Source organism: Corythoichthys intestinalis, chromosome 8 (assembly GCF_030265065.1).
Source record: "Corythoichthys intestinalis isolate RoL2023-P3 chromosome 8, ASM3026506v1, whole genome shotgun sequence".
NCBI classification, from domain to species: Eukaryota; Metazoa; Chordata; class Actinopteri; order Syngnathiformes; family Syngnathidae; genus Corythoichthys; species Corythoichthys intestinalis.
In genome coordinates, this window is record NC_080402.1 from 55,972,872 (window position 1) to 56,261,229 (window position 288,358).

The 288,358-nt window shown below is 39.6% G+C and overlaps 4 protein-coding genes and 1 long non-coding RNA gene across 10 annotated transcripts; 2 read left to right on the forward strand and 3 right to left on the reverse strand.

Moving 5' to 3' along the window:
- Positions 1-1,449: 1,449 nt before the first annotated feature.
- Positions 1,450-42,379, forward strand: cplx2a (complexin 2a). The gene is made up of 5 exons (XM_057844622.1): positions 1,450-1,539; positions 4,156-4,409; positions 5,407-5,496; positions 36,747-36,925; positions 41,735-42,379. Exons 3-5 carry the CDS (start codon positions 5,466-5,468, stop codon positions 41,924-41,926), a joined length of 402 nt encoding a protein of 133 aa, XP_057700605.1. The 5' UTR covers positions 1,450-1,539; positions 4,156-4,409; positions 5,407-5,465; the 3' UTR covers positions 41,927-42,379.
- Positions 42,380-56,943: 14,564 nt separating this feature from the next.
- On the reverse strand, positions 56,944-104,480 carry tmod1 (tropomodulin 1). 5 transcript variants are annotated; one of them, XM_057843233.1, is made up of 12 exons: positions 104,190-104,480; positions 95,646-95,721; positions 95,409-95,543; positions 82,055-82,211; positions 77,950-78,066; positions 71,900-71,989; positions 71,106-71,236; positions 70,900-71,007; positions 68,816-68,959; positions 68,083-68,227; positions 64,376-64,475; positions 56,944-61,743 (listed from the first exon to the last, which is right to left on the reverse strand). In XM_057843233.1, exons 3-12 carry the CDS (start codon positions 95,529-95,531, stop codon positions 61,725-61,727), a joined length of 1,134 nt encoding a protein of 377 aa, XP_057699216.1. In that variant the 5' UTR covers positions 95,532-95,543; positions 95,646-95,721; positions 104,190-104,480; the 3' UTR covers positions 56,944-61,724. The 5 variants fall into 5 exon arrangements, with proteins under 5 accessions (XP_057699216.1, XP_057699219.1, XP_057699217.1 ...); XM_057843236.1 differs by having other exon boundaries at positions 95,409-95,558; XM_057843234.1 differs by having other exon boundaries at positions 95,646-95,735.
- A 5,172-nt stretch (positions 104,481-109,652) lies between these two features.
- On the reverse strand, positions 109,653-189,675 carry tdrd7a (tudor domain containing 7 a). Its single transcript, XM_057844551.1, has 22 exons — positions 189,452-189,675; positions 188,750-188,957; positions 177,471-177,615; positions 177,218-177,329; positions 160,077-160,160; positions 159,974-160,008; positions 159,306-159,346; positions 155,689-155,859; positions 154,893-155,522; positions 154,571-154,767; positions 146,726-146,915; positions 143,564-143,675; positions 141,280-141,491; positions 140,310-140,444; positions 136,322-136,405; positions 127,134-127,268; positions 121,835-121,945; positions 119,983-120,130; positions 119,760-119,881; positions 115,929-116,119; positions 115,677-115,837; positions 109,653-110,343 (listed from the first exon to the last, which is right to left on the reverse strand). Exons 2-22 carry the CDS (start codon positions 188,951-188,953, stop codon positions 110,093-110,095), a joined length of 3,471 nt encoding a protein of 1,156 aa, XP_057700534.1. The 5' UTR covers positions 188,954-188,957; positions 189,452-189,675; the 3' UTR covers positions 109,653-110,092.
- Positions 189,676-205,710: 16,035 nt separating this feature from the next.
- On the reverse strand, positions 205,711-261,172 carry stra6l (STRA6-like). 2 transcript variants are annotated; one of them, XM_057843871.1, is made up of 19 exons: positions 261,038-261,172; positions 260,730-260,802; positions 250,295-250,395; positions 242,886-243,016; positions 242,695-242,815; positions 242,560-242,605; positions 238,479-238,604; positions 235,101-235,174; positions 234,850-234,958; positions 234,629-234,779; positions 227,490-227,565; positions 227,338-227,419; positions 227,212-227,260; positions 227,023-227,140; positions 221,046-221,165; positions 218,810-218,973; positions 214,593-214,736; positions 207,321-211,304; positions 205,713-207,189 (listed from the first exon to the last, which is right to left on the reverse strand). In XM_057843871.1, exons 1-18 carry the CDS (start codon positions 261,076-261,078, stop codon positions 211,063-211,065), a joined length of 1,968 nt encoding a protein of 655 aa, XP_057699854.1. In that variant the 5' UTR covers positions 261,079-261,172; the 3' UTR covers positions 205,713-207,189; positions 207,321-211,062. The 2 variants fall into 2 exon arrangements, with proteins under 2 accessions (XP_057699855.1, XP_057699854.1); XM_057843872.1 differs by lacking the exons at positions 250,295-250,395; positions 260,730-260,802; positions 261,038-261,172 and adding an exon at positions 243,216-243,831 and having other exon boundaries at positions 205,711-207,189.
- LOC130920561 (uncharacterized) lies at positions 242,118-255,493 on the forward strand. Its single transcript, XR_009064176.1, has 3 exons — positions 242,118-242,406; positions 242,671-242,804; positions 255,177-255,493. It is a non-coding gene; the product is annotated as an uncharacterized LOC130920561 (long non-coding RNA).
- Positions 261,173-288,358: the final 27,186 nt, after the last annotated feature.

Genomic DNA, 288,358 nt, shown 5'->3' on the forward strand with positions numbered 1-288,358 from the left:
TGTGAGCTACGCACACTAGTGTTGTCATCGAAGTATTGGGCATCCATTCTCTTAGCTGTCATATGAATGGGATGATGTGTGTGGATTCTTTATAAAAAGAAATGAGACAACTTTTCTATCTAACAATAACTCAAGTGCTGATGTGTTTCTCCAAACACAATACAGATGGACACTTAGGACACTAAGTAGCCTAATCGCCAATATTGTTAATCTTACTGAAAAAAAGTAATTAATTATAGTTACAAATTACTTCTCCCAAAAAGTAATTGCGTTAGTAACTCAATTACCTGAATGTAAGAATAATTAGTTACTTGGCAAAGTAATTGGTGATAATTACTTTTTTTTTCCACAAAAAAAAAAAAAAAAAAAAAAAAAAAAACATTGGCCACACTATGTGAAGTTTTTTTGTGAAGGTTTTTGGTACAATTGGCCCGAGCCCAATTCTTTACCCTAATTTACCCTTCACCCTGAATCAACTGTTAAAAGTTGTTAAAATTGCTCCCATTATTGCATTAGTTCCCTTCTCTCTACTTTCGACAAATGAAAGTTTTAAAACTATTTCATCATTTAAAGATAGATTCAAGTCAAGATTTTGCCGATTTAGAAGTATTTTAGATAAAAAGTTACTTAGGTTCGTTAGGAAGGTTCTCTACAACAGAGCCGTAATAAAAGGTCTACTGCTTTAAGATGGCGGCTGTTTACTAACGCATCTAGTGCCATGTCTGTCATTTTGCATCTAGTTATATCTATATACAGTATATGCAGTGTTGTTAATTTTACTTTAAAATAGTAATTAATTACAGTTACAAATTACTTCTCCCAAAAAGTAATTGCGTTAGTAACTCAGTTACCTGAATGTAAGAGTAATTAGTTACTTGGCAAAGTAACTAGTGATATTTTTTTTTTCTAAAAAATAAACAAAAAACAAAACAAACAAACAAACAAACAAAAAAAACAGGTCACACAATGTGAAGTTTAAAGGATTTGGGGGACAATTGGCCCTAGCCCAAGTCTTTACCCTCCACTTAACTAGACACAAGGGTATTGCGATAACTAGCTAGTAACCTTTGCTATGTGTGGAAGTCATTTAAAGTTGTGAATCAACCGTTAAAGTTGTTAAAATTGCTCCCGTTATTGCATTAGTTCCCTTCTGTCTTCTTTAAACATGTGTAAGTTTTAAAACTGTTTCATCATTTAAAGATAGATTTAAGTTAAGATTTTGCCGATTTAGAAGCATTTTAGATTTAAAAAAAAAAAAAAAAAAAAAATTACTTAGGTTCGCTAGGAAGGATCTCTACATCAGGGCCTTCCTGAGAGGTCTACTGCTTTAAGATGGCGGCTGTTTACTAACGCATGTAGTCATTAAAACATGTTGCCAATGCAGCTGTGTCTGTCAATTGCATCTAGTTCTATAATATGATGTCTACCGTGTCATGTGGGCGTAGTTTGTCGGCTATGGCTACAGTCAGGTATTATTGGAGCCACCTAGCATCGCGGTTGCAACGGCGTCTTCCCCACTGCTGCTCTGCTCTCGTCCCCGTGAGTCCGTTTCTCTCAGACTTTTTTTATTCAACCAACTTAGTAACGCATAGTAACGCACGCCTTTCCCGCCTCAGTAACGGTAACGGCGTTGCCAAGATGAGAAAAGTAATTAATTAGATTACTCATTGCTGAAAAAAATGACGCCGTTAGTAACGCCGTTATTAACAACACTGCTAATCGCTAACTAGCTTAGCACTTCGTGCGGAGTAGTAACGTCTCATCAACAAAGAATAAAAACAATACTTCATTTACTGCAGGCATGAAAATGGGTCAGGGAGGTGAGAAGGGTGTGGAGGAAATATGTTCCGGTACACTGTACAACTAGGGCTGTCCCAAACGACTAATTTTCTACCGATTAGTCGGCAGACTATTTATTACTAATTTAGCAATGAAATTTTTGATGACGCTTATTCATTCACAAAACATTTTGGAACACTTAAATTCTTTATCAAAGTACAAATAAACACATAAATAACAACAATAAATTACAAATAAACAATGAGGTCAAATGCTGATAGCATTAACTCGTGCAAAAGAATGGAATGTAAACAGATTGAACGCTGACTTCGCCTTTCCATCGTGATTCAAAACAATTCTTAAAAAAAAAATCTAGCATTAATATTATAGTATACTACTATATATAATAGTAGCATAATCATTGCCAATTGGAACATAAAGGGTGTCATTTTAAAGCTATTCTTAGTGTAGAATCTGAATTCTGAAGTATGTGGGATTAACTCCAGTATAAGCTTTCCAGCCTTATACTCCGCAAAAAAAGCTCTTTATGCCATTGCATGTGGTGTCAGTAATAATTTCCCCCCCCTTTTTTTCGTTTGCAAATGCTGTTAACCAGCGATTCTTCATGTTTAAAGTATCACCTATTCACTGCAAGTTTGCGTTTTGGAGATGACTGCCAATGTTCTATAGCAGGCTAAAGTCAGTTGTCTTTTTTCCTCATTCACCTCAATGTAGCAATGCTAACTTTTACGGTGTTTAATATAGATGTGTTTCCTTATTTTATGTGTCTGAACTTTAATTCTACGGCGTGTTGATGACCAATAAACATCTGTGAAAGGAGTCTCATATGCCATCAACGCACGTGTACACAAATGCACAAATGTATGTAAATGGTGTTGGTGTTATATAGCGCTTTTCCACACATGTGACGATAAAATGCAGCCGTGAAAATTACCGCCCTCATTTTTATATACATGCCATGTGATAAATGGACTCATTGCACATCGCGACAGGCTTAGCAGCTTCAGTAAAACATGTCATTAGTTAGTAAGATGGACTTGTCTCCTGTCGTCTTCCAAAATTACAACTGGGTGACTGCGCTTTAGGTGTTCATTCACGGCCGACGTGCAGCCATGCTTGGCATTGAAGAGACAGGACACAACAGTGAACCCTCCTTTGTTTCGTTGAAATAAGTCAATGTTTTGGCCACTCTGGTGCGCTTTTTTGGCTTTGTGCCGCTTTCCCCGCTTGCATATCAAGCATCCGACATGAAAAAATCTCCCGACCCCCCCCCCACCTAAAATTTTTTCTAATTTGCTGAAAGATGAGAGATTTTCATGCCTGTTACTGACCTCTGACGGAGGCACTCCGGATCTAACAACACAAAAGACAATCTAACTCTTGACACTTTGTGATACACTATTATTGATTCAGCCCAACCTGAGTGTAGCAGTGAACTCTCTCCCTAATCACTGGCACGCACGGAGCCTCACATTACATTACACATCACATTTGTGTGTACACTGTACACAAACAAGGACCCAAACAGTACTGCTCATACAGTAGTTGCAGGCAAAAATCGATTATCAAATTTGTTGGCAACTACAGTGGTATGAAAAAGTATCTGAACTTTTTGGAATTTCTCACATTTCTGCATAAAATCACCTGATCTTTGTCCAAATTACAGAGATGTAAAAACAGTGTTTGCTTTAACTAAGACCACCCAAATATTTATTGGTTTTCATATTTTAATAGAAATGGTTCACTTTCTTATTTTTCCTCCTTTTGTCATTGTTTGCATAGTATCCTCATTAAAATATGAAAACCTATAAATATTTGGGTGGTTTTAGTTAAAGCAAACACTGTTTTTTCAAATGTGTGATTTTGACAAAGATAGTATCACATGTGATGATGATTTTATGCAGAAATGTGAGAAATGAGAAAAAGCTTCAGATACTTTTTCATACCACTGTAATTTATTAATCGATTAGTTGTTGCAGCCTTACTATGAATGGAGTCACTCATTATGTTTTTGTCTCCAGCGTTGCAAAACAATCACTTTTAAATGTGCAGGTCTGCATGCGTTCACTAAATTTACAACACCAGAATTGAATTTCTTGTATGTGAAGTTTAAAATAATGTTTGTGCTAGTAAACGTTCTCATTTCCCCTGAAGTACATTTTTTTCAGGAATGTATATGTACGATCTATGCATGAAAATGTATGAACACTAGGTTTAATCTTTAGATGTTACATGCCAATGACACCGGCTCTTTAAATGAAGCTATTACTATGCTCATGCGTTGTCTCCCTCCCCCTTGACTACGTATCTCCCAACCCATCCCCTCTCTCTGTATGCTCTCATCTGGTCCTGCAGGAGCCCTCTCCCTCCTCTTCCTCATCCCTCCTCCTCCTCATCCCTCCTCCTCCGCTGCAGCCTGACTCCGACACAACCGGCATGTCTGCAAACTGAGAGGCTCGATCTATCATTTTTTAAAAAAGACACAACAACTTGTATATTCTGTGCTTCCGTTCGAGAGGAAGAAACAGACTGGTCATAGACCAGCGACGTTTTTTCCCCCCGTTTCTGAATTTGGGCTGAGAAAGACTCGGAGAAGGATCCAAAACAAGGTAAAGGATGACAGCACTGTTGGTGCACTGCACGGGACAGGATGGGGACATGTTGGTGCACTTGCCAAAATATGCTGCTCGCTCTCCGAATGCCCAAATGATATTACTTGTAAAGCGGAAATGTATCGTTCGACCGAATGCTGAGTTAAAAAGGGTTCATGTGAGGAGAAATTGACGCTGCAGCAGACGATGCTGATGAGGAGGCAAAGGAGGAAATGATTTTAAGAGGCTGCTGCAGATTAAGGCACCCTAAGTGTAATAACGTGGACTGCTGCAAGTTTTGTAATGAAGCAGAGAACAAGCGAAGCTGAAAGATGGAGTCAAAGTGGCTTTTTCAAGTATCGTGTGGAGAGAAATGTTGAAAAATGTCCAGCTATACCACATTGAGCTCTTTGCTGCAATATCACTTGTACTTTATATTGAGGTGATTTTGATTAAAATTCAAGAAAAGAATTACAATGCATGCTCTCTATTGCACTTTCAGGATACGGAACGCGATGATGACACTAGAAAGGTTATCTTTCTGACACAAAACAGGGCATCTCGAGCTCACCTTGACCCTCTTTTTGCACTTTCATTTCCCCCCGGTGCTTTTTCCTCCAGGAAGATACATCACAGGTAATAAGTATAGTGTCAGCAAAAATCCACACAAGATGGATTGTGGTTGTAAATCAAGGGCACGGATATCTCGAGAAGAGTCGAAAGATATGGTACAGAGGAGGGTCAAGACTAGTTTGATATGCAAAGTTTTTGCCCATAATAAAGTGATTCATAAAAGAAAGAATACGTGATTAATAATAATAAACTCTTGCAACGAAAATGCCACATTTCTAGAAGCATTAAATGGTATTTTCACCATTCCTTAACCGGAGGTCATTTGCCCTATTTTTTCACGGCTCGTTCTCCTCGTCCTTGTCCCATCAAACTCTTGTGTGACACCCAGTGGAATGAATGTCCTAAAAGACTAAGCTGAAAGTGCTTTGTCCCCCGGCTGCAGGTCCATCCGTCTCCGATAACGTGACCCGCTAAAGGAAGAGAACACAGAACTGCTTCATCATGAATTTTGTAATGAAAGCTGCACTGGGAGGTGAGTTGGCTGCCAGGCGACGGCTTGATTTAACAGCACTGCAGTGTCGAGGACGTAAACGGGATGTTCAGCAGAAGCGGGAGCAGAGAACTAGCTCGTGCAGTTCTATAGGGACCGGGGAGGCTTAATTCATCCTGCACCAAACTACACTACGCAGCAAACGCTGCTCTTAGTTTTAATCATTTATACATTTAAGATACATATTATTTTAAAGGGAAAGACAACAGCTCCTCTTACCGACCTTCACGTAAAAGTCAGTTAATCAGAGTATTTAAGTACTGTATGCAAATCGCAAATTTAGCAGTCTACTCATAATGGAGAAAATTATGTATTAACAAACAAAAAAAGGACACTGCTTACGAGTGTAGCCATTTTGTAATGTTACCCACATACAAATCGATAGACTTGTGCACAGGTACATGTGATTATGGCTTTAAATGACGTAATAAGATACTTGCATTTGATTGGCTAAAATAGCTAAAATGTCTGCCCCCATCTGGGGCACCCTTATTCTAGAAATACTATATAAAAAAATTGAAACTCTGTGTCCACCCCCCAACCCCCGCCCCTTCAGGATGGACATAGTAAGGGTGTTGTCTTTCTCTTTAAGGTAAGAATAATTTCAACACTCAGCAACAACAGAAGTACAACGTTTTTCCCCGTCACGCTAACACTCTGTATGGAGGAATGTTTTGGAACACATCAATCATTACTCTTTATTTGTAATATCCAAATCTATGGAATAAGATCGCTGTCAAAAAGATTCGTACTTTATTCACATAGGCCACGTTCATACTACAGGTCTTAATGCTCAATTCAAGCCCGCCCCTGCCTAAAAGCCGAGTTCAAGCTAGGCGCTAACAGTGATGCACAGCTACGTACATCGCTGCCGTCCGCTCGCGCTCTTTGCTGACATTATTGCTGCATGAAACCCGTTTTGGTGGACTTAACAGTTCAGACTGCAGCCACATTCTGGAAAAATCTCGTCCAGATCGGATTCAAACCACATACAGTTGTATGAAAAAGCATCTGAACCTTTTGGAATTTCTCACATTTCTGCATAAAATCTCAATCAAATGTGATCTTATCTTTGTCAAAATCACACCGATGAAAAAACAGTGTCTGCTTCCAACCACCTAAACATTGATAGGTTTTCATATTTCAATGAGGATGGTATGCAAACAATGATAGAAGGGGGAAAAGTAAGTAAATGAACCCTCACATTTAATATTTTGTACCCCCCACCCTTTAGCAGCCATAACTTCAACCAGACGCTTCCTGTAGCTGCAGATCATTCTGGCACATCGACCAGGACCCATCTTGGCCCATTCTTCTCTACTAAACTGCTGTAGTTAAGTCAGATTCCTGGGATGTCCGGCATGAATAGCTGTCTTTAGGTCATGCCACAGCATCTCAATGGGATTTAAGTCTGGACTTTGACTTGGCCACTCAAGAACGTGTATTTTGTTCTTCTGAAACCATTCTGAAATTGATTTACTTCAGTGTTTTGAATCATTGTATTGTTGCAGCATCCATGCTCTTTTTAGCTTCAATTGTCTGACAGACGGCGTCAGGTTTTGCTGCAAAACATCCTGATAAACCTTTGAATCCATTCTTTCATTAATGATTGCAAGTTGTCCAGGCCCTGAGGCAGCAAAACAGTTCCAAAGCATGATGCTCACTCCACCATGCTTCACGGTGGGGATGAGGTGTTGATGGTGGTGAGCTGTTCTATTTTTCCTCCACTCATGACGCTGAGTGTCCAAGTGCTTTTTTGCGAACATTAAACAAGCTACAATGTTTTTTTAGACAGCAGTGGCTTCCTCCGTGGAGTCCTCACATGAACACCCTTTTGGCCATAGTTTTACTTTGCCAGTGATTTCTGTAAGTATTTAGTAGACACTCTAGGGTTCTTTTTTACCTCTCTGAGTATTCTGCGCTGAACTCTTGGCGTCATCTTTGGTGGACAGCCACTCCGTGGGAGAGAAGAACAGTGCCAAACTCTCTTCATTTGTAAACAACTTCTCTAACTGTCGATAGATGAATATCCAGACTTTTAGAGATGGTTTTGTTTCCTTTCCCAGCTTTATACAAATCAACAATCCTTGATCGCAGGTCTTCAGACAGCTCTTTTGACCGAGCGATGATGCACATCAGACAATGCTTCTCATCAAGACAATTCTTACCAGGTGTGTGTTTTATAATAGGCAGGGCAGCTTTAAACCACTCATCAGTGATTGGGCACACACCTGACTTAAATTGTTTGGTAAAAATTGGTTTCAATTGCTGTTTAAGTCTCCTTAGGCAGAAGGTTCACGTACTTATTTTTCCCCCCTTCTGTCATTGTTTGCATGCTATCCTCATTAAAATATGAAAACCTATAAATCTTTGGGTGGTTTTAGTAAAAGCAGACAGTTTTTACATCTGTGTGATTTTGACAAAGATCCGATCACATTTTATGGTGATTTTATGCAGAAATGTGAGAAATTCCAAAAGGTTCAGATACTTTCATACCAATGTCGCTAGCAGAAAATAGGCTTAAAAGACAAATTTTAAGGAATAAATTAGTATATTTAATCTAAAAAAAAAAAAAAGCTTGTCAGAAATGTTCTTTATTCAAGAATAGATATTTCTCAAAAGATTATTCGAAAGCATTTTTTTTTTGTTACAGTATTTAGATGAAAAATTACCAACTTTCAGATGCATGGGCTTTATAAGAACAAATAGTAGTATTTACTTAAAGTACAAATAATAATCTGACGCATTAATCTGTTAACTAGTCTTTAACACTCAAAACAAGATGGAAAAAATTATTTGACTAGTTTCAAGAAAACTAATCTTATTAGGATGTTATAAATTTGCAGTGCAGTGTTTCTTCCGTTTTTGTTTGGTTGTTTGTTTGTTTGTTTGTTTTTTGTTGTACCGGTAGGCCAGGAGTCATATACTTTTCCCTGAATAGTGTATTATCCTCTTAACATATTAAATTTGCCACCTAATTAGTCCTCAATCTGGTCATGTAATACATCCTCCTTGACAACTCCAGTTTTTTAGAGGAGAGCAACAATGTGACACCGGCTGTTGTAATTCAGATGCTGCACACGTAGCATTGAGACGTGAACGACGCAGAGCTGTTGTTGTGCAGGTTACAGAGGTGTCTTTGGGTTACGGTAAGGATGGGAAGATAAAAAAAGAAGTGCTCCCACTGCTCATTGGAATTCCGAGGATGCCAGTGCTGCCTCATCTCGCTGTACTTTATACAGCTGCTGCGCTATACTGTATGAATCCCAAAATCAACTGCAATGCAACGGAATTAGTGGCTGCAGTGTGCCCGCAGCCAGTATATCTTTGTTTTTGCTTCAAGTCAATAATTGCATGGGAGGGAAATAATCTTTAACCAATTGTTATTTTTCAGGGTAGGCTTCTCTCTGAGTTTAGTGGTCAAAATAACCTTGCGTGTATCGATGAAGCACAGGTTTGCCAATACAAGGATGAACACAATCCAACTGAAAGGCTGATCCAATTTGCTCAGGGTTCCAAATAATTTGCCCCAGAGGAATTCATTGAAATAGAATCAATCTGCTCCAACTTCAAAATGCGGCATACTAAAATGGTAAAGTCAATATTAAGGTAACAGTTTAAGAATATCAAACGCAATACAAGTGCAAATTTAGGTTAAGGCTTCATGCAAATGTGATCAGGTCTTATACACTGTACTTTTTTTCTTGTCTCTACAAAAGAATTTTTAAAAATAGCAACAAAAGGCAAGGTTTGCTTTTTAAACTTTTTTTTGCTAGGCAGAATCTATCTTTATTTCAAAGTACATACTATCTAATTATTCATTTCAATTGCCATTTAAAAGCTTGAATACAATAGTGTGAAGTGCAGCTAGGCTTGAGTCTCTGCATTCATCTGCATAATTTGCCCTTGTTGGCTAAACAAAAGCATCCATATCATTTGATCTTAACCACACTCTTGTAAAAGCATACACTTTTAACAACAAACAACTTCAATGTGGGCTTGCTTTGCAAAGCTCTCCCCATACAGCATAGTACTCGGAGAGGTGTGTCCACTTTTTCGCTTTGAGTAATCTCAGGGTTCCAAAAATTCGTACGACACAGCCTCTCTTTTGATTGCACACCTCACGTTCAGAGTTCCAGTGTTTTTTTTTTGTGTGTTTTTTTTTGACGAGAAAAAGCCCTTATTCATTTCCAATGGCAAAAACATTGATATTTTCCAATTTCAAAATGTATGTCATCCTACATTTCAATTTACATAATTTAGACAAAATCCATGGAATCAATCAAAACACATCCCCATTTAATTCCATTAGCCCCATTCATTTCTAATTGGAAAAAATATGACCAGATCACAAAGGCCCAAAATCTACAGGAAGTGACCCATAAATGCAGTGGTATGAAAAAGTATATGAACCTTTTGGAATTTCTCATATGTCTGCATAAAATCACCATCAAATGTGATCTGATCTTTCTCAAAATCACACAGATGAAAAAACAGTGTCTGCTTCAATGAAAACCACCCAACCATATATAGGTTTTAAACTTTTAATATTTTAATGAGAATAGTATGCAAACAATGACAGAAGGGGGGAAAATAAGTAGGTAAACCATGACATTTTATATTTTTGTTTTTAGCTTCAACTGTCTGACAGATGGCCTCAGGTTTTCCTGTTAAACATCCTGATAAACTTTTCATTAATTCATTCTTCCATTAATGATTGCAAGTTGTCCAGGCCCTGAGGCAGCAAAACAGTCCCAAATCATGATGCTCCCTCCACCATGCTTCACGGTGGAGATGAGGTGATGTTGGTGAGCTGTTCCAGTTTTCCTCCACACATGGCGTCGTGTGTTACTCCTAATCAATTCAACTTTGGTTTCATCGGTCCACAAAATGTTATGCCAAAACCTCTGGCGTATCCAAATACCTTTTTGCGAACACCATTCTTGGACATTGCTTTACCTATAGTTGATGTGTGCACAGGGATATTGGACTGTGCCAGTGATTTCTGTAAGTCTTTAATAGACACTCTAGGGTTCTTTTTTACATCTCTGAGTATTCTGCGCTGAAGTATTGGCATCATCTTTGGTGGACGGCCACTCTTTGGGAGAGAAGCAACAGTGCCAAACTTTCACAATTTGTAGAGAACTTCTATGACTGCCGATTGATGAAAATCCAGCCTTTCAGAGATGGTTTGTTTCCTTTCCCAGCTTTATACAAATCAACAATCCTTGATCGCAGGTCTTCAGACAGTTTTTTTAACCAAGCCATGATGCACATCAGACAATACTTCTCTTCAAGACAATTCTTACCAGGTGTGTGTTTTATAGTGGGCAGAGCAGCTTTAAACCACACATCAGTGATCGGGCACACACTTGACTTGAATGTTTGGTAAAAAATGGTCTCAAATGCTCTGTGGGTCTCCTTAGGCAGAGGGTTCACTTACTTATTTTTCCCCCTTCTGTCATTGTTTGCATGCTATCCTCATTAAAATATGAAAACCTATAAATATTTGGGTGGTTTAAGTTAAGCAGGCACTGTATTTTCATCTGTGTGATTTTGACAAAGATCAGATCACATTTGATGGTGATTTTATGTAGAAATGTGAAAAATTCCAAAAGGTTCATACAACATACTAAAAACTGAAAATGGTCCAAAATGTACTGAAAGTGAGGCTAGAACTCCCCAGAAGAACATAAAAAATAACAAAGTAAAAGTCGAAAGAAAGAGTACTCACTCATTCATTAACATTTAGTGAATGAAAATAGCATTAGCCTGTAACCACTAAAGAGTGGTTCGAGCCACAGGGGTACTATTTAAACAGTTGTACATTTCATTTGCACTCGAAGAAAACAGTTCATTATTTTTATCTTACTGTACTTGAAACTGACATTGACACAAATGAGATTCACCTTGTATGCTGGAACCATTGCCTTGTGCTTGAATGTCCACCAATCCCAAGTACTTCGCTGCTGACTCAGCACTTCCCAACTCATCTTGAGTTAGTGTGACAGAGTAAGGGGCTGTTAAATGAGGCAGACATTGGTTTGAGGGAATGAGTCTCCTCAAAGCAGGCTCAGCTATCAGCAGAAACGGTCTCAGTTTAGCAACATTAGTGCATTTTGTTATCGTAAGTGCATTGTTCAAGTGAGTTATCTGCTCCTGAATAAAATTGTGACCTACAGTATATTTGGATGCCAATCAGTCTCTAATTTCAATTCAAAACAATATGTTTCCATTTGGAAATACTAGAATAAAATGAAGTCTTTCAGCCCTATTTGCAATGTTCATAAAGGTGTAAATCGGTATTTTTCAAATAGGTGGTGTGTATTCAGCGGTATGTACACTGGAAAATATGATAAGTTGACTTTATGCAAGCTTGTTGCCTTACAAAATGTAATTCATGCTACTTACATTAATTAGATGCAATTTACTTAATTATTTCAAGTTTTAAGAATTCAAATTCTCAAACCTTATTAATTGGATTATAGTCAATTGTTTATTTTGAGTTTGCAGTACTCAAATTAACGTATTTTCTGCACTATGAGGCGCACCCTTAATGAAAGGCCTATTTTAAAACTGCATTCATATACAGGACATTATAAGGTGCAATAGTAGTAGTTGTTGGGGTTGCATTATGCATCCACTAGATGAAGCTGCGTTAAAGAGAATATCATGCCATGATTAATTAGTATTGATCCATATAGAAGGCGCATCGGATTATAAGGTGCACAATCGGCTTTTGAGAAAATCAAATGCTTGTAGGTGCGCCTTATAGTGCGGAAAATACAATAACTTGAATTTATTAGATTACAGTAACTTAGAACCCAGTCGTGGTTGCCGCACCAACCTATCATCCATTGCGGCGGAACAGATAAATAACAGTCGCTACAATATCTACTTTTTTATAAACTGTCACGTTGCCATATACAACAAGGCAACGTGACATTTTATAAAAGAATAAAATATTTACTCCCCAAATTGATGTGAAGTAAAGTGAAGGTGTTGAAGAGAGCTCTGGTTGACGGTGCAGTTCACCGTGGACATGTGTGGGAATGATTTGGTGTTGGGAAAGCGTGCAATAGACGAGTCATGTCTGAATGAACGCCCAAAGAACACTGGGTACAAAAGAATATTTAAAATAAAATAAATAATTATTTTTTCTAGTTTGACTTAACTGAGATACATCAAGTTAGGCATGTTGTCCAGCCCCAAATTACTACTTACTTATTCAAAATTAGTGTTCACAAAAGGTTGATATAAACTGAGTTTGGTTTAGTTATCATATTCAATTAAGCTGTATATTAGCATTTACAGTGTATATAATAACACGTTACATTTACTTGAGAACCTTTTGAGAAAAATGTTCTTCTAACAGTGGTTTTACCATGCCATACTTTTGACTTTTGCTTACACTGTGAAGAAAACACCCTACTCTTAATCTACTACGTCGGGCTACACTAGAGTACTTACACCTTTCGTCTTCTACGTTAGATTTGACTTTATTTTTGGCAGAGATGCCGACAGTGGCTCACCAGTTTTACCAATAAGATATCACATGTTTGCAACAATAATCATATGACTCAAATGTACCAATCAGACGTAACATAATGTCACATGCCCACACGCAAGCTTCCATGTCGGAAGTCACCTCCGTGAAGTTAGCCCCCCATCAGACGCAAATTTATAGAAAAATATTTTCATTCGTTTGTGCTGCTATCATTTTTAAGATATTAACAATTTTATAGGTCAGTCTCTGTTTGTGCTATATTTGTGCTGTAAAAATCTTCGTTTTGCTGTTTTTGAGATATTGAGATATTAATTTCGAGTGATGATGTCACGCATTCCCCCGTTTATTTAAAAATGGACCTGGAATGGCGCCAGTCGTTTATGCTATGGTTGTGCTTGTTTGTGCTGTAAAAAAAATTGTTTGTGCTGCTATTATTTTATAGATATTGAGATATTAATTTCGAGTGATGATATCAATCGCAGCACCTCCGTCGCGGCTGACGAAGCGTACCAACTCTCTCAATAACATTAACATTTGACTGTCCCAAAAACTAGCACAAAAAATATCTCAATATGTCAAAAAAGATAGCAGCACAAACGAAAATGTTTACAGCACAAATTAGCAAAAACGTAGCACAAACGATTGACATTGATATTTTTAGCCATTTTTAATCAAAATGGGGGGCTTGTTGACCTCAGGTTGACCTGTAAAAGAATTGTTTATATTTCAAAAACGATAGCAGCACAACAGCAAAAAATTCAGCACAAATGAAGGACATAATTTTTCTATAAATTTGCGTCTGATGGGGGCCAACTTCACGGAGGTTTGGAAGTCCTATGAGTACACCGGCCTGTTCAGTCAAGTGATGCCTTAAATTGCTGTAAAAGTTCAAAATATTTTACATAGATCCAATATTACTCGATTTCAAGCGCCCTCTCAGTATTTATTTGGCACTGATAGAGCACAGAAAACCGGAGATATGGTTGTTTACATTTTATGGTAGGATTTTTTTTTTCTCCACTAGAGGGCGCTTAATGCTCTTTGGACAGGTGATCTTTTTGTGTAGATGACATTCTGCTGAGGAAAATACAGCATTGTTTTAAAAGAAAAAAATCACACTGTAAGCAGTTGCTCACAATGTTACTCATTACTTAGGTATTCTTATTACCAGTGTTGTTTTTGGCAGCCCTTTTAATTTTCGTCTTAGTCTTTTGTATGAAAATACTTATTAGTCTTTGTCATCTTTTAGTCATCTCAAAATGGGTTTGTCTAACTTTTGCTGATGAAAACTGAAGACTAATTTCGTCTAGTTTTACTCGACGTTAGCTAAAAATATTTTTGTCTGTAAAATTTTTTAAAATTACTTCAGAAATAAATAAATAAAGGTTTCATTTTGAATGAACATTGACAGATGAGCACATATTGTAGCTTCTTTTGATAACAACAACACCAGCTTGGTGACAGTACAGGAAAACAGTAAGGTACATTATTTTCAACTAATTCTACACACCTACACAACCTAGTCCGAAAGTTTAAGAGGACGCTCACCGTTAGGATTAGCCTAATGCTAACGCAAATGCTATGCTAACTCCATGAGTTACATTTAGTGTGTGACGTTTACTCAGCATTGACCTTTAAAGGCTAAAGCAACATTGCATACTCTCTCTGGCCAAGAAAACTAATCTTACCGTGTGTGCAAGCCTGCATGGCTACTGGAGAAGACACACTGGTGAGTCGCGAAGTACAGCACGTCACGAGCGACACAACCAGATCCTGCAACGACGCAGGCTGACTACACATAAAAAGTCACACACATTGTGAACATTGAAAATATTGTGCATTTTCATCTCATTTGTAGTCTCCCAAAACACCTTTTTAGCTCATTATCGTCTCGCCATCGTCATGAAAAAAGTGTTCATTGACGAAATATTTTCACTGGCGTCATCGTTTATGAAAACACAAAATTTTTTTTTACTTGTACTTGAGTCAATTTTTTGGATGACTACTTTATTACTATTATTGAGTGATATCATTTTGAAATAACGCTATTCTTACTTGAATCCATTTTTTGGTTACTCTACTCACCTCTGTGTGTATTTAATGCTAAATGACAAATAAACTAACCATGTTCCTTCAACTGTCTTTTAGGTCTCGCTAATAAATATTCACTCATACAGAAAAAAAAAGTTGTATTGTGAACAAATAAGGCTGCTTCTATTTAGGTTAAATAATAAGTATTGCTATTAATATCTCAGCCCCTCATCTTACATCAAACTGCTGTATTTATAACACATTCAGCGTACATTTGGAATTAGACCGAAAACAACACACCTTCAGATGTTTTTCGACCGCTTCAGAGTGTGTCGCGTGGCACTCAGCTATGATTGGAAACCTTTTCTTCATTGCTTGATTGACCCACAACCGTACCACTCACACACACACACTTTCCTATTTTCACCTTGTAACTTTTTTAATTTATCAGATTGACCTTGAGCACCTTCCAGTGTTTGTGTGGAGTGGCTTGACACAATGGGTGGCCAATGGCTAGCATTTATTTGTGTGTGGCGGCTTTCCATCCACAACCAGCCTCGGCACTCCTCCTGCTGGTGTACCTTTTCGTACGACTGTAACACTTTTTTCTTCCACTCGTTCTGTCAACATGCTCGGATAACCTTTGAGACACACATTTTGGGTTTTTAGTTGATCTGGAAGCTATTGTCATGAGTATTGCAAGACACAAGGGCTTGAAATATTTTAATCTATTTGAGGTGCCCCCCTCAACCCCCCTTTAACTGTGTCAAGGTTTGCATTCCAAATGAAGGAAAACTTCCTGCGGGAATATTTTACCTGTGTGAAGTTGGCCCCTCATCAGACGCAAATTTATAGAAAAATTATGTCATGCGTTTGTGCTAGGTTTGTGCTCATTTGTGCTGAAAATTTTTTTTGTTTGTGCTGCTATCGTTTTTGAGATATTAACAATTCTTTTAGAAGTCAATCCGAGGTCAACCAGCCCCTTATTTTGACTAAAAACCACCCAAAATGGTTTCAATCGTTTCTGCTGGTTTGTGCTGTAAAAATTTTCGTTTTTGCTGTTACCGTTTTGGAGATATTGTTATATTAATTTCGAGTGATGACCTCACGCAGAATCCCGTTTATTTTTATTTATTTATTATTTTTATTTTTTAACCTGTCCTGTTCAGCTGCTTGACACAGAGAATGGAGATCTGAGTGTCAGATTGATCTGAACAGTTTTAAATGTACCACATGAAAGTATGACATACATCCATTGTGATCATTCAACGTACCTCGTTAATTCGGAGAAAGCAGCAAACAGGAAGCATTTATGGGGGAACAAAAGCAGAGAGGGAGAGGGAAACAGAAAAAGCACAAACAACAACAAGAAATACATTAAACACCTACTCTAACTATGAATATGTTGGAGCTACCGATAGCTAGTTGTATTACCGGTTGGCACCTTTTGGGGGGGGCTGATGACCAAGGAAAGAGGGGGTGGGGGGGTTGAGAGATAAGTGATTGGTGAAGTGTAACTAAATCAGCCATCTGGTCTAGAACCCAGTGTTTGTGTGAATCCCTTGCGAGTGTGAGAATGTTGGCATCCTATTCTATGCTGTCTCATCACTAATCATGACACCGAGGTTTCCTACTTGAGTGTGTCTAATTTCATCTTGTCATGCGTGAGTTCCATCTAACATGTGATAGTCCCGCAGGCGAGTAGAGATGCTGCGTGGGTGCCACCCCAGGGCCACGGCCCTTCCCTAGCCAATCCCGGAGCGGGTGGGGGGACGCAGCCCATCCCTCCTTCCGCAGTCCAGCAAGGGAACCATCGTCACCCCCCAGGGATCCAGGGTGGTCCCTTTGGCCCCCATCAACCGGCCTACAGGGATGGGAAGAGGGGACGCACCAACAACCCCCACGTCCACCCCTACCCTTGCCCGCCCACCCGGTCCACACGCAACAGCCGCAGCCCCCCAACCGGCACCGCAGCAACCCACGAAGCCCAGGGCAGGGCAGGGCCCCCCCGATGAAGCACGCGACATCCAGCCGACCCACCGGCGTCCAGCCAGCGACCTGTGCCAGAGCACAGGGCGGACACCCAGAAGACAGGGGAAGGCAGAAGAAGGAGAACGCCGAGGGGCCACTGCGGAGTGACGTGAGATTGGAGCCCCGACCTATCCCCATTCCCACGGCCATCAGCCCAGGCAAAGGGGAGGCCACACCCTGGGAGCCACGCAATAGAGAAAAAGCGTGGGTCCCACCCACCACCCTATTACTGTGGCTGCCAGGTCCCCGACTGGCAGCCATTACCCAGCACTGTGATGGTATTGTGTAGAGAGGGTATTGCCGTGTATGCGTTAAAATAGGAGCGCTCGGCTTGGGGGAGTGGGACCGCTGCATGGAAACCCTACCCTGCCGCCCGTCCCACCGCCCCTTGCTGGAGCTCCCCCGTGGAATATGATGTGTGTGGTGCTTTAAAAGAGGTGCGGGAATGGCAGGGCTTGCCGTGAGGAGGTAACTGTGATGTCACCCCCCAACAGGTCCCATCCATCCCACAACCTTGGTGTGTGATGCATTAAAATGAAGGGGGAGCCTGCCCAGGACTGTATGGCTCCGTCCTGACTTTCCCAAGAGGCATGAATGAGTATGTAGGTGCCAAGGTGAAAGATATTTCCAGTGCAAAGTGAGGAGTGCGTGAATTAAGAGGCAGGCTCCCATCGTCTATGCTTCATTTGTGCTGCTATCGTTTTTGAGATATTAATTTTGAGTGTTTACGTCACACGGCCCCCTGTTTATTTCAAAATGGACCCAAAATGGTGCCATTCGTTTGTGCTACGTTAGTGCTGTAAACATTTTCATTTGTGCTATCGTTTTATAGATATTGAGATATTAATTTCGAGTGATGACGTCAATCGCAGTACCTCCGTCAAGGCTGACGGGGGGCTTGAGATATTAATTTCGAGTGATGACATGACTTGCAGCCCCCCATTAATTGCAAAATGGACACAAAGGGGTGCCATTCGTTTGTGCTACGTTTTCACTAGTTGTTGGGACTCCCTTCTGTTACCGTTATAGCGATGGAGGTGCCTGGATTGATGTCATCACTCGAAGTTAATATTTCAATATCTTTACAATGATAGCAGCACAAACAAAAATTTATACAGCACAAAAGTAGGATAAACGAATGGCACCATTTTGGGTCACTTTTGCAATAAATGGGTGGGGGGGCTGCGATTGAAAAACGTAGCACAAACGATTCACACCATTTTTAGCCATTTTTAATCAAAATGGGCCTGGTTGACCTCAGATTGACCTATAAAAGAATTGTTAATATCTTAAAAACGATATCAGCACAAACAAAAAAAATATAGCACAAACGTAGTACAAATTAATAACATCGTTTTTCTATAAAGTTGCATCTGATGAGGTGCCAACTACACGGAGGGGAATATTTTATGTAATGTTAAATTCATAGTACAGATGCAACCCGGTAGCTATATTTATTTATTTATATTATGCTGGGCAAAGCTGAGCCTATCCACTAGCCATAGACTTCATAATATATTGATGGGACACGAGGCGCTAAAACTGCGCCACGCCTTCAGGGAGGGGGACTGCCCACACCTAGCGTCAAGAGGAGTTATTCTCAAACACACGCACTCAGCGATCTAACGCCGGATTTAAGTTGAAAAAGTACGAAAGCTGTATAAGAACAAGAAGGATTGTCTCAGCAGTGATTTGTTCAAGGATTCAAAGTAATAATTATTATTTTTCATACCATGCATGCATTTTGAAATGTGAAAAAATCAATGGGGGAAATTAGCTGCTACAGCATTGGCATCCTAATTCGCAATATTTACGTAAAATAAATGCTAACTGGCCATTTTTTGCTTTTAATCATGAATTCAAGGACTTAAGCATTTATTCACAAGAATTTTCAGCGTGAAAAGCTCTTTGTTGTAATAAAGCAGCACCACATTGGCTTAAGACTAGCATCACATTCGACATATTTTAAATGCTACCTGCCCGTTTTTTTTTTTTTTTTTTGCTTCTATCCAAGAATGGAGACTGTTTTACTTTCATATCTATAAGAAAATTCAGGGATTCAAGCATTATTTCACCAGAATTTTCAACGTAAAAAGCTGTCTGTGTTTCCACTCGGTCAGCTTTGACGGAGATAGGCCCCCTATGAATAGGCTCCGTGTCCCGTCAATATATTATTCAGTCTAGCACCAGCTTTTCTCTTCTCCTTTGGAAAGGTTTTTCGAGGCAGATCTGCACATGAACCTCAAGTGATAATGAAGTGGGAATGAATTGCTTTAATCTGCTGAAGGTTTTTGAAGAGGGAGGAAGCAAAAGGTTAGACTTCCTACCTGTCTCTTTGAATTTAACAAATAACTTTGAAGGCTGAGATTAATGTTTCACAAAACATAAAATTCGCTAATTTAACTTGAATTCTAAAGCATCACTGCACTGCCCATATGACTGAACACGTTCTTTCGTTTTGATCTATTGGCTCTGCATAATTGGAAATCGCACAGCAATGTGCAAATTAATGTTTGCGACTATTGTCTCGTAATGTGATTCTATGAAAGGCTTCCAGACTTTTAGACCACCTGACAAGTTTTATTTTTCCAATGTCGACTTTTACAACAACTCTTAAATGAGCAAGCGCTTCAATCCAGTAATTCTCTGAGCAAGACCCGTGTGACGCATGATCGCCTTAATAGAACTGTTTTGACAGAATATTGCTGTATCTCTTGCAAATGGCACACGAGAGCTTAGCTCACGGCTCATTTTAACTCGGGCTTTTGTCTCTCCGGATCTTCTTCTTCTCCTACTATTTTTTTCATCATCTTTTACAGCTAAGCAAAGACAATTTAAATGTGCTAATGAGCTTTCAGTGAGAAGTGATCAAATGGTGAAGTCATCTTGAGAGTCATTCGACAATGAAGCTAAGCTGACTGTGAGTCACTGCTTCAATTATAGCCATGTGTTGATACAATATTGATGTATCCACAAAGATATCGAGTCTTATTTAGCAAAATTCTCAAAATAAGCATCGCTTTTCATTGTAATGCTAAAACACAAGTTTGTAATCGTAAATGTTTGCTGTCACTACATTTACAGATGTACAGTGGTACGACAAAGTATCTGAACCTTTTGGAAATTCTCACATTTCTGCGTAAAAAATTACCATCAAACATGATCCGATCTTTGTCAAAATCACACAGATGAAAAAATAGTGCCTGCTTGAACTAAAACCACCCAAACATTTGTAGGTTTTTATATTTTAAGGAGGATAGAATGCAAAAAATGAGAGAAGCGGGAAAAATAAGTAAATGAACCATCACATTTAATATTTTGTGGCCACCCCTTGGCAGCAATAACTTCAGCCAGACATTTCCTGTAGCTGCAGATCGGTCTGGCACATCAATCAGGAATAATCTTGGCCCATTCTTCTCAACAAAACTGCTGTAGTTCAGTCAGATTCTTGGGATGTCTGGCATTAATCGCTGTCTTTAAGTCATGCCACAGCATCTCAATGGGGTTCAAGACTAGACTTTGACTTGGCCACTCCAGAACTTGTATTTTGTTCTTCTGAAACCATTCTTAAGTTGATTTACTTCTGTGTTTTGGATCATTTTCTTGTTACAGCATCCATCCTATTTTTAGCTTCAACTGTCTGGTAGACGGCCTCAGGTTTTCCGGCAAAAACATCCTGATAAACTTTTTAATTCATTCTTCCATTAATCATTGCAAGTTGTCCAGGTCCCGAGGCACCCAAACATCCCCAAAGCATGATGCTCCCTCCACCATGCTTCACGATAAGGATGAGGTGTTCATGTTGGTGAGCTGTTCCATTTTTACTCCACACATGAGTTGTGTGTTCCTCCCAAACAATTCAACTTTAGTTTCATCAGTCCACAAAATGATTTGCCAAAACCTCTGCGGAGTGTCCAAGTGCCTTTGCGAACATTAAACAAGCAACAATGTTTTTTTTAGACAGCAATGGCTTCCTCCGTGGAGTCCTCCTGTGAACAGCATTCTTGGCCATAGTTTTACATATAGTCGATGTGTGCACAGAGATATTGGACTGTGCCAGTGATTTCTGTAAGTCTTTAGCAGACACTCTAGGTTTTTTTTTTTACCTCTCCGAGTATTCTGCGCTGAACTCTTGGCGTCATCTTTGGTGGACGGCCACTCCTTGGGAGAGAAGCAATTGTGCCAAACTCTCTCCATTTGTAGACAACTTCTCTGACTGTCGATTGATGAACATCCAGACTTTTACAGATGGTTTTGCATCCTTTCCCAGTTTTATACAAATCAACAATCCTTAATCGCAAGTCTTCAGACAGCTCTTTTGATTTTGGTAAAAATTGGTTTCAATTGCTCTTTAGGTCTCCTTGGGCAGAGGGTTTACTTACTTATTTTTGCCCCTTCTGACATTGTTTGCATGCTATCCTCATTAAAATATGAAAACCTATAAATGTTTGGGTAGTCTCAGTTAAAGCAGACACTGTTTTTGCATTTGTGTGATTTTGATATTTTTTCATACCACTGTACATGTGCAAATAGCTAAATCAAGATAGAAATATCAGCCACTATTCAGTCATAAGGTATGCGAATGTTGCATCTAATGCATATCATAGCAGACTGTTCATCCATACACACATGCGTATACATACTGTAATGTGCACATGCATCAAAACATGACACAAGAAGTTGGTTGCCTTTACATTACTAGTGAATGTGTGCCTAAAATAAAGCAGTCATTATTTATATCCATATAGTGACACTCCAAATGTATTATAGATTTCTTCTCTTTGACTCCTCCCAGTACATACATTATATACTTGCGCTACGGTTAGATGAATATTGCCATCTTCTTGTGGGGTGCTGAGAGTACAGCACGGCACTTCTCTCTCTCTTGATTTATCTTATCGCCTTTCTTTTTATAGCTCATGCCCAGTCCGTTCAGTAATTTCAATGATCAATCGTCTTTTAAAAGCCTAATTACAAAACTTGAGTTCCGGCATTTCTTAGCTAAAACTTGCTCACACGCATTAAAAATTAAAAAAGGAGAAATTACTGTATGCATTCAATTTGCTGTGTAGCTATTACTATTCACACAGAATCTTGTCTCCCTAATTAGGACATTTGATATGCCATGATGTTGCTTATATGCAGAGGTGGGTAGTAATGCATTACATTTACTCCGTTACATTTAGTTGAGTACGTTTTTGAGAAAAATGTACTTCTAAGAGTAATTTTGCCTTTACTTGAGTTGATTTGTGAAGATGAAACGCTACTCCTACTCTGCTACTTTGGCCTACACCAGTCATGACATTTTTCTTCTTTATTCCACATACTAGACTACTGTAATTTTCGCACTATAAGGCGCACCTGACTATAAGCCGCCACCCACCAAAGTTAGCATGAAAACAGCATTTATTTATAGATAAGCCGCACTGGACTATAAGCCGCAGCTCTCCTGAAACTATTATGGGATATTTACACCAAAAGATATTCATCGGCAACACATTATTTGACAGCGGCATCACACGACTGTCATGAGACCAAAAGAACCACCATGAAGCTTTGAACCAGTTGGCTGCAAAAATTTGGCCATCACTGCTCCCTTGAGGGAGACAGTCAACCTTTGCTGCCACCTGCTGTCAACACTGTTGCTGTTCCACATGCCTTCTAGCATGCATTGCAGAGCTACAGATGTAAATAACAATCAAATGTTCTGTGCTAATTATTTCTTCACTTACTGTTCCAATTGTTTCATTAATTGCTAGTTATATGGTATTTGGTAACATTTTATTTGACAGTGACAGACAATCATTATTATGACATGACACTGTCATGAGCATTAATGAATGCTTTAGCCTTTAGCAGATGTCATTTAGTGTTATCAGACTCAAGCCTGCTCTTCTATGATCACGGCAAGCTGTTCAATCACGTGGCTCTTTAAAGCACCGTAAAAAAAATTAAGTATTTTACACAGAGTGCTGCGTCAACATGACTGGAAAGCACAGATTTTAGCCTCTCTCTTAGTTTTTTTTTGGCACCGATTGATGGTGGAAAACCGGAGATATGATCCCTTTTATTTTCATTTTAGGAAATATGTTTTCTCCACTAGAGGGCACTAATGCTCTTTGGACAAAAAAATGCTAAATTTCTGTAGATTTTTTTCTCTTGCCGGAATTCAATATTTGTTTTTTGCTTTTTACAAAAATTCTCTCCCTTAATTGGGTTTTGTAGGTTATACTCTTCTTCTTCTTTAAAGTATAGGTAGTCCCTGGGTTACGAATGAGTTCCGTTCCTACGCTGGCGATGTAACCCGAATTTTCAGCGTATGTCAGAATTAACCCTTGAAGTAGCCCTTAAATAGCCCCTAAATCTCAAAATGGCTATCCAAAAACATGCATTATATGTCATTGAGGGTTAGTTGAAATATTCGGCTTATATATAGAATGGCATACAGTAACTATAATTAATCTACCCTTTGGCTGTGTGTTCAATCCCTCCCCCTTGGCCACAGCTTTGAGGCCATGCACAAATAACACTAAGCGACACGTGATTTTTATCGTTTTAGGTATGACAGCTGTTTTTAATAAATGTTTGGGTGTGGATTCCAAAACTGATGACAGTTTCTTGTTTTAATCATGTCCAGGTTTTGAACTATAGGAACTAGGGCTGCCACTAATGATTATTTTTATAATCGATCAGTCGGATGAATAATTACACGATTAATCGATTCATCAGATAAATGTCACTTATTTCAATTACCTTCACAATTTAACTTGAAGTTGTTTTTGGCATGTTGCAAGTAACAATGAAGACAAAATGGATGACTATTTCCTTCAAAAATAATATTTTATTACTGCTTCTAGACTTAACTGTAGTCTACAACAGTGCTGTTTTACATAAATAAAACGTGCTAAAGTTTTCAGTAAAGCTTTTGTGTATAAAACATACAAAAAATTTCTCAGTAAACAAATCAGACAAAAGTCCTGTTCATTCAAATAAAAAAAAAATAAAAAAAACGTCCTGCTGATTGACATTGTCTTTCTTGTGGGCGAGGCACTGCTATAAATTTGTGTCAATGACTCAATTAAATTAAATTAAATTAAATTAAATTAAATTACATTAAATTACATTAAATTACATTAAATTAGATTAAAAGCATTTTAAAAAATCTTAAATAGCATTATTATGTGAATTAGAATCACATTTTGATGGTATGATCATGACAAATAACACCCTATTGCTAAATAGTATATGAAACGACAAAATTACTGGATAATGGTGAAAACTGATCCCACAGTTGACGGAGTTGTTTTGGCCATTATTCACGGTGAACGGGAACTTTTTGAAACCCCAAAAGGCTCACACGCCTCTCCCTGGTGCAGCAACAAAAGTCTGCAGCACATTGGGCTTACATGATGCGAAAAATAAACATAATAATCCGCAAAATCAGCTGAATCCGCAGTTGTTCTGCATACTGTAGTATTGTCTGTATACTGAAGATGATTAGCCCACCAAAGTCACATTCGCATTCGTCATCAATCCTGGAAGCCACTCATTTTCATGACGCGGGATTCAAAAATTGAATAATATATCTATCACATCCACACACATCCAAGCGGTCCATTTCATTCAAGAGCACAAAATATCGCATGAAATATGAAATAAACATGCTTTTTGCTGTCATAGGCACTTTAATGTTCTTTAAACAAACAAAAAACATAATTGAATAAATAAGAGGCAGACTGTAATAAATCACTTTTCTTTATCAAGCAGTTGTAAATTAATACAATCCAAATACAATTTCAAAGCATACTCTCTTCTATGACAGTTTATAGTTTGGACGGGAGTTTGTGTTGAAAGGAGACGCTAAGCTGTTACACGAATGGGTTTATGTGTGTGGTTTCTTTATTAAAAGAAACGAGACAACTTTACGATCTAACAATAGCTCGAGTGCTTCTCCAAAACACAATACAAATGGACACTTAAGACACTGATTAGCATAATAGCTAACTAGCTTAGCGCCCCGTGCTAAGTCGTGACGTCTCATCAACAAAAAATACAAACCATACTGTTGGCTTCATATAGTCACTTCTGATGGAGGCACACTGGATCTAACAACACAAAAGACAATCCAACTCTTGGCACTTTGTAATAGAGTACTATTAGTTTAGCAACCCAACCTGAGTGTAGCAGTGAACTCTCTCTCTTTCTCTCTCTTTTGTTGGAATCACTGGCGCTTGCACGCGCAGTCTCACAAAGAAGGACCCAAACGGGACTGCTTGTAGCTGCCAACAAAAATCGATTATCAAATTCGTTGGCAACTAATTTATTAATAATTTTAATCGATTTATTCGATTAGTTGTTGCAGCCTTAATAGGAACTGTTTTCTTAACTCATTTGCTCCCAAAAACGTATAAAGACACTCTATTTTTAATTGTTTCAGTGTCCCAAAAACGTATTTATACGTCTTTTACGTTTTTTGTTTTTTGACAAGAGGCATCTCTAAGTTCTGTTGCACCTAAATTGCAATGCACAATGCTCAAATCTCATTTTAAAGAAATAAAACTGGCCACTGGAGGGCAGTAACGCAATTTGTATGCACTCATCTCGGGCCAAGAAAGGAAGTGAAGAAAAATAGTCAGGAAACGGAAGTTGAAGGGATCTTCTGAAGACTGAGAGAATTTAAGAAAAATGTGCAGAACGATCGGAAAAAAAGGCAAACAACACTGGAGGAGTGTTTTGTAAAGAAAACGAAACCATCGACAAAGAAGGATTCAAAAAAATCTATCTTGACGAGATAGACGGTGACGGCCACAACAGCGTCAGGTTCCACACGCTTTCTGCGGAGCTCACGTTGTGCTACTCCTGAACCCGAGGTTGAAACCAACGATGAAGATGATGAAAAAAGTGAGACCGATCTTGATCCAGACTCATCAGATTACTGGGAGCCACCTCATTCAACCGGGAGCAGCCGAGAGCCTTCCCTGTTGTTATGTGCGCAAATAGTTCAACAGTTCAATAGTTCAGTTATGTATAAATAAATTGTTACTTTGCGATCAAAAGCTCTATTTGTCTTGTTGTTTATATTATTTTGTAGAACGAAAACATTATTCAGATGTTTGGAATGCGACAAAAGCGAAAATAGCTTTGTTAAAGTCAAAGTTATGTTTGAAATGTCTGCTTTTACAAAAAGCTCAATTTCTCTGTTTATTCATGAGAAATTGGAAAATTGCTCAAATTAAGCTATTTTCTAATGCTGATTTCTAAAGAATGAAAAAGGATATGAACTAATGTTTTTTTCTGCTGAAAGAAGAGAGTCTAATCTTTCTTTTGGTGGGTTTCATGTTTATACAGTGGGGCAAATAAGTATTCAGTCAACCACTAATTGTGCAAGTTCTCCCATTTGAAAATATTAGAGAGGCCTGTAAGTGTCAACATGGGTAAACCTCAACCATGAGAGACAGAATGTGGAAAAAAAAAAACAGAAAATCACATTGTTTGATTTTTAAAGAATTTATTTTGCAAATCATGGTGGAAAATAAGTATTTGGTCAATAACAACGGTTTTTGTAACTCTTCACAAGCTTTTCACACACTGTTGCTGGTATTTTGGCCCATTCCTCCATGCAGATCTCCTCCAGAGCAGTGATGTTTGGGGCTGTCGTTGGGCAACACAGACTTTCAACTCCCTCCGCAGATTTTCTATGGGGTTGAGACCTGGAGACTGGCTAGGCCACTCCAGGACCTTGAAATGCTTCTAACGAAGCCACGTCTCATCTTCAATGCCCTTGCTGATGGAAGGAGATTTTCACCAAAAAGTTCTATTTTGGTTTCATCTGACCATAACACATTCTCCCAGTCCTCTTCTGGATCATCCAAATGCTCTCTAGTGAACCGCAGACGGGCCTGTACGTGTACTTTCTTCAGCAGGGGGACACGTCTGGCAGTGCAGGATTTGAGTCCCTGATAGTATAATATAGAGATTATAGTATATTATATAGATAGTAGCCTTTGTTACTGTGGTCCCAGCTCTTTGTAGGTCATTCACTAGGTCCCCTCGTGTGGTTCAGGGATTTTTGCTCCCCGTCCTTGTTATCATTTTGACGCCACGGGGTGAGAAGGGAGTTGAAAGTTCATGTTGCCCAACGACAGCCCCAAAACATCACTGCTCTAGAGGAGATCTGCATGGAGGAATGGGCCAAAATACCAGCAACAGTGTGTGAAAAGCCTGTGAAGAGTTACAGAAAACGTTTGGCCTCCGTTATTGCCAACAAAGGGTACATAACAAAGTATTGAGATGAACTTTTGGTATACACCAAATACTTATTTTTCACCATGATTTGCAAATAAATTCTTTAAAAATCAAACAATGTGATTCTCTGTTTTTTTTTTTGTTTTTTTTCCACATTCTGTCTCTCATGGTTGAGATTTACCCATGTTGACAATTACAGCCCTCTCTAATATTTTCAAATGGGAGAACTTGCACAATTAGTTGTTGACTAAATACTTATTTGCCCCACTGTATAGCAATAGAACAGAATTTTCTGTGGGCCTTGCAAAATCAGTCGAAATCCAGTAAATCGGCCAGGAGCGAAGGGCCTTGCTCTGGTGAAAATGGCTGGGAGTGAATGAGTTTAAAAAAAAAAACCACTGGACTTGAGTCAAATAAATGAAATACATCAAATGTCGATTTTTTTAAAGACATATTTAACACTTTGCTTTCACGAAGTATATGTGTTGTTGTTGGCATGTTGTAACAACAAAGTAAATAGGTTCATTGCGGAGGATAAAAAACTTTCAGATCAGTTGTGTATCCAGCACTCATAAATTTCTTGTAGCAGCTGCCAGACCTAAAACAACTGAAATTTTGTTTGACATTATTGCCCCGTGTAATGTTTAAAGCCCAGGGGCTTGTGAAATATAGATAAAATGAACCACGGACACAATGTCCAAAACGCATACTGCATAATTACTCACTATTTTTGAATGAATTTATGGGTGAACAATCGGCTGTTCACCATAGAAAGTCTATCTTTCAATCAATGGGGACTGTTTGGTTTCTATGCCAATGGTGATTCTTGGTGGTTGAAACAAACAACAAAAAATTTATTTGCGCTTGACGTGTAGCATATTGAGACTGATTTTGCAGCCACTTTCGTAACCATTAGTTTAATAAACACTCTTCCTCTGCCCAAGATTCTGCCATTAAGTTTGACAGCAGTGTGATCCACACTCTCCAAACAGACAGACTCCGGTGAATTATAGCATGATAAAAAATGTTCACTTTAACTTTGCAGGACACACTTTTAAATGACTTACTTTTTAACTGTATAGGCTGAGTAGACTACACTTTTTTACAACCCCTAGCAAAAAGTATGGACTCACCAGTCTCGGACGAGCACTCACTCAGACATTTTATCATGTAGAACAAACTCAGATAAAAAAGCTTGAAAAAATAATGAATTAATTCAAAAGTGCAACTCTTTAGCATTCAGAAACACTAAACGAAATGAATAAAAAACATTGTGGTGGTCAGTAAATGTTACTTTTGTAGAGCAAGTGCAGGGAAATATACAGTGCCTTGCAAAAGTATTCGGCCCCCTTGAATCTTGCAACCTTTCGCCACATTTCAGGCTTAAAACATAAAGATATGAAATTTAATTTTTTTGTCAAGAATCAACAACAAGTGGGACACAATCATGAAGTGGAACAACATTTATTGGGTAATTTAAACTTTTTTAACAAATAAAAAACTGAAAAGTGGGGCGTGCAATATTATTCGGCCCCTTTACTTTCAGTGCAGCAAACTCACTCCAGAAGTTCAGTGAGGATCTCTGAATGATCCAATGTTGTCCTAAATGACCGATGATGATAAATAGAATCTACCTGTGTGTAATCAAGTCTCCGTATAAATGCACTTGCTCTGTGATAGTCTCAGGGTTCTGTTTAAAGTGCAGAGAGCATTATGAAAACCAAGGAACACACCAGGCAGGTCCGAGATACTGTTGTGGAGAAGTTTAAAGCCGGATTTGGATACAAAAAGATTTCCCAAGCTTTAAACATCTCAAGGAGCACTGTGCAAGCCATCATATTGAAATGGAAGGAGCATCAGACCACTGCAAATCTACCAAGACCCGGCCGTCCTTCCAAACTTTCTTCTTAAACAAGGAGAAAACTGATCAGAGATGCAGCCAAGAGGCCCATGATCACTCTGGATGAACTGCAGAGATCTACAGCTGAGGTGGGAGAGTCTGTCCATAGGACAACAATCAGTCGTACACTGCACAAATCTGGCCTTTATGGAAGAGTGGCAAGAAGAAAGCCATTTCTCAAAGATATCCATAAAAAGCCTCGTTTAAAGTTTGCCACAAGCCACCTGGGAGACACACCAAACATGTGGAAGAAGGTGCTCTGGTCAGATGAAACCAAAATTTGAACTTTTTGGCCACAATGCAAAACGATATGTTTGGCGTAAAAGCAACACAGCTCATCACCCTGAACACACCATCCCCACTGTCAAACATGGTGGTGGCAGCATCATGGTTTGGGCCTGCTTTTCTTCAGCAGGGACAGGGAAGATGGTTAAAATTGACGGGAAGATGGATGCAGCCAAATACAGGAACATTCTGGAAGAAAACCTGTTGGTATCTGCACAAGACCTGAGACTGGGACGGAGATTTATCTTCCAACAGGACAATGATCCAAAACATAAAGCCAAATCTACAATGGAATGGTTCAAAAATAAACATATCCAGGTGTTAGAATGGCCAAGTCAAAGTCCAGACCTGAATCCAGTCGAGAATCTGTGGAAAGAGCTGAAGACTGCTGTTCACAAACACTCTCCATCCAACCTCACTGAGCTCGAGCTGTTTTGCAAGGAAGAATGGGCAAGAATGTCAGTCTCTCGATGTGCAAAACTGATAGAAACATACCCCAAGCGACTTGCCGCTGTAATTGGAGCAAAAGGTGGCGCTACAAAGTATTAACACAAGGGGGCCGAATAATATTGCACGCCCCACTTTTCAGTTTTTTATTTGTTAAAAAAAGTTTAAATTATCCAATAAATGTTGTTCCACTTCACGATTGTGTCCCACTTGTTGTTGATTCTTGACAAAAAAATTAAATTTCATATCTTTATGTTTGAAGCCTGAAATGTGGCGAAAGGTTGCAAGATTCAAGGGGGCCGAATACTTTTGCAAGGCACTGTATGTGGAATCACTCAATTCTGAGGATAAAAATATGGAATCATGAGAAACATCTAGTATTTAGTAGCACCACCTCTGGCTTTTATGGCAGCTTGCAGTCTCTGAGACATGGACTTGATGAGTATTCTTCATCAATTCGGTGCCATCTCTCTTTGATTCCAGTTGCCAGATTATCCTTGAAGGTCGGAGCCTTGCTGTGAACGATTTTTTTTCCCATTTCCAACACATGTTTTCAGTAGGGTTGAGATCTGGGCTATTTGCAGGCCGTGACATTGACTGGATGAGTCTTTCTCCAAGGAATGCTTTAACAGTTTTAGCTCTGTGGCATAAAGCATTGTCATCTTGGAAAATGGCAAAGATATTTTCAATTGAAGGGATAGGGAAGCTGTCTAAAATTTCAAGGTAAACTTGTGCATTCTCCCCAGTGCCTTTGCCTGGCATCCAGCCCCATATTATCAAGGGCTGAGGGAATTTTGATGTTTTCTTTAGGCAGTCATCTTTGTAAATGTCACTGGAACAGCACCAAACAAAAGTTCCAGCAAGAGTCAAGAATCTGCATTGGACAAGGTGTCAAGAGTCGAGTATCTGCATTGGACAAGGTGATGATGCTGCAACTTTTGTCTGGTGCTGTTCCAGTGAGATTCACAAAGATGACTGCCTGAAGAAAACATCAAAATTCCCTCAGTCCTTGATGATATGGGGCTGCATGTCAGGCAAAGGCACTAGGGAGATGGCTGTGGTTAAATCTCATCAAGTCCATGTTTGTTATTTATTTGTTTGTTTCTCATGATTCCATTTTTTTCCCTCAGAATGGAGTGATTCCATTTATATTTCCCTGCACTTGCTCTATAAAAGTAACACTTACTGTCCACCACAACATTTTTTAATTCATTTCTCTTAGTGTTTCTGAATGCTAAAGAGTTGCACTTTTGAACTAATTATTTTTTCAAGCTTTTTATCTGAGTTTCTTCTACATGATAAAATGTCTGAGTGAGTGCTTATCCCAGACTGGTGATTCCATACTTTTTGCTAGGGGTTGTAAAAGCAGTCCAAGTTGGATGTGTATGAGGTGAATTCAAGGTCCGACATTGAAAAAGGACAACTAAATCACAGACAAAAAGACATTGAATTAAACCAAACAAAAAATGTGCACTTTTTTCGATGACACCAAAGGTGATACTGATCACAGAAAAAGGAATATCCAGGATTTTCAGCAAATAAAAAAAAAAATAGCTTCCCCAAAAATGATACATTTTCTCATGCAAAACCAGGATTTTGGAAGGATTGACTGTACTGTCTCTGACAGCGCATTCAGATAATGAGACTAAAATCCGCCCGAGGCAGAAGCGCTAAATAAAAATGTTGCATCCAGTTAACAGCTTTGCACATATGAACGTCAAGTTTGAAAAATATATCTGTCTTGAGTCTCCTACAGAAAATAATAACCCTCCCTTTCTATTTCATTCTCATGTCTATCTGGTCCCTTCCACCACATCTTGTCTTTTGTCTTCTATCTCTGCAGTGTGACGTACCTCCTTTTTTATTATGCTGATGAGTAAAAATACCAACAATACCAGCAGCAGCACTCGTCTCAAGGATTATTCTGCCTTTCTTCCTCGCTTGCTTGCTTCGTCCTCTCCTCAGATGCCCCCCCTCCCTCCGTCGGCCCCTCAAGACTTCCCGACATAAAGCCCCCAATGTCCCACTCTGCTCTTTCCTGCGCTTCATTGCCCTCTTTCTTCCTCCATATTTCCGCTACTTTATTCTCTATCTTCCTTCATTTGTCACTTCCCTCTCGTCACACTCTCGGTTTTTCTTATTGAGAAACCACAACCTGCCGGATAATCCCGCTAACGGGAGCGGCTCGTAAAATGTTTCTGACACATTCCCTCCTCCTCATTATGTCCTCCCTTTTTTTCCCTTTTAACTAAATAACCAGACTATTTTCATTGACCTTGTTTTTCTATCTCCTCACTTTTCATCAACCTCAGTCTTCTCCTAAAGCAGTGGTTCTGAATCTTGCCAAGCGTACTACACCCCATAAGTTTCACATGTGCATACACCGAACCCTTAGGAATTAAATACCACTATACAGTGGGGCAAATAAGTATTTAGTCAGCAACCAATTGTGCAAGTTCTACTACTTGAAAAGATTAGAGAGGCCTGTAATTGTCAACATAGGTAAACCTCAACCATGAGAGACAGAATGTAAAAAAAATAAACAGAAAATCACATTGTTTGATTTTTAAAGAATGTATTTCCAAATACGAGTGGAAAATAAGTATTTGGTCACCTACAAACAAGCAAGATCTCTGGCTCTCAAAGAGGTCTAACTTCTTCTAATGAGGTGTAACGAGGCTCCACTCGTTACCTGTATTAATGGCACCTGTTTTAACTCATTATCGGTATAAAAGACACCTACCTGTCTACAACCTCAGTCAGTCACACTCCAAACTCCACTATGGCCAAGACCAAAGAGCTGTCGAAGGACACCAGAGACAAAATTGTAGACCTGCGCCAGGCTGGGAAGACTGAATCTGCAATAGGTAAAACGCTTGGTGTAAAGAAATCAACTGTGGGAGCAATTATTAGAAAATGGAAGACATACAAGAACACTGATAATCTCCCTCGATCTGGGGCTCCATGCAAGATCTCACGCCGTGGCGTCAAAATGATAACAAGAACGGTAAGCAAAAATCCCATAACCACACGGGGGGACCTAGTGAATGACCTACAGAGAGCTGGGACCACAGTAACAAAGGCTACGATCAGTAACACAATGCGCCACTAGGGACTCAAATCCTGCACTGCCAGATGTGTCCCCCTGCTGAAGAAAGTACACGTCCAGGCCTGTCTGTGGCTTGCTAGAGAGCATTTGGATGATCCAGAAGAGGACTGGGAGAATGTGTTATGGTCAGATAAAAACAAAATAGAACTTTTTGGTAGAAACACAGATTCTCGTGTTTGGAGGAAAAAGAATACTGAATTGCATCCGAAGAACACCAAACCCACTGTGAAGCATGGGGGTGGAAACGTAATGCTTTGGGGCTGTTTTTCAGCAAAGGGACCAGGACGACTGATCTGTGTAAAGGAAAGAATGAATGGGGCCATGTATCGAGAGATTTTGAGTGAAAATCTCCTTCCATTAGCAAGGGCATTGAAGATGAGACGTGGCTGGGTCTTTCAGCATGAAAGAAAGGCAAGAAAGGAGTCCGCTTCGTAAGAAGCATTTCAAGGTCCTGGAGAGGCCTAGCCAGTCTCCAGATCTTAACCCCATAGAAAATCTGTGGAGGGAGATGAAAGTCCGTGTTGCCCAACGACAGTCCCAAAACATCACTGCTCTAGAGGAAATCTGCATGGAGGAATGGGCCAAAATACCACCAACAGTGTGTGAAAAGCTTTGTGAAGAGTTACAGAAAACGTACATTACAAAGTATTGAGATGAAGTTTTGGTATTGACCAAATACTTATTTTCCACCATGATTTGCAAATAAATTCTTTAAAAATCAAACAATGTGATTTTCAGTTTTTTTTTTTCCACATTCTGTCTCTCATGGTTGAGGTTTACCCATGTTGACAATTACAGGCCTCTCTAATATTTTGAAGTGGGAGAACTTGCACAATTAGTGGTTGACTAAATATTACATTGCCCCACTGTAACTTAGCCATAGCATATACTTCCTTATCCGTTGACGGGCTCGGGCCAATCCTTAGGGGGACTATTATAAAGAAAACTTCAAATTCAAATATTTTTTAAAACCAAAGTCTCATTCACTCCCAGCCATTTTCACCGGCTAAACCCCCTTCGCTCCCGGCCGTTTTACTGGATTTTGACTGATTTTGCGAGGCCCACAGAAAATTCTGTTCCCATGCTATATAAACATGGAACCCACCCCAAAAAAAGATTAAACTCTCTTCTTTCAGCAGGAAAAAAAAGTAAGTTTATATCTTTTTCCATTCTTTAGAAATCCACATTTGAAAATAACTTGGTAACTTGAGCAATTTTCCAATTTCTGATGAAAAAACAGAGACATTGAGCTTTTTGTGAAAGCATACATTTCAAACATAACTTTAACGCAGCTATTTTTTTGCGTTAGTTACATCCCAAACATCTGAATCATGTTTTCCTTTTACAAAATAACATACAACAAGACAAATAGAGCTTTTGATAGCAAAGTAACAATTTATTGACACATAACTAACTGAGAGATGACACTGTTGTCGCCGCGACAGCCGGGTACACTTATCCCTCATTGCCGCCTGTCTCATAAAGATGGATTTTTTTGAGTCTCTGCGGGGTCTGCTCGGCGAGCAGCACGGGCTCAATGGCATCATCCGCTGCACTGATGGTCCCGGTCGTTCTGCTCGGTCGTCCAGCGCCTGGCATCCCGGGCGCCCATTAGGTTGTTCTCCATTCGGTCGTCTTCCGCCGGTGTCCCGGCCGTGCGGCCCGGCCGTTCATTGCCATTGAATCGGGTAGCCGGTCTTACCAAATGCGCTACTGCCATCCAGTGGCCAGTTTTATTGCTTTAAAATGGATTTTCAGCTTTGTGCTTTGGAGTAAAATTGAATCAGAACCCAGAGATGTCTCTTGTAAAAAAAAGAAAAAATAAATAAATAAAAAAATTTTTAAAAAAAGGGTAAAAGACGTATAAATATGTCTTTTACATAAGTGGGACACTGAAACAACTAAAAATTAGGGCTGCCAAAATTATCGCGTTAACGGGCGGCAATTAATTTTTTAATTAATCACGTCAAAATATTTGACGCAATTAACGCACAAATGCCCCGCTCAAACAGATTAAAATGACAGCACAATGAAATGTGTACTTGTGTTTTTCTGAGTTTTTGGCGCCCTCTTCTGGCGCTTGGGTGCGACTGATTTTATAGACTTCAGCACCCATGAGCATTGGGTAAGTAATTATTGACATCAACAATGGCGGGCTACTAGTTTATTTTTTGACTGAAAATTTTACAGATTTTATTAAAAGGAAAACATGAAGAGGGTTTTTAATACAAAATTTCTATAACTTGTACTAACATTTATCTTTTAAGAACTACAAGTCTTTCTATCCAAGGATCGCTTTAACAGAATGTTAATAATGGTAATGCCATCTTGTTGATTTATTGTTATAATTATAATTGTAATAATTACTTATCTTTCCATTCCAACAATAATTTACAGAAAAATATGGCATATTTTATAGATGGTTTGAATTGCGATTAATTGCGATTAATTACGATTAATTAATTTTTAAGCTGTAATTAACTCGATTAAAAATTTTAATCGTTTGACACCCCTACTAAAAATGGAACATATTTATGAGTTTTTGGGAGCAAATGAGTTGGTATACTTTGTTATACTTCCTCGTACCAAGTAATGGTCATCCTTCCACAGAGCAAACCAGTTCTTCCTCCCATTAGATCGAGGGCTAGCAGTTGAAAGAAATGGAATGAAGTCTGTAAATTGGGGGCAAACCGATCCAAAACTTAATCCAAAATGACACTTTGCATTTAGTCAGTGTATGAAAATAGGGCCCTGTGTCTTAACCTTCGCCAAACCCCTTAGACTTACTCACCGAACCTCTGGGGTTCGATCGAACCCAAGTTAAGAACCACTGCCCTAAAGCAACAGCATCAAACTCGTTTTCAGACACCAATGACTAAAACCACATAACTTTTTACATATGGTTTCAAAGTATAACCATTCATTTAAAAATGATTCAAATTAGATCACGGCTTTCACGGCTACCGATTCTATTCCAAGACCAGATTTTTTCATTCGAAACAGTGCTGCAATACTTATTTTGAAAGTGCACCAGAGGTGGGTAGAGTAGCCAAAAAAGAACTACCATAATTTTCGGACTCTAAGGCCACCCCAAAAGCCAGCACCAACCAAATTTGACACGAAAACGGCATTTGTTCTTAGATAAGCCCCACTGGACTATAAGCCACAGCTGTCCTCACTAGCGTTGTTAATCTTACTTTAGAAACGTAATTAATTAGTTACAAATTTCTTCTCTAATTGAGTTAGATTGAGTTAAACTTGAAACACATGTTTTCTAAGATTAAAATGGCCTATTTGTTTCCTGTTAAAAAAAAATCCTAACTTGTTCAAAACATTATTTGAAAGCAAATTTTTTCTTGATTTAGGTGAAAAATGACCAACCTTTAGATGTATGGGCTTAATAAGAACATACAGTAAAATTCACTTCAAGTAAGTCGCATAATGTGACTATTAATCTGTTGAAGAAAATGATTTGACTAGATTCAAGAAAAATAATCCTATTAAGACGCAATAATTTACAGCGCTGTTGCTTTGTCGTGGCATTCTTGATGAATTTTTTTCGCCTCAATCTTTTTTAATTTAGCTCTGAAGTGTCCACATTTTTATCCCACAGTTTGACATTTAAGAAGTGTTTGTGTCTTCTGGCTGTTTTTAATTGAGGCATTTATTTCCTCTAGGAGGTCCTCCTGATGTCGGAAAGATGCTAGGTGGGGAGGAGAAGGAGGAAGATCCAGATGCAGCAAAGAAAGAGGAGGAAAGGCAGGAGGCGCTCAGGCAGCAGGAGGAGGAGAGGAAGGCCAAATATGCCAAGATGGAGGCAGAAAGGGAAAATATGAGACAAGGCATCAGGGATAAGGTACCTTGCCAATGAATGTCATATCCTGACTGCTATGAAATATAACCATGTCAGTGCAAAATACAACAACAGTGACTGTCCTTGATGTACCTTTCACTAAAATGACGTTTGTCCTCATTTCCGTGTTTTCATGATTTTGGAAAGTGTCCTCACTTTAATGCGAGCTTCTAACAGCTCTATCCGTCACCTGCCAGCTTTTTATTTATTTATTTATTTATTTTATTTTATTTTATTTATTTTTTTACAGGGGCCCTGGCATGGAAACAGACACTTGAAGTGCTATTTTTAATTGCTTTGATGCAAACCGCGACTTTTCAAGACAGTAAAATGATCAAATATATCAGAAGAGCAATAGCAAATTCCTGAGCAGAAATGAAGGGACAAAGTAATACATTTACAACATGAATACAATATTATTGCACATCAAACTGAATTACTGGACATGGTATAAGTATCCACATTAAAGTCACACTGTCGCGTCTTTACTGATTTCGTTAGATTGAACTTCAATGAGCCACAATCTGTAGTTGTCATTTTCGCTGTTGGCAAGGAAGCTCGTTTCGGGAACTGGAAGAGATGACATCAAAGGCAGACCGTTTAGTTTCAGTTTGTTATGTAAGAAACTGTTTTTTAATTGGTTAACACTAGTGCTGTCAAATTGTTCACGTAAACGGGCGGGAATTAATTTTTTTTAATTAATCACTTTAAAATATTTGATGCATTTAACGCATGCGCGAAATGACCCCGCTCATGCATTGCCTACTACAGATTACAATGACACCGTTTTTTGTACATTGAGAGCTGAGAGGCAGCGAAAGGCGAGTGGACAGGCGTTCATTGGACCGCGCCGTTTATTGGCAAAAGCTTCGGCAACTCCTTCACAACAAACATAAATATCATTTAGTGAAAGCACAACAAAAATAATATTCCTATCTCTAAAAAATAATGTTCACAAAAATAAAAGCCCTTCAATCTGTATTAATGAGGCCCTATTCTCACACAGTTAAACAACAATGCAAAGACAACTGTCATTCCCACTCAAAATAGCTACGCAAAATAGACATAAAACTTACCCAGACTTTGGTCAAACTCTAATTAAACATTTCGTTTGGCTCAACAAATACACTGGATGGCAATATTTAGTCACAATATACAAACTATCAGGGTCTCGTATGTTGTGAAGCCAACACTCAAATGAACGTAAGGTACAATGAAACCGGAAACTACGACGTCAGCCGAGGGGCAAAACGCACTCGCTGGCTAGAGCTCTAATTAATTTAAAACTCGCCATTGACACCTTGCGGTGTATTTCAATCACTACCTTACGTAGTTAAAGACACTGTGGAAGAACGGCAGGGAGCCCGTGTGACGTCACCGCTCAGCAACGTTAACAATGGCGAGCTACTAGTTTATTTATTGATTGAAAATTTTATTAAAATGAAACATTAAGATGGGTTTTAATATAAAATTACTACAACTTGCATTAACATGTATTTTTTAAGAACTACAAGTCTTTCTATCTGTGGATCCCTTTAACAGAAAGAATGTTAATAATGTTAATGCCATCTTGTGGATTTATTGTTATAATAGACAAATACAGTACATATGTACAGTATGTTGAATTTATATATTGTGATATTGTTCGAAACATTATTTGAAAGCATTAAAAATGACCAACTTTTACATGTTTGGGCTTAATAAGAACAAACAGTCATATTTACTTAAAGTGAGCAGAATATTCCGACACATACGGCCCGAGCACCAACTGGCACAAGAGCCCTATTGGAATGCAAAGGATTGTTATTTCTTCTTCATGGAAAATGAAAATGGCCAATTTGAAGGCCTGAAATGCTCAAAAACTCACCAAAATTTGCACATACATGCGGCTTAACGTAAATTTTGATAACTTTGCAACTGTTCGAAAAAATTTAACAAACTGGGTAAGTGGCACCCCCTTGAAATTTTCAAAAAGGCTTCTCCATTTAGGTTTTTTTCAACGTAGAGCGATGAAATTTAGGGAGTCGATACCTTGTGCAAAAGTGCTCCAAAATTCTCTTGCACCATATTCCAAACCCAACAGGAAATCGGGTATTTTGGATTAAATGTTTAAAAACATGCAATTTTAGTCAATAAACAGTGTGCACATTTGAGACTATTGCGCCTAGGCTGTTAGTTGGATCCTCCTCAAAATTGGTGAGACTGTTCATGAGACATATGATGTGTTAAGTTTTCAAAATGTGAGTTTTCATTCACGGGCCTGACCTGGACAGAGTACCAAAGTCAGGTGTTTTTTGTGGGGCAATACGCCAAATTCAGTAAATGACTTCTTGCTACAAGGTGCAATTTTTTTCATATCAGGCATGCATGAGAGGTATCCCTGCCTAAACACGACTGCATTGAAATATTACCCATTAGGCCTGGTGCACCCTTGTGGAAACAGGAAACGCCCTTTATTACAAGAAAAAAAAAATCAATTGCCCACAAACCAGCATCAGGGGAGCATTGAGACATGTGTTCAGGTATCTGATGAAAAATATTGAGTTTTCCTTGAAGCAGCGGGGCCCAAACAGGAAAGTGCAAAAAGACCCATGGCAAAATTTGAACATAACTTGGCAGATATACAACATACCTGCGCCAAACCTCCTGTGCTTGTTGAGAGTCATACCCTGAAGGGTCCTGTATGGTTTATTTGCATCAACTCTGTGGCACCAACTAGGGGCAACAGAAAGTCACTCATTTTACTTATACGTGTCCAGTTCTTTTCAGGTTAATCATTGTAGTTTGCAGACCTTTTGCAATACTACATTTTAAGGCCCATGTCCACATTTCTCTGTTTGTTGCCGTGACCACCCTTTATTCCCCATTAAGAGGAAGTATATTTTTTCAGGGATTTAGGCAGCTTACAGAGCCACAGAATTGCGCACACTTTGTCAAATTGGTCCAATTAGAACCAAGTCAGCGCGCAACTGCGAGCGCAAGGGCCCGTTCAGTCCTGCTAGCAGGGCTAGTTTACTTTACAGTGTATCACAAAAGTGAGTACATCCCTCGCATTTCTGCAGATATTTAAGTATATCTTTTCAATGGATAACACTGACAAAATGACAGTTTGACACAATGAAAAGTAGTCTGTGTGCAGCTTATATAAAAGAGTTTATTTTCCCCTCAAAATAACTCAAAATATAGCCATTAATATCTAAACCGCTGGCAACAAAAGTGAGTACATCCCTTAGAAACTACGCACATCCCTAAATGTCCAAAGTGATTACTGCTTGTCATTTTCCCTCCAAAATGTCATGTGACTCGTTAGTCTTACTAGGTCCAGGTGTGCATAGGGAGCAGGTGTGTTCAAATTTGTAGTGCAGCCCTCACCTCTCATACTGGTCACTGAAAGTTCCAAAATGGCACCACGTGGCAAAGAACTCTCTGAGGATCTTAACAGATGTATTGTTGCGCTACATGAAGATGGCCAAGGCTACAAGAAGATTGCCAACACCCTGAAACTGAGCTGCAGCACAGTGGCTAAGATCATCCAGCGTTTTAAAAGAGCAGGATCCACTCAGAACAGGCCTCGGGTTGGTCGTCCAAAGAAGCTGAGCGCAGGGTTTGGGCGTCACATCCAAATGCTTTCTTTGAAAGATCGTCCCAGGAGTGTTGTCAGCATTGTGGCAGAGATTGAAGAGGTGGGGGGTCAGGCTGTTAGTGCTCAGACCATATGCCACACTCTACATCAAATTGGTGTGCATGGCTGTCACCCCAGGAGGAAACCTCTTCTGAAGACGGTACACAAGAAAGCCTGCAAACTGAAGACAGGTCAACAAAGCACATGGATTACTGGAACCATGTCCTATGGTCTGATGAGACAAAGATTAATTTGTTTGGTCCCGATGGTCTCAAGCATGAGTGGCGGCGACCAGGTGAGGAGTACAAAGATAAGTGTGTCATGCCTAGAGTCAAAAATGGTGGTTTGAATGTCATGGTCTGAGGCTGCATGAGTGCTGCAGGTGTTGGAGAGTTACATTCCATTGAGGGAAACATGAACTCCAACATGTACTGTGAAATACTGCAGCCGAGCATGATCCCCTTCCTCCAGAAACTGGGTCACAGGGCAATGTTCCAGCATGACAATGACCAAACACACCTCCAAGATGACCACTGCTTTACTGAAGAGGCTGAGGGTAAAGTTGATGGACTGGCCAAGCATGTCTCCAGACTTGAACCCAATAGAACATCTTTGAGGGGATCCTCAAGCGGAAGGTGGAAGTGCGCAGTCTTAAATATCTGGCAGCTCCGCAACGTCGTCATGGAGAAGCGGAAGAGCATTCCAGTGGCATCCTGTGACGCTCTGGTCAACTTCATGCCCAGGAAAATAAAGGCAGTTTTGGATAATAGTGGTGGCCACACAAAATATTGACAGTTGACATGTTGTATGTTAATATTGACAACTTTCACTAAGGGGTGTACTCACTTTTGTTGCCGAGGGTTTAGATATTAATGGCTATATTTTGAGTTATTTTGAGGGGAAAATAAATTAGCTGCACACAGACTACTTTTCATTATGTCAAAGTGTCATTTTGTCAGTGTTGTCCCATGAAAAGAAATAAATATCTGCAGAAATGCGAGGGCTGTACTCACTTTTGTGATACATTGTATATTTGTCAAACATGTCAGCAGAGTAAAGACATCAGTGCAATTTCAGTGACTTCGAGGAACTCTCACCAGGCCCGCCGCTTAAAGGCACACACAAACTTTAAGTTATATTCAGAACTTGGGCTTGGATCAATGTTCGCATCTTTGTGTTTTGTACACCAGTACGGCTTGAAAAAGCGCGAGGAGGCCGAAGCGGAGGCTGCAGCCGCGGCAGAGGAGCCCGCGGCTGGCAGCTTGACCCGACCAAAGAAGGCGGTGCCCACCGGCTGTGGGGATGAAGAGGAGGAAGAGAGCATCATGGACACAGTGATGAAATACCTGCCAGGTCCACTCCAGGATATGTTAAAGAAGTAAGGCTAGCAGCGAGCTAGCCAGTGCTGTTACCAGGTTGGCTTCAATCCCAAAACTTTTGCTCAGATTCGCATTGTAAATGATTCAAATTTGGTTTTATTCAAAGCGCTGTTGCGACTATTAAAAGATTTGAAAAGTGAGTAAAGGCCGCACCACTGGCCAGTTGTCGTTAGCGCAAAGCTAACATCGAGCAGAAGGGCCGTAGACACAATTTGAACCTGACTTTCATTTTTCTCTCACTACTTTTAAATTCCTTCGAAGAGCTTGACGCAACAACACGGTGTTCTCCTTCACCTCGCCGTTCACTTTAATTGTACATAAGCAATCTATATAAAAAGCCTCAAGCTAGGCCAAACAATCAAATATATTATTATTATCATACTGTGTCTTTCTCTCAACTAGAAAATGTGATGACTTGATAAGCCATATTTGAAAAAAAAAAAAAAAAAAAAAGTATACTTAAAAAGATTTTGTGCGTGCTCCTAAAGCTACTGTTTTGTGTTTGTGTCGAGTTTATGTCAAGCTGTTTTGCACAGTGTTACACATTCTCGTTGAAAAGTGTTGTCTCTGTTGGACGTCGAAGTGTGCTCACCTTTGTATAGTGTAGGAAATGTTCAATGTGTCTCGCATGCCATTTGTCTTGACAAGTGTGTGACTATGTACAATCCACTCCCTTTTTATCCTCTTCTTTGTTATGCAAAAAATATTAAGGCAATAACTCCTATGTTTTTCTTCATGTCAATGTAACCGTGAATAATCATATTATTAAAAAATGAAGCATTTAGGATATTTAATTGACAGGTTTGCAGGGATTTCTTTTGTCTTTACAAAATGACCGTACGGTGGTTCTGATATCAACCTTTCAGCCATAAAACCTCCAATTGTAGTACAGGAAGAACTTATGTAGTGAATGGCTTTTAACATCAGTATTGGAAATATACAACAGATCTGTTTTGTGTTCATACTTAATTTGTGGATAAACATGACATCGATACACTTAACTGGCACTGAAGTGATCACACGATAAGTAATATAAAAGTGATGTTCGATCTATCGTTGTGTACGAGGAAAAGCCGCTGAAGCGAAATAGACTGTCATGAGCAATAAAGGATTATTATATGTTTTTGCCTGAGAATCAATAAAAGCTTAAATTCTTGTCCACATCAGCAATGTTTTTATCGTCTTTCTATTTTGTAACGTGGTATAGAAAAAATGGCTTGGGGACATGGAAAAATAACAACAAACCCGAAGCTGACTGTTACATGAAATAGTTGCTTTCAGGCCCTTTTTAAGTATACAAATAAACCCAGTGAAGGCTGCATCTTCCATTTTGAAGCTTCTGTTTCCAGGTCATGGGTTTTTTACACAAATGCACTTCTCAATAACTAGTCAGTGGCAAACCAAAAATGAGATAAAATCAAGGGCGTAGGTTTGGTCTCAACATTAGTAGGGATGATATAACAGCACACTCAAAAAAATGAAACGTGGTATTTATGCAAGAACTTTATTTCAAGTGGTTTCACACGACTGCTTTAAGTGACTATTAAGTTATGTAGTTAAATGAAAAATACGTAAATGATTTAAGTAAGACTTAATAAACTACACTGTAAATAATTTCAGGGTAAAATAACAGTACAGAGCTGGCAGCAGGGTTGTCATTTATATACTGTTATTTTACTGTCATGGCAATGTAAAAATGTTTCACAGTAATAGTCCGTAATCCAGAAAAACTGTTGATTCCCGATTTCTAGGAAATACAGTAAAAGTCTGTCAGCAGGATTGCCATTAACAGACTGTTATTTTACAGTCTTGGCAATGTAAAAATGTTTAACAGTAGTAGTCTGTAATCCAGGAAAAACTGTATATTCCTGTATTACTAGAATTCACAGTAAAGAGCAGGCAACTGAGGAGCTGCAGTATGCTGCGTTTTTAATGATATACTGTGTTTTAGCGGAATTATTTGGGAAAATGACTTTACAGTCTATGAATGCATATACTTCCATCTAGTACAGAAAAAAATGCTGATGTCAGGTGCGAAACAAAACAGGTTTTATTTCATTGTGTTGGCAAGCAGTGAAAACGGACAGGACTTAAGATGGTGCATTCGGGACGTGTAGGTCAGGCTGAGCAGGCTGGCAATGTGGCGTAATCGGGTGAAGGAGGACAATGGAGAGCTTGCATAGTCTGGTCAAGCAGGACAGGCTGTGGAGGTTGATCGGGCTGGAACTCTGGCGTAGTCCGGTCAAGCAGGACAGGCTGGGTCAGAAGTGGTGATCAGTCAACGACAAACGACGAGCAGGAGTGTGCTGAATCGTTGACGAACTGATACTGACTTTTGGGGAGGCCGTGCCTTAAATGCACAGCTGGTAACAAGTTGCAGGTGGCAGTAATTAGGAGAGATTGAAAGATGAATTCCCTGATAGGTGGAGTGGCAGCAGGCTAAAGGCTGATTTATGCTTCTGCAGCCATGTCTACACCTAGCAGGGTTTTCTAAAACAGAGGATCCTGCCCTAATACATCGGGAATAAATAATTACTTCCACACCTGCAGGTTTGTAAAAACATTAAAATACAAAACTAAAAAACCTTCCACAGCCAACCACATTAATTCATTTTAAAGTACATTCATAACAATGCGCGAGAAATAATTGTCCATAATACACCTATTCTTCGCATGGGTTCTTCAATATGAAGAAGCAAGTTTGGAAAAAAAAATTAAAGCAAAAAAGCACCTGTCTAATTTACTCCAAATCAGTGGCGGTCCTGGCTATATTCATACATACATTGCCCATAGCAAAAACCGCCTGTGCTCCAAATGTAAACATTGGTCTCATGTGTGTCGTGGGGACAAAGTTTGTCGCAGCCAGTGACGTTTCCACAGTAATTCATGCCATACCACTAGATGGATGTGACTTTGTCTTTGTATGGTTTTGGGGGACTCTTGTTGAATTCCTTTAATTTTCCTCCGGTCATTGACAGCAATGGCAATGGAGATGGAACATGTCTATTTGCAGCTAATCAATATTAAACAATAAATGTTGTCAATACAAATGTTGAAGTGTAGGTGACACAGAAGTCGTTTGCAAATATTTGAAAATGGTGTTGTTGTTGTACTGAACCAGAAACAACGCTCTGAGTGGACCAATCACAGTCCTTCGACGTTCACGTCATGCGCGTTGACGTGATGTGTAGTCAGGACTTTTTGGAGGTGCACGTCAGGCTATGGCGTAGGGTCGTAATCGGGTCTGCGTTAACGGCGTAAGTCCGCCGTCACCGCTACACAGAAGCATAAATCAGCCTTCAGGGTGATGGAATACTACAATTAGTGGAGAAGGGCCAGTTTAGATCAGAGTGGGGATACAACAAGAAACATATAACATATGAGTAGAATAGGATGGAAAATAATAATATAGCCTGTAGGCCAACAAAACATCCAGTCTGGTGTTTGCATCGATGTAATTGTGTTATAGTCTGAGGTTCAACTCCCATACATCATCTGCTACAGCTAAGGCTAATGCATTTAGCTAACATTTGTAACATCAAAATTTAAAACTACTAACATAATAAAAACATAAACATAATAAATTTATTATATAAATAGAGAAATAATTAAAAATCAATTTTATCGTATTATAACTCCACTGTTGGATACATATGAGACACTCGGATTCTGCCTTTTTAACCGCTCACCGGCAATCACCTTTTATTTGTTTCCCCAAAACATTCACTCAGCAGCATCTTTTGCAAAACAATAGAAAGCTGCCCTCTACTTGCACTCCAGACGAATAAACATCAATATTATATATCGCAATCCAGCAATCCTCTGAACTTTAGTTTAATATAAAATATTTTAGGTAATATGAGTAAGACTTAATTAACTTACTCTTTAAAAATTGGTACACATAAATCCTGATATAAATTGAAGAACAAGCATTAAAGAGCAGCATATGTCATCTAAAGTCATCCTCTGAAGAGTCTCCAACATCCAAATTATGGGTAATTAGGTCTTTCAGGAATTGATGGCGAATTATTTGCAGTGTCTAGTTATTTTAATTTAAATTGGTACAAAACATAGTCCATATAGCCACAATGTAAAAGATGTCAGATTTCTGACCATGCTCCAATTTTCCAGTCAAAACTCAGTTTCCAAAAAATATGGTAGTGTCATGTAATCGAAATATTAACATACCGTTTGCAGCATTTGTCTTGTTGTTTTAATGTCGGTAACCCACAATGCATTGCTAACTACCCACAATGCATTGCTAACTACAGTAATAAACTGTTTGACTCAAAAACGGTATTTTAGTGTTCAAAATTGGCCGTAAATTTACAGCAATTTTTTACAGTGTACTTGAATAGGTTAAGTAAGCAATTCATATTCAAACCTTTTACATGCAAAATGTGTAGTTTCAAGTGGTTACACACAACTGCTTTAAGGCGCGTACGACAGGATAAAAAGTCTTAAATAGCATTGTTATGTGAATTAAAATCATATTTTAAGATGATTCGGCTATATACAAAAATTTGGCAAAGCACAGATAACGAGGAATTAGTCTTTTAATCTGCAGTTTAGCCACGCCTACCATTATAGGGCTATAGCGTCCCCAACAGGAGGATGACGTTGGCAGGAAAATGGTTTCATCTGATTTAGAACTCAGCCCATTGAGGGGGAATTATTTACAACGGGGAAAACGCGACGAAGAGAGCCGCAAAATGTCACTGTTTCAGTCTCTCTACTCCAATATTTTTACAGGATATTATTTTTATCCAAGTATTTTTCCCCAATAGCTAAATAAATGGCATGGTCATGACAAGTAACAGTCTTGTGCTAAATGGAATATGAAAAAATTAAAATGCTTTTATTCAAGACAACATGGCAAAATTACTCCATAATGGTCAAAACTGTCGACTTCACCTTTACTGTCGCACCTCCCGAACGATATTTTATGCCACCGTAGTTAGTCCGGCTTTTGTCATTTCCCTGCCCCGGCTTCGGAGAATGTAAACAAACCAAGAGGCGTGACAGCTAGCCGACATGCTAACACAACCCGAATGATGTTTCAAGCTACTAGCCACTAGCCCGGAACATGTCACACAGCGGTGGGGTTGTCGCATGTATTTGCCGATCGGCAATACGCCCGGCGGCGAGCAAGTTACAGCTCGTTCCCCTGCTGCGGACAGGAGAGCTCACTGGAGTAGCAGCAAACGTCAGAGGAGCGCGTAGCTGCCACATGGTCAACATAAATGATTGTCGGACTTATTTTGGCCAATCTCCGCGGTGAACGGGAACTTTTTGAAACCCAAAAAGGCTCACACACCTCTTCCTGATGCAGCAACAATTTTCTGCAGCCGTTTGGCTGGCGTGGTGCGAAAAATAAACGAATTAATCCACAAAATCAGCCGGAAGCCGGAAGGCACTCATTTCACGGCGCAGGATTCAAAAATTGAATATATAAAACGATTGCTTCGAAACACAACCAAGCGGTCCATTTCATTCAGAAGCATAAAACACCACGTGAAATATAAAATAAACATGCTTTTTGGTGTCATACGCACTTTTAAGTAACTATTAGGTTATGTCATTGACTGAAAAATGCCTAAATGATTTAAGACTTAGTAAACTACTTTAACAAGTTAAGAAATTCCTATTCAAACCTTTTACATGCAAAATGTGTAACCACCTTTTGTTTTGTTACAATAGGAGTGTTAATTTTGAAATATTTAATTTGATGTTTTTTAATATTTTGGAAGAGTGGGCCATGGACTTTATAATAATATTGACGGGACACGGGATGCGAGGCCGATCAATAGCGGGCCTGCATTGTTGGTGTGGCCCTCAAAACTTACCGAGTGGAATCACAAAGAGCTATTTTCGTTGAAAATTCTTGTGAGTAAATGCTTAAATCCCTGAATTCTTTATAGATAAAACAGTCTCGATTCTTGGTTAAAAGCAAAAAAACAAACAAACGTGCAGTTAGCATTTATTTTACATATATATGTCAAAGTACGATGCTAGTCTGTTAGTCATTGTGGCGACCGCCTTATGTAAACAGAGCTTTTCCACTGAAAATTCTTGTGAATAAATGCTTAAATCCCTGAGTTCTTTATCGATAAAATAGTCTCGATTCTTGGTTAAAAGCAAAAAAACGTGCAGTTAGCATTTATTTTACGTAAATATATCGAAGTGCAATACTTGTCTGTTAGTCAATTGGGCGGATGCCTTACAACTTTTTTTTTTTTTTTTTGCTGCCTGCGAGAGACGCTGGGAAGAACTACGTTGAAGAAGTAAATTAATAATAAATATCGGTGGAAAGGGATGACGCTACACAAGCTCTTTATTACGCTTGTTGTTAGCACTTGTCTATGTAAATCTGACGTGAGTAGATTCTTATTGGAGATGCGTGTGTGGCAGCGTGGCAGGGTTTTCTTTTTTAACAGTGTTTTGGACAGTAGCCGTCATATTTGCGGGATCAAAGCGGTGTTTCGGTCGGTTCTGCCTAACAAACTCATAGTGGAACTCCGTTCCGGCTCGTTCTGGTCCACTTTCGCCCCTGTGTGTGATGCATTAAAATCAAGGGGGAGCCGTCCCAGGACTGAATGGCCCCCGTCCCGACTTTGTGTTAATAGATAACACTTTATTTGACAGCGGCGTCATAAGACCGTCATAACTATGACATGACACTATCATGGGCATTGCTGAATGCTTATGACAGATGTCATTAACACTGGAAAACCCAACATTTTTTTAGCCTACTGGAAAGCCCAGAAGGGGATCAGATGATCCCCACAACTCTGGGTATCCACAATTAGCATCTTTATATGTGCAAATGAGTGTGTCATTGTCTCTCAAATAGGCCACTCAAGCACACAAGCAAACAACCTTACTCTAACCCACAAGGGTTGGTCAGTTTACACTGACTCTTGCCATGATAGTTTCAGTTATTATTTGAGAGTTTTATTTTTGAATATGGTTTTATTTTATTCATTCACTGCTCTGCCCATTTTTTCTTCTTCTCCTATAGCACACAAAGGCAACTTTATGTATAAATTACTGCAATGAAATAAACACACGCACAGACCATTGCAACGTGTATAAAGTTATAATGAATGAAATAATCAATACATTTGTGACGACAAAAAAATCTCAAATGTTTTGATCTCACAACCCAACCCAAGTGTGATCAGCTCTGCCATGTGGCTTTCTGAATGCAAAGTGCTAATTACGTCAAGGGGCGGGGGATGTGCTTATCTTGATGACCGAGCTCGTGTGAGCGAACGACAGTCGACTGGCGGGGTGGATTTGAACAGGAGCAGGAAATTGTGGTGGCTGAGAGGTGTCAGGCGAAATGCAAAGTCAACACTTTGCAAATAAAAAAAAGCATGAACCCCAATTGCAAACGCTTTGCAAAAGAAAAAAAGCATGAGGGCAAACCGCCACAACACGATCCCCAGTTCCTAAAGCGCGATTGCAAATTGGCAAAAGCACGAACCCTAATTGCCACAACACAACAGCAAATGGTTCGCAGCACGAATGGCTCAGAAGGCAAATGCAAAGACACAGCAGCAAAAATCCCGCAACAGAACAGCAAAATCCCACAACACGACGGCAAGAGGATGACCTGGAAGTACAAAAAAGATTAAAAAAAAAAAAAAAAGGACGACATATTGTATATTGCTGTATGTGCTATCTGACCATCTCTACGGACCTCTGTGAAGTTGGCCCCCTCCCCCCCATCAGACATATTTATATAAAAATGATGTCAATCGTTTGTACTGTAAAAGCTTTGTTAGTGCTGCTTTCATTCTAGAGATATTTACAATTCTTTTTGGGTAAATCTGAGGTCAGCTAGCCCCCCCATTTCAATTCAGAATTGTGTCTGTCATTTGTGCTAGTTTGTGCTGCAACGGTTTTGTAGATCAGTATTATGCTTTTATTGAGATATTAATTTTAAGTGGTGACATCACTCGTAGCTTTTCCTTAGCTTAGCTCCCGTGGCTAATAGAGCATACCAACTCTCTCAATAACAGAGGTGTGTCCTAACAACAAACACGAACATAGCACAAACGAATGGCAGCACTTCAGGACCATTTTGCAGTAAATGGGGGGCTTAGAGTGACGTCATCACTCAAAATTAATATCTAAAGCCCCCCAATTTACTGCGAAACGGACCCGAATTTGTTTGTGTTATGATCGTGCTTGTTAGGTAGGTAGCTAGGACACCCCTCTGTTATTGGGAGTTGGTATGCTGCATTAGCCGCGGGAGCTAAGCTAAGGAAAAGCTACGAGTGACGTAACCACTCGAAATTAATATCTGAATAAAAGCATAATACTGATCTACAAAACCATTGCAGCACAAACGATTGACACAATTGTTAATTGAAATGGGGGGCTAGCTGACCTCAGATTTACCTATATAAGAATTGTAAGTATCTCGACAATGAAAGCAGCTCAAACAAAACTTTTACAGCACAAACGATTGACATCATTTCTATATAAATTTGCGTCTGATGGGGGGGGGGGGGGGGGGGGACTTCACAGAGGTCCGTACAGATAGTCACAAAGCACATATAGCAATATAAAAAGTGTCGTCCTTTTTTTTTTTTTAACTTCCGGTCATCCTTTTGCCGAGTCCTTGCTGAGTGAGGCTGCTTTCTCTTTCGCTACTACTACTAGTCAGGCTACTTTCAGACACTTATTTCTTACTTGCCTACTGTAGGTTGATAAATTTGTAGGTAGATTTGTTTATTTCTTGGTCAAGCCAAAAAAAAGTTCTTTCAATCAAAATATATATTTTCAATCGAGAAAAAAAAGTCACTTGAATGAAAGCAAAATGTGTTTGAACAAGTCAGGCTGCTGTTTCTTTACTTGCAACCAGCCATTAGCTGTGGAAGGGGGTTGGGCGTCAGGCTACTCTCAGACACTTTTTACTTGACAATAAACTGCTAAACTTCTGAGGATATTTTGACAGTATTTTAATACTTCTAATTTATTCGGATGTATTTGTTTGAATACCCTCTACATGTTAAAAAACAATTTTGAAAAGATCAGTTAACAATTTACTGTGGATATACATTGATATACATAGATATTCAGAAATACTACAACAAAGCACACCAAGCAACAGTGGTAACAAGAAAAACACCTAACATGAAATGGCTGGAAAAAAATATGCAAAACTAGTAAATACCACTCTTGGTTCAGAAACAAGCGATCATTCAGGCAACTTTTGCATTCAAACACAGTTTGCTTTCATTCAAGTGACTTATTTTCTATTGAAAATATATATTTTGATTGAAAGAACTTTTTTTGGCTTGACCAAGAAATAAACAAATCTACCTACAAATTTATCAACCTACAGTAGGCAAGTAAGAAATAAGTGTCTGAAAGTAGCCTGACGAGTAGTAGTAGCGAAAGAGAAAGCAGCCTCACTCAGCAAGGTTTCGCCCTAACCCCCCTCAGGTAAAGTAGCCTGACTGAGCCTGTTTCGCCCATCCCCCTCCTCAGCTAAAGTAGCCTGACTGAGCCTGTTTCGCCCCAACCCCCTCTTCAGCTAAAATAGCCTGACTATCAGACACTTATTTCTTACTTGACACTAAACTGCTAAACTTCTGAGAATATTTTGATAACAGTATTTTAATAATTCTAATTCATTCGGATGTATTTGTTTGAATACCCTCTACATGTTAAAAAAACATTTTTGAAAAGATCAGTTATCAGTTTACTGTGGATATACATTTATATTCATAGATATTTAGAAATACTACAACTAAGCACACCAAGCAACAGTGGTAACAAGAAAAACATCTCACATGAAATGGCTGGAAAAAAATATGCAAAACTAGTAAATACCACTCTTGGTTCTGAAACAAGCTATCATTCAGGCAACTTTTGCATTCAAACACATTTTGCTTTCATTCAAGTGACTTTTATTTTCTATTGAAAATATATACTTTGATTGAAGGAACCTTTTTTTGGGATTAACTAAGACATACACAAATCTACCTACAAATTTATCAACCTGCAGTAGGCAAGTAAGAAATAAGTGTCTGACAGTAGCCTGACTAGTAGTAGTAGCGAAAGAGAAAGCAGTCTCACTCAGCAAGGTTTTGCCCAACCCCCCCTCAGGTAAAGTAGCCTGACTGAGCCTGTTTCGCCCATCCCCCTCCTCAGCTAAAGTAGCCTGACTGAGCCTGTTTCGCCCCAACCCCCTCTTCAGCTAAAGTAGCCTATCAGACACTTATTTCTTACTTGACACTAAACTGCTAAACTTCTGAGAATATTTTGATAAAAGTATTTTAATAATTCTTATTCATTCGGATGTATTTGTTTGAATACCCTCTACATGTTAAAAAACATTTTTGAAAAGATCAGTTAACAATTTGCTGTGGATATACATTGATATACATAGATATTCAGAAATACTACAACTAAGCACACCAAGCAACAGTGGTAACAAGAAAAGCACCTCACATGAAATGGCTGGGAAGAAAATATGCAAGACTAGTAAATACCACTCTTGGTTCAGAAACAAACTATCATTCAGGTTTCATACAATGGTGTAAATATTACATTGAATTTGAAACCATATTTGAATTTGAAACAAAACTAAATTAAACTGAACTAGTGCTCCACATCTGTGTGCATGTGTTGTGGACCCTTCCGTTTGTTACAAGTGTTTGTTTTGTTTGCTTTGCTTAAATTCAATGAAACAAGCTTGATACATCCAAATAATACTCTAACAGCTGATGACCAGTATTATCTACTCTCAATGTGTTTTCTTCAGTCAGAAAAGTGATAGTTAAAAAAAATTAATCATGATAAAAAGTGCACTATTTAGGGGTGTACTAAATAAAAAATCGACACCACTTATTGTAATGCTTGTTCATTGTGTTTCTTCATTTGTAATGTTTGTTTTGTTTTTCAGTTTTGCTAAACGCACAAGTGCACTTAGTGCACTTTTTATCGTCGCTTTTGGTTACGTAACAACTGTTCGAACGGACTTATGACGTACGCGAGTGTAAAGAGGTGTCCCAATTCTTAGGGTGATGTTTCAAGCCCGACACCTTACCCCTACTCCTTACCCCTACCCCTTATTGCTTCGTTTGAAGGGCCAAGGGGTGGGCCGAGGGGTGGGCCGAGGGGTAGAAATGAGATGGGCTCGGCTTGGGGGCGGATCCCAGGGTGTCCCAAAATGGGACACCCTTGGTAGTTTTAGGAGGCACCAAAACCCCTGGTGGTTCTAGTGTAAAGCAACATAGGATAACAATGACAAAACAACCCAAATTTAATTTCTGAAAGATTTATTTGTTCCCATGACACACAGTCCACCAGCAAAAACGAGGCGCTGCCAAATAAAGAAGTGTACGGGGGGAAAAAATGTCTCATGTCTGTCAGAAATGTGGCCGATTGACTTGTGGCTCATGCTGTACGCCTTACCCTATGATGTGTCAGGATTGTATACAGTACACTGTACAGTTTTTTGTTTTGCTCTAAATAAATCTTTCAGAGATTGAAATTCGGTTATTTTGTCTTTGTTATCCTACATTGGTTTAGGCTTAGAGTCTACATTATAAGCCTGCTGGAAATGGATTCAAGATGAAAAAAAAAAAAAAAAAGGATTGCTAGAATATAGTTCAATATACTATGAAAGTCAACCTGTTCAGCTACACATCCACATTAGGTCTGTGGCAAATTTACTGTAGCTAAATGCTTCATTCCCACATACATACACATTTGCTTTTTTTTTTTTTTTTTTTCTTTCTCTATGTAGAGATAGAAAAACACTCCGGTTTCCTCCCACATTCCTAAGACGTGCATGCTAGGCTGATTGATCATTCCAAATTGTCCGTAGGCATGAGTACCAACGACCACCATTAACGACCACAATAGATGTGCAAATTAGGATCAGATGATCCCTCTCTGGGCACAAAAGGTATATTCATCAACTGATCCCTCCTTGGGTTTTCTAGTGTTAAGTGACAAATTAAATTAAATTGAACGCAAATTATGTCACTAACTCATTTATGTTCAGCTCAGAACTTTTACATCCATTCAAAAGTGAGATAATTTGCTGGATAACACTTTATGACATCTGTTATAAGCATTCATTAATGGTCATGACAGTGTCATGTCACAGTTATGATTGTCTAATGACAGTGTGCAAAGAGTCATGATATCTGGAGATTATCAAAATGTTTTGGGTTGGAATGTGGGATGTAGTGTCAGAAAACTGGGTCTGCATCAGAGGTTATGGGTGTACCAACAGAACAATGACCCAAAACATACAGTACCTCAAATAGCACCAAGAATGGTTTGAGTCAAATCGCTGGAGAATTCTAATGGTGCCATCAATGAGTCCGGATCTAAATCCCATTGAACACCTATGGAAAGATCTCAAATTTGCTGTTGCAAGGAGCACACTTCAAATCTGAGAGACCTGGAAGAGTTCGCAAAAGAAGAGTCGTCCAAAATTCTATCTGAGAGGTGCACTAAACTTGTTGATGGTTATAGGAAGCGATTGCTCTGTTATTTCTTCTGAAGGAAGCAACCAAATATTGAGTTGAGGGTGCCAACAATTTTGTCCAGCCCATTTTTTGCATTCTGTGTACAATTGTTTTGGCTTTTCTCTTCAGCTTTTTTGTGTTTTTCCAATGCAAATCCAAAAATTAAACACATTCATACTGAAAACATTTGTAATTGCGTTAATGTCTGGGAGAAACTGTATTTTCCGGAAAAATTCCAGGGGTGCCAATAATTTCGTCCACGACTGTATATACTGTATATACTAGTCCTTCTCAAAAAATTAGCATATTGTGATAAAATTCATTTCATTTCATTCATTATTTTCTGTAATTTACTGATAAACATTAGACTTTTATATATTTTAGGTTCACTGCACACAACTGAAGTAGTTCAAACCTTGTATTGTTTTAATATTGATGATTTTGGCAAAAAAGTCAAGAAAAAAATTTGCTTATTTCATCCGACCAATGCAAAAAAAGTGTTTTTTAATACAAAAAAAGTCAGCCTTCAATTAATTATATCAGCTATGCACTCAATACTTGGTCGGGAATCTTTTGGCAGAAATGACTGCTTCAATGCGGCATGGCATGGAGGTAATCAGCCTGTGGCACTGCTGAGGTGTTATGGAGGCCCAGGATGCTTCGATAGTGGCCTTAAGCTCATCCACAGTGTTGGGTCTGGTGTCTCTCAACTTCCTCTTCACAATATCCAACAGATTCTCTATGGGGTTCACGTCAGGAGAGTTGGCAGGCCAATTGATCACAGTAATGCAATGGTCAGTAAACCATTTACCAGTGGTTTTGGCACTGTGAGCAGGTGCCAGGTCGTTTTGAAAAAAGAAATCTTCATCTCCATAAAGCTTTTCAGCAGATGGAAGCATGAAGTGCTCCAAAATCTCCTGATAACTAGCTGCATTGGCCCTGCCCTAGATAAAACACAGTAGACCAACACCAGCAGCTGACATGGCACCCCAGACCATCACTGACTGTGGATACTTGACACTGGACTTCAGGCATTTTGGCATTTTCTTCTCCCCAGTCTTCCTCCAAACTCTGGCACCTTGATTTCTGAATGACATGCAAAATTTGCTTACTTTGGACCACTGAGCAACAGTCCAGTGCTGCTTCTCTGTAGCCCCGGTCAGGCGCTTCTGCCACTGTTTCAGGTTCAAAAATGGCATGACCTTGGGAATGCGGCACCTGTAGCCCATTTCCAGGACACGCCTGTGCTCGGTGGCTCTGGACTCTGTCCACTGTTTCAGCAGGTCCCCCAAGGTCTGGAATGGCCCTTCTCCACAATCTTTCTCAGGGTGCGGTCACCTCTTCTGGTTGTGCATCGTTTCCTGCCACACTTTTTCCTTCCCACAGACATCCCACTGAGGTGCCTTGATACAGCACTCTGGGAACAGCCTATTCGCTCAGAAATGTCTTTCTGTCTTAGCCTCTTGCTTGAGGGTGTCAACGATGGCCTTCTGGACAGCAGTCAGGTCGGCAGTCTTGCCCATGATTGCGGTTTTGAGTAATGAACAAGGCTGGGAGTTTTTAAAAGCCTCAGGAATCTTTCGCAGGGGTTTTGAGTTAATTCGTTAATTCAGATTATTAGGTTAGTAGCTTCTATAGAGTACCTTTTCATGATATGCTAATTTTTTGAGATAGTGATTTTTGGATTTTCTTGACTTTTTTGCCGAAATCATCAATATTAAAACAATAAAAGGCTTGAACTACTTCAGTTGTGTGTAATGAATCTAAAATATACAAAAGTATAATGTTTATCAGTACATTACAGAAAATAAGTAACTTTATCTCAATATGCTCATATTTTGAGAAGGACCAGATATATTTGGTCCTTCTCTAAAAGCGCAGAAGGCCATTAAAGTCAACCACTGACAGTAATACAAATACAAATTCCATTACAGTTGAAACTTTCAGTAAAATGTAAATGAAAACAAATAACTAATTTTCCTATATTTGATGCCAGCTATTAGTTACAAGGACTGGAAAATTGGAGGAATGCTAAGAAGAAAAAGATAAAACGCCTGTATGGAACATCTCATAGATGAAAAGATTAAATGGAAATGCGTGAATTTCACAATTGTGTATAAAAGAAGCATCCTCAAAAGGTTTCGTTTTTCACAATCAAGGATGGAGTGAATTTTCCCACTGTGAATAACTTTGTGACCCCCCCAAAACTCAAAACACCTTGATTATTATGTATTCAATTGAGTACAGACTGAACCATTGAAAATAATTAGCAATCATTGTATTTTTTTTTTTTTTATTGATGTACATACAATGTTTCAACTTAAATGAAATTAAGGTTCGTAATTTAATTATCCAAATAACTGCATGGGTTTATTCTCTATGCACATTTATTTTAAAAACCACCATTCACATCAAAATGTGAACTATAGCTAAAAAAACAAAAAACAAAAAAAACAGAATCAAACATAAATCTAAATAAGATGCAGACAAGTGGACACACAAAGCTGCAAGTGTCACTCGGACACAAATGTTTACATCCTTGTTTACTGCCCGTTTCTCCAGATACTCCAAACAGCAATAAATATTTTAAGTTTAGCAAGCAAGCTATGTTTCTGACTCTTCCTAAAGTTGCGTACAGCTGCACTTCCCTTCTTGTCCGAATACAAATGTTGTCAAATTCTCAGCACTGAAGTAGATTACTTGTGGTTTCTAGTTGGTAATCAAAGACAATGTTTGGTGAAAAGAACATTTAAGGATCAAACCGGGATCAGTGCAATGACACACTTAAAATGTCCAAAGGGTCCAATTAAAACCGTATTTGCAGCTGCTTCAAAGCTTGTTTGAACTTCATCTATTTAAACTTGACATCAGTGAAGTGTATCTGCCCACCCGATCAGAATTTTGTGTTTGCGCTATGGCCAAATTTGTCTTTTGAGTGGAACACTCCAAACTTGGTTGTATTTGTGCCTGTGATCATCAGTCAGGCATCTCATTCTAAAGCTCATGTTTAAACTTCGTTAAAGAATGACAACAAACAGGACCTGTATGAAAGTTTAGGAAAGTATGGGCTGCATACATAATACCTACTTTCTTATGTTTGGTAAATGTCCCAGCTTGAAGAAAAACCTTACCATGTAATCGAACTGAAACCTTGTGTATGTCATTCAAAATCAATGGAACCTCCAAAGTGTAATACAATCTACAGTGGTATGAAAAAGTAACTGAACCTTTTGAAATTTCTAACATTTCTGCATAAAATCACCATCAAATGTGATCTATCTTTGTCAAAATCACACAAATGTAAAAACAATGTCTGCTTTAACTAAAACAATCCAAACATACATAGGTGTTCATATTTTAATGAGGATAACATGCAAACAGTGACAGAAGGGGGAAAATAACTAAGTGAACCCTCTGCATAAGGAGACTTAAAGAGCAATTAAAACCAATTTCTACCAACAAAATTGAAATCACGTGTGTGCCAAATCTCCGAGGAGTGGTTAAAAGCTGCCCTGCCCACTATATAACACACACCTGGTAAGAATTGTCTTGATGAGAAGCATTGTGGCTCTTCCAAAGAGCTGTCTGAAGATCTGCGATCAAGGATTGCTGATTTGTTTAAAGCTGGGAAAGGATACAAAACCATCTCTAAAAGTCTGAAAGTTCATCAGTCGGCAGTCAGAAGTTGTCTACAAATGGAGAGAGTTTGTCACTGTTGCTTCCCTCCCAAGGAGTGGCCGTCCACCAAAGATGACGCCAAGAGTTCAGCGCAGAATTCTCAGAGAGGTAAAAAAGAACCCCAGAGTGTGTGCTGAAGACTTACAGAATCACTGGCACAGTCCAATATCTCTGTGCACACATCAACTATATATAAAATTATGGCCAAGAATGGTGTTCATGGGAGGACTCCACGGAGGAAGCCACTGCAGTCTAAAAAAAACATTCTTGCTCGTTTAATGTTCGCAAAAAGGCACTTGGACACTCCACAGAAGTTTCGGCAAAATATTTTGTGGACAAAGTTGAAGTGTTTGGTAGTAATACACAATGTCATGCGTAGAGGAAAAATGGAACAGCTCAAAACCATCAACATCTCATCCCCACCGTGACGCATGGTGGAGGGAGCATCATAATTTGGGGCTGTTTTCCTGTCTCAGGGCTTGGACAACTTGCAATCATTCATGGAAGAATGAATTCAAAAGTTTATCAGGATGTTTTGCAGGAAAAACTGGGGCCATCTGTCAGACAGTTGAAACTAAAAAGAGGATGGATGCTGCAACAAGACAATGATCCAAAACACACAAGTAAACCAACCTCAAAATGGTTTCAGAAGAACAAAATACACATTCTGGAGTGGCCAACCCAAAGTCCAGACTTTAACCCATTGAGGTGCTGTGGCATGACCTAAAGACAGCGATTCATGCCAGACATTCCAGGAATCTGACTGAACTACAGCAGTTTTGTGAGAAGAATGGGCCAAAATTTGTCCTGATCGATGTGCCAGACTGATCTACAGGAAGTGTCTGGTTGAAGTTATTGCTGCCAAAGGGGGATGGGGGCACAAAACATCAAATGTGATGGTTCACCTACTTATCCCCCCCCCCCTTCTGTCATTGTTTGCATACTATCCTCATCAAAATATGAAAACCTACAAATGTTTGGGTGGTTTTAGTTCAAGCACTGTTTTTTCATCTGTGTGATTTTGACAAAAATCAGATCACATTTGATGGTGATTTTATGCAGAAATGTGAGACATTCCAAAAGGTTTAGATACTTTTTCATACCACTGTATGTTTGGTAAATGTCCTAGCTTGAAGAAAAACCTTACCATGTAATCGAACTGAAACCTTGTGTGTATGTCATTCAAAATCAATGGAGCCTCCAAAGTGTAATACAGTGTATGTCATTCAAAATCAATGGAGCCTCCAAAGTGTAATACAATCTTTTCAGTTTCTCTGGATGCTCAAGGAGCGGAAATCTTACCGTTTTTATTTTGTCGGACTTTTGAAGCATATTGTTTCATGTATTCTGTGATTTTGGATACGAGTTGGGATCCACCCTAAAATGGCCTCCATCAAGACAAACACACTTTTTGGTACGTTTTGACTTTGCAACATGGGCGTCGCCAGACATATTTCACTGGGGCACATGACCCTGTATTGATCTGCAGTACTCCAGTATAAATTTCACTGGTAAAAAAAATACTTTGGTGTTTTAAGTCTACATAGAATAATCTAGAGAATGCGCATAATTAATATGGTCATATCACTCTATTCACTCCATATACACAATCTGCACATGGCTCCTTAATATGGTAATTTATGCACGTAACTTTGGCTGTTAGGCATATGAGTTGATAGATGATTTGATACTTCCGCAAAGCACTTTCGGGGGATATGCTGCATTCAGGTGTTCGTGTTCAGGAGGTCTGAGTTCCCAAGTTTGGAAAATTGTTCTGATGTGTTGTTAAGTCGTAATGTGGGATAAAAACATTGTTGCTACAAAGAAGTGCAGCCTATCTTAATGCTCCAACATACATCACCAGTTCAGTAACTGGCGCTTTTTATAGACACCATGTCAATGCAGCATCAATATTACGGCTCATGTGCTAAATTGCCAATCATCAATTCAAGAGTGTAAATGACATCTTCCCATTTGCTTTACAGGTTAGTGTCCGATAAACCGCCCATCCCTGCTGTTCGTTTTTAACTCTGCGTTGATGGTTGTGTGGTTACCTATTCCAATGAATTGTAAATTCAAATGGTTAAACTTTACTCATTACTATCAGGCGTTAATGGTGGTAAACTACTCTGTTCGCAAATTGAAGTAGCAGATTAGCTGCCATCTTTTAGCTAACTGGCTATGGAATCATTGACAATTAATTGCGATTTGAGTGAGAGGCTCTCACCAAAGAACTCTGTCTAATATTGTGTTTCTATATATTGATATTTGTTTGAACTGTATCAATAAGTGATGCCATTTATTTATATGACCAAAATGGATAGAATCAATCCGTACGAATGAATTACCGGTTTTTGGGATACAACCTCTAACAATTTTGTATGCGTGCTCACCATAATTTCCAGCTGGTTTAAGAGCATTTTATTTGTTTGCAGTCCCTGTAATGTGAAACAAGATGTTTCATGTTTTATTTCTATTTGACTCAAACAACATTACCCTAGCAAATGGATATTAGAAAGGTATTCGCTCGCAGAAAGGATAAGAAAAGCAAGAAGGAATGAGAGAGGCAAGCTAGGTAACCCACCTAGGCAGGCGACATAAACTACTTCTAGATGACAACCTAACAGTTGAGAAACACTGATTAATTGCATAACAATTACAGTGATATATCTTTGTTTCAGTCCAGACAAAGGAGAGCAGCAAAGTGTAGAAAGAAGTGAGCAGAGGTGAATTAGCGATTAACAAGGGATGTCCCAATTTTGATTTTAAATAGTGATGGCTGAAAAACAAACAAACAAAAACTTTTTTACAGAAATTTTTATTTTGGTTTAATTATATATAGTTTAAAGCGCTATTTCTGACTTTTTATGAGTGCTTAAAAAAAGTCTTCTGACGTCCCTGCTTTGGAGGTTCCACTGTTATCTTATAGCATAACAGTAAATTCTATCCCACTCAGTGTGTTCCAAGATGCAAAAAATATAATACCCATGATTCAGAGTAAATTTACACAATCAAGTAAATATGGAATAGTTGACGCGTATAGGTCATTTTTAAATTTTTGACGGTTATTGCTACCAATGCAATTCTGACCAAAGAGAGACGTGTAGGTAACAATGTCCAAATTAGTCATTTACAACATATGGATAATATTAATAATGATCATTTAAATACACTCAGTACAACAGCAGAAAGAGGGATTGCCAGAACTGGCTGTTTCAGATCATTTAGGGACAGTTCAGGAAGTCAAGACACTAAAGGTATGATTAGTTTGCACAATTAAAACATCCCAACACATAAGCACTTGATAATCCATTATGTCTCCTTTAGCATGCACTTGATGGTGCAAGTTCCATCAAACCACTTTCATCCTTGAAAAATCAACGTTTTAAAAAGTTCTAGATGAGTTTTTTTTCTTTCTTTGAAACTTGAATTGCTCTTGAATATTGGAGATGTCCAAGGTCATTGGGAGAGGCTGTCAAACCCTTTGAGTTCAACTGGAGGTCACAAGGGGCTTTGGAAAGAGGGCCGGCGGAAGGCAAAACAAGAGGGCTGGTAAATGTGAGGAGGGCGAAAGCGGTTCCTACACATTTGTCCGACACTTGGGGAGGATGGGTCCTCCTTCAAGCCTTCTCTTTCGCACTGTGGATGGAGAGATGACATGTGAGAGGGCAGAAACAACATGAGAAGAAAGGACAGTGATAGAGAGCAGGCATTAGACAGTTAAGATTCGAATTCAAGCTTGGAAGTACTGTACTTCATTTTGAAGGGAACTCCAAATGAATGACATGTTGGTTCTGATAATTTATTCTAATGTTAGTAACTCATCTATTATGTATAACCTTTGAAAATATTAATGTAATCTTAAAACACTATTTCCACGTTGTTGCTTGGTCGCACTGTAGTGATATATGCCGTCATATATATCTTACACTTACACTTTAAAAAAGACAGTACAATTATTTAGTTGTCATATTACAACTGCAGAGTATTCCGCCACCCACAAGAGGACAGTGTCGACTCATTACAGTGCTGGCGAAAATATTTTTTTTTTCTGTCTCAATTTCTCCCAGAAAATGATTGTTACAAATGCTTTGGTAGTAATATCATCACTTGTTTTCCTTGCAATGAAAAAATACAAATGAGAATGGAAAAAAAATTAAATCATTACCCTTTAACACAAAACTCCAAAAATGGGCCGGACCAAAGTATTGGCACCCTTTGAAAAATCATGTGATGCTTCTTTTATTTTTTTTTAATAAACAGCACCTGTTACTTACCTGTAACACATAACAGGTGCTGGCAATAACTAAATCACACTTGCAGCCAGTTAAAATGGATTAAAGTGGACTCGACCCCTGTCCTGTGTCCTTGTGTGTACTACAATGAGCATGGAGAAAAGAAATAAGACCAAAGAACTGTCTGAGCACTTGAGAAGCAAAATTGTGAGGAAGCATGGGCAATCTCAAGGCTACAAGTCCAAAGACCTGAATGTTCCTGTGTCGACCGTGCACGGCGTCATCAATAAATAAAAAGCCCTGTGGCTAACCTCCCTAGATGTGGACGGAAAAGAAAAATTGTCGAGAGATTTCAACGAAAGATTGTGCAGATGGTGGATAAAGAAACTCGACTAACATCCAAACAAGTTCAAGCTGTCCTACAGTCCAAGGGTACAACAGTGTCAACCCGTACTATCCGTCGGCGTCTGAATGCAAAGGGACTCTATAGTAGCATACCCAGGAAGACTCCACTTTTGACCCAGAGACATAAAACAGTCAGGCTGGAATTTGCCAAAACGTACCTGAGAAAGCCAAAAACGGAAGAATGTTCTCTGGTTAGATGAGACAAAAGTAAAGCTTTTTGGGAAAAGGCATCAACATAGAGTTTACAGGGGAAAAAAAACAAGGCCTTCAAAGAAAAGAACACCGTCCTCACAGTCAAACATGGAGGTTTCCCTGATGTTTGTTGGGGTTGCTTTGCTACATCCGGCACTGGACTGCCTGACCGTGTGCATGGTATTATGAAGTCAATCACACTATCAACAAATTTTGCAGCATAATATAGGGGGCTCGGTGTGAGAAAGCCGGGTCTCCCTCACAGGTCATGAGTCTTCCAGAAGGACAATCACCCCGAACATACTTCACAAAGCACTACAAAATGGTTTGAGAGAAAGTATTGGAGTCTTCTAAGTGGCCAGCAACGAGTCCAGACCTGAATCCCGTAGAACATCCGTGGAGAGATCTGAAAATGGCCGTTTGGAGAACGCACCCTTCAAATCTCAGAGACCTGGAGCAGTTGGTCAAAACAGAATGGTCTAAAATTCCAGCAGAGCATTTTAAGAAACTCATTGATGGATTCCGGCGACAGTTGTCCACAGTTATTTTGTCTAAATGTTGTGCTACCTAGTATTAGGCTGAGGGTGCCAATAGTTTTGTTCAGCCCATTTTTGGAGTTTTGTGTGAAATTATGATTTTTTTTTTTAATTCTCTTTTGTGTTTTTTCATTGCAAGCAACATAAATGAAGATATTACTACCAAAGCATTTGTAATTGCAATCATTTTCTGTGAGAAATTGATCATTATCTGAAAGAATTGCAGGGGTGCCAATACTTTTGGCCAGCAGTGTACACATTGGGAATGCATACTATATCGGCAAATTGGAGACTTGATGCACTTTTGCTCGTCCGTGTGCACACAGTTTTCCCTACACATAATGCTCGTGTAAGCGCGGAATAAAAATAATCACATAAAACATCACGTTTGCATAATATCATTGTCGTACAAATGCGGCCTAAGAAGCCTGTAGTAGCATCTCCTCGCCTTAAGTAAAGTGGCAGGAAATATGAAATAAAGATAGTCAAGTGACGTTAATGTCCCAATAATGAAGCAAAGAGGAAAACAAATGCAATGAACCAGTTTGTAGCGCAAAGGAACAGTGGGAAAAAGACACATTGCTTACTTCAAATTCACATAGTAAGTCCATTTACCATGGAGTGATTGTTTTATATACTGTATATATGCATGGTTTGTGTGATCCGCCGTCAAAGAGTTGCTGTGTAAATTTTTCTTGCAACACAAAGAGCACAGATGGTGTGTTTTATCATAAAAGTAAGGATGAAAGCACAGTAGCAGGCAACTTGAAGAAAGCTCAGAATGTACTGAAAGAAAATCAACATAAGGAACTGTGTGGCTTTGAAAGGAGGTGGTGGCAGTTCCAGCAGCTTGGAACAAAGTGAAAGCTCCCGTCAGAAAAGTAAGACTCAACATCTGTTTACTTAGTCTTTGACTTGAACTTTTTCCCAAAGGCACGTTCCAGCTCAGGGACTGATAAAGTGAGGGTAAAGGAGCCATCGGATTCGGACCTGACAACCCGGGCTTCAAAATGAGAGGAGGAAATGGTTACGTCCACAAATATGAACCATTTTGTCTTCCATGCATACAATATAAATACAATATTAAGGATGATGTGAACATGAAAAAAGCTCACAGACTCTAAAGAAATAATAATGATGTTTAGTCTCAAAATCTTTTGGATTACCTCATACGATCTGGAAATACAAATTGAAAAGCACGGTGCATCCTCTAGTGGTCAAATGAATTATTACCCCTTAATGCCTGAATTTTAATAGTTGACAGCGCTAGACGTCTAATCCATTTTGACTAGGAGGTGGTGAATAAATACAATTGGTAAAAAAAAATATATATATATATATATATATATATATATATATATATATATATATATATATATATATATATATATATTTTTTTTTTTTAAAGTAATGAATTTAAAAAGAATTGAAAAAATGGAATATGATTTTTAAAAAATGAATAAAAAATGTAAATACAGTGGTATGAAAAAGTATCTTGAACTTTTGGAATTTCTCACATTTCTGCATAAAATCATCATCAAATGTGATCCGATCTTTGTCAAAATCACACAGATGAATAAACAGTATCTGTTTTAACTAAAACCCTCCAAACATTTATAGGTTTTCATATTTTAATGAGGATATTATGATTACAATGACAGAAGGGCGAGAAATAAGTAAACCATCACATTGAAATTTTGTGCCCCCCCCTTTTGGTGGCAATAACTTCAACCAGACGCTTCCTGTAGCTGCAGATCAGTCTGGCACATCGATCAGGATTAATCTTGGCCCATTCTTCTCTACAAAACTGCTGTAGTTCAGTCAGATTTCTGGAATATCTGGCATTAAAGCATCTCAATTAGGTTCAAGTCTGGACTTTGACTTGGCCACTCCAGAACGTGTATTTTGTTCTTCTGAAACCATTCTGAAGTTGATTTACTTCTGTGTTTTGGATCGTTGTCTTGTTGCAGCATCCATCCTCCTTTTAGCTTCAACTGTCTGACAGACGGCCTCAGGTTTTTCTGCAAAACATCCTGATAAACTTTTAAATTCATTCTTCCTTTAATGATTGCAAGTTGTCCAGGACCTGAGGCAGCAAAACAGCCCAAATCTTGATGCTCCCTCCAACATGCTTCACGGTGGAAAAGGGGTGTTGATGTTCGTGAGCTGTTCAATTTTTCCTCCACACATGACGTTGTGTGTTACTTCTAAACAATTCACCTTTGGTTTCATCAGCCCACAAAATATTTTGCCAAAACTTCTGCGGAGTGTCCAAATGCCTTTGTGGCTTCCTGCGTGGAGTCCTCCCATGAACAGCATTCTTGGCCATAGTTTAACTTATAGTTGATGTGTGCAGAGAATAATTGGACTGTGCCAGTGATCTCTGTAAGTCTTTAGCAGACACTCTAGGGTTCTTTCTTTACCTCTCTGAATATTCTGCGCTGAACTCTTGGCGTCATCTTCGGTGGAAGGCCACTCCTTGGGAGAGAAGCAACAGTGCCAAACTCTCCATTTGTAAACAACTTCTCTGAATGTCGATTGATGAACATCCAGACTTTTAGAGATGGTTTTGTATCCTTTCCTAGCTTTTTACAAATCAACAATCCTTGATCGCAGGTCTTCAGACAGCTCTTTTGACTCACCCACATCAGACAATCCTTCTCATCAAGACAATTCTTACCAGGTTTGTGTTTTATAGTGAGCAGGGCAGCTTTAAACCACTGGTCAGTGACTGGGGACCAGTGTTGTTAATCTTACTGAAAAAAAGTAATTAATTATAGTTACAAATTACTTCTCCCAAAAAGTAATTGCGCTAGTAACTCAATTACCTGAATGTAAGAGTAATTAGTTACTTGGCAAAGTAATTGGTGATAATTACTTTCTCCCCCCCCCCCCTCAATTAAAAAAAAAAAAAAAAAAAAAAAAACATTGACTACACTATGTGAAGTTTTTTGTGGAGGTTTTTGGTACAATTGGCCCGAGCCCAATTCTTTACCCTAATTTACTCTTTACCCTGAATCAACTGTTAAAAGTTGTTAGAATTGCTCCCATTATTGCATTAGTTCCCTTCTCTCTACTTTCGACATATGAAAGTTTTAAAACTGTTTCATCATTTAAAGATAGATTCAAGTCAAGATTTTGCCGATTTAGAAGTATTTTATATAAAAAGTTACTTAGGTTCGCTAGGAATGTTCTCTACAACAGAGCCGTCCTAAAAAGTCTACTGCTTCAAGATGGCGGCTGTCTACTAACGCATTTAGTGCCATGTCAGTCATTTTGCATCTAGTTACATCTATATACAGTACATGTGATATCTACCATGTCTACCATATCTACCATAACATGCGGGCGTAGTTTGCAGGCTATCGGCTACAACATGTATTATTGGAGCTACCTAGCATCGCGTTTGCTCGGCGTCACAACTTTCTTGCCTCCTCCACACTCCTGCTCTGCTCTGTCGTCTCGGTGAGTCCGTCTCCCTCAGACTTTTCGACCAATATAGTAACGCATAGTAACGCATGCCTTTCCGTCCTCAGTAACGGTAACGGCGTTGCCAAGATGAGAAAAGTAATTAATTAGATTACCCACTACTGAAAAAAATAACGCCGTTAGTAACGCCGTTATTTTGTAACGCCGTTATTAACAACACTGCTGGGGACACACCTGACTTAAATTGTTTGTTAAAAAGTGGTTTCAATTGCTCTTTAGGTCTCCTTAAGCAGAGGGTTCACTTACTTATTTTGACCCTTCTGTCACTGTTTGCATGCTATCCTCATTAAATTATGAAAACTTATAAATGTTTGGGTGGTTTTAATTAAAGGGGGAACACTGTTTTTACATCTGTGTGATTTTGACAAAGATCAGATCACATGTGATGGTGATTTTATGCAGAATGTGAAAAATTCCAAAAGGTTCAGATACTTTTTCACACTACTGTATATAAAATAAACAGGAGGAATTCATGTGTAAAGCTCTCCTTTTTTATTTTTTAAAGGTATAAATTATAGATTTCTATTTTTAATTTTATTGCTTATTATCTGTTTACAATTTACTTTTGATTTTTAAACTTTCCAATTTCATTTTCTACATTATTTTTTTTTTAATTGATATAATTAATGTTACTTTCATTGACTTATTCCTCCTAACCTTTATGCATATTTCCCATAAATGTAAATTAAGGCATAAAGGGGTTCACCCATTAAAAAACTGCAAAGAACAAGCTATACTGTATTGAGTCAGTCCATTGTGACCAACAATCAAATATGAATTTAGAATTTACTAGAAGTGCATATGGGCAGTGAGGTCACCCATTACGCAGTTATATATACGTATATGTATATATTTTTTTAGAGCTGAGGTCATCATTTCAAGAGCTGTTGTTTTAGTTTACCTCAGCTTTCAGACCGCTACGAAAATGTAACGGCTGATTCATCTGTTATCAACAAAGTAAAACTGAGAAGATTAGGTACAGATAAAGTGGCCGCTTTGGCCAAATGCTACTAATAACACTGCCGAATGCACAAATATACAGTGAGGCCACTCAAACAGGACTAAAAACGAGGGAATATTTTCAAGTGGTTGCTGTAATGAAGTTTATGTGTATTGCTTACCAAGGTCATTGTTGTTCATCATGGCATTGGAGCTTCGGAGGCGTGGGCCCTGCTGGGTGAAATGGTAGCCGAACTTCAGCAATGTTGTATTTTTCTCCAACATGGTGGCTATCTCCATCTCCACTTTATTGCCTAATGGCTGGCTCTGAACATGAAAAGTCAAAATTGTTTGTTAAAACCCCTTCTAGCCTAGTGTATCATATTTGATACACTAGAATTTCATTATTTTGAGACTAATTTAGAATTTTGAAATTAAAAAAAGGATGCAAGTCAACACATGCATCTGCAGGTTCCATGAGAAAAAAAATCTGGATTTAGCTAGGGTTATAGATATTAGAGCGCTTATTACACATATTCATTTTGATTTTTCTTTTTCTACAAATTTGAAAAAAGGACCATTAGGACCTTATTTTTTAAGTTTTGGGATTCTCTGACAATTGCTTCATGTTGCAAGCATTAAGGGGTTAAAGTAAGTCGTTTGGCACAACAACACAATTTTAGTAAGTATTGACATAATTTTGTATCCCACTATAATATAGGTAGTTTTAAGCAACAATAATTATAGATATTTGATAGTTTTTTGTTTGTTTTTTTTACCTTAAAAAATACATGTTTTTTTCCAGGACATAAGAATATTCAGACACATTTCTTTTGCCATGACTCATTTTGTTTTTCTTTCACCAATCAAGTTTTAAACAGACTTCTGAGGGCCAAATAGTTGGCGGTCACCTACCTGATTGTCAATCCTGAGCTCAACTAGTGTCCTGTTATGCTGCAGTGACTCAACGAGGGCAATGATTCCAGTCCCCGTTATAAAGTTTGATTCAACGTTGAGGCTCTTCAGTGTTGTGTTAACCTTGAGCATCTCCGCTAGAGCCTGATAACACAAACAGCACACATGATTCACCTTCATTTTGTTCTTTTCTTTGGCAACATTAGCACTACGCCTATTTTGCCTCTGGTTTCCTTAAATCAACACCGTGCAAGGATCAAGGCATGAACTCTGCATGTCTACACGAGGGGTGTTGAAAAAAAAAAGAAGCCAAGTTTAACATACTGTACAGTTTCTGCCAAAGATAGCCGCTAATTAGCGATCTGCTGACTGGTTAGCTAATCTATGAGTCCTAATTTCAATGATATTAATAATCCAAACATGTTACTAAAATGACTAAGTAGCCTATATTTTGGTTGGCTACAGCATTCTAGAATGGCTCCTTTGTTGGTTTAACTTGGATTTTGCATGCCTTTGATGTTGTTTGATTTCAAAGAAAAGAATTTTCACAATGGCCTGGTTGGGTCACTTTTTTCAGGACACCAAAACCTTCATGTCCAAACTGTTGTCTTATTCACTGACCAATTTTAATCAACATTTTGGACCCAAAGAGACATAAAAAAAAATATATATATATATTTTGTCAGAATTTGTAAGACTGATGTCCTATTGACAACCAAATGTTCTCAACGAACCATTTTGAAGCTCGATAATACAGTATGTATTCAACTTGTTACGATAAATACTCTACAGAAAAAAATAAGACTGGATAATTTTATATTTGACAATTAAACAGACATAGCAGTAGGGTTGGGCATCGAGCATCGATGGGATCCAGTTCTAACACTCCGATGCTCCCGGAACCGTTCGAATTTTTAAATTTCGATTCCATGTTTCGACGTCCTGACAGCCAAGTGGGAAAAAATTGCTGGCAAAAACCACGAAGAAGAAGCCACACGAAGCGTGCGTTTGTGCATTGAAAACTTGATTACAACTATGGACATGGTGCAGCGGCGCTCATAAGTATGGCTCAACTTTACACAAAAAAAATGACCAGTCAGCTCTGTGCAACATTTAAATCACCACTATATCATGCAAAGGTGGCTGCACGACCAATATGATTAAACATCTCCGGCTTCATGGAATACAAGTGCCGACTGCATAGCTGAGTGCCGCATATTTGACAGGCTGCGCCAGTCAGGTAAGTAAAACAATAAATTACCTCTGTCTTCAGCTGCCCCCGCTTCACACTCTGCTGCGAACCGCCCCAGCGAGAGCAGTGAGGACAACATCATCCACAAAAAGCAGAGTTGATATCCTCCCACCACCCAACTCGACCCCCTCCACCAAACGGCTGCGCCTAGAAATTCTGTCCGTGAAAGTCACGAACAGAACCGGTGACAAAGGGCAGCCCTGGTGGAGTCCAACCCTCAGCGGGAACAGGCGCGACTTCGATAAGACTCATGCTCCTGTGGTACAGGGACTGGATGGCCACTAACAAGGGGCCATCGACCCCATACTCTAGGAGTACCCCCGACAGGGTGCCCATGGGGACACGGTCAAAAGCCTTCTCCAAATCTACAAAACAAATGTGGACTGAATTAACAAACTCCCATGTCCCCTCGAGCATCCTCCCAAGGGTAAAGAGCTGGTCCATGGTTCCACAGTCAAGACAAAAACCACATTCTTCCTCTTGGATCTGAGATTTCAACTCTCGACTGGACCCTCCTTTCCAGTACCCTGATGTAGAATTTCCCATGGAGGTTGGGGAGTGTGATCACCCAACAGTTGGAACAGACCCTCTGGTTTACCACTCCAAAGGCACTCCCCCCAATGACCATGAAATGTTGCACATGCGGAGTAAAAGTGTAAAACTCAAATGAATTAGAAGCTCAAGTAGAAGCGAGAGTGAACCTCAACTTCTGCACTTTCAAACGAGACCAACTAGTGGCAATGACGTAACTACGAGGCTTCAAAGACGACATGCGCACAGGACGCGTGGGCGCATCCCGCGACTTTAAAGGCAAAAAGCAGATGGTACTTACAAATGCTACAGGGTCATTGCTTCTCGTCCCAATGATACTGAGCCTCTCCACCACTGTGTTCTCTATTAAAGCCTGCGCGTACGCTTTCAAAGTCGGGATAGGAATATTCTATCCAAAAGGGGGAAAAAGGCATTGTAATTAATATTCTTTTTCAAGAATGTGTCCTAACAATGCAAACGGCCCTCCATGCATACACACTTTGATACCTTGATGTTGTTGAGGTTGACCTCTGTAAGTTCAGGATCATTCCTTTTGATTCTTATCAGAGTGTCCTCCAAATCAGTAGAGTTGGGTTCCTCATCAGGAACTGGTTTGTACTGGGTGGCCTGGATCACACCTGCCACAAACATACGTTGTTTACAGATAATGTGATATGTGTAAAAAACAATAAAAACCTCTGCAAGTGCAAAAATGTTCACCTACATACAGATTTGAGCTGTTTCACATGAACAACTATTTTAAAAACACTCAATACTACTTTCCTCTGAGCAGGGCATCTCTTGTTACAACAACAGGCAAAAGCCGACAACTGATGTTTTTGGGTTCCAGAAAAACAGCTAGCAATAGCCAAGAGAAATGACTTGAGAGTATATGCCACCATCCATACAATGACATAATGGTAATGCCGACTTAGAGGCACATATTTTGACGCGAAAACAAATACGTAATTGGTTTCTGCCTTGAAGATTGTGTTTGTGCCAAACATAGCATAGCAATCGGTAGTATTCATGGATCCAATTACAGTTTCCCACAGTCAGTCTTCAAGTTGATAAATGAGCGCTCATATTAAGCAGATGTGAAAATTGCAATTATAACCACATTTTTAAAAAAGTGACATTTCAGGAATATCCAGAGATCTCGTCACTTGTTCGAGATTTAGATGACCTTGCTTCCATAGTCCACTTGGACAATTACATAGTCATGTTACGAATGAAAAAGAACTGAGTTACAATTTTTACCATTTTTTGGAACAATAAATGAAATTGTGTGTGTTACATACTGTTTAGGCCTTGCTTGTTGACTATGGTGCTGCTCGCCAGAGCTTCATAGTACTGCTGGTTACTCATCAGGGTATGCATGCCCAGGATGGCTACGAAAGGAAAAGTTCAAAGACAAATTGTGTCAATGGCCCAAAAAAAAAAAAACAAGAAAAACAGGAACACTAGGACAGACATACAAATGTGGTTCAGCGAGCTTACTTGACCACCATGCAAAAAGATGATGGAAATGAGCATATACAGTACAACACATGCGTAGTCACATGTAACAGGCTGGTTTCATAGGTCATCGTACGAACAGTACGACCTTATGCTGATTTTACCTTCTAGTAGTCTGTTGATGCAACATTATGTAAAGTATTCAATACAGTATTAAAAAATGAAACGGGAAGAAGAACTGTATTGAAAAATAATATGTGGAAACCTGTCATTTAAGCCAGTGTTATTCAATCGGTGTGCAGCAGCACACTAGTGTGCTGTGAGAGATTGTCAGGTGTGCTGCGAGAAATTATCCAATATCGCTTTTTTTTCCTTTGTTTTTTTTCATAATTTCTAACACCATTGGGGTGGACAGAGCAGTAGACACTCAGACATAGACTTCATAATGATTGACGGGTCAGATTCCACCTTCGCTGCGCAACGCCTTTAAGTTGGGGGGCCCCCTATAGTGCGCTTCAGTTATTTGCAGTCCGTCGCAGAGTCAACACATGCAGTGAATCCGACGCCTGACTTAGGATTGAAAATGCACGAAAGCTGTACCGCATACAAACAGGAAGGATTGTCTCAGGAGTGATTTGTTCGAGGATTCAAGGTAATTATTATATTTTTCGTACCATGCATGCATTTTGAAACGTGAAAAAATTCAATGGGAGAAATTAACCGCCATGGACTAGCATCATTCTTCAACATATTTACGTAAAGGAAATGCAAACTGCCCGTTTTTTTGCTTTTAACCAAGAATCGAGACTCTTTTACGTCAATATCTATCAAGAATTCAGGGCTTTAAGCATTTATTCACAAGACGTTTCAACAGAAAAAGCCCTTTGTTTACATATGGCAGCTGCTAATTTCCTTACAGACTTGCCTCATATTTCGCAATATTTACGTAAAATAAATGCTACCTGCACGTTTTTTTTTTTTTTTTTTTTTGCTTTTAACCAAGAACAGAGACTGTTTTACGTCCATATCTATAAAGAATTCAGGGATTTAAGCATTTATTCACAAGAATTTTCAACAGAAAAAGCCATTGTAGAAGCCACCTTATCACAACAAAGAGCTATCAGACTAGCATCATTCTTTGACATAGTTACGTAAAATAAATGCTAAATGCACATTTTCTTTGCTTAGAACCAAGAATCGAGACTGTTTTACGCCCATATCTATAAAGAATTCAGGGATTTAAGCATTTATTCACAGGAATTTTCACCGGAAAAGCTCTGTAACATATGGTGGCTGCCTTACTGAGTAACAGACTAGCTTTTAACTAACTACTTCGACATATTTACGTAAAATAAATGCTAACTGCATGATTGATTTTGCTTTTAGCCAAGAATCAAGACTGTTTTACATCCATATCTATAAAGAATTTGGGGATTTAAGCATTTATTCACAAGAATTTTCACTGGCAAAGCTCTGTTTACATAAGGCGGCCGCTAGCTACATTTACTAGCAGACTAGCATTGTACTTCGACATATTTACGTAAAACAAATGCTTACTGCACTTTTTTTTTTGCTTTTAACAAAGAATCAAGACTGTTTTACGTCCATATTCTATAAAGAATTCAGGGATTTAGGCATTTATTCACAATAATTTTCAACAAAAAAAGCCATCTGTGATTCCACTCGGTCAGCTTTGATGGCCTTGTAAATAATGCTGGCCCACTATTTATCGGACCCGCGCTCCGTGTCCCGTCAATACATTATGAATATATGACTCAGCCTTGTTAACAGCACATGCCGCGCGGATGTCGTCGGGCGGAGTTGCAGTAGGAAGGAAGGAGAGTGAGTTATTTCATCTGTCGCGTTCAAGAACTGCTCGGATTTCAAGCCATCAGCCACCTTGCTGTCCATGACAATGTGTTGGAAATAGGGGGATAATTGAAGGTCGTATAGATAAAATGGAAAGGATATTTTCGTGTATATCGACACTTGACGAGTCTAATCAAATGATGTACAGTACACATTGTTGCGGACAGCAAGGTAGCTGATGCCTCAAATTCCAAGTAGTTTTGAACACAAGATGAGCAATGACCTTTCTCACCTGCACAAAACTGATGCTGCATTTGAGGAAGGTGTGAAGTTGGGACTTTTCCAACCTCGCACCAGGAAAAATATCATTGGAACACTGCTGTAACTGGGAAGTCGACTTGCCGCAATCTGAGTCAATCATCAAAATGGCCCTCAAGACAACGTATTGATGACAAAATAATGAAGTTAAATTAAGTTTCTTGGAGACGTCATGTATTTTTTCTCATACAGTGAATTAGCATAATGAATAATTTTATATTGACTTTCAGCAAGGATGTAACTAGAGAAAGCAGTTACAGTATGTGCTATTTATCTCAGCCGTAATTTTTTCTCCACTTTTTGATTGCTTACGAGAAGGCAGGTTTGCTGGAGATCAAAATGTCTTAATGGCCAAAATACAAAACAACTTGTCGCTATCAGCTATCTTTGTTGTTTACATTTGCTCGGGACGCTTTGAGGTCGCAACTGGGACCATCCGAGTGGGATAAGTCTGACTTTGCACATTCCACGAATGCAGCACGAGAACCTTCCTTGTGACGCACATGGAAGTCGTGGTGGCAGTTATGGATATGTTTTTAAAAAGGACAACTTCAAATTTTAACTGAGCCCTGGACAAGATTCTGACCCGGACGAAGGCCCTAGTATGAGTCGTGGTAAAAAATAGAAAAAAAATTTTTAAAAAGCGAAGACGTAGAGCTCAAAGGCAAGGCAATACAGTGAAAGCTTGGATTTACGTTCACCGGGGATGAGACGAAACCTACTCCATTATGTTTCACGTTCCATTAAATATCACACTAAGTATAAATATTGAGAAATAATTAAATATACTGTACCGAAAGTCATTTTGGAACATTTTTAGATTGTGGTGTGCCGTAAGATTTTTTCCAATGTAAAATTGCGCCTTGACTAAGAAAAGGTTGAAAAACACAGATTAACGCTGAGCATGCATATAAATATGCACGTGCGCTCAAAGTTCAGGAGCAACCTAGAGCCCATTTTACAATAACATTGATATTTAAACTTCATGCAAACCTCAATGTAAAAATGTTGGTTGCCTAAAAAAAGTAATGAGACACCCCCCCCTCCCCCCCAAACACACAATTATTTTTCAGAATAAGGCTTTGTTCAGCAAACCTATCAAAATTTCTAGGGAAATAATCATAGTAACAATGGCCAAACTTTAGAAGTATCTCTGCTGGTTTCATGCCAACACATGCAGATACCCTGTAAGGTGCCCAGCTAACAATGATCCAGCACAGATGGAGGAAGTGAGCGAGTGATGAGGAGGAAAGGTTGGTGGTGGGGTGATGAATTGATCGCTAAGGGGGAAAGGAGAGGAGTTAGCTTGAAAGGTAAATGGAATCAGGTGCTAGTAGGGTGGATAGTGAAGGGGTTTATATTTATTAGTGAACCAAATGTACTCAAATAGCATTAATCAAATAAATTATTGGATATCAATGAGAGGTGTAAGAAAAACAGTCCTAGCCAGTGTTGTTAATAACGTCGTTATTTTTTTAGTGAGTAATCTAATTAATTACTTTTCCTATCTTTGCAACGTTACTAAGGATGTGAAGGGGCGCGTTACGACAGTTTGGTTGAGTGAAGCACAAGTTGTCTGATTTTGTCACACATCAGCTGCCTGCCTGGAGAGAGCAGAGCGGGAAGGGAGGGCGGGAAGGGGGAGGGAGGTGACACCTTTGCAAATGCGATGATGGTTAGGTGGGCGGATCAAGCCCTGCTTCACTGCACGCTTTGGCAAACGCAATGACACAGCGATAATGGTGATGGGCCAGGGAATTTCAAGGGTAGCGTACTCAAACTTTATATTTAATATTGTTACTTTATGGAATATTTGAGGACAGTGTTCCGCTTTTTGTGCAGTAGGCCTAACATACAGTTTCAGAGATTTGCACTGATTAATGGCAGAAAGAGGTGGGTAGTAACGCGTTACATTTACTTAAGTAACTTTTTGAGAAAAATGTACTTCTAAGAGTAGTTTTAGTAAGCCATACTTATTACGTTTATTTGAGTAGATTTGTGAAAAAAAAAATACTAGTCTTACTCCGTTACTTTGGGTTACACAAGTCACATTTTTCCTCAATTTTTTTTTTTTTTTGCAAGGATGCCAAGAGTAGCTCGACCAATTTCACCAATGAGAGGTCGCAACAATAATCACATGACTCTTTTTGACCAATCAGATGCGAGCTTGCTGTTCTATGATCACGCTACTGACGCCATCCTGTTCAATCCCCTGATGTCTTTAAAGTTCCTATGACAGCAAAAAGCATGGTTGTTTCATATTTCACGCGGTATTTTATGCTCCTGAATGAAATGGACCGCTTGGATGTGTGTGAAAGCGATCGATTTATATATCCAATTTTTTTAATCCCGCGCCATGAAAATGAGTGACTTCCTGGATTGAGGAAGGATGCGAATGTGACGTCACCCGGGTCAGCATCTCACAATACATCATTGCTTTATAGCATGCAGATGGACTGAATATTCAGCTGATTTTGCGGATTAATTAGATTTTTTGCAAAACGCCAGCCAAATGTGCTGCAGGTTTTTGTTGCCAAGTAGAGCCTGAGAGCGTGTGAGCCATTTTGGGTTTCAAAAAGTTCCGTAACCCCCGGAGATTGGCCAAAACACGTCCGACAATCAAGAGACCATTGGACGGATGACGAAGTGAGGAATCTACGTGTTTTATGTTATGTCAAATACTGGGATCATGGCACACATTTTAATATGGAGGTGGCTTGCATTTTGTGGCTGACAATGCTTCTTGTCCACCGAGAAGGGCACTAGGTCAACGATTGGCGGCAAAACGGCAGATTAAAAGACTAATTTCTCGTCATCTGCGTTTTGCCAAATTGATGTATATAGTTAGATCGTCTCAAAATATGATTCTAATTCACATAATAATGCTATTTAAGATTTTTTTTTATGCTGTCGCAGGCACTTTAAAGCACCGTAAGAAATGAAGTATTTGACATAGAGCGCTGCCCTCAACATGACATGAAAGCGCAGACTTAAACTCTCCCAGGTTTTTTTTTTTTTTTTTTTTGGGCGCCGATTGACCACGGAAAACCGGAGATTTGATCCTTTTAATTTCATAAGAGTAGCTATGAAGGAACTATTCACCATTCAAACTAGGAAATATTTTCTCCACGAGAGGGCACTCACGCTCTTTGGACGAATAATGCTTCATTTCTGTCAATTTTTTTTCTCTCGGCGGAATTCAATAATTTTTTTTTTCTTTCTTTGGCTTAGTGTGGTTATGTAATGGGTTATTGTACAGTATCGTTATAACAACAGTTCATAAAGATAACGGCTGAGAAAAAAAATACCATTGTTAAAAAAAATCGAACAAAAATGTAATCAGTTACTCACAATGTTACTCATTACTTGAGTATTCTTTTCACCAAATACTTTTGTACTTGAGTACATTTTTTTGGATGACTACTTTTACTTGGGTATATTACCTTTAAGTAACGCTACTCTTACTTGAGTAAAATGTTTGGCTACCCTACCCACCTCTGGTTAATGGTCAGTTTACATTTGTGTTTTCTTAACAGACTGTAATATATTTGATCTGAATAAATACCAAATGTTCTAAAAATACTGTATATAGCGTTTTATTCTCCAATCAGTTATCTTTGATGTGAAAGATGTTTTAGAATGCATAATGTAATCATGTGTAGAAAAGATGATAAGTAACGTCTAACTTAACATCTTACTTTTTTTAAAAGTAAGATACAAACAATGGTCCTAACTTGCAGTTCCATTAATTTAAGGGATGTGTTACCTGCTATATCACACAGTTCAGCATCAGTAGCACTGGCAAGTGCTTCTTCAAGTTCAGGCTCCAGAGTTACATTCTCCATAATAGGGTCCACCATCTTTTTAGGTACCCAGGCCTTCCCTGTAAAAGGAAAGATGTTTAATCATCCACCATGGCTTACAACTCACATTCACACCAAAAAGACGAACAGAAAATGTGGTTTGTTACGAATTGTTTTCATTAAAAAGAGCTATATTCAGCAGTTTTTATCAAATATGTTTATAATATTTAAGCGTGGCTAAAAAAGAAATGCACAAGTGTTTGATAAATGGATGGCTATTATCTGATGTAAATTAACAATGAACACAACCGTTTCCTTGCCTTTTATCTTTTTGTCAGTAGCAGCAAAAAAAAATCCCTTCAGTGCTCATGGAAAGTAGCGTTGTCAACAAAACAGTCTGGGCTGTGAATTGAGAATATATAATGTACCATCTACTGTATAAGCATCTGTTACTTTGTATCAAAGATGAGCCTTGTGAGCTTCCTTCTGACATCATCTGACTTCATGTTGATGACACAAAGTAAAGACATTTATGTGCACGCTCTGTCTAACATCAAACTCCACTCTGTTGTGTTTTCAGCCCCTGCCACCTTATGTTTAGACTTCCATGTAAACAATGGTGGCTTGGCAGCAAAGAAGGAAAAATAGACAGTTTCATAGACTTTTGTGGCGCAAACTGGGCAGGGTTAAGAGAATACGCCATTAGCAACAAGTGTAGAGTGTAAACACTATGATTGGATCATGGTGACCAGTCCAAGATGTACAGTACACAGTCTTCTGGTAGATACCTTGGGAAAACCCACGCAAGCTTTTAGTCTGAGTGGAGAAATGTCATTTTAAAGTATTACGTCCTGATTCACGATGAATGCATAGATATTGTAAAATTCTACTCGTATTAATTAATTAAAATGTTTTGCTGATGAACAATTTTTTCATGTCAATGACGTGACTAAATCATAACGAGACAAATGCCAGTTTCCGTCGGACGAGACAACAACGAGATGAAAATGCATCATAGTTTCTGTCACATACAAGAATGTGGTAGTTTTTATTGGTTAATATCTTGTTCAAGTGTCAATCTTGTTTGTACTCATGTTGCTCCCTCTAGTGCTCAGTTACGGTATAGTTGCACATGCTTATCGATTGCACCGAAGGCATGAAAATGAAACCATCACAATGAAACTATTCACAATCAGAAAAAAAGAAAAAAATTAAAGTAACTTGCAACACAGGTGACAATTTGATAAGTACCGGTAGTAGAGTAAAGAGTGCATACAGTGACATGAAAAAGTATCTGAACCTTTCGGAATTTCTCCCATTCCAGCATAAAATTACAATCAAATGTGATCTTATCTTTGTCAAAATCACACAGATGAAAATGCAGTGTCTGCTTTAACTAAAACTACCCAAACATTTATAGGTTTTCATATTTTAACTCATTTGCTCCCAAAAACGTATGAATACATTCTATTTTTAATTGTTTCAGTGTCCCAAAAACGTCTTTTATGTTTTTTTTTCCCACAAGAGACATCTCTAGGTTCTGATGCAACTTTGTTCCAAAGCACAACGCTGAAAATCCATTTTAAAGCAATAAAACTGTCAACTGGAGGCCAGTAGCGTATTTGGTAAGACCCGCAACCTGATTCAACGGAACGAACGGCCGGGCCGCACGGCTGGGCCGCCGGCATAAGATGACCAAATGGACTACCAGGACGCCAGGCGCGGGAAGTCCGAGCAAGACGACCGGGAAGACGTCCGGTACGCCAGGCGACGAACGACCAAGTGCGACGACCAGGAGGACGTCCAGGATGCCAGGCGGCGGACGACCGAGCAGAACAACCGGCAGCACGCCCGGGATGCCAGGCACTGGACGACCGAGTAGAACGACCGGGACCACCAGTGCAGAAGACGATGCCGTTGAGTCCGTGCTGCTCGCTGAACAGAGCCTGCGCCGCTGTGCTCAGCCGCTCGCGTCCCCCGCACCCTCCAGTGTCGCGCGACTCAGTTGGAAATGCGCAGAGCCAAACCAGTTCTCGGTCAAAAAAGCTGTCTAAAGACCAAAAAAGATCAAAGATTGTTGATTTGTATAAAGCTGGGAAAGGATACAAAACCATCTGTAAAAGTCTGAATGTTCATCAATCAACAGTGAGAGAAGATGTCTACAAATGAAGACCGTTTGGCACTGTTGCTTCTCTCCCAGGGAGTGGTCGTCCACCAAAGATAACCCCAAGAGTTCAGCGCTGAATACTCAGAGAGGTAAAAAAAAGAACCCTACGTGTCTGCTAAAGACTCATAGAAATCACGGGCATAGTCCGATATCTCTGTGCACACATAAACTATATGTAAAACTAGAATGGTGTTCATGGGAGGACTCCATGGAGGAAGCCACTGCTGTCTAAAAAAAAACAGTGTTGCTCGTTTATTGTTCTCAGAAAGGCATTTCGGCACTCCACAGAAGTTTTGGCAAAAAAAATTGTGGACTGATGAAACCAAAGTTGAATTGTTTGGGAGTGACACACAACGTCATGTGTGGAGGAAAAATAGAACAGCTCAACAACATCAACACCTCATCCCCACCGTAAAGCATGGTGGAGGGAGAGATGTTGGAGCATCATGATTTGTGGCTGTTTTGCTCTCTCAGGGCCTGGACAACTTGCAATCATTAATGGAAGAATGAATTCAAAAGTTTATCAGGATGTTTTGCAAGAAAACCTGAGGCCGTCTGTCAGACAGTTGAAGCTAAGTAGAGGATGGATGCTGCAAAAAGACAATGATCTCAAACACAAGTAAATCAAATTCAGAATGGTTTCAGAAGAACAAAATACACGTTTTGGAGTGGCCAAGTCAAAGTCCAGACTTGAACCCCAATGAGATGCTGTGGCATGACCTTAAGACAGGGATTAATGCTGGACATCCCAGGAATCTGACTGAACTACTGCATTTTTGTAGAAAAGAATGGGCCGAGATTAGTCCTGATCGATGTGCCAGACTGATCTGCAGCTACAGGAACCGTCTGGTTGAGGTTATTGCTGCCAAAGGCACAAAATATTAAATGTGATGGTTCATTTACTTATTTTCCCCCCTTCTGTCATTGTTTGCATACTATCCTCATCAAAATATGAAAACCTATAAATGTTTGGGTGGTTTTAGTTAAAGCAGACACAGTTTTTTCATCAGTGTGAGTTTGACAAAGATCAGATCACATTTGATGGGGATTTTATGCAGAAATGTGAGAAATTCCAAATGGTTCAGATATTTTATTATACCACGGTTTACCCGGTGTAAATTTTAGTGAAGTAAAAAGTAACACTAAAAAATTGTGGTCAAGTAAAAGAATAGATACAAATGTACTGAAGTACAGTAACGAAGTACTTTTACTTCATTTACATTTCACCACTGCATTTTTGATCGTAAATTTCCATTGTTTATGAGTTTGCAGGTGAATGGAGACCACTGGATAGGACATGTTTGTAACTTCATGAAAAAATAAGAAATTGGACATTATTTTCATGTCCTAAGAAGAATAAAAACACATCAGAAAAATAATTTTGACCAAGGATTTCATAATTCATGCATCAGAGGGTTAAAATCTATAATGTTTTTACAGTCTAAGGTAGCACTGCTAAAAACACAACAAGCATGATGTTGTGTTAAGAAAATAAGTTATTAGCTTCTATGGCATTTAACAACACCAACATGACCCAAAACAAAATCCACTAAGGGGAATACAGAAATCCAAGAACCCCTTAAATATCACAACACAAAGTCAAGATTAAAACTAAGATTTGGATATGACCACAATGGATGCTAGACAGCCATAACATTACTGAACTGGCTTGATCAAGTACCTGCTAAGCAAAGCTGGACAAAAAATGGTCCAAACAATACACAGAGCTGCACTTTCTTGCCTGTGGAGAACCTTAGGATAACAGTGACCTTCTTGAGTTTCATGCATAGCCTCTCTAGCAATGCATCACCTTTCTAATCACAGCCGCTTTATGAAGGTCGGCTTTTGATTTTGAGAGAAAGCCAAACACCTCCTGTTAACTAAGAGAGGAATAGAGTTACCTCTTTTTTCCCCAGTGAATGGCACTAGGTCAGCTCTGTCTGGATGCTCTTTGGCTTGTTTCTCCAGGTGGGCCAGCAGGTCGTCTCTCTGGAACGTTCCTGTGGGTGCTTTCTTGGTCTGGTCTTTCTGCCGCATCCCCGCAGGCAATAGTGCATTCTAGTCGAGAACACGAATACACAGTAGAGCACTTAGTAACAGACACGCTACATTGGGACTATAGACGTCCTGCAGCGTTGTCTTCGTCAACGATGATGATGACTAAAACATTTCGTCAACAAAAAAATTTTTCATGACGATGAAAAGACGATAACGAGCTAAAAATGTGTTTTGGGTGACTAAAACATAATGTGACGAACGCCAATTTTTGTCTGGTGAGTCGAGAACGAAATGAAAATGTGCAATAGTTTCTGTCGCATGTTCACAACGTTTGACATTTTATGTGTAGTTAGCTTGATTGCGTCAGTCATGACGTAAAGTGCCGTGCCCTTCCCCACCACCATTTGCCGACTAACCAGTGTGCCGTCTCCAGTCTCCATGCATGGTTGCACACAGGGAAGACTTATTTTCTTGCCCAGAGAGAATCTGCAATATTGCGTTAGCCTTTAAAGGTCCGTGCTGACTGGTCATCACATACTAATTGTACCTAGGGCTGCAGTTATCAATTATTTTAGTAATCGGTTAATCCATCAACTAGTTAGTTCGAATAATCGAGTAATCTGCTTAGTAACATTTAATGTGTTGCAGAAAAACTTTTAGGAGTTGTAAAACAAAGGCTTGCTAAGATTGCTCTTTTAAAAGATCATTAAATGCGAATACAAAATAAAAATCCAGCGTGTTCTTCAAACTATGTAGAATTGCACCTTCATTTAAAAATAAATTAAAATACCTGAGCTTAGCCTTAAATGGTAATAAAAAAATAAAGGAGGACCTAAGTACAACAAAAGAACAACTGGCTAACTTGCATAGCAAAAGTACACTAGCTTAAATGCTATAAAACGCAAACTTTTTTTTTTCTTTTTTAAACGTTCTTGACAAATTTTTCAAACACATATTCCCACAAAAAAACGTCTAAATATACCAATAAACTAAATTATAATTGTATAAAAAAACATCAGCTCAAACAAAAACTTACCTTATGTTGGACTTAACAGGGAGTAGCTATGTTAAATGAGTTATGTCATATTCACTGTTGCCACTAAAGGGCAGGGTATCCACCCAAATGAATAAAACTAAATGCAAACACTTTCAAAACAAATCATTACAGAGCCACTCTAATTAATGGAATACTCGAAGCAGCAAAATTTGATTTGAAGCTTTTTTCTAATCGAATTAGTTAATCGATTAATTGTTGCAGCACTAAATGTAACTTGTAGCGTTAGCATAGCGTTCATGTTATACAATATGTGCTTGTCTGTCAATGTTCATTCGAAATAGTTGGAAACTATTTTTAGAATTTTTTTTTTTTTTTTTTTTACAATTTTACAGCTGAAAATATTTTGATCAAACGTCGACTAAAACTGGATGAAATTTGTTTTGAGTCTAAGTCAACAAAACTAGACAAAGATCAACACATTTTGAGGTGACTAAGCTAATATGTATAATCGTCCAAAAGACTAAGACAAAGACGAAAATTAAAAGGGCAGCTAAAAACAATTATGTCCAGTCCATTTGTACTGAGAGGGACTGGCAGCAAATGATCATGATTCCGTGCCATTGTCCAATCCAGGACAATGTCTGGTTTTATTAGTCCGTTGACTCACTAAAAACTGCGGCCTAAGAAATTTCCCACAGCTTTGCTTCTCCCCGGGCTATTTTTAACCTATAGGCCTATTTGAAACCAAGCTCTTTCAAACCCTACTTATAGTTTCATATCTTATCTTTGTTCTCAACACTCAATGAACTCGCTTTCCTCTCAGCTTCGTCAATCTGACTTCAGCCTTGCTCTGTACTTATTCAAAAGCACAGATGACAGTGTACTAAATAGCCATAATATTACAGTGGGGCTTCACACATAGTCCCACAACATTTTAAAGATGAAAAGCTGAAGCGTGTAACATACTGACACTGCGACTTCTCACATAACACTTACATCAGAGACAAATCGCCTCTTCCATGCAGCTCCACTGTGTTATTTTTAACAGTGTGAGACTCGGTTGTCCTCGCTTTTCCTGTCTGACCATGACTTCCCCCTCTGCTTTCACTTAATCGCGGCACCTCAGTACCTCATCTACTAAGCACTCACACAGCAGCCGCTCAGCGGGTGAGACACGGGGTTTTGTGGTATCCACTTGCTCTTCTCAGCTTTCCCCCCAAAACATGACAACAAATCATATGCAAGGCTCAGAAGCTTGCGTAACAAATTCCCATAGACACACTATGATATCTTGTTAAGGCTTGCCTAAAGAGTGTAAGCAACAGGAGTACGTCACCATAAATTGTATCTTGACTTGGATTGATATGAGGCATGTACATTGCATTAAATAACTTTCATAGACAATATAAAGAATGCTTAGCTGGAGGTCCTAATAGTGGTAGAGTTTGGTTACAGGTAAATATCAAACTGCACCTCTTGATTTTGGCCTCCCTGTGTTCCAGGAAAACCTTCTGGAAATTTGCAGCATCTGGGGAGCAAGCAGCCAGGATCAAACGGTATTTAAACATGCCAAAAAGACAGTTGCAGTCACTGTCTTTTTTCAAAAAGAAAGAAGATGGTTCAAAACGAGTCAGAACAGCAACAACAATGAGGGCAGCTGCAGCGATCATGCTAACAGGTAAGACCGGGTGCAGCAAGAGGCTAGTGCCGCAGCAGCTAGTCAGGTTCACGGACGGCCAGCCAAGCTGGGGCAGGAGGCTGCTACCATGGCAGCAGCTGGTCAGGTTCAGTGCCACCCAGAGTGGGCGCCAGCTACAGCGCCAGCAGTCAACAGCCGGAGCAACAGGCCAGTACCCTGGCATCAGCTAGCCCGGTAGAACAGCCGGAGCAAAAGGCGGGAACCGCGACATCAGAAGAATGTGGGAGGTCCAGCGATAGGTCCGGGATGGGATGAACAACTGTTTGTACAGCAGCTCAGTTCAAGTTGAAGCAGACTTACGACCAGCACTCTCGTACTGCTAATGACATTAAACAACAGCATCGAGTGTACTATTGCGATTATATAACGGACCACAACATTAAAATTATTGAAATTATTTTCAATTAATGTGCTTACATGGGCCCATACAATAATTACAACTGTGTTATTGGAATATATTGTTACAGAAGTAAAATGAATTAATGGATAAATATGTTTGTAAACCACAGACTCAAGGCACAAATATAACGGCGTAGTGATACATTTGATGATGAGGCCCTAGCCATGTATTAATCATCTAGCCATGTTATATTTTGATTAATACAAGGCAACTAACCAACCAGAGAGCTCCCTAAAAACCCACCCATTATTATAATAAATAAAAAATAATGGGAGATTTGTGTTATTTATTGTAGTCTCTGATTTTTTTTTTTTTTTTATGTTCTACAAGTTAGACCTGTTGAGAAACTAATTGCTTCTTGTGTAGTGTAAGTCCCACCTGTGGTTATATGGATATGGGCAATTGCCTGTGCTGTGCAGAGTATAGCTTAAATAATTGTAAATTGTTGTCATAACATTTATACCATGGGTATTATCTGAAATTGAGGCTTGTAAGTCCCACAGCATGGCAAGTGGGCATTAGCGTGTTGTTTTCAGCACCATTTGCTGCTTATGTTCCGGGACCTGTGCCCGTGTCGTCATCCCTGGGCTATCATATGTACTTTGCACATTATGATTTACAAATTAAGTACTGGCTGTTACCTTAGGTCGGGGGTCAGCAACCCGCCTTCTTGAGCCGCAGCTCTTTAGCGCTGCCCTAGTGGCTCCCTAGAGCTTTTTCACAAATGTTTGAAAACGGAAAAATATGGGGAAGGGAAACATATTTTTAATTTTGATATGGTTTCTGTTAGAGGAAGGACAGAAACATTCTTCTAACTTCATTAGTATTGTAATGAAGTTAACTTCGTTCGCGGCATCGTACACCAGAGTAGTCATGTGGTGCGTCATTTTCTGTAGGATTCACTGCAGACAAAAATTAACACTTACTGTATTTTCCACACTATAAAGCTCATTGGAGTATAAGGCGCACCTTCAATGAATGGCCAGTTTTAAAACCGTTTTCATATATAGGGCGCACTGCATTATAAGGCGCAGTAGTAGGAGTATACTGTTGGCGTTGCGTTATGCATCTACAAGATGGAGCTGAGCTAAATGGAATGTCATCCAATGATTAACTATTATTGATCCATATATAAGGCACATAGGATTATAAGGTGCACTGTCGGCTTTTGAGAAAATTGAAAGCTTTCAGGTGCGCCTTATAGTGCGGATATACAGTAATCATGAAGGCTGTATCTATAGCCAATTTAGTCATTTTGCCAGTAGGCTAATATAGCTAATATAGATACATACAGCATGTGTTGCCTTCAAGATAAGGCTTAAAAAGGCTTTCCATTTTTTTTGCGGCTCCAGACACATTTGTTATTATACCTCAGAGTATCTTTTTTTGAAATGTTATTAACATGACCGTTTTGCCAAAAGGCAAAACGTGTATTTGATTATTATGTTGACTTTTGTGTGGTTAGGTGTGCTGTTATTTTGGAGCAGCAAGTGTAGCGCACACAGTATGCTTGCGAGTAAGAACGCATGTACACACCAAGAAGAACGTAGTTGCGCACACAAAAAGGGCACACGCACACACAAAGAAGACCGTATTTGCTCCCACAAAGAAGTCACGCAGCTGAGTGAGAAAGAGTGGAGAAAGATGACAGCTTAGCTCGCTGTCTAGCTAGGATTTAGCTCCAACGTGTTGGCGAGGACAGTACAATGGCGTATAATACATGTTTTTGGACAGTTATTTTGAGATTTAAGGGGTATTTAGGGGTACTTAAAGGATTAATTCTGATTTATGCTGAAATCTCGGTTACATCACCAGTGTAGGAACGGAACTCGTTCGTAACCCAGGGACTACCTGAGGCTGTGACTATGAGGCGCACTGTCGGCTTTTGACATAATTGAAGGCTTTTAGGTGCACCTTATAGTGCGGAAAACACGGTACCTACTTTTCCTCAAGAGATGAACAATAAGGAACATATTCTTCAATGCTAAAAGTTCCTTTCAGAGCACCTTATTAACAAGTTGAAGACAAACATACAGTAACAACAAACAAAATGATAATATCAGATTCTTTGTGCATTAAACATCTTTAAAGTGTTAGTTTTATTCCGAAAGATTTGATGACAAATGTAACCATTTTTCAATGATTCCATCACATTCATATATGTTGGCACATTCAACCCACTGTACATTTAATGAAATAAATATTGCCACCATTTGACCTTAGTGCTGCAACAATTAATCGTTTAACTCGAGTAAAGCTTCGAATCAAGTTTTGCTGCTTCGAGGATTCGTTTAATTGGTGACATTGTCATGGTTTGTTTTGAAAGCGTTGCATTTAGTTTTATAGATGTTGGTGGATACATTGCCCTCTAGTGGCAACAGTGAATATGCCATAACTCGTCTAACATGGCTGAATCCAGCTGCTCCCTGTTAAGACCAACATAAGATTTATTTTTGTTTGCGATAATATGTTTGTTTATGCATTTGTTATTTAGTTTAGAAGTATATATGGCAGTTTATTTTGTAGGAATATGTGTTGGAATTATTTGTTAAGAGTTTTGCGGGAAAAAAAGTTAACATTTTATAGCATTTAAGCTAGCGGACTTTTGCAATTTGCAAGTTAGCCAATTGTTCTTTTGTTGAGGAATTTCCTGAGCAAAACACAGTCTGTGCCATCTTTGACATTTTCTGCTACAGACTGTTTGGAAAGAACAACATGAAGTGCGGCTGAAGTAAGCAGTGTGTAGACAAAATCACACCAGAGGAGCCCCCGGTATCTCCAAAAGTGACTTCAGCACGGCGCAGGCTCCGGGACTTTCTGTGCTGTGATTGGGTGAACTCATGAAAGTGCTTATATATATGCTTAGAAATGGAATGTTTTAATCGCCGACAAGCGAAAAAACAAAAGTGTGGATGTACCCCGTCATACGCCTTAAATCAAAACAAGCAACAGACAATAATTAAGGATGTGCTTCGCTTCTTTAAGCTTAAAGGATCCAACTAAAAGATGATATGTTTGCTCTTATCACTTCATTGATCGTTCGTGGACAAAATTCTAAAAGTCTGTGCAGCCTTTTTTAACATGAGGTATGGATTGATAAGCCCAGCCTCCTGAGTGGCGACATTACAAATAATATGACATTTGCCGAATGCAGAAGTGCTGCAATGGATTTTGTTGTTACAAGGAAATACTACATGGTATTTTTCACCTAGTTAGACTATAGTTATGATATTATGAGCTCATCATCCATGTGCATCCCATATAAACCCAAGTAGTATGTCTTTTTTATTCCAGATATTGATCACAGTAAAAGAAGCATGTGTAAAACGTAGAATGCACTTAGTCTTGATATACAGCGTATCACAAAAGTGAGTACACCCCTCGCATTTCTGCAGATATTTAGGTATATCTTTTCATGGGACAACACTGACAAAATGACACTTTGACACAATGAAAAGTAGTCTGTGTGCAGCTTATATAAGAGAGTTCATTTATTTTCCCCTCAAACTAACGCATAATATAGCCATTAATATCTAAACGCCTGGACTCAAAAGTGAGTACACCCCTTAGAATTTACGTACATCCTTCAATGTCCAAATTGAGTACTGCTTGTCATTTTCCCTCCAAAATGTCACGTGACTCGTTACAGGAGTGCTGTCAGCATTGCTGCAGAGATTGAAGAGGCGGGGGTCAGCCTGTTAGTGCTCAGACCATACGCCGCACTCTACATCAAATTGGTGTGCATGGCTGTCACCCCAGGAGGAAGCCTCTTCTGAAAACGGTACACAAGAAAGCATGCAAACAGTTTGCTGAAGACATGTCAACAAAGCACATGGATTACCTGAACCACGTCCTATGGTCTGATAAGAGGGCGTTAATAGGCAATAGGTAAAAGGCTTGGTGTAAAGAAATCAACTGTGGGAGCAATTATTAGAAAATGAAAGACATACAAGACCACTGATAATCTCCCTCGATCTGGGGCTCCATGCAAGATCTCACCCGGTGGCGTCAAAATGATAACAAGAACGGTGAGCAAAAATCCCAGAACCACACAGGGGGACCTAGTGAATGACCTACAGTGAGGTGGGACCCCAGTAACAAAGGCTACTATCAGTAACACAATGCGCCGCCAGGGACTCAAATCCTGCACTGCCAGACGTCCCCCCTACTGAAAAAAGTACACGTCCAGGCCTGTCTGCGGTTCGCTAGAGAGTATTTGAATGATCCAGAAGCGGACTGGGAGATTGTATTACGGTCAGATAAAAGCATAATAGAACTTATTGGTAGAAACACAGGTTCTCATGTTTGGAGGAGAAAGAATACTGAATTGCATCCGAAGAACACCATAACCACTGTGAAGCATGGGGGTGGAAACATCATGCTTTGTTTTTCTGCAAAGGGACCAGGACGACTGATCTGTGTAAAGGAAAGAATGAATGGGGCCATGTATCGAGAGATTTTGAGTGAAAATCTCCTTCCATCAGCAAGGGCATTGAAGATGAGACGTGGCTGGGTCTTTCAGGATGACAATGATCTCAAACACACAGACAGGGCAACAAAGGAGTGGCTTCGTAAGAAGCATTTCAAGGTCCTGGAGTGGCCTAGCCAGTCTCCAGATCTCAACCCCATAGAAAATCTGTGGAGGGAGTTGAAAGTCCGTGTATTGAGATGAACTTTTGGAATTGACCAAATACTTATTTTCCACCATGATTTGCAAATAAATTCTTTAAAAATCAAACAATGTGATTTTCTGTTTTTTTTTTCCCACATTCAGTCTCTCATGTTGAGGTTTACCCATGTTGACAATTACAGGCCTCTCTAATATTTTCAAGTGGGAGAACTTGCACAATTAGTGGTTGACTAAATACTTATTTGCCCCACTGTGTATAAGCTGCACACAGACTCCTTTTCATTGTGTCAAAGTGTCATTTTGTCAGTGTTGTCCCATGAAAAGATATACTTAAATATCTGCAGAAATACGAGGGGTGTACTCACTATTGTGATACACTGTATGTCCATCAATGTACAGTAAATTGTTGTGAGGCATATCAAGTTGTCTTCCCTTGCCTAACTGTGTTTTCCACCTGTAAACAAAAAACTCACCAGCATTTAGAGTAAGATGTCCGTGTATGACTTGTAGTAGATGAGTGTTATCTATTTTTTTATTGTTATTTATCTACATCTAGCAAAGCTAATGATTTCTCAGCTGTGACGCAAAACATAGAATTGTAGTCAAATTGAACATAATTGCACCATCCTTCACAGGCATGAAACGTACTGATTAGCAGTAGTTGTACTCGCTTAGTAGTTAGCATGTGTTGCAGTCACAGAGAGTAGACGTGGTAAATAATATTAAACATCATCATCATGTCTTGGTTCCACGTCTGCCTTCATGAACACAAAATTTCCGTGTTCATGTATTAGGACATATTCAACTTTGTTGCTGTGCAGGTACTGGATGCCTCGGAGCTTTTCAGGTTCCTGATTGCGTTCCCTTCTACTGCCATAAAATCAATAAAATACAAAAATATTTTGGTTGTGGTGACTCTTCATGTTGGTTGGTGGTTGTACAAGTCAGTGTAAACAGTAACTTTAGCTGCTGTTGGCTGTGCGCTGCGGGCTGCGACGTCTTTGGACACCAAGTTCATTCTGCATAAAATGTGGCTAAAAGCAACGAGGCAACTAAAGCAAATGCACACCTCATGGCGAACCGTATTGCTAAGGCTATGAAACCTTTCACGATTGGAGAAGAACTCATTATGCTTGCGACTACAGATATTCTCTCACAAGTTTTAGGAGAGGCCGCTGTTAAAAAAGGTTGATTCAGCGTATGGTGAGAGACATTTTCCCTGCACTTACTGTAATATTAGTTTTTAGCCTAAACATGTTATTCTATATTTACGGTCATTTTCTGCCATACACTGCCAGTATGTGAAAAAAAGGCCCAAGTAACACCATCAGTGAAGCAAAAATAGGTTGGGGACCACTGACCTAAATAGTCAATAGCTGCAGCCTTACTTGACATTCATGTGAAGTTAAGTCAAACATTCTACTGAACTGCAAACTGATTGGTTCAACATTGTAGGGTATTTGTTATTGACAAAAAAATAGAGCTGAAGAACATTTTTTGATTACGTAACATTTTACCCAATAGGGTTGTTTATAACTCTGATAACATTTGTCAGTGTCTTCCAGGAATAGAGGTAGGCAAACATGCTGGGAAGGTTACATTGTTTTTTCAGATTAAAGGGGAACTTTACTGTTCGGTAATTGGTTACGCTCATAAACAGGCACAAACTAGGCACACGCACACGCCGACTCTCCACACTTGCGTCATGAGGTCTTTCCGGATAAGTCTGTGTGACACACACACGCACAAGCGAGCAGGATTAACGTGCTGAACGATAGCCTTACAGTCATCCACCTCTTTTCCCCTTTTAGCATTGAGAAGGCAATCACAGCTGCTGTCATCGCTTTGACTGATGATATGTTACCAAAGCTGAGGGGATAATACATTGGGAGAACATGGGACACCTAATATTTAACCTATCAAAGATTGTAACTAAGCTCAGATAACGATGATAGGACAGTGGTCGATTCATTGGTCAGGAAATCATTCTAGGATATTCTACAAAACAACTAATAAACAGAAAAACAAGTTATTTTCATCCTTCTGCTGTGAATTCAAATGTGTTTATCACCAGTAGACGTCCAATCCGTTTGAGTTGGGAGGGTGGCAGCGATCATTCGCTGCCATCCTTCTGGCTTCAAAGGGATTGGACGTCCATGGCGGTTAATGCCAACCAATGAGTTTAACTTGAGCACATTTCAGGCCATTTGCTGTTGATTTTTAGTCACTTCTTATTGATTTTGGGGCATTATTGGGTTGCTACCTGTTGATTTTAGGGCATTTATAGTCACTTCCGATTTATTTTGGGTTACAGAACAGGTAGTGACTCAAAATCTCTCCAAATTAATAGGCAGTGACTCAAACTCAGCAGAAAGTGACCTGTAAATGCCCTAAAATGAACAGAAAGTGACCTGTGAGCGCCCCAAGGATATATCGATTCTTGGCAGGAGCATATCGATAACCTTTTGGGGTACAAAGTATCAGGATATATCACGCTTTCGATATTTTAGTGCACCTCTAGTGGATACACTGCCCTCCAGTGACAACAGTGAATACGACATCACTCATCTAACACAGATGGATCCAGCTGCTCCCTCTTGAGACCAACCGTTGTTTTTTTTTTTGTTTGTTTGAGCCAGTATGATTGTTTATGCATTTGTAATTTAGATTAGAGGTATATTTAGCAGTTTTTTGGGGGAATGTTTGTTTCAACAATTTGTTAAAACCATTGTAAAAAAAACAAAAGTTAACATTTTATAGCATTTAAGCTAGTGGACTTCTGCCATGCAAGTTAGCCAATTGTTCTTTAGTTGTACTTTGTTCCTCATTTATTTATACCGTTTGAGGATAAACTCAGGTATTTCTTTTATTTCTAAATGCATTTATTGTTCTTGTAAAATGAAAGTGCATAGTTTGAAAAAACACGCAGGAATTTTATTTTGTACGGTGATGCCTCGCTACTTCGCGCTTTTAACTTCGTGCCCTAAGTCCATTGCAGTTTTTTTATTTTCAATTTTAAAAAAATACAGATGAGCTGTCCTGAGCCGATCGCGTAGTCTCACTTTCCTTCCTCTCCCTGCTCTTTGTTCAGGCAGTGAGTGCACTGGAGTTGCTTATTAAGGTAAACGATGATTGACAGACGTTTAATGTTTGAAGTTTGGTTCTCTGGCAAGATTAAAGCGCCGCATGCGTCAGTCATCGTTTAACTTGTTAATAGTTGCTGCGGCAACTCATTTGTGTGTACGTGAGCAGCTGGGAGGGGTGAGAGTGTTGGGCTGATCAGGCTGACCGCTGCTTTCTTCACTAAATGAAGTATTTAATAAAGCCAAGCACTTTTCTGCTTTATTCTTCTTTTAAAATAATTCGGTGGGACAGTAACATGTTTAAAACTTATCTAATTATTACATTTAGCGCTTAAAAACCACCATGTATTAAAATAGCCTATACATAAAAGTTTTTTTTTAATATAATTTGGGGGGGGGGGCGGCGGATCACTGCATACGCATTTAATGCCTTTTGAAAGTGCAATCTTTGTTTCATCTCCTAAAATTGTTGTATCTCCTACAATTTATTCTTCAACACATTAAATACAGTGCTGTTAATAACAGCTTTCGAGTATAACTGCGCTATGTTGTCAGTTGTGAGGACTGTAATCAATTACTTTTCCCACCTTTACAACGCTGTTACCGTTACTGAGGACGTGAAGAGGCGCGTTACTGATTTTGTCACAGCTGCCTGGGAGTGAGCTGACTGGGAGAGGGGCAGAGGGGAGAAGGGATGGGGGTGATGACACCGTTGCAAACGCGATGATGATTGGCTTGGTGGCTCGGAGCGTTAGCATAGCATTCATGTTCTCATTAGCATTAACATTTAGCGTGGTGAGCAACATCTTAAACTCTTGGGCAACTTTTTTTTATGTCCAATTCGTGGTGTCCAGCTGGGTACAATTAATTGAAAATAATGTAGTATTTTGCTGCTGAGGGGGCATTGTCATCATCACCGAGTTGGCATTGCCCTAAACTTTTTTGAATGACGTATCCATGAACCTTGTGTGATGTTTTTTAATCAAAACAACTAGAGCAAAGATAGGAGAGGCAGGAAGTTCAGAGCCCCAACAGCACATCATAGCACACATCCTGCTATATATGGCGGAAAACAGACAAGACAGAAAAAAGCAGTTTCTGCTGTTGCACTCCTCTTTATAAGAAACTGCTGTATTTTAAGCCATAAGAACTGTTGTGTTTGATTGAACGATATGTCTATATGCTGCCATAGCAGATTCATGGCACATTAAGCCCCCGAACTATTTTTAATTTGTCCGTCTTACCCTGGAAACCCCTGTTTACAGACGTCACGCAACCGCTTTTGTTTTAACCCAGCCATAAAAAGAAGGGAAGGAATTATATTTAATATTCAAAATGTCTGTCATTTTAAGCTTAGAGTCATTAATTGATGTCTAATATTAAAAAAAAAAAAAAAAAAACGACTTAAAAAAATTATTCACTCGCATATTTTAAACTTTTAAACAAATTACGTCGCAATGAAAAAAATGGTGTCTGTAAAAAAGTCAAGGATATCTACCTCATAACTATCGCTTAATTGTATTTTTTTTTGTTACTGTCCCTTTTTTCTCCGACATGTTAGATGACAAATAATCCATCCAAACAAAGAAAAATTTGAATAAAACTTTTAAAAGGGTAAATATATGAAAAAGAACATCTCAACCACTCCTTGATGTCTGCGATTTCTGCATCACAACCCTTGTTATATTACCATGTTTCACCCATAAAATCCCCCCAAAATCCAGCTGTGGCTAGTCACAGCTGTGTCTTGACAATCAGTGATGCATACTACATGGAGTTTTTGGATCGAAACAAGGTAAGTATGCGATAATATCTTGTTAAAGTCATGGCGTCTGTAATTCTGCTCTCGCGTCCTCTCACCTGCAGATAGGGTTTTGCTGTTTAAAAAGATTTTTTTTTTTTCAAAAATGCCCTCCAGCTCAAAAATTTTCTTCCCCCAGAAAATTGAGATTTTAAGCTTTCCAATGATGTATCACACATGCATATCAGACAATTTTGAAAGTTGGCCAAATTGGGGTTCTCAGAGCAGAACTTCAAGTCACCTGAGTGTTTTCCGCCATATACAATGGGGAGAACAAGTATTTGATACACTGTCAATGGGAAATAAGTCACGGTTCAGTACGTACCTCAGTACGGGTGTCACGGTTCAGTGCCGGTTCAGTACAACAGCAAAAAGAAAGGCTTTTTTTTCTCACAGCATTTGAAAGTTAGGTTTGTATAACGTTACACTTATATAGGTGAAAAAAAAACAATAAACAGATGGAAGCAAACAGACTTTACGTCTTATTTGAAGCACCTCACAACTCACTAACAAGATAACTAATGGTCCCACAGACAGCACGCGACAACATATTAAACACTACGAGCCATAGCAGTAACAGAATTAGGGCCTGTTTGACTCCATAACTCTAGTGACACCAGCAGCATGCTGGCAAAACGTAAACTTACGTCAGGGTCCAGCTCTTCCAGTTCATCTTCTAACCGCTGCAGCTCTTCCTCCGAGAGCTTCATGAGCAGCTCGTCTTCGTCGATGTCCCTGTACTTCTCCATCTCCTTCCTCAACACCGACATGATGCCACACACCTGCAATAAAAAACACTGTGTGCTTGTTTCAAACGTGATTTCGTTCATGTAAAAAAATTTAACGACGACTATACAAAGGGAGTGAAGGGGCTGTTATCTTACCTTAGTAACGGCCTCCGAATGAGAAATGCAATATGTCAGATGAGCAGCTGGGACAACTCCACATCCGTTGTGAAGGCTAAAGAATAATAGCTATGATTGGAAACACATAATATTGTACTGTTTGTTTATTGCTACACAGCAGACATACAGTAGGTGAAAACTAATTGTTCCCTGGATTATTTACCAAAATTAGAGACTATATTGACCTGCAAAGCAAAGGCAGGGACGGAGAGTTTAGGATTCACCACCTATAGAAAAATCTTGCTTTTCATCTTACTAGAAAAGTGGTACCTCGACATACAAACACATTGACATACGATCCTTTCGACATCTGGCATAAAATTTGTTAAATTCGTTAATTTGTCTCGACTAAAGGCCGAGTTATGCTTCTACGGCAGACTTAGGCCATTAAGGCAGACCCGTTTTAAGACTTTCCACCAGAATTCTGACTGGCCGTCATGTCAACACGTGGTGACGTGATGCAAATGGACTGTGATTGGTCCGCTCAGACCAGGGGTGGGCAAACTATTCCACAAAGGGCCGCAGTGGGTGCGGGTTTTTGTTGCAACCCATTAAGACGACACATTTTCACCAATCAGCTGTTTTAGAAGTGCAATCAGTTGATTGCAGTCAGGTGCTTCTCATTTCTGCTGAAACCTCATTGGTTATACTATCTGTGCTGGGTCAGTTGGAACAAAGACCAAGACCCACTGCGGCCCTCGAGGACCGGTTTGCCCACCCCTGGCTCAGACTGTTGTTTCCAGTTCAGTGCGAAATCACTGCCATTTTCAAACATTTTGCTACACGCAAAAAAGGACCAAGCCGACGGGAGTATCATCGAAGAGTTGCGCAGGTACGACAACCTCTACAATGTCTCGTCAAGACATTATAAAGAGCCAACGAGAGTATCATCGAAGAGGTCCGCAGGTATGACATCCTTTACAATGTCTCGTCAAGACATTATAAAGAATCCCAGATGGCAAGCGATTCGTGGAAGGAGATTGCTGAAAATACGGGACTAGAGGTCAGCGAAAAATGGAAAAACCTCCAAGACAAGTATGTGTGTGTTCGGAAGGGAATGGCCACACGAAGCGGTGACACAGTCGGCCAAAAACCGCAAGCTTTTTATCACTTTGTCGTATTTTTGGTTTGCGTACTTCATCATTTATTGCGTACATATGTTTGTTGTGAATCTGTGACTTACATTTTACACTTGAAGTATATGAAGAATAAAGCACAGGTTTGGTGTCAAAAGAGTTGTTTTGATGTTTAATTGTCAACAACAGACAGTTCAAACACTTGATACATCATCACTGATTGAGAGTGCCGCGGTGCTTTTATGATAACTTGTTTACCATCAAGGCTTCCAAAGCAGTTTGGAAAGTTCCATAGCGGCCAGAAATCTGCTATGGCTTCCTACTGGCTGGTTGTAGAACACGGCAAAAGCCTGGACAATGCAGCTTGTTGGTTTCTACCCGATGCTAGAATTCATAAATTGCCAGTCTCTCTGCAGCATTAACAGTCGGACAGACCACCTCCGCAACCGTCAACGCAGAAGCATAACTGCGAGCTGCAACAACTAATCGATTAAATTGATTAATAAATTACTTGCCAACAAATTTGATAATCCATTTTTGCCGGCAGCTATGAGCATTCCTGTTTGGGTCGTTGTGTGTAATGTGAGGCAACAAACACGCGCCACTGAGTAGAGCAAGAGAGAGTTCACTGCTATATTCAGGTTGGGTTGCTGAATCAATAACTTTATGAAGTGTCGAGAATTAGATTGTCTTTCGTATTGTTGGATCCAGTGTGCCTCGGTCAGAGGTGAGTGAATGAAGCCAATTGTATTGTTTGTATTGTTTGTTGATGAGACGTTACTACATAGCACGGAACGCTAGTTAGGAATTATGCTAATCGGTGTCTTAAGTGTCCGTTTGTATTGTGTTTTGGAGAAGCAGATTAGAACTTGAGTTATTGTTAGTGAGTTAAGTTGTCTCCTTCTATTTACCACACACATAAACCCATGCATATAACGGTCTCCTTTCAACACTAACTCCCATTCAAACTGTAAACTGTCATACAAAGGAGTGTGCTTTGAAATTGGATTGTATTCATGAAGAACTGTTTGATAAAGACAACTGATTCATTACAGTCTGCCTCCTCCTTATTTGATTTTGTTGTTTAGTTTAAAGAAAATCAATGAGTCATTGACACAATTTATATCAGTGCTTTGCCCACAAGATAAAAAAAATGCCAATAAGCAGCACTTTTTTTATTTGAATGACTTCTGTCTTATTTGTGTACTGAGAAATTCTTTTTGTTTTATACTCAGAGCTTTTATGAAAAACCTAACCCTAACCCTTTTATGTACTTAAAACAGTACAAACTACAGTTAAGTTAGCTAGCTGCTATATAGCAGTATATATAAATATATATATATATATATATATTTTTTTTTTTAAATTACTTTTGTCTCCATTGTTACTTACAACATGCCTAAAACTTCAAGCTAAATTGTGAAGGGAGTTGAAATAAAATATTATCCGATTAATCGTTTAATTAATTGTCCGATTAATCGATTTTTAAAATCATCATTAGTTGCAGCCCTAGTCTTGACATATGACGACATTCTCGAAATACAACCATTTACAACAGCGTCGTAATTTCATTGTTATCCCGCATGACGGCAGCACGATGGATTTTCGTGTGAGAGAAATCAACATGAACCTCAAGACCTGTGGAGAGATCTGAAAATGGCAGTTTGGAGAAGGCACCCTTCAAATCTCAGAGACCTGGAGCAGTTGGCCAAAGAAGAATGGTCTAAAGTTCCAGCAGAGCATTGTAAGAAACTCATTGATGGATACCGGAATCGGTTGTTCGCAGTTATTTCATCTAAAGGTTGTGCTAAAAAGTATTAGGCTGAGGGTACCAATGCTTTTGTCCGGCCTATTTTTGGAGTTTTGTGTAAAATGATAATGATCAAATTATTTTTCATTCTCTTTTGTGTTTTTTCATTGCAAGCAAAATATATGAAGATATTACTACCAAAGCATTTGTAATTGCAGTCATTTTCTGGGAGAAAGTGATCATTATCTGACAGAATTGCAGGGGTGCCAATACTTTTGGCCAGCACTGTAGTTGCGCCTTAAAGTGCGGAAAATACAGGTGGGTAGAAAAAGTGCTGCACTGAATATTTTCTATTAGATCCTGAATGTAGATCATGCTGAAAGGTGGGGGGGTTGTTTTGTTCTGTTTTGTCTAAGACCCATCTCTGACCAGACAGGTTTTCAAAAGCAAAGATGAAGAAGTGGGCAGAAATCCAAATAATGCTGTGGAAGAAGCTGACCTGCTCTGCAGATAGCAAACAGAGCTGGGCCTGTATTTACGCAGCATTCCAAAAGCTTCTGCTGACACTGAGCAAGGGAGACATACTACATCTGAAATTGCCAAAAAAGTCATGAAAAGACTTCTGCATTGATGACAAAACAAACATTCACAGCCATAAGCTGCTAACTTTTTTCTGACAATCAAATGTGAATTCATGTCGTCGCACAGTGTAAAATGTTCTAAATGTTTAAAAATAAACCCAATGTTTATCAACTACAAAAGATAGGCCTGTAAAGATCTCATAAGAGTAGCCCAAAATCTTTTCACAGCTAATAAATCACTTAATAAAAACACAGCGGGCAGCAGGACTTATTGTTTAACTGCTGTGCAGACTAATCCTGTTCAGTGTCGTCAGGCAGACACAGTACATGATGTCATTTAAAAACATCAGCCTCGCTTACGTACGCTTACCGGACAGGCGAGCTCGTGAACATTTTGCCCTCTTTTGTTGATGGTGATTTGTAGAACTCATGGCTGCAGCAGAGTGCTCCTAAACAATGAAGTGTTGCAATTGACTTCCACACAAGTCCAAAACAGGTCAGGTTGTATCAGTTGTTTTTCATCTACTCGCATCAAATACAAATAACACAATAAAACATGTGCGCCTAAGAACTTTAAATTGCTCATTGTACAGTTGTTATTGGAATAGAAATTTATTTAGAAATGAGAGCAGGTTTAGGATTTGTGCGTAATAGAAACATTTTGATTGTTAGACTAAGGGCTGCAACTAACGATTGTTTTAAAATCAGTTAATCGGACAATTAATTAAACGATTAATCGGACAAATGTCATTTTTTACAATTACTTTCACAATTTCACATGAAGTGCCTTTAGGCATGTCGTAAGTAATAATGAAGACAAAATGGATGACTATTTCCTTTAAAAATAATATTTTATTACAGCTTCCTGACTTAACTGTAGTCTACAACTGTACTGTTTTAAGTACATAAAACTTGTTAAAGTTTTTCAAAAAGTATTAAACAAAAATAATTTCAGTACACATATCAGACAAAAGTCCTGTTCATTCAAATTTTAAAAAAAAAATTGACTGATTGACTTTTTTTTTTCTGCTAGCACTGATATACATTGTGTCAATGACTCATTTATTTTCTTTAAACAAACTAAACAATAGGGCTGATCGATATTGGAAAAATACTTACATTCCGACTTTGTGGGGGTTTGCGATATATTGGGATATACACTATATTGCAATATTAAAACTAGAAGACTTTCCACCAGAGGACTTGAATAGCTCTGTTTGGGAAGACTGGTTGACCCGCCATGTTTTTGTATTTCAGTGTAATGCATTCAGTATTTTATTATAATTTTTTCTGAGTTTCCCCCTTGTATTTCTCATTCATCCTTGCATTCTTTATTTTTTTCTTTATTTTATATTTTTTTAACAATTTATCATATTCTTCATTATAATGTTATCTTAGTTTCTGTATTTTTTTTAATTGTTGCATTACAGATTTAAGGCCCTTCAAATTACTTTAATTGTATTTATTTATTTAAGAACTGAAAGTGCAAAAAATTGCAGAAGCACGATATATAATTGTACAGTATTCCTATGATACCGGTCGATCCAGGCCAAGGGGGTTTATCTTTAAATGATGAAGATTGCTGTATATAAAAGGGATACAGGAAGCCATGTTTCAGCACACCTGCTGCTTTTATTATATTTTTTGTTCAAAAGAAAAATAATAATCACACAACCTGCGATGGACTATTGCGCATGCACACATCTCAACATTCATCGCGATATACTGTATTGTTCAGGCCTACAAAACAACAAAATTGAACCAGATCAATCTACCACTCAAGAGATCTGTTGGACTCAAAAAGTGGGTTATGATTACATATTAGTTTGAAAATCGACCGGATCCACCGTATTTTTTCACGAGTGACTTCCGGTCTGCCCGATCCTAGCTACCGGTAGTAGTATTGATGCAGCAGGGTCGCGTCTCACATCAAATAATAAACTCTGCCGTTCTTTTCGCGTGCGTCGTGTTGAGCCGCTTCTGGGACGTGTCTAACACACGGCCGCACTGCGACTGGTGTGCATTGGCTGATTGACTTTAATGCCACGTTTCAGTGCGTTCTCGCGGTGGCCACGTTGTCGCGCCGTTGACATTTCTGGGTTATACTGTCCTACCGTGTTGGTCCTCATTATAGTAGAGAAGACAGAGGAAATATAATCTACACAAAGAAACTCTAACCCGATAGACTCGCAGCCTCGAAATGCAAGGGTTACATTACATCAGAAACTCGTTCGGTACGCCTTTGTTCCGAACCGAGCACCAAGTACCGAAACGGTTCAATACAAATACATGTTACACCCTTAATAAGATGGCATACCAAGTTGCTCAGTGCAAAATGACCAAACACCATAGCAAAGGAGGTAATACTGCCTGCAGCAAAAATTAAAACTGCCCTTCTGTCCAATGACACTGTCAATTTTGTTCTATTAGGGGTTTTTTTCGGTCAAATTGTTTAGTATATTGTACTCCTAGGTAATGTAACTAATCAATTCGAATTTTTTTTTTGTTTTTTGTTTTATTACATTTTATTTTTCAATATCAAATGGTCAAAATATGTGCATTGAATGTACGTCTGCTGTTTGGATGTGCCTACTTTTTTTTTTTTAATTCAGGCAAATTGATGCGCCTAGTCTTTTCTGTTAAAAAGCAATGTAAATAATGTTATACTTTATAGTAAGTTGATAAAAAAAAACAATGTAAATAAAGTAGGGCAGTCAAACGATTAAAATTTTTAATCGAGTTAATCACATCTTCAAAATCAATTAATCGTAATTAGTCGCAATTCAAACCATCTATAAAATATGCCATATTTTTTCTGTAAATTATTGTTGGAATGGAAAGATAAGACACAAGACGGATATACATACATTCAACATACTGTACATAAGTACTGTATTTGTTTATTATAACAATAAATAAACAAGATGGCATTAACATTAACATTCTGTTAAAGCGATCCATGGATAGAAAGACTTGTAGTTCTTAAAAGATAAATGTTAGTTCAAGTTATAGAAATTTTATATTAAAAGCCCACTTAATGTTTTCGTTTTAATAAAATTTGTAAAATTTAATCAAAAAATAAACTAGTAGCTCGCCATTGTTAATGTCAATAATTACACATTTCTCATGGTGCTGAACCCATAAAATCAGTCGCACCCAAGCGCCAGCAGAGGGCGACAAAACTCCAAAAAACACAAGTAAGAAGTGCATATGACCCTGTGCTGTCATTTTAATCTGTGCGGGGCATGTGCGTTAATTGCGTCAAATATTTTAATGTGATTAATTAAAAAAACTAAACGCATCATTTAAGGATAGCCATATTTAAAGGTAAGCTAAGTCTATTGCTTTTCTTCAGAGCCTTTATCAGCAATGATGTCTTACGGGAGAATGAACCACATTTGTCATTAAAGTTGCATATAAAATGGTTTGCCTGACACAACGTGACAAAGTTGCTAAAATTGTTAGAAACGGTGCATTTGCTGTGATTGGCGAAGACCTACTTAGCCTGGATGTTAACCAGGTAGAACTTAGATCAGGCAAAAGCAATTCTTTTTTAAATTAAAGTGCTAAAATCACTAGATATTACATGATCGAGCCTTGTCTAAATTAATTGATTTAACATCAAGACAGCGCGGTCATTTATCCATCGGAGCTAGCTAAGTTGCTAGCTCCGTTCCCACAGGTAGCCCTAATTTGGTTTGAGATTGGTTAAGAAACTTCACGACAAAATACTGAAGTATGTTAAACTAACTCATTATATCTGCTTGAATTCTTTGTTATGAATTAACTGCGAATGTCGTTTTGTTTGTATTCTTCTGATTCACTGAAGCAGTAATAGCATCGTTGAAAATTAAACATAACACTGATTCAGCGTTGTTCCAATATTATTATTATCGAAATGACATTTAGGTTTTGTAAGGATTTCAACATTGGAACAACATTAATTGAGGGTGCAAAAGTGATGACAAATCAACGTCAGGTGTCAACGTTGATTCCAGAATATAAGATTGACAGCGGAATGTTTATTCAACGTTTTCAACGTCTGTCTGCTATCTGGGAACTGATTGATCAGACTTTAAAATCAGAAATTTTTGGATTTCATTTTTGACAATATCAGACAATAATATTTTTCTGTTTATTTATGATTTACTAATTCCCTAAAATATTTGGACGATGAATGGATTTATCAGAAACTAATAAAAACAATTTTTGGTTGAGTCGTTTAAGAATGTACTGTATGTTTAAAGCATTTTAGAGCAAGCAAAAAATATGTATCTACGGTAATTAAAATCAACGAAAAAATGGACTAATCTCTGAGGTCCTATCAATCAATTAAATGTATATAGTAAAATGATGAGTTGATTCTAATGGTTTGGCAGTTGACACTGAATTGTGCCACCCCTGGATTGATTTCAAGTGTGACTCCACTTCTTGGTGTTTCAAGTTACATGACGTCAGAAATTTTCAGTCCGATCAGTCCAATATGAGTGGTACAATGCGTATAACGTCCGTATCATAATCCAAGTCCTGTGTAGCTTCCCATAAACATACAACAGTTAACTTTTCTCATTGTATTTTCCAATTGGGTTAATGTTAACAACTTACTTTTTCTTATAGAGATGAATCAGAAGAGAGCAGAAAAGTGTGACCTTGCATGTAGCAAAGGTCATTCATCTCCAGTATGTAGGTCACAGACGATTGGGTGGCCAACATGCTATAGACAACTGTTGCATCTCACAGTATTTGTTGACGATTCCCAACCATGCATGGTGTTTGTAATGTTCTAGTTTGACAAGTTTCACACATTCAACAATCCTGAAACACTTAAGCGAGGACAACGCTAGTTTTTGTACGTATGGGTTTCCATTTGATTGGATACTGTGAGACAAAATATTTAGTACAGAAAACGTTTAGTCAGTTTAAAATATATATTGGGTGTACTAACATTTAGCAGAAAGTCAAGATGCTAAATGGAAGTCTCGTCGTCTCAAATACAACTAAGGACTATAATGAGCAAATCTCGAACATTTACTGGCACATATTAGGCGCAGAAATACGTTGACCCATTATGAGTCTTGCACAGGCGGATCCTATTATTTTGCATGTATTTACGTACCTCCAGCAGCGCTATTTATAGCCGGACTGTCCGGCTGGGTGACAGCAGCACCGAATACTTTGACCAGATATGGTTCCCTCAGAGCGGCGTGGACAGGCGTTGCAAGGTTGCCCCTCAGCGACTACACAAAACGGGGAACGAACACAAGTCCCTTGGACACAACGTGGTCCATGCCCAGCGGCGCAACAATTGGTGCTGAATGCAGCAGACACACAAAGTTTCCTCCCGCAACAGACACAAGCTTTCCTTTGGTGGTTTCACTGGTTTGAAGCCCTGTCATCTCCCGCAAAGGGCAAAGCGGGGAGGACCTCCTCCCACCGTAAGCCACCCCCACGCAGGCTGCACTGTCACTCCTGCGTTCGATGCTCCTTAACTGTCACTCTGTTCAAATGAGCAATTCTTGTTTTCATATAATTTCCCAATTGCATTCAAAGCCTTAAACTTAGTAACAAAGGTTACATAGGGATATAACACTAGCAACTTTTCAGGATGCTCAAATGGTCCCCACCAATCTCTAGGCATCCTTATTTGCATTAATAATGACTTCAGTTTTATAGATCATTCTGATTGTCTTCCTATATGTACTAAGATAGAATAGACACTAGTAGGTTTTTGGTTTCAAAAGTGTAAAATCAGAGCTCGAGCCTTCTTTCCTTTTAAACCAGTACGTTTACAAGAAGAAAAGCAGCAGCATGTGTTTTTTTATTTTATTTTTTATTGTCAACCAGGGCCATGCAGAGACCGATGGAGGGGCGGGCGGGTGCTCAATAGATCAAAAGATGCACATGAACAAGAATTTAACACACCTAACAACAACATAACTTACTTTAACCAGCTTTACAGTATAATTGGCTGCGACTGTGACAGACCTTAATTGGGAGCAGGGAATAGCGAATAGAAAACAACACTGTCATCAACACTGTGACTCAGTCTTTGCCTCTTTTGTTCCTTCAACCTCTGTATCAAAATTCCTTCCTCAAATTGTTGTTCATCTGAGAACAAACCACATCAGATGTTCACTGAGCCATCATCAGCAGTTTTTCCAAATTTTTCACAGAGAATTAAATAAAGGGACGGCTCAGATTTAGATTAAAACAAGTACTTAAAGACGTCTACCTTTCTAGATAACGTGAAGAGAACCTATAAATATAGACAGTAGCGACACGCGGCTCGAAATAGCAATGGGGGAGACTGGGTAAATTGCAGTTATTAAAGTAGAAAACTATTTTAGAGAAAATTACGTATTATATATATTTTTTTTAATCCCCACAATACAATCAGTAAATAAGTTAACACAATAATACACCAATAAAATCCATTCCCACTGGCCCAGATAGAAAAAAAGTGATGAAAGATGCAAAATCTCTCTCTGTCAAGATATTTTTTTCACCATTCAAAGGCTTTTTAGGTAACCAGATAGGTTACCAGCAAGCAAGGTTAATGACGTTAGCCTGTACGTTGGATGCCCACATTGAGAAATACAATTTGTAACGTTATGAGATTCAGTGTTGTACAACAAATAACATCTGCACATGCTGCATCGTCTGAGTTATTATTCATTCGATTAAATATGAGGCACACAGTAGCCGACTACCTGCGTTTACAATTATTGCTTGTGGCTACTGCTGGTGGTCTCGATAATAAAGAACACTCACTGAGACAATCCTAAAACAAAACTTTCCAAGCTGTTGTGATTTCTGTTGATATTATCACCCACTTTTTCCTAACTTCTTGTTCCTCTGCTTGTCCGGGAAATAGATGCAACACTGTCAGTCTATTGCAGCGGTTTAGCGGCACGCGGACAGCGTTTTTTTTTTTTTTTTTTTAAAGGTGTTTTCGGTGTCCAGGTAAAGTACTCAGTGGTGTGCCTGCACAGTCGGCCAGCACACACATACGCACCAAAAACAAAACAAAAAAAAAAAGCCCAGTCAAAAGGCGCACTTTAGGCATGTAGGGGCAAAGGGGCAGGTGCTCAAACACCCTCCGCCCCTGCACGCGCCTGCTGTCAACACTTTCCTGTGAAACAATCTCTAAGCAGCATCTTGGTCACATTTTGCTGGTTCTGTGGTTTCTAGCAGAGTTAACTATATTTCTCAGTTTAATTAACATTAAAAGGAGAAAACATACAGGAGGACACTTCTCTTCAAGCAGCTCTTTACTGATGTTTTACATGTTAGCAAGTTCACGCAGTTTAAAGTTATGCTTACTCTGATGCAGGTTGGACTTTCGGTATCAAAATTAGTGGCGTGTTCCCCACCTCCACTACATTGATGTCTTTTTACCTTACTTACAGTGCCTGCTGCTGCTGCTGGCTGAAAAAAAAACCTTTCAATGCCGCCTCCTTCGCCCCCTTCGAAAAGGAAGGATTCTTCTTCGAAGGGGGCGGAGGCGACGGCACGTTGCCGACATCCAGGGGCGCTGAAAGTCACTCACAGCAGAGGGTTCTGAGGATCTTGTTTTTAGTTTTTCCTATCCAAAAGCAGCAGTTTTGGTCCAAATTTGTCATGCTCGTACGTTTTTTCCATACAAGGCATGCACAATGGCAGTACACACATATGCAGGATAGTTTACGTATAACTACTGTACCACTAGGCAACTGCAAAGACAGCGTTACATTTCACCTACAGTGTGTGTTGGAGTTTTTGGATTGGAAATAAAAGTGCACGTTTTTTATAATGCAAATGACACACGAACACATTTGATGACTCCGAAATAAGTCAACAATAAAATGAACTTACAAGATATATGCTCGGATAGTAGCTTAACCCATGTTCATACATACTGGCATCCCAGCTGTGAGTGTGTGTGCGTGCACATTTTTCTCTTATACCTTGTGGAGAAGTAGATGCCGCATTCTTTTTAACCAAATATTCCTGCCAGCACTGGTGTCGTTAAACCTATTTTAGGTGGGGCCTTCAGCCCCCCCTAAAAAAATCTCAATCCCCCCTAAAAATATTATTTTATTTAAAAAAAAAATAAAAAAAGACATATTTCCTATGAAGTTGCCTGAATATTAGTTTAAATGAATAATTATGTAACCTGTTAAATCTGTCATTTTCCCCTCACTGGTAGAGAGCCCCATCAGCATGTACTTATCCAATACATTCCACTTGTTTTATAGAAAACGCCCACATCACTAAAAATCAAGTCCGCGTTTTCCCCGTGACTTACTCGTACCGGCACTGTGTGCGAGTGTACCTCTGACGCCAAGTCTCGAGTAGAGCGTGAACGTGAATAAATGGATGAAGGATGAACATAAGACAGATTTTAAGAAAGTGAGTATCACTGCTGGGAGTAACAGTTAGCTCCAACCCCAAGCTAACAGCAGAAAGTCCTATTTAATTAATAAACCAAATGCTCCGTGTATGACATATACTGTAAAAACCTGGCTTCCACACTACAATCTCTGCGCACGTCTTATATTCCTTGTTTTGCGGTCAAACGTTACATCCCAGCGCTAAAATAACACTACTACTTAACCACTGCTAGCTATTTCGTCTGAAATGCATTGTGAAGGTCAGGGCTGTCCATAGAATTAAGGCTTTTTTACAACTATCTTTGGGTGGATTTCCTTCGAATCTGGAGCATCAGCTGTGTTTCTCACTTTGCACATAGATGAGAATAGGAGTTGAGCTCATCCACGTACAGTACAGGACAAGTTTGGACCCACCTCATTCTATGCAACAGAAATGAAGGTCAAGAGTATGCAAAAAAGTAATCAGAGCAAAGGATGGCTACTTTGAAGATACTATAATTTTATACGTTTTTAGTTATTTCCCCTTTTTTGCTAACTAAATAATTCCACACATGTTCATAGTTTTATTACCTTCAGTGAGAATTCACAACAAAGTCATGAAAATAAATCGCATGAATGAGAACGTGTGTCCAAGTGTACTGTATGGTTATCATCAGTGGATGGTCATAATAATACACTAATAATAATAACTCCACCAGCTCTAGGAGTTAGCATCAGAGTCTTTGTGTGTTTTTTGTGCATGTGTGCGTAAGGCAAATTAGCCTGACCCAGATATTACTTCAAGAAATGAGATCAACAATTGGTATTTTTCAGGTTTTGAAATAAATTTTTGTTACATATGTGCCAAAAATTAATCTGTGTGATTTACAAATATTTGGGAACAAACAATTACAGTGCTGTGGGCGAAAGTCATGGAATTAGCTTCTATGATTAAACACACACACACACACACATATATATATATAATGCTAGCTACATTCACTTACATCCTGGTCATCTCCTGGGGGGCTAAGCCCCCTTAATTCCTAAAAACTAGTGACGCCCCTGCCTACCTGAATCTGTCCTCAGGTGGTTTACATGACCATCTCTACGGTGCTCGTCACATGATGGGTTCGAAAAATTATTTTTACCCAATATAAAAAATATTTTTATTGTTCATTTCATTCACTTTTGTTTATTGCTTTAAAACTTTTATAAACAACATTTTACTGGCATGTCTTAATTTTAATGCAATGACATTTTCGGCCACTCCAGACCCCCCCTTAATCTCTGCGTACTCTTGTCCACTGGCGTCACCAAAATAAAAAGCTTAAATCTTGATAAACCACATTTTAATCACACATTACTATTTGTCCCAAATATATTTCTTTTTAGATAGATATTAGCGAATGACTGAACTAAATACAGGATTGATTGTTGTCATGTCAGAAGTGGCCTAGGAACAGATTGCTGCCCGCCAGACAATATTTTTCAGCCCCCATTTACTATAACATCCAAATGTGGAATTAGTGTTGCCCACACATATTTTGCAATGGTCCATTAAAAAATAATTCAAAATAATATGCCAATTAAAAGCCTTACCTTTTTGTAATCAGTTATTTTAAAACATATAGTCAACATCAATAGGTGTTTTAAATTTCAAGTTCCTATTTTACAACCACAAGAATGTCACCTGGGCTGGCAGACAATGAGTTAAACTGATAACTTCTGGAAAATATGTCCATTGTTGAGACCACTGTTCCTTAAGTGAAAGGGTTAAAAATGAATTGCAGTATTCAGTTTGAGAAAAGGACGCAGTGTGTGTGCGCACCGTGGCCAGTAGGAGTCAGCAATGGGTTCAAAGCTAGTCTTCTCGTGTGGAGTTCGCATGCTCTCCCCATGGCTATGTGAGTTTTCTCCCACATCCCCAAGACATACAGGGTAGGCTTATTATTGACCACTTCAAAATGCCCCTATGTGCGATGGTTGTTTATCTCCTTGTGCCCTGCTGGCAACCACTTCAGGTGTACTGCCCTAGTTAGATGGGATAGACTCCAGCACTCCAGCTGTTAAGTTTAATGTTAATGGCTTGTTCAAATTCAATGTTAACATTTACCTTTGAAGCGCACATTTATGATGCAAGGGAATGCGCCCATTATTGTTTTGGCGGTTGTTGCCAGGTGAAAAGTGCTGATGGCTGTTGAGAGCAATGAATAAAGGAAAAAAACAGCAACATGCGTTTTATTGGAAATTCACACCAGCAACCCTTGTGAGCATAAGAGGAACAGAAGATGAATGAATGATTGGCTGTGAATACTTACATAACAGGGACATTGACGTCCAAACCATTTTGACTTAGGCTGGCAATGAGAGGATTGTCTGTGAATACTTATATTTCAGAGCCATAAAGGGTGCAAGACTGGAATCATTCGCAGTCTCTCCCAGTCAAAATGGATTGAACGTCTAGCGCCATCAATGGCAGCAAATGAGTGCTCTAAAGGGTTAAAAACAGGTTTATACAATACAATTGTGCTGTGTTCCTATTCAGTAACTGTGCAGAAAACCCACTGCAGAGTGGTGTAAATGAAAGAAAAGAAAGAAGTGCAAACGTTCAATTTTTCTAACCTAGTCGAAACAATGAAAACCAAATATGCCACGGTGGCATGAATCACAACATGTGCGTAGACACAACATGAGAAGATGGAACATTCCAAATATCTGCCATGATGCTGTGGATCCAAACATCCTTCTCCTCAATTTTGGTGTCCACCAAATACACTGTCAATCTGCAGTCCCACAGTTCCTTCTTGACTTCCGTCTCATCCTCAACACTTTCGATCTGGGCCACGAGTCCTTGCTTTTCCACATGACTTCTGAAGAACATGGACGCCTCTTCTGACCACTTGCAATTGGGCACACCTGTAGACCAGAGAAATGAACAGTTTGTGAAGAGTCTCACAGCATGTTTTCCGACCACAGACTCAACAGTCCACATTTCATTGCGCGGGAAAATTAGACCGATCATTTCCAGTACACGCAGAGAGCCGACATTGCGCTTCCAAAGACCCCAGCTCGTCACTTGAAGAGCCAACTGACCTGCAGTCTTCTGTCGCTTGGTGTATCAAATTTGAAAATGTTCAACTGTTGACACAGGGTTCTTGCATTAAACATTACATTAAAAATATCATTTAAGATCAAAAGATGTCGTAACAATTTTTGATTTTTTTTTTTTTTTTCCCAGTGTAACTTTTTTTCTACTCTCGTGTGCAACTTCACAGCTTTGACTCACCAATGACCCTTACGAAAAAGTTTTTGCGCTAGCGGTGTGGACCTCTGGATACATCACGATGGGACTTGCGATACAAGGCTCATGATAACAATCTCACGATATGGAGACAACAATTATCCATCATTCTAGGATATCCTATAGACCCCACTCACATGACGTCACAACCACGCCTCCGCGCCATATTGTCCGTCAGCTTGTCGTGTTCACGCATTACCGCTACGTAAATTCATCCTATTATGGCGTGTTTTTCTGCTCGTTAACATTAATAATCAAAATGGTGAAGGCGTGTGTGGCGGTTGGTTGCAGTAACAGAAAAGACAGACTGAGAGACTTGAAGTTCTACCGTATTCCGAGAGACCCGGAAAGGAGAGCGAGATGGACTGCTGCAATTCGACGAGAAAACTGGTCACCAAACGATCACCACAGACTATGTAGTAGTCATTTTATACCTGGTAAGATGCATTTAATATATATTTAGAGGGTTTTGGGCTGACAACCACAATTAAGATCATTGCGAGGCTAATCGCCGACAACATACAGTTTCAAATTCAAGATGTTTATTTTTTTCCGCCATCATAATTTTTTGGATAATATTTAGCTGGTACCAAGTGAAAGAACCTGGCCTCGTCTACGGCTCATCAGTTAAACAGGGGTGTCCAAACTTTTTGCAAACGGGTCCAGATTTGGTGTGGTAAAAATGTGGGGGGCTACCTTGGCTGATTTACGTAAAACAATATATTTAAACAATTTTTAGCAAGCCCTTCTGTGTGTCTCATTTGCTTTATTATTATTTTTTTTAAATTCATAATTTCAACAATCTCGCCTTTGTGGCGTTCTTTCGACACTTGGGCTCTTGCGAAATACTGCTGCTGTGAAATTAAACTAGCTTCAAGTTGCTACAATTTCTCGCTGCGTATCTTCCTTGCAATGTTGTCGTACATGTCAGCGTGTCTTGTTTGGTAATATTGCGTCACATCGAACTCTTTGAAAACAGCGACTGTCTCTTTGCAAATGAGGCAGACACAGTTGTTGCGTATTGTATTGAAGAAATAGTCCAATATCCACCTATCCTTGAAGTTTCAGTCATCGCAGTCAACTTTTTTTTTTTTTAATTGATTGTCACCATTTTAGAAAATTGAAAGTAAAGGGTCACACGGGGTAATGTTGCTTAGAGTGCTGCTCTTAAAGTTTTTCAAAGTTTCGTGAGAATAGGCTGAGTTTCTGTAGAAAAGAGTTGTAGATATCAGGGTAGCAGATGTCAGGCAGAGACGGCGAAGACAGCGGGTCGAAAAATATCGATTTAGGCATCAAATATGGATCTGGCGAATGGATAGACTGAAGCTTTTCCACATAACGCCTTTTATGCAACGCATCCAATGGGTTTACAGCGTCTGAAAGCACCGGGGCTTCCATGAATTGCACTATAAATTGCACGACAAATTGAAACCACTGAGAATACAGATAAACAATGACGGACAATATGATGGCCGGATACAGCGACACATCATTGTGTGACGTTGGTGAGTGGGGTCTATAAACTAATAAAACAGAAAAACAAGGTCTTCTCATCCTTCTGCTGTGAATTGGAATGGGCGTCTATTAGTGATCAACTCAATCCGTTTGATTTGGGAGGGATGGCAGCAGATGTTCAATCGCTCCCAATTCAAACGAAGTGGACGTCTATCGCTGTCAGTGACAGCCAATGCTAGGCAATGAGTTCATCTGGGGGCATTTCCTGTTGATTTTTGATCAATTCCTTTTCCAGTTGAGGCTTTTATGGGTTATTTAATGCTCATTTTAGGGCATTTACAGGCAGAAGCCCAGCGGTTTGCCGAAAATTTACCTATCCCGAGATGGTTCACGATGACCGTCATAATTTTGACCATGTCGATAAATTCGTTTTTTATAATGAAACGAAAAAATGTCTTTTTAGCCTGCTTTGACTATATGTGTTGTTTGGCTATGCTCATCCCCCTTTAGGAAAGTACAGCCTGTGTGCTTACATGTGAAGTCACATGGCTGACAGAAAATCAAACAAACAGAAGCATGTCGCCATCAACCGGTACGTTAACGCTACAAGTGAACGTGATCTTTTCCTTTCGGCTTTTCCCTTCAGGGATTGCCAAAGCGAATCAGTTGACTGCTTCTAACCCTGTCCTCTGCTCTCACACGAACTACCTTCATGTCCTCTTTAACTACATCCATAAACCACCTATTTGTCGTCTTCTAGACCTTCCTGCCTGGCATATGAAAAGCCAGAATACTCACTATCTCTCCTCTGGACATTCACCAAAACCATCTCAGTCTGGCCTCTTTGACTTTCTCTCCTTTTCTACTCCTCAAACATTTGCTGTCCCTCTCATTCATGTTCCTATCCATCCTGTTGACTCCCAAAGACAACCTCAGCATCTTCCTCTCTGCCACCTGTCTTTTCCTCAGTGGCGCGTCTCCAAACTAAACAACATAGCTGGTCTCACCACAGTTTTATAGATCTTTCCTTTCATTTAAGATGAAACTTTTCCATCGCGCCTGACACTGTGTTCCACCCATTCCAGCCTGCCTGCACACGCTTCTTCACTTCTTTTCCCACACTCTCCATTGCTCTGGACTGTTGAGCCTAAATACCGAAACTCCTCCGGCATTTTGAGTATAGCATTAATCGACGCATGTAGTGTGGTGTAGGTGCCAAGAAGGAATTCGACATCGGTTGTATTTTGGATTCGCGAAGAACGACGAACCAGTGAGACCTACATCAGTTTGACGGGCCATTTCATAGACAACAAGAGGGAGCTGCGCACCCCGGATGCTGGATACAGCCTATTTTTTCCAGACGACCACACAGGTGAAATGATTGGTCGGGCCCAGAAACATGCTTTCAGCGTGGGACATGAAGTCGCCATCACCACCAACAGCTCCGTTGTCGAAGCAGCTGAACTCAATGACTAGATGCGGGAGCAGTGCTTCGGGCACGGACTCCACCTAGCAAGCACTATATCACGTTGTTTTTTATGTGTGTGTGTGTGTGTGTGACTTCTCTGATAGCTTTTATGACGGTACAATTTACAATGGATCACATTTATGTGTTTATTTAATAGGGACAATTGCTATTTATAATATATATTTGTTATCTCAATTGTTTATATGCATGTCCTTTTCATTCATATGTTCTGCATGAGTTCCCTCTCGCGATAAACCGCTGTGTTTTGTAACCCACGTGCTCAGGGTCCGAATTTCCTTCGTCAACGTGTTTTGCCAAGTCTAACATGTCCATTGTTAAATCCCGAGAAAGCTCATGCTCAACAGTCGCTGCCATGTTGGGAAGGAAGGAGCAATCGCTTGACTCCAGAGCCATGTAGCTTGACTCGCTCAACTCGAACCCCGCCTAGTTCACGCCCGCCAACCGAATTTGATGAGCCAATGATAGATGAATTTCATGTGGGCCAAGGGGAACAAGACTGCAAGAATGAAATAAAAAGTTTAAATTATGAAATCAATCAATAAATTAAAATTGAAATAAATGCTGGATAAAAAATGAATATAAATTGACATAAATATTGAAATTGAAGCATTTTAATAACACATTTAATAATTTCCTGTTCCCCCATTTTCCTGTAGATCCACTTGAGTGGTCACAACAACGTTCAGCCTAAAAGGAAGTGACAGAAGAATGTCTCCAAATGAATAGGAATAAGTACGGAGTGTGACAAAATATCCAAGTGGTGATATATTTTGATAATTTGCATCCCAAAAGGTTATCAATACGCTCCTGCCAAGAATGGAGATATTGTCTTAAGAAGGTGTAAATTTTAATAATGATTATACCGTATTGGCCCGAATATAAGACGACCCCCCTCTTTTTCAAGACTCAAGTTTGAAAAAAGACTTTTTGAACACCAAATTAATTTTTATACATAAAATAATTACAGTACAACCGAAAGAAATGATTATAACAATATATTTAAGAGAAAAAGCATGTTATTTTGCCTCATTCAAATCTTAATAATTTAAATATGTAAAGGGAAATGTAAACAAGTCAATCTATTGTGATAAAACAAGATTGCAATAACTGCATTAACCATCAAAGTGAAGTTAACTGTAACTGCAGTCTTGAAACAAATCTGAATAAGGAAAAAGATTGCAATAATGCAAACTGGTTAAACTTGAGAGTAGCTGAAATCTGTCCTGACAGAACATCGCTTCAATGATATCTGGCACCATTTAGTGTCGTGAATGTGTATAATGTCTAGACCGCGAATATAAGACGACCCCCTCTTTTTCAGTCTTATTTGAATGCAAAAAACACTGTCTTATATTCAGGCCAATACGGTAATAAAAAAGGAACAAACACATTTTTACCAAAATCATTAAAGCGTCTCAGTTAACTCTATGGCTGCCATTGAAAGCGCTCGACTCCCAATCCAATAAAACCGGGAAGGGCAAATGAACGTTTGTTCGTTCGAAACCAGAGCATTCACAGTCACTCTTTCCGATTTTCGGGGCATTTACAGGTCAATTTCTGTTGAATGAATTGGACATGTAGCAGCCAAGATTTTGGTAACAACCCTGGCATTAGACATATCATTTGGAATTTTAATACCTACTGCAATTTTCCATTACATTTAAAACCTTGCTTTTCTGGATTTTAAATTATGACATTTCAAGGACCCGCAGGAACCCTGTGACACACCACCAATTAATTGTAAATTTATCTAAGAGTAGGCCATTGAAAAGATATCTGGGGTGTTACTCATGTGAAAATATAAAATACGAATCATTCCCACAAAGAAACAATTTTTTTGCTTCATAAAAAAGTTGGGTAAAGTAATGCAGTAAATGAATGCAAATGACTAAAAAAAGTAAAGGTCAAAAACAAAATTTGTCAAAAAAGGGAGTCCAGTCTTTCATTTGACAGCCCCTATGTTTACCTGGTCACAAATCCACCCGCGCAGGGTGTCCGACTCACCTGCTAGCTTCGCAGTGATGGCCTGAAAAGGCAGCTGTCGAAATTCTTCAATCAAAGGTTGAAGTAAAGACCGTTGGATAAGCTCGTGTTTTCCATGGTCCAATTCGTAAACCGAAACCAAGCCATTGGAAAGAATCCCTTTCACCACTGCACGGTACCAACTAAGTGGAGGGAGTCATGGATGAAGTACTCTTAAAAGCTGCTCACAAAGATATAGGATCTATATAGGAATGTATAAATGAATTCACCAACCTTTTGTCTATTTTGACGGCATAAACATCTCCCTTCTTGATCTCCATAGCAGTGGTGGTCGCATTTCGGTTGTAGAAGAGCATCATCTCTCCCATCAAAACTACTAATTTATGCAGTTCTTGCCATTGCTGAATCACAAAGTAACCAGGGTGGCAAGCTGCTGGAACGTAGATATCCATGTTTTGACCAGGCTACAAAATACAGCACAAAGGAAATGTAGTAAATATCTATTTTAGAGCACGTGACTATGCTAATAATCCAGTGTATTTTACTAGCTATGGTTCCATTTAACATTTTTGACTATTTTGCATCCTTTCCTAAGCCATTACACAATTTTACGACAACATCCTAACCAATGTTCCCTCTAATTTTTCATGTGTCTGAGCAGACACTCAAGCTCCCAGAGTCCACTGAGAGCAACGTCAGATGTGCACGCTTTGGCCACACCAGAGTATCACACGTGTTCAAAACCTTGCATCATACTTATACATGGCTTATTAAAAGAATGAAATTGCTGCAGCAATTTTCATTAGTTTGCTTTTAGTATAACTGATTTGGCCTACTTAGAATGAAATACAAAAATCTCATTGTTCATGAGATGTGTATTATTTTATATGTCTTGCTTTGAGTAGGGGTGTGCCATCTTACTCACCCCACGATTCTCAATTCTATTACGATTCAGGGTGCTATGATTCGATTACTGGTATTGACGATGATCACGATTATCGATGCATCATACATTACTAATAAATATAGTCAAACAAATTTATGCCCACTATTTATTTAAAATATCCTATTGATTCAACAGGGATGATGGAAACGTGGCCATACAAAAAAATGGTGCTTAAACTGCTTTTTTTTCCCTTCTTCCAAGAAAGTGCAAAAACATTAACCATTTTAAAGGCAGTACTTATTTCTCAACATGCCTATACAACTCACAGCTGACCTTGAGATGCTCTTTTTCACAAGAAGGTGCAAAAACATTAGCTGTTTCAAAGGCATTACTTATTTCTTTCAACAATACAATAAAATTTACACAGGTGGAATGAATTCCACATTTTCTGGAAACAAACAAAGTGCCTTTAGAAATAAGACTATTTTTAATACTATAGTTTGTTTTCAGATTTCGGTACTATTTCGCATGTGTGTAGTGTTACCGCTGTACTTAATCCTGGTTTTAAACATTCTGCATCTGGAATAACTTTTGTACAACACAAAACAACGCACAACTTAACATGGAAATAAATGTTAGCGACGTTGCTAATTAGCATAGCGCTTAAACTCTAAACCTCTAAACTCTAGTTCGGACCAAACAAACAAACTCTGGTCTGCTCAAAAATTGTGGGTCCCGGTCCGCTTTGAGCGCGCCCTGCTTCGCTTGTGAATGCAACTGGAGCAGGGTGCGCTTTTGGAACTTTACGTGCACGTCACAATGCTCCAAGCTGTGACGCTACACGCAGGGCATTCTTGGAAGCGGAAGTAAAGCACGCACGCTACTCAAAATCAACAATGGCAAGATGACAGACAATTAACCATGGCCAAAAGTTGTTGACTTACACGAAGCACTTGCATTTGAAACACAGAATACGATTCTAAAGTGGCGGTTGTGTTTTGCATGCAGTTTTTGAAAAGTGACAGTGGCAGAGACAGGCGAAGCCTCTCGGGGCGGCTGTTTCATGAGTCTCCCTGTCCTGGAACTGGCGACAATTTGACAGTCCAAAAAGTCACTAAAGTGAGAGCGATCGCGCCTGTGTGACATGAGGTGCCACGCAGATTTCTTTCGTGGTTAAATTTTCCCTTATGCATTTTTATATACTCCAGTTCGCTCGTCTTCGAGTCGGGAGAGGCTGTCCCCGCCGCTGGCCAAGCAGCGACTTAATTTATGCTACATTACGTGCAGTGTCACAGCATGATGCTGTGACGCTCCTCCCTCCCTCTTTCTGTATTTGTCCAATCAATGAGTGCGCCTTTCACCCACGCGATGTTACTCGGAAGGTTCGGTTGCCGCAGTGTGAATACTGAATCTTTTCAACAAGTCATTTGCAAGTGTTGTTGAGAGGTAGCTCTCCATACGCATCCTAGTCCTGTTGGTCTGATTCAAAAGCGCCCTTAGAGGGAACATTGATCCTAACCAGTGTTTTTGGCAGCCCTTTTAATTTTCGTCTATTTCATCTTAGTCTTTTGGACGATAATACTAATTTTTCTTCGTCTTGAGTTTTCATCAACAAACTCAAAGGTAAAGAAGAATAAAATATGACTAATTTTGTCTAGTTTTAGTCCACGTTTAGAAAAAAAAATTTCGGCGGTATAATATATACATATATAAACAGACTTCATAATTATATTAACGACACAGATTCCCCAAACACTGCGGCACGCTTTTTCGTAGGGGGCCGTCCCACACTCCGATTCAGTTATTCGCAGTCGGTCGTAGTTCTTGTCAAACACATTCAGCGAACCAACGCCGGAATTAGGTTGAAAAACTACGAAAGCTGTACCGCATACAAACAGGAATGATTGTCACAGGAGTGATTTGTTCGATGATTCAAGGTTATTATATTTTTTGTACCATGCATGAAACGTTGTGAAAAATTATTAATGGGAGAAATTAGCCGCTACAGCATTGGCGTTATACTTCGTAATATTTACGAAAAATAAATGCTAATTGCCTGTTTTTTTGCTTTTAACCAAGAATCGTGACCGTTTTATGTCCATATCTATAAAGAATACAGGGATTTAAGCATTTATTCACAAGAACTTCAACATAGAAAGCTCTTTGTGGTGATAAGGCAGCGACACAGTGGCTTAAAGACTAGCACCACATTTGACATATTTATGTAAAATAAATGCTAACTGCCCGTTTTTTGTTTCCCTTTTTACAAAGAATCGAGACTGTTTTACGTCCATATCTACAAAGAATTCAGGCATTTAAGCATTTATTCACAAGAATTTCAACGTAAAAACTCTTTATGGTGATAAGGTGGCGCCACAGTGGCTGAAAGACTAGCAGCACATTTCACATATTTATGTTAAATAAATGCCAGCTGTCTGTTTTTTTTTTTGTTTTTTTTTGCTTTTAACCAAGAATCGAGACTGTTTTACGTCAATATGTATAAAGAATTCAGGGATTTAAGCATTTATTCACAAGAATGTCGACGTAAAAAGCACTTTGTGTTTCCACTCGGTCAACTTTGACGAAGATAGGGTTACATACATAATACATTATGAAGTCTATGATATTAAAAAACAAAAAAACGAGACAATCACATATTGTAGCGTCTACAAGGACAACGCCATTATTTTCAATGAATCATACCCTCCTGGACGCCACGAAATGTGTGGGGAAAAATAAGTTGTCCGAGAGTTTAAGAAGAAGCTCGCCGTGATAACACCACGAGCGATATTTAGTGTGTGATGATCAGTCAGCACAGACCTTTGAAGGCTAAAGCAACATTGTATTCTCTCTGGCCAAGATAAAAAACAAATCTTTCTGTGTCTGCAAGCTGAAGTGACTGGAGATGACATCTGTGAGTCGTCAGACTTGTTCTCGTCAGACGAAAACTGGCATTTGTATGATTGCTTTAGTCTCCCAAAACACGTTTTTAGGTTGTTATCGTCTCGTCATGAAAAAAGTGTTCATTGCCGAAATATTTTCTCTATTGTCGTCGTTGACAAAAAGAACACTGACCCCAATTGAGAAACAGATACAGCATGCTAACCAGGCACCCAACAGGCTACCCCTAAATGACTTTATTATTTAAATACTTATTTGATGTTATGATTCCGCCATGATTCTATTGATTTAAAAAATACGAACTCCATCATACACACCACGGGAAGCTGGAGTGGAGGTGGCATACTGGAGTTTGTAACTGTTGATGATGATTCACATGGTTGCAGATGAAGATTAGTTGGGCTGCTCTCAGCCAGTTTCCTGACTGATGCACTGTGATCTAGTTTCCAGGAAAACATAAGTACAAATGCCTTTATTTGTATTAAAAAAAATGTTAACCTGCACATTTGTTTAGCATCCATGTGAACATTTTATTCTTACCAGTGGCCATGTCGCATTTTCTGGTGTTCAGTCTCTTGCAGACTTCTGGGTTGCTTATCTTTTGGTTAATGCTCTGGTGTACATCCTTACCATCAAACAGGTACATGTGCACCAGTCTCCCCATTTTGTTCTCCTCCAACTTTAAAATCTAAATAAGTAAAGCAGATCAATTAAACACACAAATTGTATGTGATATTGTGATGTCACAGTTCTTCAGATTTAGTGTAGACCAAAGTTAGATAATAAAAAAAAAAAAAGTACAATGCTTCGTATTCACATAGGCAAGGCTGCAAAATAAAAATTATAATGTAAGAATACGGTCACAGAATGCAATTTTTCATCTTCAAAAAAAAATTTAATCAGGAGGTGAGATGATTTTATTATTTTTTTCCCAAAGTGCCACCAGTTGGCCCAAATAACTTTTTCGAGCAGTTTTGGGTAAAATCCTAAAATAATGACTTTCAACCGCCCCTACATACATCAACACATGCTAGTAGTGATGTATACCTGTCAAGTTGTACGGTTTCGGCGTAATTTGTACAAGTGAGCACTAATTTATAAACGTGTACGTCCAAAATCTGTACGTTTTTCGTGCATTACATTTTTTTTTCTGCGTTCCGATTTTGTCACCGCTTCGGCAACGAGACAATGTGTGTTACTATGCGTTACGTTGGTTGAAAAACGGGAGAAAAGTCAGAGACAGAGAAGAGTGTTTTTTGTGACGCTGTAGCAAACGCGATGCTAGGCTAGGTGGCTCCAATATTTCCTGACTGTAGCCGACAGTCTACAATCTACCCCAAGATATCACATGCATATAGGACTACATGCGAAATGACAGACTAGGAGGCGTTGGTAAACAGCCGCCATTTTAAAGCAGTAGACTTCTCAGAAAGGCTCTGTTGTAGTGAACCTCCCTCGGGAACCTATGTAACTTTTTATCTAAAATACTCCTAAATCGGCAAAATCTTGACTTGAATCTATCTTTAAATGATGAAACAGTTTTAAAACTTTCACAAGTCGAAAGTAGACAGAAGGGAACTAATGCAAAAACGGGAGACATTTTTTCAACTTTAACGGTTGATTCACAACATTAAATGACTTCCAAACAGCAAAGGTTATTATATTTTTTGTTTTGCCATTTTTTTTGAAAAAATGAAAAAATAAAAAAAAACATGAAAGGTAACACCAGTTACTTTGCCAAGTAACTAATTACTCTTACATTCAGGTAACTGAGTTACTAACTCAGTAACTTTTTGGGAGGAGTAATTTGTAACTGTAATTAATTACTTTTTAAAAGTAGATTAACGACACTGGTCATAAAGATGAAGTCTGCAGAATGAAAAGTGACGAAAGTGGAGATTTTATTCTGCCAATTTGTTATTGAACACAATTTGCCCATAACTATTGCTGATCATGATCACTTCTCAGAATTAGCAAAAGAAATGTTCCCAGACTCAAAGATTGCATCGGTAATTTTAACAATTGACCTTTTTAATTTATAATTGGACACACTAACGAACTACCTTCAAGTCAAACTGAATTGCGAGCTAAAGTGCAGCCATCAAAACACATGATAGAAATTGCCAAAAGTGCTACATATGAAATTGAAAAAAAAAAAAGTCAGTTAAATTTTAGTAATCATGATGCAGCTGAAGATGTTCAGTGATTGCACCAGGTTATATGTTACAATATTACCAATAAATTCATATTATTTTAAAAATTGAGTTTTATTTTTGTTTCATATTGCACGCTATATACGACGTTGTAAGATTAGTCACCAATTTATAAGGGCATACGTCACTATTTGTAAAATCGCCAACGGCCTTGGGTTGACAGGTATGAGTTATGTTACCTTCATTTTACAATCTTCAACTCCAAGGACCGCATTCTTCAACCAGAAGACCACATCTGGGCTCCAATCTTCCTCTGGAACGTCCACATCAGCCAGACGACATCTGATCGCCTATGCAAAAAGCACCGTACATTTTCATGTGGTAAAAAAATATTTTTTCATCGGGGCAGCAATCCTAAATAGAATCCCATCTTTAATGAAGCATTCTTTCTCCGTCAGTCATTTCCCTTGAATGTCCACTTTTAATGAATTGTAAGCATACTACAAAGGCTTTGACCAAAATGTAATAGGGATGTCCTGATCCGATCGAGTGATCGGAAATTGGGCCGATCGCACCATTTTTCTGAGGTTCGGAATCAGGTGAAAAGTATCGAGTTTTTAATAAAAAATATGTAAAAATAGTCCTCGGGTGACCACGTATTCGACTTACCATTTTTTCCCCCTTTTAATCGCATAAACAGTACCTTATTGCACCTCACAGCATCTTATTTTTTACTTCATTAGGATGACGTGTTCAGCTTTACAGACAGCAAACAAAGCAATTGTGGATTTTGCTTTTTACTTCACTTTTGATCATTTGTAAAGCTATAACACACACATATACACTTATGTTGAAAACGATATGCATTTTAATAAAACAGTTCACACAAAAAAAAAATTGGTGTTCAAACATCCATCTAGTCTGATCAAAATGTAAATTTAGTAGATTAGCTTAATTTGCATAACAAAAGTCCCAACAACTTAAATGCTCCGAATGCTAAATCGCTCACACAAACTGTAGCTCTAAACTTAATTAAAAATGTATACACAAACATATACAGGATTAGCTGAAAGAACTAACAGCCTTGTGTGGGCCAAACCAGAGAGCAGCTATCCTTTATGGGTTTAGGGGTAATCCTAACATGTCAGACGTCTGAGTCTGCTCCTAAATCATACAAGATTACAGTCCAGCCAGACCCAACGCTATTGCCAAATGGCAGTGTATCCCATCATTAAACGAAATACAATACTTTTGGACTTTTTGTGTAGTTATTTTTAATTTTCAAAGTGAATTCCGATTTACGTGGAAATACGGGTTACGTCACCAGCGTAGGAACGGAATTCGTTTGTAACCCACTGACTACCTGTATATATGTTTTTCTGCTTCATGCTCGTACAGCCTTCCCTCCTGCTGCTTTTCTTGGCCATCAGTGCAGCTGGCGTTTTGAAATTAAAGTTAACAATGATTGACAAGTTTGTAGCTGTGATCTGGTGAGAAAAGGCTCGGTAGCTCTACCATCAACAGCGCAAATGTGTTAGTCATCGTTTAGTCAATCTTTGTTGTCAAGAGGCTGTTCTCGGCGGCGTGAGCGTCAAAACGTGAGTGAGTGGACTCACTCAATGAAGCATTTAATAAAGACAAGCTTTTTCTATGTTAATCTTGTTTAAAAATAATTCTCATTATGAAGGCGGCACTAGGGTACAGTGGTTAGCATGTCCACCTCGCAGTTCTGGGATTGTGGGTTCAATCTCGGCTCTGCCGTCATGTGTGGAGTTTGGATATTCCTCTCGTGCTTGCGTGGGTTTTCTGCGGGTTCCTGCCACGTCTCCAAAAAAAAAAAAAAAAAAAAAAAAAGTGCATGGTATGCTGACTGAAGACTCCAAATTGTCTGTAATATGAGTGTGTATGAATGGTTGCGTGTCTACAGTATATGTGCCCTGCGACTGGCTGGCAACCTTTTCAGTGTGGACCCCACCTTTGCCTGGAGTTAGCTGTGATAGTCCCCAGAACCCCTGCAACCCTCGTGAGGAAAAGCAGTTCAGAAGGTGATTATATGAATTGTATGGAGAGATTAGAAGTATGGCATTATTTTACTGTAAATTATTTTTGGAATGGAAAGACACAAGATGGATATATACATTCAACATACGGTACATAGGGACTGTATTTGTTTATTATAACAATAAATCAACAAGATGGCATTAAATTTATTAACATTCTGTTAAAGCGATCCATGGATAGAAAGACTTGTAGTTCTTAAAAGATAAATGTTAGTACAAGTTATAGAAATTTTATCTTAAAACCCCTCTTAATGTTTTTGTTTTAATAAAATCTGTAAAAATTTCAATCAAAAAATAAACTAGTAGCCCGCCATTGTTGAAGTCAGTAATTACTTATGCGATCTTTTGTCTTGGTTTTTACGTTGTATTGATTTAAATGTGATTTTTATGATCTTCATGTGATGTAAAGCACTTTGAATTGCCTTGTGTTGAATTGTGCTATATAAATAAATTTGCCTTGCCTTGCCTTACACAATGCTCATGGGTGCTGAAACCTATAAAATCAGTCGCAGCCAAGCGCCAGCAGAGGGTGGCAAAACTCCATAAAACACAATTAACATGTGGGCATTTCACTGTACTGTCATTTAAATCTGTCTGAGCGGGGCATGTGCGTTATTTGCTTCAAATATTTTAAAGTGATTAACAGGCATGAAAATGGGTCAGGGGTTAAAAAGGTGAGAAGGGTGTGGAGGAAATATGTTCCAGTACACTGTATTGTACACCCCAACAAAATATTGAGCTCTGTCGACCCACACTGTGTTTCAGCAGGGCCATGCAGAGACCGGTGGAGGGGTGGGTGCTCGTAGATCAAAAGGGGCACATGCACAAGTATTTAATACACCTTAAAACAACATAACTTAAATTTTAACCAGCTTTAGATAATAATTGGCTGCGACTGTGACATACTTTAATTGGGAGGGGGCAACAGTGAATAGAAATCAAAACTGTCATCAACACTTTCTGGCTGTGACTCAGTCAGTCTGCCTCTTTTCTTCCTTCAACGTCTGCATCAAAACTTCCTTCCTCAACTTGTTAATCTGAGAACAAACCACATCAGATGGTCACTGAGCCACCAACAGCACAGTTTTCTTAAAACTATTATTTCATTATTATCCATACTTAACAACTCTAGCCCCTAATGATTAATAAAGCAATGACATAAAAATCTTATAGAAAAATAACATTGTAATTGTGTTTATAATTGGATTTAATACCCGACTATCCTTGCAAACTTGTTCTTACCAGGTCTGCTATTCACCCAGCTGATGAGGTATCCACTGCCTTTAGCAGCCTCATCTAACTCCTTTTTTTATCCCTCAAACTCCCTTCCCTACGACGCATGTCTATGTAATGAAATATAAATATTTTAAAAAACAGACAGACTCCCCGGTGGCTTTTAGTTTTAAAGCTTTCTTAATTTCTTTCTCACTCAATAACGATGGAGTTAGATTTGGGTTTTTATTATTCAATCAAAAAACAAAGTTACTTCTATCAAAAACAAAGTTGCTTCAATCAAAATACAGTATATACTTTTAATCTCAAAAAGTAGCTTCAATAAAAAAAATGTTTTTGATTGCAATAATAAATTTGAGACAAAAAAAGCATTTGAAAACTATTTTTCTTGATTGAAACAAATTTTTCCATTTAAGTAATGTTTTGCGTGTGGGCCACATTTTGGCTAGGACATTTGTGCCTTTATTATTCAATCAAATAAGTTGCTTCAAACAAAAAAATATATATAAAAAGAAAAACTTTGCACATGTGCCAATCACCGTTTACCAAAGCCTGAGAGGGTTTGAGTAGACTCACTATGAAGCTTTTAATAAAGGCAAGCATTTTCTAACTACTTTATTCTTGTTTAAAAATAATTAGGTGGGGCAGTAACATGTTTAAAACTTATCATAATTCTTACATTTTGAAGTGCTTGAAAATCATTTATAAATGATACTTTGGTGAAAAAACATGTCTTATGTATGTATGTATATGTATCATTTTTCCAATGTAAAATCTGAATAAATGCATTGAACACGCACAAAAAAATGGGGGGGGGGGGGGCGCTACTTCGCGGTTTTCACTTATTGCGGCGGGTTCTGGTCCCCATTAACCGCGAACCGTCGGGCCGCTGTTGTGCCGACACCGGCCGTCAGCTCAAATCCAAGCCGAAAATAACGTGTCTCCGGCGGACGACGGGAGCGATGTGAGGCGCCCCCTCCATCCGAGAGAATGCCGCTTAATTTGACTCAACAGTGTGTTTCTTCGTTTATATTACCGCTAAATACACTTGCCTGGTACACCAGACTCAACGCTGTTCCAGCTATTTCTCTCAGTGTTTGAAAAATACAGGGAGAATAGTCTGGCAGAGCCAGGCAAAAATACACAAGCTTGACGCCAATTTAACGGGAGCTATTTTTTTTCATGGGAGATTTGGCTAGCTCTGGCAGTGTTCAACGCAAGCTGCAACGAATGGCAGTAACTTTTTTATATCGCAAAACGTGAAAACGATTGAAACCATTACTCACCAAATTCAATCTGCTGGCAAATACAGGCAAGTGTGTATGCTGCGCTCTGGTCTGCCCCGATGTGGATAAGGCCTGCTTTTTGATTTCGCTGCTTTGCAATGCAACCGAAGGCTCTCCGAGCACTCCATGTACAGTGAGGAGTGCGCGCGTTTGGAATAATGGAACGCAGCTTGGCCCGATGATTGGTTCTCGTCAGCGAAGCATCTAGAAGGATTTGCTGACTGTGTTCTTAAATGCTCAGTTTACGTACTAAGTTAATCACATGATGATAATAATAATAATTAAATAAAACCTTGCGACCCCCCCCCCCCCCAAAAAAGAATTTCTCCTCGGATCTACGCAATTCACGTAGGTCGCCCTTTTTGACTTCAAAATGGCGAATTTCGCCGAAAGGTGAGAGATTTTCATGCCTGGATTAATTAAAAAAATAATTACCGCCCGTTAACGCGATAATTTTGACAGCCCTAATATATCTATATCTATATATTTCATTTTTACTAATTATACTTTGGAAAAAAGTGAAAAAACATTTAACTATCTCTTTCCAATGCTAAATCTGAATGATTAAACACACACAAAAAAAAAAAAAAAAAAAAAAAAAAACAACAACAACAACAAAAAATTGGGGGGTGGGCTTATGCGCTACTTCGCAGTTTTTCCACTTATCACAGCAAGTTCTGGTCCACATTAACCAGGAAAAAGGAAGGATCCCTGTACGTTTTACGCTCCGCAACACTTGCGAAATAAAGGAAGTACAGTAAAAAGCACAGTACTGTAACATGTTTGGAACTTTTGTTCAAATAATAGAAAATATATAAAAACTTTTTTTTCAGTATCTGATCGGGACTCAGTCTCAGCAGATTCTTAAAATCAAGCAACTGGCTCGGGTGCAAAAATATGCGATCGGGACATCCCTAGTAATGGAGGATTTTTTTTTTCCCTCCTCAAGGGAGCCAAACCTGTGACGGGATGAGGGTGAAGTCTCGGATGAAAAGAGGGGGTATCTCTCGAAGTTCAGTGACCTCTACAGTTGCTGGTACACCCAAATCAATCAAGACGACCTCAATGACTCGATTGCCATGAAGATGGGTTATCTGAAATACATGAAAACTAAATCAACTGATTATTTTCTTCAACAAAAACTCCCCAAAATGCAATTATCATATGCAGTAAAGTGAAGTTATTTCATAACATGCCAAATAGGGTCACAATTAAAGTAATTAAACATTGTCCAACAAATAAAGCATGAAAAAATAATTTATATGTTGTATATTTGACAAAATAATCGCCTTTCCGAAGTTCGAGCCTGAAAGGGGACGAACCCGGAAGTGATACGTCACCAAGAACAGTGTTATGGTGTTATGGTGTTATACTTATATAGCGCTTTGATGGCAGCGCTCCATATGGCCGCCATACAAATACCTTCAAACAATGATTCAAACAGCGATATAAGCATTAGATTGAACGCAAGGGAGGAGATCCAAGTTTTTTTTTTTTTTTTTTTTTAAACCTGACCTGTTCAGCTGTTTGACACAGAGAATGGAAGTCTAAGTGCCCGGATTCTGAACAGTTTTAATGTTTCACATTGAGAGTCTGACATACTCCCATTGTGATCATTCAAAATACCTTTTTATTATGACAAAGCAGCGAACAGGAAGGGATTATGGGGGGACAGAAGAAATACAAGAGAAGAAAGAAAAGAAACACATACACAAACAACAACAAGAAATACATTGAACATCTAAACTAGTTACTAATATGCTGGTGCTATCGTCAGCGAGATGTATTTCCGGTTTACACCATGTGGGGGCCTATTGGCCAGTGAAAGAGGAGAATGGGGGTGGGGGTGTCTATAAGACTATAAGCTAAGTGATTGAAAGGGGTAGAGTGTACACAAATCAGTTCTGTGATCTAGAACCCAGTAATCGTGTGAATCTCTTATGAGTGTAAGCCCGTTGGCGACCAACCCTACGCCGCCGCATCGCCAATCCCGGCACCGGAACCCCCAACCCGAGCATGCCCTACCACATCCAGCAGCACGCAAGCCCCACCGGGCGCGCGACAGCCACGCAAACGGGCGGAGAAACCGCGCGGGCGCCAACCCAGGGCCACGGCCCCCACCCAGCCAGCCCGGGGAGGGAGGGAGGGCGGGCGGGGGGGCCATGCGCAGCCCATCCCTCCTCCCGCCCCCCAGCAAAGGAGCCATCGTCCCCCCCCCGGGACCCAGGGTGGTCCCCCGGGCCACCCGCGCGCCCATCAACCAGCCTTCAGGAATGGCAGGAGGGGACGCATCACCAACCCCACGCCTACACCCACCCCCGCCCGCCCACCCGGGCCACGAGCCACAGCCCCCCAACCGGCACGGCACGCCACGGGACCCCCAGCGGCCCACCAAGCCCCAGGCAAGGCAGGGTCCCCCGCCGGTGCAGGCGACACCCCGCTGATACACCGGCGCCCAGCCAGCGACCCGCGACGGAGCGCAGGACGGATGCCCAGTCAGAGCAGAGAGGGGAAGGCGGAGGCAGGAGAACGCCCAGGAACTGCCACGGGGCGATGCAAGATCGGAGACCCGACCCCCCAACCCACTTCCGCGGCCGGCAGCCGAGGCAGAGGGGAGGCCACACCCCGGGAGCCACGCCATATAGAAAAAGTGTGGGACCCACCTACCACCCTATTACTGTGGCTGCCAGGTTCCCGACTGGCAGCCATCACCCAGCACCGTGATGGGGGTGTGAGGGGAGGGTAGTGCAATGTATGCATTAAAATAGGAGAGCTTGGCTTGGGGCAGTGGGACCGCAGCATGGAGTTTCTGCCCAGCCGCCCGTCCCACCGCCCTTTGCCGGAGCTCTCCTGTGGAGTATGATGTGTGTGGTGCATTTAAAAAAGGTGCACGGATGGCGGGGCCTGTGGTGAGGAGGCAGCCGTGAGCCCCCCCCCCCCCAACAGGTCCCAACCATCCCACAACCTTGGTGTGTGGTGCATTAAAAACAGGGGGGAGTCGGGCTGGGACTGTAAAGCCCCGTCCCAACTCTCCCCGGAGAAATGTATGAGCATGTAAGTGCCAGGGTGAAAAATATTTACAGTGCCGAAGTGAGAAGTGCGTGAGTTAAGAGGCAGGCTCCCGCGGGCGTGGCCCCGTCCACCAGAACCACCGGCCCCAGGGCGGAAGAAGCATCAGGGCCCCGATCAATAACCGCCCCAGACCACCCACGGCGCCTCCGCGACCGCCCACCCCCCTCCCACCCACCGAGCACCCACCCCGCACCCCGAGCAGGCGCCACACCAAGCGCCGGCGACCAGGGGACGTCCACCCCACCGGCAAGGGACAGCAAGCCTCACCCTAGGCCCCGCGGGCCCCAAGAGGCCCCGCCAACGACCCCGAGGGAGGCGGACAGGGCCGGAAACAGACCAAGGGGAGGGAAGTGCACCCCCCACAACCCACCCCGGGGCCAAGAGGGGCGCGCGGTATGGCACCAGAGGGCACCTCCCCGGCACCCGGTACAGGGAGACGCGGCTCCGGCCGGGCGGACCTGGGAGGGAACCATGGCTGCCGCATACACCCCCAGATCCAAGTTTTTGACGAGTTGGAGGAAGAAGAGTAACTTGGAATTTTATGTTGGACCTAACATGTATTAGCCAGACGCTAATCAGGATGCAAACAATGTGCCTAGACTACCTGACATGGAATGGAGACAAGACTCATCGAGATTACAAGATAAGATGTAGGCTGTTATTATTTTCATAATTTGAAGATGCAGGCATTTGCACATAATTTTATGTTTTTGTCTATCTGATGATATTGTTTAAAAAAATAATCAGACTGCATGTTCATTTTGGCAGATCCTGCAGCTCTCGTGCATATAAAATAATATAAAAACGTTGGGGGGAAAGAAGGAGATGAGTCGTTGATGGCTTTCTCCACTTTGTGGCAACAATAAGAAGACAAAATAATAGCGGACTGCCGCCACATTCGACCGCAAAGTTTTGCTTCTCGCTCATCTCCGCCTCGCCTCATACTACCAGCTACTACTACTTCCAGTCCCAGCGTCTCTTAAATGGATCGTGCAAAGTGTCTTGTTATGAGCTTTTTGTTGACAAAGGTATCGAACACACGACGTGCTGACAACTTTGTTTCTGAACACATGGAGCTAACAATAGCTGGGGCTCTCGGCAGTAAGTGGCGTCTAATGGCGTGAGGAAATGTAGTTTTTTCACACAAGCGAACAGATTACAAAGCACCACTTCAGTGTTTTCCCGAGACTACATTTCCCATGATTCACTGCGGGACTTGAGCCGCTTGCTGATTCGCTGCGAGATTGACTCAATGCCAACACGCAAACAAACTTGCTGCTGTCAACGCTCTGGGAGGTCACATTTGACAGCATTCTGCCGCGGTCCTCCTCGCCAGCTGTTTGCTCGCCATTTACGCTCGTTTGCATTTAATCGCAAGTCTGATACACTCACGCTTTTTCGGTGAGGTATTTTGTGTTTGTTATTGGATCGTTTTTGTTCACCACTGTAAATAAGAGCACTGAAGCAAGAAGGGGTAAGTCGCCATTTCTGTTCAACCCGTTTTCTCCTTTTTTGTTTAGCGTAAGAAGCTAGGTTAGTGGCTGTCTTTTCTTCGTTCTTTTTCATGATCAGGGTTTAGTTAGCGGGTGGGGTTCAAGTGTAGATTCCTTTTGTTTGTTGTTTTGGCCTGGGCTTACCCTGAAGCCGCGCTTCGACATTTTGTACATATTCTTTGCGAGTTTGATTGTTGTGTAAATTTTGTGCCACTTGTGAAATTGTGTGGCTTGTTATATGTTACGCCCTTCGCGAGCCATCCTTGGGACGTAACACTAGCGAACACAACAACAACTATGCCACGACTATTGCCACGAGTTGGCTTTCGGCTAACGTCGCTAGCTTCTACTGTACATTCCACAACAGTTGGCAGCTCTGCTTTGACAAAGTCATCAGTCATCTATCCAAAAATCACACTTTTTGGCAAGTCCTTGATCATAAGCAGACCGGTTAAGGAAGCAGGCATCTTCGAAGCGTTTGCAGCAGAGAACACTACTCGATGATGGCGTGAAATTCATTCGCTTCGTGCGAACGAAAGATGTCCATTTACGTGCCCTGCTATCCTTTGGCCACTCATACAACTTTTCGTTTGAGTGAGAACAAAACATCGTCACACACCGCCGTGGCATCTTACCGAGAAGCAATGCAACAAACAATACTGTTCTATGGCGGACTTTCCTCGCACTTCCCGGTGTGACGTAATTTCCGAAGATTGCCGAAGAAAAGCATTTTCGTTGTCAAGGGCGTTGCTGTGGGTTAAACAAAGAATCTGGAAGGGTTGCGTAAAAAAAAAAAAAAAAAAAAACGAAAATATGCCTATAAATGTTTAGCCATTGATATTATTCAAAAACATGGTTGGCCAACCTTCACATTACTGCTTTACACTCTATAAAGCGCGCCCTCAATGAACTGCTTATTATAAAACTGTTTTCATGTATAGGCCGCACCTCTTTATAAGACGCAGAGGTAGTAGTAGTTGTTGTGTTATGCATCCACTAGATGAAGCTGCTAAAGGGAATCTCATGCCATGGTTAACCAATACTGATCCATATGTAAGGCGCCTCGGCTTATAGGGCGCACTGTCGGCTTTTGAGAACATTGAAATCTTTTAGGTGCACCTTATAGTGCAGAAAATACGGCAAATGAAAAGCAACTATGGATAAATATTGAATTAATTTATGGCAATGTGGCTATAAAATAAAATTTTAAGATTTGGGATTTTTCCCCCTGCTTCACTTTAAGAGCAAATCCTAATGAAATTATACATTTTCCTCATTTATTTTTTTAAATTTCTTTGACAGAAAATACTAATATACATACAGAGCATAATGTAAAAAGCATTCTCTCGAAGAAAAAAAAATTATGCCACTTGCCATAATATTTATGTAAACATGAATCTTCGTTAAATTGTATCTCAAATGCCCAAGAAATCTAAAATAAAATGAGCCATCCAACTACATTACTCTTCTGCTCCTTAGTCTTCTGGAAGTACAACTGCACAGATCTGTCCTGTTCTTATCAAGTGTAGAGTTTTTCTAAGTGAAGCAAGGCAACTTGGCAAAATATTTGTGGCTTGTAGGCTGTATTGGCACCATGGAAAAAGTGCTTAGAAAATGGATTTCGTTCCACTGAAATGGATCTACATGACCTCTGCATTGTAATTTACATACGTTGCTAATTACTACCAAAAAAAAAGTTCTACTCACGGTTTCCAGTCATTTTTTAGTAATTAGCGTTTTCGTGTCGGTCTTTTTTTCCCCCGTGGCGCAGTGATATTGATGCGGCGGAGTCGTATCGTCAGTGTGTGAAGCCATTTTAGGTCACGTGCACCAATAGGAGACGAGGACTGTTGCTATGCGCTTCTAAAACAAACAATATGGCGGCGACCATGTCAAGCTACGACACGAGCGAAGATGAACAAAAGATAAGAAAACCGCATTTGAAATTTTGTCAAAAGGCATCGAAACGATGCTATATGCATCTCTCATCTGTCCAAGGGCGAAAAAGGGCAGGAATTTGGCCGAAACGGCGGGCAACTTGCTAAGCCTGCGTGGTTGCGTCAGACAATGGCTTTCTCTCCAGGCTCCGTCGAAGGATCTTGCTGAAAATGCGTCGACTGGGATTTTTAACGAATTGACTACAGGTAAGCCACACACACGCCTTTTGTTGTGAATAACTATGGGAGTTGTGGGCTTCTGGTCAGATCACATATGAAGTTAAGACTTACAATGTGAGTTCTGGGCTGTAGCGGTCATTATTATGATGTTAGATTGTTAACTTTGAGCAAAAAGTTTAGATTGACAAATAACATAGTATTTAGTTTGTTTAACCGTAGTTCCAAAAACCTATTTGATAATTTTATTCAGGAAAAAATGGCAGAATAGACAAGCCTATATAATTTGGATTGGAAGATTATGTAAATACAGTATGATATGGATGAAACAGTTCTCACATGGTTTATGTGTGTGTGCGTGTTTTTCAGAACTGAAACACCCTTCACATACAGCTACAACTTCTTCTGTGAGACCGTCGTCCATTAAAAGATTAGAGTTGACCAGGAAGTGCTGCGAATGGACAAGCTTGTGGAAATATGGCTTTATTGGGACCATGGAAAAAGTGCTTAAAAAATGGATTTTTTCAAAGCCAATACCCTCCTAACTTAGTCACCAGCCAGAAATGTATCTTGATGTGAATACACAAAAATACAGATCTAGTGTTGCTGTTTTTGTTAGTTTTAAGTGTTATATTAATTCTGGCAACACAAAATCTTTATCAAATGTCATAAACACATCTACCAAACATTTGAAACAAGTATTAGTGCCTTAGTATACACATAGGTGAATTCAGAATGAGAAATGTAGCTAATTTCTTGAAGGAAACACTTCAACATTAATGATTTGCACCCAGCACAATGAAATATATATTGAATTAAGCTAAAGGCTTATGTGTCATATTAAAAATATCACAACCTACTATGCAATGAAATATATAAAATAAAAAATGCACGCCATGATCATAAATAGCTGAAAATCAACCCAATTGCTACCACACCCTCCTAAATGTGAATCATGGCAAAAATGGAATAAGACAAAAAAAATTACAGGGTGATCAAAAATATAATGTGCCAAAATCATAAGGTGATACTTAAAAAATGAAAGACATCAGAAAAGAAGTGATGGACACGTGTTGAAGATAACTTCCAAGTTTTATTTCATGTTTCACATGTGCTCAAATGTGAGCACACCCAGCAGCACGGACAAAATCAAGCCACGATGAGAATTCCTCTCAAACGTGTGCATGTCGCAGTTATTGTCTTGATTGCAACTGTTGTTCGATATTTCACATCATCAGTACTTGCTGGACGTGTTGGTATGTTAAAGACAAAGTTCGTTATCCATCTTTATGGCACATAACGTATGTTATACACTAAGTGTATGTTCCACCACTTCCAGCAAATATTGATGACATGAAAGATTGAATAACAGACGCAATCAACGCGGGAGGGAGGAATTCTCATGTCAACTTGATGTTGTCCATGCTGCTGGTGATGGCCATATTTGAGTACTATGAAAACATGAAATTAAACTTAGTTACTTCCTACATCTGTCCAAGGTAGTTTTTTTTTTTTTTTTTAATGTTTTTCGTTTTTGACATGGCATTTTGATTTTGGCACAGCCTTTTTTAATCACACTGTATATACACAAAAGGTTGGAATCATTCAAGTATGGTACTGTTGGTACACATTTATTTAAATATGGAAGTGTCTCATATTATAAAAATACACAATATTACACATACAAATATTGAAAAACGAATTAAAAAAAAATAGAAATAAAAGAATAGTAAAACTGTACATGACAACATTACTCCTCAAAATCGCTTTACTCAAAGTCATCATCCCATCCAAGTGTCTTCTGTTTCTTTGGAAACATTCTCACATGCTTGGCACCGATATAAATCAGTACAAGAAAGTTTTGCAGACATACAGGAACATCTTCCCATGTCACAATTGGTTGCCTTTCAACTACAGTTGACTACTTGCAAAACAGTATCAGGGGCAGGATTTTTAGTCATCCATGTCACTGCCAACTGCACATCCTCAATGTCCCACCCATTCCCAATGGGTGAAGGTGCACACATTTTAACTGTCAGACAACGTTTCATAATTGCTGCTTGATTGTTTGCTGTCCTGCAATGTTGGTACAGAGCATCAGTTTTGGGGGGAATAGAATGTTCTGGCAAGACTGACGAGGCCATACAGAAAGATCTGCATTTGGCATCATTTTTGGCACATGACTGGCCAAACAGGTGGCACACGTATTTACACAACGTGTTAAATGTTTGTTGGTCAAGTTTAAAACTGCTGCCCAGCTTTGCAAACCCAGTCAGGTATTCTTTTTTATGACGTGCAAAAGAAAATGTTTTTTTGCCTTTGCCATGAAAGGCACAAGCAGAGTCACAACCTGTGAATGTATGGATGCCAATGAGTGCTGAACACACACTAGTGCCAGGAGCTGCAGAGACCTTAGAGACGTCAGTCCTCGTTCTGTTGCCTCCTCCTGTGAAAAAATGCAATTTACACTGTAAATCTATCTGCAGACTTACAGCAATCACTGCCACGTCAGTATCAGGGCTTTTATTGACTACAGCTTGATGTTCTTGAGCCAAAAGGTTTATTTAACCATTGTCACCCATAACTGGTATGCAATAAAAAGTTCTACTGGATTCACTTTCGACACACTGTACTCTATATACATTTTATAACAAAGTGGTATTGATATCTGGGCTAAAAATGGTATCGTTACAACACTAGTTTAAATAAGATTTTTTTTAGCATAAGTTAATAACAATTAACCTTGTAGTAAAGGCGTGCGTGTGGCTTACCTGTAGTGAATGTCGTTAAAAATCCCAGTCGACGCATTTTCAGCAAGATCCTTCGACGGAGCCTGGGGAGAAAGCCATTGTCTGACGCAACCACGCGGACTCTGCACGTTTTTTCCAAATTCCTGCCCTTTTTCGCCCTTGGACGGTTGAGAGATGCATATAGCATCGTTTCGATGCCTTTTGACTAAATTCCGAATGCGGTTTTCTTATCTTTGGTTCATCTTCGCTCGTGTCGTAGCTTGACATGATCGCCGCCATATTGTTTGTTTTAGAAGCGCGTAGCAACAGTCCTCGTCTCCTATTGGTGCACGTGACCTAAAATGGCTTCACACACTGACGATACGACTCCGCCGTATCAATATCACTGCGCCACGGGGGAAAAAAAGACCGACACGAAAACGCTAATTACTAAAAAATGACTGGAAACCGTGAGTAGAACTTTTTTTTGGTAGTAATTAGCAACGTATGTAAATTACAATGCAAAGGTCATGTAGATCCATTTCAGTGGAACGAACCAACACAATTTTGGCTCAGCCAATACAGCCTATTGGTCAGTCTAGAGTTTTCAACGTGTGAACAATACAATAAGAAGATACATTTAGAACACAGCGAATGGACAATTTGGGAAATGAAATGAATGATCAAGCAATTTTAGGCCCTCGTTTGAAAGAGGAGGATATACTAAAACCAGGCATACCTCAGCTCTGCACCATTTATCTTTGTAGCTGGTCAGACACATCTTGCCGTTGAAGGGTTTAGAAACCAAGTAATCAGAGGTCATCTGATAGAAAAAGATACATACTTATAAAACACTTCATTCAGATCATGTAAATAATTACAGAATAATTGGCCAAGAGCAGGTATTGCTTTGAAAAACTAATTAGCAAAGGCTCCAAATGAGTCCTGAAGCTATTACAGCTGCTGCTGAATAACCACACTTCTCACTACAGTGTAGAGCCGGGCGGTTTAACGAAAATTTACCGAGATGGTTCACGATGACCGACGTAATTTTTACCTTGTCGATAAATTTGTTTTTTTAATGAAACGAAAAAAATAGTCTTTTCAGCCCGCTTTGACTATGTGTTGTTCAGCTATGCTCATTCCCCTTTAAGAAAGCAGCTAATGTGCTAATGTGTGAAGTCATGTAGCTATCAGGAAATCAAACAAGCATAAGCCCAGTCCGCTAACGCTAGTGGCTAACGCTACAGGTGAAAGTGATGGAGTCGGGTAATAGTGAAACGGCTACTGGTAGCCAGGCCACATGTATTTCGAGTATAGCATTAGTCGACACTCAGTGTGGTGTTGGTGCCAAGAACGAACTCGACGTTGGATGTCTGGAAACATTTTGGATTCAAGAAGGACGAAATCGCAATGACCACCAGTGACAGCGGCTGTGACATTGTCGAAGCTGATGAACTTAAGCGGACTGGGCGCGGACTGTACTTAGCAATCAGTAGGTCGCGTTATTTTGTATCTGTGTGTGTGATTTCTCTGATAGCTTTTATGATGGTACAGCATTCAGCATAAACTATAATTCAACAGTGTAACCTATAATATGACCGTTTAATGGACAGTTATTGTTCTGTATCTGCTTGTTTTATTCAGTGTCATAATTGCCATCATAAAATCTTAAATGTTTCATTGCCATAAGAGAGCAGTATAGCTAAGTGTATGTGTGTGGGGGGATGCATGTGTGCTCGCGTGTATTTCAGAAAATGCTCCGGGGGCGGGGGGTGGGGGGGGACCTGAAACCTTGAAGTAAACACTTGTGTTGAGTAATCATGTCACAGCAGCTATTAAAGATAAGTTGTCTGATACTCTGTCCTCTGTTTAAAGTGTACTGTTCAAGCCTCTCTTGCTGTAAGTCATTTGTTTTACAATGACATGTTGGCACAGTCGTATTGATTTTAATAATGTACATTGTTCAAGTCATACAAGCTGTTATAAATGTTCATACTTGAATGCTTAATGTTTACAAGATATTTTTATATACTTAATGTTTACACTGCATGTTCAATTGTTAAATACATTGAAAGCTGGTAAATAAATCAAAGAGGAACGCATAATTTGCATTTCATGCATTGATTCAGATTTTCAAATTATGTTTACACTGCACGTACAATTGTTAAATACATTGAAAGCTGGTAAATAAATCAACGAGAAACGCTTAATTTGCATTTCATGCATTGATTCAGATTTTTAAATTATGTAGCAGTACGCTTGGGTGAATTTATCATCTTATCGTTATCGAGGTACAGTAAATCTGTTAATTTACTGTGATAAGTACTTAAGTCCATATCGCCCAGCTTTACACATGTGGTACCTCTACTTACAACATTAATTGATTCCGGAAGTAGCCTTGTAACCCGAAAATTCCCTAAGTATAGCACATTGTCCATGTAAATGCCCTAATCCATTCCAAGCACGACTGAAAAGGCACATTAAATGTTATAATCGGGGTAAAACAACAGCCAAAGATTTGAATCGTTCCATATACTTAATCTAACCATTACTACCTGTAATGAAGTAGATAATAGAATATAAAGCAAAGGGGAAAAAAAGACATTTCCCCTCTTTCGAGTGAGGCAATGTCTTCTTTCATGAGATCGATGGTGCCTATCGCCCATCTCTTGGTGACACAAACAAAGGTGACCTGTGCTCTAATGTGCGACTAACGTAGCGAACCGTGTGTGGGCTTAAAAAAAAAAATAAATAAATAAAATAAAATTAAAAAAAAAAAAAAAAAAAAAAAAACCTTTGAGATACAAAAACGCGAAAAGACTCTTTTGGCATAGACGTCAACCCGGGGCCGCCATATCAACAACACCGTCGCACCTGTGTACACCATCATACTGCGACACCCAAATTGAAACCTCATCAGCAACAGGCCAATAGGAGAGCAGAATCCTATAACTAAAGCATGATGGGAAAAATTGTGACCCATAGGGCAGCAGGACCTTATGGTGCGACATTTAAAAGCAGAAAGTACATGCATATCTTTTACAGTATTGTATAGCATTTTGGCGTATCGCTGCCTACAGTTTTATGAAAAAGTATCTAAACCTTTTGGAATTTTTCATATTTTTGCCATCAAACGTGGTCTGTGTCAAAATCACACAGATGAAAAAACTTTTAACTAAAACCACCCAAACATTTATAGGTTTTCATATTTTAATGAGGATGTATGCAAACAATGACAGAAGGGGGAAAATAAGTGGACGTTTTGCCAAAGGACACAGAGCAATTGAAACCAATTTTTACCAAACAATTTAAGTCATATGTGCGCCCAATCACTGATGATTGGTTTAAAGCTGCCCTGCCTACAACAAAACATAAACTTGGTCAGAAATGTCTTGATGAGAAGCATTGTCTAATGTGCATCATCGCTCAGTCAAAAGAGCTGTCTGAAGACCTGCCATCAAGAATTGCTGATTTGTATAAAGCTGGGAAAGGATTCACAACCCTCTCTAAAAGTCTGGATGTTTATCAATCGACAGTCAGAGAACTTGTCTACAAATGGAGAGAGTTTAGCACTGTTGCGTCTCTCCCAAGGAGTGGCTGTCCACCAAAGAGGAGGCCAAGAGTTCAGCGCAGAATACGCAAAGGTAAAAAAGGACCATGATGTGTCTGCTAAAGAGTCAAAGAAATCACTGACACAGTCTAATATCTCTGTGCCAACATCTATTACGCGTAAAACTATGGCCAAGAATGGTGTCCATGGGAGGAATCCACGGAGGAAGCCACTGCTGTCTAAAAAAAACTTTGTTGCTCATTTAATGTTCACAAACAAGCACTTGGAAACTCCACAAAAGTTTTAGCTAGGTATTTTGTGGACTGATGAAACCAAAGTTCAATTGTTTGGGAGTAACACACCATGTGATGTGTGGAGGAAAAATGGAACAGCTCACCAACATGAACACCTCATCCCCACCATGAAGCATGGTGGAGGGAGCCTCATGATGGGCCGTTTTGCTATCTCAGGGCCTGGACAATTTCAATCATTAATGGAAGAATGAAATCAAAAGTTCATCAGGACGTTTTGCAGGAAAACCTGAGGCCGTCTGTCAGACAGTTGAAGCTAAAAAGAGGATGGATGCTGCAACACGCCAAATGATCCAAAACAGAAGTAAATCAACTTCAATTTTTTTTCAGAAGAACAAAATACACTTTCTGGAGTGGCCACGTCCAGACATGAACCCCATTGAGATACTGTGGCATGACCTAAAGACAGCGATTCATGCCAGACATCCCAGGAATCTGACTGAACTACAGAAGTTTTGTAATGAAGAATGGGCCAAGATTAGTCCTGGTCGATGTGCCAGACTAATCTGCAGCTCCAGGAAACGTCTGGTTGAAATTATTGCTGCCAAACGGGCCACAAAATATTAGATGTGATGGTTCACTTACTTATTTTTCCCCCTTCTGTCATTGTAAGCATACTATCCTCATTAAAATATAAAAACCACAAATGTTCAGGTGGTTTTAGTAAAAGACAGTTTTTTCTTCTGTGTGATTTTGACAAATATCAGGTCATATTTGATAGAGATTTTACGCGGAAATGTGACAAATTCCAAAAGGTTCAGCTACTTTTTCCTACCACTTTAAAAATTGCGCTAGAGATGTTTATAAGTAGAGGTACCACTGTATATTGATAGGACGAGCATGGCTTCTGGTTTCTAACCTACCTGAGAAATGAAAAATGCTTTTATTTCTTCCAAAAATTTGGCGAGTCTTGCAGTTCCTCTGGAAGGCAGCTGGCAAACGATAATGCCATCTGCACAAACATGTGTGACACACACACCCTGATAGGTAGAATTTACCTAAAAGCAAGAGGCAAATGACAAATTACACAACTCGAGGGTCTGAAAGAGGGAGTTCCGCAATAAGATTCTTAGATCTTAGATTAGGGCTGTCAAACGATTAAAATTTTTAATCAAGTTATTTACAGCTTAAAAATTAATTAATCATAATTAATCGCAATTCAAACCATCTATAAAACATGCCATATTTTTCTGTAAATTATTGTTGGAATGGAAAGATAAGACACAAGATGGATATATACGTTCAACATACGATACATAAGTACTGTATTCTTTTATTATAACAATATATCAACAAGATGGCATTAACATTAACATTCTGTTAAAGCGATCCATGGGTAGAAAGACTAAAACCCCTCTTAATGTTTTCGTTTTAATAAAATTTTGTAAAATTTTCAATCAAAAAATAAACTAGTAGCCGCCATTGTTGATGTCAATAATTTCTCAATGCTCATGGTGAAGCCCATAAAATCAGTCGCACCCACGCGCCGGCAGAGGGCGACGAAACTCCAAAACACACAAGTAACAAGTGGTCATTGCACTGTGCTGTCATTTTATTCTGTTTGAGCGGGGCATGTGCATTAATTGCGTCAAATATTTTAACGTGATTAATTAAAAAAATTAATTACCGCCCGTTAAGGCGATAATTTTGACAGCCCTAATTTAGATGACACACTAAAAGAGGCCTCAACAGCACAGCTTGCCGATTTAGTTAGGTTTGTGGACATACTGCACAATTCAACACCTGTCAGGAGAGTATCGTGTATTCTAACAGTTAAAAGGCAGCTCTCTACAAGCTTCTATAAATGTAACCACTAAATGCCATGAGACTTACAGTTAGGGGGTTATTCATAGTTTTGTCCTGGAGTTCCTTTAAGCAGACAGAGTTTATGTTGATGTCATCATCTTGTGAGGTATCATAGAGCAATGCCTCAGGCAAGTCATTGGGGTGGAAAGGACCCAACAACTCCATCAGCAGGATTTTTCCGACGGCCAACTTCATCAAGGTTGAAATCACAGTGGGATGGGAAGTGAACTCCTCTAAACCTAAGGGCAAGGATAAAGAGTGTAATGAAGGACAAGGACAAGAGGTTTTACAGTATGTGTTATAACCAATATACTGACCAGCAGTGTTGTTTTCATCAACGATGACTAACAAAAAAATTTTGTCCACGACAAGAAGATACAAGCTAAAATCGTGTTTTGGGAGACTAAACCATAATGAGACTAATGCCAGTTTTCGTCTGACGAGGACGAGATAAAAATGCGCAATAGTTTCAGTCACATATTCACAACGTGGGACATTTTATTACCGTAATTTCCCGAATATAAGGCGCACCCATGTATAACATGCATCCCAAATTTACTTGTAAAATCTAGGGAAAATTATTGTACCGGTTTATAACGCGCACCCTAATTTTAGCACTAATAAATAGAAGAATACAAGAAAACAGAGCTCGTGTACAGCTACAGAAATGTCACTACACTGACTGGTGAAAGCCAGCACCAGCATAGCACCGTGAGAGCTCATCACTGTCGACACGACAGTAACAATAGGAACTATTGTTATTTGGGTTTGAGTTTCCTGAGAGACAGATATAGTTGACGGACACACACAGGAAGTGTGTTGTTACGTTTGTTATGGTCCAAGTTGCGGAGCTGCAATAAACGACTCAAATGAGTTCAAGAAACTAAATTCTGTGCTTTATGAAGAGTGAAAAAAGCAGAATTTAACACAGACGAATAGACTTAATAATGATATTGACAGGAGACGGGGCCGATTAAAAGGGGGCCTTCATTGTTGGCATGGTCGTCAAAGCTGACCGAGTGGAACATAGACAAAGAACTTTTTTCGTTGAAAATTGTGAATAAATGCTTAAATCCCTGAATTCTTTATAGATATGGCAGCAAAACAGTTTTGATTCTTGGTTAAAAGCAAAAAACAAAAAAAGTGTAGTTACCATTTATTTTAAATATGTCGAAGTACGATGCGAGTGTTAGTCAATGTGGCGGCCACTGTATGTAAACAGAGCTCTTTCGGTGAAAATTCTTCTGAATAAATGCTAAAATCCCTGGATTCTTCATACATATGGGCGTAAAACAGTCTCGATTCTTGGTTAAAAAGCGCACAAAAAGTGCAGTTAGCATTCATTTTACGTGAATATGTCGAAGTACAATGCTAGTCTGTCAGTCAATGTGGCAGCTGCCAAACAGAGCTTTTCCGGGGAAAATTCTTGTGAATAAAAGCTTAAATCCCTGAATTTTTTATAGATATGGACGCAAAACAGTCTCGTTTCTTGGTCAAAAGCAACAACAACAACAAACGTGCAGTTAGCTTTTATTTTACATAAATATTGCGAACTATGATGCTAGTCAGTAAGCAAATTAGCGACTGACATATCACAAAGAGTTTTTTCCGCTGAAAAGTCTTGTGAATAAATGCTTAAATCCCTGTATTCTTTATAGATATGGACATAAAACAATCTTGATTCTTTGTTAAAAGCAAAAAAAATGTGCAGTTAGCATTTATTTTACGTAAATATGTCGAAGAATGATGCTAGTCAGACAATGTTGCGGCAGCCTTACATCAAAGAGCTTTTTACGTTGAAAATTCTTGTGAAAAAAAACGAAAAATATAATAATTACATTGAATCCTCGAACAAATCACTCCTGAGACAATGTTTGTATGCAGTACAGCTTTCGTACTTTTTCAACATAAATCCGGCATTGGATCGCTGCATATGTCGATGCGGCCGACTGCAAATAACTGAAGCGGATTGTGGGATGGCCACCTACTTGAAGGTGTGGCGCAGTGAAGGTCGAATCTTACCCGTCAATATCATTATGAAGTCTAATGTCTGCGCTAAGACAAAAACATTTTGAGATGACTAAAATAAGACTACAACGAATAAGTATTTTTGCCCAGAAGACTAAGACGAAAATTAAAATTGCTGCTAAAAACAACACTGCTGACCAGTAAACATAATGACCAATTGCATAATATCGAATTAACTCATTAATTCAATTCACTCTGCAATCCTCGTCAGGATAAGCAGTAAGGATAATAAATAAATGAATTGTTTTATTGCCCAGGTCTAAGTATATAACATGCGGCGTACCTGCAAGCCTAACATTGGTAGCTTGACAGGGTAGCGACAGGAAGTCATGGTGCAACTCCTGGAGATTTTCTCTCTTAGTCTCCACACTAAAGCCGTGGTCCACATAGTAAACCTGATAAAAAAAAATTTTTTTTTAAAAGAAATATGTTTCTTCTTAGCAATGACTTACTGTATTTTTCGGACAACAAGCCGCACCGGAGTATAAGTCGCACCAGCCATAAAATGCCCAACGAAGAGAAAAAAAACATAAGTTGCACCGGAGTCTAAGTCGCATTTTGGGGGGAAATTTACTTGATAAAATCCAACACACAGAACAGACATGTCATCTTCAAAGGCAAATTTATAATAAAAATATAATAGAGAACAACATGCTGAATTAGTGTACAGTGCATGAACAACGAAATGCGAATATACTGTCCTCACCAGGACGTTACGGCTCGGTCCTAGCTATTCAGCGGGCTAAACTCCCAAATGACGATGCTGGACGTCCGTATAATTTGCTGAATCAATGTTGTCCTCGATACCAAACAGGTTCGCATCAACGTAAATAAATGATAATTAGGTGCTTTTACAGCAAAGACAAAAACAGCTTGCATGCGTCTGTTGCATTAGCACATCGTTCAACCAACCACAGAAGTGGCTCTAAGTGTCCGATCGCGGGTGGAAAACACACAACAACAGAAAAGATGATACACACAGGCATTGCCTCTGTAGAGATATTTTAAAAGCATAAACAATGAACGTAGGTTCAGAGCAGTGTTTTTCTCTCGCTAACTCGCCAACTCACTCAGAGCTACGTGGCCGTCGGTCTTCTGGCGTGTGAGCGCTCTAATTCAAATAAACAAGTACGAGTGCGCCCCCACGTGGGTGGGAAAGCGCCACAAACTAAAAGCATGCATTTCAATATAAAAAAGTCAATAATACAATTGAACACACATTGCCAAAGGCAGAACGCAAATGTGGCCATAGCTATTGAGTTATTCAGATAACTATAGCATAAAGAACATGCTAACAAGTTTACCAAACCATCAGTGTCACTCCAAAACACCAAAATAACATGTAAAATGATATCATAATGTGTGTGTGTAAAGTCGCTCCTGAGTATAAGTCGCACCCCCACCCAAACTTTGAAAAAAAACTGCGACTTACCTAGTCCGAAAAATACGGTAATTGTTGCTCAACTTACACTGCTAGCCAAAAGTATGGGTCCCCCTGCAATTGTCAGATAATGCTTAATTTCTCCCGGAAAATGATTGCAATTAGAAATGCTTTGGGAGGAATATCTTCATTGATTTTACTTGCAATCAAAAAACACAAAAGAGAATGGGGGAAAAAAATGATCATTTTACACCATCTCCAAAAATGGGCTGGACAAAAGTATTGGCACACTTTGAAAAATCATGTCATGCTTCTCCAATTTGTGTAATTAACAGCACCTGTTACTTACCTGTGGCACATAACAGGTGGTGGCAATAACTAAATCACACCTGCAGCCAGTTAAAATGGATTAAAGTTGACTCAACCTCTCATGTGTCCTTGTGTCTACCACATTGGTCTTTCTTTTCTCCATGCTCAAAGAACTGTCTGAGGACTTGAGAAGCAAAACTGTGAGGAAGCATGGCAATCTCTAGGCTACAAATAAATCTCCAAAGACCTGGATGTTCCTGTGTCTTCCGTGCGCAGTGTCATCAATAAGTGTAAAGCCCACGGCACTGTGACTAACCTCCCTAGATGTGGACGGAAAAGAAAAATTGGCGAGAGAGTTAAACAAAAGATAGTGTGCGGATGGTGGATAAAGAATCTCGACTAACATTCAAACAAGTTCAAGCTATCCTACAGTCCGAGGGTACAACAGTGTCCACCCGTACTATCCGTCGGCGTCTGAATGAAAAGGGGCTCTATGGTACAATACCCAGGAAGACCCCACTTCTGACCCAGAGACATTAAAAAGCCAGGCTGGAGTTTGCCAAAACTTACCTGAGAAAGTCAAAAACGTTTTGGAAGAATGTTCACTGGTCAGAGGAGACAAAAGAAGAGCTTTTTGGGAAAAGGCATCAACAGAGTTTACAGGAAAAAAACAGGGCCTTCAAAGAAAAGAACACTGTTCCCACAAACAAACATGGTGGAGGTTCCCTAATGTTTTGGGGTTGCTTTGCGTCCTCTGGCACTGGACTGCTTGACTATGTGCATGGCATTATGAAGTCTGAAGACCACCAACAAATTTTGCAGCATAAGGTCGAGCCCAGTGTGAGAAAGCTGGGCTATTTTGTCTAAAGTTTGTGCTACCAAGTGTTAGGTCGAGGGTGCCAATACTTTTTTCCAGCCCATTTTTGGAGTTTTGTGTAAAATGCTAATGCTTTTTTTTTTTCCCATTCTCTTTTGTGTTTTTTCATTGCAAGCAAATGAAATGAAGATATTACTACCAAAGCATTTGTAATTGCAATCATTTTCTGGGAGAAATTGAGCATTGTCTGACAGAATTGCAGGGGTGCCAATACTTTTGGCCAGCAGTGTATTTGTCTATATGGGATATTATTTAAAAAGACCAACTGAGCGGTATTTTAATTAAAAAAAGGCCCAATTGAGAGCATTTTATAAAACAGGGTTCTTGCATCCTTTCAAAAGTTGCATTTAATGCTTATGAAGAAATTTTTAACACCTCAAAAATATAAGACCAAAACCTGTCTCAAAAATTTCTGATGAAGAAAAAAAATTTATTTCACTGTAACTGTTTTTCTCCTCTCATGTGCGACTCGATGGCTTTGCCCACCATTGTCCCTAATGAAAAGGTCATTTTGCAGACTTTGCACTATGGGTGGGAAGCTCTGGGTACCTTACAATGACAATACAAATTGCGATACAAGGCTCACGATTAACGATCTTACGATAGGATATTCTACAAAAGAACTCACAGAAAAGCAAGCTTTTTTCATCCTTCTGATGTGAATTGGAATTTTCCGCTTTTTTCGAGAGTGTTGCAGAGTATACATTTTTTGTTTCTTCTGGCAATGCCATTGTATTTCTGGATTATTTTATTTTTTAGCCCCTAATATATACACACTTTAGAAAGATCATGTGATTGTATCGGGGACATCCCTAATTATTATTGTGTTGTGGACATATTACAGAAAGACAAACGTAAGTAGATGATTATACAGTCACCTTGATGTTGTTGGTGGTCACCTCAGTGACTTGAGCTCTCGTAAATTCTTTACCATTGTCCCCCTTGACTGCTACCAGTTGACCCACGACAAGATTAGTGAGAGGCTTCAGGTTGGAGTTTTGTTTATAAAAGGAAAGCATTGCATCCTCCATTGCCTCCTGAGCATTGGAATAGCCATCGCCAATATACCTGCAAGGGGTACATACTGTATTTTAGTTTGAAACAAAATACAGGATTACCTAAATACTACACATTAAAAAAAAAAAAAATTCACTGATCTTTGTATTTCTGTATATGTACATACATATATGACGGAAAACACAGACAAGGCTGAAAAAGCAGTTTCTGCTCTTGCACCCTTCTTTAAAATAAACTGCTGTATTTTAAACAAAAAGAACTGTTGTGTTTGATAGAACAATATGTCTATATGCTGCAATAGCATATTCATTTTACCCTGGAAACCCCCGTTTACAGACATCGCACAACCACTTGATTCAACCCAGCCATAAAAAGGTAATTTGACGGTTTTACCCTGGAAACCATTGTTTACAGATGTCGCGCAACCGCTTTTGTTTTAACCAAGCCATAAAAAGAATATTATTCAAAATTTGTCATTTTTAGCTTGGAATCATTAATTGATGTCTAATATTTAGTTTAAAAAACTAAAACTAAAAAATTATTCACTTGCCTATTTTAAAGAAATTACATCACAACGAAAAAAATGATGTCCGCAAATAAGTCACGGATATCTACCCCATAACTGTCACTTGATTGTATTTTTTTTGTTACCGTCACATTTTCCCCAATATTCTAAATGATATTCGATCCAAACAAAGAAAAAAATGGAAAAAAAAAAAACAAAGAAAATCTCGACCACTCCTTGATGTCTGTGATTTCTGCATCGCGACCCTTGTTATATTACCATGTTTCATCAATAAAATCCCACCAAAATCCGCCTGTGGCCATTCCCAGCTGTGTCTTGACTAGGGATGGGAATCGAAATCCGATTCCAATTCGGAACCAGTTCCGAGTGTTTCGAGGCCTCGACATCACAATGAAAAAGCCTTAACGATCCCTTTAACGATTCCTAAAGACGCGTATTGCGTCGTGACGTGTGTTGTTGTCCAGACGCATCATGGTGCCAAGAACCACTCGCTCCAAAGTTTGACTACACTTCACCAGGAAAGAGTGTGAAAATGAAAGGTTACGACGGGTAAGCACGAGTATTGCAGCCATAAACATAACAATGACAGCACGTAGGTTCTAACGCTCGAAAGTGTGTCTTCACTTCACGAGGAAAAATTACAACAAAGCGACTTGCAGTCATTGCAAGGTGGAGATAACTGCATCGGGAGGGAATACGACTGCGCTGTCCTCACAGAGAGGCTAAGGCTCAGTCCTGGCTAAACAGCTAGCTAAACTCCCAAATGACGATGCAGAAGACGTTGGTATAATTTGCTGACTTTATCCAACCATCACTTGAAGAGTGAAACTAAGAATAGAAATGAAACAAATCAATTTCGTCCCCAATAACAATCAGGTTTGCATCAACGTAAATCAGCGATGATTAGCTGCTAATAACAGTAATAACAAATGGTTAGCATTCGTTCGCTAGCATTAGCACATCGTTCAAACCACTACACAACTGGATTTAAGTGTCCGATCGCGAGTGGAAACACAACAACAACACAAAAGATGATACATACAGGCGTTGCCTCTGTAGATATTAACATTAACAAAGAACGTAGGCTCGTAGAAGTGTTTCCATCTGTCACTAACTCGCTCACTCACTTGGATGCGGCATTTCTTCTTTGGGTGTAAGCGTGCTCTTCTTCACGTGAGCGCGTTCGTCTTCGCGTGAGGAAGCGCAAGGGCGCCCCCACTTGAGCATGTAAGCGCCACAAAAACTAAAAGGCATGCAATTCAATGTAATGGTAAAATAATACACGTTAACCCAGTAGTCCCCAAACTGCGGCCCGCGGCCCAAATACAGCCTCCACATTTGGTCCGGCCATTTTGAAATTTTTTTTTTTCTCAATCGTGTTATTTATTTTCTGGCCTTTTCCTTGAAGAATTCAGAGAGGGTTATTTGGTTATTATCTATTTAATTAATAGTGTTTTTATTATTCATTATTATTATTACAGGCATGAAAATGGGTCAGGGGTTAAAAAGGTGAGAAGGGTGTGGAGGAAATATGTTACAGTACACTGTACACTCCACCAAAATATTGAGCTCTGTCGACCCACACTGTGTTTCAGCAGGGACGTGCAGAGACCGGTGGAGGGGCGGGTGCTCGTAGATCAAAAGGGCACATGAACAAGTATTTAATACACCTTAAAACAACATAACTTCAATTTTAACCAGCTTTAGATAATAATTGGCTGCGACTGTGACATACTTTAATTGGGAGGGGGCAACAGTGAATAGAAATCAAAACTGTCATCCACACTTTCTGGCTGTGATTCAGTCAGTCTGCCTCTTTTCTTCCTTCAACCTCTGCATCAAAACTTCCTTCCTCAACTTGTTCATCTGAGAACAAACCACATCAGATGGTCACTGAGCCACCAACAGCAATGGCATAAAATCTTATAGAAAAATAACATTGTAATTGTGTTTATAATTGTATTTAATACCCGACTATCCTTGCAAACCTGTTCTTACCAGGTCTGCTATTCACCCAGCTGATGAGGTATCCACTGCCTTTAGCAGCCTCATCCAACTCTTTTTATCCCTCAATCTCCTTTCCCTACGAGGCATGTCTATGTAATGAAATATAAATATTAAAAAAAAAGACTCCCCGGTGGCTTTTAGTTTTAAAGCTTTCTTAATTTCTTCCTCTCTCAATAATGATGGAGGTAGATTTGTGTTTTTATTATTCAATCAAAAAACAAAGTTACTTCTATCAAAAACAAAGTTGCTTCAATCAAAATACAGTTATACTTTTAATCCCAAAAAAGTCACTTCAATAAAAAAAAAAAAAAATGTTTTTGATTGCAAAAATAAATTTGAGACAAAAAAAGCATTTGAAAACTATTTTTCTTGATTGAAACAAATTTTTCCATTGAAGTAATGTTTTGCGTTTGGGTCACATTTTGGCTAGGACATTTGTGTTTTTATTATTCAATCAAATAAGTTGCTTCAAACAAAAAAATATATATAAAAAGAAAAACTTTGCACATGTGTCAATCACCGTTTACCAAAGCCTGAGAGGGTTTGAGTAGACTCAGTATGAAGCATTTAATAAAGCCAAGCATTTTCTTACTACTTTATTCTTGTTTAAAAATAATTCGGTGGGGCAGTAACATGTTTAAAACTTATCATAATTCTTACATTTTGAAGTGCTTGAAAACCATTTATAAATGATACTTTGGTGAAAAAAGTGAAAAAACATGTCTTATACATGTGTATCTTTTTTCCAATGTAAAATCTGAATAAATAAATTGAACACACACACAAAAATGGGGGGGGGGGGGGGGGGGGGCGCTATTTCGCGGTTTTCACTTATTGCGGCGGGTTCTGGTCCCCATTAACAGCGAAAAACGAGGGATCCCTGTATTTCTGAAAAGCTTTAAGAAGCAAGAGTCATTCCCACCACTCGTCGGGCCGGTGTTGTGCCGACACCGGCCGTCAGCTCAAGTCCCAGCCGAAAATAACGCGTCTAAGGCGGACGACGGGAGCGATGCGAGGCGACCCCTCAATCCGAGAGCATGCCGCTTAATTTGACTCAACAGTGTGTTTCTTCGTTTATATTACCGCTAAATACACAAGCTTGACGCCAATTTAACGGGAGCTATTTTTTTTCATGGGAGATTTGGCTAGCTCTGGCAGTGTTCAACGCAAGCTGCAAAGAATGGCATTAACTTTTTTTATATCGCAAAATGTGAAAACGATTGAAACCATTACTCACCAAATTCAATCTGCTGGCAAATACAGGCAAGTGTGTATGCTGCGCTCTGGTCTGCCCCGGTGTGGATAAGGCCTGCTTTTTGTTTTCGCAGCTTTGCAACCAAAGGCTCGCCGAGCACTCCTTGTTTCACGTAGGGAGTGCGCGCGTTTGGAATAATGGCACGCAGCTTGGGCCGATGATTGGTTCTCGTCAGCGAAGCATCTAGAAGGATTTGCTGACTGTCCGTGTCACTTTTTTAAAGAACCGATCAGTTTACGTACTAAGTTAATCACATGGATATAATAATAATAATAATTATATAAAAAAACCCGACCCCCCCCCCCCCCCCAAAAGAATTTCTCCTCGGATCTACGCAATTCACGTAGGTCGCCCTTTTTGACTTAAAAACGGCGAATTTCGCCGAAAGGTGAGAGATTTTCATGCCTGTTATTATTATTATAAAGAATCCAGAAAGGGTTATTTGATTGTGGCTTTCTGAAAAACAATTTTTTACATTTATGCACTTCTGCTATCGTCACACTTTTTCTGTTACAAGCTGACCCCGGCCCCTCATCAGAGAAGGGAAAAGTTATGTGGCCCTCACAGGAAAAAGTTTGGGGACCCCTGCTTTAACACATATTGCCAAAGGCAGAACAAAAACCTATCTGCCAATATATACCAATATTTTTTATTTTTATTAGATAAATGTTTCAGTAAAATTTTACACATTCTTGTGTATTTGCCACTTATTGCCACAGTTAACATTGAGGCTTTGGGCCTCTTTTGATCTCGTTGTGAGTTTGTAAGGTTGTGACTTCTGATTAAACAAACTCGATGCCAATCAAAACGTTTGTTCTTTTTCCCCAAATTAGAATCTATAAGAGAATCGATAAAGAATCGAATCGTTAAGCAATATCGATAATGGAATCGGAATCGTAAAAATCCTATCAATTCCCATCCCTAGTCTTGACACTCGGTGATACATGCTACATGGAGTTTTTGGATCAAAAAGAGGCAAGTATGCAATAAAATCTCGTTAAAATCGTGGCGTCTTTAATTCTTCTCACCTCCAGAGTTTTGCCGTTTCAATTTTCTTTTTTTTTTATGCCCTCCTGTTCAAAATTTTTCATCCCCTAGAAAATTGAGACTATAAGCTTTCCAATGATGCATGCATATAGGACAATTTTGAAATTTGGCAAAATTGGGGGTCTCAGAGCAGAACTTCAAGTCACCTGACTGTTTTCCGCCATATACAAAAACCCATTGGCAGTGTATCAAATACTTGTTCTCCCCACTGTACATATGAAAAAGCTTGTTTAAGAGCGGTTATTGGCCTGCTCTCAATGGTCTGGAGCAGGCCAATAGCGATAGCTGCTCGGTGTGCAAAGTGATCACAGGAGGAAAAAAAAGGCTGCGGTCAAGTGTTATAATTAGAGATGTCCCGATCCGATATTTGGATCGGATCGGACGCCGATATGGGCAAAAAAATGTGCATCGGTATAGGATCGGAACACGGGAAAAATTCCGATCCAGACTTCCGATCCAGTTTTTTTTTTTTTTTTTTTAAATGCGTTCCGGGTTTTCCAGCGTACCGTTTTACATAATCCATTCCAGTTTTTGCTTCGGTTTCCCTAAAATCCGGTCCGCATTTTACGGCACACCTTCAACACACTACATTTACATTACCGTCTCCCAATTTACCGAAAGACTTTAAAAAAAATGTAAAAATGTCAACCGTGTGAGATCATTTCACCTTAAAGGACGACTAAGACGAAGAGGCAGAGAGCAACATATGCCACAATAAAGTCAAGCGTAGTGGTAAAGCTGTAAGAAGTTTTAATACAACCAACCTAATCAAGCATTTAGCGAAATACCACCACAAACAATATGAGGAGTATGTTAAGAAAACCGAAGACAAAAAGAAAGGTCCTACGCAACTAACACTGGCAGAAACTTTTGCTATGCGTGACAAACTGGCACTCGACAGTCCCAAAGCCCAGGGAATAACAAGAGTCATCGCCAAAGAATTCATTCTGGATGATGAGCCATTATCTCACGTGAGTAAAGACGCAACATCCAACACGCGATTCGGCCGTGGAAGATTCGAGTACGATTCACAAACATCCAAATTCCGATTATTGAAATATGTCAAGTAAAGCGGAACTAATACACAGCGCGGTCTTCGGGACGCAATGAGAAACTGACGGCATTGCGTCCCGAAAGTAAACATAACTTGTCTTAGACCCGGTTAATGCCAATGCTCAACTCACGGCTTTAGCTCAACTCATGCCGCTGGATAAAAAACACAAGAATACCTGACTGCTGCTGATAGCTGCTAAAAACTACGTCAACGTCGTTTTATTGGAGATAATAGATATCATATGTATATAGAACCAGATGCTACACGACAGACTCGACTGCATTAGCAACACTGAAGTATTGAAAACCAAATGCGTTAGTAAACAGCCGCCATCTTAAAGCAGAAGACTTCCCTAGTAGGCTGTTGTGAACCTTCCAAGCGAACCTAATTAACTTTTTATCTAAAATACTCCTAAATCGGCAAAATCTTGACTTGAATCTACTTAAAAACAGTTTTAAACCTTTCACATGTTGAAAGTAGACAGAGGGAAATCATGGAATAACTGGAGCAATTTTAACAACTTTAACAGTTGATTCGCAAAATTTAATGAATTGAATGTAGTTTAAAGCTGCTGATACAGAATGGGGACTTGAATATTTTATTTACTGTTTTAAAATGTTAACTTGATACTGAAATAGTCGTTTATTTAAACCTCAGAGGCTTTTTATACAATTTTTGTAACTAATGCACGAAACATTAAAAGCATCTAATAGCTTGGGGGATTTGTGGGATTTTCCACTGAGGTTGTTCGTGTGTTTTGCTTTTTTAAAGACAGTTTACAATATTATTCGCACGTTTTACTGACTGACTATGCCATTTCTGTTTGTTATTTATAATGTTTTGTGTTTGTCACTGAATAAACAGGTCAGTTTCTTGTTACTAACCGTTGTGTGTTATTCAAACTCACCTAATTCAGCTGGCTAGTTGTTATCAAGAGTACTAAAACCTTTTTCAATATGAGTCTGACAACTAAGTAAGGAGGCTAAATAACTTTAAACTTTAACACATGCTCAGATAGGTCGGTATCGGTATCGGCCAGTATCGGTATCGGATCGGAAGTGCAAAACAATATCGGGATCGGATCGGAAGTGCAAAAACCTGGATCGGGACATTCCTAGTTATAATACTGGACCGGTAAATTGTATCGGCGCCCTCTTTGTTGGTACTCGCAGATACCAATGCCACCATTTTGGGCCGGATTGGCCTTGCCTGGCACAGCCAGACTATTCTCCTTGTGAGAAATAGTCTGGGACCCAGCCCATTAACAGCCTCTCAAGCAAGATACAAAATCAACCGTCCAATCAGATTTGTTTATTTGCGTGACGTGTTCTTAACGAGTAATGTCAGTCTTGCGCGCCGAAAGTCGTCTCTACAACAACACAGGTGGCGAACGGGAGAGCCGAGAATATGTTCCAATCTGCGGTAAAACCAGTTTTAAATTACCAAAAGCACATCGAAACAAGTTATTGACAACAATCAACATGGCTCGGCGTCGCGCTAGCCATGTTGAATAAACTTCTCCATTCTCTGCTCACGCTAATTACTTGTCGCTTTAACAACGCCACGTGTGCCCGTCGCTGATTGGTCCACTCCGTTGTTTGTTTGCTGTGGCTTGCTCCGCCCTCGGCAGACTCAATCGCTGGAACAGCGGTGAGTCTGGTATACCAGGCAAGGATTGGCCCCCCTGCCGATACTGGTATCGGTGCAGCTTTAATCACAACTGCCTTATTAGACCTCTGATCGAGATTTTTTTCAGTTTATTCCACAAAGAGGTAAGTTCTATTTGAGGATTTGTGTGTCAACGCTGTAGGACATACCTTATGGTAACAGCATTACTGCTTTTGGCATCAATAATCAGTACCGATGGGTACTGAACAGTGGGATGAACTAGACAGGAAGGAACTACAGGACCAATGACCTCCAGACCAGATGGAAAGTGGTGGCTTCTGCTCTTCCGACTACCTGTGCTGTCAGTTTCCTCCAGCTTTACCCTCATGGGCGTATACAGGATGGCCTGATGTTGCGATCAGAAACACACAGATATGATGATTGATGAGCTCTCCGAACATCATCATCCAACTAGAAAAATAATCCTTAGTGACAGCATGCATGTTTGTGAGGTTCAAAATACTCAGCCACCTTCTTGCCATTTGGAATTGGGTATTCCACCGTGCATAGGTCTGGAAGATGATGCAATTTATCCATCAAAACCTCAGGGAATGGGACCTTGTACGTGTCCATGAAAAGTTTGGGCAAGGCATGGACCCACAGCCCGTTCGTGTACTTGGATAGAAGATCCCTTATTCTGTGATACACGTCAGCAGAAACAGCAGAATTGGATTCAGCAGGAGGACTAGAAACAGAGTTCCAGGACAATGTGGACTTCTGTGGTGGTAAATCAGAAGGAGTTTGGCAAAGATTTGTTCCAGAAGGGTTGGATTTTGGAGAGAGAACATTTTGTCTGAGGTTGACATTCTTCATGACAGCGTTGCCATTACTTGAAGTGACAGCAACACTGTTGCACAACTTTTGTGGGGCTTCCAAAGTTGTCAAGTGATTAGTGGGGTTGGTTAAGGGGTTAACAGAGAAAATGCTAGGTGTTGAAAGAGGGTTCAATGTAGAAGCCTGTGAGGACTTTAACTTTGAAATAGGGCTCAAGTTAATGGAGTTTTGCGCAGGGCTGTAACTCTGGCTGCTTCTCAGTGTAGTCGAGGAAGGTAGGGGAGGGTAAACCAAGCAGTCACCTGTGATGCTACTTGATTTCTCCACCTGTAATGAGGAACACACCCTGCATTAAAAAAAATAGTCTACAATAGTCTTTTAAAAATGACAAAAAATGCTCTAATATCATGCCAGGAAGACAATTATATCACTAAATACTTCTTAAGAACTAAAAGACTCTCATGACTCTCATGACATCTCAGATGCCACTCACCATACAAATGTGTGTCCATTTCTCCAGATCTTTGAGCACCTGAGGAGGGAGCTGCTCGCTAAACATTTCACTGAAAACCGCTGGCAGTTTAGACATCCACAGCCCAGTGGAGTACCTCTTCAGGAGCTGGTTTAGTCTTCCCTGCAGCACTGTCTTGTCATATAGCGTTGACTGTGTGAAAAAAAACAATCAGACAAAATCAAATTTTCTAGCAACCAACAAGTGAGACTTTAAAAAATGCCCACAATCATAATTCATGGTTTACCTCAATACATGTATAAATTTAGCGTACCAAGTGGTGGATGAAGCTTTTTTTTTTTTTTTTTTTTAACTTAAGTACAGGTTGAGGTGCAAAAATACTTAATTCCATGTGTCTAAGAAAAAAATTCTCAAGAAGAAAAGTGCTTGCTTTAAGAAGTAAAATTGATTTTCTCTGATTCAAAAATTTAATATACGTATATATTATTCATTCATTTTTTTTTAAATAAGTAGTCCCTGGGTTACAGCGTACCAGACTTACATGATTTCAATTTTATGACGCTGGAGTCTCAATCTGCATTTTGTCTCCAGTTCATCATTTTTTGAAGTCATGTAAACAGTACCTTATTGTACTTCACAGTATTTTTTTTTTTTTACTTTATTTTATCTATATGATGTTTCTGCCCTTTGGCGAAATGTGTAATTATAATATTGACTTTGTTTTGTGATACTTTCTTTTACTTTGGCGCTGGAAGTGTAGGGCAGGTGGTACAGTATCACAAAAGAGTACACTCCTCGCATTCCTGCAGATTTAAGTACATCTTTTAATGGGACAACACTGACAAAATGACAATGAAAACTGATCTTTGTGCAGCTTATATAATAGAGTTAATTTATTTTCCCCTCAAAATATAGCCATTAACCCTTTAAGGTCTGGGCCTATTTTGTCTGATTTTGCATGCCTTTGAAGTTGCCTTTATATTTCAAAGAAAGAATTGTTTACGATGGCCTGGTTTGGTCCCTTTTTTTGTGACACCTTGAACTTCATGTCCAAATAGTTGTTTCCTTCACTGATCAATTATAAATCATCATTTTGGGCCCAAAAAGACCAAAAATTCCAAAATCGTTTTGTCAAAATTTTTAATATTGATGTCCAATTGACAACCAAACATGCGTAACGAACCGTTTTGAAACTTTGTAATATTTATTCAACATGTTAGGATGAACATTCAACCAAAAAAATTTAGAATAAATAGTCTTATATTTGACAATTCAACATAAACAACAGGTATAGCCATAGGCGTTTTTTGCCTTTATACATGCTCCAGTCAAAACAGGTTATATACAGCAGACCTAACAGTGAAGAACAGTGAAAAAATATATACCATCTAACACAAAAAGTGTTTAGAGGCCATCTCTTTATGAGTTTAGGTATTGCGGCCAATCGCCTGATGAAAACTATGTACACACAATCAAGCTTCTTGAACACACATTTATATACACAAATTGAGAAGATTGATGTGGGAAAAAAATATATATATAACATTGGGGGGAAAAAAGCATTTTCAAAAATATTTACAATAAACAAGTTAAATTTTTTTCAGTCATGCCACTCCGAAAAGCAGTTTCGTCCTGGAATTAGACACGGCTACATCACACAGCTCACACTTCCATGGGGTGTCGGTCCTCTTTCCACCCTTCCATTTTCATTTCACTTTGCTTTCATTGTCACTATAAATGTACATGAAAATAAGTCAGTATTTATGAAAATAATAAAGTATAAAATAAAAATATATACAGCAATAAATAATCATGGAAATCTATATGTATGACAATAGAAAGAATACCATAGCTGAATATGTGCTACATCCCTAATCTTCATATAGAAAGAAGAACACCACAAATTATAAATTCCTGCCTGGGATACCCACAGTGCACGTACGACTTTGATCTGATATGCACATTTTATTATTATATACACAAACACACACTTATATTGCATCAAAATTAACTTTGTCTTGCAATATCAAAAGAAACTTTCAAAAGAAACGTTTTCAGCATGAAAAAAAAGAGTGAGTTGGTTTACCTCTGCTCGTCGATGGCGTCACCCACGTGTTCAAATCCGTCACTATCTTCACTCGAGGACTCTTCCGAAGAAGACGATGACGACGAATTCGGACCATCCTCTTCCTCAAGTTGATCAGAAGCACAATTGCTTGCGCTAAATTTAGTTTTCCGTTCATTGTCAAAGTCACACAAAGTCGCTGCTCGATCCAGCAGTATCCAACTGGCCGTCGCTCGCCACCTCGCTCCTTCAGAACACTCCTCCTCCCTCTCGTTCGGTTGAACCTTGCACCGCAGTTATATTTATAAAAAAAAAAAAAAAAAACGCATTTTGTGCTTCCACTGTGACTTCGAAAGGGTTCGTTTGATTTGTGTTTTTTTCATGAAGCTTCCGTTTTGAAAAAGGACTAGAAATGATGGAAATATAGACATAAACAAATGATCCATGCAGCGTTTTAATGTTTTTTTGAGAGGACAATAAAACTATAAAACTTAAATGACAATATCTCACGTTCTAGTTGGTCGATTGACTTCAAATAATAACGAGAGTAAACCGCAACTTCCGCACTTTAAAACGAGACCAACCAACGGCATGTGGGTGACGTAATTAAAACGTGAGGGCGCTTCAAAGACGACGTGCGCTGAGGACGCGCCGGCGCGTCCTTCGACTCTCAAGGGTTAATATCTAAACCCCTCGCAACAAAAGTAAGTACACCCCTTAGAAACTATGTACATCCCTAAATGTCCACATTGAGGACTGCTTGTCATTTTCCCTCCAAAATTTCATGTGACTCGTTACAGGAGTGCTGTCAGCATTGCTGCAATGATTGAAGAGGTGGGGGGTCAGTCTGTTAGTGCTCAGACCATACATCAAATTGGTGTGCATGGCTGTCACCCCAGGAGGAAGCCTCTTCTGAAGACAGTTCACAAGAAAGCCCGCCAGTCTCATCAGACCATTGGACATGGTTCTAGTAATCTATGTGCTTTGTTGACATGTCTTCAGCAAACTGTATGCGGGCTTTTCATAGTCCCCGGTTCCCAATTTACTACAAAGAATGTCAATCAGCGAATCCTTATTTTCTGAAGACAGAATGACAATGTTTCTAAAGCCTATTAAATATTAATGCTACTTTTGTGTTTAAAATGGCTTTTCAAAAAAGTGATTCAATTTATTGTTCCATGTATTGTATCCATACTTGCACATATAATGAATAAATTTGAATTATGAGAAACTTGACTGTTTTTACCAGAAGTAGTTCTTACCAGATGTTTTTACTGCGTCGTGCAGGACAATTGCCTTGTCCAAAACAAACACTGAACAAAGATTGCAGCAACACTTTGCCCCTGAGGGTTACACAGGCCCCCTTCTCGGCCCCCGTTTCAGAAAAATCCTAGAATCACCACTTCACACTCCCACGGGGTTTCAGAATTGATACATTTCAAACTAAATTTCTCGAGCCTCCGGGGTTTTCGGCCAAAGGATGTGCTTTCGTTACATCCATACAATTTTTTTTGTTTTGTTTTGCTTTTAAGAAGTTCTAGTGGTCATTGGAAGCTCTGAGCATTTACTGTACCTCAAAACAGTTGGATGTGGAGACTTGTTCAAGTGGATTCTCTGTGAAAGGTGAGTAAAAATTGGTAACAGTTAACAGAACTTTTGTTTTGAAGAAAAAAAAACATGGTGGATGAAGAGTAGATTCCTTTATAATTATCTGTGACACCAGCACTATAAGCTGTAAATGCCCACCGAACAGAGAAACATTTCAGGATACAACCCATGGAAAAAATGATAGATATACCAGTCTTGGAGGATTGTCCTTCAGTCGTTTAATTTTGTAGGGAAAAAAAGCAGAAGCTTTAACAACCTTCCCATGTTTTCTGTAATTCTGTTTTTTTTCCTCAAAATTGAGTGACTCCATTTTTTTCCCCTTCGGCTTGGTCTAAAAAGGTTACTGTTACTGATGACTACCTAATTTCTTCCTTGATTAGTTTTTTTAAATCAGAAAGTTGCCATTAAAAATGACTTTAGTTTTGTGTCATGTCTTTGAGCTTTTTTTTTTCTATAAAATTAAAACTGCATGAACATCCTCCGAGACTGGTGATTCAATCAATTTTGCCAGGGGTCGTATATTGTACAGGAATATTGTGTTCAATAAACATTTGACATTTTTAACATCCTCTTGTGTGCGGGTGTGTAGATTGTGTTAGTGAGGGAGTGGGGCAAATTGATGCTTATACCAACCCTTTGATTTCTGAGGAATTACTACATTCTTGGCCCTGCAAAAATAAACATATTTGTTATGCTTAGCAGACTTAAACCAATAGGATGACTTTTTCCAAATTACCTGTCAGGGATAGACAGTTTCACAGCTGGTTGAAGGACAGCCAGTCTATGCTCGACTGGTGGGTTAAAGCCATGGCCCACCTGCCTGATAGTTAGAGAAATAATTTTGTATCCAAATATAAAATGACTTTCATTCAACCATTTACTTCCGAATAACAATGGTCGGTTGACAGAGACAACATGATTAGCAGGGAAGCCATGAATTCTCCCCCAGACACTTTATAATGTATATTTATAAAGCTCCTACAGATATTGCGCCATGGCCTCCCGTAGGGAGCTAGGCCAGGCAGAGCTTTGTGGCAGCTTTAACTCCGATAAACTCTGCGTTTTAACGCCTAATTTAGGTGGAAAGAGGACAAAGGTTTTACTGCATACAAGCAGGCAGGAGTGTCTCGAGTGATTTGGTCGAGGAGTCAAGGTAATTATTAGGGCTGTCCACACAACCTTTTCTCCCGATTAGTCAGCAGACTTTTTAACGATTAGTTGACTAATCTTAATACATACAGTATATTATTTTTACTAACTTTACAATGCAGTTTAGCTTAATGTGCGTGTGTGTATGACAGGGTGTGTGCGTGTATTTCGGAAAATGCTCTAAAAAGGATATTTAAAAAAAAAAAAAAAAAAAACTGAGTTAAGCTATTTTTTCACAGTAGGAACTTGAAGTAAACACTTGTGTTGAGTGATCATGTCACAACAGCCATTAACAATAAGTTGTCTATTTGATGTGTACTGTTCAAGCCCCTCTTCCTTTAAGTCATTTGTGTCACAATTAAGGATGGGAATAGAGAACCGGTTCCGTGTGTTTCAATTCCATGAAATCGTTTGGCAGTTCATCTAACAATGATCTTATCGATCTCAACCAGTGAGAACTACGTCACGTAATTTACACGTCACAGTCAATAAAATATAATTTCTCAGTATGTATACTTACTCAGTGTGAAATTTGAGCCTGTTTAGATGAACAGAAAGTCTATATCCTTATTCTTAAGCTCTCAGTATTTTTCTGTTTTTTTTTTTTTAATAGCAGTTAGGCTTGAAAAAGCTCAGAATTATCATATAGGGGGACTTGCGCAATGTCTTTAAGCACATCAGGGCCGAGCATCTCGCAGGCAATGGCTTGGCAGGCAGGTAGTATTAATGTCTCTGTCAGGGTGTGGGACCTTTTGGATTTAGCAAAAAGGTAACTGGCTTTGAGGGCTTTCTCATTTACCTTTGTAGTTTTTATCAAAAAAGTTGCCTGTTTCTGTGTTTTCACGAAGGCGAACAAAATAGTCCATCGAGTAATTTTGAAGTGACGGGTGTTTCGTTTGGAGATGACGTTTAGGAGAGCTGCTCGTGTCGCGTCCAAGAACTGCTCGGATTTTTAGCCGTCAGCCATTTTGCTGTCCTTGACAATGTGTTGGAATAAAACACAGGGGGAGGATTGACGGTCGTCACATATGGATAAAATAGAAAGGACACTTTCGAGTATATCGACACATGACGAGTCTAAAATAATAAGCAGACGTGCTGGGGTCCACATTGTCGCGGACAACAAGGTTGTTGATGGCTAGAAATCCGACCAGTTTTTGAACGCGACACGAGCATTACTGCGCTCGAGGCCTGTCACGATAACAAATTTTAGTGTGCGATAATTATTGTCATAAATTATTGCGATATGCGATATTATTGCGCCCCCCCCCCATTTTTTTTTTTTAAACCAATTTACAATAACAGTGAGAATACAGTATATATTAATAGATCAAGTACACCCATTTAAACGCGATAAATATTTACACTTGAATTCAAAAATACTTTTTAAGAAATCACAACTAAAAACAATAGACCATGCCTCTTAAAGTGCCTGTGACACGAAAAAGCATGTTTATTTCATAATACACGCGGTATTTTATGCCCCTGAATGATATGGACCGCTTGGATGTGTGTGGAAGCGATCGCTATATTTATTTAGTTTTTTGAATCCCGCGCCATGAAAATGAGTGACTTCCGGCTTCGGTCTTGCATTGAGGAGGAGGGCGCTGTGACGTGTACGGTAGAAGACGTCCTCTTCACTATACAGTGTACTGTTGTGTATGAGGACGAAGGATTCAGCTGATTTTGCGGATTAATACGTTTATTTTTTGCATCACGCCAGCCAAACGGCTGCAGAAAAATCATTCTGTGTGCGGGAGAGGCGTATGCGCCTTTTTGGAGTTTCAAAAAGTTCCCATTCACCGTGGATATTTACTGTGGGACCATTGGACTTACGAGGAAGTGAGTAAACATCTTGTTTTGTATTATGTCAAATACGAATACAGTGATTACAAAGTAAACACTACAAAATTTCTTTAAATAAACAGGCATGAAAATGGGTCAGGGGTTAAAAAGGTGAGAAAGGTGTGGAGGAAATATGTTCCGGCGTTCTGCCAAAATGTCCGCCGTCGGCAAAACGTCCTACATGTGGCGAATTTGACCATTTTAATTTTTCACATAAGGCTTAATATTCGAGTTAACGGGGGTTTAATTAGTTGAAGGAGTTGATTTCAACCACCATTGACTCGCGCTAGCTTAGCCACTCCGGAGCCCTGAAACTAACAAATAACTGTCAAACTGCACAGAATTTGTTCAAATCATTTCCAACGACTAATTAAACCCCGGCTAACTCAAAGATTAAGCCTAATGTAAAAAATTCTGAACTTCCCCTTTAAAATAAAGACCTTTGAATATGGCCCTTAAAATGTTGTCTATAAAAGTTTTAGAGCAATAAAACAAACAACACAAATGAATAAAATGAACAGGAATCCTTCAAAGTATTTCATAATGGGTCCAAATTATTTTTCAAACAGATCATGTGACTATAGAACCTTAGAGACAGCCGTTTGCATTGCTTAGCCAAAACTACAGCTGAGGAGGCAAGATGGATATTTAGAATTTCTTTAAACCTAAGCTTTCAAAACCCTCAACAACAACTGAGCTTGAACCGAGGACTGAGCACGAGCAGTATCAAAAAGTCCTGGCTGTCGTGTTACCTGTTGTGCTGTAATTCCAAGTGGTGCTTGAATTGGATGCTTATAGCGGTGGACAGTCTTTTTGAGCCAGCACAGTTTGCAGCGCACGGAGATATTTTTGTTATCTTTACTGGACAAAAATGTGAAGTAATGGCTGTGTTTCCAGTGTGCAAATGCAGCCGTTTGTAGTATATCTCCTGCCTATTTCATTGCATCCTGGCGAGGTAGTAAGGCTATGTTGTTTTGGCCGCAAACTCCCAGCGCTCACGCATCATGGTAATATACGTGACCCTTTTTGTTCCATCCCTGATTAAAAAATGTGACATGTGTTGTCACTCCCATGACTACAGTATTCTTCATTCTACACACATTATGGGGCAATAACAAAATAGTAACGCACAGGCATCAAGGAAAGTAATTTTACTCAGATTACTGATTTAGAAAAATGAACGCGTTAGATTGTTCTTTACTGAAAGAAAGTAATCAGATTAGTTACGCATTACGATACCGCGTTATTGACAACACTGCTTTTATATTACCATTAAATACACAAGCTTGACGCTACCTTAACGGGAGCTATTTTTTCACCGGACGCTCCGGCAGTGTTCAACGCAAGCTGCAACGAACGGCAGTAACTTTGTCATACCACAAAATATGAAAACGAAAACCATTACTCACTAAATTCAATATGCTGGCAAATGCATTCATCTAAAAACAATTGGGAGTGATACTTTACCTCCTCCAGCGAATGTGAATTTGTGCTTAGTACAAGATCATCTGTCGCAATTAGCGATCTTTGACGCTCTTTTTTTTTTTTCCTCCCCGCATACAAACTTGTTTCTCTCTCAGCGGCTGTGATTAACCTCAATGAAGTTGCTGTCCTAGCTAAGCCTTGCCTATCATTCGTCTTTGTAAGTTTTTAGTAACTTTGTGTATTGAATTTGAAAGGAAAATGTGTGTTTTGTTTTTGATGAACTTTTTCATGAAGCTAAACTGTTGAAACACATGTGGAAAAATACGAGTGTACAACGTTTTAAATGTATTCATTTGGTATATTTCAGTTACCACCATTTGAGAGATCAATAAATTGAAGAATTTACGCCTTGCGTTTGGAGTGTTTGTTTTTGGGTTTGCTGGAATAGCGTCACTGACACACGCAGCATCAAACAGGGGAAGGGGTAAGCGCTGCCGCGTCAAGCTAATTCTGGCTGCATTTTCGACACATGAAAAATAACGAATATGTACTACTGTATGACGGAAAATTTTAGTGGTTTTGTAACCGCGACGTTTTCATAGCATGGTAATCCGTGAAGGTAACTGGCACATGCCTACAAACGACCCCCCCCCTTTAAAAATTTTTCTCCTCGGATCTACACGATTCACGTAGGTCATCCTTTTTGACTTCAAAACGGCGAATTTCGCCGAAAGGTGAGAGATTCTCATGCCTGAATAAAGGACTACTTAGGTTTGATCATTGATAGGCATGTAAAAAGCTCTCCTCGTGCTCATTAGCAGTTAGCTGTTAGCACGTTAGCTGCACAACAACTCCAGCCACCCTCCTCCCGGGAACGAACTGCAAATTGCTCTCCGCCAGGCGGTTTGCCGATCCGCAAAGACATTCGACAACCGGGTCGTCATGTCAAATAATCCAGGCTAGTTACGTGTGATTTTCCACTTCGAAGACTTTGAAACATCCCTCGGTTCGGGTTAGCATGTCGGCTAGCTGTCACTCCTTCTGGTTTGTTTACATTCTCCGAAGCCGGGGAAGGGAAATGACATATGTCCGATTTAGGTGTCATAAAATATCGTTCGGGAGGTGCGACAGTAAAGGTGAAGTCGACAGTTTTGACCATTATGGAGTAATTTTGCCATGTCGTCTTGAATAAATGGATTTTTATTATTTCATATTCCATTTAGCACAAGATTGTTATTTGTCATGACCATGCCATTTATTTAGCAATTGGGGAAAATACTTGGATAAAAAGAATATCCTGTAAAAATATGGAAGTAAATGGACAGAAACAATGACATTTTGCCGCTCTCTTCGTCGCGTTTTCCTCGTTGTGAATAGTTCCCCCTCGACGGGCTGACTGGTCCTTCTCAAGCCATTTATATAGCTATTGGGGAAAAATACTTGGATAAAAAGAATATCCTGTAAAAATATTGGAGTAGAGAGACTGAAACAATGACATTTTGCGGCTCTCTTCGTCGCGTTTTCCTCGTTCTGAACAATTCCCCCTCAATGGGCTGAATTGTAAAACCGATGAGCCCAGTCTACCGCTGACGTCATCCACCTGTTGGGGACGCTAAAGCCCTATAATGATAGGCGTGGCTAACCCGCAGATTAAAAGACTAATTTCTTGTCATCTGCGCTTTGCTAAATTGTTGTATATAGTCGAATCGTCTCAAAATATGATTCTAATTCACATAATAATGCCATTTAAGACTTTTTTTCTGGTGTCATATGCTCTTTAAGTAAAAAACAACATTGATACCGCACAGAAACACAGAATAAATAAAATGTGTTTAAAAAATAATAATAATAAAATTGCACTTAATAACTTAAGCATTTAGGCAAATGAAAACTTTTCCCGTCATAGCCTCTGTAGTGGTGTTCCATAGGGATGCAACGATACAGTTAAGTCACGGTTTGGTACGATTTTTGATACGGGGGACACGATTTTCGATCTGATTCAATACATTTAATGCTCTGTAAAAAAAATAATCATATTTTTTGTTTCGTTTTTTTGTTTTTTTGTTTTTTTTTTGCTAACGAGCAAAAATTAAATTGCCATCATATAAACATGCATTTTAGTGTATAATATTTATGAGCTTACTTCTTACTGATCTGAAAAAATTTTGTATAAAAGTGCTGAGAACAATCTTTACTGTTTGTAAAGTGAGGCGGGGCACACTGTTGATTGCTACAGCTCACTTAGCAGCTAGGTTTACTACATGAGCAAAACATCCTATTTGTGGTCCGAATCCATCTGTGTCACGTACTGAATTAACAATATTTGCAACATTATCTATAGTCACTGGTATGGATTGATTTGGCCTTCTTAACTTCCATTGAGTCATGACAGTTTAGAATTCATCGATGTAGTATATGGACTACATGTCCCATAATCACTCTGGGCTCACGTAGCCAATGGCATGGGACGTAGCACATCTAGTTTGCCATTTCATGATATCTAGTGTGTGCGCGCATTAAAAAAGTTAGCAAGCCCGCTCAAGTCACGTCTGCTCATTACTACACAACACCAGCATATGTCTAGGGCTGTCCCAAACGACTAATTTCCTCCCGATTAGTCAGCCGACTATTTTTACGATTAGTCGACTAATCTTTTTATTTATTTTTTTTTTTTTTAACTACTGTAAAAATGAAATTTTTGTTGACGTTTATTAATTCACAAAAAAAAAAATTGGAACACCTAAATTCTTTATTAACGTATAAATAAATAACATAAATTCCAATAATAAATCACAAACAATGAGGTCAAATGCTGCTGGCATTAACTAGTGCAAAAAATGTAAACGGAAACACTGTGACTTCACCTCTTTAACAGGAGTCAAAACAATTCTTACTCTTTTTGTGGTATGTCATTGTCCATATATTTCTAAATGTTCAAATGAATTGCAATGTCCCGGACAACCATTTTCAGAATACTTTGTGTGAGTTCAGGTGCTTTTTCTGGTGTGCATTCCACATTTTTGGGGGATGGGAAAAACTTAAACTTTTGTTTGTTTTAACCTGAAAATAAATAGAGGGCACACTGAAATATTACCACAATTATTTTGAATGAAAGGCACACATACCCACAGTAACAAAAAAAAATAATAATATTAATTTTATAGCATACTACTATATGTAAAACTTTATATTAAATAACATCATTGCAGTAATGGCTTACAGTAAGCAGGCCAGTGGTGTTTCCATATATATTTTTATTATATTATATATATACAGGATATATGTATATATTTTCCCCAAGTGGGAGCTTCCATGATCCTAATAAATTTAATAATAATTTTTAAAAAATATATAATTGTATTAATTATTTTATTAAATAAAAATGCACGTTGATACGAAGCACATAAAGGCAAGTTCCATTTAAAAGAGTTGTATGGACTTACAATCCGCTAGCTTGTTGTTTCTTGTTGTCTTCAAAAATTACACTTGCGTGACGGCGCTTCAAGTGTTCGTTCATAGCCGACGTGTTACCGTGGTATGCAAGCTCAGCTTAGCAAAGAGTACACAAAGCGGCACCCTCCATATCTTCCTTGAAATAATTCCAGGCTCTGGCTATTCTGGTCTGCTTTTTTGACTTTATGCCGCTTTCACGTGTTACCAACTCTGCCCTTTTTGGAAACTGGCGGTGTTTTTTACTCCTTACCGGCAATTCACTTGGCTCGTTGTCGTCGGTTCGTCTGGGTTCGTCCGATTTCCTCCTCAGGAAGGCAGCGGCGTGCATAAAAACACCGAGAGGCGTCGGATGGCTCTTTATGGATACTTTTATTGACCAAAACAAAAACGTGGGGTATGAAGCCACCCAACTCGGCGCTACCCGCGCACTTTTCCAACTCACCGATCTCGCTCCCTTTCTCTCGCTCGCTCGCCCACTTTCTTCCTCTTTGCTCAATCTGACAACGCTGGTCACATTGAAATAACAGCGGCACCCTTGGGGGTGCCAGTAACAACCGCTTGTATCGCGAGCGCCCGCCATTCATTTATCCGCATGTAAATTTTTTTTTTTAACCCGTCATTACCCGTCAACGGTATGTTTTGCCCGTCGAAGTATTTACGTCATCGATGACGTTGACAACGTCGACTAGTCGGGACAGCTCTACATATGTCAATCGACTTTCATAAACAGGACGAGTTTGAAGCAGCTGTTCGTTGTCAAAGCGAGGTTGTTTGTAGCAGCCAAGTCGCTAACAATGTTTTGGCAGACTTCGTTGTAAATATCTGGCGTTGTGCCGAAAAATAGCCGCCCCGCGTGAAATGTCACTCCTGACGGGAGCGCCCACATATCAACAACACCGGCGCGCCATAGATGGTCCACAGTCACTCAGGAGGACTGACGCGGCCGGTATACGTTGAACAATAGGATACAATGGGAACGATTGGCTCCGGCGCTAGTTTTTGCCGGACCTGGAACGAAGATGCATTTTGCGCAGTTGGTAACGAGGAATCCGAACTTTTAACAGCACTTCTGCCGCACGCGCGCAGGCACGTGCACGCGAGGCGATAAATCGCAGCGGAAAAATTACCGCCTTCATTTTTATGTATCGCGTGATAAATGGAATTATTGCATATTGCGACAGGCTTACTGCGCTCATCTGCACATGACTGAGAAGTTTCTACCTACTCCTTCCTACCTTCCTACTGCAACTCCGCCTGACGACGTAAAACCCGAATGGGGAAATAGAACGGAGTCGGTGATGACTTTCCCACTTTATTGTGGCAACAATGGAAAATAATTAAAAAAATAACAGCGGCAACCACAACATGTGACTGCTAACTACGCTCTCACGCCGTTCTCCCTCCCTCCTTGTTTGCTTCCTGCTACGTCACCACTCTGCAGTTTGATGGCCCCTTCAAGGTCCCGCACAGTTACGGACATTACAATATTTATATATAATAAATGCGACATTAGATAATTTCTCGCGGCACACCTGACGATCTCTCATGGCACACCGGTTGAAAAACACTGTATTAATGGGTCTATCGTATTCTTCGTCGAATACTCAATAAGAAAAATATAACATAACTCAGCAAGGTTCCTTGGGTATGCGTTCATTCCCATAGCAACCAGTCAGGTACTTCTTGTTATTGTCCTACGTCACGCGCTGCGTATTCTGGGACCGAGAATAGGCGTAAGGTGCACATTTCAAGCAGAGTGCAGCGACCTGTTAATCTGTGTGCGTCCATGAACGAATGTAAGTATTTCCTCTATATGTCATAAAGTTCTGATGATAAGTTAGAGCCGTTATCAGCGCAACCCTTTTGTGTTTTTACTGTTATGTGCGTATGTGTCATCGCTGCGTCGAGGAGAGCATTGTTTACATTATACCGTAATTTCCCGAATATAAGGGGCACCCTTGTATAATGCGCACCCCAAATTTACTTGTAAAATCTAGGCAAAATTATTGTACCCGTTTATAACGCGCACCCTAATTTTAGCACCCAAAAAAATAGAAGAACACAAGAAAACAGAGCTCGTGTACAGATACAGAAATGTCATTTTACTGACTGGTGAAACACAGCACAAGCATAGCATATTGGTAGTTCAAAACATTACCATAAACTGACAATATTTACGGTAATAATATGATTTGACAACTTCTCCAACTTACCAGACTCTAGAAGAAAACAAAACATATGTGACTTTTCTTTTAAAGGCTGCTGTATAACTTTCTCGTTTCATCATGATGAATAAATGTTTCTTCCATGGATTGATACGGTAAAATGAAAGTGAGAACGTAAGTCGGAAATCCGAGAGAGCTCATCGCTGTCAACACGACAGTAACAATAGGAACTATTGTTATTTGGGTTTGAGTTTCCCGAGGGATAGATATAGTTGACGGACACACACAGGAAGTCTGTGTTGTTACGTTTGTTATGGCCCGAGTTGCGTAGCTGCAATAAACGTTGACTCAAATGAGTTCAAGAAACAATTCTGTGCTCAGGCATGAAAATGGGTCAGGGGTTAAAAGGTGAGAAGGGTGTGGAGGAAATATGTTCCGGTACACTGTACAACCCAACAAAATATTGAGCTCTGTCAAACCACACTGTGTTTCAGCAGGGCCGTGCAGAGACCGGTGGAGGGGCGGGTGCTCGTAGATCAAAAGTGGCACATGAACAAGTATTCAATACACCTTAAAACAACATAACTTCAATTTTAACCAGCTTTAGATAATAATTGGCTGCAACTGTGACATACTTTAATTGGGAGGGGGCAACAGTCAATAGAAATCAACATTGTCATCAACACTTTCTGGCTGTGACTCAGTCAGTCTGCCTCTTTTCTTCCTTCAACCTCTGCATCAAAACTTCCTTCTTCAACTTGTTCATCTCAGAACAAACCACATCAGATGGTCACTGAGCCACCAACAGCACAATTTTCTCTAAATCATTATTTCATTATTTTCCATACTTAACAACTCTAGCACCTAATAATTAATAAAGCAATGACATAAAATCTTATAGAAAAATAACATTGTAATTGTGTTTATAATTGTATTTTATACCCAAATATCCTTGCAAACTTATTCTTACCAAGTGTGCTTTTCACCCAGCTGATGAGGTATCCACTGCCTTTAGCAGCCTCATCCAACTCCTTTTTTAATCCCTCAATCTCCTTTCCTCACGAGGCATGTCTAAATCATGAAATAGAAATCTTATTTTTTTTTTTTTTTTTTTTTTTAAATCAGACTCCCCGGTGGCTTTTACTTCAATTAAAAAAAAATTAAAAAATGTTTTTGATTGCAAAAATAAATTTGAGACAAAAAAAGCATTTTAAAACCATTTTTCTTGATTGAAACAACTTTTTCCATTGAAGTAATGTTGTTTTACGTTTGGGCCACATTTTGGCTAGGACATTTGTGTCTTTATTATTCAATCAAAAAATAAGTTGCTTCAAACTTTTTTTTTTTTAATTCACCTAAAAAAAATTTCAATCATTGAATAAGTTTGCGCATGCGTCTATCATCGTTTAACAAAGTGAGCAGCTTGAGAATGTTTGAGTAGACTCACTATGAAACATTTAATAAAGCCAAGCATTTTCTTACTACTTTATTCTTGTTTAAAAATAATTCAGTGGGGCAGTAACATGTTTAAACCTGATCATAATTCTTACATTTTGAAGTGCTTACAAACCATTTATAAATGATAGTTTGGGGGGAAAAAGTGAAAAAACATATATATCTTTTTTCCCAATGTAAAATCTGAATAAATACATTGAACACGCCCCCCAAAAATGGGGGGGCTACTTCGCGGTTTTCACTTATTACGGCAGGTTCTGGTCCCCATTAACCGCGAAAAACGAGGGATCACTCCCAAGAATCATTCCCAACACTTGTCGGGCCGGTGTTGTGCCGACACCGGCCATCAGCTCAAGTCCCAGCCGAAAATAACGCGTCTCAGGCGGACGATGTGAGCGATGCGAGGCGCCCCCCTCCATCTGACAGCATGCTGCTTAATTTGACTCAACAATGTGTTTCTTCGTTTATATTACCGCTAAATACACACGCTTGACACCAATTTAACGGGAGCTATTTTTTCATGGGAGATTTGGCTAGCTCTGGCAGTGTTCAACGCAAGCTGCAACAAATGGCAGTAACTTTATTATATCGCAAAATATGAAAACGTTTAAAACCATTACTCACCAAATTCACTATGCTGGCAAATACAGGCAAGTGTGTATGCTGCGCTCTGGTCTGCCCCGGTGTGGATAATGCCTGCTTTTTCGTAGCTTTGCAATGCAACCAAAGGCTCTCCAAGCACTCCATGTACACGAAAGGAGTGCGCGTGATTGGAATAATGGAACGCAGTTTGGGCCGATGATTAGTTCTCGTCAGCGAAGCATCTAGAAGGATTTGCTGACTGTCCAAGTGTCACTTTTTTAAGGGACCGATTTCTGAAGTGCTCAGTTTACGTACTAAGTTAATCACATGATGATAATAATAATAATTAAATAAAATATCCCGAACATAAAACAATGAATTTCTCCTCGGATCTACGCAATTCACGTAGGTCGCCCTTTTTGACTTCAAAACGGCGAATTTCGCCGAAAGGTGAGAGATTTTCATGCCTGTGTGCTTTATGAAGAGTGAAAAAAGCGGAATTTAACAAAGACAAAATCATTCGGCCGATAAGAGTGAACTATTACAGAAATAAAATGGTGACGTCACGTACCGTAATGGTCCGCAACGGATCGCCGCATACGTTTCTTCAACACACAGGCATGAAAATGGGTCAGGGGTTAAAAAGGTGAGAAAGGTGTGGAGGAAATATGTTTCGGCGTTCTGCCAAAATGTCCTCCATTAGCGAAACGTCCTACATGAGGCGAATTTGACTATTTTAATTTTTCACATGAGGCTTAAGATTCGAGTTAGTGGGGATTTAATTAGTTGAAGGAGTTGATTTCAACCACCATTGACTCGCGCTAGCTCAGCCACTCCGGAGCCCTGAAACTAACAAATAACTGGCAAACTGCACAGAATTTGTTCAAATCAACTCCAACGACTAATTAAACCCCGGCTAACTCAAAGATTAAGCCTAATGTAAAAAATTCTGAACATCCCCTTTAAAATAAAGACCAGTGAATATGGCCATTAAAATGTTGTCTATAAAAGTTTTAGAGCAATAAAACAACAAAAATGAATGAAATGAACAAGAATCCTTCAAAGTATTTCATAATGGGTCCAAATTATTTTTCGAACAGATCATGTGACCTTAGAGACAGCCGTTTGCATTGCTTAGCCAAAACTACAGCTGAGGAGGCAAGATGGATATTTAGAATTTTGTTAAACCTATGCTTTCAAAACCTTCAACAACAACTGAGCTGTAACCAAGGATTGAACACGAGCAGTATCAAAAAGTCCTGGCTGTCGTGTTACGTGTTGTGCTGTAATTACAAGTGGTGCTTGAATTGGATGCTTATAGCGGTCGACAGTCTTTTTGAGGCAGCGCAAAGTTCGCAGCGCACGGAGATGTTTTGTCATATTTACTGGACAAAAATGTGAAGTAATGGCTGTGTTTCCAGTGTGCAAATGCAGCCGTTTTTAGTATATCTCCTGCCTATTTCATTGCATCCTGGCGAGGTAGCAAGGCTATGTTGTTTTGGCCGCGAACTCCCAGCGCTCACGGCTCACGCATAATGGTAATACACGTGACCCGTTTTTTCCCCATCCCCGATTAGAAAATGTGACACGTGATGTCACTCCCATGACTACAGTATTCTTCATTCTACATACATTGGGGGGCAACAACAAAATAGTAACGCACAGGCATCAAGGAAAGTAACTTTAATCAGATTACTGATTTAGAAAAATGAACGCCTTAGATTGCTCTTTACTGAAAGAAAGTAATCAGATTACAGTTACGCATTGCTCACATAACGTGTAACTGACAGCACTGCTTTTATATTAATGTTAAATACACAAGCTTGACGCTAACTTAACGGGAGCTAGTTATTCACTGGAGATTTGGCTAGCTCTGGCAGTGTTCAACGCAAGCTGCAACGAACGGCAGTAACTTTGTCATACTGCAAAATATGAAAACGTTTAAAACCATTACTTACCAAATTCAGTATGCTGGCAAATGCATTCATCTAAAAAAAAATTGGGAGTGAGACCTCATCTCGTCCAGCGAACGTGAATTTGTGCTTAGGACAAGATCATCTGTCGCAATCAGCGATCTTTGACGCTCTCTCCCCCCCCCCCCTGCATACAAACTTGTTTCTCTCTCAGCGGCTGTGATTAACCTCAATGAAGTTGCTCTCCTAGCTAAGCCTTGCCTATCATTCGTCTTTGTAAGTTTTTAGTAACTTTGTGTATTGAATTTGAAAGGAAAATGTGCGTTTTGTTTTTGGCGAACTTTTTCAAGAAGCTAAACTGTTGAAGCTACTCACACGTGGAAAAATACGATTGTACGTTTTAAATGTAATCATTTGGTATATTTCCGTTACCACGATTTGAGAGATCAATAAATTGAAGAATTTACGCCTTGTGTTTCGAGTGTTTATTTTTGGGTTTGCTGGAATTGCGTCACTGACACACGCAGCATCAAACAGGGGAAGGGGTAAGCGCTGCCGCGCCAAGCCACTTCTGGCTGCATTTTTGGGACATGAAAAATAACGAATACGTACTACTCTATGACGGAAAATTTTAGTGGTTTTGTAACCGCGACGTTTTCATAGCATGGTAAACCGTGAAGGTAACCGGCACATGCCTACACCCGACCCCCCCCATCCCCCTTAAAAAGTTTCTCCTCGGATCTACACGATTCACGTAAGTCATCCTTTTTGACTACAAAACGGCGAATATCGCCGAAAGGTGAGAGATTTTCATGCCTGAACACAACGTGGCCGTGTCAAAAAAAAACAAAAAAATCGTTTATATATATATATATATATATATATATATATATTTCTTTCTTTCTCCATCCATGTACCCGTTTATAATGCGCACCATGATTTTACAAGTTGATTTTGGGGAAAAGTGCGCGTTATATTCGGGAAATTACGGTATTCGCGTTGCACATTTGTGTTAAGAGGAAATGTGTTATTTTAGCATCTTAAGATGATGTTGTACATCCATATGAGTGTACAGTGCTTAGTTTTCACCACTTCTATGCCAAGATGACCGCATGTGCACGCAGCTTGCTTCCGGGTTATGCGCGTGCACTCGCGCCCCCCCTACCTTTGTGTTCATTATACTGCGCGAGTCATGTATGTGTCATTGATTGCTTTACAGTCAATTTGCATTGTTTATTGCATCAGCACTAATTTTCTATCCTTTCAGAACCACATATATACCCACACATTCCAGTCTTCTTCTACATACATACAAATACATCAATATCTTTCCACGCATGCTCTCATCTGCTCATTGAGTGATTGTAATATCAAGTGCCATTGCCTGTATATAGTTGTGCCTGTTGCCAAGTTGGATTAAACGTGCCAAAGGCCAACTGTACTCTCCGCTCCTTGTGTTCTAACCGACACCCTTATTGAATCCAGAACCTCATACAGTCCATTAGTCCAAATTAGAATCGATAAGCGAATCGATAAAGAATCGAATCGTTAAGCAATATCGATAATGGAATCGGAATCGTAAAAATCTTGTCAATTCTCATCCCTAGTTACTATGACATTTTTGCACAGTGGCCATAGCAATATTTACAATGTTGTACATTGTTCAAGTCATACAAGCAGTTTTAAATTATACTTGAATGCTTATTGTTTAAAAAATATTTATATACACTTAACGTTTACATAATGTACAATTGTTAAATATGTTAAATAATATAAATAATATGTTAAAAAAGCTGATAAATAAATCAATGAGAAATGGTTAATTTGTATTTCATGCATTTATTCAGATTTTCAAATTATATAACAGTCCGCTTGGGCGAATTTATCGTCATTTATCATTATCGAGGTAAATCTGCTCAATTTACCCCGATATGTACTAAAGGCCATATCGACCAGTGCCTAGCTGCGCTGCTCCTTCACTCTCCTCACCAGAGTTTAGGATGCCTCTCAAGCTAATCTGCGTTCCATGTTGCTTGTTTGGAAACATGGTAAGATTTGTTTTCTTATCTAATATGCAATGCCGCTTTAGCCTTTAAAGGTCTGTGCCGAGTGATCATCAGACGCGAAATGTAACCTGTCGCGTTAGCGTAGCATTCACGCTAGCATTAGCTTCAGAAGAGCGAGCGTCCGCTTACAACACTGGCCAATTTAAAGCAGAGCCACTTGGCTTTTCTAGTAAAAAAAACAGACTTCCCAGTATTAAACACCCCGACAACATCTTTTTTTTTTTTAACATACAGTTTGTTACTTCTAGGCAGGTTTAATTGAAAATAATGTACTGCTTTTCCTGCTGAGTGTGTATTATCGTCACAAAGTTACTGTTGTCCTTGTAGATCATAAGTGTCAAACTCTGGCCCGCAGGCAGAATTTGGCCCGTAGTGTAATTATATTTGGCCCACGAGGCAATTTCAAATTAATATTAGAGCTGGCCCGCCAATATTACACAGCGGCAGCACTGTAATGCCACATTCACTGCTTATACTACAAGTCCCATAATGCTCTGCTGTTGTTTTGGCACGTCAAAACAACGCGACAGAAGCAGACACGCTCCCCTCCTCTGTGTCAGTCGCGTCTACGGTAGCGGTCATGAATGTATTAAGAAAGTAGTGATCCGTCTTCGTGCACACTCCTTCGGCTAAAACTCCGTATCCCCCTTCCTTTTCCCCGGATCACACTGCGACTGCAAACTACAGCTGTCGCTGTGTTACCCTTCCAAGAAATGGCGAAAAGAAAAGCAGAAAATAGAACTTTTTTTGGGACAGGTAGGAGATGGAATATCTGTTCACAGACCTTTTTGTCTTGTTTGTGGAGCCAAAATGTCAGTAACCAAGGAGTACAATATTAAACAACACTATAAAAACAAAACACCAGGAAAAATATAAGGACATGGACATGACGGAAAGGAGCCAGAGGGTAAAGGAAATGAAAAGAGCTTTGTTGTCACGACAGAAAATGTTCACAAAAGCCACAACACAAAGTGAGGCTGCTGTAAAGGCAAGTTATATGGTGGCAGAGGAAATTGCCAATCAGCCCAACCCTTTAATGAGGAACAGTTTGTAAAAAAGATGCATGATGAAGGTTTGTGACCAAGTGTGCCCAGAGAAGAAGCAAGCCTATGCAAACGTAAGCCTGAGCAGAAACACAATAGCTGAGCGCACATGTGAGCTTGCCACCAATGGTTGATTTATTCATAGTTATGTTTTTTTATTTTCAAATTTATTAGCCAGTGCAAGAAGCTAATTTTGACATTTATCTCAGAAAGCTGCAAACATAAAGGAGGCATTAAATTTTCATTTATTATGCAATTGATATGTTTTTTTTAAATTATTATTATTGCTACTAGTGTTATTATTAGTAGTGTTATTAGCAACTTGATTTTGCACGGCTGTGTTTTTAAGTTATATAAGCCTTTTGCTTGTTCAATATTCATTGTTAAATCAAAACTTGTTTGGTTCCATATTTAAAAAGTTCATTTGTTCAACCTTGTTCAATTGGTTCAATTTAACATTTTGGCCCACTGTGAATGAGTTTGACACCCTTGTTGTGGATGACTCAATATATGCTCGGTTGTCTATGTGCATTAGAAATTGATGAAAACCTTTATTTTTGGACTAAAACTAAATTTTACAGACGTAAACATTTTGAGTAACTGTCGACTAAAACTACATTAAATTTGGATTACATTTAATCAACTAAAACTAGATGAAGACGAACATATTTAAAATGACTAAAACTACTAAGTATTTTCGTCCAAAAGACTAAGACAAAAATTAAAAGGGCTGCCAAAAACAAGACGGGACAACTCACAACTCAAATTCTGATAGACGTACCTAAAATCTCCTGAGGCACTGAAAGCCCTGAAGCCACCGTGGGATAGATAGCCTTTTGCTGGCCTGAAAAAGCCACCACGTGAAGGTTGCCTCAGAGAAGACATTGGCCTTTCTAAATGCGGAAAGAGAGATATTCTGATCAAAAAACAAACAAATTTATACCAAGTAGGCAATTTTTTTGTGGCAAATCTCTAATCCACATTAAAACAAGTATAAAATCGAATATACAGTATAGTGTACTGGTATGGCCTACCATGAAACATGTAAGGGTTGGAAGCTTTGCGTCTCATCCTGCAGTTAACAATTTGTGAGCCTCCCGACTTCTTGGAACTCTTCTGTCGCGCCACCAGCTGGGCAATGTGTGCCGTCTCACTGCATACTGCAGCAAAGCATCTCAACTATAAGGACAATTCAAAGTGACACACATCTTTAGTGGAACACTTTCCCTTTTTTGTATGTCACTCCACAGCAGTACTTCTCTAATAACGGGGCGCGCAGAGCGATTCCGGGGGTGGCACATGACTTCGGTGAAGATACTTTTTGACGTATGAGAATAAATAATTGCACATCCACTCAGTGGCGCTCCCTTTTTCAGAGTGCAGTATTTTTGAACCAAAAGAGCACACAGCAAAGCACACTGGAGATATGAAGAGCTAAGATGAGGAAATATGACGAAGTGTATCTAGCGTTTGGCTTTTAATACAGTGAGAAATGAGGAATGACCAATCGGTTTACTGTGTCTAAAAATATTTGCAGCGGACAGTTGGAAGCCAAATCAATTTAAACACTTAAAGACATTGGACCCCAATCACAATGATAAACCGTTCAGATTTTTTTCCCCCAGCGAAAACGTGGCAAATATTCCTAACAATAGTCCTGCTTTGTCAGTGTTAAACCTGCGAGTACTGTTAGCAAGTGGCATGCAAAGTTGCTCTGTGCAAAATAACCCCACACCGTAGCAACGGAGCCGTTACAAATGCAAAAATAAAAACTGTCCCCCTGTCCAACGACACGCTCATTTTTGGTCCATTAATTTTTTTTTTCAAACTGTTTGGCATACTGTCCTCATGAGTTGCTAATTAGAGGTGTCATGAAACACGGATTTTCCGTTAACGGATCGGATCACTTTCCACAGTTCGGAACGAAAGTGGTCCACGGATTGGTGGGTGGGTGTCGTTATTTGTGTTCACGTGACGGCCGCATAGCGGCTGGAGGCAAGGCAAAGGCTGCTAATACTAAACAAACGCTTATCGCCACGGCATTTCAGCAGCCCTTTAAGGCAGAATCTGCCCGGGCAAAAGAAATTACAGAAGCGATGGCGATTGGGATGTTTGTTGCTGCATATTTGAGGCAATATTTGGTTGTACAAAACAAAGGATTTAGACATGTGACGAATATGATTGAGCCATGCTATCATATCCCGTCGCGCAACCACTTCAGTGAAGAAATCGTGCCGCGTCCTTACGAAAATGAAAAGAAAGAAATTGTGAATGAGTTATTCCTTACGTTGCGCATAGACTACATAATGGTATTGACGGGTCAGCTCGGTCATGCACTGTGCCTTGCATTCAAGTAGGGGGACGCCTAAATCAAGAGGAGCTATTCACAAACACACACGCAGGGATCTAACGCCAAATTTCTGTAAAAAACCTGTACCGCATACAAACAGGAATGATTGCCTCTGGAGTGCTTTGTCCGAGGATTCAGGGTAATTATTATATTTTTCGTACCATGCATACATTTTGAAACGTGAAAAAAAATCGATGGGAGGAATTAGCCGCAATTGCAATGGCATCATAATTTGTAATGCTTCTGTAAAATAAATGCTGACTGCACGTTTTTTTTTTGTTTCTTGTTTTTTGTTTTTTTGCTTTTAACCAAGAATAAAGACCATTTTACATCCATATCTATAAAGAACTCAGCGATTTAAGCATTTATTCAGAAGAATTTTCACCAGAAAAGCTCTGTTTACATAAGGCGGCAGCTAGCTACATTTACTAATAGACTAGCGTTGTACTTCGACTAGAGCTGAAACGAATAATGGAGCAACTCGAGTTTAAAAAATGATAATTAATAATTAATGATGAGTAAATTAATTCACCTCAAGGAATCGTTTAATTCTGCCAGCTCTAAGCATCACGTTTTGCCCGAACTACTTTTAATGCAGGAAAACGCGCTGCCGTCACGTGCGTAGAGGAAGAACCAAAAAAAAAAAAATTTTTTTAATTAAATTAAAAAAAACAAAAAAAACTTACTGCAGCAGACAGCCGCTAAAAACAAAAAAAACTTACTGCAGCAGACAGCCGCTACAAACTACGCCGACAAAGGCTAGGTTTCTATTGATTATGACTACTGTCGATGCGTGGCTAACGTGTCTTACATACAGGTTTTATTTAATCTGTGAAAACATAACGCTATAGAGTGATGAAGTTGTAAAATAAAAACTTAATAAAGCTAACTGTCAATTTTAGCTCAGTAGTCATTGCTGGTTAAAACACCAAGTAGCACTGGTCCCTTATGTGCTCCAATACAGCAGTATCATACATTTGTTTTGAACACTGCAAAAACTCAAAATCCTATCAGGACTTACAGTTTAGACCAGGGGTCGGGAACCTTTTTGGCTGAGAGAGCCATAAACACCACATTTTTTAAAATTCCGTGAGAGCCATACAATATGTTTAAAACTAAAAATACGAGTGAAGTGTGCATTTTATGTAATTTCAACATTTTTAAAGTTCAATAAGTCTCTGGATTATTTTTAATAACATTGTTATGCTGTTGCTAATCAATGATGAGTATTTCTTACCATTAATGCGACTTCTGGTGCTGCATGGTGTTGCTGATGGCTTTGCAGTCTGGTTGATACTTGAAGTTAAGCGTCATGCAGGCATTGAGAAACTTAGGATACGTCTCTTTTCATGTTCACGAAGAAACGACATGAATCTTCCGTTTTTTCCAACCATACACGGAGCACCATCAGTGCACACCGAAAGAAGTTTGTCCATTGGGATTTTTTCTTTAGCGAACTCAATGAAGGACTCGAATAAATCCTCCCCTCTTGTTGTCCTTTGCATAGCCAAAAGTGCCACTTCCCTCATGTAGTGTGTCACTGACAGCCAGGGGTCGCGTTAACCGAATATTTTCCGTCGTTGACCGTTTTTTTAAAACGGTGACGGAAAAAATTGACGTCCATCCGTCATTTTGACAGGTTGCAATTCACACCCCAGACCACAGGGTGGCGAGTGAGCATATTAATTAGCTATTGTCTCTCTTGATGCATGACGTCGTTGGCCTTACTCGGAAAAATGTCAAGGCAACTGAGTGTTTGTCGGCCAGACTGTTTCCCCCTGTATTTTTCAAACACCGAGAGAAAAGTCTGGGACCCAGTCCATTAACGGCCTCTCGAGTAGGTACAAAATCAATCGACAAATCAGATTTGTTTATTTGCGTGACGTGTTCTTCACGAGCAACGTCACTCTTGCGCACCGAAAGTCGTCTCTACAGCAACACGGATGGCGAACGGGAGAGCCGAAATTATGTTACAATCCGCGGTAAATTCAGTTTTAAATGAGCTAAAACACATCGACAAGAGTCATTGACAACAGTCTGTCTCGCGCTAGCCATGTTGAATAAACTCCGCTCTCCTCGTATGTTTACTTCCGCGCGCAAGTCCCTCGTCCTGCCCTCGTCGCTTTGCTAACGGCATGTCTGCCCGTCGCTGATTGGTGCATTCCTCTGTTTGCCTCTTGTTCGGACAGAATATTAATTAAAAATGAATGAAAACTAAATACTATTGAATATGTCATTATTATCATTTTAAAAATGTAAGTGACGGGTAAAAATAGATTATGACCGGATTTTTATGACACTGTCAGTCAAAATGACAGACAACGAAAAAGTCTAGCGCAACCTCAGCTCACAACATACCTTGCGATCACGCTGAACTGTGATAAATAGCTTATGTCCGTTGACTCATCCAAAGCGAGTGAAAAAAATGGAGGCGAGTTTATGTCCTTCATGCGTTGCCTCAATTTGATTCGACATCATGATGGTACTATCATGAATAGTTCTTGGTGACAGGGGCATGTCTTTTATCCGTTTAATAATCTTGTCTTTATCCGAAAAGTTGTCAAAAAATTCATTGGCAACATCAAGGATGAATGCTTTGGCGTACTCCCAATCTGTGAATGGCTTCCCGTTTCTCACAATTGCTAAAGCGCAAGCAAAGCTAGTCGAATTCCAGTCACCTTGTTTGGTCCAAACACGGAGTTGCTACAGACTAGCTTGCACTCTTGTAAGAAGCTCTTGACATTCTTGACTTTCTTCCTTTTGTCCCCCGCCGGATATTTCGATGCAAATGTAGTATGGCGTGTGTCGAAGTGCCGCTTTATATTTGACCTTTCCATTGATGCAATTTTATCATTGTATATTAGACACAGTGCTGAACCTGCTCTCTCCGCAAAGGCAAATTCCTTGTCCATTCCTGCTGAAAAGTACAATACTCCTCGTCTTTTTTTTCTTTTGGTCATCTTGTCAAAAGGGTTTCTAAAATTAGCGGGGAAAACGAAACTAAAACCGTGGGAAAATTACTGCGCACATGCGCTCATCGGCCGCTCTTTTTGACAGCAAAATAGCAGCGACCCCACTCGTTTAGTGTCTGCCTCATCCGCGTTGCCAATGCGATTGATAGACAGATAAATAGGGCTGTCAAAATTACCGCGTTAACGGGCGTTTTTTTAAATTAATCACGTTAAAATATTTGATGCAATTAACGCACATACCCCGCTCAGACATTTAAATGACAGTACAGTGAAATGCCCACTTGTTACTTGTGTTTTATGGAGTTTTGCCGCCCTCTGCTGGCGCTCCGGTGCGACTGATTTTATAGGCTTCAGCACCCATGAGCATTGTGTAAGTAATTATGGACATCAACAATGACGGGCTACAAGTTTATTTTTTGATTGAAAATTTTACAAATTTTATTAAAACGAAAACATTAAGAGGTTTTAATATAAAATTTCTATAACTTTTACTAACATTTATCTTTTAAGAACTACAAGTCTTTCTACCAATGGATCGCTTTAACAGAATGTTAATAATGTTAATGCCATCTTGTTGATTTATTGTTATAACAAATACAGTCCTTATGTACCGTATGTTGAATGTATATATCCATCTTGTGTCTTATCTTTCCATTCCAACAATAATTTACAGAAAAATATGGCATATTTTATAGATGGTTTGAATTGTGATTAATTGCGATTGGTTACGATTAATTAATTTTTAAGCTGTAATTAACTCGATTAAAAATTTTAATCATTTGACAGCCCTAAAAATAGACGCAACGACATGTTTGCCACTTTTCCACTAAAATAACTGCGAACCAGCTTTCTAGTCGCCGCGGATCGTCGCTGTTTTGCGCAATGCGCAAAAGAGTATAACGAAGCTTTATTTTTTTTTTTATTAAATATTTGTCTGCGAGCCAGATGCGGCCGTCAAAAGAGCCAGATATGGCTCGCGAGCCATAGGTTCCCGACCCCTGGTTTAGACTAAATTAAAACTTAACTAGAACTTAAAAATAGCTTGACACAAATTGAAATTCAATTGAAACACGAGGAGAAAATCACCTAACTTTTAAGTGATGTGTGATCAAGCTTAATGACATTTTTAGGTAAGAAATATATATAGTATATACTGTATTAAGGGTGTAACGGTACACAAAAATCTCGGCTCGGTACGTACCTTGGTTTTGAGGTCACGGTTCGGTTTATTTTCGGGACAGTAAGAAAACAAAATGCAAAATATAAACGTGCTAGTTTTTTATTACACACTTTTGTGCTTTCAAACAATGGGATCTTTAGCCTATACAATGCTTGAATTCTGCTCAAAAAGTAGGGGGTATTTAAAGATAATCCAACAACAATTTGCCTTTCAGACACCGCATATTGGTCAGCTTTCTTTCTGAAAGAAAAAAAGAAAAAAGTCCTGTGCTAAAGAGATAAGCATTTTAACATGTCTTTTACAACTGAAATGCCTCCAAGAATCAGTTTTTTTCTTATGAATGATTTTCAAAAGCTTTATTGGTGGATTTTCTTAAGTTAAAGCGCTACACAGAAATGAATAAATTCAACCGTATATTGCCAAATGTATCACATTTGATTAAGCCTGAACGATATATCGTTTAAACATCGCCATCGGGATGTGCGTGTGCGCGATAGTCCCATCGCAAGCACGTGCGATAGTTTTTCTTTTTTTTTTATCCACATACGCCTCACTTTCTGGTCTGCGCACAGCCTCCTACCCTCCCTCTCCCAGCCTTTTGATCCTCTCAGTCACTGCGGCACATCGATGGCTTTGATCTGGCCAAAGAAGCAGACTTCACACAGGCATCTGTCAATCATCATTTAACTTGTTAAACAGTTGCAAGGAAGCCGCGCTGGAATGAATGTGTGTACTGTGGGGACGTTGGAGACATTTAAATGCCAGAAGTGATCATGAGGAGTGTGAAATTTCTACATGTCACTTCAACGGTCACAGCTAAAGTAGATAAACAGAAGCATTTAATAAAGCCAAGCATTTATCTGCTACAGTACTTTATTCTTGTTCAAAAATGATTTGGTTCGACAGTTATGTTTAAAACTTATCATAATTATGACATTTGAAGTGCTTAAAAACCATTTATTTATATACATTTTTTAAATCACTTTGGGGGGAAAAGTGAGAAAAAAACGTCTTATATGTATCTCTTTCCAATGCTAAATCTGAATAAATACATTGGGCACAAAAAACACACACACACACACAAAACAAATAAATAAATAAAAAATGGGGGGGTGCGCTACTTCGCGGTTTTTCACTTATCGCGGCGGGTTCTGGTCCCCATTAACCGCGAAAAACAAGGGATGACTGTACACTGTGGTGATGGTGAGTCATCTAAAGTCTTTCCAAACAGCTATTTAAGTCATCTTGTGAAAATTTCTTGAAAAAAAAAATATATATATACATTTTTTTCAATATCGCAATATAATATCGCAATATATCGAAAAAAAAAACCAAAAAATCGCAGCAATAGTTTTTTTCCCAATATCGCTCAGGCCTACATTTGATACACCTAAAATTTCATGATTTTGAGACTAATTCAGAATTTTGACATTTCTTTTTGAAAAAAAAATGATGGATGCAAGTCAACACATGCATCTTCAGGTTCCATGAGAAAAAAAAAACAGGTCAACACATGCATCTTCAGGTTCCATGAGAAAAAAAAAAACAGGTTTTAGCAAGGGTTAAAGTTATTAGAGTGCTTATTACACGTATGCATTGACTTTTCTTTTTACAAATTTGAAAAAAAGGTTTCATTAAGACCTTATTTTTCAAATTTTGTGATTCTCTGATAATTGCTTCATACTGCAGGCATTAAAGGGTTAATTGTGTAAGCAGGATGTGTGTATTATTCTTATTTAATTACAGGTGCTTTAGCTCATTTCAATTTATTTTATTTAAATGGGCTATTTTATTATGTGTTTATATTTTACAAATGTGATGTAGTATTCATTTATATTGTATATTTTATGTTGTACAACTTTAGTTCCTACGTGAATATTAGTTCCTACTTGTCTTGTTGTGGTAGGAGGGTTTTGTATTGAACACAGGGCCGTGTTGGTTATTATTACAGCAGAGAAGACAGCAGTAAATCAACAAAGACAAGTCAACTGTGCCCCGATCTACCACTCAAGAGATCTGATGGGCTCAAAAAGTGGGTTACGATTGCAAATTAGTTTGAAAATCGACCGGATCCACCGTATTTTTACACGAGTGACTTCCGGTCTGCCCGATCCTAGCTACCGGTAGTAGTATTGACGCAGGAGGGTCGCGTCCCGTGTCAATTAATAAACTCTGCCGATCGTTTCGCGTGCGTCGTGTTGAGCCGCTTCTGGGACGCTTCTGGGACGCGTATAACACGCGGCCGCACTGCGACTGGTGTGCATTGGCTGATTGACTTTAACGCCCGCGGTTCACTGCGTTCTCGCGGCGGCCACGTTGTCGCGCCGTTGATGTTTACCGTCCTACCGTGTTGGTCCTCATTATAGTAGAGAAGACTGAGTAAATACAGTGGGGAAAATAAGTATTTAGTCAACCACTAATTGTGCAAGTTCTCCCACTTGAAAATATTAGGGAGGCCATTGTCAACATGGGTAAACCTCAACCATGAGAGACAATGTGGTAAAAAAAAAATAGAAAATCACATTCTTTGATTTTTAAAGAATTTATTTGCAAATCATGATGGAAAATAAGTATTTGGTCAATACCAAAAGTTCATCTCAATACTTTGTTATGTACCCTTTGTCGGCAATAACTGAGGCCAAACGTTTTCTGTAAATCTTCACAAGCTTTTCACACACTGTTGCTGGTATTTTGGCCCATTCCTCCATGCAGATCTCCTCTAGACAGTGATGTTTTGGGGCTGTCGTTAGGCAACACGGACTTTCAACTCCCTCCTCACCCCGTGGCGTCAAAATGATAACAAGAACGGTGAGCAAAAATCCCAGAACCACACGGGGGGACCAAGTGAATGACCAACAGAGAGCTGGGACCACAGTAACAAAGGCTACTATCAGTAACACAATGCGCCGCCAGGGACTCATATCCTGCACTGCCAGACGTGTCCCCCCTGCTGAAGAAAGTACACGTCCAGGCCCGCCTGCGGTTCACTAGAGCGCATTTGGATGATCCAGAAGAGGACTGGGAGAATGTGTTATGGTCAGATGAAACCAAAATAGAACTTTTTGATGGACACACAGGTTCTCGTGTTTGGAGGAAAAAGAATACTGAATTGCACCATACCCACTGTGAAGCATGGGGGTGGAAACATCATGCTTTGGGGCTGTTTTTCTGCAAAGGGACCAGGACGACTGATCTGTGTAAAGGAAAGAATGAATGGAGCCATGTATCGAGAGATTTTGAGTGAAAATCTCCTTCCATCAGCAAGGGCATTGAAGGTGAGACGTGGCTGGGTCTTTCAGCATGACAATGATCCCAAACACACAGCCAGGGCAACAAAGGAGTGGCTTCGTAAGAAGCATTTCAAGGGCCTGGAGTGGCCTAGCTAGTCTCCAGATCTCAACCCCATAGAAAATCTGTGGAGGGAGTTGAAAGTCCGTGTTGCCCAACGACAGCCCCAAAACATCTCTGGTCTAGAGGAGATCTGCATGGAGGAATGGGCCAAAACACCAGCAACAGTGTGTGAAAAGCTTGTGAAGAGTTACAGAAAACGTTTGGCCTCGGTTATTGCCAACAAAGGGTACATAACAAAGTATTGAAATGAACCTTTGGTATTGACCAAATACTTATTTTCCACCATGATTTGCAAATAAATTCTTTAAAAATCAAACTGTGATTTTCATTTTTTTTTTTTTTACCACATTCTGTCTCTCATGGTTGGGGATTACCAATGTTGACAATTACAGGCCTTTCTAATATTTTCAAGTTGGAGAACTTGCACAATTCATGGTTGACTAAATACTTATTTGCCCCACTGTATAATCTAAACAAAGAAACTAACCCGATCGACTCACAGCCTCGAAAAGTAAAGGTTATATTACGACAGAAACTCGTTCGGTACGCCTCCGTTCCGAACCGAACACCACGAACCAAAACAGTTCAATACTATTACATGTACCGTTAGACCCTTAGTATATATTAGGGCTGTCAAAATTGACGTGTTAACGGGCGGTAATCAATTTTTTAAATTAATCACGTTAAAATATTTAACGCAATTAACGTATGCCCGGAACGATCCACTCAAGCATTGCCGCGAACAGACTACAATGGCGCCGTTTCAAGTATATTGGGAGCTAAGGGCTGACAAACTTGTTCATCATCTCTTAACTATCCAGGAATGTAAAAAATAAAACGTTCTGCACAGCGCGTAATGTTAAAAATGGCAGCGAATGCAGTAGTTCCAAAGTAAATACGACAAACTTTTAATAAAGAAAGGAACATTTACCGGTACTTACGTTTGATCATATACGGACATGTACAAAAGTTCTCCTCAGACACATCCTGCCATGTGGCTGCACACAACTCAACTGCATGGCACTCTCTCACTTTTAACGTCTTCGCTGTGTCTTTAAGCATTCAGTTATGCCATATTAATGTTGCACGTGTATGTTTATAATGTACCTTGTTTATATACAGTGTATCACAAAAGTGAGTACACCCCTCGCATTTCTGCAGATATTTAAGTATATCTTTTCATGAGACAACACAGACAAAATGACACTGTCACAATGAAAAGAATTCTGTGTGCAGCTTATATAATAGAGTTAATTTATTTTCCCCTCAAAATATAGCCATTAATATCTAAACCCCTGGTAACAAAATTGAGTACGCCCCTTTGAAAAAACGTACATCCCTAATTGATCAATTGTCCAAATTAAGTATTGCTTGTCATTTTCCCTCCAAAATGTTATGTGACTCGTTACAGAGTGCTGTCAGCATTGCTGCAGAGATTGAAGGGGGGAGGGGTCAGCCTGTTAGTGCTCAGACCATACTCCGCACTCTGCATCAAATTGGTGTGCATGGCTGTCACCCCAGAAGGAAGCCTCTTCTGAAGACGGTACACAAGAAAGCCTGCAAACAGTTTGCTGAAGACATGTCAACAAAGCACATGGATTACTGGAACCATATCCTATGGTCTGATGAGATGGGTGGGTTTAAGATATTAATGGCTATATTTTCAGTTATTTTGAGGGGAAAATAAATGAACTCTATTATATAAGCTGCACACAGAATACTTTTCATTGTGTCAAAGTGTCATTTTGTCAGTGTTGTCCCATGAAAAGATATACCTAAATATATGCAGAAATGAGAGAGGTGTACTCACTTTTGTGATACACTGTAGCACTTTTGGATAACATTGAGAGTAAAACTTCAGGAGAAAAATATTAAAAATATTATTTGGGTGAAAGTTTTGACAAGACACCGGCTGTGAACGTGAAAGCGTGTGTGTGTGTTGTCAAGTCATCAGCCAATCAAAAAATGGACTAGCACATTTAGAAAGTCAATGTAAGTCTGAACATATTGAAAGCATCCTGAAAAGTTGGTATTGTTATGTCCCTACCATCCCCTATGCAAACCTACACGCTTGCTATACGCTATACTAGCATCAAATGAGTTATTCCATCATTTTGCAATCTACCATCTGAAAAGGTTCAATGGCAGTGTACAATACACTACATTACAGAATCACACGCCACAAATGTGAATTACCGTCTACAGGTAAGGATTGACTGAGGCAATATTAACAAATCAGAGCAGTGTTAAGAGAAATTAACCGAGAAATATACAGTATTATTATAAAAATAATAATCATAGTACCGGTAATTGATACTTTGTTGATTTGAATTTCCTCGATAATATAAATAAATAAAAGAATATTGCTTGTTGATATGATCCATCACATCTACTTTATCTCCACCACTAAACAAAACATGGCATTAGACACTCTACACATGAATAAAAATCGGATCTTACATCTCCATTGTTGTAGTCCAGCCGTACCACAGATGGTATGCTTCTGAGAAAGTCTTCCAAATTTTTGAAGCCCAGTTTTTTAAGATCGATATTCTCTCCACAGAGTGAGCGGTACTCAAACTGCAATTTGTTAACAGCCACTCCTTGCTTGCTGGACTGAAGTACAGCCCGCACCATTTTCTTGATTGACTCGATGTCTGACATTCTGCTGTAGATGCAAAAAAAAAAAAAAAAAAAAAAAAAAATTTAATTACACGTTCAACCAGCAATTCACAAACATGAAATAAAATGAATGAACGAACTAACCAATAACCTCTAATATTAGAGACTCGCAAATGAGCGCTTTCCTAAGTTTGAGCTGAAACCCTTATTTGTGTTACTATCTTGGCCAAGCCACTACTCCTGAATGTTTCATACAGTATATCGCCGACTCTTTCTTGGTGAAATAATTGTACGTACATAAAAACTAGGGGCGATATATCATTTAATACGCGTCATTCAATAATACTTGCAAAAGATGGCGGACGCCTGGCGTGCAGTAAAGAGCTAACTGCTAACGATTAGCCGTGTCGGTTAGGAAACGATTAAAAAACAACAACTTTTGTCGCGTTAGAGAATGGCTACTCTCATAAAGTTACAAGGATTACTATTGTGTATTCGCATATTGGGTCAAACTAAAGTACGACGAAATATTTCTGTTACCCGTCGCTGATCTTCTCGCCTCCAGGCCGCAATCACAAACTGAGCAGGTTCTCATAAACACAGGGCCACAGCCTAACAGGTGGTGTGCCGAAAATTGTCTGCCCCGCGTGAAATGTAACCCCAGGCGGGAGCGTGCACACGTCACTCGTACAGTTTTTTTCTTACCAATCGACGGACACACACACACAAAAAAACAAAACAAACAATCGAGGGACACAGTTCGATCAAGTCAAATGGAGAGAGGCGTGGATTGTTCCTTTTAAACTGTTTGTTTCCAACATAGTAAGGGAATTGCATTTGAAGATTTTACATAAAATACACCCAACTAATGTGCACTTGTCCCGTTTTAAGGATGTTGACAACAAATCCACAATCTGTAACGCGGGAGCATAACTCAGGTTTAAGACTGAGCCTGAAAATATACCTCATTTGTTTTATGGTTGCCCCATTAGGGCAAAGTTTTGGACTGATCTCCAAAATTATATTTTATTTAAAACCAAACAAAAGGTTGAATTAAAAGGAAAAACAATTATTACCGTATTTGAATCCAAAGATAAACAAATATATACGATATTAAATTTTTATATACTAATGGGGAAATATATTCATTAATCTAAATTTCAAAATGTAAATCCGAACTTTAAATTATTTTTGGTTGAAATCGAATCATATTTCACATCACTTAATATGATACAAAATAATAAATGCAAGTCTGTTCAAAATTGTTCAGTATAAAATGTGCTATTTTTTCCCTCTTATTTTTGTTTATTTTTTGTTATTCTATTTTTGTATGTCTTACTATGTAAGGGGAAAAAATGTTGATAAGGGTTTATTCTACGTGAACTGATTTATCTGGTTTGCTGTTATTTGTATGTATGTGTGTTGTATGTATGTATGTATGTCTATTGTTCAATAAAATTAAAAAAAATAATTAAAAAAAATCAATGGACATGGAAACGACTTTCTTGTAATGTGAATATGTATTATTTTACTCTGCTTGAACTAATAAATGTCATTCCTGCGGGATTCTCATTGGGATGTGGTCGTGAAAACCTGTACACTAATACATTTCTGTTCAAAGATGGTTATGTGCCCCAGTCAACGATTTGTTACCAAAATACAGTACTAGTATTTTGTATTATTTATTTATTTAAAACTGATTTTACAGTCGTAAATCCATTACTGTAATGCGCCCATGAAAACATTTGATGTTTTCACCTCAATAAAGCGTCATAAATAAGCGCTCCCGTCAGGGGATACATTTCACGCGGGGGGCATTTTTTCGGCACAACACCTGTTGTTATACCACAGTGGTCTCCAAACTATTCCACATAGGGCCGCAGTGGGCTCAGGATTTCGTTTCAACAAAACATGACGACACCTTTGCACCAATCTGGTGTCTCTTACAACTGCAATCAGGAGGCAAATAAAATTGTTAGTTTACCTTGTAAATTGTGCCAGGGGCGGAACAAATGTGAACAGGGACAGTGTGCGATGAGCATAAACAGGACCCTCCTGAGTGAATCGTCCAAAGTGAGGGGGGTGCTAGAGGACAATTATTCATGTGCCCCACAAGATGATCATCCGGTGTGTGTGTGTGTGTGGGGGGGGGGGGGGGGGTGTCTTGGGGGGTGGGACAAGTGGAAATTTCAGATATCCGCCAAGTGATGGTGGTGGTATACTGGCAGAAATATTTTTACACGTAAAACACTGTATTACAGCTCCTCGCATCGTCTTATCTTACCTTTCTGTTTCACCTGGACCTCCCCTAACCTCAGCGGTAGAGTAGCTGTTCCCCAACCCAGAGGTTGTGGGTTCGATTTTCCACCCTGATGAACTCGTCTAAGTATCCTTGAGCAAGCTACTGAACCCCACGTTGCTCCTAGTGCTGCGTCACCAGTAGGTGGACGCATGCGCGGATTTTCAGGGGGGGGCATGCCCCCTTGGTGGCCGAAAAGTGTCATTGCATGTAATTGACTTTCCTATACAGTATATGGTTTTAAAATTAACAATTTTCCGGTAAAATATTGTCTATAAAAGTTGTAAAGCAATAACAAAAATGAATGAAATGAACAAAAAAAGATATTTTTATAATGAGTCATAATTATTTTTTGAACAGATTACGTGACTAGCACCTTAGACGGTCATTTACTTTGCTTAGCCAAAACCACCCGAGGACCGAAAAGGCAAGATGGATATTCGTAATTTTTTTCAAACATAAGCTTTGAAAAGCAAGAACAACTACTGAGCAAGAACCAAAGATTGAAAATGTGGACCATGAAACGCCGTCAAAATGGTGAGCGGAGTTTCAATTTGCCCCACTAAAGACGCTAATTATACAACAGAGCCATCACCGGTGTCTTGCCAATGTAGTTACCCATGTCAAAAATTGGGTCCCTTGGCCGCAGGAGCGTGCGCACCCACATTAGTTACGAAGGTTGTCGACTTGAACGATTAATTGAAGCCAGAAAAGAACCATAGTTATTAGGGGTGTAACAGTACACAAAAATCTCGGTTCGGTACGTACCTCGGTTTTGAGGTCACGGTTCGGTTCATTTTCTGGACAGTAAGAAAACAAAATGCAGAATATAAATGTGCTAGTTGTTTATTACATACCTTTGTGCTTTCAACATGAGGAACATTAGCCTATACAAAGCTAGAATTCTGCTCCAAAGGTAGCTGGTATTTAAAGATAATCCAACAACAATTTGCCTTCATACCCCGCGTATTGGTCAGCTTTCTTTCTGAAAGAAGAAAAAAGAAGTCCTGTGCTAAAGAGAAATGAATCTTTTTTTTTCGGATGAACGGTTTTCAAAAGCTTTATTGGTGGATTTTCTTAAGTTAAAGCGCCACACAGAAATTAATAAATTTAATTGTGTAAGCAGGATCTGTGTATTATTCTTATTATTAATTTACAGGTGTTTTAGCGCATTTCAATTTATGTTATTTAAATGGGCTATTATTTATTTTATTATGTGTTTATATTTTACAAATGTGATGTCGTATTCATTTATATTGTATATTTTATGTTGTATAACTTTAATTCCTATGTGAATATTAGTTCCTACTTGTCCTGTTGTGGAGGGACGGTTTTGTATTGAACACGGGGCCGTGTTGGTTATTATTACAGCAGAGAAGACAGCAGTAAATCAACAAAGACAAGTCAACTGTGCCCCAATCTACCACTCAAGAGATCTGATGGACTCAAAAAGTGGGTTACGATGGCATATTAGTTTGAAAATCGACCGGATCCACCGTATTTTTACATGAGTGACTTCCGGTCTGCCCGATCCTAGCTACCGGTAGAAGTATTGACGCAGGAGGGTCGCGTCTCGCGTCAATTAATAAACTCTGCCGTTCTTTTCGCGTGCGTCGTGTTGAGCCGCTTCTGGGACGCGTCTAACACGCAGCCGCACTGCGACTGGTGTGCATTGGCTGGTGTGCGTTTCACTGCGTTCTCGCGGCGGCCACGTTGTCGTGCCGTTGACGTTTCTGGGTTATACTGTCGTACCGTGTTGGTCCTCATTATAGCAGAGAAGACGGAGTAAATATAATCTACACAAAGAAACTGTAACCCGATCAACTCACAGCCTCGAAAAGTAAGGGTTACATTACATCAGAAACTCGTTCGGTACGCCTCTGTTCCGAACCGAGCACCATGTACCGAAACAGTTCAATACAAATACATATACCGTTACACCCTTAATAGTTATATATTTTTGACATGGATGTTTATTAAACTGGAGAAACTCCATACAAGACTTGAATTACAGTAAGAACAGTTATAGTTCATCCTACAAGTAAAACAGTGAAACATTGCCTTTTTTAACGTTCAGTACGTATGTTACGGTACACAACAGAAATTTATTTATTTATTTATTTTTTAATTGATGTGCCATGTTTTAAAACCTCGTAGATAAGTACATCACCACCCAGACTGGAGTAACTACATTGGCACGACACCGGTGTGCGTACCATATTCAATGGATGACGATCTTGGCGAAAAGTAGAGCCTAAGCAGCCTGATTTTAGAATACCCTTCAAGAATGATGGGAAACAAAAAACACTCATTTTCAACTTATTATTATAATATAAATATTCTTGTAAGTGAATTTTATTGCTGACACTGCATTTCGGGGTCATCAACATATTGTGTCCCCCCTGCCCCAAAAGTCAAACTCCGCCCCTGGGTGGATGGCATTGTAGTGTAAAGCGCTTTAAGGGCCTTGAAAGGTGGAAAAGCACTAGTAAACACCATTTACCAACCACGCCCAAAAACTGGGTCCCTTGGGGGCTCGGTCCCACGCCCAGCAACCTCGTAAGTTCCACCCCTGAGTAATTGATAAATTAAGGAAAACGCGCAGAGAGTTTAACCAGTTAACTTCCTGCTGAAACAAGCAGCACCTGACAAAGTTTCACTGATCACACATGTAAAAGATCTAATTGGTAAAAAGGTGTCCTCCTCATTGGTTGGAAAGCAAACCTGCACCCACTAGGCCCTTTCTGGAATCAGTTTGACACCTGTGCTTTAGAGAAAAATGTACTTCTACGAGTAGTTATACCGTGCCATACTTTTACTTGAGTAGATTTGTGAAGAAATGCCATTCTTAGTCCGCTATTTTGAGCTGCACTAGTCCTTACATATTTCCTCTTTATTCTACATATTACATACTACATATTTTTTTTTTTCTTTCAGCGATGCCAACAGTAGCTCTACTAGTTTCACCAATGAGAAATCGCAACAATACCCCTTTATACCACTGAGACTCAAGCTTGCTGTTCTATGAGCAATCACGTGGCGTCTTTAAAGCACGGTTAAAAAAAATAAGTATTTGACATATAGCGCCGCCATCAACGTGACTCGAAAGTGCAGATTTTAACTCTCTCCCAGTTTTTAATTGGCATCGATTGACCACGGAAAACCAGAGATATAATCCTTTTAATTTCATAATAGGAACTGTGATGGAACTACCCTAATTTTCGCACTATAAGGCGGACCTGACTATAAGCCGCCACCCACCAAATTTGACTTGAAAACGCTATTTGTTCATAGATAAGCCGCACTGGACTTTGTAAGCCGCAGCTGTCCTCACTGTATTATGGATATTTACACCAAAAGATATTGACCGTTAATGCTTTATTTGAGAGTGGCATCATAAGACTGTCATAAGACCAAATGAACCAACATGATTCATTTGGCCATCGCTGTTCTCTTGGGGGAGACAGTCAACCTCTTCTGCCAACACTGTTGTCGTCCAACATGCCTCCTAGCATGCACTGCAGCGCTACAGATGTAAATAACAATCAAATTTCATGTTGTGTGCTAATTATTTCTTCGGTTCCTGTTTTAGTTGTTTCATTATTGCTAGTTAAGGAAATTGCTAACACTTTATTTGACAGTGGCGCCATAAGACGATCATAATTATGACATGACACTTCCATGAGCATTAATGAATGCTTATGACAGACATAATTTTGTGTCATCCGGCAAATTGTCTCACTTTTGAATGGATGTAAAAGAGCAAAGCTGGACATAAATTGAGTTAGTGACCTCATTTGCCAGATGACACTTAATGACACCTGTCATATGCATTCAGTATTGACCATGATAGGGTCATGTCACAATTATGACAGTGTTATGGCAGTCTTATGATGCCGCTGTCCAATAAAGTATTACCGATTAACCCAAATAAATCAACAAATAAGCACTGGACTATAAGCCGCAAGATTCAAAATGGGGGAAAAAAAAGTAGCAGTTTATAGTCCCAAAATTATGGTATTTACTAATCAAACTAGGAACTATTTTCTCCACTAGAGGGCACTCATGCTCTTTGAAAGAATGACGCTTTCTTTCTGTAGATCTTTTTTTTCAATGATTAAAAAAAAAAAGGCTTAATGTGGCAAATAGGTGACAGTACAATATAATAATAACCGTTCATATCGATACCTTTGTGCTGAGACAAAAAAAACAAAAAACAAAAACAAACATCTTGAGCAGTTACTCACAATGTTACTCATTACTTTAATATTCTTTTCACCAAATACTTCTCAATTGTACTTGAGTACATTTTTTCGATGACTACTTTTACTTGAGTTTTGAAGTAATGCTACTCTTACCTGAGTGAAATTTTTGGCTACTCTACCCACCTCTGCTCACAGATGACTAAAATACAGTGCCTTGCAAAAGTATTCGGCCCCCTTGAATCTTGCAACCTTTCGCCACATTTCAGGCTTCAAACATAAAGATATGAAATTTAATTTTTTTGTCAAGAATCAACAACAAGTGGGACACAATCGTGAAGTGGAACAACATTTATTGGATAATTTAAACTTTTTTAACAAATAAAAAACTGAAAAGTGGGGCGTGCAATATTATTCGGCCCCTTTACTTTCAGTGCAGCAAACTCACTCCAGAAGTTCAGTGAGGATCTCTGAATGATCCAATGTTGTCCTAAATGACCGATGATGATAAATAGAATCCACCTGTGTGTAATCAAGTCTCCGTATAAATGCACCTGCTCTGTGATAGTCTCAGGGTTCTGTTTAAAGTGCAGAGAGCATTATGAAAACCAAGGAACACACCAGGCAGGTCCGAGATACTGTTGTGGAGAAGTTTAAAGCCGGATTTGGATACAAAAAGATTTCCCAAGCTTTAAACTAGTGATGGCAAACTGAAGCATCATGAAGCAATGAGGCTTTCCATCAAACTGGTTCGCTCCTGGGCCGAAGCATCATGAGGCTTCATTTGTTCTATTGCGCCTTCATGTGGAAAATAAATGTCATGACAGAGAGAGTGATTAAAATGATACCATGGATTTGATGGGGTCAAAAGGGCAGGGAGTTGTTATGTGAATGAATGTGCGTGTGTTACTTGAAAATAGAGCCTAGATTGGGCCTAAGAAATCCAGCCTGACCCGGCCCGAGTAATTAACTTAACTGTCAGGTCCGAGCCCGAATAAACCCGAAATTGTATTTTCTTAATTTGTATACCCGAGCCCGAAAAAAAAGCCGAAATTTTATTTTTTATTTGTGAGAACCCAGAAGAAGGAAATGCAGGGATACAATGCATCACTCAGACCTGGACAGAGCACTGCTTGGAAAATGGCTGCATTTTGTGTGATCACATTTGTGACAACACCTATGTGCATAATGATAACAAATTAAAGCCTGTCTTTTATAACAAATTCTCCCAGTTGAACAAGACTGTAAAATGCATATTCAATAAACATTTATATCTTTCATATTTGTGTGTCTGTTCTATCAGGTGGATAGTTCATGCGTCATTTCCTTGGTAAAATGCAGCAACAGACATTTATTTTAATTTCTTCAAGTTGGCAGAAAAGAATGCAATTTTTATTCATGTTTAAATAGTCTACATATTTTTATGATAATAATAAATGCATGTACACAACGAAATAACGCTGGATAGGTTTGTTAAATATATTTCTGTGTGGGATATTGTGCTCTCATGGACGCACCTCTCTGACAAGGAGAGGAACAGCAGCATATACAAAAATAAACTAAAATACTTTTAAATAACATTCTTTATTTTAATGACTCGCATCAGAACAGCCAAAAGAACAACCTGCCTTAAGGAGCACTGAAACAAAATAAGAACATTTTAAAGAACACCACGAAGTCCTGCTTTGCACGAAGAGGTACGGCCCTCGAAACACATGATAATAAAGATGTTTGACTAATATCATATCCATATCGAAATTCGAAAAGGAAATATCAGGATGCAGAGTTGCAGACTCGCGGAGAGCCCCATGCCGAGCCTTCATGTGCGCAAACAATGCACTGGCTCTGCATGCGGCTCATTTTGGATTACCACAGCGCCCTTTCTCTGTTTTATCCAATTTATTTATTTTATAACAAGTATTCCTTAGTTTAACATCCATACACAAATACAGTGGTACCTCTACATACGAATTTAATTCGTTCCAGGACCTTGTTTGTAAGTCGAAATGGTCGTATGTCGAGCAGGATTTTCCCATAGGAATACATTATAATTCCATTAATTCGTTCCAAAGCCTAAAAACATACACTAAATTCTTAATAAATACTGCTGGCACTGTTACAAATAAGTTATAAATAAATAATTCAGAATAATATAAGAAGAAGAAGAATTAATAATTATTCCTGAAAATAATGTAACGAATCGGATTCTAATATGGCGGACACTTTTTACTGTCCCTGAACGCACCGCGAAGGTGACGTCTCCAGTGAGATAGGTCGGTGCGGTAGAGATAATACTTTCGTTTTCCTGAGAGCAGTCAACTGCTTAAGACAATGAGCGTTTTGTGTTGGATAAGTTCTTAAATAAATGATAAAAACGTGACAAAGCTGGCGATTTCCTTGGCAATGTTACCACAATAATAATTGTCACCTTAACTTATAAATAGTGGCGAACGGTGGTCATAAGAGGATCATGGAGCTGTATTGTTGAGCCAGTTCAGGGACGCGCACCCCAAGCTCATATTTTTCTATAACTTGCATCTTCATTTCAAAGGTAAGCATCACTTTTTTCCTTGTTTCTCCAACTGTATCAACTTTTTTCGAAAACATTGTGTGTCGAAGTGATCGTATGTAGAGGTACCACTGTATACATTTATTCAAAAAAAAAAAAAAAAAAAAAGTTAGCGAGAGAAGAAGTCCGGCCCGACCCGACCTGAACGTAAATGAGTGACATTTTGGGCCCGACCTGAGCTCAAGATCTAGGCTCTATTTGAAAGAATGATTGCCTTATATTAGACATTGACACATAAACAAGAAACAAGGCACACCTTTCATTCATTTTTATTGAGGAAAACTTTCCTAATTTCTTAGGAATAATTAAAGTTTTTGGCTTGAAACGGTTTCTTTTTTTTTTTTTTTTTTTTAAGATAGAATTTCTCCTGCTTTTGAAAATAGTCATTCGCAAGGGACGGATGAGGCCGGGGTACAATGCCTCAACATTAGATGAAGTGTTCTCTTGGTACCCAAGTTCTTTAGAACAAAGTTTGCACGTCACCTTTTGAAAAATCAGCAAGTAGAAGAAAGACATTAAAACGAGGGATACACTGTGTTGTCACAATAATTTACAATTATATATTCACACTGGTTATTAATTTGTACCTTTTTACAAAATGGATTCACATGGACTCACTCTCCTGTCGATTGGCTGCAGAATTCAAACAGGTTCTGGACTGTCTCAATCTCCACCAATCTGTCGATGGTCCCACCCACACCAAGGGCCACACCCTGGACTTAGTCATTACAGATTCCATTCACATTTCAGATCTTCACATCCAGGACATTGGCATTTCTGATCACCATGCAGTCACCTTCAAAATCCCTCTCCCTGCCCCCCTCACCAAATTACGTCGTCATATATCCTTCAGGAATTTCAAGAACATTGACTCCACATCCCTCAGTCAGCATCTGCAGCTCCTTTCCCCTCCTCCAAATGCATCAGTCACTGGACTCATGGATTACTACAACCACAATCTCCTGTCTATCCTTGACACTCATGCGCCACTAAAAAACCGGACAGTCACCTTCACCCGTTCAGCTCCCTGGTTCACAGAGGAGCTGAGAACACTAAAAAGGACTGGCCGAGTCCTGGAGCGGGCCTATGTTACATCACGGCTGCTGGTGCATAAGTTGGCCTACCGGGAACATCAACGGAAATATGCCAAAGAACTCTCCAAGGCCAGGTTAGCTCACTACTCCAACATTATTAACAGTAACTCAGGTAACTCCAAACAACTCTTCACCACCGTCAAACACCTCCTTAAACCTCCAACTATAGCACACCACAATCAGACAGTCTCACAGTGCAACAAATTCATGGACTTCTTCACTACCAAAATACACAATATCCGCGCGTCTTTCTCCCATACTTACAGTTCTGTCACATTATGTGACATTGCACCCGTCACCCACAACCTGTCTCACTTTTCCCCCACAGTGCAGCAGGAGGTCGAGAAGGTCATCAATAAATCCAAACCATCCACTTGCTCCTTAGACCCCATCCCTTCCCCTCTGTTTAAAGCACACTGCCACTCCATTAGCCACTTAATAACAAAAATTATCAATCTTTCCCTTAAAACCGGGCATGTTCCGGCCACCCTCAAAACAGGTATCATCAAGCCTCTCCTCAAAAAACCCACTCTTGATCCCGATCCTCTGTCGAATTATAGACCCATCTCCAATCTCCCCTTCATTTCCAAAATTCTTGAAAAAACTGTATCCATCCAACTCCATAACCACCTGAAATCAAACCGTTTATATGAAAAATTCCAATCTGGTTTTCGTCCATCCCACAGCACCGAGACAGCGCTCATCAGAGTCACCAATGACCTTCTGATGACCTCTGACTCCGGTTCTACTTCCCTCCTTATCCTTCTCGACCTCTCTGCTGCATTTGAAACTGTTGATCATCACATCCTCCTTCACCGCCTCCAACACGATATAGGTATCTCTGGCACTGCCCTACAGTGGTTTAAATCATACCTCACGGGAAGGACCGAGTTTGTAGCCCTGGGGGATGCTAAATCCCGCCCTAACACTGTTGTCTGCGGAGTCCCCCAGGGCTCTGTGCTCGGTCCAACCCTCTTCACCATTTACATACTACCCCTCGGTCGTGTCGTCAGCAGGCATGGAATACAATTCCATTGCTATGCTGACGACACACAACTATATTTCAAGGTCACTCCGTCCTCCACCCCCTCCTCCTCTGTTTCTCAACTTGACTCCTGCCTGGAGGAGATAAAGGCTTGGATGAGTGAAAACTTCCTGCAGCTGAACAGTTCCAAAACAGAAGCCATTCACATTGGTACCCCTCACCAGCTCCGTTCCGCCCCCATTTCCTCAGTCTCCTTTTTCGGCCACAAATCTTCCCTCTCCCCTTCTGTGACTAATTTGGGAGTCAGGTTTGACCCCCATCTTAGCTTTAACAATCACATCAATTACATTTGCAAAACCTCCTTCTTTCACCTCCGCAATATTGCCAAACTCTGGCCATCTCTCTCCCGTCCTGCTGCAGAGAGACTCGTACATGCCTTTATCTCCTCCAGGTTGGACTATTGCAATGCACTCCTCATCGGGATCCCTGGCAAGAGCCTACAGAGGCTTCAGTATGTCCAAAACAGCGCTGCCAGGGTCCTGATGAGGGTGCGTAAACATGAGCACATCACCCCCATCCTCCGCACCCTACACTGGCTCCCTGTTCACCTCCGTATTGAATTCAAAATCCTCCTTCACACCCATCACTGTCTACACGGTGTAGCCCCCACCTACCTCACCGAATTCCTCACATCACATACTTCAGACAGAACCCGGTCAGGCCAACAGCACCTTCTACTCCCGCCCAGGACTCGGCTCAAGACTATGGGCGACAGGGCCTTTACAGCTGCTGCTCCCCGTCTGTGGAATGCCCTCCCAGACCATCTCAGAGCCCCGCAGATGGTGGATGCATTTAAAAAAGGACTAAAAACTCACCTTTTTAAAAAAGCTTATTCTAGCTAATTTTATTTGACTGTCTTACTTTTATCTGATTGGTATCTGATTTTATCTGTGCTTGTGTCTGTTTTGCTTTTACTGTTTTATTCTTAGTCTTTTGCATTTTATTTATTATTTTCTTTTTTTGCCAATGTGCACTTTGAGATTTGTTTTTCAAATGTAAAGTGCGTTACAAATAAAATGCATTATTATTATTATTATTATTATTAGGAGAGAACTGCTCAAAATGATCCCAGACAGGGGATGCGCTCTTCTTTTTCGATGTTGGACAGTGCGTCCATTGCAAAATGAATCCGATTGAATTTAGGTTTGAAGATGCGAGCTGGGTGTGTCAGTGTCACCTGTCGTCTCGGTGCGCCACTTCATTTCGAATCACCGGCGAAACTATGTGTTGGCGATGACGTAGGAAGCCCGTCTCGTGAGGCTTCGGACGTAGCAACGTGCCTTCGGGCGTGGCCACAAGAGTAATCAACACATGCCTCGATGCGCGCTTTGCAGATTTTTTTCCGGTTTACTCGGCACACGCCTCGGCGCCTCGGCACAGTAGGGCACATCACTACTTTAAACATCTCAAGGAGCATTGTGCAAGCCATCATATTGAAATGGAAGGAGCATCAGACCACTGCAAATCTACCAAGACCCGGCCGTCCTTCCAAACTTTCTTCTCAAACAAGGAGAAAACTGATCAGAGATGCATCCAAGAGGCCAATGATCACTCTGGATGAACTGCAGAGATCTACAGCTGAGGTGGGAGAGTCTGTCCATAGGACAACAATCAGTCGTACACTGCACAAATCTGGCCTTTATGGAAGAGTGGCAAGAATAAAGCCATTTCTCAAAGATAACCATAAAAAGTCTCGTTTAAAGTTTGCCACAAGCCACCTGGGAGACACACCAAACATGTGGAAGAAGGTGCTCTGGTCAGATGAAACCAAAATTGAACTTTTTGGCCACAATGCAAAACGATATGTTTGGCGTAAAAGCAACACAGCTCATCACCCTGAACACACCATCACCACTGTCAAACATGGTGGTGGCAGCATCATGGTTTGGGCCTGCTTTTCTTCAGCAGGGACAGGGAAGATGGTTAAAATTGACGGGAAGATGGATGCAGCCAAATACAGGAACATTCTGGAAGAAAACCTGTTGGTATCTGCACAAGACCTGAGACTGGGACGGAGATTTATCTTCCAACAGGACAATGATCCAAAACATAAAGCCAAATCTACAATGGAATGGTTCAAAAATAAACATATCCAGGTGTTAGAATGGCCAAGTCAAAGTCCAGACCTGAATCCAATCGAGAATCTGTGGAAAGAGCTGAAGACTGCTGTTCACAAACTCTCCATCAAGGATTCACTGAGCTCGAGCTGTTTTGCAAGGAAGAATGGGCAAGAATGTCAGTCTCTCGATGTGCAAAACTGATAGAAACATACCCCAAGCGACTTGCAGCTGTAATTGGAGCAAAAGGTGGCGCTACAAAGTATTAACGCAAGGGGGCCGAATAATATTGCACGCCCCACTTTTCAGTTTTTTATTTGTTAAAAAATCTAAATTATTCAATAAATTTTGTTCCACTTCACGATTGTGTCCCACTTGTTGTTGATTCTTGACAAAAAAATAAAATTTTATATCTTTATGTTTGAAGCCTGAAATGTGGCGAAAGGTTGCAAGGTTCAAGGGGGCCGAATACTTTTGCAAGGCACTGTATATTGTTTCGCCCAAAGGCGTAGGTTTGGTCTCAACATTGGTAGGGACAAAACTTCTTAATGACCTATGTAAAATAAATCTGTATGACTTATACTAACTTTTATGTGTATTGGTTCAGCCTACAGCGTTCAATTCAAACCTTTGTTTTCAAAAATTTTAAGAAACATTTTGAAAACTTCCTGGAAAAATGTCCGGATTTTATGAGCAAATTTTAATTGCATTACTTGAAAATAAATATTCATATACACAATAAATACAAGCTTGTTAATCATCTCTTAACTATACAGGAATGAAGAAAATAAACATTTGTCTAAGACCACTCAACAGTGTATAAATAAATAAATGAATTAAATATAACTGAAAAAAAAAAAAAAAAACTTCTTTGTCAGGTCATGACAAAAATAAAAATGGAGGCGTCCTTCAGGTAAAACACTGCTGCTTTTGTCCACAGGCACAGCAAAACTCAACAAAAAAGTGAAAGCTCATGTGGGCTGTGTTAAGACCACATAAATAAAAAAGTAAAATTGGGGAGAAGGGGGGTAAAACTCCGTTCACTCCATTTCTCACAGTTTAATTAACGTAAACATTAGAAAACACATACAGGGGGACACTTCTAAGCAGCTACCTAACTTGAGTTTTGCAGGTTAGCAAGTTCACACAGTTTAATATTATGCGAACTCTGATGCAGGTCCGGCTTTCAGTAGCTGAATTAGTGGTGTGTTCCCCACTTCCACAACATTGACGTATTTTTTAGGGCTGTCAAACGATTAAAATTTTTAATCGAGTTAATTACAGCTTAAAAATTAATTAATCGTAATTAATCGCAATTAATCGCAATTCAAACCATCTCTAAAATATGCCATATTTTTCTGTAAATTATTGTTGAAATGGAAAGATAAGACAAGACGGACATAAACATTCAACATACTGTACATACAGTGGGGAGAACAAGTATTTGATACACTGCCAATGGGAAAACCCATTGGCAGTGTATCAAATACTTGTTAATGTGAAAACCCATTGGCAGTGTATCAAATACTTGTTCTCCCCACTGTAAGTACTGTATTTGTTTATTGTAACTATAAATCCACAAATGGCATTAACATTCTTTCTGTTAAAGTGATCCACGGATAGAAAGACTTGTAGTTCTTAAACGATAAATGTTATAGTTACAAGTTATAGTAATTTTATATTAAAATTCCTCTTCATGTTTTCGTTTTAATAAAATTTGTAAAATTTTCAATCAAAAGTAGAGTTAATATAATAATAATAAGAATAAAAATAACAATAATAGAGTGACCAAAGTCTATTATTTTGCATCGCTATTTTGATATGGAATGCCAGTTCATTTTGCATTGTTGTTTAACTGTGTGTCAGAATAGGGCCTCATTACTATAGACTGAAGTGCTTTTCTTTTTGTGAACATTATTTTTTTGGGGGAGAGATAGGAATATTATTTTTGTTGTGCTTTCACTAAACGATACTTATGTTTGTTGTGAAGGAGTTGCCGAAGCTTGTGCCAATAAACGGCGCGGTCCAAAGAACGCCTGTGTCCACTCGCCTTTACTGTATAACACATATCTGTACATATCTTATCCAAAATACAACAAGAGACACATAATTGCCACTAAAAGAAATAAAACTTACCGAAATATGTGTGGAGCACAAAGAGCAATTTGCATTGCATTGTGAATACAGCATAAAGGTCTCACAACTACTAATTCTCCCACGTTTAGAAGAAATAACATGAGTATGGAACGACGCTGCCCCCAAGCGCCCGTATGGCATTCTCTTCACTCTTAATGTCAATAAACGGCCTCATTGTAATCTGTTTGAGGCAATATGCGAGCGGGTCATTCAGTGCATGCGTTAATTGCGTCAAATATTTTAACATGATTAATTTAAAAAATTAATTAACGCCCGTTAACGCGATAATTTTGACAGCCCTAGTATTTTTACATTTCTTACAGTGGCTGCTGCTGGGTGAAAAAAAATATCCCTAATATCTAATGTCTGTGTTTGTGTGGGGTCCAAATCATGAGCCAATCAACTGTGCTCAGGAGGAAAAAAATGGACCGGCAAATTCAGCAAGTGAAAAGAGGTACATGTAAGTCTGAACATAATTAAAATAATTCACTTAATAATTGCTGGGGTACAAGTACAACAATTAAAACATATGGGAACACAATCTAAATTACCTATATAACTGAATCCATTATATAACGTAAATAAGGTTGCTTAAAAGTTGGTGGGGACAATTTGGGCATCCTGAAAAGTTTGTAGTGTTTTGTCCCTACAGTCCCTATGCAAACCTCAAACCTACGCCCTTGGTTTTGCCTGTGACCAAACGATGGAGACCAGTGGCCTATACTACGAACCGAGTTCAACCTCCCCAGAAGTAATCCAGTTTACCAGCGGGTAACCGGAGTTGACAAAACCTGGTTGTCTAGTTTGTGATCAATCGGTGCTACAACGCTGATTATGAGGTTGATTAGTCGAACCTGTGTCAACCCAGTCAGAGTTACTGCGCGTTCACATAAAAGGGGGCGGAGAGCAGAGTCAAACGCTACTTGTGACGATGGCACGGGCACCTTACTTCACAGAGGAGGAATGCGCGATGATTAAAATCCACCCTCACCGCGAAATCCAACAACGATTCGGCAAGTTGAGCGCGACGGGTCTGTTGACAGCGAATTTACAGATCGTGTGATTTGTGAATGCGTCAATAGGGAATGGGATGTACTACGTCATTGTTTGGACGCGCCTCCATGCTGGCAATATGATTCACTTCCGGTTCAGCAGACTCAATGCGGATTGTAACGTGTGGTCGTGCTAAGCTAACTCTTTCGGTGTTTTAGAAAGAAAATATGGGTGCTTATTGTTGCGTTACCGGGTGCAACAGCGTCTCCTATGACAAAAAAAGGGGTTAGGAAAAATGGACTCACTTTTCACCGTTTTCCTGCATGGAGGACCAAATATCAGATCACGAAGGTACGACAGATGGCTGGATTGCAGCGGTTCGTCGGAAAAGCATTTCTTATGATCATATTTCTGCTGGAATGAGAGTGTGTTCCCGTCATCTCTACTCTTGTAAGTTGAACGATTTATCCGTTTTGGTTTCAATACGTTTTTTTTGTTGTTTTTTTTCACCGTTTTGTAAATCTGCCTCGGTAGCAATGCTAACATACTGCTCCTCCTCACCTACCTGTTATGTTCCTAGGAAAACCTGCATATGAAATGCTGACAACACATCCCGATTGGTCACCATATCTCGTCTTGGGTTATTCTGAGGTCAAGCGCACCACATCGGAGCGTTATGAGAGGTTGGAAAGGCGAAGAGTGCACGCTGAAACTTCAGTTTGCTCTGCTCTTACAAACACGAGCCCAAGTGTTGTTGTGAAAAGTCAATAAAATATGAATACCAAAACATGACTTGAACAACTTCTTGACAAACTGTAACTGCTTGTTGTGTACTTCAGGTCTTCATAATAAACAGGTGTAATAATTACAAAGTCAGGTGACTTAATTTTGTTATTCTATTTGGAGTATGCATTGACAATTTTTGGACAGTGTTGTAGACAAAAACTGGGACTGATAAATTGCAATAGATTTATTTCAAGTAATGCAATTTCTCCAATACGATATTTTAATTGACAGTTTAATATCTTTAAATTAGTGCAAACAAGGCACACCCTCTGACGGTGGCAGCAAATATTATATAATAAATTATAAGTAATACACAAATACAAGATCACAATAAACGTGTCTTTGTCAAAGTAGTTTAAAACACTATTTACTGGCCTTGGGTAAATTGCCAGACAGGATAAATATGTGCTTTAAAGTTCTTGCATTTCCATTTTAAGTATTGCAAGTACTAGTCTCCAACACGGTATTTGAACTGACAGTTTAAAACCATTTTAGTACAAAATGGCCCACACTCTGGCAGGGGGCAGCAAATATTATAATACATAATATAATACATTATAAAAAGCTATATACTATATAAATACAAGATCACAACAAAACCTGTATTTTTCAAAGCAGTTAAAAAAACATCCAGTGGCCTTAGGTAAATAAAGGTGTATAAATATGTACTTTACAGTTCTTGCATTTCTATTTTAGGTATTGCAACTTTTCCAACACTATTTGAATTGACAGTCTAAAGTCTACATTAGAGCAAATAAGAATATTATAAATTAAAAATAATAATAGAATATATAAATTAAACATTACAATGAAACGTGTCTTTGTCAAAGTGGTTAAAAAAAAACAAAAAAACATGTCACTGGCCATAGTTAAATAGCCAGTCAGAATAAATATGTGCATTAAAGGCCTTGCATTTTCACAAGTTAAAAGCCCGCAGTTCATCAACAAGAAGGGCAGACCCAGATGGCGTCTGCTGCAGGGGCTTGTTTGAGTCCGACACAGGACAAATGGGACCACTCCATTGAACAAATTTTCTTTGTCAAATGATCCAAGAAGAGAGATGGTGACCAATCAGGATGTGTTGTCAGCAGGTTTACCTAGGAACACAACAGGTAGGTGAGTTGTAGTAGGCGAGCATTGCTACCGAGGCAGATTTACACAACGGTGTAAAAAAACAAACAAACAAAAAACGTATTGAAACCAAAAGTGGATAAATCGTTCAACTTACAGAGTAGAGATGACAGGAACACACTCTCATTCCAGCAGAAATATGATCATAAGAAATGCTTTTCCGACGAACCGCTGCAATCCAGCCATCTGTCGTACCTTTGTGATCTGATATTTGGTCCTCCATGCAGGAAAACGGTGAAAAGTGAGTCCATTTTTCCTAGCCCCTTTTTTTGTCGTAGGAGACGCTGTTGCACCCGGTAACGCAACAATAAGCACCCATATTTTCTTTCTAAAACACCGAAAGAGTTAGCTTAGCACGACCACACGTTACAATCCGCATTGAGTCTGCTGAACCGGAAGTGAATCATATTGCCAGCATGGAGGCGCGTCCAAACAATGACGTAGTACGTCCCATTCCCTATATGCCAGTTTACTTATGTCCATGAAAAGAAATAAAGCCTGCTGTCAGGACAATAAAAGAAGATTTGGTACGTTAACAGTAAGAAATAATTTATCGCGCATCACCACATGAAGCAGGATGATTGTATGTTTAGTCTCCTTGACTGTATGAATACGTATGTTCTTTTTTTTAGTTTGGGCCTAAAAAATCCAGCTCGACCCGACCCGAGTCCGATCAATCAACTTGATTTGCAGGCCCAAGCCCAACCCCCCCTCCCAAAATTTTATGTTATATTTGTGAGGACTCAGGAGAAGAAGAAAATGCGGGGATGCCATGCGTTGTTGCGTAAATTAAAGCCCGTCTTTTGTAATGAATTTTCGCTGACAAACAAGACTGTAAGATGCATATTCAATAAACATTTATATCTTTTATATTTGTGCGTCTGTCCTATCAGTGGATTTGACAATTTAATCTCTTCGAGTTGGCAGAAAAAAACGCAAGTTTTCTCAATGTTTAAATAGTCTACATATTTCTATGATTATTATAAATATTTACACAACGAAATAACGCTGGAAAGTCCGTTAAATATATTTCTTGTATGAGAGCAAAGCTCCGCATTCGTTTACATTCAGCGATTTCAACAATCAATTTGAAGCGTTTCCATACCCCACTCCGAATCGCACGGCATACAGTGTTCTTACGCAGATATTCAGCATCACCGATGGACTCATTGAATACATATATTGTTCCTGGCAAAAGAGCGCACGGACAGGCACACAAGCTGCGCGGTTGTGAGGGCCTGACTCGGCGGGTTACATTAGTGACGTCCGCCTCGATCAGTTGGCACAGGTAAAGAATTTCCTCACTTGAAAATATGTCTTTCATGGAGAACATCTTCCGGGTACGCCAGCGAATTTTGGCGGTCCCGAAATACCCGTGCCCTCCGGAGAGAGCCCCTCACAATCCGTGCGCCAATGTCGTATGGGTCGTCCAAGTACGCTGTCATTGTCAGGAGGACACGTCCGCGGAGGGGTGCTGTTTAAATAGAGCGTGGTTAATTGGAATCCTGATGTTAAGCAAGATCTAACTCTGACACGACCAGGTTTGGCGTGTGGCGTGTGTTGCCATGGCAACACTTCTCGGTTCCAACATATCCACCTTTCGTAGTCTCGCATAGCCGCGAACTTACGTCGCACGTGATAAAGTTACTCTCGAAGTTATACCCTGCTAAGCCAGAAAACCGGCTTCGTAGTATAGGCCACAGGACAAGGCAAATATTTTTTGGAATGGAGACCGAAACAAGACCATAAAAATACATTTTAAAATGATTTTTAAAAAAATTTTTTTTTTTTACATTATGAAGGTAGGTTGCAATCATTTACAGGGCCAGTGGAAAGCTGGTAACACAAAAATAGACATATTTGATTTTCTTAACCAAGTATTTTGCATTTAAATCACAATGTCAGTCCAAGACCGAGCCAACACCAAGGCAAAAGAGTAAACGAGACCGTGAAAAACAATGGCTGTCAAAACCTGTGGCCTATACTACGAACGGAGTTCAACCTCCCCAGAAGTAATCCAGTTTACTAGCGGGTAACCGGAGTTGACAAAACCTGGTTGTCTAGTTTGTGGTCAATCGGTGCTACGACGCTGATTATGAGGTTGATTAGTCGAACCTGTGTCAACCCAGTCAGAGTTACTGCGCGTTCACATAAAAGGGGGCGGAGACCAGAGTCAAACACTACTTGTGACGATGGCACAGGCACCTTACTTCATGGAGGAGGAATGCGCGAAGATTAAAATCCACCCTCACCGCGAAATCCAACACCGATTCGGCGAGTAGAGTGCGACGGGTCTATTGACAGCGAATTTACAGATCGTGTGATTTGTGAATGCGTCAATATGCCAGTTTACTTATGTCCATCAATAGAAATAAAGCCTGCTGTTAGGACAATAAAAGAAGATTTGGTACGTTAACAGTAAGAAATAATTTATCGCGCATCACCACATGAAGCAGGATGATTGTATGTTTAGTCCCCTTGACTGTATGAATACGTATGTTCTTTTTTTTAGTTTAGGGCTAAAAAATCCAGCCCGACCCGAGTCCGATCAATCAACTTGATTTGCAGGCCCAAGCCCGACCAAAAAAAAAAAAAAAAAAATTGTTATATTTGTGAGGACTCAAGGAGAAGAAGGAAATGCGGGATGCCATGCGTTGTTGCGTAAATTAAAGCCCGTCTTTTGTAACGAATTTTCACAGTTAAACAAGACTGTAAGGTGCATATTAAATAAACATTTATGTCTTTTATATTTGTGCATCTGTCCTATCAGTGGATTTGACAATTTAATCTCTTCGAGTTGGCAGAAAAAAACGCAAGTTTTCTCAATGTTTAAATAGTCTATATTTTTCTATAATTATTATAACTGGATTTACACAACGAAATAACGCTGGAAAGTTCGTTAAATATATTTCTTGAATGAGAGCAATGCTCCGCATTCGTTTACATTCAGCGATTTCAACAATCAATTTGAAGCGTTTCCATACCCCACTCCGAATCACACGGCATACAGTGTTCTTACGCAGGTATTCAGCATCACAGATGGAATACATATATTGTCCCTAGCAAAAGAGCGCACGGACAGGCACACAAGCTGCGCGGTTGTGAGGGCCTGACTCGGCGGGTTACATTAGTGACGTCCGCCTCGATCATTTGTCACAGGTAAAGAATTCCCTAAGCTGAAAATCTATATCTTTCGTGGAGTACATCGTCCGGGTACGTCAGCGGATTCTCGCGGTCCCGAAATACCCGTGCCCTCCGGAGAGAGCCCCTCACAATCCGCGCGCCAATGTCGTATGGGTCGTCCAAGTACGCTGTCATTGTCAGGAGGACACGTCCGCGGAGGAGTGCTGTTTAAATAGAGCGTGGTTAATTGGAATCCTGATGTTAAGCAAGATCTAACTCTGACACGACCAGGTTTGGCGTGTGGCGTGTGTTGCCATGGCAACACTTCTCGGTTCCAACATATCCACCTTTCGTAGTCTCGCATAGCCGCGAACTTACGTCGCACGTGATAAAGTTACTCTCGAAGTTACCCTGCTAAGCCAGAAAACCGGCTTCGTAGTATAGGCCACTGATCTCAAAACTTAGACGGGTCAAAATGCAGAACTGCAAAAAGGTCACAGAATGAGCTACTTATTTCTGTTTACTGTTGTAACCCAAGCCCCCACCCCCCCACACACTGTTTCATATTTTGCATAGTTTTTCTTCAGAAAAAAAGTCACCACAGGTGTAATGTAAAAATTGATTGCATGACAAACTAGTTCTAAAAAATTAGTGCTTGACAGTTTAAAGAATAGATATGCAGTGAAACAAGGCCTTCAACCATTGACAAAAAGTTTCTAGTCGTCTGGTGTTTGTGCCTCACTGTTTCCTGGAAAGTGCACAAGTGCTGCATTGCGCCTCTGTAACTGACAACCCATAACAGCAGCCTGCAAGACTGTGTCCGTTTGAAGAGAAGGAGACGTATGAAGTGTCCCCAATAGGGAGAGGTGGCGCTTCCTGTGCAGGATGAGATTAGGGTTCCTCAGGAGGGTGTAAAGTAATGCCCAGCGTCTCCTTGCCCGGCTATTCACAGAATTTTCTGGAAAGGAGGGAGAAACATGAGCAACAAACTTGGGCAGGACGATAGTACACTGCTGGCCAAAGTATTGGCACCCCTGCAATTCTGTCAGATAACGCTCAATTTCTCCCAGAAAAGGATTGCAATTACCAATGCTTTGGCAGTAATATCATCATTTATTTTGCTTGCAATGAAAAAACACAAAAGAGAATGGAAAAAAAAAAATCATTATCATTTTATACAAAACTCCAAAAATGGGCCAGACAAAAGTATTGGCACCCTTTGAAAAATCATGTGACGCTTCTTTAATTTGTGTAAATAACAGCACCTGTTACTTACCTGTGGCACATAACAGGTGGTGGCAATAACTAAATCACACTTGCAGCCAGTTAAAATGGATTAAAGTTGACTCAACCTCTGTCATGTGTCCTTGTGTGTACCACATTGGTCTTCTTTCTTTTCTCCATGCTAAAAGAACTGTCTGAGGACTTGAGAAGAAAAAATGTGAGGAAGCATCGGCAATCTCAAGGCTACAAGTCCGTCTCCATAAACCTGAATGTTCCTGTGTCTACCATGGGCATTGTCATCAATAAATGTAAAGCCCACGGCACTGTGGCTAACCTCCCTAGATGTGGACGGAAAAGAAAAATTGACGAGAGATTTAAACAAAAGATTGTGCGGATGGTGGATAAAGAACCTCGACTAACATCCAAACCAGTTCAAGCTGTCCTGCAGTCCGAGGGTACAACACTGTCCACCCGTACTATCCGTCGGCGTCTGAATGAAAAGCGACTCTATGATGGGATACCCAGGAAGACCCCACTTCTGAGACATTAAAAAGCCAGGCTGGGGTTTGCCAAAACTTACCTGAGAATGCCAAAAACGTTTGGGAAGAATGTTCACTCGTCAGATGAGACAATAGTAGGCTAGGTTCATACTGCAGGTCTAAATGCATGAATCCGATTTTTTCATGACTTGATTGAGGCATTAACTTGACGGTCTGAACAGGACAAGTCGCATAGAAGTGGACCATTTCAAATCCGATCTGGGTCACTTTCGTATGTGGTTTAAATCCGATCTGGGCCACATTTTTCCAGAATGTCACGTGCAGTCTGAACTGGCAAGACTGCCAAATGGGAATTCATGCAGCAATTATGTCATCAAAGAGCGAGAGAGGCGGCGCGCTACGGTAGCGGTGCAGCTGTGCATTAGCGCCCAGCTTGCCTTGAATGCGGCTTTTTAGGAAGGGTCGGGCTTGACAACAGTCTTAAAAAAATTAAAATGGGTTGAGAATAAGCCTGACAATGATTGGTTTTCTCTCCGCTCTATATGAGCAATATTTCAAGATTGCCTACACGACCGAGAGTCAGGGCAAACTGCCCGTATGTGTGTGTGACATGCACGGACAGTGCGTGCATGTTATCAATCCATCTAAATTTAGAATTTAAGCCTAAACGGGGATTATTTATGTGTGTTATTTGTGTCCTTTTTCTGGAAATCAAAATATGATCACCCAGCAATGACGGATGACAGCATGTGTAGTCATTTGTTTTGATGCTTCTGCGCATGCGGGTTTTCTTGCTCAGCGTGTGTCGGACTGCGAATTAGTGCGCACGCGTATTACTTGAACTGTCTCAATGGACAAAGGCAGTCTGAACGGCCACGCCAAAAAAACACATATGGCAAAAAATCGGATTTGTGCATTAAGACCTGTGGTATGAACCAAGCCGTAGAGCTTTTTGGGAAAAGGAATCATAATAGAGTTTACAGGGAAAAAAATAAGAACTTCTAAGAAAAGAACACGGTCCGCACAGTCAAACATGGTGGGGTTCCCCTGATGTTTTGGGGTTGCTTTGCTACCTCTGGCACTGGACTGCTTGACCGTGTGCATGGCGTTATGAAGTCTGAAGACAACCAACAAATTTTGCAGCATAATGTAGGGCCCAGTTTGAGAAAGCTGGGTCTCCCTCAGAGGGCATGGGTCTTCTAGCAGGACCCAAAACACACTTAAAAAAGCACTAGAAAATGGTTTGAGAGAACGCACTGGACACTTCTCAAGATGCCAACTATGAGTCAAGACCTCAGTCCCATAGAACACCTAAGGAGAGATCTGAAAATGGCAGTTTGAGAAGGCACCCTTCAAATTTCAGAGACCTGGAGCAGTTGGCCAAAGAAGAATGGTCTAAAATTCCAGCAAAGCATTTTAAGAAACTCATTGATGGATACCAGAAGCGGTTGTTCGCAGTTATTTTGTCTAAAGGTTGTTCCACCAAGTATTAAGCTGAGGGTGCCAATACTTTTGTCCGGCCCATTTTTGGAGTTTTGTGTAAAATGATTATGATCTCATTTTTTGTTCATTCTCTTTTGTGTTTTTTCATTGCAAGCAAAATAAATGAAGATATACTACCAAAGTATTTGTAATTGCAATCCATTTCTGGGAGAAATTGAGCATTATCTGACAGAATTGCAGGGGTGCCAATACGTTTGGCTAGCAGTATATATTGGCATTTGCAGTTGCAACGGGAAGAAACCGTATAATAACCATTTTGCATTTCTGAAATTCTGCATTCTGCATGTGGCCTAGTCATTAAATTCAAAAAAATATACAAAGTGATTGTTGAAACTATTCTACAGCTTTTCCGTTTTGTTATTGGGAAAAAAAATGTAAACATTCGTTGGACACCTCCATGAAGTTGGCTCCCAATCAGACACAAATTTATAAAAAAAACGACTGTTTGTGCTATGTTTGTGCTGCTATTGTTTTAAAGATATTTACAATCCTTTTATAGGTCAATCTGAGGTCAACCGCCCCCCACCTTGATAAAAAATGGCTAAAAATGGTGTCAATCGTTTATGCTGGTTTGTGCTGTCAAACGTTTCATTTAGCATTGCTATCATTTTTGAGACATTGAGGTATTAATTTTCAGTGATGTCAATTACAGCACCTCCGTCGCGGCTGACAAAGCGTACCAATTATTTCAATAACATGAGTGTCCCAACAACGAGAACAAACGTAGCACAAATAAACGGTACCCCTTCGGGTCCATTCAAAAGTAAATTGGTGGGCTTGAGATATCAATTTCGAGTGATGAGGTGACTCGCAGCCTCCCAATTTACTGCAAAATGGAGCCACTTTCGTTACATTTCTACCCATTCTGTGATTTTCTGGGATCTACCCATTCTTATTAGTTTAAGCAAAATAGGTACTCGAGATTGTGAGGAAGACCACATTTCATGACAGCAGAAATTTAAGAAATTGCAAAAGGTTCACATACTTCCCATTCACTGTCTGGTGACATGTTTACAAACCAGATGGCGTGTTGATGAATGTGGAGTATGCAGTTAATGTTTGTTTCTCCACTGTGGTAAAGACAAGCAGCTGGCAGAAACACACCATAACTGGATTGTTATGATAGTGGTCAGCAAATATCATCCCGATCCATGTCGTATATCCTGGTAAATGAAGGAAATACTGTTAGATTGTACACTATATGTTTAGGGAGAAATGCACTAATAATTTAATTAAAATAAATAAATCCCAATTTGCCATTACTGAGATCCCTCGCCAATTCCCGCCAAAAAATGTGCCATTTCAGTTATTTTTGAGGTACTGAATGGCTCCCCTTGACACCTGTAGATGGTGTTTCTTCATCATTTTTTTCATCATCATAATCAGTGTTGTTAATAACGGCATTAGAGTATAACGGAACAGACTTCATAATGATATTGATGGGACACAATCCCCAGACACTGTGCCACACCTTCAAGTAGGGGGCCGTCCCACACTCCAGCTTTGTCGGTCCCAGTTATTCTGAAACACATGCAGCGATCCAGTCCCGGATTTAGGTTGAAAGAGTACAAAAGCCGTACCGCATACAAACAGTAAAGGATTGTCTCAGGAGTGATTTGTTCAAGGATTCAAGGTAATTATTATATTTTTATTTTAAACAAGAATCAAGACTGTTTTATGTTCATATTTATAAAGAATTCAGGGATTTAAGCATTTATTTACAAGAATTTTCAACGTAAAAAGCTCTATGTGGTGATAAGGCGGCGCCACAGTGGCTTAAATACTAGCAGCACATTTCACATATTTAGGTAGAATAAATGGAAACTGCCCGGTTCTTTCCTCTTTTAACAAAGAATTGAGACTGTTTTACATCCATTTTTATAAAGAATTCAGGGATTTAAGCATTTATTCACAAGAATTCTCAATGTAAAAAGCTTTTTGTGCTGATCAGGCAGTGCCACATTGGCTTAAAGGTTAGCAGCACATTCGACATATTTACGTAAAATAAATGCTAACTGCCTGTTTTTTTTTTTTTTTTTTTTTTTTTTTTTGCGTTTAACCAAGTATTAAGACTGTTTTACGTCCATATCTGTAAAGAATTCAGAGATTTAAGCATTTATTCACAAGAATTTTCAACGTAAAAAGCTCTTTGCGGTAAAAAGGCAGAACCACAGTGGCTTAAAGACTCGCAGCACATGACATATTTACTAAGGAAGCAACAATACTCGGTTTTATATTGAACCGACCATTACGCCCTCTTCGATTCAATACGCAAAAACATTCAATCCACTTGAAAAATCTCCCGAAATGTATTTTCCGAACTTTTTTATGGTCTCTCTTGCTATGATGTCCGGCGCATCTTTGCCTTATAAACAAAGCTATGAGAAGCATCCTTCCCGCTAGCAGCCCCCTCCCCTCTACTCCTCCCCCAAACTGCTTGAATTGCGGGAGCCGTGGTGCACGAGGTCCATTGCTCGTGAGTAAACACAGAATCTTGCGGAGGCAGTTTGTTGGTTTCAACGTCATACAGATCCGTTGTGTGACAGCATTTTGGGTTAGCGATACGCTATCCACAATCGTACTTAATTGACAAAGACTGCCTTTCCGGATATGTACAACATACCGTCACCGCCAATATATTGTTGCCAATTTGGCAGCAACGAATAGCATCGGTTTGACACCAGACAGCTTAAACCCTGGGACACAGAGCACTAACTCACGGTAGTGGCAAATTGAGAGCGTTGTACTTCAAACTCGTCTTGCTCATGAAAGTCGATTGTCAAATGCTGGTGTTGTGCAGTAATGAGCAGACGTGACTTTTGTGGCGTTTGTTAACTTTTTTAATGCCCGACAACACTCGCGGGCACACACTAGATATCATCAAATAGAAAACCTAGATGTGATACGTTAGAGCCCATGCCATTGGCTGCGTGAGCCCAGAGTAATCATGGGACGCATAGTCCATATACTACATCGATGAATTAAAAACCGCCATGACTGAATGGAAGTTAAGCAGGCCAAATCAATCCATACCAGTGACTCTAGATATTAATGCTGCAAATATTGTTAATTCAGTACGAAACACAGATGGACTCGGACCACGAAGAGGATGTTTTGCTCATGTGGTAAACATACCTGCTAAGAGAGCAGTAGTAATCAACAGTGTGCCCCGCCTCACTTTACAAACAGTAAAGATTGTTCTCAGCACTTTTATACAAAATTTCTTTAGATTTTCAGAGCATTAAATGTATTGAATCGATATCGAAAATCGTGTCCCTTGATTCGAAAATCGTACCAAACCATGACTTAACTGTATCGTTGCATCTCTAAATTATTTACGGAAAATAAATGCTAACTGCCCGGTTCTTTTAACAAAGAATCGAAACTGTTTTACGTCCATATGTAAAAAGAATTCAGGGATTTAAGCATTTATCCACAAGAATTTTTAACGTAAAAAGCTTTTTGTGGTGATAAGGCGGCGCCACAGTAGCTTAAACACTAGCAGCACATTCAACATATTTACGTAAAGTAAATGCTAACTGCCCGTTTTTTTTCTGCTTTTAACCAAGAATCAAAACTATTTTACGTCCATATTTGTAAATAATTTAGGGATTTGCGCATTTATTCACAATAATTTTCAATGTAAAAAGCTCTTTGTGGTGATAAGGCAGCGCCCCAGTGGCTTAAAGACTAGCAGCACATATGACAATTATTTACGTCAAATGTATGCTAACTGCTCGGTTCTTTGCTCTTTTAACAAAGAATCGAGCCTTTTTTTACGTCGATATCTATAAAGAATTTAGGGATTTAAGCATTTATTCACAAAAATTTTCAACGTAAAGAGCTCTTTGCAGTGATACGGCAGCGCCACAGTGGCTTAAAGACTAGTAGCACATATGACAATTATTTACGTAAAATAAATGCTAACTGCCTGGTTCTTTGCCCTTTAACAAAGAATCGAGACTGTTTTACGTCTATATAAAAATTTCAGGGATTTAAGCATTTATTCACCAGAATTTTCAATGTAAAAAGCTCTTTGTGGTGATAAGGCAGTGCCACAGTGGCTTAAAGACTAGTAGCACATATGACATTTATTTACGTAAAATAAATGCTAACTGCTCGGTACTTTGCTCTTTTAACAAAGAATCGAGACTGTTTTACGTCCATATCTATAAAGAATTCAGGAATTTAAGCATTTAGTCACAAGAATTTTCAACATAAAAAGCTTTTAGTGGTGATAAGGCGGCGTCACAGTGGTTTAAAGGCTAGCAGCACATTCGATATAGTTATGTAAAATAAATGCTGACTGCCCTTTTTTTTTTTTTTTTTTTTTTTTTTTTTTTTTTTTTTTTTTTTTTTTGCCTTTAACCAAGAATCAAGATCGTTTTACGTCCATATCTATAAAGGATTCGGGGATTTAAGCACTTATTCAAAAGAATTTTCAACGTAAAAAGTTCTTTGTGGTGATAAGGCAGCGCCCCGGTGGCTTAAAACTAGCAGCACATATGACAATTATTTACGTAAAATAAATGCTAACTGCTCTGTTCTTTGCTCTTTTGACAAAGAATCGAGACTGTTTTACGTCCATATCTATAAAGAATTCAAGGATTTAAGCATTTATTCACAAGAATTTTCAACGGAAAAAGCTCTTCTGCTGTCTGTGTTTCCACTAGGTCAGCTTTGACGGATATAGGCCCCCTATTAATCGGCCCTGCGCCCCAGGTCCTATCAATATATTATGAAGTCTATGAACGGCATTTCTAACAGTGTTATATTTTTCAGTAGAGTGTATACTAATGAATTAGTTTTCCCATCTTTGCAAAGCAGGAGAGAGTAGAGCGGGAGGGTGGTGACGCTATTGCAAACGTGATGATGATTGGCTAGATGGGCTGATCACCCCCTGCTTCACTGCACACTCTGAGAAGGGTCCAGCTGCGGCTTGCAGTATTCGCCAACCCCGCCCCCTGCTTTAACGAGTAATCAGATCAAGCTTTGCCATCCGCCAACCTCGCCCCTTGCTTTCGTCAAGAGTTCCTCATCCACCAACCGAGCCCCTTGCTTTTAACGACCCTAACCCTAACCTTAAAATAAGATAAATAAAAAATAAATATTTGAGGGGGCGGAATATTTTTAGACAATTTCATCCAGATTATAGGATGAATAAATACATTTAAAAAATAAACAAATACATGGAAAATAAACTGTAATGTAGCTAATTTGAGAGAGTTAAAATCACCAGCATCAATGGTTTCATATCCCCTCTGCATGATTGTACGGTCGATGCGGGACACAAGCCATGTTCCCAGCACAATGCTGGTCACAAGCCTTATGAAGCAGTTGCTTATCCCCATGATCACGTTGTAGAAAAAGAAAAAGTAGGTGAAGCAGTGAAATGCTTTTCTGCGGGCAAAAGAGAAAAGACAGTATTCATGTTTTATGTAATTCTTTCTTTTAGATTTGATAGTTTATTATATACTGAGTATTCATTGCTCATTTCAACGGGTCACTGAACACATTTCTCTCCACTTTCATGAAAGTGGTCTATTGCAGGGGTGTCAAACTCCTTTGGTTCACAGGCCACATTTATGGCAACTACAGTGGTATGAAAAAGTATCTGAACCTTTTGGAACTCCACACATTTCTGCATAAAATCACCATCAAATAAGATCTGATCTTCTGTCAAAATCACACAGATGAAAAAACTGTCTGCTTTGACTAAAACCACCCAAACATTTATAGGTTTTCATATTTTAAAGAGGATAGCATGCAAACAATGACAGAAGGGGTAAAACTAAGTAAGTGAACCCTCTGCCTAAAGAACCTTAAAGAGCAATTGAAACATTTTTTTTTACCAAACAATTTAAGTCAGGTGTGTGCCCAATCACTGATGAGTGCTTTAAAGCTGCCCTTCCCACTATAAAATGCACACCTGGTGAGAACTGTCTTGATGAGAAGCATTGTGAAGCATCATGGCTCGGTCAAAAGAAAACCTGCGATCAAGGATTGTTGATTTGTATAATGCTGGGAAAGGATACAAACCCATCTCTAAAAATCTGGATGTTCATCAATCGACAGCCAGAGAAGTTGTCTACAAATGGAGAGTTTGGCACTGTTGCTTCTCTCCCAAGGAGTGGCCATCCATCAAAGATGACACCAAGAGTTCAGCGCAGAATACTCAGAGGTATAAATAATCTGACTGAACTACAGCAGTTTTGTTGGGAAGAATAGGCCAAGATTAGTCCTGATTGATGTGCTGGTTTGATCTCCAGCTACAGGGTGGTGTTTGGGTGGTTTCAGTTAAAGCAAATTTTCCAAAAATTTTTCATTCCACTGTATATCTCATGTGGGTCAGACGAGTTTTTTTTTTTGCCAAATAAAGCCCCTTTTACAAGCCCCTTTCAGACATACACTGAACTCCGGTTAAATCCCAGGATTTAAATGGGTAGCCCCTATGTCTGAAAGCAATTTCCAAGGTGGACCGACATAGAGATGACACGGACATTAACCGGGTCACGTCCTAGTGTAATGTGCGGGACATACCCGGGACGCGGCATGTCTGAAAGCAGCCGTTTAATTCCCGGGTCACAGCGTGAAGCTTGATGACGTCAATATCATGGCAGGCTAATCGTCATTTCCTCTTTCTTCACAGTAAGACGAAAAGCGGTACACAAACATCGTAATTATCAGCATGATAAACTGAAAATTGCTAAATTAAACTGGAAACGTGGCGAAATTAAACTGCGAGGAGTCCATCCTCATCTTTGGAAATTTGTGCTTTATTTTGTTGCCGATGCAGACCAAAAAAAATGAAGTAATGTCCGGGTTATAAAATCCTGCCCCCCACACAGAGAGTGTCGAGTCGCCAACACAGGACAAGTCTCAAAGTGTCCAACCCAGGTAATTCCTGGGATATCTCCCCTACGTCTGAAAGCCATGAAACTGGTAAATTCCCCGTCAACTTACATGAGAATTTACCGGGATATTAAGGCTGAAAGGGGCTTAATTAACTGACTGCCCGCCATTGACGGTGCTCGATGTCCAATCCGTTTGGACATTTGTTCATTTGCCCCTCTCCATGCAAATGGATTGGACGTCTAGCACCATCAATGGCATTGAAATATGAGCATTGACAGCCAGTCCTCCCAGATTGTCAATTGGACGTCTATTGTTGTCAGTGGAAGCCAAAGAGTTCATTTTGGCTCACTTCCTTGTAATTTTAGGGCACTTACAGGTCACGTCCTGTACATTTTGGATCATTTCTTGTTGTTTTTAGGGCTTTTTCGGGCCTCTTACTGTTCATTGGTAACTTCCTGTTGATTTTGGGTCACTTCCTGTTAGTGTAGTGGCATTGTTGGATTAGGGATTTTTGCTGTACCTTCTTTTTAAACACAATTACGTAATTCCTGGCGTGTCCTTTTCACATTAAAACCCTGGTTCACACACATTAGCAATATGAAACTATCTTTACCCACCTGTTATTGAGAGCCAGAGGTTTGTGTTTATCTGTGGGAGACAATTTGTCCTGGAGGAAAAAAACGTGGACCAAAAGTACCTGGAAGATCACTAAGGCTACCACCAGACCAATGGTCACACTATAACAAAAAAGAAAGAAAACAGAGTAGATGTACTTATTTGACGACAAGCGAAGCTGGGCATACTACTTGTGCTGCGTTGTTGAGGCCAAGGTTTGTTAAATCGACACATAAAAAACCTTGAAATTAGTGCTTCCCCATGACTTTTGCCGTCAATTCACTGGTTCCATACTTACTACCTTGGGCCGCAAGTTGTTTTAATTTTGCTCCCCTGAGAAATGGTTGAAGTTTTTAAAAATCAGTACGTTGGACACCCGAGCATGTCAATTTTGCCTCGTTCCCAACAATCCAGGCCTATTGGTACACTTCTAGGGATGCCTGCCCCAACAGTAGAACCGTTGTTACCCTGGCATACAGTGTATTACAAAAGTGAGTACACCCCTCGCATTTCTGCAGATGTTTAAGTATATCTTTTCATGGGACAACACTCACAAAATGACACTTAGACACAATGAAAAGTAGTCTGTGTGCAGCTTATATAATACAGTTAATTTATTTTCCCCTCAAAATAACGCAAAATATAGCCATTAATATCAAAATCCCAGTCAACAAAAGTGAGTACACCCCTTAAAAACTATGTTCATCCCTAAATATCCAAATTGAGTACTGCTTGTCATTTTCCCTCCAAAATGTCATGTGACTCGTTAGAGGAGTGCTGTCAGCATTAGCCGCACTCTAGCTCAAATTGGTGTGCATGGCTGTCACCCCAGTAGGAAGCCTCTTCTGAAGACGGTACACAAGAAAGCCCGCCCGTCTCATCAGACCATAGGACATGGTTCCAGTAATCCATGTGCTTTGTTGACATGTCTTCAACAAACTGTTTGCGAGCTTTCTTGTGTACTGTCTTCAGAAGAGGCTTCCTCCCGGGGTGACAGCCATGCACATCAATTTGATGTAGAGTGCGGCATATGGTCTGAGCACTAACAGGCAGACCCCCTACCTCTTAAATCTCTGCAGCAACGCTGACAGCACTCCTGTAACAAGTCACATGACATTTTGGAGGGAAAATGACACCCAGTTGCACATTTAGGGATGGATGTAGTTTCTAAGGGGTGTATCCACTTTTGTTGCCAGGGATTTAGATATTAATGGCTGTATTTTGAGTGGAAAATCAATTAACTCCGTTATATAAGCTGCACATAGACTACTTTTCATCGTTTCAAACAGTCATTTTGTCAGTGTTGTCCAATGAAAAGATATATATCTGCAGAAATGTGAGGGGTGGACTCACTTTTGTGATAAACTGTATGAGGGTTGCACCCATTATTAGCAGCACAAAGGTGCCAATTTAACCCTGCAGCATCCAACTTCCACTCCACTGCGATCTACTTTTCCTTGTCATACATAGTGTGAACTTATCGTGACCTACAATACATTTTAAAAACACCACTTTTGAAAGTAGTCCTATTAACGGTTTATCGATTGTAAATTTGTCGCTCTATTTGGGTGCGCGCAGGTGTGAAAATTTCAATGGTGACTGTCAATGACCCCTACAACGAATCTGCCAATTTTCGATATAATCTGACATATGGGTATCTGAACCAGGCCCGGAGTGACTAATCGGGAGCTTCTGGACGATTCCAGAAGGGCCGGCCGGCCAGATGGGCCGGTCCGCGTTTTATTAAAAAAAAAAAAAAAAAATTACACTGTTATCATTTTTTGTTTGGTATTTATTTATGACAGTGTCACTGAGTATAATTACATTCTGTTACCGCTGTCCCTGTGGGCCGTCTTAAAAAAAAAAAAAAAACAGTATTATTTTTTTTTCCAGACTCATCCTCACGTGTGCAGACGAAAAATACAGCATGCAGCTCCGCCCCCTAATTGTAGTCTGTATTGAGCCAAATTAGCTGCTATCTCGGTGCTTGGATGGATAAAAAGAGCAAGGGTGGCGCTGAAAAATAAGAATTAAAAAGAGAAAAGCACTCGTGAAAGAATCGGCAAAATGCGCGAAAATAGCTAATTTTTTTCATGCAACGACCTTGCTGCCTCAAACTACAGAGGATTACAACGAAAGTGGTAAGGCCAGATGGCGAATAAAATGCAACTTGCACCGTGTGATACGACAATATGTAATTGTGGAAACTTTGGCTTCTTGTAGCACCTCACAAGGGATATGTAGCAGCAAGCATTAGCCATAATGAACACACCACAGGTGCAGAGCTGGAAGGTAGGATTGCCATGTCGTTCAGCTAGTGAACATTAGAATTAATATAATCAATTACGTGGCGTTTTTAAAGTGGAAATGGAAAATGGATAATAGTATCATTAGAAGTTGTTACAATGTGCAATACGTATTTTTTATTTTTCATATTGTTATGTTGCTATGTTTGTTTTATCTGTAAGCACTCATTTTGTTAATATTTGATGTTGCAGAAAAGGTCTTATTTATTCATTTATTTTGGGGCTGCCAAAATTATCGCGTTAACGGGCGGTAATTAATTTTTTTAATGAATCACGTTAAGATATTTGACGTAATTAACGCACATGCCCTGCTCAGACAGATTTAAATGACAGTACAATGACATGCCCACTTGTTAATTGTGCTTTATGGAGTTTTGCCGCCCTCCGCTGGCGTTTGGGTGCGACTGATTTTATAGGCTTCAGCACCCATGAGCATTGTGTAAGTAATTATTGACATCAACAATGGCGGGCTACTAGTTTATTTTTTGATTGAAAATTTTACAAATTTTATTAAAACGAAAACATTAAGAGGGGTTTTAATATAAAATTTCTATAACTTGTACTAACATTTATCTTATAAGAACTACAAGTCTTTCTATCCATGGATCGCTTTAACAATGTTAATAATGTTAATGCCATCTTGTTGATTTATTGTTATAATAAACAAATACAGTCCTTATGTACCTTATGTTGAATGTATATATCCATCTTGTGTCTCATCTTTCCATTCCAACAATAATTTACAGAAAAATATGGCATATTTTATAGATGGTTTGAATTGCGATTAATTACGATTAATTTTTAAGCTGTAATTAACTCGATCAAAAATTTTAATCATTTGACAGGCCTAATTTATTTTTCAAATGTATCATTTAATATAGTTTTTTTTTTAAATCCATTTTTAAATTTGTTCAAAATATGTTGTGTTGCACTTGTTAAAATAAAGCCACCTTGTTAAACAACCATGACCTGCACTGAATTGGAATACACAGAATTACAGTACACGGCTTTAGAGAACACTGAACTTAACACGTGTATGCATAATGACATAATTTTAAATGAGTGGGCCGGTCTGAGGCATGAAATTCCAGGGCCGAAAATGAGTCCCACCCCGGCCCTGATCTGAACGTATGGGTTCGGGGATTTTCTGCACTATTGAAAGCTGTGCAACTTTGTAACTTCTGAGAAAGACTTGATGTCACTTTCTATAAGTTTGTCAAATTTGGTTAAAATCAGGTCATTCCTTCAGCAACCCGATTTTTTCTATTTTTGATCCTTATCAGTTGTACTACGATACAAAACCCACCTAATAACACTCCCAGACGCTTATAGTACAAATGTGTAAAATTTCAAGAAAAATAAGTTGAGCAGTTTCGGAGGCCATAGGGAACCAACACACATGCACGCGCACAGACAAAGTTCCAATTACAGTGAGGAGCAGAAGTATTTGCAACCCTTGTGATTTTGCAAGATCACCCACTTAGAAAATAGGTAGAGGTCTGAAATTTCAACCATAGATGCCAAAAATCAGACCCAAAGCATGAGGTTTCCACCCCCATACTTCACAGTGGGGATGGTGTTCTTGGGATTGTACTCATCCTTCGCTTTCCTCCGCACATGACGAGTAAAGCTTGCACCAAAAGGTCTACTTTGGTCTTATCTGACCCCATGACTTTCTCCCATGACCCCTCTGCATCATTCAGATGGTGAACTTGCAAAACCAGAATGGGTGCAAATACTTCTGCTCCTCACTGTATAAGTTTAGATTCAGATTAGATACAGTGGCTATTACAACCCCTAGCAAAAAGTATGGAATCACCAGTCTCGGACGAGCACTCACTCAGACATTTTATTATGTAGAACAAACTCATATAAAAAGCTTGAAAAAATTAATGAATTCGTTCAAAAGCACAACTTCATTCAAAAACACTAAAAGAAATGAATAAAAAACATTGTGGTGGTCAGTAAATGTTACGTTTATAGAGCAAGTGCAGGGAAATATATATGGAATCACTCCATTCTGTGGAAAAAAGTATGGAATCATGAGAAACAAACAAAGAAATAACAATCAAAACACATCTGTAGTACTTAGTAGCACCACCTCTGACTTTTATGACAGCTTGCAGTCTCTGAGGCATGGACTTGAGTATTTTTCATCAATTTGGTGCCAACTCTTTGATTGCAGTTGCCAGAACATCCTTGCAGGCCGGAGCCTTGTTGTGGACCCCCCCCCCCCCCCCCCCCATTTCCACCAGAGGTTTTCAATAGGGTTGAGATCTGGGCTATTTGCAGGCCATGACATTGACTGGATGAGTCTTCTCAAAGGAATGCTTTAACCGTTTTAGCTCTATAGCATGATGCATTGTCATCTTGGAAAATGACAAACATATTTTCAATTGAGGGGATAAAAAAAGCTAAAATTTCAATGTAAACTTGTGCATTTATGGAAGATTTAACCACAGCCATCTCCCAAGTGCCTTTGCCTGACATGCAGCCCAATATCATCATAGACTGAGGGAATTTTGATGCTTTCTTCAGGCAGTCATCTTTGTAAATCTCACTGGAACAGCACCAAACCAAAGTTCCAGCATCATCACCTAGTCAAGAGTCAAGAATCTGCATTGGACAAGGTGATGATCCTGGAACTTTTGTTTGGTGCTGTTCCAGTGAGATTATATCGCAACAAACCACCATGGACTCAGTTGTCCGTTAAATTAACTAACTTAGGGCACTTTCACTTTAGATCAAGAGGACCACGGTCCAGTTGCAGAGCTACCTTGCAACAACACTTACAAATGACTTGTTGAAAAGGTTCAGTATTCACACTGCGCCAACTGAACTTTCCGAGTAGCATCATAGTGATCCAGGCCGGTGTTGTTTTCGCCAACGATGACGATAACGAACAGATTTCGTCAACAAACACTTTTTTCATGACGATGACCAGACGATAATAAACTAAAAACGTGTTTCGGCAGACTAAAACATAACGAGACGAATGCGAGTTTTCGTCTGACTAGACGGAAGTGCTCAATAGTTGCCGTCATAATGTGTGACATTTTGTAAATCTCACTGGAACAACAACAACAAACCAAAGTTCCAGCATCATCACATTGTCCAATGCAGATTCGTGACTCTTGACATACTAGAGATGTGTTTTCATTGTTATTTCTTTGTTTCTCATGATTCCATATTTTTTTCCTCAGAATGGAGTTATTCCATACATATTTCCCTACACTTGCTCTATAAAAGTAACATTTACTGACCACCACAATATTTTTTATTCATTTCTTTTCGTGTTTCTGAATGCTAGTTGAATGCTGAATGCAAGAGTTGCACATTTGAACTAATTCGTTATTTTTTCAAGCTTTTTATCTGAGTTTGTTCTACATGATAAAATGTCTGAGCGAGTGCTCGTCCGAGACTGGCGATTCCATACTTTTTGCTAAGGGTTGTATAATTCCATTTTTGGTTGATATAAAAATGGGACCAGAATAATTTATGTTCAAATGATTTCCATTACTGAGATGGCCCGGGAATGCACAGCTCAAGTGAACATTTTGTTATTGAGGGATGGGAAAATAAAAATAAAAAACAGAAACAGATAATATTGGTAACACAGACAGAGCCATCCTATAAAATTTATATATAATCTGTGCTACGCATACATGCTTACATTAAGATTCCTAAGTGGGACAGCATGGCCAAACCGTTGCCATGTTTTATTGGAATTACAAAAAAATACACCAACAGGACCGCAATCAGGAAGTGAACAAAGTGGACCATCAGATAACCTGAAATACAGAAAAGAGAATTACAAAAAAATAAATCCAACTACTCAAAAAGGAATTATCTGAAATGTTACCCCAGAGAGTAAAAGCAATTTGCCATCCAGAGTAGCGTGCGATGGAGGCCTGCAGAAAATCCATAGGAAGTTAATCATTTCTAAGGTTGGACAGCAAATATTTTAAGTGCGTGGTGTCACACCGACCACACTGGTAGCAGACTTGGGCTGGAGCAATTTCTCGGGGAGAAAACCTTTCTCTCCTTTCCAAAGTCTCTTTAAATGTTTCCTGTGGATACACAGACTAATATATATTGTATGTGTTCACACTGACATTGTGCATTTCTATTTCCACTTACCTGTAACATATCAGCACATGCAATGTGTAGGCAACTGAATTAAGGCTAGCAAAGATGGTGGTTGCAAACCAAGTTTCTAAAAGGAAAAAAATAATAGATTTTGAGTTGAATCTGCATTTTGGCTATGATTCACAGACCATTACCACCATTTTCAAATGCCTCAAAAGCCTAAACGTGCAAAGAAAGATTGGGGAAGACCATTGTTCAAATACAGATACAGGGGGAGACAATATAGGGAAATTAGCCTGGAGGGCCAGTGGCTTTTGAAGTTCACTGGCCCCACTGTCAAAACCCCTGGCTGAGGTCAACATGTCAGTTATTGATCCCAATAATCACAAAAAAAACCAAAAACAATTTGCTGGATTATTTTTGTTTTACGGTAGATTAAATGAAAAGTGCAGCAAATTGGTGCAAAAACATGAATCTAGTGCAAATAATCCTCTTTCAATTCCATAATCATATCCAGTGGTATGTAAAAGTATCTGAACCTTTAGGAATTTCTCACATTTCTGCATACAATCACCATCAAATGTGATATTTGTCAAAATCACACAGATGAAAAAAACTGACTGCTTTAAGTAAAACATGCCAAACATTTATAGCTTTTCATATTTTAATCAGGATAGCATGCAAACAATGACAAAAGGGTGAAAAATAAGTAAGTGAGCCATCAAATTTAATACCCCCCCTTTGGCAGCTGTGTTACTGGGAGTGATTCTGGTTCATGGTTTAACATGTGTTCCACAATTTTTACAATATGATTTACCTTAGTGTATTTGTCTTCCTCAGTAGTCTTTTAACATGCTGTACTTGATGCTGCTCAGTCAGTTATCTAAGTCCTGTTGGCACATTGAATTTATTAATTCTTAAATTTACAATTAAAGGCATTGTAAAACCACAAAACTGGTCTTGAAACCACATTTTGAAGGTCTTTGTCTCATCGCGGTATGAACTCCCAAAAGTCTTGGTCTTTAGTCTTGTATCGGCGCTGGACTGGCTTGCTGTCTTCAACTTTAAAGCAGTACTCCTCAAATGTGATCTGATCTTTGGCAAAATCACACAGATGAAAAAACTGACTGCTTTAACTAAAACCACTCAAACTAAGTTTTCATATTTTAATGAGGACAGTATGCAAACAATGAGAGATGGGGTAAATAAGCAAGTGAACCATCACATTTAATATTTTGTGCCCCGCTCTTTTGGCAGCAATAACTTCAACCAGACGCTTCCTGTAGCTGCAGATCAGTCTGGCAGATCGGCAAATCAGGACTAACCTTGGCCCATTCCTCTCTACAAAACTGCTGTAGTTCAGTGAGATTCCTGAGTTGTTTGGCATGAATCGCTGTCTTTAGCCACTGCATCTCAATGGGGTTCAAGTCTGGACTTTGACTTGGCCACTCCAGAACGTGTATTTTGTTCATCTGAAACCATTCTGAAGTTGATTTACTTCTGTGTTTTGGATCATTGTCTTGTTGCAGCATCCATCCTCTTTTTAGCTCAACTGTCTGACAGACGGCCTCAGGTTTTCCTGCAAAACATCATGACAGCCAATGTGGAGTGTCCAAATGCCTTTTTGCAAACATTAAATGAGCAACAATGTCTTTTTTAGACAGCCGTGGCTTCCTTTGTGGAATCCTCCCATGAACACCATTCTTGGCCATAGTTTTACATATAGTTGATGTGTGCACAGAGATATTGGACTGTGCCAGTGATTTCTGTAAGACTTTAGCAGACACTCTAGGGTTCTTTTTTACCTCTCTGAGTGTTCTGCGCTGAACTCTTGGCGTCATCTTTGGTGGACGGCCACTCATTGCGAGACAAGAAACAGTGCCAAACTCTCTACATGTGTAGACAACTTCTTTGTCGATTGATGAACATCCAGACTTTTAGTGATGGTTTTGTATCCTTTCCCAGCTTTCTACAAATCAACAATCCTTGATCGGAGGTCTTCAGACAGCTCTTTTGATCGAGCCATGATGCACATCAGACAATGCGTCTCATTAGGACAATTCTTACCAGGTGTGTGTTTTATAGTGGGCAGGGCAGCTTTAAACCACTCATCAGTGATTAGGCACACACCCGTCTTAAATTGTTTGGTAAAAAATGGTTTCAATTGCTCTTTAAGTCTCCTTAGGCGGAGGGTTCACTTACTTACTTTTCCCCCCTTCTGTCATTGTTTGCATACTATTCTCATTAAAATAAGAAAACGCATAAATGTTTGGGTAGTTTTAGTTAAAGCAGACACTTTTTTCCATCTGTGTGATTTTGACAAAGGTCAGATCACATTCGATGCTGATTTTTATACAGAAATGTGAGAATTTGTAACTGTATCTGTATCTGTAACATCAGCGTGTAACAAACTGGCGTGTGACGTCGACATTTACCCGTTTTCAACTTTACGACATGCACCAACCACTAATACCAAAGCTAATGACCCAACCGGAAACATGAAAAAACCCAAATCGACTAAACTGACCACTTACATATATTTTTATGTTTTCGGGAAACAAACACACACCAAAAAAAAAACCTTTTTTTCCCCTTGGGGACACCAGGAAGAGGTGGGCCCGAGGCACAGCCCCGTGCCTGGGCGAAGCTTACATGTCTTTCCCTTACCACCCTCTGGAAGTCTGCCCCGGCTCGGTTGTCATGGCAAAAAGTCAAAAGAGAAGACTGCGGCAATTATGGCTAACGATTTTCAAGCTAAACAGACATAATGACGATATCATTTTCTTCATAGACACGTGGATAAATCATCACGTTATGTTTAGGGTTGGGCATCGTTTGAAATTGAATGATTCCGGTTCCGGTTCCATGTTTGATTCGGTTCCGAACGATTCTCGATTCAGATTCTTTTAAGAGGCAGGGTCAAAAAAAGGTAGGGTCAAAAAATCTATTGTTTCTAAATTTATTAGTTTATATTAATGTCTTCTCGATTTTTTTATATTTTAACATTATTATTACAGTATTATTATTTATATGGATTTAAAATGTATTATTATTATTATTATTTATTATTAATACAATTTATATGAAATTTATGAATTACATGAACTTCTCACAGGGTCATTTTTAACTTGTATATAAATATCAGTGTTTGAACTGAAATGTGATGACGTTTCTTTCCACAGGAGTGGCGTGGCTCAGTGGTAAAGTAGTTGTCCCCCAAACCCAGAGGTTGTGGGTTCAATTCTCCGCCCTGATGAACACGCCTAAGTGTCCTTGAGCAAGATACTGAACCCCACGTTGCTCCTGGTGCTGCGTCACCAGTAGGTGGATGGTGAGATAGTGTAAAGCGCTTTGAGCGCCTTGAAAGGTGGAAAAGCGCTATATAAGTGTAACACCATTTACCACCAACACCACTTTTACAAAGATGTTTATTTTTTCAAAAGCTCACAGAGAAAACGTTTACTTATATTCCTTTACCATACATGTACCTTAGCTGGGAGCTACAACAAAGCATTAACAAAAATTCTTCAATTGATTATAATTTGATCTAGATGAGGCAAAATAATGAGGTTTCCTTATTTGTACAACCGATTCTGTTGTGTTTACAGACACATGCAATGTTTATGTTGTGACAATACCAGTTAGGCCAGCGAGTGGCGCTGTAGGAGTGTGGACGTATAATGCGGAGAAAAAGAGATGAGAGCATCTGGCTAAGATGCTTTATGATGTGATGCTATGTTTCGCTGCAACGAGTTCACTAAAAAAGTAATCGAATGCTTCATATGGCTGCTTCTTTCTTAATAAGCAACACAACACATTTAAAAAATTCTAAAATCCTTTTAATACTGTTGATTTTAACGTAGGCGTCTACTGCTTTAAGATGGCGGCTGTTTACTAATGCCAGCAAGTCTGTCATCTCACATCTAGTTCTCTTTATAAGTTCTAACGCCGCCGAGTCTGTCATTTCGCATCTAGTTCTATTTACATGTGCTATCGACCATAGCCCGACGTAATAATACGATATATTCTCGTACTATTCCATCATCTACTGCTTATTCCGGTGTCGGGTCGCTGGGACAGCACAAGACAGACATAATGGATTGTTTTACTTACCTGGTTCTGACGACGCAGCGTGTCAACAACGTAGCACTCAGCTATCTTTGCACTTGGCACTTACGCTAGCTATATTTCATGAAGCCGGTCGTGCGTAATTGGTCATGCAGCCACCTTTGCATGATATAGTTGTGTTGCAAATGTTGCACTGAACTGACTGGTCTTTTTTTTTTTTTTTGTAAAGTTAAGCCAAACTTGAGAGCGCAGCCGCACTGTGTCCATGGTTGTAATCAAGGTGCAATGCACAAACACGCGCTTCTATGGCTTCTTCTTCGTGGTTTTCGGCAGCATTTTTTCCCGCTTGGCGATCAGGGCATCGAAACACGGAAACGAAATTTAAAAATTTGAACGGTTCCGGTAGAACCGGAGTGTAATCCCATCGATACTCAATGCTCGATGCCCAACCCTAGTTATGTTCAAACCAAAGGTTTCAAAGTCATTAACTTTTCTCAAACTTGCTTGTCGGCATGATCTGCACACCTCAAAGGAAACCTCGTTTTTTTGTCTCATCTTTACCGAACCAATTCCAGCAGTCTCGCCACTGGGGCTGAAACTTTCTCAGCCTTTTCTTTTCATATTGGATTTTGCTTTCCCTCAACGTTCTCTTTCTTTAATGATATTTTTTCCCCGGGTTCTCTGCCGGGTGCTGGGGGAATGAGAAACCTGTACTGTAGTATAATCAGGCATGAAAATAGGTCAGGGGTGAAAAAAAGGTGAGAAGGGTGTGGAGGAAATATGTTCCGGTCAGAGGTTGCGCTAGACTTTTTCGTTGTCTGTCATTTTGACTGACAGGGTCATAAAAATCCGGTCATAATCTATGTTTACCCGTCACTTAAATTTTTAAAATGATGATAATGACATTGTGGTGACCCTTTGTTTGGCATAATTCACCTTCCGTACTTGTGTGTCCATTTGGCCGAGCGCGTTACCGGTGTAGGTTCAAGCGCCTACACCGGCTCCGACAGTCACGTGACAGAGACACTTAAGAGCCGCGCGCGGTCCCCTCACTATCCACTCGCTCTCGCTATATGATTGGCCGAAGAGTCGAAATGCTCTCCCGTGAAATGCCTGTTTAAAAATGTTCCCGTTGTTACTTCTTGCGTTCGCTTATAAGTGCCCATTTAAAAAGGAAAAGTGATGGATGATACTACACACAGAGCGTATTATTAACAAATGTTAAAGTTGTATAATCATATAGCGAGAATAAGAAACGTCACTGAGGCCCCAGTAGGTAGGTAGCCTACCATATGTAGCATATGGAACAATGAAATTAACAGTTCCCCTGCTGTGGCCTGAACGTAGTCTCACACTTTCCTCCTGGTGCACATGGACTTGAATTGCGTGCCCTCTTGTGCAGTCCCTGTTTTTTCACCTCTTTTATCAACACCATCGTCGTTTTGGGGCTTTTTGAAGAAACTTCGGACACTCAGTTGCCTTGACATTTTTTCAGAGTAAGGCCAATGACGTCATGCATCAAGAGAGACAATAGCTAATTAATATGCTCACTCGCCACCCTGTGGTCTGGGGTGTGAATTGCAACCGGTCAAATCGACGGATGGACTTCAGTTTTTTCCGTCACCGTTTTAAAAAATCGGTCAACGACGGAAAATATTCGGTTAACGTGACCCCTGGTTCCGGTACACTGTACAACTAGGGCTGTCCCAAACGAATAATTTTCTCCCGATTATCAGCCGTCTATTTTTACGATTAGTCGACTAATCTAACAATTTGTTCCCCCCTTTTTTTTTTTCTTACTAATTTAGCAATGAAATTTTTGATGACACTTATTAATTCACAAAAAAATTTTGGAACATTAAAATTATTAAAGTACAAATAAACGTGTAAATAACAACAATAAATCGCAAATAAACATTGAGGTCAAATACTCATAGCATTAACTAGAGCAACAGAATGGACTGTAAACAGATTCAGAACACTGACTTAGTCTTTCCAAAATAATTCAAAACTATTCTTCAAAAAAATATCTAGATCATTGCAATCAGATTTTTCATAAAGGTTGTCATTTTAAAGCTACTCTTAGTGTAGAATCTGAATTCTGAAGTATGTGGGATTAACTCCAAAAAAGTTTTATAGCAGATTAAAGTAGGTTGTCTTTTTTCCCCATTAGCCTCAATATAGCAATGCTAACTTTTACAGTGTTTAATATAGATGTTTCCCTATTTTGTATGTCTGAACTTCTACGACGTGTTGATGACCAATAAACATCTGTGAAAAGAACTGGAGTCTCATATGCCATCAACACACACGCTCAAATGTATGCATGCACGCACGTGACAATAAAATGCACCCGTGAAAATTACCGCTCTCATTTTTATTTACCGTGCGATAAATGGACTCATTGCATATCGCGACAGGCTTAGCAACTTCAATAAAACATGTCGTTAGTTAGTTAGAAGGATTTATGATCTGCCAGCTTGTTGTCTCCTGTCGTCTTCCAAAATTACAAGTGGGTGACGGGCGCTTTGGGTGTTCATTCTTGGCCGGCGTACAGCAGCCAAGCTTGGCATTGAAGAGAAAGGACACAACAGTGTACCCTCCTTTGTTTCTTTGAAATAAGTCAATGTTTTGGCCACTCTGGTGCGCTTTTTTTGGCTTTGTGCTGCTTTCCCCGCTTGCATACCAAGCGTCCGACATTAAAAAAAAAAAAAAATCTCCCGAGACCTCCCCCCCCTTTAAAAATGTTCTCCTTGGATCTACACAATTCGTGAATTTGCTGTTGTGACAGCAACAGCAACAGCAAATTTCGACAAAAGGTGAGAGATTTTCATGCCTGTATAACCTTAGGTGGGTACTGAGATACTGACAGTCAATCAGAAGCAGCAATCAGGTTGCGCACGTTGACGTGGGAGACGGAGAGCAACAGCTGCTGCATAGTGCATAAACTATAAAGGTTGCCTTTGTTTAAGAGTAAATCTGGGCCACTGGGCCATTAATTTTGTCGACCCCTGATGTGTACACTCTAGTGTTTGACATACTAATTATGAACATTACAGAATTAGTAAGACAGAGCCACAGGTGTGAGAGACTAGAGACTGCAAAACATCTAGCTTACTCACTTCTTGCAACGTCAATGAACTCTTCCAGTTGTGGCATCATTGCTGCCAAAGCCTCGTTCTGATCACAGAACGTCAAGTTTTTGAGCATGTTCTTCCACCTCTCCACTTTGCCAAAAGCAAAATTACTGAGACTGTAGTCAGCCAGAGTCATCTAAAAGCAATGGCAGATGGTATGTACCATTCAAAACATTTGACAGAGATTAAATGTTGATGCTATTTACCGTGTATAATCCTATGAGGGATATGATGGCAGTGCCAACGATTCTGTTAGGGAACTTGAAGTGGGGATCCCACTCATACACTCTGCTCTGGAACCAAGTCTGGGCTTTGCTACAACATGAGATGTTAAAGCAAATGTTTAGCTAGTTTCCATTTCTCTCTTTAAATGCAGTGTAATTCACAGCTGTGTTACTGGGACTGATTCTGGTTCATGGTTTCACATGTGTTCCACAATTTTTACAATATGATTTACCTTAGTGTATTTGTCTTCCTCAGTAGTCTCTTAACATGCTGTACTTGATGCTGCTCAGTCAGTTTATCTAAATCCTGTTGACACATTTAACTTATTAATTCTTAAATTTACAATTAATAGCATTGTAAAACCACATAACTGGTCTTGAAACCACAATTTGAAGGTCTTTGTCTCATCGCGGTATGAACTCCCAAAAGTCTTGGTCTTTGGTCTTGTATCGGCACTGGACTGGCCTGCTGTCTTCAACTTTAAAGCAGTACTTCTCAAATGTGATCTGATCTTTGGCAAAATCACACAAATGAAAAAACAGTGACTGCTTTCACTAAAACCACTCAAACATTTATAGGTTTTCATATTTTAATGAGGACAGTATGCAAACAATGAGAGATGGGGATAAATAAGCAAGTGAACCATCACATTTAATATTTTGTGCCCCCCTCTTTTGGCAGCAATAACTTCAACCAGACGCTTCCTGTAGCTGCAGATCAGTCTGGCACATCGATCAGGACTAATCTCGGCCCATTCTTCTCTACAAAACTGCTGTAGTTCAGCCAGATTCCTGGGATGTCTGGAATGAATCGCTGTCTTTAGGTCATGCCACAGCATCTCAATGGGGTTCAAGTCTGGACTTTGACTTGGCCACCCCAGAATGTGTATTTTGTTCTTCTGAAACCGTTCTGAAGTTGATTTACTTCTGTGTTTTGGATCATTGTCATGTTGCAGCATCCATCCTCTTTTTAGCTTTAACTGTCTAACAGACGGCCTCAGGTTTTCCTGCAAAACATAAACTTAAACCCATAAACTTTTGAATTCATTCTTCCATTAATGATTGCAAGTTGTCCAGGCCCTGAGGGAGCAAAACAGCCCCAAATCATGATGCTCCCTCCACCATGCTTCACGCTGGAGATGAGGTGTTGATGTTGGTGAGCTGTTCCATTTTTCCTCCTTTGGCAGCAACCCAGACGCTTACTGTAGCTGCAGATCAGTCTGGCACATCAATCAGGACTAATCTAGGCCCATTCTTATCTACAAAACTGCTGTAGTTCAGTCAGATTCTTGGCATGTCTGGTCGGCGTGCACAATATATCGTTTGAACAATGTGCACATGCGCAATAGTCCCATCACACAACATGCGATTAAAAAAAAATTTTTTTTGTGTAAACTTTTTTTTTCTTCATAAAAGCCGCAATTATTGAGGGACATGGCTTCCTGGATCCCTTTAAAATACACCAATCTTCATCATTCACAGATAAACCCCTTTAGCCCGGATTAAACAGTATTAATGAATACGAGGGATGGCCCGATCGCATTTTTGCACCCGAGGCCGAGTCCAAGTCACCTGATTTTGAGAATCCGCTGATACTAAGTCTCGATCAGATACCGGGAAAAAAAAGTTGTTGTTGTGAGGGCCTCTCACTTACATAAGTTGCCACAGCACTTCAGACTATGTACAAAGCTTAACAATGATTAATAATTTTGTGCCTTGATCATAGAGCTACCGAGGTGACTCTGGCCAGATCAAAACTACAAACCTGTCAATCATTGTTAACTTTAAGTACCAAACGCCAGCTGCACTGGTGACCAAGAAAAACAGTTTGGTCGCACTGGTTTTCATGATCGAGGATGAGAGGCTGTATGATCATGAAGCAGAATTTTATTATTTTTTTTAAATTAAAAACCCGATCATTTTCACCCGATTCCAATCATCTGAAAAATGCAGCGATCTGCCTGGATTCCGATCATGTGATCGGATCGGAACATCCCTAATGAATACAATGTGGTAATAGTGAGTCAACCAAAGTCTTCCCAAACAGAGCTATCAAAGACTGGTGAAAATTCTTCTATTTTTAATATCGCAATATATCACCAACCCTCCAAAAACCGCAACGTCAGTTTTTTCCAATATCGTTCAGCCCTAATATCTGGCATGAATCACTGTCTTTAGGTCATGCCACAGCTTTGACTTGGCCACTCCACAACGTGTATTTTGTTCTTCTGAAACCATTCCGAAGTTGATTTACTTCTGCTTTTGTTGCAGCATCCATCCTCTTTTTAGCTTCAACTGTCTGACAGACGGCCTCAGGTTTTCCTGCAAAACATCCTAATAAACTTTTGAATTTATTCATCCATTCATGATTAAAAGTTGTACAGGTCTTGAAGCAGCAAAACAGCCCCAAATCATGATGCTCCCTCCACCATACTTCACGCTGGGGCTGAGGTGTTGATGTTGGTGAGCTGTTCCATTTTTCCTCCACACATGACGTTGTGTGTTACTCCCAAACAATTCAACTTCGGTTTCATCAGTCCACAAAATAATTTGCCAAAAAATCTGTGGAGTGTCAAAGTGCCTTTTTGCGAACATTAAACGACCAACAATGTTTTTTTTAGACAGCAGCGGCTTCCTCTGTGGAGTCCTCCCATGAACACCATTCTTGGCTATAGTTTTACATACAGTTGATATGCGCACAGAGATAATGGACTGTGCCAGTGATTCCTGTAAGTCTTTAGCAGAAACTCTACGGTTCTTTTTTACCTCTCTGAGTATACTGTGCTGAACTCTTGGCGTCATCTTTGGTGGGCAGCCACTCCCTGGGAGAGAAGCAACAGTGCCAAACTCTCTCCATTTGTAGACAACTTCTCTGACTGTCGATTGATGAACAGACTTTTAGAGATGGTTTTGTATCCTTCCCCAGCTCTATACAAATCAACAATCCTTGATCGCAGGTCTTCAGACAGCTCTTTTGACCGAGCCATGATGCACATCAGACAATGCTTCTCATCGAGACAGTTCCTACCAGGTGTGTTTTTTATAGTTGGCAAGGCAGCTTTAAACCACTCATCAGTGATTGGGTACACACCTGACTTAAATTTTTTGTTAAAAATTGGTTTCAATTGCTCTTTAAGTCTCCTTAGGCAGAGGGTTCACCTACTTATTTTTCCCCCTTATGTCATTGTTTGTGATAAATGTTTGGGTGGTTTTAGTTAAAGCATACAATGTAAATTCATCTGTGTGATTTTGACAAAGATCGGATGACATTTGATGATGATTTTATGCAGAAATGTGAGAAATTCCAAAAGGTTCAGATACTTTTTCATTCCATTGTACAGTGGTGGCAAGAGTTTGGGGGGGTTGAAAAACATTTACGTCTTCCATGGGGGAAATGTCAAGAAATATCTGAACCGATTTTGTTACTAACGTTAAACCCTTAAAAATCTAATCTATTTTATGGTCTTGGTCTAGGTCCTGCTTCTTTTTTGGACCAGAGTTGACTCCCAAAAGTTTCGGTTTTGTCTTTGTGTCTGATTGGTGGTCTCAGCAAAGTCCATGGAAAGCGGGGTCTCGATGCCAATACTACGTATGCTCCAATATGCTCTTACCTCCTGTTCCAACTGTAGATGTATTCGAACATCTTTGACGAGCATGTAGACAAATCGTCCCAAAAGAAAAATGTGTGAAAGGACACAGGGCCATTGGATGATTATCTTCTGGTATTTGCCCAACATCTGTTAAAAATATATGAACATGTTCATTTTCTGAAATTAAAGGTAAACAAAAACAAATATGATAGATGTAGGCTGTATTGGCACCATGGAAAAAGTGCTTAGAAAATGGATTTCGTTCCACTGAAATGGATCTACATGATCTCTGCATTGTAATTTACATACGTTGCTAATTACTACCAAAAAAAAAGTGCTACTCACGGTTTCCAGTCATTTTTTAGTAATTAGCGTTTTCGTGTCGGTCTTTTTTTCCCCCGTGGCGCAGTGATATTGATACGGCGGAGTCGTATCGTCGGTGTGTGAAGCCATTTTAGGTCACGTGCACCAATAGGAGACGAGGACTGTTGCTATGCGCTTCGATAAACAAACAATATGGCAGCGACCGTGTCAAGCTACGACACGAGCGAAGATGAACCAAAGATAAGAAAACCGCATTCGGAATTTAGTCAAAAGGCATCGAAACGATGCTATATGCATCTCTCAACTGTCCAAGGGCGAAAAAGGGCAGGAATTTGGAAAAAACGTGCAGAGCCCGCGTGGTTGCGTCAGACAATGGCTTTCTTCCCAGGCTCCGTCGAAGGATCTTGCTGAAAATGTGTCGACTGGGATTTTTAACGACATTGACTACAGGTAAGCCACACACACGCCTTTTGTTGTGAATAACTATGGGAGTTGTGGGCTTCTGGTCAGATCACATATGAAGTTAAGACTTGCAATGTGAGTTCTGGGCTGTAGCGGTCATTATTATGATGTTAGATTGTTAACTTTGAGCAAAAAGTTTAGATTGACAAATAACATACTGTAGTATTTAGTCTGTTTAACCGTAGTTCCAAAAACCTATTTGATAATTTTATTCAGGAAAAAATGGCAGAATAGACAAGCCTATATAATTTGGATTGGAAGATTATGTAAATATGATATGGATGAAACAGTTCTCACATGGTTTATGTGTGTGTGCGTGTTTTTCAGAACTGAAACACCCTTCACTGACAGCTACAACTTCTTCTGTGAGACCGTCGTCCATTAAAAGATTAGAGTTGACCAGGAAGTGCTGCGAATGGACAAGCTTGTGGAAATATGGCTTTATTGGGACCATGGAAAAAGTGCTTAGAAAAAATTGATTTTTTCAAAGCCAATACCCTCCTAACTTAGTCACCAGCCAGAAATGTATCCTGATGTGAATACACAAAAATACAGATCTAGTGTTGCTGTTTTTGCTTGTTTTAAGTGTTATATTAATTCTGGCAACACAAAATCTTTATCAAATGTCATAAACACATCTACCAAACATTTGAAACAAGTATTGGTGCCTTAGTATACACATAGGTGAATTCAGAATGAGAAATGTAGCTAATTTCTTGAAGGAAACACTTCAACATTAATGATTTGCACCCAGCACAATGAAATATATATTGAATTAAACTAAAGGCTTATGTGTCATATTAAAAATATCACAACCTACTATGCAATGAAATATATAAAATAAAAAATGCACGCCATGATCATAAATAGCTGAAAATCAACCCAATTGCTACCACACCCTCCTAGATGTGAATCATGGCAAAAATGGAATAAGACAAAAAAATTAAAGGGTGATCAAAAATATAATGTGCCAAAATCATAAGGTGATACTTAAAAAATGAAAGACATCACAAAAGAAGTGATGGACACGTGTTGAAGATAACTTCCAAGTTTTATTTCATGTTTCACAAGTGCTCAAATGTGAGCACACCCAGCAGCACGGACAAAATCAAGCCACGATGAGAATTCCTCTCAAACGTGTGCATGTCACAGTTATTGTCTTGATTGCGACTGTTGTTCGATATTTCACATCATCAGTACTTGCTGGACGTGTTGGTATGTTAAAGACAAAGTTCGTTATCCATCTTTATGGCACATAACGTATGTTATACACTAAGTGTATGTTCCACCACTTCCAGCGAATATTGATGACATGAAAGATTACATAACAGACGCAATCAACGCGGGAGGGAGGAATTCTCCATGTCAACTTGATGTTGTCCATGCTGCTGGTGATGGCCATACTTGAGTACTATGAAAACATGAAATTAAACTTAGTTACTTCCTACATCTGTCCAAGGTAGTTTTTTTTTTTATTTTTTTTTATGTTTTTCGTTTTTGACATGGCATTTTGATTTTGGCACAGCCTTTTTTAATCACACTGTATATACACAAAAGGTTGGAATCATTCAAGTATAGTACTGTTGGTACACATTTATTTAAACATGGAAGTATCTCATACTATAGAAATACACATTATTACACATACAAATATTGAAAAACGAATAAAAAAAATAGAAATAAAAGAATAGTAAAACTGTACATGACAACATTACTCCTCAAAATCGCTTTACTCAAAGTCATCATCCCATCCAAGTGTCTTCTGTTTCTTTGGAAACATTCTCACATGCTTGGCACCGATATAAATCAGTACAAGAAAGTTTTGCAGACATACAGGAACATCTTCCCATGTCACAATTGGTTGCCTTTCAACTACAGTTGACTACTTGCAAAACAGTATCGGGCAGGATTTTTAGTCATCCATGTCACTGCCAACTGCCCATCCTCAATGTCCCACCCATTCCCAATGGGTGAAGGGGCACACATTTTAACTGTCAGACAACGTTTCATAATTGCTGCTTGATAGTCTGCTGTCCTGCAATGTTGGTACAGAGCATCAGTTTTGGGGGGAATAGAATGTTCTGGCAAGACTGACGAGGCCATACAGAAAGATCTGCATTTGGCATCATTTTTGGCACATGACTGGCAAAACAGGTGGCACACGTATTTACACAACGTGTTAAATGTTTGTAGGTCAAGTTTAAAACTGCTGCCCAGCTTTGCAAACCCAGTCAGGTATTCTTTTTTATGACGTGCAAAAGAAAAGGTTTTTTTTTGCCTTTGCCATGAAAGGCACAAGCAGAGTCACAACCTGTGAATGTATGGATGCCAATGAGTGCTGAACACACACTCGTGCCAGGAGCTGCAGAGACCTTAGAGACGTCAGTCCTCGTTCTGTTGCCTCCTCCTGTGAAAAAATGCAATTTACACTGTAAATCTATCTGCAGACTAACAGCAATCACTGCCACGTCAGTATCAGGGCTTTTATTGACTACAGCTTGATGTTCTTGAGCCAAAAGGTTTATTTAGCCATTGTCACCCATAACTGGTATGCAATAAAAAGTTCTACTGGATTCACTTTCGACACACTGTACCCTATATACATTTTATAACAAAGTGGTATTGATATCTGGGCTAAAAAATGGTATCGTTACGACACTAGTTTAAATAAGATTTTTTTTAAGCATAAGTTAATAACAATTAACCTTGTAGTAAAGGCGTGCGTGTGGCTTACCTGTAGTGAATGTCGTTAAAAATCCCAGTCGACGCATTTTCAGCAAGATCCTTCGACGGAGCCTGGGAAGAAAGCCATTGTCTGACGCAACCACGCGGGCTCTGCACGTTTTTTCCAAATTCCTGCCCTTTTTCGCCCTTGGACAGTTGAGAGATGCATATAGCATCGTTTCGATGCCTTTTGACTAAATTCCGAATGCGGTTTTCTTATCTTTGGTTCATCTTCGCTCGTGTTGTAGCTTGGCATGGTCGCCGCCATATTGTTTGTTTATCAAAGCGCATAGCAACAGTCCTCGTCTCCTATTGGTGCACGTGACCTAAAATGGCTTCACACACTGACGATACGACTCCGCCGTATCAATATCACTGCGCCACGGGGGAAAAAAAGACCGACACGAAAACGCTAATTACTAAAAAATGACTGGAAACCGTGAGTAGCACTTTTTTTTTGGTAGTAATTAGCAACGTATGTAAATTACAATGCAGAGGTCACGTAGATCCATTTCAGTGGAACGAACCAACACAATTTTGGCTCAGCCAATACAGCCTAATGGGTTTAATAGTAACAGTAGTACTAGCATACCTTGCCGCCTGGACATGTAAATGTGTCCCACACTGTAATGGTAAGCCTGCAAAGAAACACAAGGCTCTTACTACATTTTGTATCATTTGTCTGTTTTTCCCCCATATTAAGACATGCGATGTGGACGATAATTACCAACACAACGAGTAGAGAATTCCTAACACAGCTCCAGTTGCTCTGAAGGGCGTTGACAGACAGGCAAAAAAAGGAAAGTTCACAAGTCCCACTTCCAAAGCACCAACCAGGTAAACTACAGCTGAGTATGATTAAAACAAGCAGTAACATCATTTGTTAGAGCAGAACCAGTTGGTGAAAGGTGTCAGTACCTCGGGCCCACGGTGGAACAGCAAAAGGAATGTAATTTTCGGAGAAGAGCAGCAGGACGCCGTAGGACACTGCTCCGAAGGCAAAGCCGTATGACCAGCGATTGCTTAGGCTTCCAATGGTATCCAGCGGTCTGAGAAGAACATTAACACTGTTCACCTATCATTTATGCACATTTTTCCACTAAAAACATGACGGTAATAATCAGGGGTAGGTAGTAACGTGTTACATTTGCTCGAGTAACTTTTTGATAAAAAAATACTTCTAAGAATGAAGCTATACTTTTTACTTTTACTTGAGTAGATTTGTGAAGAAAAAAACACAACTCTTACTCTGCTACTTTGGGCCACAGAAGAGTAGTTACATTTTTCCTCTTTATTCTACGTATTATTTTTTTTTGCCAGCGAAGCCAAGTAGCTGTAGCACCTGTTATATTAGCAAGTTGCTCTACCGATTTCACCAATGAGACATCGCGACAATTATCATATGACTCCATTATACCAATCAGACGCAAGCTTCCCGTTTTGTCTTCTTGCCAGCCTGTTCAATCTTTAAAGCACCATTAAAAATGAAGTATTTGATATAGAGCGCTGCCCTCAACATGACTCGAAAGTGCGGATTTTAACCTCTCTTCCAGTTTTTATTTGGCACAGCTTGACCACGAAAAACTGGAGATATGATGCTTTTGATTTCAAAATAGTAATTATGACAGAACACGTCACTATTCAAACTAGGAACTATTTTCCACCAGAGGGCACTCATGCACTTTGGACGAATAATGCCTCATTTATGTATTTTTTTTTTTCTTTCATTGGAATTCAATGTTTTTTTTGTTTTGTTTTGTTTTGTTTTTTAATTTCTTTGGCTGAATGTGGTTATGTAATGTGTGTTATTGTACAGTATCATTATAACAACAGGTCACATAGACAATTATGTACTTGAGTACATTTTTTGGATGACTACTTTTACTTGAGTAATACAACCCCTAGCAAAAAGTATGGAATTACCAGTCTCGGACGAGCACTCATTCAGACATTTTATCATGTAGAACAAACTCAGATAAAAAGCTTGAAAAAAAAAAAGAATTAGTTCAAAAGTGCAACTGTTTAGCATTCAGAAACACTAAAAGAAATGAATAAAAGCATTGTAGTGGTCAATAAATGTTATTTTTATAGCGCTAGTGCATGGAAATATACTAGTCCTTCTCAAAAAATTTGCATATTGTGATAAAGTTCATTATTTTCTGTAATGTACTAATAAACATTAGACTTTCATATATTTTAGATTCATTACACACAACTAAAGTAGTTCAAGCCTTTTATTGTTTGAATATTGATGATTTTGGCAAAAAAAAAAAAAAAAAAAAAGTCATGAAAAAACAAAAATCCCTATCTCAAAAAATTAGCATTTTTCTTCCGACCAATACAAAAAAGTGTTTTTTAATACAAAAAAAAAGCCATCCTTCAGTTAATTATATCAGCTATGCACTCAATACTTGGTCGAGAATCCTTTTGCAGAAATGACTGCTTCAATGCGGCGTGGCATTGGCATGTGGCAACCAGCCTGTGGCACTGCTGAGGTGTTATGGAGGCCCAGGATGCTTCGATAGTGGCCTTAAGCTCATCCACAGTGTTGGGTCTGGTGTCTCTCAACGTTCTCTTCACAATATCCCACAGATTCTCTATGGGATTCAGGTCAGGAGAGTTGGCAGGCCAACTGAGCACAGTAATGCCATGGTCAGTAAACCATTTACCAGTGGTTTTGGCACTGTGAGCAGGTGCCAGGTCGTGCTGAAAAATGAAATCTTCATCTCCATAAAGCTTTTCAGCAGATAGAAGCACGAAGTGCTCTAAAATCTCCTGATAGCATACTGCATTGACCCTGCCCTTGAAAAAACACAGTAGACCAAAACCAGCAGCTGACATGGCACCCCAGACCATCACTGACTGTGGTAACTTGACAGTGGACTTCAGGCATTTTGGCATTTCCTTCTCCCTAGTCTTCCTCCAAACTCTGGCATCTTGATTTCCGGATGACATGCAAAATTTGCTTTCATCTGAAAAAAGTACTTTGGACCCCTGAGCAACAGTCCAGTCCTGCTTCTATGTAGTCCAGGTCAGGCGCTTCTGCCGCTGTTTCAGGTTCAAACGTGGCTCCAGCACACGCCTGTGCACGGTGGCTCTGGATGTTTCTACTCCAGACTCAGTCCAGTTTCTGCAGGTCCCCCAAGGTCTGGAATCGGCCCTTCTCCACAATCTTTCTCAGGGTGCGGTAACCTCTTCTGGTTTTGCAGCATTTCCTGCCACACTTTTTCCTTCCCACAGACTTGTGCCTTGATGCAGCACTCAGGGAACAGCCTATTAGCTCAGAAATGTCGTTCTGTGTCTTTGCCTCTTGCTTGAGGGTGTCAATGATGGCCTCCTGGACAGCAGTCAGGTAGGCAGTCTTGCCCATGATTGCGGTTTTGAGTAATGAACCAGGCTGGGAGTTTTTAAAAGCCTCAGGAATCTTTCGCAGGGGTTTTGAGTTAATTCGTTGATTCAGATGATTAGGTTAGTAGCTTCTTAAGAGTACCTTTTCATGATATGCTAATTTTTTTAGATAGGGTTTTTTGTTTTTTCTTGACTTTTTTGCCAAAAGCATCACTACTTTAGTTGCGTGTTATGAATCTAAAATATATGAAAGTCTAATGTTTATCAGTACATTACAGAAAATAATGAACTTTATCACCATATGCTAATTAATAATGAACTTTATCACCATATGCTAATTTTTTGAAAAGGACTAGTATATGGAATCACTTCATTCTGAGGAAAAAAATATGGAATCATGAGAAACAAACAAAGAAATAACAATCAAAACACATCTCTAGTATTCAGTAGCACAACCTCTGGCTTTTATGACAGCTTTCAGCCTCTGAGGCATGGACGTCATGAGTATTCTTCATCAATTTGGTGCCAACTCTCTTTGATTGCAGTTGCCAGATCATCCTTGCAGGTCAGAGCCTTGCTGTGGACCTTTTTTTTTTTTTTTTCCCAATTTCTACCACAGGTTATCAATAAGGTTGAGATCTGAGATATTTGCAAGCCATGACATTGACTGGATGAGTCTTTCTCCAAGGAATGCTTTAACAGTTTTAGCTCTGTGGCACGATGCATTGACATTTTCGAAGATGACAAACATATTTTCAATTAAAGGGATAAGAAAGCCGTCTAAAATTTCAATGTAAACTTGTGCATTTATTGAAGATTTAACCACAGCCATCTCCCCAGTGCCTTTGCCTGACATGGAGCCCCATATCATCAAGGACTGAGGGAATTTTGATATTTTCTTCAGGCAGTCATCTTTGTAAATCTCACTGTAACAGCACCAAACCACAGTTCCAGCATCATCACCTAGTCAAGAGTCAAGAATCTGCATTGGACAAGGTGATGATGCTGGAACTTTTGTTTGGTGCTGTTCCAGTGAGATTATATCGCACCAAACCACCCTGGACTCAGTTGTCCATTAAATGAACTAACTTAGGGCACTTTTACGTTAGATCAAGAGGACCACGGTCCAGTTGCAGAGCTACCTTGCAACAACACTTACAAATGACTTGTTGAAAAGGTTCAGTATGCACACTGCGCCAACTGAACTTTCCGAGTAGCATCATAGTGATCCAGGCCGGTGTCGTTTTCGCCAACGATGACGATAACGAACATATTTTGTCAACAAACACTTTTTTCATGACGATGACCAGACGATAATAAACTAAAAACGTGTTTCGGGAGACTAAAACATAACAAGACGAATGCAAGTTTTCGTATGAAGAGACGGAAGTGTTCAATAGTTTCCGTCATAACGTGTGACATTTTATGTGTAGTTGGCATGCATCGTAGCAGTGTCTGGTCGTGTTACTCGTGACGCACTGCGCTCCCCTGACCCCTTCCCGACTCATCAGTGTGTACTCTCTAGTCTCCATGCAGGCTTGCACAAACAGTAAGATTTGTGTTCTTGGCCCGAGAGAAAATGCAAGCTTTATTTAGCCTTTACACACACTAAATGTAACACTACCAATAGCATAGCATTTGCGTTAGTATTAACCGTAGACCTCTTAATGATATTGACGGGACACATTCCTCAGATAATGCGCCACGCCTTCAAGTAGGGGGCCGTCCCACACTCCGCTTCAGTCGGTCGAAGTTATTCTCAAACACATGCAGCGATACAACGCCGGATTTAGGTTAAAAAAGTACAAAAGCTGTACCGCATACTAACAGGAAGGATTGTCTCAGGAGTGATTTGTTGAAGGATTCAAGGTAATTATTATATCATTCCCACCATGCATGCATTTTGAAACGTTGTGAAAAAAATCAATGGGAGAAATTAACTGCTACGGCATTGGCGTCATAATTCACAAAACTAAGATAAATGCCCGTTTTTTGCTTTTAACCAGGAATCGAGACTGTTTTACGTCCATATCTCTAAAGAATTCAGGGATTTAAGTATTTATTCACAAGAATTTTCAACATAAAAAGCTCTTGGTCTATGTTTCCACTCTGTCAGCTTTGACGGAGAGAGACCCCCTATTAATCGGCCCTGTGCCCCGTGTCCCCTCAATATATTATGAAGTCTATGCATTAACACAACTTATTTTACATACAGTTTGTGGCCTACAGGTGGCTACAATTAATTAAAAATAATGTCGTCTTTTCCTGCTGAGTGTGTATAATCAACAAGTTGGCGTTGGCGTCCTTGTCGAAATTACAATAAGTGCTCATCTGTCAATGTTCATTGTAAATAGTTGGAAACCTACATTTATTTATTTTTGGGGTATTTTAAAAAAAATTTTACAGATGAAATTTTTTTTAGGAAATGTCAATTAAAACTAGATGAAATTAGCCTTGAGTTTTCGTCAAGTAAATCTAGACAAAGACAATCACATTTTTAGATAACTAAAATATGAATTAGACTAATAAGTATATTCAACCCAAAGATGAAGACCAAGACAAAAATTAAAAGGGCTGCCAAAAATAACACTGCTCCAGACTAACATTTCTTTTTACTCAGAGTACAGTGGCCCCTAACTTAAAATTTTAGGGGCGCAAGCAGAAGATTCAGGGGAACACACTGTAAATCGACATGCAAAGTTTTCCTCTACTTTTCACTGTTTAACCGATCAATACTTTCATAATAAATGCATAAAACTACAAACTTATGAATCGATATTTTATCCTCGATCAGTTTTGACATCAACTTCTTAGAAATGAGGTTAACGTAGGAATTTTGTTCCATTTTTGTCGCCATCACCTGGCACTACAACCGATGGGCAATGGATTAATTGATCAACAAATGGCCAACCAAATGACATCCACATGCCACACTTTGTCAACATGTAGAAGCGTATCGTTTTAGCAATGCGCGACCAGCACATACTTTATGATAACTTTAGGCATGATTTTCTGGACATAAATAAAAAAGCAGCAGCATGGAAAGTAGTTGGTGCTCAGACAAAAATAAAATGGAAAGGATACTTTCGTGTAGATCGACACTTGATAGGTATAATCAAATGATGTGCAGTACACATTGTCGCGGACAGCTGATGGCTATAATTCCAAGCAGTTCTCGCACGCAAGAAAAGCAATTACAGTACCTCGCTGCCCGCATGCGACTGATGCTGCATTCGAGGAAAGGCAGACTATTCCAACCTCCGACCAGGAAAAATATCGTTGGAACGCCCCTCTAACCGGGAGATCCTAGTTGCGAAGTCGGGGGGAAAAAAAGTACCCCGACATCACGAGTTGCTTCAATCTGATGTCACCCAACAAAATGGCGGTCAAGACAACGTATTGATGACACAATAATGAAGTTACAGTGGTATGAAAAAGTATCTGAACCTTTTGGAATTTCTCACATTTCTGCATAAAATCACCTTCAAATGTGATCTGATCTTTGTCAAAATCACACAGATGAAAATACAGTGTCTGCTTTAATCAAAACCACCCAAACATTTGTACATATATTTTCATATTTTAATTAGGATAGCATGCAAACAATGACAAGAAGGGGGAAAATATGAAAGTGAACCCTCTGCCTCAGGAGACTTAAAGAGCAATTGAAACCAATTTTTACCCAAAATTTTAAGTCAGGTGTGTGCCCAATCACTGATGGGTGGTTTAAAGTTACTCTGCCCACTAAAATATCTTGATGAGAAGCATTGTCTGATTTGCATCATGGCTCAGTCAAAACAGTTGTCTGAAGACCTATGATCAAGGATTGTTGATTTGTATAAAGCTCGGACAGGATACAAAACCATCTGTAAAAGTCTGGATGTTCAGAAGAATTAATTCAAAGGTTTTGCAGGAAAACCTGAGGCAATCTGTCAGACAGTTGACGCTAAAAAGAGGATGGATGCTGCAACAAGACAACGATCCAAAACACAGAAGTAAATCAACTTCAGAATGGTTTCAGTAGAACAAAATACACGTTCTGGAGTGGCCAAGTCAAAGTCCAGACTTGAACCCCATTGTGATGCTGTGGCATGACCTAAAGACAGCGATTCATGCCAGACATCCCTGGAATCTGACTGAACTACAGCAGTTTTGTAGATAAGAATGGGCCAAGATTAGTCCTGATTGATGTGCCAGACTGATCTGCAGCTACAGGTAGCGTCTGGTTGAAGTTATTGCTGCCATAAAATATTAAATGTGATGGTTCACTTAATTATTTTCCCCCTTCTGTCACTGTTTGCATACTATCCTCATTAAAATATGAAAACCTATAAATGTTTGGGTGGCTTTAGTTAAGTAGACACTTTTTTCATCTGTGTGATTTTGACAAAGATTACATTTGATGGTGATTTTATGCAGAAATGTAATTCCAAAAGGTTCAGATACTTTTTCATACCACTGTAAATTGTTTTTTTGAAAGGCCATGTATTTTTTTTCTCATACACTGAATTAGCTGAATGAATTTATAGATATTATTTATATTATAGCAACGATGTAACTAAATAAGGCAATTAGAGTGTGTGTGCGCTATTTATCTCAACAGTTTTTTAACGGCAACATTTTTCCTCCACTTTTTGATTACTTACAAGAATGTAGGTTTGCTGGGGGTCAAAATATCTTTTAATGGCCAAAAAAAAAAAAAAAAAGTTGTCGCGATCAGCCATCTTTGTCATTCGCTTGGAACGCTTCGAGGTCGCGACTTGGACTATCCCAGGACTTCCCACCTTACTCATATGCAGCATGAGAACTTTGTATAAATATTGAGAAGTTTTATTATAATTATATATACTCTACAGAAAGTCATTATGGAACATTTTTAGATTAACAAAGAGCGACACATAAACAGCCTTTCAGCAAGCACTCAATATGATAGCACTCATATTTGGAGAAGTTTGCAAGCAAGACGTGTTATAACTTACACTACAATGCCAAAACGCCCTTTCAGAAAAGGCAGTTTTTGGTCAAATGCTGATGTGGTTGCCCGTTTCTGAAGAAAAGACAGCACGAGGGTAATCAGCACCTGAAAGACAAATAATAAATCTCTCTAAACCAGCGGTCTCAAACCGACTCCACAAAGGGCCGCAGTGGGTCCTGGTTTTTGTTCCAACAGATCCAGCACAAACAGTTCAACCAATGAGGTTTCTACTAACATAAGCAGCACCTGATTGCAATCAACTGATTACACTTGTAAGAAACCAGATTGGTGAAAAGGTATTTGTCTCGTTTGGTTGGAATGAAATCCAGTACCCCCTGCGGCCCTTTGAGGACCGGTTTGAGACCACTGCTCTAAACACTGTCAATGAATTACAGAAACAAGATACAACTGAGGGAGAGGTGGCATTTTTATACAACAAAACATGTCACAAACCTTGAATTTGTCTGGATGCCTTTGCAAATTTCATAAACTTTGATTAAGTTAAAAACAAAATATATGTTATAAAGTTCCGCAACACACCATTTGGTTTGTAAATATACTGCTGGCCAAAAGTATTAGCACCTCTGTAATTCTGTCAGATAATGCTCAGTTTCTCCCAGAAAATGATTGCAATTGCAAATGCTTTGGTAGTAATAGGTTCATTTATTTTGCTTGCAATGAAAAAACACAAAAGAGAATGAAAAAAAATATATTAATAATTATAATTTTACTCAAAACTCCAAAAATGGGCCAGGCAAAAGTATTGGCACCCTCAGGCTAATACTTGGTTGCACAACCTTTAGACAAAATAACTGCGAACAACCGCTTCCGGTATACATCAATGAGATTTTTACAATGCTCTGCTGGAATTTGAGACCATTCTTCTTTGGCCAACTACTTCAGGTCTCTGAGATTTGAAGGGTGCCTTCTCCAAACTGCCATTTTCAGATCTCTCCACACGTGTTCTATGGGATTCAGGTCTGGACTCATTGCTGGGCACTTTAGAAGTCTCCATGCTTTCTCTTAAACCATTTTCTAGTGCTTTTTGAAGTGTGTTTTGGCTCATTGTCAGCTTTCTCACACTATATTATGCTGCGAAATTTGTTGTTAGTCTTCAGACTTCATAATGCCATGCACACGGTCAAGCAGTCCAGTGCCAGAGGAAGCAGAACAACCCCAGAACATCAGTGAACCTCCCCCATGTTTGACTGTGGGGACCGTGTTCTTTTCTTTGAAGGCCTAGTTTTTGTTTGTTTGTTTTTTTCCGTGTAAACTCTATGTTGATGCCTTTTCCCAAAAAGCTGTACTTTTGTCTCATCTGACCAGAGAACATTCTTCCAAAACATTTTTGGCTTTCTCAGGTAAGTTTTGGCAAACTCTAGCCTGGCTTTTTTATGTCTCTGGGTCAGAAGTGAGGTCTTCCTGGGTATCGTACCACAGAGTCCCTTTTCATTTAGACGCCGACGGATAATACGGGTTGACACTGTTATACCCTCGGACTGCGGGACAGCTTGAACTTGTTTAGATGTTAGTCAAGGTTCATTATCCAGCATCCGCATAATCTTTTGTTGAAATTTCTCTTCAATTTTTCTTTTCCGTCCACATCTAGGGAGGTTAGCCACTGTGCCATGGGCTTTCAACTTATTGATGACACTGTGCACGGTAGACACAGGAACATTCAGGTCTTTGGAGATGGACTTGTAGCCTTTAGATTGCCCGTGCTCCCTCACAATTTTGCTTCTCAAGTCCTCAGACAGTTCTTTGGTCTTCTTTCTTTTCTCCATGCTCAATGTGGTACACACAAGGACACAGGACAGAGTTTGAGTCAACTTTATTCCATTTTAACTGGCTGCAAGTGTGATTTAGTTATTGCCACCACCTGTTTTGTGCCACAGGTAAGTAACAGGTGCTGTTAATTACACAAATTAAAGAAGCATCACATGATTTTTCAAAGGGTGCCAATACTTTTGTTCGGCCCATTTTTGGAGTTTTGTATAAAATGATAATGAATGGATTTCTTTTTTCCCCATTCTCTTTTGTGTTTTTTCATTGCAAGCAAAATAAATGAAAATATTACGACCAAAGCATTTGTAATTGCAATCATTTTCTGGCAGAAATTGAGCACTATCTGACAGATTGCAGGGGTGCCAATACTACTGGCCAACAGTGTATGTTGCCAGACGGTGGGTGGGAAGTACTGGTATGTGAACCTTATGCAATTTCTTAAATTTCTGCACAGTCATGAAATGTGGTCTTCCTCACAATCTCAAGAATACCTAGTTTGCTTAAACCAGTTCTTCTTTTCTGTTACGCCCCCCAGGAAAAAAGTTTCGCGCCCTCCCCAACTCTCTGTCGCCACTGTAAATAGTACCATTCGTCTTTGAAATTAGTATTATTATAAGTACACCTCTGCATACCATGACTCTTTTTTTAACATTAAAAATAAATGTAGATTAACTTACAATAAAGTATAACCTCATTTACAGTTTTGTTTGTAGAAGAAAAAACTTAAAACGCATCAATTTGTCTGACTTTAATAAAAAAAAAGGTCACATCCAAACTGTAAAAATATACTTTGATACTGAAAAATAAAATTTAATAAAATCGAGAAATAATAAATTCAAATTGATTTGCAGCGATAACTCATGAGGACAATATGCCAAACAATTTGACCGAAAAAAAGCAACAACAAAAAATAGAACAAAAACAACAGTGTCATTGGACAGAGGGACAGCTTTTATTTTTGCTGCAGGCAGTATCAGCTCCTTTGGTATGGTATGGGGTTATTTTGCACTGAGCAACTTGGTATGCCCCTTTGTATGATGCTAACAGCGCTTGCTGGTTTACTGATCTAACACTGACACAGCGGGACAATTGTTGGCAATATTTGGCACGTTTTCATTGAAAAAAAAAAAAAATCAAGTTGCTTATCAAGGTGATTGGGGTCTTATGTTTTTAAGTGACATCTTAATTGATTTTGCTTCCTGTTGTCCGCTGCAAACATTTTTAGACCAGGCAAACAGACTGGTCTTTGTCTCCCGCTGCAGTAAAAGATAGCCAAAAGCCAAATGCTACATATACTTCATCATATTTCCTCGTCTTAACTCTTCACATCTCCAGTGCTCTTTGCTGTGTGCTCATTTGGTTAAAAAATACTGCGCACACTATGAAAATGAGAGCACGGGTTTATCACAGTATCACACTGTGCCCCCCTTGGGGGGCATTTTCCAGTATTTGACAAGTCCTGCACTAAGCGTTTAAAGGGGAAGTTCAGAATTTTTGACATTAGGCTTAATCTTCGAGGTAGCAGGGGTTTAATTAGTCGGTGGAGTAGATTTCAACAAATTCAGTGCAGTTTGTTAGCTATTTGTTAGTTTCAGGGCTCCGGGGTTGCTAACGTGATTCAATGGTAAAATCTTAGCACGCCAATAAAAACATATGCACATATGAAAATCACTGATGACCCATGCAATCAATAGTGTTGGCTATGTTTTCAGGATAAAGTTTTTAAAACTTACTAAGGGTGTAACGGTACATGTATTTGTATTCAACCATTTCGGTACGTGGTGCTCGCTTCAGAACGGAGGCGTACCGAACGAGTTTCTGACGTAATTTAACCCTTACTTTTCAACGTGGCCGCCGCGAGAACGCAGTGAAACGCGGGTGTTAAAGTCAATCAGCCAATGCACACCAGTCGCAGTGTGGCCGCGTGTTAGACGCTTACCAGAAGCGGCTCAACACGACGCACGATAAAAGAATGGCAGAGTTTATTAATTGACGCGGGACGCGACCCTCCTGCATCAATACTACTACCGGTCGCTAGGATCGGGCAGAACGGAAGTAACTCGTGTAAAAATACGGTGGATCCGGTCGATTTTCAAACTACTGTAATATGCAATCGTAACCCACTTTTTGAGTCCATCAGATCTCTTGAGTGGTAGATCGGGCACCGTTGACTTGTCTTTCTTGATTTACTGCTGTCTTCTCTGCTATAATAATAACCAACACGGCCTTGTGTTCAATACAAAACCCTCCTACCACAACAAAACAAGTAGGAACCAATATTCACGTAGGAACTAAAGTTATACAACATAAAATATACAATATAAATGAATACTACATCACATTTGTAAAATATAAACACATAATAAAATAAATAATAGCCCATTTAAATAAAATAAATTGAAATGCGCTAAAACACTTGTAATTAAATAATAATAATTGATACAGCCTGCTTACACAATTAAATTTATTAATTTCTGTGTGGCTTTTGAAAACCGTTCATAAGACGAAAAAAATGATTCATTGAGGCATTTCATTTGTAAAATACATGTTCAAATCTTTGTCATTGGGATTGCTTTTCTCTTTAGCACAGGACTTCTTTTTTCTTCTTTTTTTCAGAAAGAAAGCTGACCAATACTGATATATACTGAATATTGTCTGAAAGGCAAATTGTTGTTGGATTATCTTTAAATACCCGCTACTTTTTGAGCAGAATTCAAGCTTTGTATAGGCTAATGTTCCTATTGTTGAAAGCACAAAGGTGTGTAATAGACAACTAGCACATTTATGTTTTGCATTTTGTTTTCTTACTGTACCGAAAATGAACCGAACCGTGAGCTCAAAACCGAGGTACGTACCGAACCGAGATTTTTGTGTACCGTTACACCCCTAAAACTTACATTTGCATATCAATAATTGTTGTATGAAGAGCAACACTTGTAATCCAGCAGCTCTGGAGGCGGAGTGATACAACATTGCTTTTTTCACCGCTGATATTTTAGGACGTAGTCAGCAGGAAGTAACCACAGTTTATATTGTTCCTTATTCTTCATAGGCAATTTGTGGAAACTTTTTTTGCCCATTTCTTCTGTCTGTTTTCACAGCTTCTAAATGCACATTTCTCCATGTGGTCGTCCTTCAGTCAACTCAGCAGACTGATGCTGCATTCCAGGAAGGTGGGAAGTCGGGAGGTTTCAACCTCCGACCTGGAACGCCACTCGACCAGGGAGGTAGTCATGAAGTTGAAGAAAAAGTACCCAGACAATGGCAGACATCATGAGTTGCTTCAATCTGATGTCACTCGACAAAATTGCGCTGCCCATCAAAAAGCAGACCATCAAAAGTAAAACTAAAGAAGGCTGTCTACAGCGTGTGCCATCTAACCCCGGCCGTCGTTTTTCCTCCACTATTTGATCGCTTATGAGAAGGCAGGTTTGCTGGAATTCAACATGTCTTTTCATGGCCGAAATAAAAAACTTGTCGCGATCAGTCATCTTTGCTGTTTACATTCGCTCAGAATGCTACGAGTTCCCAACTGGTACCATCAGAGTGGGATAAGTCCTGACTTCCCACCTTCCTCAAATGCAGCATGAGCACGGTGGCCTAAGCACTTACTTCCAATTGTGGTCGCATTACACATTTAAACAAATACCGTAGTCCAGCTGACTGATATGAATTATGGCAGTTTCATGTGACATTGTTTTGGCTGCATGGGTATTTATGATCTGCATTTGAAATTTATTTGACTTAGATCTGTTGATATCGTTTTATATTGGCATGCTAAAGTTGTACCGTTGACTTGCGCTTGTTTGTTTGGCCCTGAAACTCACAAATACCTAACAAACCGCACAGAATTTGTTTAACTTAACACCACCTACTAATTAAACCCATACCAACGCGAAGATTCAGCCTAATGTCAAAAATTTTGAACTTTCCATTTCATGTATTTTGTGCATTTGCCTTTTAGGCAAAGTAAAACGGACTACTTCAAATTTATCAAATTATTTTTCCTCTTCACATCACACTTGTAGTCAATTTTTGCTGAGTTGATAAATTTCAATCAAACTCACACCAACCACTGGCCAATAAAAAATATGGCATTTTTATGGCTGGTGTGATGTGCTGTGCCTTGGTAATTCCTTTCAAATCCTGTAAAACATCTTGCTGACTTCTACTGTAATCAGTGAGGAATGAAAAACAGACCCATTGCTGTACTTAGTGGTGAACTCCCTTAAGTAGTAGTAGTAGTAGTGGTAGTGGTAGTAGCATGGGCATGGCCAGACATATTTTACTGGGGCAAGTGCCCCAATATTGAACTGCAGTGCCACAGTATAAATTTTACAGGTAAAAAAAATACTTTGGCGCCTTAAAGTGCCTATGACAGCAATAAGCATGATTATTTCATATTTAACGCAGTATTTTATGTACCTGAAGAAATGGACCGCTTGGATGTGTATGGAAGCGATCAATTTATTGATTCAATTTTTTTAATCCCGCGCCATGAAAATGAGTGACTTCCTGGATTGAGTAAGAATGCAAATGTGACGTCACCCGGGGCACCATCTCATAATACAGCATTGCTTTATAGCATGCAGAAGGGCTGCGGATTCAGCCGAAGTTGCAGATTAATTTGCTTATTTTTCGCATCATGCCAGCCCAATGTGCTGCAGGCTTTTGTTGCTGCACCAGGGAGAGTAGTGTGAGCCTTTTTGGATTTCCAAAAGATCCCTGTTCACCGCAAAGGGCAAAACAAGTCCGACAACGGAGGAACCATTGGACAGACAAGGAGTGAGTAAGGTTAGTAAGTATAAGTGAGTAAGCTTAGTGTTTTATATAAGGTCAAATAATGGGATCATGGCACACGTTATAATAAGGAGGTGTCTTGCATTTTGTGGCTGACAATACTCCCTGTCCACCCAGAAGGCCACATGGCCGACAACTGGCGGCTTGTCGCACACCACCCTTAGACCTCTGCGCGTGCCCGCTCGCATTGGGTTTTCCTCAACTGAGAATGCGCTATTTTCGGCGTTCGTTCCCCTCTCTGCCTGCCCACTGGAGCAGCACCAGAACGTCGAGCCGTCGGTGTTCTGTCAAATTTTGTTTTGCACGCCATCAGAAATTGCACCTTTGTGTTAAAAATGTCCGCGAATACAGCAGTTACTAAGTAAACACTACAAACTTTCTTTAAATAAAGGAATATTTACTTATGTGTGATGATAGACGGACATGTAAAAAAAGTTCACCTTAGACGCATCCTGTCATGTTAGCTGCACACACCAACTGCATGCCGCTCTCTAACTGTTTACATCTTCGCCGTGTTGTTAAGCATCAATTTACGCCAAATTCGTCTTGAACATGTATGTTTTCGATATTAATTGTTTATTTAGCACCTGTGGATAACATTCAGAGTCCAACTGAATGTGCAAGAGATTTAGGAGCAAAATATTATATGGGTGAAAAATTTGGCAGTACACCGGGGGCTGTCCGATCAGTGAAGATAATCAACTCGGCCGCCGTGTGTGATATGAGTTAGGGTAGTTTTGTGTGATTTTTCGTTTTCGAAAGGCGAGAAAAAGACTTAGAAACGCTGCACGGTTCGGGTTAGCATGTCGGCTAGCTGTCACTCCTCCGGTTTTGTTAATGCTGTTTCCTCCATCTCCGAAGCCAGGGCAGGGAAATGACAAACTCCCGTGGTTTAAAATGCCGTTTGGGAGGTGCAAGAAGTCGGCAGTTGTTAACATTATGCAGTAATTTTGCCCTGTCGTACTGAATAAATGCATTTTAATATTTCATATTCCATTGAGCAGACTGTTATTTCACTGTTAAGACCGTTATTTGTCATGACCATACCATTTATTTAGCAATTGGGGAAAAGAACTTCGATAAAAAGAATATCCTGTAAAAATATTGGAGTAGAGAGATTGAAACAAAGACATTTTCCTCGTTCTGAATAATTCCCCCTCAATGGGCTGAACCAGCTGGGGACGCTAGAGTGCTATAGTGACAGACGAGGCTAAACGACAGACTAAAAGACTAATTTCTCTCATCTGCGCTTTGCCAAATTGTTGTATATAGTCGAATCGTCTCAGAATAAGATTTTAATTCATATAATAATGCTATTTAAGTTTTTTTTTTTTTTTTTTTTAATGCTGTCACAGGCACTTTAAGTCAACATAGCATAATCTACAGAATGCGCCTATTTAATATGGTCATATTACTCCGTTAATCCATATTTACCCCATATACACAATCTACACATGGCTCCTTAATATGGCAATTTCATGCCTGTGATAGGCATACGAGTTAAAACTTCCGCGATGCACCTGCTGTCGTTCTAATGTGTTGTCAAGTCGTAATGTGAGATAAAAACATGGTTGCTACAAAGAAAGGCATCTTATTTAAATGCTCCTACGATACATCATAAGTTGAATGACTGTTTGGCGCAACAACATGTGAATGCAACATCAATTTTCAGTGCATGTGGCCATATGCCAATCATACAGTCGATGGTGCACATTACATTTTCCCACCTGCTTGACAGGTTAGTGCTAGATAAACTGCCCACCCTTGTTCGTTTTTACCTCTGTTGATGTTTGTTTGGTCGTCTGTTCCAATGAACTGTGAATTAAAATGGTTCAACATTACTCTTTATCTATCAGGCATTTAACTGTGGTAAACTACTCTGGTCGCAAATTGAAGTAGCATATTAGCTGCCGTCTTTTAGCTAACTGGCTATGAATACAATAACAATTTAATTTGATTTGAGTGAGAGCTTTGTCTAACACTGCGTTAATAGGATATGTGGTATGTGAACTATGTCAATACTGATGCTGTTTATTATTGTTTGTTCATATGACCAAAATGAATGAAAATGAAAAAATCTATATGAATTAATTGCCGATCTTTGGGATATAACCGCTAACAATTTTATAGGTGTGCTCATGATCATTTTCCAGCTGTTTTACAAGCATTTTATTTGTTACTCCAGTCCCTGTAATCTGTAACAAGATGTCTTATATTTTATTTGTATTTGACTCTAACAGCATTACTCTTGCAATTGCAAATTAGAAAGTTATTTGCTCGCAGCAAGGAGGAATGAGAGAGGTAAGCTAGGTAACCCACCTAGGCAACATAAACCCCTTTTAGGTCACAACCTACCAGTTGAGAAACACTGATGAATTGCATAACAACTACTGTGATATATCCCCATTTCTGTCCAGGCAAAGTAGAGAAGCAGAGTGTTGAAAGAGGTGAAGGAAAGTTGATGAGCATGAGCAGAGGTGAATTGACTATCAACAAAGGATGTCCCAATTTTGTTTTTGAATTCTGACAGCTGAAAAAAGAAAAGTCACTAATATATTGATTTGATTATATATATTTTAAAGCGCTATTTCTGACTTTTAATGATAGATAAGTGCTTAAAAAAACACACACTCGCTCGCCAGTGCCTCTTTGTTGTATTCGCTATGGTGACGCCCCTGAATAGTTTTAGTAGTTAGTAGTAAGTAGTGCTGTCAAATTTATCGCGGGCGGTAATTAATTTGTTAAATTAATCACGTTAAAATATTTGACGCATTTAACAAATGTGCGGAATGACCTGCTCATGAATTGCCTCAAACAGATTACAATGACGCCGTTTTTTGCACATTGAGAGCTAAGAGGATGACAAATGCAAGTGACACAGGTGTTCATTGGACCGCGCCATTTATTGGCATAAGCTTTGGCAACTTCTTCACAACAAACATAAGTATCATTTAGTGAAAGCGCAACAAAAATAATATTCCTATCTCAAAAAAAAAAAAAAAAATCATGTTCACAAAAAGAAAAGTGCTTCAATCTGTATTAATGAGGCCCTATTCTCACAAAGTTAAACAACAATACAAAGAGAACTGGCATTCCCAATCAAAATAGCTATGCAAAATACACATAAAACTTACTCAGACTTTGGTCAAACTCTATTCAAACACTGGATGGCAATATTTAGTCACAATATATAAACTATCAGAGGTCTCGTACGTTGTGAAGCCAGCACTCAAATGACGGGGATGGACCAGTAAACAGGGAATTACGGCGTCAGTCGAGGGACAAAACACACTCATTGGCTTGATTTCTAAGTAATTTAAAACTCGCCATTGACACCTCGTGGTATATTTCAATCACTACCTTACGTAGTTAAAGACACTGTGGAAGAACGGCAGGGAGCCCGATGGCGAGCTACTAGTTTATTTTTTGATTGAAAATTTTACAACTTTCATTAAAACGAAAAAATTAAGAGGGGTTTCAATTAATATAAAATTACTATAACTTGTACTAACATTTATCTTTTAAGAACAACAAGTCTTTCTATCCGTGAATCCCTTTAACAGAAATAATGTTGATAACGTTAATGCCATCTTGTGGATGGCATGTGGGGAAAAAAACGTCCAATCCGCCTCCCTTCTATGAACATGTTGTTCACCCAATGTAGCAGGGTTGCTATGCTTTTATTAAACCTATTAAACAAACAGTGCAAGTTTATGACATTGTAAAAATGCACTTACTAAATGACACCGCTGTATGTTAAATACCGGTTGTGGGTACGCTGCTGTATTTGATATAAACGTAACTCCACAGCCAGCCACTTTTCATATCTCTGTTGAAATGGAAGAACTACTTACAGCTGGAATGAGTGAAAGGTGCAGGAAGAGATCAATCGATATTCCATTGTGACATTCCTGAACTATGGATTCCCTGCATGGGAAAAGAAAGTGAATAAATAACTGTTTATACAAATAATGTTTAGTTTTGATTGACCGTTGTTAGAAAAATGTGTGTATAAAGTCAGTTGCAATGGTTCAGAATGGTGCTACATGATATCGTGGGTCGTTTCCAATATTTTCCCGTGTTGGTCTTAAAAACAAATAACTGCCATTTCACAAAGATGATTAAAGTAAGCAAACGTTTGCTCAACGAAAAATGTACTTACATGTCTTGAAATTGGTCCGCAATTATCTTTAGGTGATCCATTAGGGGACCAAAATAGTACCGCAGCACGTCTACTAAAGAACCATATGTGTAAAACGTCAGTGGACAGTGTCACTTCTGCATTTCCTTGTTTCACACATGTGACTCACGTTTGAACGTTGACCTGAGGATGTACCATTTTATTTGTCCCTCGCTTGTTCACTTAACACAGACACACCAAAGTTGATCAGCCGATCTTTCACCCCCTGGCGTTAGTTAGAATAAAATGACTCAAAAGACATTTGTTCACCTGGTAACCACGACTATTATTCTACATGGTTGAAACATCAGCGTTGACCACAATGTTTATTTATACATGATTATTTTTTTCTGATTGAAATATTTTAATGTTAAGATCTATTTACTGGGCATAGTGCGTGAAAAGAGATTCGCAGGATGGATTACCGAAAAATTCAATGTCTTCCATAGTGTTATTTGATAATCAGATTGGTTAAGCAAAAATATACTCGTTTTTCGCGGTTAATGGGGACCAGAACCCGCCGCGATAGGTGAAAAATCGCAAGGTAGTGCCCCCCAGATTTAGCATTGGAAAGAGATACATATAAGATATATTTTTTCACTTTTTTCCCCCCAAAACAACTTTCATGTATATTTTAACAAATGTTTTTTGAGCACTTCAAACGCAATAATTATACGTTTTAAACATGTTACTGTCCACCTGAATTATTTTCAAACAAGAATAGAGTATAAAAATGCTTGTCTTTATGAAATGCTGCATTAAAGTGCGTATGACAGCAATAAGCATGTTTCATATTTCACGCGGTGTTTTATGCTCCTGAATGAAATGCTCGCATGTGTGTGGAAGCGATCGTTCTAATATATTAAATTTTTTAATCCCGCACAATGAAAATGAGTGACTTCCGGCTCCAGTCTCGGGTTTAGGACGAATGCAAACGTGACGTCACCTGGGTCAGCATCTGACAATACAGCATTGCTTTAAAGCATGCAGATGGACTGCGGATTCAGCTGATTTTGCGGAATAATTCGTTTATTTTTCGCATCACGCCAGCCAAACGGCTACAGGCTTTTGTGGCTGCACCAGGGAGAGGCGTGTGAGCCTTTTTGGGTTTCAGAAAGTTCCCGTTCACCTCGAGATCAGCCAAATGAAGTGTGCGACAACTGTGGGACCATTGGACTAACAAGTAAACATTGTGTTTTGTATTATGTCATATACTGGCTTGCATTTTGTGCCTGATAATGCTCATTGTCCACCGAGAATGCCACTTGGTCGACGACCGGTGTCTTGTCGACTCCCCCACCCCCCACCCGGAGAGCGCTGTACTCGGTTTATTGCCCTCTTTGTGTGCCCGGTGTTCTGCCAAATTTTCAACCCCATCAAAAATTGCAATTTTGTGTTAAAAATGGCCGCGAATACAGCGATTACAAAGTGAACACTGCAAACTTTCTTTAAATAAAGCATTATCTACTGATGTTTGATCAGTGAAGGACATGTAGAAAAGTTCTCCTCAGACACATCCTGCCATGTTAGCTGCACAACAACTGCGCTGCTCTCGTATGACTGTCTCACTGTTTACGTCTTCGCCGTGTAGTAAAGCATTATTTTATGCCATATTCGTCTTGACCATGTGGCAGCTGCACGCTCCTCCGACGTCAGCCGGTTTGTCCGACCGTCATTGTCCAGCTGCTTCCCTGAAAACGAGCCCTCTGCCCGCAGCAGGGGAACAATGAGCTGTAACTTACTCGTTGCCAGGCGAGTTGCCGATCAGCGAAGACAATCAACTACCCCGCTGCCATGTCAAATGATCCGGGCTAGATTTGTGTGATTTTACGCTTTGAAGACTTTGAAACATCACTCAGTTCGGGTTAGCATGTCGGCTAGCTGTCACGCCTTTTTGTTTACAGGGAAATGACAAAAGCCTGACTAACTACGGTGGCATAAAATATTGTTCGGGAGGTGCGACAGTAAAGGTGAAGTCGGCGGTTTTAACCATTATCGAGTAATTTTGCCATGTCGTACTGAAAAAATAAATTTTTATTATTTCATATTCCATTTAGCACAAGACTGTTATTTGTCATGACCATACCATATTAACTATTGGGGAAAAATACTTGGATAAAAAGAATTTCCCGTAAAAATATTGGAATAGAGAGACTGAAACAATGACATTTTGCAGCTTTCTTTGTCGCATTTTCCTCATTATTAATAATTCCCCCTCAATGGGCTAAATTCTAAATCAGATGAAACGATGACCCTGCCGACGCTATCCTCATGTTTGGCACGCTAGAGCCTTATAATGGAAGCGTGGCTAAACGGCGGATTAAAAGACTAATTTCTCGTCATATGCGCTTTGCCAAATGTTTGTATTTCGTCGAATCATCATTCACATAATAATGCTATTTAAGACTTTTTATACTGTCGTACGCACTTTAAGTGAGTCCACTCAAATCTGCTCCGTCACCTCACTTACACACAATGAATTGCCATAGCAATTGTTTAACGAGTTAAACGATGATTGACGCATTCGGCGCTTTGATGCTGAGTCTTCAAGGGATATGTGGCAAGATCAAACAGAAGTCGTTCACCAATCATTGTTATTAACTTTAATAAGCAACTCCAGTTCATTGCCTGAACAGCAACGAGCATGGAGAGGGAGGCTAGGAGGGAGAGTGAGACTACAGCTTATCTGTATTTCTATTTTTTAATTGAAAAAAAAAAAAAAAAAAAATCCACGATGGACAGAAGGCGTGAAGTTTGAAGTGCGAAATAGCGAGAGATCACTGTATCTTGAATTTGGCTTGAACTCCTCAGACTTTATTTCATATTGAAAATCAGACATGTAAATACAATCATGTTAGGAGACATATGTTACTTATTCTAAAGTTTAAAAAAAAAAAAAAAAAAAAAAACTTAAAAAACGTTTATGTATGTATTACTTCACAGATCCATTGGGGGGCTATTTTTGAATTTTAAAATCAAAGCCGCTAGCGGCCTAAAACCAAATCAGGCACCTCCCTTAGCCATATATGAGTCTCCATGAGCAGCAGCACAAAAAGATTCGAAGTCATTCCCTAATAAAATCCTGATTAATTATTTTTTGACATGTATAACAAAACGTATAATGGCTATAAAATTCTCAGATTTTACACTAGATGCACAAAAATCACAAAATGCAGAGATAATCACCTATATTTTCAGGATCAATAGCAATATTTAACATATCATATAAGTTTCTGCCCAAGATAGCAACTTAATTTTTTTAATTTAGTGCAATTTGGAGTTTTCAGCAGTTCATAAATCACTTAATTTTCACAGTTCACAGGAACTTAATACTTATGGGAAATGGGTGAGGAACTGCCTGTTCTGCTCTATGGTGTTCGTATCCAAGAGATTCTGAAACGAAAATCAAATATAACATTTAAAAACCTGGCAAAAACAATATGTATTTTCAGAGCCAAACGTTTCTTTTATCTTCAGCTAGTTGTGGACAAAATTTGCCTGTAGTTTGTATGTACATAGTTCTGTCTTGGTCTTCTCCTTGAAGTCTTTGAGGGAGGTGAACTTGTCGCTGTCCATGAACTTGTGCTCGATCCTCCTCCATCTTGCAGTCCACAACCCAACACTTCTTCCCCATGGTGCTACACTGAAAGTTTTTGAATTTAAATGTTACATAAAATAAAACACGTAAAAGCTGAATTTTTTTTTAATATGGACGCTGAAATGTCGAAATTATAATTTAGAGATACAAAATTCAACATGGCAGCCATCAGAAAACAGAGCTTTTTAAATTGAAATTCTTGTAAATAAATGTGTAAATCCCGGAATATTTTATAGATATGAATCTAAAACACTGTAGATTCTTGGTTAAAAGCAAAAAAAAAAAAATAATAACAAAAAAAACCTTGCAGTTATCATTTATTTTACGTAAATATTTAAAGTTAACGTTAGGCTAATTTTTTCCATCTTCATTTGATTGTCTTTACAACCTTTCAAAGTGCATGCATGGTCGGAAAAACATAATCATTACCTTGAATCCTCGACCAAATTCTATGCACTAAAACTTTCGTCCTGTTTCCATTTCCACCTAAATCCCCCGTTAGAACGCAGCGTTTGTTTCAGTTTATTAGAGCTCTCCCTGCCTGCGTCGGCCTCCTCCGGGAAGGCGTGGTGCAAATTTTAGTAGGAGCTGTCCCGTCAACTAATGGTGAAGTCTATGGTATGTGTTGCCAATTAGTAAAAGAAACGTGGACTTTATTAGTTCCTTTTGGAAAAGTGTAACTCGTAAAACACTCCCAAAATTCTTACCCTTGTATAAAGATTACCAAACGACCACGATCTACGTCCTTATCTAATGCAAAACAAAAAAGAAAAGTATAGTCTGTTTAAACTTGAGTGGCGGATGTTACTACTACTGATAGTTTTCATTCAATTTATATTTTCACCACCAGCTGGCGGCAAACACCTCGTTTAAGAACAGTAGGGGACACTGGGGCAATGTGAGACATTTGCCCCTCACAAATCAAACTAAAACAACAAACCAGTAAAGTTTACCTATTTATTATACATATTAATTTTAGACGTTTCCTAGCAATGAAAATTATCAGTATGCACTCAGGATGAATGAAAAGTTAAAAAATCAAAATTGGTATTGTGTCTTACCTTGTACCATCTAAACTGATTGTTACTTTTTCCATCTTAATATAAAAAATCATAATAGCAAATGTTTTCAAAGTTATAACGGGTAGCTGAATGAATGTCATACAGCATCCTCGCTTTTGGTCAATTAAAGACATTTTTTAAACACCTGAACGCAGCTCAAGCTCTACTATCGTACGTGTCAAGTTGTTCGGTTTCGGTGTAATTTGTACAAGTGAGCACTGATTTTTAAATGTGTACACCGTACATTCAAAATCTGTATGTTTTTCATGCATTATGTTTTTTTTCTCCGTTTAGATTTTGTCACCGTTTCGGCAACGAGACTGTGCGTTACTATGCGTTACTACATTGGTAGAATGACGCAAGAAAAGTCAGAGATACGGAGAGAGAAGAGTGGGAGTGGGAAGGAGGGAAGAGTGTTGTGACGCTGTAGCAAACGCGATGCTTGGCTAGGTCGTTCCAACATTTCCTGGCTGTAGCCAACAGCCTACAATCTACGCCTAGATATCACATGCATATAGAACTACATGCGAAATGAGAGACTCCGCGGCGTTAGTAAAAAGCCGCTATTTTAAAGCAGTAGCCTTCTCAGAAAGGCTGTTGTAGTGAACCTTCCTAGCGAACCTAAGTAATTTTTTATCTAAAATACTCCTAAATCGTCAAAATCTTGACTCGAATCTATCTTTAAATGATGAAACAGTTTAAAAACTTTCACATGTTGAAAGTAGACAGAAGGGAACTAATGCAAAAAAATGGGAGCAATTTTAATAACTTTAACAGTTGATTCGCAACATTAAATGACTTCCAAACGTAGCAAAGATTACTGTTTTTTTTTTCTTGTTGTAGAAAAGATGGGGAAAATAACATTAAAGGTAACACCGGTTACTTTGCCAAGTAACTAATTACTCTTACATTCAGGTAACTGAGTTACAAACTCACTTACTTTTTGGGAGAATTAATTTGTAACTAATTACGTTTTAAAAGTAAGATTAACAACACTGGTCATAAAGATGAAGTCTGCAGAACGAAAAGGGACGAAAGCCATTCTATTCTGCCAATTTGTTGCCGAACACAATTTGCCTGCAACTATTGCTGATCACCTCTCAGAATTAGCAAAAGAAATGTTCCATGACTCAAAGACTGCGTCGGTAAGTTAATTTTATCAACTGACCTTTTTAATTTATAATTGGACAAACTAACAAATTACCTTCAAGTCAAACTGAATTACGAGCTGAAGTGCCATGAAGTGCAACCATTAAAAGACATGATAGAAATGACCAAAAGTGCTACATGCAATTATAACAAAAGTCAATGTTAAATTTTAGTAATCATAATGTAGCTGAAGATATTGATTGTTCTTTGATTGCACCAGGTTATATGTGACAATATGTAACAAACGTTATGTACTACACCATAAAAGAATATCATCATACAACATAAACATTATATGACAAAATTACCCATGGCCAGATCAATGTTTCCTGGATCACTTCTTTCATCTTCAAAATGCTTTTCATCGGGCAAGTGGGACGAAGATATCATTCTCCTTAGAGCTGCTAACTACAATTTTCTTTTCGGGTGTTTTCGTTTTCGGGTTGGTCTTTTCTTTGCAACTTTGCCTTTTCCCAACCAATTTTTGACTGACACATGAGTCAGCTGACCAAGCTTATCCAGGCGGACCATGTGCAGTGGATGGATTAGTATCAGTTACTACAACCCCTAGCAAAACGTATGGACTCACCAGTCTCAGACGAGTACTCACTCAGACATTTTATCATGTAGAACAAACTCCGATAAAAAGCTTATCAATTAGTTCAAAAGTGCAACTCTTTAGCATTCAGAAACACTAAAAGAAATGAATAAAAAACATTGTGATGTCAGTAAATGTTACTTTTATAGAGCAAGTACAGGGAACTATATATGGAATCACTCCATTCTGAGGGAAAAAATGGAATCATGAGAAACTAACAAAGAAATAAAAATCAAAAAACATCTCATATACTGTATTTAGCAGCACCACCTCTGGCTTTTATGACAGCTTGCAGTCTCTGAGGCATGGACTTCATGAGTATTCTTCATCAATTTGGTACCAACTCTCTTTGATTGCAGTAACCAGATCATCCTTGCAGGTCGGAGCCTTGCTATGGATGATTTTTTTTTTCAATTTCCACCACAGGTTTTCAATAGGGTTGAGAGCTGGGCTATTTGCAGGCCATGACATTGACTGGATGAGGCTTTCTCCAAGGAATGCTTTGACAGTTTTAGCTCTGTGGCATTGTCATCTTGGAAAATGACAAACATATTTTAATTGAAGGGATAAGAAAGCTGCCTAAAATTTCAATGTAAACTTGTGCATTTATTGAGGATTTAACCATAGACATCTCCTCAGTGTCTTTGCCTGACATGCAGCCCCATGTCATCAAGGACTGAGGGAATTTTTATGTTTTCTTCAGGAAGTCGTCTTTGTAAATGTCACTGGAATAGCACCAAACCAAAGTTCCAGCATCATCACCTTGTCCAATGCAGATTCTTGACTCTTGACACCTTGTCCATTGCAGATTATTGACTCTTGACAAGGTGGTGATGCTGGGTCCAATGCAGATTCTTGACTCTTGACAAGGTGATGATTGCACTTTTGAACTAATTCATTATTTTTTCAACCTTTTTATCTGAGTTTGTTCTACATGATAGAATGTCTCAGTGAGTGCTCATCGGAGACTGGTGATGCCATACTTTTTGCCAGCGGTTGCAGTAAATACATGGCAATAGTGTACGAACGAGATGTTTATTGAGCTAAACCTACCAGTTCTGTTCGAAAATAATGTCCTTGGTGCCAAATTCACTAGTAAAGATATGGAGAAACATACAAATGTTCAGTTAAAGAGCCGGCCTGATCCAGAGGTAGCTTTTTTATCGACACCTTTTTCTTGTGTGCATTACCGTACGCCACTGACAATGACATTCTCCTGTTTTAACAATCTGTTCTTTACCACTATATGCCCTGTCTTTCTTATATATTATATCCTCTGGTTGTCTAACGTCTCTGACCGTTCATGGGGGTAATTTACATTGCTATTTTTGTGTAGTGATCGCAAATGCTACTCAGTGACACCCAACGAAAACCTTCAATTTTTTTCCCCAATGACACATCTTAAGTCTATAATTTATTTACACTTCCCCCTTACTAAAGTTGTTTTTACAACAGAAAAGGTAACAACAGTGACAGTCAGATACCATTTAAATTTTTTTCAGGTCGTTCATTTTCAGACAGAAGCAGCACGGCAAAACGCTACGCTAATAAATAAGTAAAAATATCAAATTGGCTTACCTCGTCGACCATGGCCCCCAACAAAATGTTTACTGCATATGAAGGTGAATGGCTTCACCTTGCTGGCATTAAACTGATCTTTTAACACCCGCACAAGTTGAATATTTCTAGACATTTTTTCCTCCGAGTTTTTGGCTTCGGGAAACGTATAAAGAAAACATCCGTCATATGTCGTAATGTCTAGAGTCGTTTGTACAAATTCCATAGAAGCAGGGTTTACACGGCATGTTCTTTTTTGAAAGATTACCGGCAGAAAACAAGCAGTAATAACATAGTTTGTATGCGAGGGCGTATCTATGTTGGCCCACTTCCTGGTTAAGATGGCGACGCACAGTCTAAAATAGCATTCGTACGGTGCGCTATCGACCTGTCAGATGCAGGGTATACACTGGATTGTTGCCAGTCAATCACGAGCATGAAACCCCCAGAGTGGGTCATTGTGACAATGTTGTCTTCAAGAACACCACTGGGCTGATTCTGCTACTATAAATAAGGCATAACCTATATCTTTTTGGGCGTGAGGCTTATCGCAGGTGATAGACCTTGAAAAAATGTCCTCCATTCTTCAGCCCGCGCCCAATCCATATAAAGTATGTGGGGGCATGAACACCTAAAAATAGAGACAATGGCATGGGTTTGGTCAAGAAGCTTTGGCCAAATGATTTGAGGCTCTAAACATGGAAAACATATGCGCTGGACTTCTCATGAAGAACGACAGTGGACAGATGTCATTTCTTTATTTTCTTGTTCAACCCATGTGAATCACATTTGAACTTTGACCCCAGGTTGTACATTTTTATGTCACAAAGGCACACTCTCCTTACCCAGACACCACAAAGATGGTGAAGCAATCATGGCATTATTTTTAATAAAAGAATTGGAAAGACATTTGTTCACCTTTTTGGATCAGAGTTGACCATGGCTTTTATTATACATGGTTATTTTTCGGATTAGAACATTTCAATGTTGAGGTCCAGTTACCCTTCAAAGTGCCCCAAAAGATCTTCACAGCTTCCAGTGCCAATAACCTTAACGTCTATCCCTGTTTCACTGTTGAGAGAAAGCAGACCACATTGAATTGTCATCGTCAGAGTATATATATATTTTTTATTGAATATCAGATATGTTAATACATTGACGTGGGGGATAGTTGGTCACTCAAAGTTTGGAGGTGGGGCTGACTTGAACTATGTAAATAAAGTACAGTGGTGCAGGAAGCGGAATGCTGAGGGTGCTGGGGCACCCCCTGGTGTTGGGGAGAAAAAAGTGTTTCGGTAGATTTTTTTTTTCCCAGTCAGTCAAATGAAACATTGAAACAATAGCATATTAACTTTGGGGATTAAATATATATGTTCAAAAGTTTATGCTTATTAATAAGATGGTCATCACCTGACACCTTGCTTGCTACCGGTCACAGTGATTAAAGTGCGTATGACACCAAAAATCATGTTTATTTTATATTTCACGTGGTGTTTTATGCTTCTGAATGAAATGTACCGCTTGGATGTGTGTGGAAGCGATCATTTTAAATATTCAATTTTTGAATCTCACACCATGAAAACGAGTTACTTCCGGCTCCAGTCTCTGGTTGAGGACGAATGCAAATGTGACATCGTCCGGGTCAGCGTCTCACAATACAGCATTGCTTTATAGCATGCAGATGGACTGCGAATTCAGCTGATTTTGCGGATGAATTCTTTTATTTTTAGCATCACACCAGCCAAACAGCTGCAGGCTTTTGCAGCTGCACCAGGGAGAGGCGTGGGAGCCTTTTTGGGTTTCCGAAAGGTCCCGTTCACCCCGAGATTGGCCGAAACAAGTGTGCGACAACTGTGGGACCATTGGACTTACGAAGTAGTGAATAAACATCATGTTTTGTATTATGTCAAATACTGGGATCATTTTAATACGTAGGTGGCTTGCATTTTATGGTTGACATTCTCCTTGTCCACCGAGGATGCCACTCGGCCAACGACCAGCGGCATGTCGCACACCACCTCTCTCCGGGAGAGCACTATACTCGGCTTGTTGCCCTCTTTGTGGGCCCGGTGTTCTGTCAAATTTTCCACCCCATCAGAAATTGCAACTTTGTGTTAAAAATGGCCGCGAATACAGCGATTACCAATTAAACATTACAAACTTTCTCTAAAGGACTATTTACTAACGTTTGATGATGGATGTAGAAAAGTTCTCCTCAGATACATCTCGCTATGTTAGCTGCACAACAACTGCACGCCGCTCTGTCACTGTTCTTCACCGTGTATTTAAGCATTAATTTACGCCGTATTCGTGTTGACCATGTGGCAGCTACGCGCTCCTCCGACGTCTGCCAGTTTGTCCGGCAGTAATTCTCCAGCTGCTTTCCCGGCAAACATGCTCTCCTCCCGCAGAAGGGGACGAGCTGCAACTTGCTCGTCGCCGGGCAGGTTGCCGATCAGCAAAGACAATCGACAACCCCGCCGCCGTGTGATATGATCCCAGGTAGTTTTGACTGATTTTTTTTGCTTCGAAATCCGAGAATAGTCTTTGAAACATCACTCGGTTTGGGTTAGCATGTTGGCTAGCTGTCACACCTCCTGGTTTGTTTACGCTGTCCGAAGCCGGGCAGGGAAATGACAAAAAACTCCGGAGGCATAAAATATAGTTTGGGAGGTGCAAGAAAATTTTGACCATTTTAAAGTAATTTTGCCATGTCGTACTGAATAAATGCATTTTTTTAATATTTCATATTCCATTTAGCACAAGACGGTTATTTGTCATACAATTCATTTAGCAATTGGGGAAAAATACTTTGATAAATAGAATATCCTGTAAAAATATTGGAGTAGAGAGACTGAAACAATGACATTCTCTCTCTTCGTCACATTTTCATCGTTCTGAATAATTCCCCCTCATTGGGCTGAATTCTAAATCAGATGAAACCATGACCCTGCCGATATCAGGCCACTTGGAGACGCTAGAGTCCTATAATGGTAGGCGGGCTAAATGGCAGATTACAAAACTAATTTCATCTGCGCTTTGCCAAATTGTTGTATATGGTTGAATCGTCTCAAAGTATGATTCTAATTCACATAACAATGCTGGTTAAGACATTTTTTCTCTTTTTGTACGCACTTTAAAGAGCTATTGGAACTAAGATTCAACTCGAGGTCGAAAATGTAGATGATTATGATACTTTATAATAGTGCCAAGCGAAGAAAAGTTGGCTGCAGATTTATACCGTGGAGAACTTAAAATACAGTGGGGCAAATAAGTATTTACTCAACCACCAATTAATTGTGCAAGTTCTCCTCCTTGAAAAGATTATAGAGATGCCTGTAATTGTCAACATGGGTAAACCTCAACCATGAGAGACAGAATGTGGAAAAAAAAGACAGAAAATCACATTGTTTGATTTTTAAAGAATTAATTTCCAAATTAGAGTTGAAAATAAGTATTTGGTCACCTACAAACAAGCAAGATTTCTGGCTGTCAAAGAGGGCTAACTTCTTTTAACGAGGTCTAACGAGGCTTCACTCGTTACCTGTATTAATGGCATCTTTTTTAACTCATTATTGGTATAAAAGACACCTGTCCACAACCTCAGTCAGTCACACTCCAAACTCCACTATGGCCAAGACCAAAGAGCAGTCGAAGGACACCAGAGACAAAATTGTAGACCTACACCAGGCTGGGAAGACTGAATCTGCAATAGGTAAAACGCTTGGTGGAAGGAAATCAACTGTGGGAGCAATTATTAGAAAATGGAAGACATACAAGACCACTGATAATCTCAATCGATCTGGGGCTCCATGCAAGATCTCACCCCGTGGCGTCAAAATAATAACAAGAACGGTGAGCAAAAATCCCAGAACCACACTGCCAGACGTGTCCCCCTGCTGAAGAAAGTACACGTCCAGGCCATCTGCGGTTCGCTAGAGAGCATTTGGATGATCCAGAAGACAACTGGAAGAATGTGTTATGGTCAGATGAAACCAAAATAGAACCTTTTCGTAGAAACGCAGGTTCTCGTGTATGTATCGAGAGATTTTGAGTGAACATCTCCTTCCATAGCAAGGGCATTGAAGATGAGACATGGCTGGGTTTTTCAGCATGACAATGATCCCAGAACCACACGGGGGGACCTAGTGAATGACCTACAGAGAGCTGGGACCACAGTAACAAAGGCTACTATAGTAACGCAATGCGCCGCCAGGGACTCAAATCCTGCACTGCCAGATGTGTCCCCCTGCTGAAGTAAGTACACATTCAGGCCCGTCTGCGGTTCGCTAGAGAGCATTTGGATGATCCAGAAGAGGACTGGAAGAATGTGTTATGGTCAGATGAAACCAAAATAGAACTTTTTAGTAGAAACTCAGGTTCTCGTGTTTGGAGGAGAAAGAATACTGAATTGCATCCGAAGAACACCATATCCACTGTGAAGCATGGGGGTGGAAACATCATGCTTTGGGGCTGTTTTTCTGCAAAAGGACCAGGACGACTGATCTGTGTAAAGGAAAGACTGAATGGGGCCATGTACCAAGAGATTTTGAGCTAAAATCTCCTTCCATCAGCAGGGCATTGAAGGTGAGATGTGGCTGGGTCTTTCAGCATGACAATGATCCCAAACACACAGCCAGGGCAACAAAGGAGTGGCTTTGTAAGAAGCATTTCAAGATCCTAGAGTGACCTAGCCAGTCTAGATCTCAACCCCATAGAAAATCTGTGTAGGGAGTTAAAAGGCCGTGTTGCCCAACGACAGCCCGAAAACATCACTGCTCTAGAGGAGATCTGCATAGAGGAATAGGCCAAAATACCAGCAACAGTGTGTGAAAAGCTTGTGGAGAGTTACAGAAAATGTTTAGCCTCCATTATTGCCAACAAAGGGTACATAACAAAGCATTGAGATGAACTTTTGGTATTGACCAAATACTTATTTTCCACCATGATTTGCAAATAAATTCTTTAAAAATCAAACAATGTGATTTTCTGTTTTTTTTCCCACATGCTGTCTCTCATAGTTGAGGTTTACCCATGTTGACAATTGCAGACCTCTCTAATATTTTCTAGCAGGAGAACTTGCACAATTGGTGGTTGACTAAATACTTATTTGCCCCACTGTAGCTTGCATTGTAGCCATATTACTGTTTGTTATTGCTGTTGAGCTGCCGCCGTGCAAATAGCTCTTGGATAATTGTGTGCAATTCATTTTGAGTGTTGTGAAAATTGGGTGTTAAACCGAGGCTTATTGGGCCTTTTAGTTTTCAAATATGTTTTTGTGTCACTGTTGTGTCTAGCTGCGGGGATTTGCATACCAAGTGCAATATTCAATGCCTCACTGTCAACTTCTGCAACTTCTATTCATACATATTTTATGCGCAATACTTATTTACGTGCAATATTAATCTACACTATTCAATGCCTTCACCGTGAACTGCTGCTACTTCACTTCATTTACTTGCACTGTCTGAACATCGGACTACCTCATCCATATTTTATACTTATACAGATTTTATACTTTTATTCTTGCAAGCCACTCTCCAGATTTTTACTTGTGCAATATTCAATGCCTTCACTGTCAACTGCTGCTACTTCACTTCAATTATTTGCACTGCCTGAACATAGGACTACCTCATACATTATTTACATTTATTTATGTTTTATACTTTATTCTTGAAAGCCATTTTCGAGATTTTTTTACTTGTCCGTTTACTTGTTCTATTCTATTCTATTCTATTCTATTCTATTCTATTCTATTCTATTCTATTCTATTACATAATTACCTTCGTTTTATGGCTGGGTTGAAACAAAAGCGGTTGCGCAACGTCTGTAAACGGGGGTTTTCAGGGTAAAACGGACAAATTAAAAATAGTTCGGGGGCTTATTGCGCCATGAATCTGCTATGGCAGCATATAGACCTATTGTTCCATCAAACTCAACAGTTCTTTTGGCTTAAAATACAGCAGTTTATTTTAAAGAGCGGTGCAAGAGCAGAAACTGCCTTTTCAGTCTTGTCTGTGTTTTCCGCCATATATATTTATATTTTGAAAGTGTGTGTACTTTTTCTTACCTGATGTGTGCACAGAGAGTACATATGCTGGCGTGCGTTATAAAATCAGTTCCACACACGGGGCTATAAATCCTGGAGCAAATGATGGGAGTCTTATTAGGACAGCTTGGCTAACAAAAACAGAGAAAATACAAATACATGAATACATTATCAAGAGTGCAAGAATAAGCAACGAGTTCTAAAATTGCCTTCAAAATACACTCACATACTTATATTAGATATAATCATTGTATTATGGTGTGTCATCCTTAGAAGTGTTTTTGAAATTCATCCTATACAAATATACATAGACTTTAGATATATTTAAAGTGGTAGACTAATATTCACCTTTATTGGGTTTGGAAAAATAATTCCCTCTGTGCCTGTGAAAGCAGAGATTGTTTTAAAAAGTGAGTCCAACTTTAATACAAATATTTTCATAAGCAATAACAACACCATGCAAAACATAAGAAATATATCTGCATTCCGTTAATATAGTGCTACCACTCTTGTACCTTTATTAATCCACTAGTGAATTGCTAAATATGAAAGTTACCGAGAAATGTAACGTCTGAAAACAGTAAGCTGTGTTCAAATGTTAAAGTCGCTATATAATTCAGTGATCAGCATTTGGAGAGTGAAGCCATGATACGCCATATGGAAGTCTACATTATTTGCATACCTGCAACCACACAGATGAGCAGAAGTCCCAACAAAAGAGTTTTCACACTCATGCTGAACACTGGTGGATGAATAACTCACAATGACATTGTCACACTGTCTTCTTGCATTTTTATTGATGTCAGATCACTGAAGATCAATGTCAACCCGCCCAAACACACTTAGAAAAAAGGAAACACCCTCTTGTAGAGCGCACGTTGTTTATGTGATACTGTACTATGTTATCAAACTGAAATCATTTTCTAATATTTTAGTAACAATGTCTTGTCCTTTGAAGGACCAGGAGTGAAAAAATTCAATAAATAAATACACAATTACCTAAATTATTAAATATGCCATTATGCTTGTATTTTAATATTTATTACAGGATTTATTTATTATTATTATTTTTTTTTTACAGTATTTATTCATGTCAATTAATTTATGTTTATTTAACTGTTTATTTATATATTTGACTTTTTATTCATTTATTTCAATTGATTGATTTATTTATATTTTATGTACTACTTTTATTTTTTTATGTAATTATTTCAACATTTATTTCCATTTTTATTCATTTATTTCAACATTTTTCCCCCAAGGTTTCCTTAATTATTTATTTCAATGTATATATATATATATATATAAATTAGTTTAAATTTTTATTTATGGTATGTATTTCTCTATTTATTATATCTATGTATTTTCTGTATTCATGTATTTTTTATTTAATTATTTTAACATTTATTTAAATTTTTATTCATTTATTTCAACATTCATTTATTTATTCCAACATATATTTATTTCAATTTTAATTTATCTGCTTCACATTTTAATGTTCATCTGAATTTTTATTTGTATGCTTCACTTTTTATTTATTTCAATTTTTATTTATTTATGTAATCTTTTTATTAAATTTTTTCAACATTCATTTATTTATTAATTATTATCTATTTCAATTTATACATATTTGTTAAAATTCTTATTTATATATTTCTCTTATTTATTTCAATGTATGTTTATTATTTATTTATTTAATTATTTCCGCATTTATTTCAATGTTTATTTATTTATTCCAACATTTATTTAATTATTCCAAGATATATTTATCTATCTAAACTTGTATTTATTTGCTTCACTTTTTAATGTTTATTTAAATTTTAAATTATATATTACACTTTTTATTTATTTATTTCAATGTTTAAATTTTTATTTAATTATTTCAAGATTTATTTATTTCATTATTTATTTATTCATTTATTTCAACATTTATTTATTTCACTTTTTATTTAATTCATTCCTGCTCTCGCATTCCCCTTGTACTGCATGAAATTATTTTATCTGTCATTGGCCGACCCCTTATCGTGGGATGGTTTGTGTGTCCCAATGACCCTAGCAGCTATGTTGTTTGGGGCTTTGTGCCCTTGGTAGGGTCACACATGGCAAACAGGTCCTAGGTGAGGGACTAGACAAAGACTGGCTGAAATGACCTTCTATGACAAGCACAAACATTGAACACAGTTTTCCCTCGCCCAGACGTGGGTCACCGGGGCCACTCTCTGGAGCTGGCCTGGAGGTAGAGCACGATGGTGAGCGCCTGGTGGGCGGGCCTTCGCCCATGGGCTCCGGCCGGGCACAGCCCGAAGAACTACCGTGGGTTCTCCCGCCCATGGACCTGTGGGAGGGGCCAAGGAGGTCGCGTGCGCAGGCAGTTGGGTGGCAGCCAAAGGAGGCTGCAGAAGCTGGCTCTTGGGACGTGAAATGTCACCTCTCTGGCCGGGAAGGAGCCCGAGCTAGTGTGTGAGGCTGAGAAGTTCCATCGCGATTTAGTCGGGCTCACCTCCATACATGGCTCGGGCTGTGGTACTAGTCTTCTCGAGGAGGGTTGGACAGTATTCCACTCTGGAATTGCCGACGGTGAGAGGCGACGAGCAGGTATGGGCATACTCATTGCCCCCCCCCGGCTCACTGCCGAGTCTAATCCGAGTCAAGAACATACCGCATTTCGACGTTAGTACGGGAGCTGCACTGCTGCAGACAGGGAGAGGCTTCAGAGGACAGTCAAGACGGCGTAGAGGATCATTGGCTGTCCTCTCCCCTCCCAGATGGACATCTACTAATCTCGATGCCTCAGCAGAGCGCTAAACATCCTCAAGGGCAGGTCACATCCTGGTTCCCGGCTGTTTGAACTGCTCCCCTCTTGGAGACGCTATAGGTGTTTAAAAGCAAGAACAAACGGACTGAGGAACAGTTTCTTTGCTAAAGCCATCCCCACCCTGAACAGCCATATGTAACGCCACATCACCCAATGTCCAATATTCATTCACATGCGATATACTATGTACAATACTTACTAAGTGCAATATTCAATGCCTCACTGTCAACTTTTGCTACTTAACTTCCATTCACACATATTCTATGTGCAATACTTATTTACGTGCAATAATAGTGTGCAATATTCAATGCCTTACAGTCAAATTCTGCTACTTCTACTCACACATATTCTATGTGCATTACTTATCTACATGCATTATTAATGGGCAATATTCAATGCCTCCACTGTCAATTGCTGCTACTTCACCTCCATTATTTGCACTGCCTGAACATAGGACTACCTCACACATATTTGATATTTATTTAGATTTAATACTTTTATTCTGCAAGCCACTTTTGAGATTGACTTGTCCTGCACTGAAAAGGGAGATGCGCCACAATTTTATTGTACAACTGTATAATGACAATAAAGGGCTATTCTATTCTATTCTATTCTATTCTATTCTATTCTATTCTATTCTATTCTATTCTATTCTATTCTATTCTATTCTATTCTATTCTAGAGATTCTAGAGATTCTAGAGATTTGCGGACGTCGCCCTCTAGCGGTGGCCGTCATTGCTGGAGTGTTAACAGACCTTAGTAGCAGCCCAGCATCATCAATGCAGATGCTTGATTTCTGCAAAGAAATGTAAAGCAAGTGATGGCAGTCTGCAGAAAATATTGAATCAAACAAAAATGATGTGAAGTACAATATGGAAAGTTCACTCTTAAAGAACCAGCATCTGGATTAGGCTACGAAGTCCAAATTGCAATGTATTGAGCAAACAAATCAAATTGTAAGTTCCTTGTATGGATCCCAAATGAATAGGTTATCATAGACGTGCCATAAGATCAGAAGTGGACTGAAGACCACATCTGCCATCTGAACAAGGTTTACTTTGGTCACCTGCTACCAGCAAATGCAACCAGGACATCAAGTGGAGTCATGACAGTGTGTGGACTCAATTGAAGTACCAGTCTAGACTTAACATGAACTAAAAATGATAATCAGGTGAAAGTGTTATTTTATTTGATGCTGTTTACTGTTGAAACATTTATTACATATTGTTACAGATGGGGAGTAATTTAAGCTTTTGTTCAGGTATGTTTGTTTTCCTTTTACTTTGTCCAGTGGCCTGTACTACGAAGCCGGTTTTCTGGCTTATCAGGGTAACTTCGAGCGTAACTTCATGTGCAGCCTAACTTCTTGGCTAACCGGGACTACGAAAGATGGATATGTTGAAACCGTGGAATGTTGCCATGGTAATGCACACCACGCGTCAAACCTGGTCATCTCAGAGTCAGATCTTGCTTAACCCCAGGTTTTCGATTAACCACACTCTATTTGAACAGCACTCCTCCGCAGACGTGTTCTCTTGACAAAGACAATGTACCTGGACGACCCGTACGACATTGGCGCGCGGATTGTGAGGGGATCTCTTCGGAGGGCTTGAGTATTTAGAGACTGCCAGAAGCGGCTGGCGTACCCAGATGATGTTCTCCATGAAGATATAGATTTTCAGCTGAGGGAATTTGTTACCTGTGCCAGCTGATCGAGGCGGACGTCTTTAATGTAACCCACCAAAGTCAGGCTCTCACAATAGAGCAGAATGCGTGCCAGTCCTTGCGTTGTGGCGTATGGAAAGGCTTCAAATTGAGTCTTGAAGATGCTCTACAGAAACCTGTGTTGGCTTCGCTGAATGGTCTCACACGAGAAATATATTTAACAAGCTTTTCCAGTGTTATTTCGTTGTGTAAATGCATTTATAATGATCATAAAAATATGTTGACTATTTAAACAGTGAGAAAACTTGCCATTTAGTATACCAACTCGAAGAGATCAAAATAAATGTCAAATCCACTGATAGAACAGACATGCAAATAAAAAAGATATACAGTGTATCTCCAAAGTGAGTACACCCCTCTCATTTCTGCAGATATTTAAGTCCATATTTTCATGGGACAACACTGACAAAATGACACAATGAAAAGTAGTCTTTGTGCAGCTTATATAAAAGAGTTTATTTATTTTCCCCTCAGAAAAACTCAAAATATAGCCATTAATATCTAAACCCCTGGCAACAAAAGTGAGTACACCCCTTAGAAACTACATCCCTAAATGTCCATATTAAGTACTGCTTGTCATTTTCCCTCCAAAATGTCATGTGACCCGTTACAGGAGTGCTGTCAGCATTGCTGCAAAAATTGAAGAGGTGGGTGGGGGGGGGGGGGGGGGGGTCAGCCAGTTAGTGAAGACGGTACACAAGAAAGCCCGCAAACAGTTTGCTGAAGACATGTCAACAAAGCACATGGATTACTGGAACCATGTCCTATGGTCTGATGAGACGGGCGGTCTTTCTTGTGTACCTGTCATGATTAGCCAGGTGTGGGATGGAACCAAAATGCAGATTCGGCAACAAGCTTGACAGTTTGGCCAGGAGGCCGTTTATTGCAATCAGCAGCAGAGTGTTAGAACAGCAAAAAGAGGCAGACCGGATCACTGAAGACAGCCGTGGTTGCGTGGCCGTCGAGAAGAGCAGGCAGGATATCATATGAAGGAGGTCTCGGACGTGAAGCTTTGTGCTGGAACGATCAGACAGTGAAGTGACGTGAGCCAGCCACTTAAATACTCCCCTAACGATGATCAGTAGCAGCTGTGCCAAGCTGAGAGGCGGGAAAAGGCAGGTGAGTGAACCAGAGAGGCAGGGAACATGACAGGGCCCCCCCTCAATGGCCGGCACCCGACGGCCCAGGCGCCTCAGGATGGGCAGCATGGAAGGCACGGATGAGGGCGGGATCCACGATGAACCGGGAGGGAATCCAGGAACGCTCCTCAGGGCCATACCCCTCCCAGTCAACCAGATACTGGAAACCCCGGCCACGACGTCGCACCGCCAGGAGCCGTCGGACAGAATAGACCAGGCCGCCATCCACAAACCGGGCGGGGGGCGGGGGTCTGGCCGGAGGGACAAGACTACTTGCACGGGCAGGTTTCAGCTGACTGACATGAAATGTGGGATGGACCCTCATGGACTTGGGCAACTGGAGGCGCACGGAGACTGGATTAATAACTTTAGAAACCGGAAAGGGACCAACAAACCTGGGAGCAAGCTTCCTTGACTGGACCTTCAAAGGCAGATGTCGTGTGGACAGCCAGGCCCGGTCACCCATAGCGTATGTCGGGGCAGCAGACCTCTTGCGATCCGCAGCAGTCTTGTAGACAGCCGAACGACGGAGCAGAATGCGTCGAGGTCGTTCCCAGGTCCGACGGCATCTACGGATGAAGGCGAGTGCTGAGGGGACTGGAGAGTTGTTATCGAGAGCAGGAAAGAGCGAGGGCTGAAAGCCATGTACAACACGGAAGGGTGAGAAGCCCGTCGCTGATGATGGAAGAGTATTATGCGCCACCTCCAGCCACATCAGCTTCTCGCTCCACGTGGAGGGGTCCTGGGACGCCAGGCAACGAAGACCAGTCTCCAGGATTTGGTTCAGCCTCTCCGCTTGACCGTTGGACTGTGGATGGAACCCAGATGAAAGACTAACTGTAGCCCCTATCATCTTGCAGAAGGCTTTCCAGAAAGCAGAAACAAACTGCGGACCCCTATCGGAAACCACATCAGTGGGGAAGCCATGCACGCGAAATATGTTGGACATGAGTACTTGAGCCAACGCCTTGGCAGAAGGTAATTTAGGCAATGGGATGAAACGCACCATCTTGGAAAATCTGTCTACTACTGTGAGGACAACAGTGTTGCCAGAGGATGGGGGTAAACCAGTGACAAAGTCCATACATATGTGTGACCAGGGTTTGGATGGTATAGGTAAGGGATGGAGCCCACCAGCTGGTCTGCACGAAGATGGCTTACAAGAGGCACATACTGAACAGGCGTTGACGTATTCGGTAACATCATTGCGCATGGCTTTCCACCAGAACCTCTGAGAAATGACAAAAATTGTTTTGGTGATACCCGGATGACAAGAGGTCTTGAGAGTGTGGGCCCAGTGGATAACCTGACCGCGAAGCTCAGGCACCACGTTTAGCTTTTCTTTCGGGCATTCTGATGGGACTTCTGTGGACTCGAGAGCTGATTTTACTTTGGCCTCAATATCCCATGACAGCACAGATAAGAAACAAGATTGAGGCACAATTGGCATCGGTTCAGAGGTGTTTTTGCTTGATTCGAATATCCTAGACAATGCGTCAGGTTTTGTGTTCTTGGACCCTGGTCAATATGAGATATGGAATTGGAACCGATTAAAGAACAGAGACCAACGGGCCTGGCGTGAATTCAAGCGTTTAGCAGTTTTGAGGTATGACAGGTTTTTGTGGTCGGTCCAGATCAAAAAGGGCTGTGAAGCTCCTTCAAGCCAGTGCCGCCATTCTTCCATGGCTAGTTTGATTGCCAATAGTTCTCTGTGCCCAACATCATAATTTTTCTCTGTGTCTGACAATTTTTTGGACATGAAGTAGCAGGGGTGAAGTTTACCGTCCGTAGGATTTCTCTGGGACAGCACTGCTCCGACTCCCACATCTGAGGCATCCACTTCCAAAATGAATTGGTGAGCAGGGTCCGGCAAGGAGAGAATGGGGGCAGAGGTGAAGCGGTTCTTGAGCAGATCAAATGCCTTCTGGCATGGCTCTGTCCACAGGAAGCGTCTATGGGTGGAAGTGAAAGAATGCAGAGGTGAGGCAATGGTGCTATAATTCTTTATGAATTTTCTGTAAAAATTAGCAAAACCCAGGAATCGCTGTAGCTCTTTTAGGTTCTTTGGTATGGGCCAGTTTAGGACTGCTGAAATCTTGTCGGGATCCATCTTGACCTTACCCTCGGCGAGAATGTAACCGAGAAACGGAACGGAGGGTTTATGGAAATCACATTTTTCGGCCTTGACATACAGCTGGTTCCGCAGGAGTCTCTGAAGTACTGCCCGTACATGCTGCTGGTGTGATTCCTGGTCGTGGGAGAAAATCAAAATATCGTCAAGATACACGAATACATTCTTATTAAGCAGGTCACCAAGAACATCGTTTACAAGATTCTGGAATATGGCGGGTGCGTTGGTGAGTCCAAATGGCATGACAAGATATTCATAATGTCCTGAAGGGGTGTTGAAGGCCGTCTTCCACTCATCTCCTTGCCGTATGCGCACCAAATGATATGCATTTCGCAGGTCTAGTTTAGTGAAGACTTTAGCACCCTCCAGTAACTCAAAGGCAGACGATATTAGTGGAAGTGGATAACGATTCTTGACCGTGATTAGATTTAGGCCTCTATAGTCAATGCATGGCCTTAATGTCTTGTCTTTCTTCTCTACAAAAAAGAAACCGGCCCCGGCCGGGGAAGAAGAAGGACGTATCAGGCCCGCGGTCAGGCATTCCTTGATGTACGAGTCCATGGCCTTACGTTCGGGTGCAGACAAGGAGTAGAGCTTTCCTCGTGGTGGGGTGGTACCAGGCAAAAGCTCGATCGCACAATTTATGTCTCTGAATGGGGGAAGTGAAGTGGCTTTGCTTTTACTGAAGACCTCGGCGAGATCATGATAACAACTTGGAACATTGGCGAGGTCAGAAGGAGGGACCAGGGTTTGAGGAGGTCGAGGAAAACATAAGTCCGAACAATCCTTTCCCCACTTTATTATATTGCCAGAGTTCCAGTCTAACTGTGGGTTGTGTTGCTTTAACCACGGTAAACCAAGGATTAAGTCATGGGGCATGTGCTCAAAGACATGAAGGCAAAGATTCTCAGAATGGTTGTCCGTAAATGTCACACAAACCGATTGAGTTTGATGGGTGACTGATCCAAGGGGGGTGCCATCGACAGCCTTGACCGACAGGGGGCTATTCAGACGAATCAGGCAGGGTGACAGACGCCTGGCAAGATTGAAGTTGATCATGTTAGCTTCTGAACCAGAATCAATAAAAGCCGAAACCGTGACATTACTATGGGGTGAGGACAAGGTAACTGAAGGAGTAACGTTTCCCGAATTATTAATGATAGTCTGGCTCACCTGGACAGAGGTGTTAGCTGGGTATGATGCAGCCTTGACTTGACATTTATTGACTACATGGCCATGTTGTCCGCAGTAAAAACATAGTCCATCTCTTGCTCTGCGTTGACGTTCCTCTGGGGTGAGACGGGTACAGCCCAGCTGCATCGGCTCCTCAGGTGTTTGTTCTCGCGTAGTAAGGGAGTGAGGAGAGTGCCGTTGAGGTGACGGTAGGAAGGAGTGGGGGTTGTCTTGATAATGATGATGATGTTGGCGCAGCCGGCGTTTTCCTTCCTGGTCTCGCTCGGCAAGGCGTCGGTCGATCTGCATGGCCAGTGCAATAAGGGAGTCCAAGTCGCTCGGGATGTCGATGGCTACCATGGCAAGCTTGATGGGGTCAGAAAGGGCTTGAAAAAATGCATCAGTCAGTGCAGATTGGTTCCAATCACTGTCGGCTGCTAGCGTTCGAAAATCAATGGCAAAGTCAGCCACCCGGCGTTTCCCCTGTCGCAGGTTCATTAGTGCTAACGACGCCTCTCTTACCGTCGGTTTGCTTTGAAAAACTTGTTTCAAGGAGCTGGTGAAAGTCTGATATGATGAACAGACAGGTGAGTTGCGGCTCCATTCAGCAGTGGCCCAAGCTGCGGCTCTTCCTGAGAGGTGGGAAATGGCATACGCCACCTTGGAGCGCTCAGTCACAAAAGCAGAGGCTTGCAACTCAAAGTGGAGCTCACATTGGGTTAGGAAGGTGCGAACGTCTCCCGTGTCACCCGAAAAGCGTTCTGGGTTGGACAGTTGTAAGTTCACCTGTGTGTTGGGTTGGTCCACAGGAGCAGAGGCCGACCTGACGGATTGGGCTGTTGGTTGAAGCTGAAGAGCGAGGTTTGCTAGCTGAGAGTTCAAAGTCTGTATCATTGACGTCTGTCGATCAGTTGTATTTTTCAGGAATTCATGGAGGGAGGAAATCTGTTCCTCTTGCAGCAGGATTCGCCGTCCCTGGGCTCTGAGGGCCACATGAAGTGGATTCGAATCTGCGGGTTCCATGTTTTGGTCTGATCGTTCTGTCATGATTAGCCAGGTGTGGGATGGAACCAAAATGCAGATTCGGCAACAAGCTTGACAGTTTGGCCAGGAGGCCGTTTATTGCAATCAGCAGCAGAGTGTTAGAACAGCAAAAAGAGGCAGACCGGATCACTGAAGACAGCCGTGGTTGCGTGGCCGTCGAGAAGAGCAGGCAGGATATCATATGAAGGAGGTCTCGGACGTGAAGCTTTGTGCTGGAACGATCAGACAGTGAAGTGACGTGAGCCAGCCACTTAAATACTCCCCTAACGATGATCAGTAGCAGATGTGCCAAGCTGAGAGGCGGGAAAAGGCAGGTGAGTGAACCAGAGAGGCAGGGAACATGACAGTACCGTCTTCAGAAGAGGCATCCTCCTGGGGTGAGAGCCATGCACACTGATTTGATGTAGAGTGCGGCGTATCGTCTGAGCACGAACAGGCTGAGCCCCCCACCTCTTCAATCTCTGCAGAAATGATGACAGCGCTCCTGTAACGAGTCACATGACATTATGGACTGAAAATGACTAGCAGTACTCAATTTGGACATTTAGGGATGTACGTTTTTTCAAAGCGGTGTACTCACTTTTGTTGCCAAAGGTTTAGATATTAATGTAAAATATATTACAATATATTTTGAGTTATTTTGAGGGGAAAATAAATGAACTCTATTATATAAGCTAGACACAGACTACTATTCATTGTGTCAAAGTGTCATTTTGTCAGTGTTGTCCCATTAAAAGATATACTTAAATATCTGCAGAAATGCGAGGGGTATACTCACTTTTGTGATACACTGTAAATGTTTATTGAATATGCATCTTATATTCTTGTTTAACTGTGAGAATTCGTTACAAAAGACAGGCTTTAATTTGTTATCATTATGCACAGGCATCGTCACAAATGTGATCACACAAAAGGCAACCACGCATTGCATCCCCACATTTCCTTCTTCTCCTGAGTCCTCAAAAATATAAACATTTCTTTTGCTAATTCTGAGAAGTGATCAGCAATAGTTGCAGGCAAAATTGTGTTCGGCAACAAATTGGCAGAATAAAATCTCTGCTTTTGTCACAGCATCCGATGAGTGCGTGTTTTTTTTTTTTTTTTGCGGTAAAAATTGTTCATTGATAGACTTGTAGCTTTTCATTCTCCAGACTGCATTTTTATGACCTTTTAATAATAATGATAATAATAGATAATAGATAATAAAGACGCTTCACAAGAGACATGGAATCACAGTACGATAAAAAGGTATTAAAAGGATAAAAGATTAAAAGCACGATAAAGACAAGTAGAACTATAACAAAACAAGGGGTTATGTTGGGTAAGAAAGAGTGAACAGGTGTGTATTCAGTCTTGAAATCTTTGAAAAGTGATAGGGTAGATATGCTGCGAAGATCAAGGGGTAGGGAGTTCCAGAGCTGGTGGGCACACTGACGAAAAGCTCTGGAACCAAAGGTGGAGAGGCGGACACGGGGGACGGAGAGGGGAAGAATAGTGGTAGAGAGAAGTGAATGCGTTGGATTGTTTAAACGGAGTAGATCGCAAAGGTAGGGAGGGGCCAGGCCATGGAGTGTTTTGAAGGTGATGATGAGGATTTTGTAATTGATTCTTTGTTTGACGGGAAGCCAGTGAAGTTGACGGAGGATTGGGGTGATGTGGTGTGTTGTGCGGGTTTGAGTGATGAGGCGTGCTGCAGAGTTCTGGAGGAGCTGCAGTTTCTGGAGGGACTTGTTTGGGAGACCGAAGAGCAGTGAGTTGCAATAATCGAGCCGAAAGGTCATTAGATTACAGACCAGGGTGGAAGCGGTATAGCGGGTGAGAGAAGGGAGGAGGCGAGAAATGTTGCGAAGGTGGAAATAGGCTCATCTGGTGATGCTGTTAATACGTGACCAGAAGGAGAGTGTGCTGTCGAGGATGACACCCAAACTCTTAACCTGAGGCGAAGGAGAGATCGGTAAATTGTTGATGGTAATAGAGAACTTAGACATTAGAGAGCTTTGCAGTGATTCCAACTAGGAGGACTTCTGTTTTGGAGCTGTTGAGTAGGAGGAAGTTAGAGGAGAATCAGGAGTTAATGTAATCTAAGCAGAGGGTGAGGGAGGAAGGTGGCAGGGAGGCGGTTGGTTTTGAGGAGATTTAGAGCAGGGTGTCATCCGCGTAACAGTGGAAGTAAATGTTGTGTTTGCAGAAGATGGAACCGAGGGGGTGAATGTAAATGATAAAAAGGAGCGGCCCCAGGACTTTTGTCTTGAAGTGCTTGCTGAGATCGCAGAATCCTGATGCTGAAACTTTAATCTTCGACCCACACGGCACGCAAAATTAATACTGTGGTCCTTTCAAAGACGCTTTTATCCATCCAGCGTATTCACGAGTTTGTGTCTCCCATTCTGGTAGATGGCATCAGTGGGCAACAGTTTTTCTTTTCTTACGAGCTATTTTATCCATATTTTTATCACGTTTGTATCAACTTTGTCGACTGCGAGTCATGAAATGGTGGCGGAAGTGCAAGTGCTGTCATTTGTTTGGAAGAAGCAGACACTAAAGTGAACGAGCAATTCTCGCGAGCAAACTGCTACAGACTAATTTGGTGCATTGTCTCGTTGCCGAAACGGTGACAAAATCCAAATGGAGAAAAAGAAAACATAATGCACGAAAAACGTACAGATTTTGAACGTACGGCGTATACATTTGAAAATCAGTGCTCACTTGTACAAATTTTGCCGAAACCGTACAACTTGACAGGTATGATTATCCTTCAAAACTTTCAAAACTTTTAATTATTTGCAAGATTATTATATGTTTGAATGATGATTATCTAAGTCTGCTCAATGAAAATAAATTCAGAATGAAACAAATTACGAAAGCAAAAAAACGGTTAATAATAAAATGACCACATAGTAAGAACAGAGATTTTTATTTTTTTGAATGAATATTCATAATATATAAACAGTAGGGAAAATAAGTATTTAGTCAACCACTAATTGTGCAAGTTCTCCCACTTGAAAATATTAGAGAGGCCTGTAATTGTCAACGTGGGTAAACCTCAACCATGAGAGACAGAATGTGGTAAAAAAAAAAACCTAACTAACTGAAAACCACATTGTTTGATTTTTAAAGAATTTATTTGCAAATCATGGTGGAAAATAAGTATTTGGTCAATACCAAAAGTTCATCTCAATACTTTTTTATTTACCCTTTGTTGGCAATAACGGAGGCCAAACGTTTTCTGTAACTCTTCACAAGCTTTTCACACTCTGTTGCTG

Coding starts and splice junctions, on each gene's coding strand:
- cplx2a (XM_057844622.1), top strand. CDS start 5,466: ATGAATTTTGTAATGAAAGCTGCACTGGGAG. Junction 5,497..36,746: donor AATGAAAGCTGCACTGGGAG/GTGAGTTGGCTG, acceptor TATTTCCTCTAG/GAGGTCCTCCTGATGTCGGA. Junction 36,926..41,734: donor GACAAGGCATCAGGGATAAG/GTACCTTGCCAA, acceptor TTTGTACACCAG/TACGGCTTGAAAAAGCGCGA.
- tmod1 (XM_057843233.1), bottom strand. CDS start 95,531: ATGTCGGTGTTGAGGAAGGAGATGGAGAAGTACAGGGACATCGACGAA. Junction 71,237..71,899: donor CAACAAGCAAGGCCTAAACA/GTATGTAACACA, acceptor TGTTTGTGGCAG/GTGTGATCCAGGCCACCCAG. Junction 68,960..70,899: donor GCAATGACCCTGTAGCATTT/GTAAGTACCATC, acceptor TTGTGTTATCAG/GCTCTAGCGGAGATGCTCAA.
- tdrd7a (XM_057844551.1), bottom strand. CDS start 188,953: ATGTCAGACATCGAGTCAATCAAGAAAATGGTGCGGGCTGTACTTCAG. Junction 160,161..177,217: donor AGTGCCTCAGGAGATTTTAG/GTACGTCTATCA, acceptor TCTAACTATCAG/GCAGGTGGGCCATGGCTTTA. Junction 155,860..159,305: donor CCACATCCAACTGTTTTGAG/GTACAGTAAATG, acceptor TTTTTCACACAG/TCAACGCTATATGACAAGAC.
- stra6l (XM_057843871.1), bottom strand. CDS start 261,078: ATGGATCACCTAAAGATAATTGCGGACCAATTTCAAGACAT. Junction 250,396..260,729: donor ACCTTTCACTCATTCCAGCT/GTAAGTAGTTCT, acceptor TTTGTCTTTCAG/GTGCTGATTACCCTCGTGCT. Junction 218,974..221,045: donor CCTCTGGCTCTCAATAACAG/GTGGGTAAAGAT, acceptor TTTTGCCCGCAG/AAAAGCATTTCACTGCTTCA.